General features: G+C 44.3%; 18 protein-coding genes, 3 long non-coding RNA genes and 1 pseudogene across 39 annotated transcripts; 8 read left to right on the plus strand and 14 right to left on the minus strand.

Annotated features, from left to right (window-relative positions):
- The first annotated feature begins 244 nt into the window (after window positions 1-244).
- On the plus strand, window positions 245-3,710 carry calua (calumenin a). Of its 2 annotated transcripts, none has more exons than XM_085436977.1 (7): window positions 245-358; window positions 593-824; window positions 1,286-1,479; window positions 1,572-1,738; window positions 1,812-1,872; window positions 2,525-2,724; window positions 2,805-3,710. In XM_085436977.1, the coding sequence occupies exons 2-7, from the start codon at window positions 604-606 to the stop codon at window positions 2,907-2,909; spliced, it is 948 nt and encodes a 315-aa protein (XP_085293103.1). In that variant the 5' UTR covers window positions 245-358; window positions 593-603; the 3' UTR covers window positions 2,910-3,710. The 2 variants fall into 2 exon arrangements, with proteins under 2 accessions (XP_085293103.1, XP_085293102.1); XM_085436976.1 differs by having other exon boundaries at window positions 245-343.
- An 80-nt stretch (window positions 3,711-3,790) lies between these two features.
- On the minus strand, window positions 3,791-5,381 carry opn1sw1 (opsin 1 (cone pigments), short-wave-sensitive 1). The gene is made up of 5 exons (XM_085435963.1): window positions 5,042-5,381; window positions 4,797-4,965; window positions 4,561-4,726; window positions 4,182-4,421; window positions 3,791-4,061 (listed from the first exon to the last, which is right to left on the minus strand). The coding sequence occupies exons 1-5, from the start codon at window positions 5,379-5,381 to the stop codon at window positions 3,969-3,971; spliced, it is 1,008 nt and encodes a 335-aa protein (XP_085292089.1). The 3' UTR covers window positions 3,791-3,968.
- A 5,115-nt stretch (window positions 5,382-10,496) lies between these two features.
- tnpo3 (transportin 3) lies at window positions 10,497-22,271 on the plus strand. Of its 2 annotated transcripts, none has more exons than XM_085437362.1 (23): window positions 10,497-10,752; window positions 12,027-12,227; window positions 12,627-12,700; window positions 12,780-12,936; window positions 13,215-13,358; window positions 13,461-13,636; window positions 13,722-13,860; window positions 13,987-14,133; window positions 14,471-14,578; window positions 14,664-14,755; window positions 14,836-14,975; window positions 15,114-15,305; window positions 15,482-15,582; window positions 15,676-15,752; window positions 15,829-15,889; window positions 15,980-16,120; window positions 16,464-16,580; window positions 16,676-16,770; window positions 16,858-17,014; window positions 17,094-17,261; window positions 17,352-17,464; window positions 20,357-20,440; window positions 20,532-22,271. In XM_085437362.1, the coding sequence occupies exons 1-22, from the start codon at window positions 10,633-10,635 to the stop codon at window positions 20,415-20,417; spliced, it is 2,781 nt and encodes a 926-aa protein (XP_085293488.1). In that variant the 5' UTR covers window positions 10,497-10,632; the 3' UTR covers window positions 20,418-20,440; window positions 20,532-22,271. The 2 variants fall into 2 exon arrangements, with proteins under 2 accessions (XP_085293488.1, XP_085293489.1); XM_085437363.1 differs by having other exon boundaries at window positions 15,482-15,573.
- Window positions 21,950-33,436, minus strand: irf5 (interferon regulatory factor 5). 2 transcript variants are annotated; one of them, XM_085437366.1, is made up of 10 exons: window positions 33,383-33,436; window positions 30,126-30,357; window positions 29,740-30,010; window positions 28,777-28,963; window positions 28,673-28,698; window positions 28,571-28,598; window positions 28,180-28,491; window positions 27,443-27,832; window positions 27,255-27,373; window positions 21,950-22,704 (listed from the first exon to the last, which is right to left on the minus strand). In XM_085437366.1, the coding sequence occupies exons 3-10, from the start codon at window positions 29,911-29,913 to the stop codon at window positions 22,516-22,518; spliced, it is 1,425 nt and encodes a 474-aa protein (XP_085293492.1). In that variant the 5' UTR covers window positions 29,914-30,010; window positions 30,126-30,357; window positions 33,383-33,436; the 3' UTR covers window positions 21,950-22,515. The 2 variants fall into 2 exon arrangements, with proteins under 2 accessions (XP_085293492.1, XP_085293491.1); XM_085437365.1 differs by lacking the exon at window positions 33,383-33,436 and adding an exon at window positions 31,838-32,027.
- Window positions 33,437-33,500: 64 nt separating this feature from the next.
- LOC146689208 (uncharacterized) lies at window positions 33,501-35,642 on the plus strand. The gene is made up of 3 exons (XR_014916132.1): window positions 33,501-33,680; window positions 35,351-35,488; window positions 35,583-35,642. It is a non-coding gene; the product is annotated as an uncharacterized LOC146689208 (long non-coding RNA).
- On the minus strand, window positions 33,864-35,141 carry LOC146689209 (uncharacterized). The gene is made up of 2 exons (XR_014916133.1): window positions 34,840-35,141; window positions 33,864-34,433 (listed from the first exon to the last, which is right to left on the minus strand). It is a non-coding gene; the product is annotated as an uncharacterized LOC146689209 (long non-coding RNA).
- Window positions 35,180-44,078, minus strand: cdhr5-rs (cadherin-related family member 5, related sequence). Its single transcript, XM_085437364.1, has 14 exons — window positions 43,810-44,078; window positions 43,108-43,316; window positions 42,973-43,029; window positions 42,798-42,890; window positions 42,583-42,669; window positions 42,391-42,501; window positions 42,025-42,189; window positions 41,709-41,799; window positions 41,528-41,634; window positions 40,963-41,163; window positions 40,765-40,887; window positions 38,833-38,911; window positions 36,388-36,581; window positions 35,180-35,730 (listed from the first exon to the last, which is right to left on the minus strand). The coding sequence occupies exons 1-14, from the start codon at window positions 43,880-43,882 to the stop codon at window positions 35,380-35,382; spliced, it is 1,941 nt and encodes a 646-aa protein (XP_085293490.1). The 5' UTR covers window positions 43,883-44,078; the 3' UTR covers window positions 35,180-35,379.
- A 3,143-nt stretch (window positions 44,079-47,221) lies between these two features.
- Window positions 47,222-50,437, plus strand: LOC146689211 (uncharacterized). Of its 2 annotated transcripts, XR_014916173.1 has the most exons (3): window positions 47,222-47,281; window positions 49,994-50,179; window positions 50,259-50,437. It is a non-coding gene; the product is annotated as an uncharacterized LOC146689211 (long non-coding RNA). The 2 variants fall into 2 exon arrangements; XR_014916172.1 differs by having other exon boundaries at window positions 49,994-50,437.
- A 1,105-nt stretch (window positions 50,438-51,542) lies between these two features.
- On the minus strand, window positions 51,543-62,964 carry drd4-rs (dopamine receptor D4 related sequence). Its single transcript, XM_085436985.1, has 6 exons — window positions 62,809-62,964; window positions 58,577-58,680; window positions 58,211-58,491; window positions 58,005-58,117; window positions 55,568-56,256; window positions 51,543-52,143 (listed from the first exon to the last, which is right to left on the minus strand). Exons 3-6 carry the CDS (start codon window positions 58,448-58,450, stop codon window positions 51,941-51,943), a joined length of 1,245 nt encoding a protein of 414 aa, XP_085293111.1. The 5' UTR covers window positions 58,451-58,491; window positions 58,577-58,680; window positions 62,809-62,964; the 3' UTR covers window positions 51,543-51,940.
- Window positions 62,965-69,415: 6,451 nt separating this feature from the next.
- LOC146689213 (uncharacterized) lies at window positions 69,416-73,598 on the minus strand. Its single transcript, XM_085437393.1, has 4 exons — window positions 73,462-73,598; window positions 73,334-73,387; window positions 71,056-71,169; window positions 69,416-70,079 (listed from the first exon to the last, which is right to left on the minus strand). The coding sequence occupies exons 1-4, from the start codon at window positions 73,596-73,598 to the stop codon at window positions 69,947-69,949; spliced, it is 438 nt and encodes a 145-aa protein (XP_085293519.1). The 3' UTR covers window positions 69,416-69,946.
- Window positions 73,599-79,117: 5,519 nt separating this feature from the next.
- Window positions 79,118-81,057, minus strand: atp6v1f (ATPase H+ transporting V1 subunit F). The gene is made up of 2 exons (XM_085437142.1): window positions 80,824-81,057; window positions 79,118-79,548 (listed from the first exon to the last, which is right to left on the minus strand). The coding sequence occupies exons 1-2, from the start codon at window positions 80,979-80,981 to the stop codon at window positions 79,347-79,349; spliced, it is 360 nt and encodes a 119-aa protein (XP_085293268.1). The 5' UTR covers window positions 80,982-81,057; the 3' UTR covers window positions 79,118-79,346.
- A 266-nt stretch (window positions 81,058-81,323) lies between these two features.
- lamtor4 (late endosomal/lysosomal adaptor, MAPK and MTOR activator 4) lies at window positions 81,324-83,125 on the plus strand. Its single transcript, XM_085437143.1, has 4 exons — window positions 81,324-81,410; window positions 82,112-82,195; window positions 82,570-82,687; window positions 82,942-83,125. The coding sequence occupies exons 1-4, from the start codon at window positions 81,408-81,410 to the stop codon at window positions 83,037-83,039; spliced, it is 303 nt and encodes a 100-aa protein (XP_085293269.1). The 5' UTR covers window positions 81,324-81,407; the 3' UTR covers window positions 83,040-83,125.
- Window positions 83,126-85,913: 2,788 nt separating this feature from the next.
- LOC146689216 (ADP-ribosylation factor 4) lies at window positions 85,914-89,647 on the minus strand. Its single transcript, XM_085437391.1, has 6 exons — window positions 89,414-89,647; window positions 88,815-88,895; window positions 88,070-88,179; window positions 87,366-87,437; window positions 87,149-87,274; window positions 85,914-86,478 (listed from the first exon to the last, which is right to left on the minus strand). The coding sequence occupies exons 1-6, from the start codon at window positions 89,478-89,480 to the stop codon at window positions 86,392-86,394; spliced, it is 543 nt and encodes a 180-aa protein (XP_085293517.1). The 5' UTR covers window positions 89,481-89,647; the 3' UTR covers window positions 85,914-86,391.
- Window positions 89,648-90,360: 713 nt separating this feature from the next.
- Window positions 90,361-93,582, plus strand: gcc1 (GRIP and coiled-coil domain containing 1). Of its 2 annotated transcripts, none has more exons than XM_085437384.1 (4): window positions 90,361-90,576; window positions 90,706-91,157; window positions 91,281-91,934; window positions 92,077-93,582. In XM_085437384.1, the coding sequence occupies exons 2-4, from the start codon at window positions 90,792-90,794 to the stop codon at window positions 93,334-93,336; spliced, it is 2,280 nt and encodes a 759-aa protein (XP_085293510.1). In that variant the 5' UTR covers window positions 90,361-90,576; window positions 90,706-90,791; the 3' UTR covers window positions 93,337-93,582. The 2 variants fall into 2 exon arrangements, with proteins under 2 accessions (XP_085293510.1, XP_085293511.1); XM_085437385.1 differs by having other exon boundaries at window positions 90,754-91,157.
- Window positions 93,583-94,262: 680 nt separating this feature from the next.
- dennd6b (DENN/MADD domain containing 6B) lies at window positions 94,263-99,372 on the minus strand. Of its 2 annotated transcripts, none has more exons than XM_085437388.1 (20): window positions 99,016-99,372; window positions 98,174-98,212; window positions 98,055-98,097; window positions 97,862-97,971; window positions 97,705-97,785; window positions 97,515-97,620; window positions 97,347-97,426; window positions 97,207-97,269; window positions 97,063-97,118; window positions 96,852-96,974; window positions 96,670-96,765; window positions 96,435-96,529; window positions 96,214-96,279; window positions 96,077-96,141; window positions 95,918-96,007; window positions 95,759-95,812; window positions 95,576-95,685; window positions 95,394-95,496; window positions 95,246-95,320; window positions 94,263-94,714 (listed from the first exon to the last, which is right to left on the minus strand). In XM_085437388.1, the coding sequence occupies exons 1-20, from the start codon at window positions 99,166-99,168 to the stop codon at window positions 94,583-94,585; spliced, it is 1,740 nt and encodes a 579-aa protein (XP_085293514.1). In that variant the 5' UTR covers window positions 99,169-99,372; the 3' UTR covers window positions 94,263-94,582. The 2 variants fall into 2 exon arrangements, with proteins under 2 accessions (XP_085293514.1, XP_085293515.1); XM_085437389.1 differs by lacking the exon at window positions 99,016-99,372 and adding an exon at window positions 98,714-98,766.
- On the plus strand, window positions 98,792-105,989 carry lta4h (leukotriene A4 hydrolase). Of its 2 annotated transcripts, XM_085437387.1 has the most exons (20): window positions 98,792-98,841; window positions 99,578-99,689; window positions 100,943-101,073; window positions 101,151-101,271; window positions 101,714-101,782; window positions 101,936-102,040; window positions 102,132-102,184; window positions 102,267-102,339; window positions 102,530-102,670; window positions 102,764-102,787; window positions 102,882-102,952; window positions 103,585-103,696; window positions 103,795-103,939; window positions 104,017-104,120; window positions 104,320-104,390; window positions 104,470-104,524; window positions 104,602-104,697; window positions 104,763-104,845; window positions 104,935-105,039; window positions 105,642-105,989. In XM_085437387.1, exons 1-20 carry the CDS (start codon window positions 98,792-98,794, stop codon window positions 105,778-105,780), a joined length of 1,860 nt encoding a protein of 619 aa, XP_085293513.1. In that variant the 3' UTR covers window positions 105,781-105,989. The 2 variants fall into 2 exon arrangements, with proteins under 2 accessions (XP_085293513.1, XP_085293512.1); XM_085437386.1 differs by lacking the exon at window positions 98,792-98,841 and having other exon boundaries at window positions 99,442-99,689.
- Window positions 105,990-107,646: 1,657 nt separating this feature from the next.
- mical3b (microtubule associated monooxygenase, calponin and LIM domain containing 3b) lies at window positions 107,647-134,522 on the minus strand. Of its 6 annotated transcripts, XM_085435950.1 has the most exons (35): window positions 134,389-134,522; window positions 131,658-132,004; window positions 131,182-131,389; window positions 130,989-131,105; window positions 127,692-127,793; window positions 127,092-127,247; window positions 126,903-127,003; window positions 125,723-125,980; window positions 125,529-125,644; window positions 125,320-125,446; window positions 125,097-125,190; window positions 124,420-124,567; window positions 121,171-121,367; window positions 120,984-121,084; window positions 120,844-120,906; window positions 120,127-120,297; window positions 119,919-120,008; window positions 119,396-119,506; window positions 118,017-118,100; window positions 117,529-117,691; window positions 113,746-113,849; window positions 113,051-113,117; window positions 112,741-112,900; window positions 112,056-112,213; window positions 111,900-111,968; window positions 110,885-111,460; window positions 110,736-110,809; window positions 110,521-110,595; window positions 110,317-110,367; window positions 109,989-110,234; window positions 109,821-109,914; window positions 109,671-109,721; window positions 109,492-109,591; window positions 109,348-109,421; window positions 107,647-109,184 (listed from the first exon to the last, which is right to left on the minus strand). In XM_085435950.1, the coding sequence occupies exons 2-35, from the start codon at window positions 131,919-131,921 to the stop codon at window positions 109,000-109,002; spliced, it is 4,755 nt and encodes a 1,584-aa protein (XP_085292076.1). In that variant the 5' UTR covers window positions 131,922-132,004; window positions 134,389-134,522; the 3' UTR covers window positions 107,647-108,999. The 6 variants fall into 6 exon arrangements, with proteins under 6 accessions (XP_085292076.1, XP_085292072.1, XP_085292071.1 ...); XM_085435946.1 differs by lacking the exons at window positions 119,396-119,506; window positions 119,919-120,008 and having other exon boundaries at window positions 131,658-132,000; XM_085435945.1 differs by lacking the exons at window positions 119,396-119,506; window positions 119,919-120,008.
- On the minus strand, window positions 133,199-139,280 carry LOC146689221 (uncharacterized; annotated as a pseudogene).
- Window positions 139,281-148,762: 9,482 nt separating this feature from the next.
- svopl (SVOP-like) lies at window positions 148,763-156,998 on the minus strand. Of its 2 annotated transcripts, XM_085435957.1 has the most exons (16): window positions 156,798-156,998; window positions 154,913-155,022; window positions 154,252-154,343; window positions 154,066-154,164; window positions 153,703-153,774; window positions 153,493-153,617; window positions 153,326-153,389; window positions 152,181-152,306; window positions 151,596-151,724; window positions 151,167-151,240; window positions 150,462-150,658; window positions 150,195-150,306; window positions 150,004-150,085; window positions 149,835-149,924; window positions 149,643-149,756; window positions 148,764-149,553 (listed from the first exon to the last, which is right to left on the minus strand). In XM_085435957.1, exons 2-16 carry the CDS (start codon window positions 155,019-155,021, stop codon window positions 149,542-149,544), a joined length of 1,497 nt encoding a protein of 498 aa, XP_085292083.1. In that variant the 5' UTR covers window position 155,022; window positions 156,798-156,998; the 3' UTR covers window positions 148,764-149,541. The 2 variants fall into 2 exon arrangements, with proteins under 2 accessions (XP_085292084.1, XP_085292083.1); XM_085435958.1 differs by lacking the exon at window positions 156,798-156,998 and having other exon boundaries at window positions 148,763-149,553; window positions 154,252-154,340; window positions 154,913-155,021.
- Window positions 156,999-158,005: 1,007 nt separating this feature from the next.
- Window positions 158,006-178,111, minus strand: LOC146689223 (UPF0606 protein KIAA1549). 5 transcript variants are annotated; one of them, XM_085435953.1, is made up of 21 exons: window positions 177,754-178,111; window positions 175,065-175,273; window positions 170,962-172,239; window positions 170,786-170,868; window positions 169,726-170,025; window positions 169,467-169,653; window positions 169,318-169,377; window positions 169,056-169,207; window positions 168,781-168,958; window positions 168,504-168,688; window positions 168,146-168,351; window positions 167,725-167,852; window positions 167,589-167,603; window positions 166,480-166,688; window positions 166,158-166,393; window positions 165,110-165,245; window positions 164,552-164,836; window positions 164,411-164,463; window positions 164,202-164,329; window positions 163,391-163,545; window positions 158,006-163,304 (listed from the first exon to the last, which is right to left on the minus strand). In XM_085435953.1, exons 2-21 carry the CDS (start codon window positions 175,210-175,212, stop codon window positions 163,080-163,082), a joined length of 4,347 nt encoding a protein of 1,448 aa, XP_085292079.1. In that variant the 5' UTR covers window positions 175,213-175,273; window positions 177,754-178,111; the 3' UTR covers window positions 158,006-163,079. The 5 variants fall into 5 exon arrangements, with proteins under 5 accessions (XP_085292079.1, XP_085292077.1, XP_085292081.1 ...); XM_085435951.1 differs by having other exon boundaries at window positions 165,074-165,245; XM_085435955.1 differs by having other exon boundaries at window positions 164,651-164,836; window positions 177,754-178,110.
- Window positions 178,112-178,987: 876 nt separating this feature from the next.
- Window positions 178,988-196,233, minus strand: parp12b (poly (ADP-ribose) polymerase family, member 12b). Of its 2 annotated transcripts, XM_085435959.1 has the most exons (10): window positions 196,163-196,233; window positions 193,785-193,905; window positions 193,240-193,691; window positions 183,279-183,414; window positions 181,456-181,720; window positions 180,940-181,011; window positions 180,171-180,297; window positions 179,928-180,096; window positions 179,701-179,821; window positions 178,988-179,377 (listed from the first exon to the last, which is right to left on the minus strand). In XM_085435959.1, exons 3-10 carry the CDS (start codon window positions 193,572-193,574, stop codon window positions 179,268-179,270), a joined length of 1,335 nt encoding a protein of 444 aa, XP_085292085.1. In that variant the 5' UTR covers window positions 193,575-193,691; window positions 193,785-193,905; window positions 196,163-196,233; the 3' UTR covers window positions 178,988-179,267. The 2 variants fall into 2 exon arrangements, with proteins under 2 accessions (XP_085292085.1, XP_085292086.1); XM_085435960.1 differs by lacking the exon at window positions 193,785-193,905 and having other exon boundaries at window positions 196,163-196,232.
- Window positions 196,234-196,315: 82 nt separating this feature from the next.
- On the plus strand, window positions 196,316-203,240 carry ovch1 (ovochymase 1). The gene is made up of 13 exons (XM_085435956.1): window positions 196,316-196,567; window positions 196,786-196,881; window positions 197,849-198,032; window positions 199,584-199,659; window positions 200,079-200,268; window positions 200,350-200,489; window positions 200,621-200,771; window positions 200,848-200,889; window positions 201,020-201,239; window positions 201,353-201,510; window positions 201,597-201,695; window positions 201,837-201,970; window positions 203,079-203,240. The coding sequence occupies exons 1-13, from the start codon at window positions 196,528-196,530 to the stop codon at window positions 203,238-203,240; spliced, it is 1,692 nt and encodes a 563-aa protein (XP_085292082.1). The 5' UTR covers window positions 196,316-196,527.
- The last annotated feature ends 987 nt before the right edge of the window (window positions 203,241-204,227 follow it).

Below are 204,227 nucleotides of genomic sequence, written 5' to 3' on the forward strand. Positions count from 1 at the left end.
CTGCAGGAAATAAAGTTTCATCTTTTTTAAACTTCATGATTTTTCCGCCCCGCCCCCTGTATGTCAGCGCGCGGGTCTGCGGACGTGGCATGCGTGCTTCCTTCTTTCCTCTCGTGAAGAAGGACCAATGAGAAAAGAGTCCGCGGACAGCAACCCTCTGACATCACCGAGGGAGCATGACGTATAACTGAGGTGGACCAATCAGGTCGAGGGAAAAGTCTGACGCGGGCTCTGATTGGCTGCGGAGGCCCAGAGGCGGCTCCGCGGGGTCGCAGACAGCGGGGCTCGGTGTGAGGAACGAGCAGAGCAGCGGTCGCCAGGTGTAAGAGTAGCACGCGCACAGGTGAGAGGAGAGCAGGTGAGCTGATGCTCCAACAGCTGTAGCGAGTTTGAGGCAATCAGCAGTTTTATGAATATTAAACAGAAACTGTGATGTTTGTAAAACCAGAGTTTATTATCATGTGACTGACGTTTGCGAGAGAAGCTGACTGTGAGTGAAAATATTCAAAGAGGAATTTAAAGCTTAAAACGTAAACTTTGTTTCTGTGTGCGTGCGCGTGCGTATGTCTGTGTCTTTGTATGTGTGTCACAGTGTGTGTCAGGATGGTGCGTCCAGTGCTTGTGTTCCTCATCCTTGCTGTGGTGGTCAGCAGCAGCAGTAAGCCCACAGAGAGGAAAAGTCGGGTCCATCATGAGGAGCCTCTGAGCGCCCTTGAGCATGACGACCAGAAAAACTTCGACTACGACCACGAAGCATTTTTGGGTCAAGAGGAGGCCAAAACCTTTGAGCAACTTCCTCCAGAGGAGAGCCAACGCAGACTCGGGTGAGTTCAGGTCATCTGAAGCTTCGCCTGGTTTTTCTGAGTGATGAAGAGAAGCAGGCCGGCCTCGGCTCTCCACATTGAAGTACAGCCCGATCAGACTGTGGCTGAGCGCTGTGCAGGGACAGGGTCCACAGGGCATAATGAGAAATTCAGACAATCACTTCCTGTAGCTGTGTCATGCTGACCGTGAGGAAATAGACGTCCTCACTGGTCGAATCGTCTCCACCTCCAGCTGCTGCAGACGCAGGAGAAACTTTACAATTTCAACTCACATACTCAGCTCAGCTGTGTTCACAGAAAACTCAATACAATTAAAATAAAGTCCAGTGTATTTCCTGGACCTGTGAGCTCAGTTTGGGTTCAGTTAGGTTAGATATTTCTCAAGTCTAGTCTTTATTTTTGTTGCCTCTCATAAAGATGTTGTTTTTGGCTTTGCGCTCTGGTAATTCGTGTCTCTGCAGCATCATCGTGGATAAAATTGACACTAACCGCGATGGTTTCGTCTCTGAGGAGGAGCTGAAGGCCTGGATCAGAAATGCTCAGAGGAAGCACATCTATGACAGCGTGGAGCATCAGTGGAAAGACTTCGACTTGAACGGCGACGGCCGCATCAGCTGGGACGAGTACAGGAACGTGACATACGGCAGTTATCTGGGTCAGGACTCCATCTGAGGTTATTAGGTCTTCTTTGATAAATGTTATTGTGCTGTAATCAATCTGATCAGGTCTCTCATTGCTTGGTTCCAGATGACCCTCCAAAGGAACCAGAGTACAACTACACCTACATGATGTCGAGGGACGAGCGGAGGTTCCGGGTCGCAGACAGGAATGGAGACCTCATCGCAGACAAACAGGAGTTTACCGCTTTTCTTCATCCTGAAGAACACGAGTACATGAAGGACGTCGTGGTGCAGGTGAGACTGATGTCGTGGGGTCATGTGACCCACTGTTTCGTTTCAAATATTTAACTTTCTTTTTTTGTCACAGGAAACGATCGAAGACATCGACAAGAATGGAGACGGGTTTATCGACCTGAAGGAGTATATCGGTGAGGTTTTATCGATCAGGTGGAGCATTAGAGGAAACAGGAAGCAGCTGATCTGAAGGTCAGGAGGTCAGGCCTTTACCTTATCCTGACAGACGGACTAGACAGTGATGGTCTCATGGAGCCTATGCATGCTTTTTGTGATGTCAGGCAGCAGGGGGCAGCACTGTGACGAGCTCGCTGCTGAATACCACAAAATTTACCTGCGGCTGAATTTATTCTGTGTGCTGCAGCTTTCCTTTTTATGATTAGCCAATCAGAGTGCTTGTTAGGTGGAAGTGTGTGTGTGTGTGTGTGTGTGTGTGTGTGTGTGTGTGTGTGTGTGTGTGTGTGTGTGTGTGTGTGTGTGTGTGTGTGTGTGTGTGTGTGTGTGTGTGTGTGTGTGTGAACAGACTGTAACCAAACAGATAACAGATTTAAGTTCCTCTTCTAAGTTTGGTCACTTCTTGTCACGTCCAATTGCCCCTCCCTGAGCCTGGTTCTGCTGCAGGTTTCTTCCTTTTAAAAGGGTGTTTTTCCTTCCCACTGTCACCAAAGTGCTTGCTCATAGGGCGTCGTATGATTGTTGGAGTTTCTCTGTATTATTGTATTGCCTTGAGGAAAATGTTGTTGTGATTTGTGCTATATATAAACAAACTGAATTGAATTGTCGTAGGTGACATGTACATGTCTCAGGACGGCGAGGAGGAGCCTGAGTGGGTGGCGACAGAGCGTCAGCAGTTCTCGGAGTTCAGAGACAAAAACAAGGATGGGAAGATGGACAAAGAGGAGACGATGGACTGGATCCTTCCCTCTGACTATGACCATGCCGAGGCCGAAGCCCAACATCTGCTGCATGAGTCTGATGCCGACCAGGTGAGGCTGAACCAAATGCGCCCCTCGCAGCTTTCGGTTTACCTGCTTGCATGTGTAACAGCTGATTTTTGTGTCTTCAGGATGGAAAACTGAGCAAGAAAGAGATTCTGGACAAGCATGAGGTGTTTGTCGGAAGTCAGGTGACAGACTTTGGAGAGGCGCTACTGCGACACGACGAGTTCTAGAAGGTCACATGATTGAAGCGTCGCTGGAACAAACTGCTTCTGAATTTTGGTGGAAACTTTATGGAGATAATTTATTTTTAGAGCCAAAGAAGAAAAAACAGTTTTGATGTTCAACAGTTACTGCCAGGTTGTTAGGCCAGACTTTTTTATTTTTCGTATGTGTTTTTGCTCCTCACGAGTTTCTGCAGTACAGAAGCGTAAAACACTGACCCGCCATTTTCACTAAAATCCACTTTTATTTCATTTAGCGTTGAAGAAAATTATGTCATTGGGACACAGTTGGACTAAAAGGAGTGCTCATGTGATTTCAGGTGAGAGCGCCTTACTGTCGTAGCTGTGTTGGTCATTTGGAAAAAAATCTCACGTAAACGTTTTACGCTTCGTCCTTCAGAGCGTTGCCACTTTGGAGCAAATAACAAATGGTTTTTATAAAGATTTAAAGATGCCTTAAAGCATAGGTGTCAAACTCTGGCCCGCTGGCCTACTGGTATTATACAACTACCATAATATATATATATATTGTTTAGTATTAAGCTTTGCTTGTTCCATATTCAGTTTTTCAGCAAAACTTGTTTGAGTCCATAAATCTGGAGGAAGATAATTTTTTTTTTTTTTTTTTTTTTTTCAGTAAATATTAATGTTAGCCCGCGACCTTGTTACAGTTTTGAATTTTGGCCCACTGTGTATTTGAGTTTGACACCCCTGCCTTAAAGCTTAAAAAAATCTACAGACAAAGTCTGAGTTTTGTCGCATTTTTACCTGTTTATCAATAAAAAAAAAATAAAAAAAGTGAAACTCAGAGTTTGGTTTCGTGAACGTTTTATTCAGAAAGTCTAAAGAAAGACACTTCACTGTTTTTAATGTTTATTTTTGCCTTTTATCTAAACACGTATGTTCTACAGGAACATAGATATCAGCTGATCGTGTGTACGTATAAACTTTATTTACATAACGATGAGAATACAGGAAACATTCGTCCTCCAAACTCGGACCTGTGAAGGTCCTCTTCAGCTCAGTCACGCCCTCTTAAAAGTTCTTTGTGTCACTTTGGTGTGAGCATTAAGAAGCTGTGGACACTTCAGTCTTTGTGGAAACTTCGGAGGATTCGTCCATTGTCTTTCCAAACACCATCTCCATGATACAGCCATTAAACTGAGAACAGAACAGAAGAACTCATCATCACTTCAGTAGCAGGGACAACTCAAACTGTCAGAGAAAAGCTGCGAAAAACTAAACCCTGCGTTCTGCACTGTGTTATCTGAGTGTGCTCACCTGTTTGTTCATGAAGACGTAGATGAGTGGGTTGTAGACGCAGGCGCTCTTAGAGAAAAACGCCGGGATGGTGACAAGTCGATAGTCTTTGTTTTCATCTGTGGAGTAGGCAAAGTAAAGAGCTGCCAGGGCGTACGGGCCATAGCAGGTGACGAAGGACCCCACCATAACGATGATCATTCTTGACACCTCCTTCTCCGCCTTCTGGGTGGAGGCTGACTCAGCCTGCTGGGCTGCAACCTGCAGAGGAAACAACAAGGCTAAGCTTTAATGGAGTGAAGTTCTCAAGCTCCAAACACACTACCAGCACAGAGACTCAGTTAATCACTTAGTGCTGGCTGATTGATTGATTGATTGATTGATTGATTGATTGACTCACTGCTCTCAGAGCACCCAGCAGCTGGGAGTAGCAGAAGATGATGATGAAGAGAGGCATGATGAAGCAGGTGACCATGAGGAAGTGTGTGTAGCTGCTCGTGTTGTACTGCTCATTGTGAGTGTACCAGTCGGGTCCACAGGAGCAGCCCAGACCTTCAGGGATGTACCTACCAACACAGACAGTCAGCTCACCTGTGCAGGACACACACGGCCAGAATCACCTGATGCCTACAGTACCTGCTCCAGCCAAAGAAAGGTGGGCAGGCACAGCCGATGCCCATGAACCAGGTGAAGGCCACTGCAGCCAGAGCGTGATTTGAGCCAAACTTAAAGGCTCCGAACGGTTTACAAATGACCAGGTACCTCTCAAAGGAAAGCACCGCCAAAGACCAGGCGGTCACCAGACCTGAGGAGGAGGGAGAAACACACCATTGCACCTGCACACACCTGTACACATCCTGCCGATGGATTGGGTGGTTTACCTGCCACGGAGCCCACAGCACTCTCCAGAGCACACAGCGTGTGACCCAGGAAGAAGTAACCTCGCATGGAGGCTAAGAACACCTGACTGACAGAGAAGGTGACGAAGATGAAGCCGGACAAGGAGATGTTGACAAGAATGAAGTTGAGTGGGACTCTGAGCTTCTTGTACTTCATCGTCGCCACGAGAACAATGAAGTTTAAAGGAGTGCCAGCAAAAAAAACAAAACCCATAAAGGCGGCCTGCAGGTAATAGACCCAGACAGGGGCCAGGTAATACTGGGGCCCCTCAAAGGGACTGACTTTGGAGATGTTCTCGTACAGGTGGAAGTGTTTTCCCATTGTGACCCTGAGCTCTTTGCCGCTGCCGCTGTGTCAGCCTCTTATATACGCTCGTAAACCACTTACAGCAAAGATTATGCTGCTGGGATTTTTCTAAACTTTCAGGATTAAGAACTTCTGACTCCTTAATCTGCTTACAGAAGGTTTTCTCTGTGAACACACAGATCCACCCGAGTTCACCTCACTGCTCAAAAAAAACTTTGTGCTTTAAAGGTGACCGCAGTCGCATGCACGTCTTATTTAAATATTTATTTATTATTTTGGTAAATGGCTCTGGGATTAGCCCTTTAACTCCAAGGAATTGAACCTAGAACCATGTGGTCAGTGGATGAGTTTTCCCTCTTTTTCCAAACAAACTTAATTTAATGATTGATTTAATTAATTAAATTGTTAGTGATCAACACATACTTACAACAGCAATCATATTAACAGCCAATAACATGACAGTAAAACTTTAATTATGCTAAATGATTTATCTGTACTCTTTAAGTTTGGTTACACGTAATAACTAGAAACATTAGCATCCCGCCAACCAGCTCACTGTTGTGGAGAGGTCAGTGGGTGAGAAGCGAGGTACACTTGGACAGGTCACAGATTCAAACAAAGATCTCTTTTAGTGAGGCAACAGAGCTGACTGTTGCTCTGCTGCCAACTCTAAAAATCCTTCTTACAGATGAAGAGGTAAGTCCCTGCTGTGTGATATGGTTTGTGATGGGTTTATAAAGTTTTTAGTGTAATAAACACAAGCTGTTGTCAGGCCCACTGCAGGGCGATGAAGACGCCTGATGATGAAGAGCAGCAGCAGGTGGCTGACGGATCTAAATCCAATAAGAGTCTTTTGTTTTTCCGTGTGCTCAACTTCCGATGTAATCCGGATATTTCAGATTTACCTGACCAGGTGATCCTCCTCAATCCTCCAAATCCTTAAAACATCGTCACACAGTCAGATTAGAAGACTCACGACCACTGAAACGGTTAAAGGGGTTCAGCGTGAGGAAGACTGTGAGGAAGAGGAGGAGGAAGAACACTAAGCCTTTAAGAAAGAGCTGTCCTCCAACCTTCATCACTTCTCCTGCTCAGAGTCCGGAGAACGTCGCGGACAAGAAGAAACTGCACTGTCTCCACTTCTGTTGCCCATTTTCATCCTGGACCAGACTGAAGAGGAGACACATTTATTGACTGATCGATTGATCGATGGCTGTAATGATTGCTGACCTTTAGAGCGGGGGCTGTATCATAACCAGGCTGTGAGCTGCATGGAGCATGGGTATGATACGACCTCAGTTTGGAGGTGACTTGCAGCCTTAAAAGACTGATTAATCACTGATGTATTGACTATTGATTACTTGCTACTATGGATTATTGATTAAGCTCCTGGTGGTTCAGGTATGAAGACCGGAGATTATGTCTGCTGCTTTCACTGTTTAATGTTAGGTTTCTGTTTGTTGTGAGTCTGTGCTGTAACACTTAAAGGTCACAGTGGCCTCAGGTGTTCATGTATCCTGTATTATTTATTTTCATCTTTAATGTCTGTTAAATAAAAAAGAACCTGCTGATCAATGAAGTAATTTGATTGTGTGAATCATTACTTTACTTCAAACATTTAAATGAAACTCAGAAGCTGTTTTGGTTTAATTATTATTTTTTAATAAAATTCCTTTTTGGAGCATTGAGGCACACTATTATTCATCAGATTTATTATCCTGTTATTACAGTTATAACTTCAGAAATGTTTTTAACTTCCAAACTTCTGATTATTGAAACTGAATCAAACTCCAAGCAGCTCAGTTTTTTTCTGTGAATAAAAATGCCCCACTAAAATGACTTATTGATCAATCAATGCCCTAAATTTTGTTCACAGATGACTTGCCGTGTTTCTTTGGGTTTTAGAGCAGTTAAATTCGACTCGATCATTAGAGCTCCGAGCACGTCATCAGGTCCCTGAACGTCTCTTTATCCAGGATCTCTTTTCCTTATAGGGCTTCATTTATACTAACATCATTAGTCAGGGTCAGAGGTCACAGGAAGTGGGAGATGAATGCGAGAAATGAACCCAAGGTTTGTCAGTCTACCTGAGAGTAGTCGCCACAGCCTGCATCAGGTTTGGTTTAGTTACAAAAAAAATAAATCTGGAAGCATCAGAAACATGTCAGTCATAAGAACTTTAGCTCATATCATCAGCTGTTGTTGATCTGTCTGTAACTTCCAAGCCTGAACAGCTTCATTAAAATCAGAAATGAAGCTGAGCAGATGTTGCCACTGGTAAAACTCTTTAACATTGATGTCAGTGATGAAACTAACATTGTACCTGCTACTTGTTCATGTTCCCCTAATAAACGAAATGATCAAAAGTGTATTTGTATTCACTCAGATTATCTTTGATATTAAAGTTTGTTTGATCTGAAACAGTGTGACTGCACACGCACACACACTCAGGGTTAAATGTGATGATTTTAAATGTGTGTAGGTTCTTCAATATCCAGGTTCAGCATGTTAATTTAGTAATTACAAACATTTCAAGTGTAAATGTTTGTGAACATATTTATTTTTATTTGTACTCCTCCGTGTACGATCCCCTCCGTAAATCGCCTTGCTGTAGTGGAGGACTTTTGTGTCCCAAGTATCCATGGAGCTCTGTTGGCTTGGGGGGCCCGGTGGTAGGGCTGCTCAATCTGCTCAACATTTGGCAATAAACCCTATTCGGATTCTTCTGAAGTGTGGCTGGCCTCTCTGTCACAGACAGGGTGAGGAGTTTAGTCTTTTGAGAGGGGCTCAGAGTAGAGCTGCTACTCCTCCACATTAAAAGGAGCCGGTGCGGTTTTAGATACAGGCGACACGGGCGGTTGCCCGGGGCGGCATCGTGGTGGGGGGCGGCATCACGGGCATCGTAGTACTCATGCTGCCCCGACGTCAGCCAGCGCATATTGGGAATGGCATAGGCACCGATCGGTTTTCCCTCGCCCATTTGCTGGGAGTAAGGGCGCCCTCCGTTTGCCAGGTGCGCCTGCTGCTTGCGGCGCAGAGAGGAGAGGGCGGGGCGGCGGGGGATTCACTGGCTGGCTGGAGCAGCATCTAATAACCAACTCGCAAAATAAAACAAAATTAAAACAAACCAGCAAACATGAAAACACCAGACATTATGATACAGATTTATAATTTGCACCGATGTTTTTTCTAAATTCTATACACAAAAAGTGAGCGCGAGAGCCTTCGGTGCGCCTGCTCGCTGCTGAAGTCAAAGTAAACTTTATTGTCATCTCCGCTACATACAGTCCAGTATATAGAGAGACGAGGCTCCAGTTACAGCAGTGCAAGTAAACAAACACTATATATAAGAAGAGTAAGAAAATAAATACACACTTTAGGACCAGGGGTAAAGGGATCAATAACATCCATCCATTCGCTTCCGCTTATCCTTTTCAGGGTCGCGGGGGGGCGCTGGAGCCTATCCCAGCTGTCATAGGGCGAGAGGCAGGGTACACCCTGGACAGGTCGCCAGTCTGTCGCAGGGCTAACACACAGGGACAGACAATCATTCGCACTCTCATTCACTCGCACATTCACACCTAGTGGCAATTTGGATTATCCAATTAACCTATCCCCAAGCTGCATGTCTTTGGACGGTGAGAGTAAGCCGGAGTACCCGGAGGGAACCCACACAAACACGGGGAGAACATGCAAACTCCACACAGAAAGACCCCGGCCTGATGGTGGAATTGATAACAATTTAAAATTTACAGTTTGATGATTTAAAGCATAGGTGTCAAACTCTGGCCCGCGGGCCAAATTTGACCCGCAGCCTAATTACATTTGGCCCGCGAAGCCATACCAAATTACTATTAGAGCTGGCCTACTGGTATTATACAGCTAATATATATATTGTTTAGTATTAAGCTTTGCTTGTTCCATATTCAGTTTTCCAGCAAAACTTATTTGAGTCCATAAGAAAAGATTCATTCTTATATCTGGAGGAAGATTTTTTTTTTCAATAAATATTAATGTTAGCCCGCGACTTTGTTCCAGTTTTGAATTTTGGCCCACTGTGTATTTGAGTTTGACACCCCTGATTTAAAGTCTCACACACATAAGCCATCAAAAGGGGAGGGGGGCCGGCTGCTTCCAAATAGAGCACATTTCATTCATAATGATGTAAATCCAAGCCCATTATGTATTCATGATTTGAATCCTGGGTTGTGTAAAATCTCAGAAATAAACCCTAGACAAAGTGAATCTGTGAACTAAGGTGTAGGTGTGTTAGATCATGTTGTGGTGATCCTCGAGCTGGGGGATATGTGTTCATACTGGAGTGCAAAATTAAAACCAATGGAAGATGGACAAGAAAAGTTCAATAATGGCAGGTCATCCTGAAACAATCAGAATCAGTATACTTTATTACTCCCTAAGGAAATTATGTACGTTACAGCTACTCCAAGAAGAAATGGTAAAAATAGCAACAGTAACAGACTAAACTCCAAACAATACATTATGTTACAGATTATAATATTAATTAGTCATTGTCAGTTGTTGATTCGTCCTGTTCTCATTGTATGACGAATTATGATTGCTGATTGGTAGCCGTTTGCATACTATGCATACTCTCTCTCTCTCTCTTCATATGTGTGTGTGTGTGTGTACAACAGTTTTATGTTAATGTACAATCCTTAATATGTTGTGTGTGTGTGTGTGTGGGGGGGGGGGGCGCCAGAGGGACTGTTTGCCCAGGCTAGGACCGCCACTGTTAGGGATGCTCTCACTTCAGAGATAAAATCTCTCAGCTGAAATGGGATCATCTCGGTGTTCCCCCTGGATGAGCTGGTGAAGGTGACTGGGGTCAAGGAGGTCTGGGTTTTTTCGCTCAGGCTACTGCCCTCACCACCCAAACCCAGGTGTGAAGCAGAAGATGGATGGTTATGATAAGTTGTCATTAAATTCAAATTAATTTTTATTGTACTCCATTGTAATTTATTGTATCGTATTATTATTGTGTCCCTAGTTTTGTTTTATTTTAATATGCTGCATTTTATTTCATCATTTTATTTTTTAATTGCCCTCTCACAGAAGTCTTCTTCCGGGAGGACAAAGCGGAACTTCTTTTGGTGCCCGTGTTTCCGGTGGGACCGGGATTGCCGTTGCAGCGGAAAGCCTGTGAGATGGCGGTCGGCTCTCGGAGCGTTTAGGACCCTGAACCCGGATCCGAGCACCCGGACCCCGAGCTGTCTGCCTCACCGCGTCCCTGTGTCTGACCCGAGCTATGGAGGGCGGCAAACCGAGCCTGGCGCTGGTGTACCAGGCGGTCCAGGCCCTGTACCACGACCCGGACCCGGCCGGGAAGGAGCGCGCCTCGCTGTGGCTGGGAGAGCTGCAGAGATCGGTGAGAGGGCGGGGGGGAGAGGCCCGGGCGGGCGGAGGTCGCTTCGTGTTTTTGGGGATCTGTGTGAAGCGGATCTCAGGGTTTTACCTGTGTGAAAACGCACAGGTGAAGTGTAGTGCGCAGTCTCAGAGGAGCCACCGCTTCCGTTAGCATAACAGCTAAGCTAAAGAAAATGAATGGAGGAAAACATGCCGAGCTAGCTGCTATGCTAACTGCTAGCTGTCTGTATGTTACTTTGCCTGCCTGCGCACGTGTGTGTGTGTCTGTTTGTTTCTTTCTGTTTGTGTGTGTGTCTTTGTGTGAGAGAGTGTGTGTGTGTGAATGAGTGAGTGAGTCACCTTGCTGCAGGTGAGTAAATGAAGCGCTCCCCTGCCTGTGTTTGGACTTCCTGTTTGCGGTTCCGGCTTGTTTGTTTTTATTCAGCTGGTAGCATGTTAGCATGGTCACAGTCAGGTGACCTGGGGTAAAAGGTCAGCCACTGTGCGTGAGGGCTGAAGTTATGCAGGTGAAAGTTTCCCCCTGTAGCAGTCAGCTGATCAGTGAGCATGCTCAGTGGAGTGTTTGTGGAGCCCCAGCTCACAGCCTTCAGTCACGTGAGAACTAATTCGAGCGTCTCAGGTGGACCTGAGGAGAACACCTGAAGAGAACCAGGTTCAGTCAGGTGGTTGGTCTTTTGGGGACAACAGATCAAACGGTTCATTGTAATGTCAACTAGCTGGAAACGTGAGGCTTCTGGTTCTGGTCAGATGTTCTCCCGAGTGGCTGATGGGCATTAATGATAAGGAGCAGAATCAGCAGACAGCCCACGATTCAATCTTATGAAAATAATTCACTGAAGATTTTTTTTTAACATTTTACAGTGTGCGAGTATTAGAGTAATATTCGCAATCACCACCTTTAAACTGTAGATTATGTTGTCAAAGTTAAACTTTGTTAGTACCTGTTTTATACAACAATGTAACATCATCTCTTCATTTATTTTCTTACCAAGCTCACCAACATTTCACTAAGACCTGCATAAATGTTGCCGTAATACGAGTCACTCTGCAACTGAATAGAGTCAAGTTGGCAATTATGTGCAATCTGTTTGAGATAATACAGCAGTTACCTGATAAAGTTGCCTCCTTCAATTTAGTCAGAAGTCCTCTTGTTCATATTTTAATTAGTTTATTTATTTTTGTTTGGTGTCCCTGTATAGACAAAATATCATAATGTTATGCTGTGTCGATTGTTTTCTTCTCCCATCCTTCGCTATGACATCACTTCTTCCTCAGATGTATGCTTGGGAGGTGTCAGACCAGCTGCTGCAGCTCAAACAGGACGTGGAGTCGTGTTACTTCGCCGCACAGACAATGAAGATGAAGATCCAGACGAGCTTCTACGAGCTCCCGCCAGAGACCCACAATGCACTGCGAGACTCGCTGCTGACGCACATCCAAAACCTCAAGGACCTGTCACCCATCATTGTAACCCAGGTAACTGCACCTGTTCCGGCGGTATAAGCATCGGAGTCAATAGGACTTCATTGACTCTTGACTGATCCTCACCTTTTGTACTCGGCTGTAAAGTTGTCTCAGTGGGGTTTCCCTGGAAACAGCTGATTATCGCTTCAGTTAAGAGGAATGTGTCCTGTAACAGAATCAGCCAATCAGAATCATCAAATATTTCTTACCTGTGATGTTTAATGTTGGCTTGAGCTGGTTAACACCTGCTTTAATACATCTGTGTGGTTGTTATCACACCTTGTCGGAGGGCGGGGGTTTAACTGTAAAAAGTAAGCTGAACTTGCAGTGACATCATCAGGGTTTAAAAACAGGAAGTTTGTTTGTGATAGTTCTTACTTGAGTAACTCAGACCATCACCCTTTCCCTCAGCTGGCTTTGGCAATCGCTGACCTTGCCCTGCAGATGGCGTCCTGGAAAGGATGTGTTCATACACTGATAGAAAAGTAAGAATTCACAAAATCGGCTAACACAATGTTTTCTCTGAAGCTGGACAGTGACTAACCTGTTCTTCTGTCTTCTCAGGTACAACAATGACATCAGCTCGATGCTCTTCCTCATAGAGATCCTCACCGTGCTCCCAGAGGAAGTTCACAGCCGCTCGCTTAGGATCGGAGCGAATCGGAGGACGGAGATCATCGAGGACCTGGCGTACTACTCAAGCACCGTGGTTACCTTGCTGGTGAGACACCTGTCTGACTCTCACCTGTCAGACAGCTCAGTAATATTTCTGTCTGAACACCACTGAATGTTGATCGTATCTGTTCACCAGGCCAGTGGCTGTTTAACTGTCACATGATTGCCACATTAGCTGCATGTTGTCATTAAGGTAGGGGTGTGGCTAGTAATAAAACCATAATGATAATGTGGCGGAAACTGTTATCACTCTAAAAACGGAGATGTCACTGATGATGTCACTAATCTTTATTTAAACAGGACTCTGACTTTATTTGTCCTCAGACAACCTGCGTGGAGAAAACGGGGAATGATGAGAAGATGCTTATTAAGGTGTTTCGCTGTCTGGGCAGCTGGTTCAACCTGGGCGTCCTCGACAGCAACTTCATGGCGAGCAACCAGCTGCTCATGGTGCTTTTCCAGGTCCTGGTAAGTGTGAGAGTGCCGTCAATGTCAATGATCTGATGATCACGTGAGCCTCGATCTTGAATCGTGTGAATATTTCTATGTTACCCCAAACTGTCTCCACAGCAGAGGGACGAAACCTCTACCAACCTCCACGAGGCGTCCTCCGACTGTGTGTGCTCTGCGCTCTACGCCATAGAAAACGTGGAGACCAACGTCGCATTGGCGCTGCAGCTCTTCCAGGGCGTCCTGACACTAGAGACGGCCTATCACATGGCAGTAGCCCGAGAAGATCTGGACAAGTGAGGACAAATCTAGTTCTGATTGTGGCATTCATGTGTTGTTTACATATTGTCAGTAACACGCGTGTTCAATTCTCATCCTCAGAGTGCTGAACTACTGCAGGATCTTCACAGAGCTCTGCGAGACCTTCCTGGAGACCACGGTCAGGAGTCCAGGACAGGGCATGGGAGACCTGAGGACCCTGGAGCTGCTGCTGATCTGTGCAGGACACCCCCAGTACGAGGTACGAACACACCCCATGGCATTGCATATGACATGGCATATGAAGCTCCTGTGTGTTCTAATTCGGATGTCGGCCTGTCTGGTCTGCGTTATGGTTCTGTGTGTGATTCTGTTCTCTGTGGTCCAGGTGGTGGAGATCTCCTTTAACTTCTGGTACCGTCTTGGGGAACACCTGTACAAAATCAACGACCCGACTTTGCACGCCATCTTCAGACCGTACATCCAGAGGCTTCTCCACTGTTTGGCCCGGCACTGCCAGCTCGATCCGGATCATGTAAGAACCAGAACCTGAACCTTTTCATGCTGCAGTCTGGCTCCAGATCCTTCTGTGTAAAGTTTTTATGATGCTGAGTTTGAACACACTGCTGTAAGTTGAACCCTGACTGTATTACCTGTCCTTGTTGTCTCCATGGTGGTCCACAATAATGCACACAGGTGTGTTCACCGTGAGTGATCAGTAATCAGTGAATCACTTTGAATGTGAAGTCAGGAACACAAACAAACTAAAAATGTCAGCGTCTGTCAGACTTCCAGCTCTGGCTCCACCCACAGGTGTTGGCTTCAGGTGTTCAGGTCATGAAATCTTAGTCTGAATTTTTCTCCGTCCACAGGAGGGAATCCCGGAGGACACAGACGACTTTGGCGAGTTCCGGATGAGGGTGTCTGACCTTGTTAAAGATGTCATCTTCCTGGTTGGCTCCGTGGAGTGCTTCGCTCAGGTAACTAATCCTCAGGTGGTTTCAGGCTGACAGGTGGGATCTGTTTCACCTTTATTCTTTCATTAACATCACTTCCTGTCCTCAGCTGTACTCCACGCTGAAAGATGGGAATCCTCCCTGGGAGGTCACAGAGGCCGTCCTCTTCATCATGGCTTCCATCGCAAAGAGCGTCGACCCGTGAGTATCTGTGTCACTGCCACGGGAAGTTCTCACAGACGCGTTCATCAAGTAAACATGTTCTCCATGTCTGATTTCAGGGAGAACAACCCGACGCTCACGGAGGTGCTGCAGCAGATTGTGTTACTTCCGGAGAGCGTTCACATGGCGGTGAGATACACGAGTATCGAGTTGGTTGGCGAGATGAGCGAGGTCGTGGACAGGAATCCCAGATTCCTTGGTACGGAGGAATGATCCTGAACAGTGGCAGTGTCCTGATGATGCAGTCAGCCATGTTTTAACTTCCTTGCCTTTCAGGATGTCGTAGCTTCACAGGTGCGTCTGGGAATACTGAATAATATTTTGTACTTCCTGTCAGACTCTGTGTTGAACTACCTGATGAAAGGTCTGCGAGAGAAACCGCTGGCATCTGCGGCAGCAAAGGCAATCCACAACATCTGCTCCGTGTGCAGAGATCACATGGCTCAGCACTTCCACGGGCTGCTGGACATCGCTCGCTCACTAGACTCCTTCGCCCTTTCCACAGAGGCTGCCGTCGGCCTGCTCAAAGGTACCTGCACTGACATCATCACATATTTGTACTGTACCTGCCTTGAATTTATCAGATACCTATGGTCACATTTAGAAGGTACAAGGTTTAAATCTCTGACACAGGTTTATCCTCATGAGTGGTGTAGATGCAGCAGGCTCATGTGTAATCACATCAGTGTACTATTACCTGTACAGGTACGGCTCTGGTCCTGGCTCGACTTCCTCTGGAGAAGATCGCAGAGTGTCTGAGCGACCTGTGTGCTGTTCAGGTTATTGCTCTGAAGAAGGTCAGAGGGGTGTGTGTGTGTGTTTGTTTGTTTGTTTGATTGTTTGTTTGTTTGATTGTTTGTTTGTTTGTTCACTTATGTGTTTACTTGTTTGTGTTTTAGCTTCTGACTGAGCAGTCCACAAACGGTAAATCAGCTGATCCGACGGTGTGGCTCGACAGGTTGGCTGTGATTTTCAGGTGAGTTCTCCTGTTTGTTCACTTCCAGTATAACTTTAATGAAACAGCTGACGGTGGACACATCATTTCTCTGCAGACACACAAACCCGATCGTCGAGAATGGACAGACTCACCCGTGTCAGAAAGTCATCCAGGAGGTAACACACCTGCGCTCACCTGGAAGTCTGATTTGAATAGAGTGATTTGAATAGATGTGATAGAGGTACCTCTGGTCATGTGACTTGCAGATCTGGCCCGTATTGTCGGAGACTCTGAACACTCACCAGGCTGATAACCGCATCGTGGAGCGCTGCTGTCGCTGCCTCAGGTTCGCTGTGCGCTGTGTCGGGAAAGGCTCCGCCTCCCTGCTGCAGCCGCTTGTCACACAGGTGAGACCTCATATCGGACAGCGAGCAGGAAGCAGGTTCAACAAGCTCTGAGTTTAAAAATAAACTCTGAGCTTCCAGAACAGCTGATCAGAGCTTTTCCAGTCGGGTTTGAGTATGTGCACCATGATGTAGTCAATCAGTAATCAATCAAATGAAGTTTGTTGTTGAAACTTGTCACACAAAATAATCATCTGTGAACAGATTCAAAGCAGTTTGCCAGACTCCAGGGGGCGCTGTGACTAAAGTGTCAGCAATTCTGATTGGTTTAGAGAGAATCTGTGATCCCCCGTGATGCAGTGTTGTTTTGTTTCCAATGAAACGATCACATGTGTGTTGTTGTCAGATGGTGGGCGTGTATCAGGTGTATCCACACTCCTGCTTCCTGTACCTGGGCAGCATCCTGGTGGATGAGTACGGTATGGAGGAGGGCTGCAGACAGGGATTACTCGACATGCTACAGGTGAGCACACCTGGGCACTGAGGCTCCACCTTTCTGTTATGTGCTCATTGAGCTGGTCAGTGATGATGATGGTGGTGTGGCTTCCTCCTCCTCAGGCTCTCTGCATGCCGACCTTCCAGCTGTTGGAGCAGCCGAACGGTCTAAGGAATCACCCTGACACTGTGGATGACCTTTTCAGGCTGGCCACCAGGTGAGTCTGAAGCTCCGCCCATTTGAGCCCGATGGTGCCACGCTCCGTAGCTCTGCCCGTTTTCACCCGTTATCCTCTTCTGCTCAGGTTCGTCCAGCGAAGTCCTGTCACACTGCTCAGCAGCAGCATCATCATTCACATCATACAGTGCGCCATCGCCGCCACCTCATTGGACCACCGAGACGCCAACTGCAGCGTGATGAAGTTTGTCCGAGACCTCATCCACACAGGAGTCGCCAACGATGTAAGTCTAATGGAAACGTGCTGTAAACGCCAGTAATGTCACAGGAGTCTGCTTCACCTTAACACCTGTGGGTCTGCAGCACGAGGAGGACTTCGAGGTGAGAAAGCGTCTGATTGGTCAGGCTATGGAGCAGCACGGCCAGCAGCTCGTCACTCAGCTGATGCACTCATGCTGCTTCTGTCTGCCGCCGTACACGCTACCTGACGTCGCCGAGGTGCTGTGGGAGATCATGGTGTTCGACCGGCCGGTGAGTAGGTGGTAGGGCATCTCAAACCTGTGTGCATGCTGGGGGTGTCGGGTGACTCTAGGTGCTGATGATGGTGTCCTTGTGTTGCAGACGTTCTGCCGCTGGTTAGAGAGCGCCCTGAAAGGTTTACCGAAGGAGACGTCAGGCGGCGCCGTGACAGTCACCCATAAACAGCTGACTGACTTCCATAAACAGGTCACCAGGTGAGATAACCAGTGTTGGGCAAGTTACTTTGAAAAAGTAATTAATTATAGTTACTAGTTACTTCTTCAAAAAAGTAACTGAGTTAGTAACTGAGTTACAATATTCTAAAAGTAATTAATTACTTGAAAAGTAACTATTGCGTTACTTTAAAAAAAAAAAAAACCTTTAACCCTCTGAGGTCCAGGGTATAATTGGCCATTTTTAACTACTTGATTTTCCCTCCACATTTTACCTTTAAAAACTATTTACTTTGCCTTGTTTGGTCTCATCCTTTTCAGCACAACCTCGCGTGTCTGAATTTACAGTCATGTTTTCATTTTTGACATACTGTGTTAACGCAGTTGATCTAAAATCAGACAAAAAACATAAACATAAAATCAGAGTAGAAAAAGTTATATTTTTTAATGTAACAACAACAAACATGTTTAATGATAATATTTCATAACTTTAAATGTAAATATAAATTGTCAATTTTAAAATCCTCTGCACAAGTTTTGCAAACAACAAAGTTATTTGCAGTCATTTACCTTTTACCCTTTGTTATAACCATTTCAAACTATTTACAGAACAATCAGCTGTTCTGCATTCAATGAGATGCCACACAAATTATTTGTGCCACTCCAAAAAAATAATTTCTGTCCACTATAAAGGAGAACATCACAGCCTGATACCTGCAAGTCTGACAGCAGCAGGTGTATCATTGTTTTTATTCAGCAGTCGTGTCATTTTACTGACACACAACACCAAACTGTCCTCTACACTACACATTAACTACACACTCCAAACACGCTAAACGTCACAAATCTCTCACATCTCTAAACTCGCTCTCTCTCTTTTTCTGCTCTCTCTCTCTCTCTCTCTCTCTCTCTCTCTCTCCGTCACTCCTAAAACTTCCCCCTCTCCCGAAACAACCAAATGTCATGTTGCCATTAGAGATGGACCGATCCGATATTAGGTATCGGTATCGGTCGGATACTGACCTAAATTACTGGATCGGATATCGGAGAAAAATAAAAAATGTAATCCGATCCATTAAATATCACGAAAGCACCTCACAAAACTTGCAACACGCCGTAACTCACCTCAGAACGTTAGCACGTCGGAGCAGTATGCATCACGTGATAGAGCGGCTGTGGCATGCGGGACCTGTCGGTGGTCTGGATAGCATTTGGAGCTTCGCTAGCAACCCGGCATTTCATCTCCGACAAAGTTATCCCCGAGAGAAGTAAAGCAAGTGTGTAAGTCCATCTCTGAATGTTTGTAAAGCATTCCTGCGTTAAGCTTACCAAGCGATATATGGAGCGACTGCCTCTTCTTGCTGCTACTTCAATCATGAAACGGCTTAATGATCAGCTGATCGGCTTTTCTGTCGCGAGTCCGTGTCTCTAGTTTGCTTTTGGCCCACTTTGCACCAGAAAGAGGAAACCAGCGGCTGAACAACAGCAGCACGTTTAAGCTTGATCAGCTGTTGTTAGAATGTATTTACGGTAATATTACTTTCTACTCCAGGATCTTTTTCTACGTAGCTGACGCTGGTAACTGTGCAGGGGCGGATCTAGCAAAGTTTAGCCAGGGGGGCCGATAGGGCATTAACAGGGAAAAGGGGGCACAAAGACATACTTTTCTTTCTTATTCTCATTTAAAATGTCGAGCTTTTAATAAATAATTATCTGACACCCAAAGTTTTAATTTGATGCAAAATGAATAGAAGTCCATTACTGTATATAGTGACTATTAAGTCTAATATATATACCCTAGTAAGCTATAGTACTTTTTCCTTTGGGAAGGTACCATCTGTGCAGTCTGCAATTTTGTTGAAGAAAGATGTTGAATCTATTTAATATTTCTTGAAAAATAATTGATTTCTGTGCATTTTTTTTTTCACACTGCATCAAATTAAGGTTGATTACGTCGATTAAGCATCATGAGGTGGAGTGTGAGGGGTGGTTCCCTATTTTTTATTTATTTATTTTTGTTGTTGCTGGGAGTTGGAACCCTATTAGTTAGGTTGATTAATATTTATGCTAAGTACTCTTTAAAATACCAGAATAGGGAGGATGGTGTAGGTTTGAGTTTATTAGATTGATCAGTATTGCTGAACTATGAAATATTTTTTTTGCATACAGGTATAACAGAATAGCTTTAGTGTAGTTGTTGTTTTAAACTTGAGTATGAACTTATACAAAATGCAGCAAGATATTTAAAAAACAGTTTTGTTGATTAAAAAACACTATATCGGATTCATATCGGTATCGGCAGATATCCAAATTTATGATATCGGTATCGGACATAAAAAAGTGGTATCGTGCCATCTCTAGTTGCCATATCATTTTTTTGGTTGGTCGACATGGTGCATTTTTCCACCAACACGAACAGGCTGTTTTTGGGTTGGGTTAAACTGAACACAGCTTCAACGTCTGTTTGTTAAAAAATAGTAACGCATTCACAGACAGGCGTTGCTGACTGTGGCATTAAGAAACAGACGTTGCTGTCTGTGAGGCGTTCAGGGACAGGCATGGCTGACTGTGAGGTGTTCAGGGACAGGCGTTGCTGTCTGTGGCATTCAGAAACAGGCGTTACTGACTGTGAGGCGTTCAGGTAAGAGTGCGTGAGGTGTGTAGCAGGTTTTGTCGAGACTCACTCGTCTGATGGTGGAACGCAGACAAACTGGAGTCCGGATTGAGCGAGTCTGGACTTGTCCTGACCTGATTGGGAGGTTTCAGGTGTATGAAAAACACTATATGCACTGGTAAAAAAAACTCTTCCAACTGAGGAGTTTATTTCCTGTAAAATTGATCTCATGGTCTGGTTAAATGTTTTTGATAAACATTCAGTGTGTGGAACACCTGCATAGGTGACAAGTAGATAACCTCACATTTGTTGTTCTGCAGCGCTGAGGAGTGTAAACAGGTGTGCTGGGCCATCAGAGAGTTCACCAGACTGTTCCGATAGCTGCAGCCTTCTCGCACCGCCAGGTGAGCCTGTTCTCAAGTACACTCAGGTGTGTATTCAGCCTGAGTTTGTTTGCTTCTCTGATATGTTTAAGACTTCTTTTTTTCCCCACAGGTAAATCTTTTTGTTGACGAGCATTCAGAGGTGACGGCAATAATCTGCGTCTGCAGACGAGGATCCAAAGGGATGAAGATGATGAAGGACTTCGAATGTGAACAGGGCGGCTCACTCTGAAGGACTGACAGATTGAAGACTGATTGGACAGAATGAGTCCACCCCAGCTCACCTGAACTCACCTGACCTCACCTGCAGCAGGTGGTGAGTGGGCGGGGCTGGGTCCGGCAGGTGGGCGGGGTCAGGAAGCTGCGGTCGTGAATCGGAGGATGTGCCTGGTCAACAGTTTTTAGAGATTTATTTTTGGACTTTGGTCGTGGTGGGGTTTTTTTTTTTTTTTTTTTTTTTTTTTTTTTGTCCGTGCCATAAAAGGAGCCAAAAGATTTTCCATGATGCTCTTGGCTGCAGCGTGCTGCGGGAGGATTTGGCGTCACCTTTGACCTTTTTAACTTTGGTTGAATTTTAGTTGTTCTTCCACAAAGTGAAACAGAGTGAACTCTGGGTAATGAGGCGGAGAGACTGACACCATGACATCATCGGTGATGTAGCCTTGTTGTAAACAAATTAAAAAAAACAAACTGCTCATCCAGTGTGTCTGTTATTACTGTCACCTCACTTACCTGTGCCAGTTGGTCAGACAGCTGCATGGTAGCCAGGTGTTTGGGTTCTCGCTCTGGTTAGCAGGTGTTGGAAGGAATGAGGTTGGGAACCTGATGAATTGGCTCAGAAGGGTGCGGAGGCTTTCTAAAATAATAGAAACCTTCATCACAGAACTCTTCAAAGTCAAACAGAGCAAATCTTTTTGCTCCTCCATCAGAGACGCTCCAAGGTCGGTGACAGACTCGTGAAGGCAGTGCAGCAGCTATATTGGGCATCGGAGGGCGTGAGTGAGCTGGTGGTTTGCATCGTTCCAGGTCTCATGCTACAGCACAGAGAAGATGGAAAAAGTTTCTCTGTATGTGGAGCTGTTGGTCTGCAGAAGGCTCAGTTTAAATGCGTCACAGGTGTGATGTAAGCGCGGTTAAACCGTCACGCAGGAACAAATCCGTGAGTCAGACCTGAACCTGCTCAGGACCACATCCTGGAGCTCACTGAAGTGCTCTTCCTGTCCTCAGACCTCAGGGGAGTGTCTGAGTGGCTTCTTGCAGGAAATTCTCAAACTGACTGTCAGGAGCTGAAGTCTCTAAGCCCCGAGGAAAGGAGCCCCAGTCCTTCATTTATCTCCAGCTTGAATGCAGAGCCATGAACGCTGGGGAGGCGAGGAGCTTGTAATTCAGACACGTCAGTAAATCAAGTGTGACGTTCACTAATCTGTCAGATCCTCTGCATTGCCGAGCATCTCTTTTCCTAAGTCCTTATCTCCTTTCCTTGATGTTTTCCATCATTTGGTGAGGTGCGTAAAGTAAAGAGATCAGAGGTCATTTAAACCATCGTCTTTATTCAAAATACAAAAAACATTTGATTATTTCTGATGTAAACAGACACAGGTCATACTGATTCTGGAGCTGCAGGTCAGGTGAGCAGGAAGGTTCAGGTGTATGGCATATTTTTCCAAGACTGAAACTACTGATTATTAAATTCTTATTTACTCACAGCCCAAAAGCAGACACCTGCAGGTTCAGTCAGGCATCAAAACACTGGCTCACTCATTTAGTGCATTTAAATTGATGCTTCAGGTTTTACCTGAACAGGTAAACACCGAAGTAGAGTCTGACCCTCTCAGGCCTGCTAGACCTATTACCTGGTCTAAAAACAAAAACACCTGGTGTGAGAATACTGCAACGGCCTTTATTGAAATTTGAACATAGAAACCTCCCAGAAAGGTGTCGGCATGACAACAGAACGGAATACACCTGCAGACCTCCACCCGTTTGTCTCAAATGTTCAGTTTCTGTACAGCTGCACCTTCCCTCCAGTCAGGGTTTCCTACTGTTTGGGGGAGGGTGCAGTAAGCAGTGTCTGTGTCGGGTCCAGGGCCCCTGGTTCAGGGGCCGGTGGGGTTCCAGGGTCCTTGGATGTTTTGGCTCTGCAGGATACTCTGCAACTCTTTGAACTGTGCCACCGTCTGATCCTTCACATCGGGGTTTGAGATCTGCAGCCGGATGCTGTCCGTGGACCAGCTCAGCTCTCCGGAGAACATCTCTGTCAGGATCCGGGCCACCACAGGAATCACCTGAGGACAAAAACAACAAAAAACACTGTGAGACATCCACAGGTGTCTGGAGCTCCATGAACATGAGGCAGTCAGGAGGTTGAAAGGTGACTTGGCTTGTGTGTCTGCATCCCACACAGTGAAACTTTATTCCTAACGCTGGGTTAAAAACAGGAAGTGCACAGAGAGAAAGGTGTGGAGGGAAAACTACACGCTTCGAGGGAATTATTCATAAATGTGTTTAGTCGCACACCCACAGACAGGTGACCAGGAGAGGCTACAGAACAGATATTCAACATTTTACTAAAGAATCGGGTTTGTGCTTTGGGCAGAAAAAATTGGATTCTTACATGTGCGCCATGTGTCAACAGCATGTAGAAAGCAAGACTATCATGTCATATTTGACCTCCGACCTCACATTTATGTTCACATCTGCATTTATGTATCTGTTACCTCTTTAACAAAGTGCACAGAAACAGAAAGAGCTGCTGAGGTAACAAGAAATATACTGAAGTACAAAGGTGGAAAGTAACAAAGTACAAATACTTTGTTACTTTACTTAAGTAGAATTTCCAGGTGTCTGTGGGCCAGTGCAAGTGTGGGGAAGCATGAAGGCAGTGACACTTTTTTTAAGTGGCAGCTAATTTCAAATGCAAGATTGTTAGTGAGTTTCCTTGCTAACAACCTAGCTGCTGAACTTCTCAGGGAGAGAAAAGAATAAGAGGTAACTTCAGTCAGAGGTGGAGGAAGAAGTCAGAGGTGGAGGAACAAAGGGTATATTTAAAGGTGAGGCCTGCTCAGGGAGATTTAATGATTACATGTGATGTCATCATTTTAATCACATCTGTGTGTGATGAGTTTTCATATTGTGAAACGTGCTGCATAACAAATCAAGTAAATAAACTGTGTGTTATTCAAACATTGCATGAAGTGCAGATAAACAGGTTAGCGTGCTGATGTAATGTAGATTACATAAAGCGCAGCAGAGATTAATATGAAGTTAAGCTGATGGCGCTGAGATCAACACTGAATTCCACCTTTGTACTAACGGATACAACTGTGAAACATCTGCTGACACTGTGTTCAGGTCAGCTGATCACAGCCTGCACTGTGAGCTGGGACTCGCCCCCCGCTGAGCCCCCTTTACCTGTAACACGTTTTCCTGAAGGCAAACTCAGCCTCTACCATGGAGGCAACATAAACTACCTTTTTTAAATTCTTTGTTTACATCACAGATTCAAGATGAGTGCATTCATGAGAAATAAATTTCAGATTTGAATAGCGTTTTTCATTTATTCTCATTTACTAATACTATGTTATTATTGTATTAATATAACACAGGCTCCTTTTACCTTTGCATAATAATAGCTGATAGAGATGTCCTAATCCTAACCTAATGAGTACACGTCACAGCGTGTACTTTTTCACTTTTACTTGAGTAAAGACGTTGAATCAGTTCTTCAACGTTTACTGCAGTATTTTTAAGTATCTGCACTTCAACTTAAGTACAGAATGTACTTTTACCACCTCTGCTGTAATGTACTAATATACAATAAGTTCAGGGAAATCATGTCCAGTTACTTATGAGCTGCACCTGCATGTTTGTGTAATCAGAGTAAATTTGTCATGGAAATGTCTGAGTTTTACTGCAGTACAAACTTTGTGAAGTATGTTTTAAACAACAAAGATGACAAATATTAGCACAAACCTGTTACATGTGACCTGACAGCTTCATGCTAGCATCACATATATCAACAGAGCTAAAACTGACCCAACAGAGACCACACATAATAGAGGACACACTCTTGACCTACTGATCTCCAAAGGCCTGAGCATTTCAAAGGTTACTGTGTCTGATGTGGGCCTGTCTGATCATTACTGTGTTTTCTTTGAAAGTATAATTTCAGCCCACATAAATATGTCAACAGCAGTGATCACAAAACGGTGTATAACTGAAAACAGTAGTGAAATCTTTTACCAAGTTTTCCCATTAACACCTGACCTGTCCAGAGGGTCAGTCAATGAGCTCGTCAATAGCTTCAATGCTAAAATGTTAAATGTAATGGACACTATTGCTCCCATTAAGGTGAAGGTTATCTCTGGAAGGAAAAAGTCTCCATGGAGAAACTCCACACTGGTGAAAAATGAAAAAAGAGAGTGTAGGAAAGCTGAGCGCAGATGGAGAAAAACAAACCTCCAGGTTCATTATGACATCTATAAAGAGAAACTTCACAATTATAATTTACACCTGAGGAGTGCAAGGAGGTCCTACTTCTCTGACGTCATCACTAAAAACAGCCATAATGCTCGGGTCTTATTTTCTACAGTTGACAGGCTAACAAACCCTCCTGTGTCAGTGGCAGCTGAACTTCATTCAACCATGGCCTGCAATGACTTTGCCAAATTCTTCACAGACAAAATCCAAAAGACTAGACAATAAATTGGTACATCAACAGCAGATAGGGTATGTACTGTATCCACTAAAAAAATGTTTAAACACCATCAAACAGTTTCACCCGATTAACAGCAAAGACCTGGAGGACATCTTAGGTCAACTGAACTCCTCTTGCTGTTTAGATGTCCTGCCAACAAGTTTTTTCAAAAAGGTCTCAAAGACTTTAGAGTCAGACCTGTTACAGATCGTCAACTTTTCCTTAATGTCAGGTGTGTTTCCAGAACCACTAAAAACTGCTGTAATAAAACCTATACTGAAAAAGGACAATCTCGACAAGACACAAATGAACAACTACAGGCCGATCTCAGATCTCCCATTTTTAAGTAAGATCATTGAAAAAGCAGTTTCTCAACAGCTCAGTTACTTCTTAACACAGAATAACTGCTATGATGCCTTCCAGTCAGGTTTTAGACAGAACCACAGCACTGAAACCGCTCTGACCAAAGTGTTTAATGACATATGTCTGAATACAGACAGTGGAAAAATGTCAGTCCTAGTTTTACTGGATCTCAGTGCAGCATTTGATACAGTTGACCACAACATATTACTCAAACGACTGGAGAACTGGGCAGGTCTTTCAGGAACTGTACTAAACTGGTTCAAAACATACGTAGAAAACAGGAAATACTTTGTATCAATAGGTAACTTCACATCTGAGCAGACAAGTATCACATGTGGAGTTCCCCAAGGTTCCATCTTGGGACCCCCTCTGTTTAACATTTACATGCTCCCACTGGCAAAGATTATAAACAACAACAAAATAAACTATCACAGCTATGCAGATGACACACAAGTATATATCACAATGTCACCAGGAGACCGAGGCCCTGTACAGGCTCTTGGTAAATGCATTGAGGAAATCAATGACTGGTTGTGCCACAATTTTCTCCAGCTAAACAAAAACAAAACTGAGGTAATAGTCTTTGGTGCCAAAGAAAAACGATTACAGGTCACCAGAGAACTTCAATCTATACATCTAAAAACCACAAACCAGAAGAGAAATTTGGGTGTAGTGATGGATGCAGACCTAAACTTAGAAAAACACATTAAGACAATAACAAAGTCAGCTTACTATCACCTCAAGAATATATCAAGGATAAAAGATCTGATGTCTCAACAGGACCTGGAAAAACTAGTCCATGCATTCATCTTTAGTAGGCTTGATTACTGTAACAGCATCTTTACAGGTCTGCCTAAAAAAATCAGTCAGACAACTACAGCTCATTCAGAACTCTGCTGCTCGAGTCCTCACTAAGACCAAAAAAGTGGACCACATCAGTCCAGCTCTGAGGTCTTTACACTGGCTGCCTGTCCGTCAGAGGATAGACTTTAAAGTTTTGATGCTGGTCTATAAAGCTCTGAATGGTTTAGGACTAAAATACATCAGTGACCTCCTGACCCAGTATGAACCTTCCAGATCCCTCAGGTCATCTGGATCCTGTTTTTTATCAGTTCCCAGTAAGAACCAGACACGGAGAAGCTGCATTCAGCTTTTATGCTCCATATATCTGGAACAAACTCCCAGAAAGCCTCAGATCAGCTGAAACACTCAGTTTATTTAAATCCAGGTTGAAGACTCACCTGTTCTCAGCTGCATTTGAATAAAGCACCAAATCCCCACTGTTTTACTTTTAAGCTCAAATTTCAAAACTTACATTTTAACTACTGGTTTTATCTACTATTCCTTTCTTTTTTTCTATTTTAAATCATGCTTTTTATTTGTTTTTGTTTTTTAATGTCTCTGTAAAGCACTTTGAATCGCCTTGCTGTTGAATTGTGCTATACAAATAAACTTGCCTTGCCTTTTCATGAATTTCCAATGGGAGCTGACACTGACTATTTCCTGGCATCTGCAGGACTGAGCTCTGACTCGGGTCATGTTGTTTAGTTAGGAGTTTGGAGACAGACAGGTTCTTCACAGCAACATCAGCCAATAGGAAGTACTGAGGCTGCTCAGGAGGAGGTAAGTGATGTAGTGAAGGTTAACTGGAGGTGGAGGGGTGGAGCTCATAAAGATTCTGGTTCTGACGTGTTCGGACCCAAGGCTTCTTCATTTTTTTTGCACTTGTTATAAAACCGTTAGCACTGCCACTCAGTTTAAGCTCTGCCCCCTCACCTGCACCATAATAAGCTTCTTCTCTTTGGGTTTATTGTCGGGCCAGTCCTCCCCGAAGCAGAAGTAGATCTCGAAGGGCGGCGGATTCGGGGCTTCGCCTTTCTGGAACAAGATCAGCCCTGCGGACAGAAGCATGTCGGTTAGAACATATCAGGCAGCATGTCAACAATCCCGCACACCAAACTCACCTTGCAGGAAGTCATTGAGGCTGAAGACCTTGATCTTCTTCTCTCTCTCCATGGGGTTGGACGGGCCGTGTTCTGGCATGCCCGGTCCAGACCAGAACACCTTACACTGGCAAAGGCGGACGGCGTAAATGTCCTGCTCACAGATCTCCAGGATCAGGCCGCGGTCCATCACGTCCAGCAAGGCCTCGGTGTAAAATCGCTGTTTCTCGTTCTGCATCTCTGATGTTCCCGGGAACAGCACCTGCTGGAGGTTGACAGGTCCGAACAGGTCCACCTGCTCTGGGGTCGGTTCCAGGTGTCCGTAGTACAGCCGGCAGCCCTGAGGGTTACTGACGGTCAGAGAGCCCATTGTACGGCCCCGGTACTGGAACTTCAGGTCCAGATCTGTTACTATAGCAACACGAGATACAGGACCATTACTGTGCCAGTAGAGGGGGGACCATGAATTAGCAACAGTCACCACAGTAAAGCCACCAAAACAAATCGTTATCGGGACAAGAAATGACATCAGGGTATGAGATTTTGGTCATAAAGCACAGCCCTAATGTTCACCTGTGAATGCGCAGGTGAACCTCATGGGTCTGTGAAGGTAACCCTGAGCTCTGCTTTGTGGTGCTGTATTGTTAAAGTGTGACATCAGAGTTGGTTTGATGGTAAACTGTCTGAGCAGCGCCACGTGTGGTAGCGTTTTAGCCCTGAATCTGTGACAGGAAACTGCATTAGAGGTCAGGACTCACGTGGGACGCTGCTCAGCAGGTCGTACTTGCAGGGCTGGTGGTTCTGAGGCTCTGCCTGGTTCTCGACGCCCACCATGCCGCTGGCCTCCATTAGGTCCGGCTCTGGTTGCGCAGTGGCAGCGTTCAGATCCTGAAGTCTATTATGGAGGAAGTGTGCCTGACCCTGGAGATCAGAGGTCATGGTGATGTCAGGAAGCAGAGGCACTGGGATATGCGGTGGTCCAAATGTCCCGTTAGGGGGTAGGCTGAACTGGTTCATCTCTGAGGGAGCCGGGAAGGAGGCAAAGGGGGCGGAGTCACTCAGCCTGGGGTCTAAGGAGACATGGCATCATCACATTACATCAACAGCCACAGTGTTTCCATGGTGACACTGAGTCGAAGGTGTACTTACTGATGGAGAGGTCCATCAGGTTCGGCATCTGAAAGGATCAAAGTGTTTCGGTCAGTCACGTGAGAACATGTCAGACTGTTTACATCATATGATCGTTCTCACCTCCTCGTCATCGTCCTCAGCGCCGTCTGAAACACAAAACGGGGATCATCACTTCCTGTCATCATTGCACATCAGAAGGTTACAGTCATGCAGGTGAAGCTCACCTGTGCTCCCGGGGTGCTCGCACACTTCGTAGATCTTGTACGGCTGGACCGGCGTCTCTTTGGTGCCATCATACTTCAGCTGAAACTCGCGGCTTTTGTTCAGAGCACAGCGCAGATTTGCCTTCCACTTGGCAGGGTCGGGTTCATCTACTCCCTCCTGGTACTTCCCCGTCTCCAGAGCCCATGCCTAGGACACACAGACCAGGGCATAACTCACATCTGACAGATAGGACTCACCTGTGCTCAAGCTGAGAGATGTTTTGCTGTGCCAGCAGTTTCCCTTTGTTTCCAGTGTTTATCATAGGCAACCCTACTCAAAGTCAATAAACACTCAGACTGACACACAAAAGAGGAAGCAGTCAGCAGAGGAGGAGGAAGTGACATCATCACCTGTGTTCAAACTGAAGTTGTTCAAAAACTGTGAAACGAAACTCCGCTGGAAGGAGGAAGTCAAACGCCTACTTCCTCTTCACATGTGTCACTCAAGAACCCGCTTGTAGTTTTTACTTTGGTTTGTCTGTGTGTGTGTGTCCGTGTATGTGTGTGTGTGTGTCCTTGTATCTGTTTTTGTGTGTGTTTGTGCACATGTGTGCATCTGTCCGTCTGCGTGTGTTTGTATTTGTGTACATGTTTAGACATCTTGTGAGGACAGAAAAAATGGTATGCTACTATACTTGTAGGGACTAACAATTACCTATGAGGACAAAATGTGTCACCATGTGGTATTAGTGACAGGGTTACAATTAGCTTACTTAGGATTAGGCTGTGGGTTAGGATTCAGCATTCATTTTTGATGGTTGGGGTTAGGGAAAGCATTATGAAATGAGACGAGGTCCTCACAAAGATATGAAAACGAGTGTGCGTTACTATTTTCTGTAAAAAAAAGTTTTTTGAAACTTCAAACATGATCAAAGCAGATGCTATATCAGAGGTTAGAGGTCAGGTGTGAAGGGTTAACCTGACCTTGAAGATGGTGTTCTCCTCGTCTGACACGGGCGTGTGGCGCGTGGCGTGTTTCCAGGGGATCTGGAAGAGGCGGTGGTCCGCGCTGAGCCACTGCAGACCGGGGTACCTGCCGCTGTTCACCTGAGCCAGCAGCCAGGGCTTCAGGCGGACACGCCGGGGCTGGACGCTCATGCTGGGAGGACTGGGAGCGAGAGAGGATTCGCTCAGACCGCGGAAACGGTCCCTGAGCACGAGCCGCTTCTGACACTTCGGAGCTTTGAATTGATAACTGTAATAAGTGAAAAATTGTCGAGGAATTGGTTTTTGATCGAACTGTTTCACTCCGCGCGGGTTCACGAGCACAGATACATGACTGCGTGTGCGCGCTGGGCGGATGGACTCACCTGGCCGGGTCCGGTCCTGGTTCAGAGTCTGCGCGCTGTGTTCCTCCTCTGCGGCGTGACGTCAGCAAACAAACAAAGAAAGGAACAAAAACAAACAAACAGAGGGCGGCGGAGCGCTGAAGGGCCGGAGAAAAGTCCCGAGACAAACTCGTCCTCAGTCCGATCACATGACGTCAAGTTAACTTGAAGGAAAACTGCTTCCGGTGGCAGATCAGCTCTCGACAAAATAAAGCTTCCGCAGAAGTTATTTAAAAAAAACAGAAAGAATCAAACTGATGCACAGTTACTTAAATAGCCATCCCCGAGGAACCCTAACCATGCATCTGTTTGAGAGGAACCAGGGCCCTGTGCTTCGTACGTCGCTTACTACATCCAAGATCAAATGAAACATCCAAGACCAAATCATCGCGCTAACTCTGAGCTCGCTATTCCGGTTCCCCGAACACACCTGTTGTTGACGATTAGTATAGCTGGATGAAGTAATGTGAGATCACTGGGTGGCCCAACAGGGGCTACGCATCGATAGTAGAAACATTGATCGGCAACCCTTTGATTGGTCGGCGAAAATGTCGAAGGAGCGCGCTCGGTATTTTTCGGCAGCAGAGCAAGAACTCTTGAGTGAGGGATTTCAGGAGTTTCAGAGTTTAATTAAAACGCAAGGGAACACTGCAAAGGCTGCAAAAGCAAGGAGAGAGGGCTGGCAGAAAGTTGCTGACAAATTAAACTCGTAAGTAATGTAATAATAATAATGGATTGGATTTATATAGCGCTTTTCAAGGCACCTAAAGCGTTTTACAATGCCACTATTCATTCACTCTCACATTCACACACTGGTGGAGGCAGCTACGGTTGTAGCCACAGCTGCCCTGGGGCAGACTGACAGAAGCCAGGCTGCCATATTGCACCATCGGCCCCTCTGGCCAACACCAGTAGGCGGTAGGGTAGATTTATCATATCACACCATATTATCCAATATTATATTACATTATATTATATTATAATATGTTATATTATATCCCCTTTCACATTAGAGCCACAACAGGACCCACTAGAACATGGGAACAAGTAAAAGTGAAATATAAGAATATTCTACAGAATGGTAATATTTATCACTTATATTGCTTGTCGTCTCTTGGAAAGAGACCCTGGAATACTCTGTTTGTTTGTTCATAACAGCAACCAAGAAAAGGGCAGAGCAAAAAAAAAGACAGGTGGTGGTCCTGCACCCCCTCGTCAACAAGTTGGTTAAGTGAATAATACCCTCACGGGAAAATCGATATCTCTCTATGAGCACACTGTCGCGCTGAGCTAAAGGATCCTGTCTGTCCCGCAATATACGCTGAATTCTGAGGACTCTCCTTATCAATCTTGCACCTTCTGCAATGGGTGGCTCGCGTAAACGGACAGGACATGGCTGCGACAGACTTCCCAAATCCACCTTCGCTTTTATAGCCGTGGTCTCTCATCTTGATTACACGAAGTAATTTACAATTACTACTCTGAAATATGAATTACATCTGTAATAATCACATACATGTAATAGAATGTTAATAGTATATTTCCCTTTTTTAGGGAATGACCTGTATGTATCTGTGTGAAATCAATAAAAGGATCAAGTGCTGCATTATCTTTAGTTGCATTGATGTTATTTATTTATGGTGAAACAGTGGTGGAATATCGCTGTTGCTTTCGTATGAATGACGCGGACATACCTGCGGCCTGATCCTGTAAACATCCTGTTTACATAAAGTAAACCTGCTCCCCAGCAGGTTTACGCTTACGGCTCTGTTGCTATGACAGCAAGTCCCGGATGGGCTTCGGGGAACCGAACGATCCAGGATCACGCGAAATCGTCAACAATCTCATCCAGCTAACTCACTTAGCGCGGTACGAAGAACGGGCCCCAGGGGCCCGTTCTTCGTACGTCGCTTACTACATCCAAGATCAAATGACACATCCAAGATCAAATCATCGCGCTAACCGTGAGCTCGCTAATCCGGTTCCCCGAACACACCTGCTGTTGACGATTACTACAGCTGGACGCAGGAATGTGACATCACTGGGTGTCGTAAAAGGGGCTACGCATCGATAGTAGAAACATTGATCGGCAACCCGCTGATTGGTCGGCGAAAATGTCCAAGGGGCGTGCTCGGTATTTTCCGGCAGCAGAGCAAGAACTCATGAGTGAGGGATTTCAGGAGTTTCAGAGTTTAATTAAAACGCAAGAGAACACTGCAAAGGCTGCAAAAGCAAGGAGAGAGGGCTGGCAGAAAGTTGCTGACAAATCAAACTCGTAGGTAATTTAATAATAATAATAATAATGGATTGGGTTTATATAGCGCTTTCCAAGGCACCCAAAGCGCTTTACGATACCACTATTCATTCACTCCCACATTCACACACTGGTGGAGGCAGCTACGGTTGTAGCCAGGCTGCCATATCGCGCCATCGGCCCCTCTGGCCAACACCAGTAGGCGGTAGGGTAGATCTATCATATGACACTATATTGTCCAATATCATATGGCATTATATTATATTATAATATGTTATATTATATCCCCTTTCACATTAGAGCCACAACAGGACCCACAAGAACATGGGAACAAGTAAAAGTGGAATACAGGAGTATTCTACAGAATGGTAATATTTATCTCTTAGATTGCTTTGCGTCTCTTGGCAAGGTAATACTGGCCTGTAATACTCTGTTAGTTTGTTCATAACAGCAACCAAGAAAAGGGCAGAGGAAAAAAAGACAGGTGGTGGTCCTGCACCCCCTCGTCAACAAGTTGGTTAAGTAAATAATACCCTCACGGGAATATCGATATCTCTCTATGAGCACACTGTCGCGCTGAGCTAAAGGATCCTGTCTGTCCCGCAATATACGCTGAATTCTGAGGACTCTCCTTATCAATCTCGCACCTTCCGCAATGGGTTGCTCGCGTATACGGACAGGACATGGCTGCGACAGGCTTCCCAAATCCACCTTCGCTTTTATAGCCGTGGTCTCTCATCTTGATTACACGAAGTAATTTACAATTACTACTCTGAAATATGAATTACATCTGTAATAATCACATACATGTAATAGAATGTTAATAGTACATTTCCCTTTTTTAGGAAATGACCTGTATGTATCTGTGTGAAATCAATAAATGGATCAAGTGCTGCATTATCTTTAGTTACATTGATGTTATTTATTTATGGTACAACAGTGGTAAAATATCGCTGTTGCTTTCGTATAAATGAAGCGGACATACCTGCGTGGCCGCGATCTAATCCTGTTTACATAAAGTAAACCTGCTCCCGAGCAGGTTTACGCTTACGGCTCTGTTGCTATGACAGCAAGTCCCGGATGAGCTTCGGGGAACCGACTGATCCAGGATCACGCGAAATCGTCAACAATCTAATCCGGCTAACCTACTTAGCGAGGTACGAAGAACGGGCCCCAGGACAGAACCACACCGCAACAAACAAACATCCTGACAGTTCTAAACGCTAAATCTTTTATTGTGAAGGTGTGTCAGGCGGCATCCGGCGAGTTACGCCTCTCTTCAGGTAACTTTACGGACTTTGTTTTCTTTGGTAGTCTCCAGGATCCTCCCTTCCTCCTTCCGGAAACTTAAAACAAGCGTTTAGTTTTTGTTGACCTGTTTATCACAAACAATCAATATCCATTCAGAAAGAATTAATCAGAATAAAACAATAAAGAGCACAACAGAAATTTGACAGATACCAATGAAAAATATTAAATAAAATGTGTTTTATTATCAGACATTATCAGTGCAGGTAATCAATACTGATCCGTTTTATAAATTTTTCTTTATGTGTTTAATATGCTTTTTTCTGCAACACGATGATGTCACAAGGACTACCGGTCACGTGATCTCTCACTGGAAACATGATAACTGTTTTTAGTGTGAAGAAGAGCCAGGGAGAAGTGAGGAAGGTGAAGAGCTTTAGCTTCCACCTCGAGAGCTGCAGTAGGGGATGATGATTTTTTTTTACAACCAAAAAAAGAAGAAACTGATCAATAGTCCTGATTGATAAACATGAACACAAGACTGACTCCTCAGGTGACAGGTTAGGGTAAGGTAAATGTAATGTATGTTTGCACTGATTGCCGATCACGCTTCAACTGAGTCGTCCTCGGTCAGAAGGAATGGTACTCCACAGTGATGTAGTTCAAATAACTTTACTAAGGAGGTGGCAGATGACATCAACAGGATGTACAGCGTTGGTAGGGAGGCATTACAGTATTCACATGCAGGTAAAGGGGGTGTGAGTGTGTATATGGGTGTGTGTGGTCATCTGTAAACAGAAAAACAAACATTTGTATTAACCACTATGGATAGCAGTGTACCCCTTCTACAGTACTGTGGGTTTCCAGCGTAATGTTATACAATCTGCCATAACCTCATGGCCACTAGATGGCACCCTAAGACCATAAATTAATTTCTGGCTCGGATATACATTGGCAAACCAGACCTCTGCAGATTACAACGCTTCAGAGAATAAACATAGTAAATAGTTACATCCACCTACAACCACAATGCTTGACAGTAAGTCATATATGGAATGAAATCTGGGCTGAACACAAGCCTGCCTGTAGTAGGTCAAAAAACATATCTTAGCGATAGCAACGGGACTAGCCTCTTACGTAGCAAATTACACAGATAAAGTCAAACAAGCATCACTCTCATCTTACAATACTCACATGGTAAGCACTCACACAGGAATGCAAGTAAATACGTTATCCTCCGACACACCTCCCATCTGTGCAGAACTGCACTGAACACGTTCCCAACCGGAAGTACAGATACCGAGGTGCATCATGGGTAACGTAGTATAAACAGTTACAATGAACAAGCGGACTTTTAACAGTAAAGGATGGATGGACAGACAAATGGATACCTGGATTGATGATGGCTGGATGGACGGACAGATGGCTGGGTTGATTTTACAAATGTGTCTGTAAAATCCTGATTTATTAAAGTCGAGATCTGATTATCAGAACAAAATTAATTAATCTTCTGGAAACAATAAAAAGACTGACATCATTAAAAGTTTGTTTTTATTTTTGAACTTTTTTTCTCCACAAAAAACCCCCAATAAGGCCGCCAGAAGAAAAAAAAGTGAATCACGAGTATGACTAAAGTACAGTTTGGATTCCTGCTCTTTAATTGGCTGAATATGTGACTTGTTTCTTTCTGGTTTCTGATTGGTAGGGTTTGGACACCAGTGGCATCTCCTCTGATCAATCAGTCTTCATGTTTTCGTCTCTCTGAGGCATCCCAGTGTTGACTGCTGGTATGTCTTCACCATGAATACTTGCGGGCTCAACTGGCAACCTCAGATCCTCCCAGGTGTGAGCTCCACCTTCATGTTTCTCTGCAACAGTAAACAGGTGTGATGATGATGATGGAGGAGGAAGAGGGGGTCTGGTCCTGCTCTCTCCAGGCTCGCTGAGCTGTGATGATGATGGAGGAGGAAGCAGAGATGGCCTCCTGGTGTAAACTCCTTGTCTGCCATGAAAACTGCCAGACTGACGAGTAAAAGCTCTGCTGCCGTGTGACGACTCGTCCACGAAGACAGGTGGGCTGCTCACCTGAGAATCACACAGCACAGGTCAGTCTCTCACCTGAGTCAGACTGCGCATAAAGTCCTGCTATAAACAGGAGCTAAAGAGGAACCAATGTGTTAAATAGTAAAATCATGACATCAATGAAAGCTGTGTTTGAGGACTTCAGGATCTACTGTTCACCACATGACACGAGTACTGAAACCACAGGAAGCGACATCACATTCAGAATAACTCACCATGTGAAACCACAGTAACCTCTGCAGAGAGATGACACACATGACTCAGTTTAATATCTGAGACACAACAGATTTTATCATCTGAACCTGTGAGCGGAACAAACCTCAGAAACAGCAGTCTGAATATGTGATGCTGCAGAAACGCTCTAGACAACAGTTTAACATCTCAGTCTGACTCATAGCTTCATGTTTCAGGCGGTTCAGCAGAATGAACACAGCATTTATTTCCTCATGAAATTTCAAACAAAAGACTATTCAAAGATTTCTAACCTGTGGTTTAATAAAACGGGTCAAAGAGGCAGCTGTCATAGGCTTCAACACCAACTCCATGAAAGGTGGATGGGTGGATGATGAATTACATCACATTAGACCCTCATGCTCTCTGTCCGGCTGGTGTGTGAAATTCAAACACCCCCTCAGGTGTGTTAAAGGTTTTACTTCGTACCACATTGGGATGTTTTCCGAAGGCGATGGCGGGGCGATCCTCAGGGTTCTGCACGCGTCTCCTATGGACGGTCCAAAGTAGCAGAAACAGAATCGCAGAGAGCAGCACGATGAGGATAAGCACAGCGATTCCTCCTGCCAGCGTGCTGTCCACGTCTCCAAACAACTGTTGCTCCTTGAACGCACCACTTGGCACTGAAACACAGAAGTTATTTCAGTAAAAGCATCATGGGAGCTGTGAATGTGTGTGTGTGTTTATCTAATAAAGGAAACAGATCAATGTCCTTCCTACTCATCAAAGAATTAGTGATCAGTTACCTTTGACCGCTCGCATTCAGCCCCCTCTTGTAAGTAAGTAAGTAAAATTTTATTTATATAGCACATTTCTAAATAAAAGATCACAAAGTGCTTCACAAGGTATAAGACAAAAACAGACAAAAGTTAACAAAATGCAATTCTAAAAAGATGTGTTTTTAGTTGTTTTTTAAAAGTGAGTCCGCAGATCTTAAGTTCTGAGGAAGAGCGTTCCACAGTCTGGCGGCCACAGTGGCAAAAGCTCTGTCTCCCTTGGTTTTCAGCCTTGTATGCTGAATAACAAGTAGGCCCTGATCACAAGACCTCAGGGACCTACTAGGGACATAGGGCTGTAAAAGTTCAATGATGTAGGCTGGTGCTTATCCTTGAAGAGCTTTAAATGTCAGAACCAGTATCTTAAAATGGACTCTGAATTCAACGGGGAGCCAGTGCAGCTGTATAAGCAACGGTGTTACATGAGAGTACTTAGATGTTTTTGTCAGAAGCCTTGCTGCAGCATTTTGGACAATCTGCAGACTGCAGTTTTTGTTTAGACATGTAAACAGTGAATTACAGTAGTTCAATCATGGTGAAATGAATGCATGAATAACAATCTCCAGTTCAGTATGAGATACTAAAGGGCTCAATTTAGAAATGCTTCTTAAATGATAGAAGCAGGACTGAACCAGAGATTTGACGTGAACATCCAGGGTAAGAGCAGAATCAAAGGTTACCCCTAGGTTCCTGATAGACGATTTCACAAATGTTGAAAGAGGACCAAGAGCATTCATTATGTTAGGTACATGTCTGTCTGGAGCACATACAAGGACTTCGGTCTTTTCTTCATTAAGTTGGAGGAAGTTGTCAGCCATCCAACCTTTGATGGATTCTAAGCACACATTTAGAATCTGCAGCTTAGAAACATCTTCTGGTTTAAAAGAAATATATAGCTGGATGTCATCTGCATAGCAGTGGTAGCGAATGTCCTCAAAGGGGCTCAAAATATGCCGGAGAGGAAGTAGATATATTAAAAACAATAAGGGCCCCAGCACAGAATGTTGTGGCACACCATAGGACAGGGACGTGGAAGATGACCTGTACTTAGAGACCGCCACAGAAAAGTATCATTCATAGAGATACGAGGAGAACTACTCTAAGGCAGACCCAGATACACCAACCCAGTATTTCAGCCTTTCAAGAAAAATGTAATGGTCAACGGTGTCAAAGGCTGACGTGAGGTCCAACATTAGGAGTACAGAACATTTTTCTGCATCGTTTTGCATCAGAATGTCACTGGAAACTCTAAGAAGGGCTGTCTCAGTAGAATGAGCTCCACGAAAGCCAGACTGAAATTTGTCAAATATATTATTGAATGTGTGAATGTGAGTGTGAATGGTTGTCTGTCCCTGTGTGTTAGCCCTGCGACAGACTGGTGACCTGTCCAGGGTGTACCCCGCCTTTCGCCCTATGACAGCTGGGATAGGCTCCAGCGCCCCCCGCGACCCTGAAAAGGAGAAGCGGAAGCGAATGGATGGATGGATGGATGGATATATTATTATGTTTGTCTAAAACTGCTGTAAGCTGCTTAGCCACAACCTTCTCTAATATCTGAGCAATTAACAGTATTTTTGAGATTGGTCTGTAATTGCTAGTGAGAGATGGGTCCAGCGTGGGTTTTTTTAACAGGGGGTGTATAGCAGCAGTTTTAAAATAAGCATGGACTTTACCAGACCCCAGTGAGGTGTTAACTATGGTGAGCACACAGGGACCAATAGAGTGGAAGACATTTTTGAAATACGATGCGGGTAAAATGTCGAGTGAACAGGAGGATGCTTTCATTGCATTAACTATTTTTACCAGCTCTGATAGTGAGACGGGTAAAAAGCTTTCTAAAATGACAGGCCGAGATGGCGTAGGAACTGACAATGCAGATGCTGGTGGGGACAATTTTTTCCTTACATTACTTATTTTTTCTAGAAAGAAAGAAATGTTTCACAGTCTTCATTAGAAGGAATAATGGCAGCAGGTGGAGCAGGAGTAACAATATCAGTAATAGTGTCAAATAACACCTTGTGTAATGTCACAGCTTCATGTTTGTAATATGTGTGTTTGTATGTTCATATTAACGCATGTTCTCAGGTTTCATGCTCACCTGCTTGGCCTCTCTGCAGGACTTCGATGTCCACTGAAGCTGACACTTCTTCTCCCGACTCTTCATCTCTGGCGATGACCTGCAGAGCGGACATTAGAGCATTGTTCACGGGTCAGCCTTAAGGTTAAAACCAAAAATCATCCAAAGTAATGATTAAAAACTGTTGTGTTTGTTTGATTTTTCTAGACCAACATTAAAGTGTTCAAAGAGCTGAAGGGGATTCACACTGTGAAGCTTTTAGTCCTGATCTTCAGTCTCTCCTCCTGCTGATTCTGGTGTTTGGATCACTTCCACCTGAAAGATGTCTCACTGCAGCCCGAGGCCTTGTTATTTCACAGAGATGTTTTCTTACAAATCCAAACAGATTTATTTTTAGCATTCTTTGACTACAGGGGGACTTTTCTTTCTTCAGCTTAGTTTGTTTCTGTAGAATCACACTAAAACTGAAAAATTGTACTGCAGTGAAAAAAAACTACTTTGCTGTCTTCCTATTGTCTCCTCATCGGTTGAGGCTCTGCTTTTTAACCACCTGTCACTGCCATCAGACAGGGGTTTTGCACCCTTTTTTTAAACATCTGCAACTCCCGTAACCCCCAAACCATTTGCTCAGTTGAAAGAATTCCAATGGTTCCTGAAAGCAGTGAGTCTGTGCTTTTCACTGATATTAGGGTCATTACTGTAATCTGCTAAGTATGGTGTCACAGCAGCTCCACAGAGACGTTTTTGCTGTTTGCTGTGTTGTTTTCAGTTTTATTTGCCAAGATTTGGATGTGGCGCCCTGCCTGGGGTTCCAATAATGACTCTAATATCAGTGAAAAAGCACAGAGTTAATGCTTTTTGGACCTATTGGAATTTTTCGATACCGCCAAATGTTCAAGAGTTATTGTAATATGACCTAAAAGTTCTAAAACCCAGTTTTAACAAGTTAATGTGCTCCAGGCCTCTGTTTCTAGTTTCATTGGATAAAAGTATTTATTCTCAGCCTCTTCAGCCTTTTATTCTGTGAAGCATGTCTTTAAGTTTTTAAAAACTTGTGGTGCAACTGCACTCTGTCCGCTCACTGGGTGCTGGACACCAAAAATTGAACGTCCCAGAGAAGAATCAATGTGGATCTGAAGCTGAGGTCCAGAACTTTTTCAGAGTAATCTAAACCAGGTAGCAGTAAGAGTTACTGAGGATCACCTCAGACCTCTGGGCTGACCTTGGTCTATTTTCAGCATCTTCTTCCTGTCATATGGTGCCGTTTGTCTCTCAACATGAACTTTACTGATATCACTTTAGCAGATAGCAGATGTTCCTCCATCTTTCTGTGCTCATAAGTTTATATTAGCGTAACTACCTCTCTGCAGTTAACCATCAGCTACACTTTCACTGATGTTCCAAACATGGCTGTTAGTTTCTTGCTTACTCCATATTTGAGGCACAGCTGTTTTATTTCAATCGGAACATGATGTATCATCGTGAGATATAAACTATCTAATTTCCTGATGTTAAACATTATTCTACCAAGCACACTGATCATTTTATTGGAGGTGAAGGAAACTGGACCTGGTAATGGTCACTGACCTCCTGCAGACACTGATACACACAGAGAAACCATCCAGGATAGATCCACCCTTTAAAATAATTTCAGGTTCAGCTAATTCAAACCACATCCAACCAACCTGGGATTAAAGTTAACAAACTGAAAATCACCTGATTCCCATCTTACAGGTGAAGGTCAGGCCCATCAAGCCTCTACCCCTCATTATTGCTTATTCAGACTTCTGATATTATTTTAAGGTGGAAAAATTCCACCTATAAGACCATGGATCCACTCTCTCAATGAGACATTGAGTTGGTGCTAGCAGCGGCAGCTAATCGTGATACTGGTGGTGACAGTATACTGGTGGTGTTTAACAGGTGAGTTGGTTTGATCTATGTCTAACTCACCTGTAGGATTTGTCTGTCAAAGGCGCGTAGTTGGTTTGTCTTGGCGATCAGAACCCCCTCCTTTGTGACTTGATACAATTCGGATGGAGGATGGAGCAAATAGTGGATATTTGGGTTCCTGCCCTGTGATTTGACAGTAGAGATGACTCACTGATATGATGATGTAAGTAACACAGGTAGTGTAGCATGTGTTCTTACATCAGGGAAGTCACGGTCTGACACCTGGACCTGCAACACCTGGTTCCCATAGGTGGAGACGATGGAGGCAGGGCTAGAGCTCTGGATGATGAAACCTTTGTAAGTGGTTCTGTTGAAGGCCGGAGGAAATGCGTTCTCATAGAGAACTCTGACCAGAACTGACGCCACACTGTACTTCAACCTGTCATCCACCTGGCATACCTGTACAGGTGAGAGGGAAAGTAGATGTCTCACAGTTTTCAATTCAATTCAATTCAATTCAATTTTATTAATACAGCCCCAAATCACAATATCAGTCACCTCAAGGCACTTTATATTGTAAGGTAGACCCTACACTAATGCATAGAGAGAAAAACCCAACAATCATATGATAAGTGCTATGAGTTTGGCAACAGTGGGACGGAAAAACTTCCTTTTAACAGGAAGAAACCTCCGGCAGAACCCGGCTCAGGGAGGGGCAGCCATCAGCAGTGACAGGTAGGGGTGAGAGAAGGAAGACAGTATAAAAGACATACTGTGGCCAATTGCTGTGAATGAAGCAGAAAACAGGAAGGTATGTCGTTACCATGATTGTGAGCATGTAGTTTGTTGTCAGTCGTTGATCATCTGCTGCTCTGGTTAACCTGATCTCACCTGTTGTGTTGTTGATCGTGAACCTGCCCTGATCATCACCTGTGGGTGAAGCAAACACACCTGTACACACATGTTTGTACATGAGTCTAATGGTGAGTGTGAGTGAGTCTGACCAGAGAGGATGGTGTAGGTGAGAGGAGCATTGATCCCTTTGTCTCCATCCTCTGCTGTGATTGGGCCAGGAGAAAAGTCCAGACCCACGTCCTGAAACAAAAAATAAATAAATAAATACCTGCAGGTATGTGGACAGGTATAAAACTTGTTCCCTAAATGCTGGGACGCTAAAATCTAAATGACTTGAAAATATTGTGATACTGAAAAACATCTCCAGAAACATTGGGCTGTTTTTATTGACATTTTATGGTCTGGTAATGTTTTCAGAAGCCAGTTTGTAAATAATTGCATCCACCTGGTTCCTCGGGTATTTACCTGGTGTTTCTGTGTGATGTTGGTTGTGTAGGTGGGATTCATGCAGACAGGCACACCTGGAGACACAGGTGTGCAGGGCAAGAAGTGAGGATACTGGTCATCACCATCCTCGATGTTGATGTTGAGAACAGCAGATGTGTTGAACTTGTCCACAGTGTTTGATTCCTGTCAGGTATGTAGAGGTGTGACATTATTTTCACTTTTCTGTGATAATTTGACGATCAGATATCACAGGGTTTGTTTTTTTTGTTGAATAGTCTTGCATTCCTGCTGGTTAGAGTGTAATGTCCTGTGATGACTTCGCAGTAAAATAAAACCTCTGACCTCACCCTGATTACCTGGATGTATCACCTGTCTAAATGTTACCTGGGCCCACATGATGAGATGCAGGTGAGTTCTCGTCTCATAGTCCAGAGGTTTGTTCAGAACTACCTTTCCAGTATTGGGCAGGTCGATCCTGAAGAACTCGGCATCTTGCTGCAGGCAGACAGATGACAGGTGAGATAATAAAGAGCTGCAGCTCGTGGTCAAGCAGCAATTGGTGGGCGTTATTCTTACTGATGACGGGTCGATGATGTAGCTGATCATGTCCCCATCTGCATCAACAGCCTTCACAGTGAAAACCACCGAGTTCACTGCTGTCAGCTACACACAAAACAATGAAAAATCCTGTTTACACAGGTGAGGAAACACCTGAGGCACCTGTTAAAACGATGTACATGTGATGGATGCTCATTGGCTGGTTAAGATGAAGGTAATTTTTCTGGTTGTACCTCACTGATGGTGAACGGCTGAATTGTCTCCAACAGGAAGTTTGGTTTGTTGTCATTTTCATTCAGAATCTCCACCAAAATCCTGTAGTTACCCTGAAACAGGTGCAGACTCACCTGAGCGACTCTGAGTCATCAAATGTATTTACCGCTCAGCACAGGACCTCAGATGACTTACCTGTATGATGTCATTTTCATAGCAAATTAGCTCTGCAATGAGCACTGATCCCTCCACCTGTCAGACAGAGATCCAGCATGAGGTGAGACATTTTAAGATGTATTTCTGCTGCAGGTGAGAGGTGTTCAGGTGTACCTCTCGGTCGAGGACTCTGAACACTGAGGAGTTGAGTCTGATGGTCCGGCCCTCTAAGTAGAACCAGTTGGCGTTGCGTCCCGACAGACACAGGCGGATGGTGTTAGCTCGTGGACCTGCAGTGATGTTGATGCTGGAGATGAATTCACCTGTTGGACTATTCTCTCTGACTGAGGTGAAGATGTCGGAGCCCTCCCGACATAGGCTCGCTGAGGATGAAGCAGAGGATATCTGATGTGTCCGTGGCAGTGAGGACGATCAATAACTGATTATGGTTTCATTGATCCGGTTCTGTTGTTATCTAAAGACATATTTAAAGACAAACTTCTCAGGAGTGTCTGAAAGTAGAGAGTTACTTTTTTAGTCCTGATTAGGACTTCAGGATCTTTTTATCACATCACCTTAAACCAACCTTAGATTACTAGCCACATTTAACCAAATCATGCTGCACCGTATTTACCTCACATTCCCATTATTTTACAGTTGCCAGTTACCCAATCGAGCACGTCTTAGGACTTGGAAGGAAGCCAGGATATCCGACAGAGCCCACACAGGCATAGATCATGCTCAAAAAACCCTAATCCAACATTGAGATTCAAACCGGGAACCTTCTTAGTAACCGCTGCACCACCGTGGACAAAAAGGCACTGACGACGGCAAAGTGCCTGATATCAGAGAAAAGCCGTTTTTGAATTGTCTTACCTATAACAACATTATAAGAAAGTCTGAGAGCCACCTGCCACAGCAGCAGCCTGCAGGACCTCAACATCTTCATCTTTGACCTCCTCCACCTGGTAACACAAAGTCAGTGAGCAGTATAGGTAAAGAGCATCAACAAAGTCAACCAACCAACAATCAACACAACCAGCCAAGTTTCTCAGGTAGGGAGGGCTAGAGCCTATCCCAGCTGTCTGAGGGTACACCCAGGGGACTGTGGGAGGAAGTCAGAGTACATGCAAACTCCACACAGAAAGGCCCCAGTTGGTCAAATTGAACTTAGGAACTTCTTGCTGTCAGGCAACAAGTGTGGCTCAGTGGAATATGTAAAAAAAAACCTATATATCTTGAAATATATTTGATATATGAAGTTATGACTGAGATGAAATGACCTTAGTCTCTACACCATCGTCTAACTGCTGTGGATTTCTCTCTAATATTGTTGTTCATCACCTTATAGTATAAAACATCTGGCTCAGCTCCGTTGAGGTGATTTGTTAGCCTGTTTGTGTGAGTTCTCAGATTCATTTCACTTGTTTCATAATCACTGTGTGAACGTAACATCTGAGCAGATTTTATCTATGAGCTGGAAATACGAACTCAGAGGTCACAGTGTAGTCTGCTGTGTTCACATGTGACAAAAAGGTCCTGAGGTGGAACTCTGCAGTGGTCAAACAGAGCTGACCTCAGAGCGGTGAACAAACAAGACGTGACCAAACTGAAAATATGAGCCCTGAGCTCTGCCGCGGTCCACTAAAATGTCACATGATCATATTTTTTATGACCTTCAGCTGCAGCTGTGGAGTCAAAACTGGATGAAACTCAAGCTGTGGTATTTTTTTTAAAATTCGGATCAGCGAGAGGAGGATCAGAGGCTGACACCGCTGCTCATATGTCTTTATCAGGTCATCACGACTTTATACGTGTTCAGCTGAAAATCATCACTGCACCTTATCCAGGTTTTATTTTGAAAGGCTCTGCTGTGTTCTCTCCATCTACATCAGGGATGCTCCTGCAGCCTCGAGGATGTGTAGAGTCTCATAAAAAACAGACTGATGATGAAGGCCTATGATTGAAACGTCCTCCTCGAAGGTTTCCTGCTGGTGAACAGTTTCCTGCATTGGTCTCCTCAACCACGAGCTCAGCTTCCTTCTCTTCAGTCCCTGTGTGCTCAAACATAAACCTCACACCTCAGTTTGATTCAAGGTCCCATCACAGGCTGAAAAAGCTTGATCAAACTTGACGGAACAAAGTGTTTAATGTTCGCCATACATGCACACACTCACGCACACTCACACACGCACAATCATAGTACACCACAGTAATTAAGTAACAGATAAAGTGACAGAAAAGTTCCTGTCTTTTTGCAATCTGCTATAGAAATGTCTTTTTTTTTTTTTTTTATCATGATGGGTTCCCAGCTTAAAAGAAAAGAAAGAACAAACATTTTCTGTAAATGAAAAAAAACTTCCTGTTACAGGGCAGTGCTATCGAAACCTGGAGCAACATTTCTTTGTCATTTAGAGAAACTGAAATGTGCCACCGGAGTTGTACTTCTTTATCTTATATTCAGATGACTCAGGGATTAAATGTGCAGTTAAACATCTTTACGCTGACAGGAAGGCCAGTTTCACCAGTCTGACCCCCCCCCCCCCCCCCCCCCACGTACGAGGCCCAGGATGTGAAAGAGTTTAACATCCCTGATCGAAAGTGTAAGAGAACAGAGGAATAAAATGACACAAATCACAAGGAGTAAAACAACACAGCGACAGACACACACGACCAGAGTTTTTACAGCCGTTGGTTCAGATCGCTGCGTGTTGGCCTGTGTTAACCCTTCACCTGCCACTTCACTTTTTCCTCTTACCAACTCTTCATCCTCACACAGACTCACCTCGCTCTCTTCTGCTGGCCTACAGTCGGCCGATGTCTCTTGACCTTGCTGCTGATTTCATCCTCATGTCATCACACATTCATGTTTTTGTGTTTCAGCCTTGATCTGTTGTTCTGCTTTGTCCCCAGAGAACAGAGCGCCTTGTCACTGTGTGTGTGTGTGTGTGTGTGTGTGTGTGTGTGTGTGTGTGTGTGTGTGTGAGAGAGAGAGAGAGCATTAGAGGCTTACCCGGCATTAATGAGCAGGATAAGTAGGCCAACATGCTGCAGGACTTTGAAGCAGCAGGATCCTGTTGGTTCCACCTGCTGCTGCTTTCAGAGCTTATTTCAAACACACAGAAGTAAAACATCCACATCCTTGGAGACGCTGTTTTAGTCAGTATTTCCTGTCAGAGAGCCAATAAGCTCTCAGCTGACTCCTTTATTGTTAAGTTTTGTTTGTAGAAGAAGAAAATGTTTAATTAATGTGGTGTTACAGGAGGCTCTGAGTGGGGTGGGCACACAGACAAACACAGAGCCATAAATGAACACGTCCTGTTTCACAGGTCACAGGACTGAACATGTCACATGACTATGAGTAACTGTCACTGCCATCTGCAAGGATTCTAATCTTGGGTTGAGTTACCACCTTGTCACATGTCAGAAGTTCTTTTGTCTCATTGGTTGTGGCTGCTGTCACGTGTACAGTTTTCCTCACTGACGTTCATGAACATTCAGTTTCCTGTTCGTCATATCTGTCCAGGTTCTGGTAGTGTTGAAAGCCTGAAAAGGAGGCAATTTTTCTTCCTTTTCGTCTGGTGCCGTGTTTGATCCATTCGCTTCCACATCTGGAAAGTCTAAAACAGCTGTGATTCTTGCATTCAAGCCCTTTATTTTGGCAGGAATGAAGTCGGCTAGCTCAGGTGTGGGGATACTCTTAATGGACTTAATGAAACAGTCGCTACTGAGCATGCTCTTTGAATGGAGGCGAGCATGCTCTCATTAATCAAATGACAGCAGTTTTATCGGGGAACCTGGATCAGGACTCTGAGGTCCACCCTCATCCTCACCTCCTCCTTTTTGGGCGGTCAGAGAACAGCTGGAGGAACCAATCAGAGTCAGTGACCTCTGATCCAAACATAGTTACAAACACATACACATCCATGTGCGTGTCAGATGTTTGATCACTAATCACGCTAAAAGAAAGCTTTAAGGCTGTAACCGTGGGGATGAGTGTAGTTTCACTGAGTGTATGGATAAACTGATTCCTGACCTGCACCTGCACACAAAAGAAGCCTAATCGGTTCTCTGTGCAAACAGTAATCTGTTAAAATATGATACTTTAAAAGATAAAGAGAAAAACAATCACCTGTGAAGATTTTTTTTCGAAATTAATGTTTGTTTTGTTAACCTGTCAGTCAAGCACTTTTGTGGCAGTTTCGGGCATTAACATGCTATTCCACATCCAGACACTAGAGGGCGTTTATCATACAGGTGGTAAGTGTGTGAAGCAGAAAAATAACTCTTTGTATTGTGAAGCTAACACCGCTCAATGTGTGTGTGCTGTTTCTGTTCTTTACCACGGGTTAGTAAATATGCATTAACATTATTGAAGACTAGAGAGATTACTTACTAAGCTTACTAAGTGGAAAACTTAGTAAAAGAAGTGCTTTGTTATGAGAATTGTGTATGAATTGTGATTTTGGGCTGTAGCTTACTTGATGCTAATGCTAGCAGGCTTGGCTTAATGTAGAATAGTGTGTGTGTGTGTGTGTGTGTGTGTGTGTGTGTGTGTGTGTGTGTGTGTAAGTTAACCTAAACCAAACAAGAAACTGCTGAACTACTGCTGAGCTCAACAGTTTTCATACTATGTGGTATTTTTCTGGCTATGAGAACATTTTTGTACTTTAATGCCGGCTATTAGTTAATGAAGTTACTTTATCATTAATGGTGACTGCCTAGGTTCAACTCAGTAAGAGAGCCCCCCATTAAAAGGAGCATTGCACTTTATATAGTTTGTAGATTGCATTAAAACAGTAAGTTTAAATTATTTTTGTAAAGGAGGTGAAAAAATAATAAAAGAGGTGTCACATTGTCAGTTGATTAAAAAAAAACATATCATGTAAATTGTTTAGTGCCATAACAAGTATTAAAACAGTTAAAAACAAACCAATTTATTATGTTTAACAAATACAGTTAAAAAGGCAGATGGGAGGACAAGTGTGTTTATGTTAATTCATTTTTTAAAAGAATGTGTTTATTGTTGCACTTTGTGGTTGTAATATTATTAATGGACTCAATAAGCCTTTTCATTGTGTTTTGTCAAAGTTGTGGAAATCCTAAGAGATTCATATAGTCTCTACCCCAGGAAAACTATGACCATGTCTTACACTATTACCATGTCTTGTAAGTGGGACTGAAGCAGAAGGCCATTGGTTTACATTCAGTGTAGTAATACCTGCAGCCTGTTCATAGATACTGTTGATAGAAAACGTGTGTCATTTGGTTCCTCAAACAGGGAGTAATTTCACAGCTTCATCGATGACATCGAGCATCATTTTCTGTGCAGAGTAGTGAACAGAGTCGCCGATCAGCCCTGAACCATCACGTTTCATTCTGATAGCAAACGGCAAGCTTCAGATATTTCTGACTGTTTCAGTCTGCAGATGGGAAACCTGACCGATGAGCTCAGATTACAAACACTCAAAACACCAAACCATGCTGGGAGAGTCAGCGCCACACACGGTGCTCCTCTTCTTCTTCTTCTTCTTCTTCTGTGGCCTGACTCATGTCAGTGACTCATTGCTTTCACAGTGGAAAGGACCTGCTGAACACACTCAGGTGTGAATCCTGTGATCAACACTGTGTGTCCAGCTGTTCTTCTCCACATTTAAATCCTGTTTTAAAACCTGGAGCACCCCTACCCTTCACCATTATCCTGCACCTTCGTCTTTCTCATCCTCATCTTTCCGCCTTCAGCATTATTTAAAGGTTAATTTGTCCGGCTGAGCTGCTGTGTCTTTGTTCTGCTGCTCTGACCTTTATGTGGATCTCAGATCTGTTTCTGGTCGTCTGACCAAGGCCAGAGCTTCCTGTTCCTCCTGAATGATCATTTGGATATGAGATAAGTGAGAGGAAGCTGAAACAGCGATCCTGCTGCAGGGAGGTCACTGTGTACTGATCATGGAGGTGATCCAGCATTGAGGTCATTAGTACAAGTCTGGGAAGATCTGCCAGCTGTGTTCATGTTCCCCTGAAGGTCCAGTTTTTAAAGCCTAAGTAAAAGCTGATTTTTGATCACAGTGAGTCCCACTTACCCAACATGTTAACAATGTTAACTATGGTAAACATTCACGGTTTCAGAAACTAGACTACATTTTAGGTCACCTCCAGAGGCCTCGGGGTTCAGGTGTTATTACATGCATGTCCGCAGTACCTCGGTGGAGGTTCAGTTGTATATCTGGTAAATCAGTCCTGACAGGACATGTTGATGTGTCTCTCCTCCTTCAGCTGCTGCTCAGCAGCTTCTTCTTCATATACTATCAGGCCTGAAAGCCTCTGTCAGCACACAGAGAGCTGTTCCTCTAATTTTCAGTCCACTTCTAGTGTCATTTTCATGCCTCAGTCTTTCCTCCCTGTTTCCCTTCATTAAGAACAGCCTCTTGACAGCTGAGAACAATTCTGGCGAGACTTGAGTGAACAGTAGATGATCAGCTGAAGGTCCAGATCATCTCTCAGCTCCTCTGTCAGGTCTTTGCTGGATTTTTTTTAATGACTTTCAGATCCTGTTCATCTGTTGTAGAAAGGTTTAGCCCTCACACTTCTTCTGTACATATTTCTCTCTTATTTTTAGGGACACACTGCACACCATGCTGAAAACCAATTCCAAGTTGTCAGCTAACAGCTCTTGTGGAATCACCTTGTTGTGTTTGTGTGACATGCTGCTAGTAATAAAGAGCCTAAAGACACAATTTAAACCTGGTTCTTTCCTCAGGTGTCTATTATATGCAGACATAACACTGGTTCATCCTTGATTTAGGAGCCTTTTCATGCTTGATTGATTCAGAGGTCAGAGTTCTGTCAGGGTCTGGGTAGTTTTCCACTGCATCGGTTCCTCCCCTCTGGGTGGAGTCTTTGTTTTTCCTCACCTGATGGCAATCACACCGGCAGTATTTATGACCTGCGCACAACTAGTCTTCGCCAGATTATCTGCCAACTTTAGTCAGTTCTCGGCCTCACGTCTGTACCTTGGTGTATCATCGTGTGTACTTACCTTATTCCTCTGTTTTCTCGTCAGCATCTGGAACCCACCTACCAAGTCTCCTCCGTACAAGCTCTCCTGGATTCTGGTTTGCAGCTGCCGGTAACGTCTCCCCTTTCAAACTGCCAGTCTCTCTGGCCTGCCTCCCTGCATTTCACGCAGTACTCACCTGAACCTTTGTCTCCTGTCTTCCCCCTCCAAGCAACCTCCACCTGCAAGCACGTAAGGCAGCCCAGTGTAATTATTCTCGGATTAACAGCTCTCTGTTGGATTCCCGTGACTGCTCTCTCCTCTGTTTCAGTGCCCTGGCCAGCCAAAGTTTCCCCTGCCCAGTCCCTGCACCCAGTCGTCACTGCTATCTAGTCATAGTTTTGTTATGGTCATAGTTTCTCTTGCCTCAGACGTCTAGTTTAATTTCCTTAATAATAGTCTAAGTTTTCTGTTAGCTTCCAAGCGTTGTGAATAAAGACTCTTTTGTTACACCGAGTCCATCCCTTTTCCACGGGCCACTGTGCCGTGGCAAGTTCAGGCACGCAAACTTCTAACACACAAAAAACATTCCAATACAAGGACTGGTCTAAAACAGTGAAAAGCAGCCTTTAGAAAGCTGCAGAGCTATTGCTCAAGAATACTTTAACAATACAGAAAAATCTGGCTGCTTGGATTATAAAGTAATGAGGGGTGGCCCAAGACTTTTGCATACTGTGTTTCAGCCCTTCACTCATTTTTATTTCCAGCATTTGTTCATGTTTTTATGGTGTTTTCATCACTGCTGAGCATGAGTGTGTGTTTCAGCTCTCAGTTTGTTTTGCAGAGGGTGGCCGAGGCCCGGGTGTTTGTACGGGACAGTTAATAAAACACGGCCTGGGAATTGGTCTGTGAAGTGAAGAGCTGCTGCTGTCTGTGTGCTGTTCATGCTTCAGCTACATCACAGACACCCTGAGTCTGCAGAGTCTTGATGAAGCTCAAAGCTGAGATAGAAAAGCTCTCTGTTTTACTCTACATGTTTTTATTGAGTAAACCTAAATCAACACACAGATGAAGCAAAGTCAGCTCCACAACTTAGTCATTTGAGCAGAATAAAGCCCTCTGATTTCCAGATGGACTTCTGAACACCCATGTTTATTACATGTGTGGATGAGATGCTCCCCATCACCATGGTTACCTCTGGTCATTAAGGGGTCTCCCCACTCTGATGAAGGAGGTCATCACATCAGACTGTGATGAAGCTACTTCAGAGACACACAAACTCAGATATCTGCAGGAGTGCAGGCAGTTCCACCCACACAGTGGGGTGTCATTACTTTAAAACAAAAGGTGAATGAGCAGCTTCACTGACAGCCTGCAGACAGGCGATGCCTTGGATGCGACGAGCACGAGAACAGGTGAACAAACTGGAGCTTCTCTGATGAATCAGTGGCTCTGGGCTGCATCCTGACTCTTCTTCTGCATCTTTTTAATGAGCTGCCAGACCTCCACCTGTGACATAAAACTCACCTGGCCAAGACCCCCACCCCCAGGGCAGTCACATCCTGCTGGGTATCTGCTGTTACCCCACAGATCAGCTGCTCCCATCAAACAGTCTTTAATCTCTTTATTGTGTTTGTTCAAATGACACAGAAGTTTGCTCAGCTACATTTCATCACCTTCATGCCACAGATCAGAATACTACAAACACCATCTGTCCTCAACGAGCTTCACCACAAAACTGACGGAAACATCCAGGTCCACATGAAGCTCTCTGCTTCAGTCACAAAAACACTGTACAAACAGTCAAAGTAAATTCTTATGAGCTGCAAACTTTAAACACGGAAACAGTCAGATATCAGAAACATGTTTGCAGGTTTTATGCCTCTGGGCTGTAACATCTCCAAACTTTGAAAATAAGAGCACGCACACATTAAAACCTTAAGAAGTCTGAGAGTGTTTGAGTCGAGTTGAGTTCCACGCTGGGGCTTCTTTCTGTTGGATGTTGATCTGCTTTCACGTCTGACAGCAGAGCAGTTTGTGAAAGACGTTCCTGAACTCTGCATTGAAGGCCGTGTAGATAATCGGGTTGACAGCGCTGTTCACATAGCCAAGCCAAGTTACCACGGAGATGAGTGTGGGACCAATGTTGCATGACTGGCACAAAACTTTGGTGACATGGACAACAAAGAACGGAGTCCAGCAGGCCAGAAACACACCTGAGACACAGAGAGAGAGTTTCAGTTCAGTTTTGTTTATATAGCCCAAATAACAACAACAGTTGCCTCAAGGCACTTTATATTGTAAGGTAAAGACTCTACAATAATACAATGAAAACAAAGAAAACCCCAACAATCATATTACTCCTTATGAGCGAGTGTTTTGGCGACAGTGGGAAGGAAAAACTCCCTTTAACTGGCAGGAACCTCCAGCAGAACCAGGCTTAGGGAGGGGCCGCCATCTGCCGTGTTCGGTTGGAGTGAGGAGAGGAAGACAGGACAAAGACTTGTTGTGGAAGTGTGCCAGAGATTAACAACTAGAGCAGGGCGATATGGCCAAAAATATTTATCACGATATATATTTGAAAATTTGCGATAACGATATAACAGACGATATAATTGATGCGAGACAAAATACAACTCCAAAACATTACTAGCGCAAAAAGACAACCTTCCATTTATTTTCACTTAAACAAGAAGCTGGTTTTTATGTACATTAAAGCTTTATAAAAATGTAACAGTGCAAATGCAAATTCCTTGCTGAAAGTTTAACCAAAAGGCATTTCCACTAGAAATGGGCTGACATATCCTGAGCATAACCATGTATAATATCCACTGAAGTTAAAAAGAGGTGCTTTGCAACATTAAACTGCAGTGTGCAGTACGTATTTTTTGGACCATAAGGTGCAGGGGATTATAAGGCACATTAAGCGAAACAAAGCAGTCAGATAAATCAAACTTTATTAAACTCATTCTTCTTCCTTCCTCCATTTCTGTACCATTGATTCATTAATGTTGAATTCTCTGGCAGCTGCTCTATTCCCATGTTGTTGCAGTATATTAATGACTAACCTCGTATTGTGGATGGATTATCTCAGTTGTTCTCCTGACTGTTTGGTCCGTTTACAGCATCCTGCCATGCGATTGCATTTGTCTCTAACCATGAAGAACCTTCACGTTCACTTTTATAAGTGGAAAAGTGTTAGTGTTCGTCCTCCAGCTTCACTGTTTATGTTATGCTAACATAGCTGTGTCGCTAGCGATCACGTAGCACATCATTATATACCAGCTAGCCCAACTTCAGTAACCCTACAAACGTCACTGCTGTTTAGTTTCCTGTCTTCATTTATGTTGGAAGTGATAGCAGAGGTGTACGTTTGATTTTTTTCAGAAATCTCTCAGTCAGAACATGCAATATCATGCTTAGGTAACTAGCGAAACTAGCGAGCTAACTTCCGCTAGCTTCCTGCTAACTTCTAACTCCGTTAAATGTAATAACTTTTGTTTTCATGGATGCCTGGAAGTTAAACTTTATAGTTACACCTGGTAAAGCAGCAATGCTGATCGTTTTATTAAAGATGAAAGAATTTAGACAGTTTTTAACTCTAAGTGATGCTGCAGTGTTGTTTGACCTGAAGCATACGGAGTTTAGGACCCAGATTACTCCCAGATTTAAGAGCATCTTAGTCCGACAAATACGACAATAACAACGGCCGCTTGCATGTTCTGCAAAAAAATGTGCTTTGTTGTGTATCTGACGGACAAACACCAAACCAGTTCCACATCACGGAAGTTGCACCATTTTTACAAACCAATTCTGGTTCATCAGTTTCACTCAACAATCGGCCATGTGCGTATGAAAACAAAGGCACTGCGCATGCGCGTTTTACTCCCATTCTATCGCGATATTTCATTTTCCTATCGTTGCCTAACATTATACCGGTATTACCGTGAACGGTATAATATGGCCCAGCCCTATTAACAATGACTATTAAGTTTGAATTTTGAATAAACCTGGTGAATTACATTTTAGGGAAAGAAGTTTAAATTCACAGAGACTCCAGTCTTCCTGCAGACCAGTTTATCCAAAATGACTCCTACCTCTGTTTTTACTCAACACTTGATCTGTTTGATGTTCCTTTGAAGCTCTAATTGCATGTTTTCTCTTTAACTAAATCCTTCACACCACCTTCAGCCTCATGGTTTTGGATGAGCTGTGAGTGTTAAACACTTTGTGGTGTGAATTAAAGCAGTTTCCACAGAGATACAAGAAGAGGTTTCTATTTTTACTGAGATTCACTCAACAAAACATTACGGTTAGTGCAGAGACGTCCAGCAGAGACAGCTCTTGTTTAGATGAAAAGACACAACAACAAGCCGTGCTGATGAGCTTTTGTGTTCACATTTATCTCAATGTCCATTTCTTAATGCAACAACTTTGAACATAATGATGTTTGAAACTGTGTCTGCGCTCATTTGCTTGTTAATAATAGTTGGAAGTTTCTGACAGATTGAATTCTTGTCTGTAAACCTGACTTATGAGACCTGGTTTCTGATGCACTGGCTCTATTTGGGTCGACTGATCCTTCAAAGTTAAGGATGTTGCAGATCAATACACAGTTTGATCACCTCCATCCTCTGATCAGATGTTTCTGTCTGACTTGGGTGGTCTTCTTTTGGCACTGCACAACAGAGCTCATTTAATGGTTTGATGAAGAAGATGTGCACTCTCCATTAAAACATCAAATGAGGGAATGTTTATGGTGCATTAACAGCAAATATAAAGTTTTTTACACAGTGCAAGTCCAAACCTTAGATCTTGCTTTTACACAGAGAAAGTAAAAACTATTTGAGTTAAGTAAGGTAAAACAGGTTTGGTGTGAATGCACTGTAAGAGCTGAGTCAAAAGAATGTATGTAGACCTTCAAAGCTGTTCTGGCCCCATGTGTTCTAGTTACACTTCTGAGAGCTTTAGTTTTATAGAAATATCTCTGGAAACGTTAGACCTGTTGCTGCTTCAAACCTCCATTTGTATCAGATTTGCACCCACTTCAGAAGTAGACCTCCTTTACACTTGGATCTGCCTCAGAGCTGGGAATACAGTATACAATGAAAAAAAAGAGTTTGTTCAACTTTTTTGTACATAAACTGTAAAGTCAGTATTTGGTGTGACCACCTTTATTCTTCACCAAACCCAAAGCTATCTTAGGCTGTTTTTTCCTAACCTTTCTTTCTTTCAGAACCAGGTACGACTTCAGATCTGGTACTACTCAGACCTACTACTGGCTTAGAACTGGTCTTATTTTCTACCTGTTTGTGTCTTAGACCTGCCACTATTTAAGATCTGGTCCTACTTTAGACTTGCTACTTCAGATCTAGCCCTGCCTCAGACCTGATACTACCTTTGACCTGATCCTGCCTTAGACCTGTTCCTCCCTTAGATCTGGATCTATATCAGACTTGGTCCTACCTTATACCTGTCACTACCTTGTCCTGGTGCCTCACAGTTGGACTGGAGAATCAGCTACAACTATGAGAAGGAAGAACTCTGAGGCTGGTCCTCCCCATAGTTCTAGGCGATTCCTGTCTCAGATTTAGTCCCACCTAAGACCTGGTTGAACTAACACCTGGACATGAGACTCACCTACAACCACGGGCAGGACCTTCATTGCCTTGCGCTCACGGCCGCTGACCCTGCTGGTCTTGCTCTGCCTCCTCCCCTTCTTTTTTGCAGCGCTGCCTTTCAGGCCATTCTCTCGACGGCTGCCACCCTCCCTCCTATCCGTGGGGTCACCATCCGACAGGCTGTCCATTTGAGTCGTCATTGGGTCACTGTCCGCCACCACTGCTATACCATCCTGGTGTTCCTCCATTACCGGTGTCACTGAGGGTGTTGCCATAGACGCGGTGGAGGGAGACGTGGGGCTGAGCCCGGGGGGCGCTGTATATACCACTTTTTCTTGACTGCCAGCTGCCGTGGCTTTAGCTCGCCGTAGAGCTGAGCTGAGCTGTAAAGAGAAAACTTGCCGACCAGCCCGGCCTGCTTGGGAGCGGCTTCGCCCACTCCAACGCCGCAGGCCTCTAAACATCCAGTAATAGAGGAAGAGCATGACAGGACAAGGCACAAAGAAGGAGCAAACAGACGAGTACACCACAAAGCGATCGTCCTCTAATTTACACACACTCGGGTCACGATCCGGCACCTGATTCAGACCAAAGATGACAGGACTGGCCACACCCAGTGACAGCACCCAGGTCGCTGTGATGAGAGCCAGCTGACGAACACTGAACTGGTTCCTGTTGTACTTCAGGGGGACCACCACTGCGATGTACCTGCAATAGCAGAGAGACAGAGGAGGTTTTAGGTTTATAGGCAAGTATTTGGACTGACTTAAACCAAGAGATTAGTTTTTATACTGATCACAGGGAGAATCAGACCACATATAACAAAATCCATCTCTACAGGCACTCTACAGGGGCAGAATTACCTCAAGAGAGCAGCAACGACTCATCCAAGAAGTAATAAGAGACACCAGAACAACATCCAAAGAACTGCAGGCCTCACTTGCCTCAGTAAAGGTCAGAGTTCATAACTCCACCATAAGTATTGACTAGGCAAAATGGGTCTGAGGTCAAAGAAAAAAACACTGCTGACCAAAAGGAACATACTGGCTTGTCTCAGTTTTGCCAGAAAACATCTCGATGATCCCCAAGATGTGTTTTGGGAAAATATTCTGTGGACTGAGGAGACAAAAGCAGAACTTTTTGAACAAGAGTGTCCTGTTACATCTGGTAATGAAGCATTTCAGGAAAGGAACATCAAACTAACAGTAAAATATGGTGTTGGTAGTGGGCTGTTTTACTGCCTCAGGGCCTGGAAGACTTGTTGTGTTAAATGGAACCATGAATTCTACCAAAACATCCTGAAGGAAAATGTCTGGGCATTTGTTTGTGACCTCAAGCTAAAACGCACTTGGGTTCTGAAACAGGACAATAATGCAAAACACAACAGCAAGTCCACCTCTGAATGGCTTAAGGAAAACTAAAATGTAGACTTTGGAGTGGCCTAGTCAAAGCCTTGACCTGAATCCAACTCAGATGCTGTGGCATGACCTTAAAAAGGTGGTTCATGCTAGAAACCTTTCCATTGTGACTGGATTGCAATAATTCCACTGTAAAAGTGCCAGTTATTCATTGCAGTTGTCGCTGCTAAGGGTGGCCCAACCTTGTATTAGCATTAGGGGACAATCATTTTTTCACACAGGGCCATGGAGGTTGGGATTTATTTTCCCCTTAATAATAAATACCTTCATTTAGAAACTGCATGTTGTGTTTACCTGCATTATATTTGTTTAATATTTAGATTGGTTTGATGATCTGAAACATTTAAGTGTGACAATCATACAAAAAGTAGGAATTCAAGAAGGGGGCAAACACTTTCAAACCACTATATGTGTGTGTGTGTGTGTGTGTGTGTGTGTGTGTGTGTGTGTGTGTGTGTGTACTTTTTTCTGATTAATTCTGGAAAATGTTCTATACTAAGAATCTGGACACTGGATCCCCTCATTAGCTCTCAGGTAAACTGCAGGTGTGGGCAGAATGAGGCTGTATCCAAAATTGTGTGTGTGTATGAGGTGTCACCGCAGCCTCTTATCGGCTCAGAGGCTCTAAATAGAGACTGTAGCACCACTGGTAAAAATAGGTTTGGCGCCTGTAATCTCTGGCATATTTGACTCACTGAATTTCTTTTTCTCAACACTTTGTGTCAGTTGGTTCATTAACAGCTGCTGTCTGTAAAAATCAGGATGAAGTCACGTGTTATCTCATTAATGAGGTGTCAGCAGTGTGACTACAGCGACATGACTGAAATAAAGTTACAATGTGAGAAGAGAAGAAGAGCACACTTTTATTTAACGTGTCTCTTCATTAAAATCTATTAAACTGACTGAGGGACACAGCAGGTCACATGACTCTGTGATGAGGAAATATTTCCATCTCAGACAGTTCAAAATCTTAATTACACCTGCAGCAGATGTGCTAATGATCCTGTTACTTTGACCTGAATCCACAGCTGGACTCACCTGTCTACGCTGATGGCACACAGGTTTAGGATGGAGGCAGTGCACAGCATCACGTCCATGGTCATCAGAGCATCACAGATGTAGGTGCTCAATGTCCAGATCCCCCCCAAGAACTGCACACAAACAGAGAGAGGGCCTTCAGGTAAAACTGGGAGCACACCTAAGCTCAGAGCACACCTGAGCCCAGGCGGCTCAATCACACTGACCTCTGAATAGACGTAGAGCGGCAGCACGAGCACGGCCAGCAGCAGGTCAGCCACCGCCAGGCTGATGATGAAGTAGTTGGTGGCGGTTTTCAGAGAGCGCTCAGTGAGCACGCTCAGACACACCAGCACATTCCCCAGGATGATTACCAGGATCAGTGGCACCCCGAGAACCAAGGCCAGGTAGTTGTATTCCTTCAAGTCTGGCTCACCTGGAAGGGCACCAGGTGTCACATTGTCCATGATGGAGGCCCTAAGCACAGCTGCAGGGCTTTGCTCAACATCTGGACATGACACAGTTACTGTGTTATTGCTTCTTCGAAGTAATCTGAGCATTTAAACCAAGTACTCAAAGTAAGGCAGACTTACCTTGCTGCTTCCTGTACCGTCCGTGGTTTCAGGTGAGTTTCAGTGTCAGCACCTATTTGCTTCAGGTCTTTCTCTTTGTTCATCATTGTTGTTTTCTTCTGAAACTGTAAACAACAAACAATAACCTCTTTACATTAATTGTATTCATCCGCAGTTAAAAGTACTCCTGGTGTCTGCATCAGTGCAGGTGATGGGGGGGCACTTGTGTTGCTCTTATTTTGGTGGTTACATAAGGAAGTGGAGCCCGTTTTATTAAATGTCAGCCTATTGTTTGCTGAAGTGTCTCCTCTCAGAGACAATCACATCTTAGAGCCGCTCTCATCCTGCTCTTCATCCTCTGTTACCATGACGACCACCGACCATGGCGGCCAACATTACATGTAAACACACACACACACACTGAGATGTGTGTGTGCTTATTAACGGGCTCGATTTAACCTAAGGTTTTTTTTAATCAGCTGATAGATAATCAGCTGCGATATGTTTCTGAAGGATTTGTGGGCAACTAAGCTAACACGGGACATTTAACCATCATTTAACCATTTACAACAGGTGAACACACGATCATCTGCACACCTGAGACAGGTTTTTTTCACAACTGTTTGTTTCACAAGGGGTGGAGCCTGACCCACCTGACTCAGCAGCATATGAAAACACTGAGTTTGTGTGAGGCTGCCCTCCAACAGCAGCACAGTGAAGTGAGGTCAGGCTGTAACTGTGAACATCTGTGCAGCAGATTAACTATGTTAGGTGGAGGGAGCTGAGCTTGCTTTGTGTTTATGTTCACTGTAATCCTCACAGCAGGACAACGTCCAAGAAAGCTCCTCTTCCTACCTCCACCTAGACTCCCAAACACAGCAGGACGATCAATAATCAATAATGATGAGAAAGAAACACCAACAGCCTGTCTGTCTCCAGCACCTGCTCTCTGTAGGTCCAAGTTAGCATTATTGGGGGCGTGGCCTCTCTGACTGACAGGTGAACCTCTGAACTGTGTGTTGTTGGAGCCTTCTGGAGCATTTGTAATGATGTCACCTGACCAGTAATGTGGCTGCTGTGAGGTTATTGGACTATCTGATGTTACTGATCAGCAGGTGTGTGACTCTGTGAAGGAAAACTGATAACCAGAAAATTACCTAGCTGTCAGCTGGCGTCACAAAAATCTTTTACATACAGTCTGTGAGCTGAGGGGTAAAATAAACACAGGAGTTTAAAATCTGCACATAGGGCATTTTCACTCCTCGCCTCCTAGAAAGGTGCATCTGCATTTGAGCAAAAAACGTATCAAGTTATCGGTCTGTACCTGTGGATCTTTTATCTGAATATAAGCTAATACAGATCAACATCAGTTACCATGGCAATGTAGCAGATAAGGCCCAACATAATTGTTAAAGACCTTCTCCAGCTTCAAGGTGCTAAAGCTTCTTCCAGATGTTCTCAGTGGGGACATCCACACACTGAAACACAGTGCCACCTAGTGCATAACGTCCTCTGGCAGAAATCCTCCTCCTCTCATTAACAAGCGAATAAAAACAATGCTTCACCAATAATAATTGATAAGCTGCTGTCAGATGGTTTTGAGCTAGCTCCTGAAAAGATGTGACAATTTGTGAGAAAAAGCTTCATCAGAGTCACAGAATTGCTCCTCTAAAGACAAGAAACAGGCAAACAGCGCACCCACATGGCTGACTCTATGTGACTGTGACCTTTTTCTGCTGTCATTAGAGAAGCACTAATTTAGTTAAACTTTATTCATACTTATTTGGTTAGCGGCAGCTGGTTCTTCACCATGTAGCTACCACACACAGATTCTCTCTCTCTCTCTCACACACACACACACACATGGACAGGTAGACGGGATGAGTCTGTCATGTTTTCAGCACGCTCCTTTATAAAGATGTCCTGGCAGGTTTGTGATCAACCTGTTGATTGGTTCTTGTTAGGTTTGTTGTGCCAGCAGCACACCTGCGTGTCAGGTAACAGCAGCCAGAGAGAGAGAGGAGGCGAAGAACACTGCGAGGAGCGTCACCTCCAAAATAAGAGATCTTTTTCCTAACAGAGGAGGAGGCGGACATGTTAAATCTCTGCGCTGAGAAACCATAGCAACTGACGTGAAGACGTTTCCACAAGTTAATCAGAGTGTGTCACGGAGGAAGAGTGAGGGCGTGGGCCTCAGAGATGAGCAGAGTATGTGCAGGGAGCAGCTCCGGGTGGATGGACGTGAGAGGATGCAGCGTGGGTTTTCACTCATTGTCTTTGTGTTTTCATGCTTCCTCCGAGCTGCTGCGGTGGCCCTCGCTCTCAGGTTTACGTCTCGTTACCTGAACAGGTACACTAGGCTCACCTGCAAACATCCAAACAGGACCCGACATACCAACCCAAAACCTCCTGGTGAGTCTGTCATAATAAAGACAGCAGGTCATGATGTCACCAGGTCACATGACACAGTCCATAATCCATAATCCATGAATGGGTCATAATTATGTAGCACATCTGTCACATCTGTAATCTGATTAAATTTAGGTCATCTCATAATTTCACAATAAAAGCCTTTCTGATGATTTTTTTTTTAATAAAAACACTAAACTTTATTTATAATTCTTCACTGACAAAATGTACACAGGCTGTCAGCACCACATGATTAAACCAAGTCATCCAATCAGCGAGAGGCGCCGAAAACCGTCAACGAGCCTCAAACCTGCAACCACACACACGATCATCACAGACACGCTTTAACCAACCTCACTCTGAGCCAGCAAAGGGTTAAAAACTCTGAGTGCTGGAAATGAAGCCATCTGAGCCCAGTGTGGAGTCTTCTCAGATAACACACACACACACGTAGGTTTAATGTTGGTTATGAAATCCAGTTATAAAGCAATGAGATGCTGAATGATATATTTTCGTATAGTCTCTGAGTTAATGCTTCACATAGTTTTGCTCAATGTTTCATAAAATCATCTGCATCGCGTTACATCAGGTGTCGATCCTGATTAAATAAGAGGACATCACTTGTCAGCTTTAAATCCAGTTTATAAACGTCACTCACTGACCGGCCCTCACCTGTGAGAATAATCCGTGGCCTTGCTCAGATCGTTAGCGTTATTTTGTGTGCCTGTAAACGCAGCAGCTACAGCTCTGTGTCTGAAGCGGTTTGTCTGTTTGCCGACATTTGTTGAGAAAAGTTTGTGGTTTTCTGAACTTACGTTGCTCCGCTTCTTTATTGCTAGCTAGATGCTGAGTGTCACCACTGCAGCTTTATGGACATCTGCACCATGAACACAGATCGATGGTGAGAACAGGTCGAGTATCTCTATTCTGTAGCTGGACAGACCACCAGGTGGTAGCTAAGGGAAAACTAATCCATTAGTTGGTCCAGATCATTCCGGCCCGCTTAACCCACGGTGTTGTCCACCATTTCCACTGGCTGATTCTTCAATCGCCTGCCTTAGAGGTGACAAAGCTTGACCTCAGGCCCCACCCACTGACAGTTATGGAGTTTCCCATCGCTGGTATCGTTCTGGGTTACACCGCCTCCTGAACCTGACCAGAGAGGTTTCGTCTCATAGCTTAAAGCTGAAAAAAATTGGATCCTACATATGGATAACTGAGTGAGCCTCGCATGATGTCACAGTGGTGAGATGAAATCCTGAGGGTCACAGCAAGGAGGAAATCTGGCATTTATAACTGCAGTGTCTCTGCTCATATCATTCGGTGCTTATTTAAAGTTAAACTAAAATGAAACTAATTTTAAACTAAACCAGTTTGGGCACAATCATGCTACAAGATACAAAAATGGATGTCGTCCTCAGAAGTGAGGTGACCTCACCAGTCATAAAAAAACTCAGCCTGTGGGGGTGCTGTGATGTCAGAGAGGTTTGTGAGCATGATCAGTGTTTTTATGACCGCACACAGAAGTTAAATTTAAAAATTAAAGTGCGGCAGAGAAAACAAACATGTGATGATGACAACATCATTAAAATAATTAAAGGCTGTTCGAGGCGCCAGAGGCAGACTGATGGGATTAACTGAAACCTGCTGCCAGATTCATTCTCAAACATCACGTCAGCTTTAATGCTCGGGTGTAAGCAGATTCACTTCAACTTTATTATGTTACATGATCTAAAACAATTGTGTTATATTTTATTAAATATATTGTGCGATATAATATGATATTATGTTATGTTTATTTTAATCAAAGCCTAACAATATTGTGGACAAAGAAACAAACTCACGTTTCAGAGCTGAAGCAGCATCGTCTGTTCCTCCTCTTCCACTTCTGTGAGTCTCTTTGTTTTGTCTATGATCCAGAGTTTGGTCATCATCCTCCTCCTCTTCCTCCTCCTGTGTGAATATTTTTCTCCTTCTGTGAATCTCTTGCTCCTTCCTCTCTTCACGTCTCATCTGACAAACTTTTGTCTCCTCGTCTATAAAAAGCTACCCACCCACCTCCTCCTCCTGGTGTTCCTGCTCTCTGATTGGCTAACAGTCAGCAGTGATATACTGACTCTCCTCCCTTCCTTCCTCGGTCATCAGGTGCTTTTTCTTCTTCTTCTTCTGTGGTATTTTGTATCTGCTGCTGTCATACCTGTGTGCTGTCAGGTGTGTGTGATGGACAGGTGTTCTGATTTTTATGGATCATCATTCAGATGAGATCAGGTGACCAGTCAGGTGACTGTTGATGTCTTTAAGGGCATTAAATTAAAAAGAGGTTTTCAGTGTGACTGAGGAAGGCTCCTCCTCCTCTGTGACCTTTAGCTGCTGCCTGATGGATGAAGACCGTCACCTCCAGCTGTGTCTGTCAGACCCCACTGCAGGCGAAGCCTAAAGGTGCCTGAGGATGCTGAGTCAGCATTGCTTATTTTTTTTAACTGTAGCCATGGGAATGGCACCAACCTGCAGGTGTTTCTGACCTGGGATCAGAGGCTGAAAGGCTCTTCATACTAATCTTCTTTTAGAAGTGCCAACGTGTAGAGACAGGAAGTGACACGGTTCTGCTCTTTAATTACCTCATCATTAACAAGCTGTTCACCTGTCAAACTTTTCCCCTGGACTTTCACGTTCATCTGTAACTCCACCTACTCCAACTCCTCTGGGGAAAAACCAGGCAAGAGTCCCAGCTCTCCTCCAGGTGGACAGAACACCTGAGTGAGCTCCAGTGACCTGGAGGTTCACGATCGATCGACAGCTCTCTGTTCGCCGCAATAGACCAGCTTGGAGGAAAAAGTGATGGGATGAAGACAGGACAAAGACATGCTGAGGAAGGGAGCCAGAGATTAATAATAACTAATGATTAAATGCAGAGAGCTGTATAAAGCCATATAAATACTCAGTGCATCATGGGAATCCCCCAGCAGCCTATACCTATTGCAGCATAACTAAGGGAGAATTCAGGGTCACCTGATCCAGCCCGAACTATATGTTTTATCAAAAAGGAAAGTTTTAAGCCTAATCTTAAATGTAGAGATAGTGTCTGTCTCCTGAATCCAAACTGGAAGCTGGTTCCATAGAAGAGGGGGCTGAAAGTTGAAGGCTAAATTCTGGATTTAACAGGGAGCCAATGAAGGGAAGCCAATATAGGAGAAATATGCTCTCTCTTTCTAGTCCCTGTCAGTACTCTTGCTGCAGCATTTTGGATCAACTGAAAGCTTTTCAGGGAGTTTTAGGACATCCTGATAATAATGAATTGCAGTAGTCCAGCCTAGAAGTAATAAATGCATAAACCAGTTGAGACAGGATGTTTCTAATTTTAGAGATATTGCACAAATGGAAAAAAAAAAGCAGTCCTATATATTTGTTTAAATATATGCATTGAAGGACATATCCTGGTCAAAAACGACTCCAAGATTCTTCACAGTGTTACCGGAGGCCAAAGTAATGCCAACCAGAGTAAGAATCTGGTTAGATACCATATTTCTAAGATTTTTGGGGCCAAGTACAATAACGTCAGTTTTATGTGAATTAAGAAGCAGAAAATTAGAGGCTTCATGGACAGGGGCGGATTTAGAGAAATTTTCTTAGGGTGGCATGAGGGTGGCAAAGAAATCAAATGGGGTGGCAAAATCAAAGCCTTTTTTTTTTCAAACACATATGCAGGTGGTTACGTATGGTTAAAATAATTCAAATGCAGTAAGTATACACGTTTTTCATATAAATATAGTCTATAACTTAATTATTGTCTGTAGCCCACATAATTACACACTTTAGTTACATAAAACATGTGAGTTTTGATGTTATGTGCTGTATAGCCTGTATAATAAATAAATATGTAGCCCAATAAGTATAAAATCCAGAAAGCTACACAACATGGGGCGGTTCATTTACAAACACAAGTCTAACTTAAGTTTCACACTGTTTTTTGTTAGAAAACAATCACATTGTTAGATGCTTAAATTACACAATGTCAGAAATCTGCACTGTCATGAAAATTTAAACCTAATTTTTCATGATTTGTTGGATTCACCCACTGAGGTCTGAAATACAAACGGCCATTTTTGACTCCTTTTGAGTTTACATTTGTATTTCACCCTCAGATTGTTTCATTTTATTTTTTTCCCCTTGCCTTGTTTGGTATCATTCTTTTTTTCAGCTCCGCTGGTTTTCTACTTAGTGTTTACGTTCCAAATGTGCCTTTGTGACATTCATTAGTGCCCTCACTGACACACAAAACAAAACGACTACACAACAGAACAGCTACACAAGACAACACAACACACTAAGAATCCACTCCACACTAAACGTCACAAATCTCCCACATCTAAAAACTCTCCCCCTCTCTCTCTCTCTCTCTCACTCACTCGCTCTGTCTCGCTGCCGTTACCGTCACTCCCAAAACGTTTCCCTCTTCCTAAACAACCAAATCCCATGTGTTGACTTTTTTTAAAAATTGGTCGACATGGTACGATAGGAAAGAGGTGGCTTTTTCTTCCTTTCTTTACTGTTTTCGTGCTGTCCTTAGAAAACGCTTAAAACACACACACACACAAAAAAGTTGGGTGTCATCTGTATACCATGCCTTCTGACGGAACTGCCTAAGGGAAGCATGTATAATGTAAAAAGAATTGGTCATAATTGTGTTTACCTTATACATGTCGATCACATGTGGAAACAGACAAGTGAGAAGTTTGTGTGTGTGCTACAGCTGAATGTTTGTGCCTGATCTCCTGTGTGACCCAGGGCTCCGTGTTGGTTGGAGATGATGTTATTGTTCACTGTGCAGAGCTTCATGATGAGAGCGCTGTTCATGTTAATGAGCTGTCATTTATTAGCATCTGTGAGAGGAAGCAGAGTCCTTTTATCCTGCTCATGCTGCTGCTGCACAAATGTGTCATACATGACTGATCTGGAGAATCTAAACAATGCTGTAACTCATTTGTGGATGAATCTGTCGCAGCGGGTGTGTTCTGGTCCTGATTCAAACAGGCGAGTCTCCGATTGCAGACATGAAAACATGCTAATGAGGTGCACACGGCCCTACTCACGCATTTCATTTGTTTCCTAATGGAGCCCAGCAAGTGCTGCCACTGATCTGCATAAAACCTTTGAAACAGTCTTAGAACCTCAGTTACTCCATCAGCCCTCACTGTCAGTTCATAGCGATGAAGCTCTGCTGGTTGAGATGAATTACGTCATTAATCGTCTTTGGGTCACACCTTAAATTTATTTATGTATGGTTTCTACGTTAACTCTGTGATGTTGTTCATATCAAGATAGAGAAAATCTCTAAGGAGCCTTTCCAGCTTCACGTTGAATCTGTGGCGTAAAGAATTATAGCAACTCTGAAAGAAAAAGGAGCACCACTCCAAGGTGTACTTAATAAAGCGGCAGGTGGGTATATATACCTGTCTGATTAGCAGTGTCATGATGTACACCTGAGATGCAAAACTGAGTACCTGCTTCGACCTGTATTTGGGGCGATCGTGGCTCAAGAGTTGGGAGTTCGCCTTGTAATCATGAAGGTTGCTGGTTCGAGCCTGGGCTCTGACAGTCTTGATTGTTGTATCCTTGGGCAAGACACTTGACCCGTTGCCTACTGGTGGTGGTCAGAGGGCCCAGTGGTGCCAGTATCTGGCAGCCTCGCCTCTGTCAGTGCATCCCAGGGTGGCTGTGGCTACAATGTAGCTGCCATCATGTGTGTGTGAATGGGTGGGTGACTGGATGTGTAAAGTGCTTTGGGTCCTTAGGGACTAGTAAAGCGCTATACAAATACAGGCCATGTACTTGCTCCACCATAAGTTTATATGCATTTATACACCTCTCTGCATTTAATCATTAGTTATTATTAATCTCTGGCTCTCTTCCACAGCGTGTCTATGTCCTGTCTTCTTCCCCTCACCTCCAACATGTTGCAGGAGATGGTCGCCCCTCCTGGTTCGCCTGGAGGTTTCTTCCGGTTAAAAGGGAGGGTTTTCTTCCCACTGTCACCAAGTGCTTGCTCAAAGAGGGAATTCTGATTGTTTCGGTTTCTCTGCATAATTCTGGGTCTTGACCTTCCAATGTAAAATGCTTTGAGGGGACTGTTGGTGTGATTTGGAAAATGAAAAAATAAAACTGAACTGAACTTGGTTCCACTGAAGTGCAATCTCAGTTCTGACAGTGTGTTACTCATAGTTTGAAGTAATCTGACTGAAAGCAGAGATGGATTCAGGACTGTGTGTGTGTCAGTCATATGTGTGAAACTATGAGAAAGGCTAATGTCTTGGTGAAAGCTGAGGATCCACTCGATGAAGAAGAGTGGTCTAAGCCCATCCTGCCTGTCTTTGCAGGACAATGAAAGCTGGTTCTTTCTCAGAGGAGGCTCTGAGGGTCTGCAGGTTTTCTCCAGGCTCTCCCTATGTGTGTGTGTGTGTGTGTGTGTGTGTGTGTGTGTGTGTGTGTGTGCTGAATCAGATCCAGGATCAGACCCGCTGGGTTTATTTATTTATTTATTTGTTTGTTTGTTTGTGGGAGGTGTGAGGACAGGAACGAGTCACATGACGTTCCATTTATAGCGAGAACAAAGATTCAGAGAGAACAAGCCTGTCCTCTTCATCCTCTTCTTCCTCTGTAATCAGTTGCTGTTGATCGTGTCAGGACGAACTGATTGATTTGATATGAAAACAGCAGGTGCAGACATGTTTGTTTGTTATTGATCTCTTCTAATAAATGAGCTGTTAGCCTTGCTGACAGCGTCTGATCGATTCAGGTCCATCAGAACTCTGACTGATTCAGTCACAGCGTTTCATCCACTCACCCCTGACTCACGTTCGCCTGCACTGACTCATTTACACTTTTAAATCACTCTGTGTTTGGAGGTTCGAGGGCTTAGCCAATCATTTCACTGCTCACACAGTTTCACACGTCATTTACCCAGAATTCAGCAGCTGCTGTGACAGGACGCTTTGAACGGAGCTGACAGAGTTTAAGATTTCACTGATTCCCCTGATCAAAGGTTGCTGAAGCCAAGCCAGCTTCAGATATATTACACAGCAACAGTCACACACCTCAGAGATGACACCTGATAGGCTCACCTCTGTACACACAGCAGTGATCCTACAGAACTGCTAACACGGTCACTACTCATGAATGACAAAGCTCATATCTGACCTCTTGACTCCTGTAACGTGGCCGACTGTACCAGCAAACACTCCCATTAAACTACATTTATTCCACTCTCGGACTGGAAAGTCCTTCCTAATGAGTGATTTAAATACCAAAAATGATCCTGATTATGTTTCTAACTGAATCCCAGGTAAATTTCTCTCTGCTGCTGTCTGCTCGCCCTGTGTGGGTGGGATTTAAGCAGTCTTGTGTAGTAAGCCTGACCCCGACCCACATGAACGTTACTCAGACGTTTCCAGTCAGGTGCTGGAGTGAGTGATAATTAAAGTTTAATTAATCTCCACACACTCTGCTCATCTGGTTTTTAAAGCTTACTCTGCCTTCATCATCCTCATCATGATTGCACCAGCTGCTCCTCCTCCCGTACTTCTGATAGCTCCTTCAGACAATTGTCCAATCAGCAGTGACTCAGTCTTTCTGAGGAGCTGCAGCTGCACATGCTCACAGAATACAGGAAAACACATCTCTGTGTCAGCAAAATCAATACTGATTAATACTGATAATCTGATGGGCTGTGTGTGGTACAGTCCACAGTTCAGATTGTGACAGTAGAATCACAAAGTGGACTCTCACACTGATGTTTCTACTGTTCCTGTGCTGCCACCTCCAGGACAAACACGTTCTTACACCCAGAGGTGCCGCTATTGCTTAATTTTGAACCAGCTTTATTAACAAACCTCAGTCAAAACGGAAGAAACAAACCCTCTGATGAACTCCAGCAAGGAAACCGAAATAAAAAGAAAACATAATGAAATGTGAATAAATGAAATGAAAGATGTTCTTCTTTGTTTTTGTGCTTAGTCAACATAACACTCACTCAGATATAACAGTCTGCACCTCAGACTGTATATCAAAGATGGTTAGTGTCTTGGAACCTGGACAGGAAGCTGAGATGTTCTTAGGGACACTCAGAGAAGTTTAACTGCCAGGATGAAAAATTCTTTTAAATCCCAAATTTGTGACAAGTCAGAAAACCTTAATGTGTTTTTATCATTGACCCGTGATACACGCAGCTTTTATATCACAGCCACGCATCACAGTGATTGTCCAGAAGGGCTTCAAGCTGCACTTTTAATAATCAATCATAGACTGTAAATAAAGATTGATGTAGGTAATGTCCAGCACAGGCCAACTCCTCTGCTATAGAAGTGTAGTTGACCTTTGACCTCTGACTTTTACCTGTAGTCAGTTTTGTACATGCAGGGAGAGTCAAACTTTATTTAATACTTTATTGGAAACAGATTTTCTTTACATGGACACATTTCAGACTGTCACATTTACAGGTAGGCATTTTGCACATGCTCAGTGTGACTCCGACCAGCTCCACAGAAACACCAACAAACTTTGTTAATTAATAGCTTTGTTTAATTTCTGTCTCTGATGTCAGAGACACAAACTGACACGTAAAAGGCGACAGGAAAACTTCAAGTGATCAGCGACAGGCCCCTTCAAAATAAAAGTATAAGATGTAAATACATACTGGGAGGAGCTGAAAGTCATCGAGTCTCTGTCAATCATGTGCTGGACCATGTGACCACAGTTGGACTCAAACAGGTGAGACTGAAGATGGTTCTCTTTGGTTTCCACCTGTGGTGGCGTGCAGCTCTGTCACTGGATGTTTGTTGGTAAGATGGATCTTGAGAATTGTAGTTAACTTCTTTGCATCCTCAGATGTGTGAAGGTTAGGTTTTCTTGTGTTTTTCTCTCAGACAGGTGAGTGTGAGGTGGAGCTGATGATGATGAAGATGATAAAGTAGTAACAGGTGCCTCCCTTCACTTTTTCCCAGGACCAAAGGGGTCTGCGGTGGCGTCGCCAGCCTTCTCCTCTCCACCCTGCAATCTGTCAACTAGGTTCGCTGTCCCACAGGTGGCCAGGACACACCCAGCACCTGTGGCCCCACGAATCCTAAGAAAGGCACAGGTAATTGATTAACTGATTGATTAATTATCTAGGAACACCTTTAATAATTATTGATACTTATTTAGACTCTTTCTTTTTGATTGATCTTTCTGAGTTGTACTTCAGTGACTTCTTCCAAATAATCAGCGTGTCTTTCAGATCCCACACTGCCTGTCTCTCTGTCTGTTTTTCTTTCTGTTTGTTTGCCTGTTTGTCTTTCCGTATGTTTGTTTATCTGTTCACCTGTCTGTCTTTTTCTTTTGTCTGTTTGGTTTTCTGTTTTAGTGTTTGGCTGTCTGTCTGTGTTTGCATTCTGTCCATCTGCCTGTCTTTCTGCTTGTCTGCTTGTTGCTCTGTCTGTTTTGTCATCTATTTTTTTGTCTGTCTGCTTGGTAGCTTGTCTGTCTGTCTGCCTGTCTTCTGTTTGTCTATCTGTATGTTTGTTTATCTGTCTGCCTGCCTGTCTGTCTTTTTCTCTTGTCTGTTTTGTAATCTGCCTGCCTGCCTGTTTGTTTGTCTTTTTCAGTTGGCTGCTTAATTTTCTGTTTAGGTGTTTGGTTGTCTGTTTGTCTTCTTTTTGTCCATTTGTCTGTCTGTCTGTCTGTTTGTCTTTTGGTCTGTCAATGTGTCTGTTTGTTTGTTTGTTTGTTTTTCTGTTTGTCTGTCTGCCTCCCTGTTGTGACTTTGTGTCTGACTCTCAGGTAATTTTTGAAAACAAAAAACATCAGCAGGCTCTCTCCCTACTTCTGATGGTGTTTTCTCGGCCAATCAGACCATGTGGTGACAGATACATACACTGATTCTGGCTTCCTGAAACACAGACAGAGAGCACCTGTTCAGACCTGAGTGGGCTGCAGGTGAGTGAGTGTGTCAGAGTCTTACAGGTGATCCAGAGGAAGAATCAGTCTTGAATACAAGCAGAGGCCCTCTGAACTGGATTCACACCTAATACTTGATTTAGGTGCAACCTGAGGTTACTCACAAAAGCGTGGGGGTGCTGTTCCCCATGGCATGCTCCGTGCTGTTCCCCATGTGGGTTCCCATGTTTTTTACTGTGTTGTTCCGCACAGCAATCTCAGTGAACCCCTCTGCACTGCTGTGAAAAATAAAACTTTAAACAATCTGATCCTCATTAAAGTTTTCACACAGAGTTGAAACAGCTTCACAGGTGTGCCTCGAGTCTGAAACAGGAAATAGACTGGCTACATCAGGGGTGTCAAACTCAAATACACAGTGGGCCAAAATTCAAATCTGGAACAAAGTCGCGGGCTAACGTTAATATTTATTGAAAAAAAAATCTTCCTCCAGATATGAGAATGAATCTTTTCTTATGGACTCAAACAAGTTTTGCTGAAAAACTGAATATGGAACAAGCAAAGCTTAATACTAAACAATATATATATTAGCTGTTTAATACCAGTAGGCCAGCTCTAATAGTAATTTGGTATGGCTTCGCGGGCCAAATGTAATTAGGCTCCGGGCCAAATTTGGCCCGCGGGCCAGAGTTTGACACCTATGGGCTACATCATCTTCAACACAAATCCTCTCTTACTGAGGAGGTGATAAACAAGTGGATGTTCCACTGACCGCTCACAGCGATCATTGTAACACAATTAAATATAAGTAAACATTTAGAAACATCGTGTGACAACTCAGTCGTTCAACAGGACGTCCGCTTTATTCCCACTTAATTCCAGTGTATTTGTGGATTATTCTCTGAGACCCTTGATGCTCCGGTGCGAATTGATATTTTTATCACATGAACACTAATAACACACATAACACATGAAACTAATGACTAGTTAACATATTGATCATCACAAGTTTAAATGGTTACTCAGAAAGTAACTCAGTAGGTTCACTCAAACTATAGTTACTTTTCCCAAAAAGTTGATTCTGTTCATCTCAATGTATGTTCGTGTTGGTTCTCAGTCTTCCAGGTCATGGTAACCTAAGAAGCTTGGAAAGAAAAGAACTGGACTTCTTTAAGCTTCACCTCTCATCCGAAAAGCTTCTTCAGTTCTAAGACCAAATAGTGGAAAGTCCCAGGTATTTAAGCCCTGATAAAGACCCACACCTTTGTGATGAGGCAAGGTCTCAATATAATAGTAATAGTTGGTCAATGACCCTCTTAAGGGACAACCCCCGATGGAGCTTAAATACCTGGACTCACCACCATTTCGTGTTTCCAGGCTCCTTTCAGTGATTCATTGGGATGTAGTGTTTTCAGTGGGAGAAACATTTCGTCACTTAAAGTTTGGCTCTCATCATCCACTGGGTGTCATCAGGACACTACAACATAGAGCAAACACCATCCCACAGACACAGTGGCCAGCATCTAAAGAAAACTCCAGGCGATCCAGGAGAGAAGACGCAAAACTGCTGCCTAAGCAAAAACCCTAGTAATCTCTTTTGTGTCAGGAGTAGCGGAACAGCTGAGACACATTTTCTCCAACCACCATGTCTGTGTGGCTTTCAAACCCAAAACCCGCTGCGCAAAAAAATGGTTCCGCAAGGATCCGGTCCCCCAACACAAACAGTGTAACATAGTGTACACTCTTGAGTGCGCACAAGCCATTTACGTGAAAAGGGAAAGACCATCTCTGTATCGAGGAGGGGGCCTAAACGTACATCTTTCACAATCTTACAATGTTGTAATTGCAGCCATTCCCCACCTCTTTGTGAATGGCACTCATGGCCATTAACCAATAATCAAGAAACTGGCGTCACAGCTCATTGTTCGTCTGTGGTGCTGGTTTCAGTCATTAAGGCAAATGTACTGTTTATAAGGTTAGAAATCTGCAGTCAGCTGAGACTGAAAAGGACACTTGGGTGAGTGATGAAGTGTTTCTCCCACTAAAAAGGCTACGTCCAAATAAACAGAATCAACTTTTCCCTACTAGGATGATTGAGCATGCATCAAGACAGTTACTTTTGTATCTGTCAGAGTTTCACACCTGAAGATCAGTCAAAAAGATTTAATGAACTGATGATCAGTGAGCTGAATGATTGGAAATTATTAGTAAACATGTTGATTCATCATTGATCATTTAACAATCAATCAGCAGGTCGATTGGTACACATTTACTCCACCAAGTAATCTGATTTCTTTACAACAAACATGTGAAATGAGTAAAGAGAAGAAGAAGACTGGGAGTTTATCTGGATGTAGTTTAGCAAGATGACATGTTCATACCTGATGTTACTTCAAAGTTCTAACAAGCTGGTGCAGGAATACCCAGAGTTTCTGTCAGACTCACCTGGTGTTGTTGTGATCGGCCAGATGAGGATTTGACATGTTCACATTTTCACGTCTGTGGAAAGAACAGAAAACATCTCTGTAATCAGCACACACAAACAGGAAGTCCAGCTGACACCTGTACCTTACCTGAGACGTCCACATGGAGAAGGAAGAGGTGTCACCAAAACAAAGACCACCATCATCATTATCATCACCATCATCCTCTGGAGTGGAGCAGAGAGAGTCGTCATCCTCATCAGAGAGAGTGACATTGAAGGCATCATGCTGCCTTTTAAACCTGCTCTTTGTTTACACAGAAACATGTCAGTGTCGCCTGAAGGTCGGCTGAAGGCCAGCTGAAGGCCGACGGGAGTGATGAGTCGTTTCACTATTTACAGTGGGTTTTATCAGCAGCTCGACCTCGGCGCTGTTTGTTCTTCACGGGGAAGAGATCATTGGTTCACACGCAGTGATCTCACTGCGATGTCATCAGTTCTCAGTGTCTGTGGGAAACATCATTAAACATTTGAGTCACCTGCAGGTGCGAACTCAGGTGTTTTTATGTTAACCGCTAGCTTCCTGTGAAGTCACTGTGAGGTAAGAGATATTCCTGTGTGTGTGATAAGGCTCCGCCTCCTCACAAGTCACCTGCAGTAATTCCTGCTGTGAGAACAGGTTCATCAGCTATTTGATGAACACCTCTGTCCCACTAAGTCACATGCTGACTTCCTGTCATACTGTGCAAGTCAACCTGCTAAAATGTTTCAACTAGTAAAGGGTCTTAATGGATGCTCAGTCATCCTGGTAAGTAAATCCCAAAAGGTTTGTTCTGTTCATCTGAACGTTTTCAGTGGGAGAAACATTTCGTCACTCATCCAAGTGATTTCTTCAGTCTCAGCTGACTGCACGTTTCCCCAACATTATAAAAAGTACATTTGCACAATGACTGAAACCAGCCCACTGAAAGAACAATGGGCTGTGAGGCCAGTTTCTTGATCATCAATATGCAAATTGTCATGATCATTGATCAAAGACCACTGATCAATTGCAATGAGTACTATTCACAGAGAGTTGGGGAATGGCTGCAATCACAACATCATAAGATGGTGACAGATGTACCCTTAGGCCCCCTCCTCGATTCAGAGATGGTCTTTCCCTTTTCATGTAAATGGCCTCCTTGACTCTCCAGTCAAACCAGCGTTCCTCCCTGTCCAGGATGTTACGTCCTCATCACTGAAAGAGTGTCCACTGGCCTGTAGGTGTAAAAAGACTGCGGAGTCTTGGCCTGACAAGTTAGCTCTTTTTTTTGTTGTTGTGCCATCCGCCTCACCAGAGGTTGTTTGGCTTCACCAATGAATAAATCATGGCAATCAAGCTGGCACTTAACAGCGTACACTATATTACCTGATCCTTGAGGTGGACCAATTTTTGGCGTATTGTGTTTTGGGGTTTAAAAGCCACAGAGCCTGAGGTAGTAAAGGGTTAAAATACTCCATGGCACACAGACCTCGCTGTGTTTGTGTTTCCTGTTTTATATTCAGATCACAGTGCTGAACTTTGGGAAAACATCTGCAAGGGAAGGTCATGTTCCAGCCCCCAAGGAGATGTTTGTTTGGTCACCCCGTCACCCTGTGACAGGAAGCAGTTTATGTCGAACGTGAGTGCAATGTTATCAATAAGTAAATGGACTGATGCTTATATAGTGCTTTTCTACTCTCCCAGAGTACTCAAAGCCCTCTATACAACATACCACATTCACCCAAGAACCTTTTTTTCTAAGCTTTTAGTGCTTCCTAGCTATCATACACTGATGGATGCATCAGAGAGCAGCTTGAGGTTAGTATCTTGCCCAAGGATACTTGGCATCCAGACTGGAGGAGCCAGGGATCGAACCACTAATCTTCCAATCAGTAGATGACCCAGTGTTGCCAACTCCTCAGTAAGGAAAATCGCTATTGGTTGTCCTAAAAGTCGCTAGAAGTCGCTAGAAGTCGCTAAATGACGTCATCGCCTAATTTGCAGAATTGGTCATGCTAATCTAATTGTAACCTATGTTGTTGGAGAGAGAAATAACATCGTGGAAGAGACAAAGTGAGTAAAAAACGTCCTAAATGCATTTAGAGTTTATTTAGAACTACAAATTAAATTTCTTTCTCAACAAGCAGTGGGTCCTGTAACGCAGTTAGTTCTTCTTTTACTCTTATGCTGTTTTGTGGATCACAAGGTTTAAAACTACTTATAAACACACACACACACAAAGTAACTCCACCAGAGCGCCTATTTCGGGTCACTTTTGCCGGTCCAAGCCCGGGTAAAGGAGCAGGGTTGGAATTGTGACATTAAAAAAAACAATAATTGCTAAAAGAAATTTAATTTGTAGTTCTAAATAAACTCTAAATGCATTTGGGACGTTTTTTACTCACTTTATGTCTCTTCCACGATGTTATTTCTCTCTCCAACAACATAGGTTACAATTAGATTAGCATGACCAATTATGCAAATTAGGCGATGACGTCATTTAGCGACTTCTAGCGACTTTTAGGACAACCAATAGCGATTTTCCTTACTGAGGAGTTGGCAACACTGAGCAGACAGAGGAGAACTGAAGTTCGACCAGGTACCAAAGCAAATCATCCGTACTGTACAAATAATGTAAATATGACGGTGTATCACGAAAGATTGATATCAAACTGATCACTTGACCCATATTAGTTACTTGCTCTTCGAGTGAATCAACAAATGGCGAAATGAAAAGCCGAACAACAACAGTGCTGTTTCTTTAGAGAGTCTTAGCTTACGTGTGTGTTTATTTCATATTTTCAGTTGTTTCCCTCCACGGCTAAATAAATCGGTTTCAGTAATGCACTGATATACAAGAATGGACATAAGGGGCTTCTTTCAAAGAAAAAACTCTGGTGGTATTTTATATATTATGCTTTGTATGTTGTTCAGTATATTTCTATGCAAAACAAGAGGAATTTCAATACACAGCAGTATATTCACAGTTGAAACCAGATATTTACATACACTTTATGGAAAACACAAGAACATTTTTTTACTGTACAACATCAATTTAGAGTAAACTTGTTTTGGTTAAATAAATATTGAAATATATTTTGAATTAGTTAAATGTCAGAATAAAGAGAGACAGAGCTGTCTATTTATTATCACTTTCATCAAATTTAGGAGCACATGTACACTAAGTTTATTGTTAATTAATAAAAAAAACTCCAGAGGATTCCATTGTGAGCTGAAGAAGCTTCTGATAGGTTAGTAGAGTCCATGTGAGTAAACTGGTGGCACAGCTGTGGATGCATATAAGGCAAAACACAGAGCCTGTTTCTTTGACATGGGAAAATCAAGAGATGTCAACCAAAACACCTGGAAAAGAATTGTGGAGCTCCATAAATGTGGCTCAATTTTTCATACAATTTGGTGCCATTTACAATTAAGAAATACAGATAGTTTCTCTCTTTACTCTTAAAGTTAACAAATGTTTTTTTATATTTATCAATCTAAAAAATAAACATTTAGTCTGATTTGATGTTACAATTAAAAAAGTGTTTTTATCTGAAGAGTATGTAAATATCTGGTTTCAACTGTATATTTGATGATTGTCAGCACAAAGAGGGAGAGAGAGGAACAGAGAGGGAGAGAGAGGAGAATGGGGACAGAACAGAGATGGAACAAGAGCAGGTGAGACACACATGTTAGTCAAATGGTTGTTTACCAAAAGTATCACCGTATCATAGGTACTCATGTATCTCGTACCTAGTGTTTCTTTTTAGGTTTGTTATTTTTCAAATTTTACATTTATTAAGTTGTGCAGGCTTGTTTGCACAACAAAGATAAATAATTATATAAACTTTTCTCAATCTAAATAGTGGACTTTGGTAGAATTAAAAAATAAGTGTAGTGCAGGTCTATGATGATTTTTAGTGCTACTATCATCTAGTTCTGATTCTTGTTCTGTCTTGGTTAAATCCCAAGTAGTCCTGATTTTGAACTGTCGTAGTCCTGTTTTAATTCTGGATCAGTTCTGGGTCTGGTTGAATTGGGGTTTAGTCCACGTGTCTTGATACAGCCCTGACCTTGTTCTGCCTTGCTGCTTAATTAAAAACCTAGCTTAAGGTGTCCTGCATATGTGATATATTTTTTTTTCCTATATGAAGTCATTCTTTTTTTAACAAAACTCAAAACAGAGCCTATTAATCTTTCAGTCATTTCTACCCCCCCAAAAAATAAATAAAAAAAATCCCACATGCATACTACCCTTTTGGGCTAAGCCCCGGGTGTTTCAAATGCCTGGCTCCGCCTCTGCCCCATCCCATAAGCGTGCAGACTTTCAGGTTAATGTGGACTCGCTCTGAGGCTGACGATACAAAGACACTGAAGCACACGGAGAGTTCACAGACACGTGTGTGATCGATCAGCAGGACTTCAGGTTTATGATTTATTGATTGTTAAAGTCTGATGTGATGAACACAGAGCAGCTTCACTCTGATAAAAATATAGTTTTCAGGATTTTAGCTCTAGCGCATCAAAAGCAACAAAAACACAGTTTCAAAGTGATGACGATATCCCATTGTCCTTACCCTCACCTGTGGTCATTAGTTCTGGGGAGTAGCCAAAAGAATAAGGTTGCAGGTACAGGCAGCAGCAATGAGCTTCCTCTGAAGGGTGGCCGTGCTGTTCCTAGAGAAAGGGTGAGGATTTCAGTCATTTGAGAGGGGCTTAGAGTACTGCCGCTACTTCTCCACATTGAAAGGAGGTAGCTGAGGTCCTTCGATATCTGACCATGGCACCTCCTGCATTTGGATGAGGTCCCAAGGCAGACCCAGGACAGGCTGGAAAGTGTGTTAAATCTACTGAACAATACTTTTCACCTATTTTCATTTACAACATTTTTTTCTGACAGAAATGAGATAACTAAATAAAAAGTAATGCACAAGGACAAAAACTGTGACAAAATGTATCAACAATACGAGATCCAATCAGACGTTTTAGGTTGTGAAGAATCTCGCAACCAGTTTGGAAGTGATCCAGTCAGATGTAACTTCCTTGTACAGTAAGGTTAGATGAACACATCTGATCTGAAATGGTGCCGCTAGCTCGCCGTTTGTCATGAAAACACCTAGGAGGAACAGAAGAGCAGACATGGTGCTTTGTGAGAACTTATTGAATCAGCTCTGCTGTAACGTTGGGATATTTACTCAACTAGAGAAATTAAGATGAATAATCACAACTGGTTGGGAAATGCCGCACTTGCCTCCGGATTAGCTGGTGGAAGAGGTTGGCAGAAAATGAACTATCATAAACAGCATCAAACATCTGGCTTACTCACACCTGTCTGCTGATTAGCTCATTTCTCCTCCTCCATTGTGAGGCTCAGGTGGATAACAGGGAGCTTTATTATGAAAATCCCATCAAAGACTTCCTGTTAGCTTCATTAAGCTCAGACCAAGCAAACTTTATCCTCAAGTTCTTGAATGACCTCTGGCCTTTGTGTAAGTTATTTGGGAATTTCTCAGGTCGTGACCCCTGCTGCAGCTCACAGATGTTCTGAGTTGTGGGTTCATGGATCCTGGTGTTTAGGCCAGGGTGTCTTGAAAGTTACTGAAGGACCTCCACACAGACACCAGGAGGACAAAAATACACAGAATTCCGGATGGCGCTGTGAGGAGTTTGTCTGCTGCTGACTGACACTGCCCATTTCTGCTGGTGTTTAAACCTTAAAGCTCATCACACCTGAGGCTGGAAACAAGGAGTAGACGTGTGTGCATCCATCAAATTAAACAAAAAATAACTTTAAACAACAAGTTTATTTATTCATTTATTTGCACATCTGTTCACGTTTATAAGTTAACACATCTGGAACAAACACCTAGGAGGAGGGGCAGGTCACATGACTCAATCAGGTTTGGTCTAAAAACGATCACATGGGCATACATCACTTCCTGGAAATAAAAGTAAACATCACAGCACAAACACATCAGGACAAATCTGTGAACCGCATCAGCGCAACTCGCTGTCTATCGGAAGTCTTCGGCAGAGAACATGCCCTTGGCACGGCGCAGGATGGAGTCCTTGGACGCATCGTACGGGTGCTCTTTGGACGGGATCTCCAGCACGGCCGGGATCGACTGCATGTGGGCATCAATGGCGTGCCGGATCATCTCAGCGATGAACTGATTTATCAGGATGATACCAATGTCGTTACGTGCCAGGAAGCTCCTGCAGAGGAGAAGAAAAAGAATAGCCCCGTCAGGCTGCCACGCCAAAGTCCAGTCACAATTTAACATCCTCAGAACCCGAGAAGAACCAGTGGAGGTGTAACAGGAAGTAAATGAAGGCGTGGTGTTTCTGAGAGTCTCGGAGGACTAACATTTCTCTCTGGTCTGTTTGTTACTGCTGAGCTTAACACAGGAAGTCAGACAATTCAAATTATTGTCAATTTAACATCATCCGTCTCTAACGGTGGGTTACAGAGGTTTAGATGTAAAGGATATTCGCAGATGAGCAGATGAGTTTGTAGAGAACACAGGAATTCCTAATCTGAAACATCTCTGTAAGAGCTGGTCTGTTTTAAGATATCAAAAACATTTCCAAACTCAACAGTGATCATTGAAATCAGCTGATTTTTGAATGGAGTCTGGTGTGTGTCACACAGCACATGAGGCCATCAAGGAAAATTTCAGGAATACAACCCCAAAGCACCAGACCAACTTCTCTGAAACTAACTGATAAATGCAAGTCAACAATTAAACAAAAGGAAAAAATGTGTGAAGCAATCATAAAAGATTATATATTATAAAATATAATTAATATAAAGTATTTAAATTTTTGCTGATATTAAATCCTTCATTGAAAATGCTGATTTCATACAGATTTAATAAAAAGCTCTGGTTCTTCAATAGAGTCCGGTGTGAGAGCTAACATGCTACATTTACAAAGATCGCGATTATTTATGTGCAGTTTTAATGAAGTCAGAAAGACTGAATAACTATTAAAATACAATGATTTCTGAAATCAGGTTCAGGAATCCACAGAAACAGACTGAAGTCTTTTCTAATTTTACGGCATTTAACAGGTTAAGTTCATTTCATGGAGATTAGCTGAGAGCTGGATTAATATATTGATCGGCTGATCAATCCATTACACTCTATCCGAGATCATCTAAGGGCTGAAAACTCAGGATGCTGGATGTAGTTACAGACTGGGCCCAAATACACCAGAATCCATTCTTATTTTCATCAAAAAAAAGCAGCCGGCCTCCTGTCCTACAACCAGTGTTTTTGAAGTCACCGAGGGGTTAATACGGTTCCAGGCTGGTGCCGTCCGAATTATAATAAAACCGATCTGACTTTTGACCCACGAGGACCACCGAGACCTTCGGTCAGGTGACACTGACAGAAACACGTGAAAGGAGCGTTAAATCGGCTGATTTTTTAACACATTTTGGTGTGTGTGTGTGTGTGTGTGTGTGTGTGTGTGTGGAGTCCATCTTACTTGAAAGTCTCCTCGATCTCGGTGATGCTTGTGTCCTTCTCCACCACCAGGAAGTTCGGTTTCCGGTTCTTGTTCAGTTCTCCGATCCCGCCGAGCAAGAAGCCCGTGCACGTGTCCTCGTCTCCGATCACGGCGATCAGTTTCCCGCGGCCGGCCATCACGGAGATGCAGGTGAGATTCCCGGAGAGAAACACTCAGCTTCACGGGACACGTCATGTGAGGGATCAGCTGACCTGCACTTCCGCTTCAATATGGCGCCCCCTATAGAAATTAAAAAAAATATGAACATCACTCGTTTATTTATGTGTTTTATTTTATTTTCATCTTTATCGGGCAACAATGAGGTCATATTTAGACAGCAACGTCCTCGACATTAATCCAAACATTCCTAAAATGTCACAAACGTTTATTCTTATTTATTTGATAATCGGGACAAGCACCGACCGTCAGTCCCGCACTGTGCGTGAGTGTCTGTGTCTGTCTCTTTTGTCCGACAGCACATGAAGGCCTCATCAGTCACGTGAGGCTCTGCGATAAAGACGGAAATGCGCAGCTGTGGGCTGTAGAAGCAGAAGAAGACGAACATGGTGAGTTTAAAGTTTTACTTTGATTCTCGTTTTGGGTTTTTTGTTTGTTTGTTTGTTTGTTTGTTTTTTAATTCAGCGTTCAGGGCCTCGGTGAGGCGTTCACGGATCTCGGACTGTCCGCTGTGTGCCGTTCACTAACGCTGTTAGCGTCCTCTTAGCCTCTCTATGAACAAGGAGGATAAACACGCGGAAATGCTTCCCTTCAAAAAATGAAAACCAGAGCGTTCCAAGGGTGAAGCTTGGAGCTCTCTTCAGAGTTATAATCACTGATAATCGGGCTCAATGCAAATACCTGCGGGACAGCAACAGCGCCCTCTGCAGGAAGGGAGTGGTACAAACAGAGAGGAGGGGGAGTGACGTTCGAAGCGGGTTTACCTGCGCCCTGGGGTCTCAACTGTGTTCCTGTGAAACGGGGAGTGTGTGTCATGTATGCAGGACGAATGTAACCATGGTAAACAAGAAACCATCTTTAAATGGGTAACCCCATTGGCACCTGAGGACCACAGGTCGTACCTGATGAAGATGCAGAATTATTACTGGACGAATGATCTAAGGCTGTTTAGTGGGTCTCTGAAGCTTCGACCTGAGGAAACACACTTCTTGTTCTGCTGATCTTTGTTTATCAGTGAACCAATGAGTCATCAAACATCACTTCCTTTTAGCTTCATAATGTTATCCTGATGATGTCGTCATTCTTTCAGGCCACAGCGGCGCTCACTGCGGGTCTGGAGCGGATCCCGGACCAGCTTGGGTACCTGGTCATCAGTGAGGATGGTGTCCTGGCCGTGAGTCTCTCTGAGCTTTCAGATGTTCAGTTCACAAAGAACTTCTTTATGAGTGCAGTTTGGTCTTTATTTAACCACGCTCATTGTTAAATAAGGTGATTTCTGCAAGTAGTCTGGTGCTCAGGCTAGTTTGGTCACACAGAGACCAGACTCCATTTAGATTTAAGCTCATTTAACATTTCTACAGGTTAAACTGAATTCACATTTGATACTGCGAGCTGAACTCTGCTCTTTTCTCAGATTATTCTGGATTATTAAAGTGCTGTAAACAGGGGGAAATATGGATCCTCAGATTATTAAAATAGATTAAAGAGTTGAGTTAAGTCTATTGATCAGAAGAGGATCAAAGTGATTGATTATTGATTACTGATCAGTCTGCAGGCGAGCTGGAGAATGACGAGCACACAGCAGGTGTCATGATGCAGATGGTTCGAACAGCAAGTCGCTTCAGGTTATCAGGATCAGCTGATCCACCTTTCAAACGCATGTCAGGTATCACAAATACACCTGCACGGTCACTTTATCAGCTTCAGTAAAAACAAACATGACTCAGGTGTTTTGCTTTGTTTTTCTCAGAACTGTTAATGATGTCATCACTGTCACATGATTCAAACCTGGTGCATCATCATCAGCAACGTTTTCATGTATTTGATGAGCATGTTGTTCATGTTGCATGATGGGATACAAAGCTCAGGTGGAACCCTGTGACTTCAGATGGACTAACCTGTGTGTGTGTGTGTCTGCAGTGATCCTGGACGACTTTGTGTACACGGTGACGGTCTCTGGTCAGAAGGTCTTTGTGGTCAAACGTCAGCACAACCAGAAAGAGCCAATCAGTGTGTAGAAGCTCAGCTGGGTTACAGAGTTGCCATGACGATGATGTTTTTGATGTTTAAAGTTTGTGTGAAATAAAAGTTTTTGAACATGAAACTTTTGGTCTGATCGAGTGGAACTGTGAAGGTGGTAATGCTGAGCATCCTACCTGTAGGACCTGCTGTGAGCAGACCCTGAAAACATGGTTTAACCTTTGTGCCCACCAATTTTCCATCCTTTCGACACCTTCGTGTACAAAAATGTAGACACACAAAGTCTGCCATAAAGTCCTCATACAGTAACATTTTGTTCTGCTTTCTGGGAAACGTGGCCGAATGTTCTAATCGTGGTCGTTGGCCCGCTCCCTTGGTGGCTCAGTTTGGCTGGGTGTCGGGTGGTCCTGGGTGCCTGGGGCCATGCTCTCAACTCTTACCAGGGTGGTTGGCCTCTACTCTAGCAGGATCGACTGTCCACTGCCTCTGGTCCTCTGTGGCTGTCACCCCATGTGGGGCCTCCCTCCCTTCTGCTGGGATGGGTGTGCAGAAGTCACCGGGATGTGTGGTCTCAGGTCATTGGTACATTTGGGGGCTGCAGCTGGTGCGGTTGTCCTGGTTCCATCTGTCTGCCTCGGGGCATCGCTGCAATTTCTCACCCTCATTATACATTTGTGACAAAGACACAGGCATTCTCACACTCATCTACTCGTGTATATACTCACTCATATATAATGTAATACCTGAAATAACACAAACACAAATGGATAAATAAAAAAAACATTCACATGAAGGAGGAGCCTATTAGATTCTATCGAGTTATTTTTGAAAAAGCAAAATGTGTTGGGCACCAGCGAGCCATCACATAATTCTGATTGCAAAAGCATGACATTCTTGCATTTTTGCCAGTTATGACATGAAGCCATGTGACCACCAGGGGGCCCCAAGAGTAATTTATATGGAAATCAACATCTGATTCATCGATGGAAACAGAACAGACAGGCTTTGTGTGTGATGGATGCATGTGTGGGTGAGGATGTGCAGGTCCTGCAGCATGTGACCTGGTGCCCTCTACAAATAGACGGGATCCACTTGCAGGTGGAAGAAGAGCTTCTTTTTAGACCTGTGCAGAACCAGTACACATCTCTCTTTCTGCTCAAGCTGATGGTAGCAGTGACAGCATCTGTGTTTTCTGTGAGGGCAGGAGCAGAGGTCTGTCACTCTGCCACCATTGCTCCAGGTCTTTCTCCTTCTCTCATTACTAATGAAAGGTTTCCTCAGCCAAGCTGCAAGCTTATTGGCTGTGAAAGCAATCAGGTGCATAAACATGCTAACAAGAGTTTTTGTTTGAATACAGTAAAAGCAGGAGGCCATATTTATCCTGAAGACCCTCTGCAAAGATACATCTCTACAAGACAGGGGTGGGCAACTCCAGGGCTTGAGGGCCGGTGTCCTGCAGGTTTTAGATGTGTCCTTGATCCAACACAGCTGATTCAAATGGCTAAATTACCTGCTCAACATGTCTTGAAGTTCTACAGAGGCTGGTAATGAAGTAATCATTTGATTCAGGTGTGTTGACCCAGGGTGATGTCTAAAACCTGCAGGACACCGGCCCTCGAGTCCTGGAGTTGCCCATCCCTGCTCCAAGATGACCTTTATTCACCCCCAAATTATTAGTGCATGTTTACAGATTTACACACACTCTCAGATACACGCACACACTACACAAAAAATACTAATGCAATCAAATTGATTTTGTTGCTGATCTTTAACACGTCCCATCCCCATACTATTTATCATATGGAAAATATTTAGTTTTGTGAGTTTTTTTCAAAAATATTCAGCTGTTTAAACTGGCATTTAAAGGGTTAAAGTCCTGAAAATAATTTAACATTTGATCATTTTGAAAAAGGCTTATGTTGATTTAGTGATTTATGAAAAAAAAAGCAGAAAAATTATTGCTGTATGAGGATTTTATGGCAGATTTTCTCCGTGTACATTTGGACACAAAGATGTCAAAAAGGTTTACAATGCATTAAAAGTATGGATGACATGTGAGAGTTAAAAATGCTTGATTATAAAAAAATTTGACCCAACATTTCCTGCAAAAGTTCATGCCACAAGCTATAACATAGACACATCGATTGGCAAATCAAAAAAAAAAAAGTTGAAAAGAATGAAATGCACAAAGATGCCCAAGGAGGGCAGAAGGGTTAAACAAAACTTTTTGGACTTGACAGTAGAAGTCTGAGCTCCGCCTCCATTTTAATCCAGGTGCTCTTCAGACACCAAGACCAGGGGGGCATTCCAAAGGTTCCTCCTGTCTCCTATTCCTGACCCATTTTCCTTCACCTCACTGAGGTGATTAGGACAGCCTAACCTGTGAAGACCGCCTCACAGTCGACTCTACTTAATGACGTGATGCCGGATGTCCGATGGACTACAAAACACCTAGCTTACTTTGCTGTGTTCTGTTGTTTTATGGCGGTCACATAAATGACAACAGGCTGTGACAAACGTTCTTCATGAACGGTCAGATTGCCTCACGTCTCTAGCAGCACACTTAATGCTAAAGTGCTCACACTGGATTATTTTGGTTTGCAGGCCTGCGGTTCTCCTTCCTCTTGGTCTTTGAGCCGTCCCACTCGCAGCTGATTTTTGTTTTTTTTACTTAAGTGAAGCAGCTGCATCTTCATATTTAAATGATAAATAAATATAAACAGAACATCCCGGAGATACACAGTCTCAATCATTTTCCGCACTTAGTAAATCAGTCCAGTAGCCCATAAAGTTAAATCCAATATGTGATTGGTGGATCAAAGGTCAGCAAGAGATCTTCAGGCCTATGTAAACATCTCATCGGGCCGTTAACGCTGAATAAAGTTTCTCAAACAGAAAGCAGAACACACAGGTGAGAAGAAAAAAAACCTTTATTGCATCATGGTCTCAGTTTCTCCTTCACTTTGATAAGGAATGACGAGGCTGCCATACTTGGCTCTATGGAATGAGTCTTCACACGACCAGGTGACCATCACCTGTCATAATTCCCGCCCCCAATGCCCAGGTGACTGTCACTTGCCGTAAGCCCCGCCCCTCCCCCTGTCACATGAATCTGAGTTAAAACATGCGGATTAAAAGAAAGAAGATCTAACAAACACCTGAAGAACAGAAGAAGAGGATGATGGGAAATCAAGGTGAGCTCAGAGTCCATGACATCACTTCCTCCTACAGACACACAGGTATAATTTAAAAAAAAAAAAAAGAAGAAAAAAAAAAAAAAAAAAGAAACATGGAGCGATGACACGCTCCTCCTCCTCCTCCTCTTCCTCATCTGTACACGGTGACATCAGCGGCTGAAATCAGTCTGCTTTCTACTTCCTGTCAGGTGGTCTAACGCTTCGACAGCTCATTGGACAGCCAGTCCAGTCCCTCGTACAGACCTGTGCCCTGCGTCGCACAGGTGGCCTGCACGTGCCACTGAAACACACACAGATCAGCATCGGTGAGCAGGCAGGTACAGGGAGCACACACAAGTGAGTTTACCTGTCTAAACAGATTTAGCTCCATGAGTTTGTGACAGTGACATCAAGACCCCTGAGTGGATTTTCTAACAACCAATTAGGATGCAACTGTAAAATTAAAACCCAAGGGTTCCGCCCACTGGCACTGACATCACAGATTACCAACAGAGGGAGATATTTTATTTCAAGCCAACATGAAAATACTCGCGATTACAAAGACATTATCAACACTTTACATGTACATCCATATCAGCCACCTAACTTAATCGATTCTGATGATTAATGGAATTATTTTTGCTCACTACCCACATGGCTTTAAATATATAATTTCCCCCTGCTGGTAGTGCAGATTACTGCAGCTTCAACATGAAGCTTTGTCGCGATATGGGGTTGGCTGATGTGCTCAGAGCGCTACCACTAGAACAATGCTGCGGGCTCATTTGAGGTCACCCCACTGTCTCCCGTTTTGTATACTGATTGACTGATTATTGATTTCACAATTACAGAACTGAGCAAGAAAAAAAGCTGAGAACTTAGATCGTCAGTCAATAAACCATGGAGGGAAACATGAGAAACAGAACTGAGTCTGTAGTACTGATCAGTGCGGGTGGGTTATTGATCCTTACGGTTCTGCTGCGCAGGCTGTGCAGACCCAGCTTATCGGTGAGCTCGCTGACACCCATGGCGTTCGGGAGATCCTGTTTGTTGGCGAACACTAGAAGTACCGCGTCCTTCAGCTCGTCCTCCTGGACCTGCACAGAGTCATGTGACATACAGTCAGTGGTTTCCATGACAATCATGAGTCTAATGATGCGTAACTGTAAAGTGAACAAAGGGACTGACCATCTTAGAGAGCTCCTCCGCCGACTCGGCGACTCGCTCCCTGTCATTACTGTCCACCACGAAGATCAGACCCTGTGATCAATACATCAGTCATCGATACAATTAATACATCAATACAGTGACTAATGGATCCTGCCCAGTGAAAGTCTGTGCTGTGTTTATCGTGCTGCAGAGTCAGGGATCTAAAATAAGCTCCTCAGGTGTTTCTGAGGGGGAACGCAGCCGTGTTAGGATAACCTGCGCAGGTCTCATGTTTGACTTTGTAGACTGTTCAATAACTCATTTCTTTTATTAACATGCATATACACATAAATGTCACTTCTATTCGTACACATGTTTGACATTCTTCAATGTATTTTATACTTTTAGATTTATTTGTATAGAATTATTTCAATGGACAGCAAATCCACTGCAACTTCATTCAAATATGCACTCACTGTTCTGATAAATTATGCTATTCTATTCTATGTGACTTACTGCTAAAGAATGTATGGATATAAAGATATGATGAGATAGAGGATATAAATGAGGATTTTACTATAGATGAATATCTCACGACAGATCAGATCAGTGAGGGGTCACAGAAGAAAACCTCTCATGTATGTCCACGTAAACATAACTGAAGCAGATCAACCTGAACGTCTCGTTCCTCAGAGAGAGAAAAGCCCCACACCTGCCTGCACCTGAGAGTTCCGCGTCTGTACCTGTGTGTTCTGGAAGTAGTGTCGCCACAGAGGTCTGATCTTGTCCTGACCGCCAACATCCCAAACTGTGAAGCAGATGTTCTTGTATTCGACTGTCTCCACGTTAAAGCCTGAACACACAACCACACACACACACAGAGTTGTGAACAGGTGACTCTTTGTCAAATTATAAAGAAAAACTTTTAACGACCTTCAAACATTCCAAGTCACAGGAAATGGAATCACTGACAGGAAACTACACATCCCATCAGCCCGCTGAGAACCAACAGTAAATATCACAGTACAACAGTGACTGTAACAGTATATAATGTTAGAGTGAAGCAGTAGCACTGAAATACCTGCACAGAGGAGGTCTATAAAAGTTTGTTTCAGTTCTCCATGATTGTAGTTTTAATGGTTACATATCTACAGCTGTGTAAACGTTGGTGGTGTGTATAAGTTTAGTTTGTATTTACCTGCTTTAACCGTTTGTTTTCACCATCGTGTGTGTTTGTCTGCACTTTCATCATTTGTGTTTCTTGTTTTGGTACTTTATTTATTCAAACTAACAGGTGACTCTTATTCTAAAAGGTCACTTTTAATTTGAAATGAGAAGTTTAAAGGAAATTGTGCAAGTGCAAGCACACCTGGCGAATCCACACTGAAACCGATCAGATCTGATCAATATGTTTAAACCACCTGACTACACAGCCGGCTGATTATTGATCACATGACCTCATCTTGTCCCTGAGTCCTGATGACGTACCGATGGTGGGGATGGTGGTGACGATCTCTCCGAGCTTCAGTTTGTAGAGGATCGTAGTTTTTCCAGCAGCGTCCAAACCGACTGAAACACACATCAAAGATTAATCCCACATTAATTAAATGTTTCACAGTGGTTCAAGTTTAACCCGAGATTACTTAAACCTCATACAGTGAATAAAGACTAATCTGAGATTACTTAAACTTAGATCAGAGTCCAGCTGCTGGTTTAAAGCTCAGATCAAACCGGGTTTAATGTTTTTTATGGACTTAATAAAATGACACCGGTACAGTTTTAAGCTTAACCCCAGATTAAAACATTTTAACCCCAGTTTAACCCCCGTCTAGACCCCAATTTAACTAGGTTTAACGGACTGTTTTCAGCCTGCTTCCTTCCGTTAGCTCCGAGCTAACAGCCTCTTGCTTCTCCGAGCCGGACTTTTGCTTCTCCCTGCACGGGAAGATCGGGCCCGCGGTCCGCAGGACTCGGCGAGCGGGTTCCTGGTAAAAATGAGTCGGTGTGTGGTGCTGGTGAGCCCGCGGAGCCGCTTGCAGCCGCCCCGGAGCCCGGCCGGTTAGCTCGTTAGCCTAGCCCCCGCTTACCCATCAGGATCCTCATCTGTTTCTTCCCGAACAGTCTGGAGAACAGCGACGAGATTGTGAGGCCCATGGCTGCGGAGAGGAGGAGGTGGCAGGTCACACACTGACAGCGGGTAGAGCCGGAGATCCGGGAGCAGCAGCGGAATGGAGCCGAGAAGGCGCGGAGCAGAGCGAACTGAGGGCGCAGCTCCTCTCGGTGCCACGTCCAGGCCAACGCGGAACAAATGACGTCACTGCTGCGCTTAAAAAAAAAACTTTATTAACAGCATAGCAAACACCGCGGCGTTCACTGTTCGCTCAAACACCGTACATTCGAGCTCTGCGCATGAAGTGAAGTTCATGAGCTGCGAGGAACACTTTCGGCTCCGGGACAGCCATTTATATTAATACGTTTAATTTATATGTATATATGTCACTATGGTCACGTCATTATACAACAGAACATAACAAAGTGAAATACACACGTACTGATTGTGTGACAGTGCTAAAAACATATATGTGTGTAGAATAATAAAGCGTTTTCTATTGAAGAACGGAGGAGCAGAATTTAATACACAGAATCATGAAAATATTTTCAATCAATGATCAACCAACAAAGTTAAAATTAAGTTCTAATAAGATTATTTTTAATCTATTATTTTGTTTTTTTGTTAATCATAGTTCAACAAATTTCCCACGTGTGGGACTAATAAAGGTTATCTTATCTTCTAAAATTTGTACAAAATAAGAAAAAAAATGTTTTCTCCCAATAAACAATCAATTCAAAATACTGTATTGCTTTCAGAAATGTTAAACATATTAATGGTAAATATATATATCTGCTTTATTGGTTGTGTTTGGCTGTTTATTTAATTTAAATCAGTGAGTTTTTAATTTAAATCAGCTAAAAAAAAAAAAAAAATCATCCTATTTTGCATTTTCCTGACGTCCGTGAACAAAGTAGTAAACTCCCGCCTCCTCCGTCTCAGTCCCTTCCGGTTCGATCCAACATGGCGGCTGTTGACAGATGAAGCTTTGAGTCGGATTTTACTCATCGATTAGGTCGATTATTGACCAACTGTGACGGACCGGATCGAACCGGTTTGTCGGCGCAGTGTGAGGAGAGACGATCAAAGCGGCGGAAAAATCAATCAGAGGGAGAAACAAACACTGAGAAACAGAAAGAGGTGAGAAACTGTTTTCCTCCTCCTTCTTCTTTTGTGTTCCAGCACAAAGTTTCAGCTTCGCAGAAACCATCCATCGATAATTGATCGATGAGTGCTCTGAACAGCTGTTCTCCGTTTCCCCTCTAACAGGAAGTCAATGCTAAGGTTCTGTTCATGTTCTGGTGTCTGTGATCAGAGGCTCACCTGGACAGACCTGGTCAGACCTGGACGAGGTCATGGAGAAGTTCGGGATGAGCTTTGGTGGCGGTCCGAGCAGGAAGGAGCTGCTGGATACGGTGGAGTCCCAGAAGAAGCAGCTGATCCAGTACCAGACCCGCTTTAGGGATGTGGTCCGGGCCTACAAGAGCCTCCTGAAGGAGAAAGAGGCACTGGAGGCCAGCCTTAAGGTTCTAAGCGTGACCCAGGACCTGGACCTGACCCAGAAGGGTTCGACCATCGCAACACAGGAGCTTACCGAGGATGGCTGCTCGCTGCACAGCGAGGACAGCGTGGACACGGCGGCGTCTCTGGACATGGCCAGTGAGACTACGAGAGGCGACCAGAGCGAGGAGGACCAGGCAGAACTGGGAGGAAGGCTGGTGGTATGTTCCTTTGACAACTGAACTTAAATCACCAGAACACAGTTAGAACTTGATGACATCACCATCGCCATAACGCTCTGATGATGTCATGTCTTATTCTCTGACTCCATGTTTGTTCTGCAGGGATCTGAACCCGATGGCAGCTCTGAGAGTGGCAGCGTGGGGACAGAGCAGCAGCAGGCTACACCCCCTCCCAGCATGGAGGCAGACCGCAGAGTCGCCCAGTTGAAGAGCCAACTGAGCACGCTCACAAGCTCGCTGGCCACGGTGACACAGGAGAAGTCGCGAATGGAAGCAAGCTTCCAGGCTGACAAGCGGCAGCTGAAACAGGAAGTTGAAGAGCTGCAGGAACATCTGGTCTCCGTGACAACACAGCACGAGGCGGAACTGCACAACCTGCAGCAGCAGCTTGCTGAAAGTCGCGCTCGCATCATTACGCAGCAGCACGAGCGCGAGCAGGAGCAGGGGGACCACGCTCAGCAGCTCCGCGAGCTACAGAGGCTCCTGCAGGCCGAGCGAGACCTCCGGCAGGACGCTGAGCTCCACCTCCAGGATGCCAGCACCGCCCTGCTTGTAACATCACAGGCCGTGGACCGGGGGACGGAGTCCGAGGCTCTCCTGCACCAAGTCAAGGAAGAGAGAGACGAGCTGAGGCGGAGGCTGCAGGCTGTCGAGGAGGAGCAACGAATACCCGACCCCAGAGTGGACGAGCTGCAGCAAGAATTGAACAAGCTGAAGAACCAGGTCCAGGAGCAGGTCCAGCTCGAGACCCGCAAGGTGAGCCCAGAACCAGGTCCAAACAAAGTCCCAATCAAACAGGTCCCAGTGAACCTGGTTTAACCACATTAAACAGTTTAAGCTCTAACAGACCATGTAAACTAGAACAGGAAGTGAGGTCATGTCTGTGTTCGTGTTGCAGGTGTGCGATGCAGAAGAGCGCGCTCGTGAGCGTGCTCAGTCGGCAGAGGCTCGGGTGGCGGTCCTGGAGCAGCGTGTATCGGAGCTGTCGGAGCTGCTGGGCTCGTGTGAGAAGGCGAGGCAGCGTGACCAGCAGGCAGCGCAGAGACTCCGCGATCGTGTGCTGCAGCTTGACACGGAGAACAAAACACTCGCCATCGCCGCCTCGAGCAGGGTGACCTCTGACCTCGGGCCAGACGAGCAACTGGATGTGGGGGCGCTGCGGGAGAAGCTGCAGAAGGTGAAGAAGTTGCTGCTCCTTGCGGCTCAGAGGAACCCCGACCAGAACATCCAGGACCTGGAGGTGGAGCCGGGTGCAGATGCGGCGGCGGCGGCTCTCGCCTATCAGCAGGAGCTGCGGCAGCTCAGGGATGAGTTTGAGCGCTACAAGGTGCGAGCGCAAGTGGTTCTGAAGAACAAGAACGCCAAAGATGGCTGCCAGGCACGGGAGCTGGAGGAAGTGCGCGACCAGCTTGCTGAGCTGCGTGAGAAGTACATAAACCTCCGCATGCAGAGTGACGAGGCCGAGGTCTGCCACCGCCAGCAGCTTGATGAGCGCCAGCAGCAGGCGGTGTCGCTGCAGCAGGCACACCGGCAGGAGGCGGAGCGTCTGGAGGCACTCCACCGTGACGAACTGTTGCAACTGGAGGCGGAGCTTCACAAGCAGCGTGAGCGCACTATGGCGTTGCTGGATGAGAAGGACCGCGAGCTGGAGAGGCTGCGGGCCGCTGCCGCCACACTCAGCTGGTCCAATCGTGCTCATAACACACCCGCTGACCCTAAAGAGAATGGCCCTGACACAGAGACCGACGCGATCAGCCAGGCACTGCGGCAGGCCACACCCAATGAGTCAACACTGCTGCTGTATGCTGAGCAGCTCGCACGTAAGGAGGTGGAGGTGGGTGCACTGCGGCGGCAGAAGAACCAGCTGGAGGAGGACACGCGCCAGCTGCAGGCACAACTCATTACAAACGCCGAGCGCCATGATGAGGAGGTGGCAGCCCTGCGGGACCGCCTCGAAAAACTGATCCGGGACCAAAGCCGCGAGGGCGCCAACATGGAGTACCTGAAGAACATTGTGTACCGGTTTCTGACGCTGCAGGACGCCAACGGGCGCCAGCAGACGCTCACTGCCATCCTCACCATCCTGCATTTCAGCCCACAGGAGAAGCAGGATGTCACGAGGCTGCAGGGCAGCACCTGGTGGGTGGGACGCAGGTAGAGCACCTGAGGAAGAAAACACTCACCTGCAGGAAGAACACCTGGACATCTGAGCCATTGAAGGCATGGCTTTGTGCTGCGCTTGAGGGCATTGTGTTTTTCATCTTCCTGGTGTTTCTCTGACGGTTTGCTGCTCTCTGAGCGTCTTGTGACTTCAAACACTACAAACACGTTAACATGTGACCTTCGCTGGTCAATCAGCTGATGTATATTTTTGATTCAGATTAAAATATTTTTCCTGCTTCAATCTGTGTCTGAGCGTCAGTGAAGTGCCTTGATGATGACACAACTCTAAATACGATTTGCCTGGTCCAGCCTCTTCAGGTGAGATCACCTGTCTACAGCTGCAGTTCCTGCTTTTACCAGCCTCTGATTGGCTCTGGTCTGAAAAGGTGAAGCTAAATTCACTTAACAGGTAGAGTGCAAACTGTACACGATGGAAAAAGTTGATTTGTGAGGAACAGTGAACACACCTATGTCAGATTACAGGTAAAGGTGTTTTTGAAGCCTGAAGCTTTGTTTTATTTCATGTTTCTGACAGACATACACACGTCACACTGATCAAATACTTCACCACTGAGCTTCTCTAACATCTGTCCACATCTACAAACACTGCCTTCAGGTGCACAGAACAAAGACAGAAATGTTCATAAATGTGTTTGCACTGATCTTCACTCAGACGTTCAGATGTGGAGCCTTAATTATTTTTATATAAAATAAATAAGGAAAGAGAAAGAATCAGGAGGTTTCCTTCTCGAGGTCTGAAACTGAAGCATTAAAGAGCAGCAGCATGAAGATCAAAGGCTTATGATGACGCCGTCAGACCACAAGAAGTTACATTTCACCATGACATGAGAGGAAACTTAAAGCCTTTCTGTTCAGTCTGAATCCTGGAGGACATTAAAATAAAACAAACATGAATAAAAGTCAGAGGACAGGAAGTGCTCAGACTTTAATTTCAAAATAAAGGTTTACAAACAAACAGAAAGTGGAGCTTCATTCTTAGTGTTACATTCCGTTTGTGGAGATGATAGAAAAATACGACTTCTGTGAAACACGAACAGCCTGATTCCACCGTCAGAGAAACCAAAACACCAGAGCAGCAGCTCGATGGAGACAGGTAATAAAGTTTAAATAAAATTTTAATATTCCAAAAACTGAAGATTTGAGCCGATGTTGGTTTTTCTGTGGAGTGTGAAGATGCTGATGAACACAAGCGTGCGTCCTGGCTGTGGGGTTAGCTGTCGTCACGGTGACGCGCCTGTGCCGAGCACAATCTGCAGGTCGGCAGGCAGCGAGCTGATGATGGAGGAGATGAAAGAGTCGAGTTTGTCCATCACACCGTCTCTGAGCTGCAGCTGCTGACGTCGAGCTTTAATCTGAAAAGCCACACACACTTCCTGTCCTCAAAAACTAGACTTTTGACATGAAACCAACAAAGAAGAAGCAAACGATCCTAGTTGCAGGCCACCACCTCACTTTGGATTAAACCCAGATAAGGATCCTGAATTATTATCATAGCTTCATTTTCATAACAAAGTTTCATCTCTAAGCTTTAAAACAAGAAACCAGAAAATATTTTTCCCCCAGTCTCCTCTGTGGCCCAGGGCAGCATCATCTCCATCACAAATATGATGGATTTTACCCCAAACATGAACTTTTATTACAGGCAGACGTCCCAGCGTTAGTGAAGGCTTTAGCGTCCATGGTCAGTGAACGCATTGTCAAGTCCAGCTTCAAACTATCAAACCATCTCACTTTTGATTTAACTCTCAGGTAACTAAAATCTTTTTCACCTGCAGTTTTAAGTTTTACTTCTTCAAATTAATTTTTATCCTAAGCTTTTTATCGGTAACACAATTTTACATGACACTTTTTTCCTGTCTAACAAACTTCCTGTTGGAACTCACCAGCTTCTCTCTGAGCTTCAGAATCAGATCCACAACCTCCACCTCAGACTTGTCTTTGGTCCATCCCAGCAGGTCCTGCAGAGGACACACCTGGATTAGGGGCTGCACAGCTGGCTGATGGTCGAGCATTTTCGCTCAGATAACTTACCGCATCGCAGATGACCTCCAGGTGGAGACTCTCTAGCTTCTGTGTCATCTCTCGGTGGCGGTGACGGTACCAGCCGTCAAAGTTTGGAGACCTGAAGAACTTCCTGAGATGGAAACAGGAAGTAGAAACTTAAAGACAGGAAGACAGAAAACACCTGGATCACTCACACCCGTGAGGCTCACCTGTACAGTCCTATCCAATCACCTCTAAGCAGAGAGGTGAGCTGCGGGCCCGCATGGTCCAATGTGGACAGGAACTCGTCCTGACTGAAGGGGCGGATCTGAGGCGGAGTCTGAACGGAAACAGGAAATGTGTAACACAAGACAGCACTGTGACCTCATCACCACCACTCATTTCCTGTTTACCTTCCAGGGTGTAACGGATCTCTGCAGGGGCATCAGACTCGCCATGTAGCGTTCCTATTAGACAAAACACGCTGCTTACTGAGAACTGCTCTGTGATTGGACAAGTTATGCTTACATCATAAAGTACAGGCAATGCGAGCTGATTGCGCAACTACTTACCAGGGGGATAATGAAACTCTGCGTGAGCTCCAACAGGTGTCGCCTCAGGATGGCGCTCTGCACCTCCGACGGCCGCTTCCTTTGGATCCCCTGCAGGTAAACAGTCAGTCAGCGACACTCTGCATTACCTGTGTGTGCGGTGTGCTCAGGTGTGCTCACCTTCAGCAGCCTCTTGATCAGGATCTTGTCCTTGTGCAGAAACGTCTTGTAAGCCGTGTAGATTCCTGCCAAAACAAACCTTCAGCATGACAGACATCTACCTGAGCTCAGGTACAAACACGCCCCCACCGGCTTACCTGGTTTGGTGTCAAGCGTTTTCAGCTTAGAAAGTTTCTTCACCTTCACCTGCTTCGGTAAATCACCTGGAAGACATCAGAGACAGCACGCATACGTGATTAAAAAGGTCACAACAAGAACGGCGAAGACGATCTGAACAGCACACGCCTGACAGCCATGGCACTTCACAGAAACAGGAAGCTCACAGTGAACACGCAGGAAGAGGAGGAATACGGCGTACCTGCCATCTTGACCTCTCCCAGCCGGACGATGTGAGGCCAGCTCTGAAACGTCTTGATGAAGAACGGGTTGGTGACGCCCAGCACGACGCTTGGTCTGAACAAGAGAAGAAGAAACAGGTAATCACACGTGAGGCTGGAACATCTGTCGACCGCTTTCCTAAACTTAGGCTTTAAGTGTCCCAAGGGTGTGTTTACAGCACAGGTGTGTTCAGGCTCCAGGTGAGCATGACTCACGGCGCCTGCGTCCTGGTGGTGTACTCCCTGAACTCGCTGTCATGGATGGTGAAATAGGGTCGGAAGTCGCAGCAGAACTTCAGAGGGCTGATGGAGCTGTGGACACACATCGTTATCATGGTAACAACAGAAACACCATACTCTGATTGGATGCTGGGGGCTCGTTGTGACCCCTCAGTTACCTGATGAGAGCCAGGACTGTTTCCGAAGAAACGGTGGGAGATGGAGCCATAACGACAAGCGGCTCCCCGAGCAAGGTAAGTTCCCAGAGCATCTGCAGGTGGATTAGAATGGACTGGAAACACCTGAGCAGGACACAGGTGAGACTGAGATTAACCAATCAGAGAGCACACCTACACTTGAGAAACATAGAACACCTTAACGAGTACTGACTTAAACAGGTCCAGCTCGTGGATGGTGGGCAGAAGGGTCGGCACCGGCAGCAGGTTCTGAGCATGCATACAAAAAACTTTATTAACAACAACAACAACAACAAGAATAAACATTATTAACAAGATCAAAGCAACAAGACCTCACCTCTTTAGCCGTCTGTCGCACCGGACTTCCCCCAGGTTTGTCGAATTTAGAAGGAATCCTCACCTGAAACATGAGACACACAAACACCTGTAAACCACATCCCTTCTGTCACCTGTGAGCCAGGCCACTTCTCTCCTCACCTGTAAGATAACGCCCATTACGGGCAGGTTGAGGGTCTGCCCAGGTACAGGTGAAGGCCATTGGTCGATCTCGTTACAAACTACGGGGATGAGCAGAGGAAAAACACGTTAAGGGCCATTCTGAAACCTGATTGCCTCCCAGATATGATCCAAGCATGATGTGATTACCTGCTTCAAGGCAGGGCTCATGCTTCTCAAAGAACTCAGGTGCAATGGTCTGCATCAGCGAGTGGAACAGGTGAGTGTATGGCAACCTTGACACCAGCACCAGGGACTGAAACACAGAGTCAAATGACTATCACCATCATGACCACCTGTGAGCAGGTGAATACAGGTGAACACAGATGTGTTTGGTGACCTTCTGGAAGTAGCCCCTCTTCACAGAGACGTCCTTCACTTGTCTGAAGTAGACGTAACCGAAGAAATGCGCCGTTTCTCTCTGACAGACAGAACAGAAATGTTACGCACCTGTGAGGCTGAAGCAATCAGCCATTCAGGAACCAGGTGAGTCTCACCTGCAGTGTGACGGGAGCGTCACGGTTGTAAAGGTCGTCTCTGAGCCTTGATGTTCGGCGACCGACAGACTGACGGAAGCGGAAGCTAAACTGAGTGTCCCCAAGGCACCCTGGGAAATAACAGACAGCCCACGTGACCTCTGACCTCCAACCTCTGACACCTGCAGTATTAATTAGCATTACCTCAGCTTACCTGAGTACGAGTCGGGGAAGGACAGGTAGCAGATACTGGTTTTCTGTCAACACGAAACAGAATCAGTGAAAGTGTAATCAACAACACTTACAGGTGATCAGGAAGCTGAAGATATTTACCTCTTTCTCTGTCAGCTTCACATCTTGAGGATAAACCAGCTGAAAGTAAACACAGGGGAAAATATTTCAGAATCTGCAGAAAATTCTGACGTTTTTAAGTTTTTCCGATCTGAGATAGCAAGAGAGGATTAATTAAACTTGCATATCGCCCTTCGTTATCCACAATCTTCTGATAAGCAGTTGCACAAAAAGTATAGTCTATAATATTTGAAACACTTCAGGTAATCGATTGGTTCTATGATGAGCTCAAGAGCAGTCTGATATTGTTATTATTTGTATTATATTACAAAATCTATCAGAATAATAATGAGAAAACAATGCGTTTTTTAAAACACGGATTGGTGCTTCTAGGCCAACATAGCTGTCTTTAATCCACAGACACAACTCCTTGAGTCCCACCACCAAACCCAGAATCCTGCTGATTTTACTTCTGCTGCCTTCCACGGATCCTTAACTGTCTCCTCCATTCAGTGTCTCAGTCATTACCACCTGTCCTTTACAGAGTATTCACATTTTAACACAGCATTCATCTTTATTTACCTCCACCATAAACGGAGCAACACCAGGTACAGGCAGGACAAGGCGAACACCGAGCGGTCAGATTTTTACGCTGATTGTATGAAAGCTGCGAGACGAGAATGTTTTCAGCCTGGTGTTTACCTGTTCAGGTGCGTTTCTCCACAGGTCACATGTGAACAAAGAATTCGGGGGGTTTAAATGGAGTTTGGTACAGACAGAGGAGCGGCTGTTTTTCAACTGAAATTACTCATCAAACCTCCGATCATCAGTGATCATTCATCATATCGATCACTAGCTATGCTAGCGATGCCAGGCTAACGTACCTCAATTGCTTGTCCGAGCTCCAAGTCGAACGTAACGACGCACGCGCACTCCAACCAGGAGGAGAAGCGGGCCCACCGGCTGCGGCTTTCCGCGCGCCCCGCCTCCTCCTGCTCCTCGTGTCGGGGAGAACCGGGACCGTCAAATGGGTCCATCACGACCGGACCAAAACGGCAGCAGCTCTGCGCATCACCATCCGAGCCTCCATCACCATCAGCGGGCAGAAGCCGGAGAGAGCTCCCCCTGTTGGACAAGAGAGAATGAACCCACACACACCGCTGCTGGAGAAAATCAAAGGCTGCCGGCTTTTATTTATTTATTTTACTAGTTTCTACTGATTTTTACTGCCTGTTACCCCAACAAATACATCCACACAAGTTTGATCTCTTATTATGAACAAATCACTGCTTTCTGTAACTTATTACTTTTATTGTGAAAAGGCCGGATGCGTGCGCAGCGTGTTCCGGTAGATTACCGGCCGCGCTCAGCTCGGCTCTCCAGTCTCTCAGCTGTAACCGGACTGAACGTCATGTCTGACCCGTGCTCCTTTTCCTCGTTCACCAGGTGCGTCACCAAGCACCTGAACCTGCACCTGCACCTGGACTTCGACAGGCACGTAATCAGAGGGAGGGTGGCGCTGACTGTGGAGGCGCTGGAGGACCGATTCTCTACGCTGGTAACGTCAACGGGACGCGGGGGGTTAGCCTCGATCTAACTGAACCTTTAGTGCTCACCAGAGTCCAACTAAAATCCGCTGGATTTAAGGGGAGTGCGTGCTTAGAGGCGAGCACGAAGAAGTAACGAGCCGGGTCACACTGACGGTTCCTCGGGTGTTCCTCTGTGATCCGGCACCGTGCAAGCGTTAAGGTGTGCCTGATGATTAACTTTAACCTCGGGGAGTACCGGTACCTTAATTCCAGCTGTTTTTAAATGGAGTCTGGTGTTAAGGCGTTTTTACAGACTTATAAAAACAGTTTGTCACTCAGCTTTAATAAACTAACCGTACTGTTTTAAAGTTTTAAAACGTGATTTCACAAACTGAAGCTTCACATATTTACGATCTTTAAAACTCTAACTGTGATATAAATCATTTTTACTTACATTTTTACTTAATTATTGATCTTTATTCACGTCGCATTTAAATTGTGACGCTGTGTGACATCCTCGAGCTTCGGGACTGATCGGGTTTAATAACTGCTTTATTAAAACAAACTCGTTAACTTTAACCTGTTGTTTTGGAAAAACTGTGACAGGTGAGTATCTTTCAGATAGAACAGGTGTGTCCAGGCTAAGTTCTTTAAATTCCACAGAAGCCTGCACCCCTACTGGAAACTGTGGTTCAGTTCACTGTCTGTGGTTATTCTTGCGCTTTGTTACTTCACCATCGACTCTCACCCGTGAGTGTCAGATTTCAAATTTTGAATCAGTTCTGTAAATATATTCAGAGCATAAAAACTTAAAATGGCTCTTTTCTGGATGGAGTTTGGCGTGACACCAGTCAGCTGAAGCCGTAGACTGAAGTTTAGTAAAACAGGTGTGCAGGAGAGCAGACTTTTCACTTATTTGTTTTTAACAGTTTTCATAGCTCAGGTTTGATTCTGCAGCTGCAAGACGGTCGCCTGTAGAAAGGTAAATGTAACATTAAGCCCCCAGTGGTTTTCTGTCTTTCTACCTCCGTAATCCCCTCCCTTTTGCACCCATCTTTGGGTGCATGGTTGCTTAAGAGGTTAACCCTCACCTGTCCATAAGGCAGACAGATAGACACACAAGTAAAATAAGTTTTTCTTTGAATGGACTCTGGTGTGACGTGGCTCAACTTTAAGACAGAGTGTGTAAGGTGACCTTTGTGCAGGTAGGACAGGTGAATATTTATCAGCAGGTTCAGGTGCTGACACAGCAGCTCGGTAACTGGGGTTTTCTGTACCACAGACTTTGGACAGCAGTGACCTGAGCGTGGTGTCGGTGACGGCCAATGGGCAGCCGGCACGCTTCAGCCTAGGGCCCAAACACAGCTTCAAGGGGACCCCATTGGAGATCACGCTGCCCTTTGACCTCTCCAGGTGACTCCGCCCTCCACTCTCTCTGTCCTTATGGCCTGTCTTTTCTAATTAAATTCTAACGTCTGCTGTCCAATCAGAGGGCAACATGTGATCGTGGAGGTGACCTATGAGACGTCTCCATCAGCAACAGCACTGCAGTGGCTCACGCCTGAGCAAACTGCCGGGAAAAAGCACCCCTACCTGTTCAGCCAGTGCCAGGTGAGCCATTTACCCTCACCTGAGCTATATCCAATATAAATGATTAAAATTTTCATGTTTAAATTTGAATTCAGAGAAATTCTAGATTTTTTCTCTTTTGAAACCTTTTTTAAGTTATAAAAGGTTAAAATAAAAGTTTTAAACTGAAGTTTACTGTAAACATATTTTTGGTTGATTACACCTGAAACGCTGCATACGAAAACCTTCAACAGAAAGAAAAGTTCCACTTTTTGTGGTTTTTCTGTGAACTGTTGAAACTTTGTGAAACTGCAACCATTAACAAACTACTTCCCTGTTATTCTCGTTTTCTACCTTCTTCAAACTGATTTCACTGCTTTGTAAAGTTTAAAGCCTCAGTCTGCTGCAGAGCGTCCTCTGTACAGACCACCCCTGAACACAACATGTAGCTAATAGCCTTGGTGCCCTCTGTGCTGTCTTACAGGCTCATCACTGCAGGAGCATGATCCCCTGTCAGGACACCCCATCCATCAAGCACACCTACTATGCTCAGGTAAACAAACACCACTGACATATTATTGATTATTAAAATTATTAATAATTGTTAAAAAAAACACCTGAACAACATTCATAGCATCACCTCAGTGCCCAGAGCCTGATATTAGTCTCTCAGGTGTGTACTTGTGTGTGGGTACCTGTCCCTCAGGTGTCTGTCCCTAAGGACCTGGTGGCGGTGATGAGTGCAGTGAGAGATGGACAGGAAGTCGATCCTCAGGATAGTGGTCGGATCATCTACAGGTTCAGGCAGACGGTAGGGGGAGTCTCTTTCTTCTCTTCATCACCTGACATCATCATCACCAGGCCTCAGGCGTGACTGTCCTCTGTTTGACCTCTGATCTCAGGTGCCTATGCCTTCCTACCTGATAGCCATTGTGGCTGGAGCTCTGGAAAGCAGGTACAGATTGTCTTACCTCTTCTGATGTCACAGCATCAGCTTCAGCAGGTAAACTTAACTCTGTGCTCTGATTGGTTGGCAGGGAGATCGGGCCAAGGACCAGAGTCTGGTCGGAGAAAGAGTTTGTGGACAAAGCAGCGTTTGAGTTCTCCGAGGTGAGAACCACAGACACACTGAGGCCACGCAAACAATGGAAAGAAGACACAGAACATGAGAACATACAAACATGAAAATATGAGAACATGTAAAACATACAAACATGTACAACATGAGAACACAAAAAAATGTAGAACATGCAGGACATAGAGAAGCTGGAGTGATGTTCGGGTGTTCCTTGTCTTTCAGACCGAAGCCATGCTGAAGACAGCTGAGGAACTGGCTGGACCGTATGTTTGGGGTCAGTATGACGTCCTGGTTCTCCCTCCATCTTTCCCCTACGGCGGCATGGAGAACCCATGTCTGACCTTTGCCACGCCCACCTTGCTGGTACGTACAAACAGGGGGCCAATCAGGTTGTTCATGATGTGTCAGTGTCATGAGACTGTTAGTTCTGATCAGCTATTTCCTGTCTGTTTTCAGGCTGGAGACAAATCTCTGTCTGGTGTGAGTACAAGACTCTTCCCACCTCACCATGTGATCATGCATTATAATTAAATTACCTTCCATTCCTGTCTGTGACTGTGCATGTGTCCTACAGGTGATTGCCCACGAGATCTCTCACAGTTGGACTGGAAACCTGGTGACCAACAAGACCTGGGAGCATTTCTGGTAAACAAACAAACAGGTGGAGCTCAGCTCAAGGGTCTCAGGTGTTTGCAGAGACGTGTAGAGAACCCATGGACGCCTCAGAAGATAAAATCTTAAAACCAGTTTTGAGACATGCTCTAAGTCACAAAACCCGATGCAACAGAACAGGCCCACATTTGCTCAGGTGTCCAGGCACTGTGTAGGTTTTCAGAGTGAAGTCACAGCTTTGGGACAGACACTTTGTGGAACTTATGGGTTCTCTGAAATGGGATCAACTCATGGTGGGGTTGGTTTACCTGGAAAGATTCACTCTGAGGTTAGCTGAACGAAAATCATCCAGGGTTCGACTTCACAAAAGCAGAAATCATTAAGAAATACCAGCGTTTGAGGGTCAGGTGATGCAACGTATTGGCTGACCCGTCCCCACTGCTGACCCGATAGCTCGCTGAGACCGTCCTTTTGAAAATCTTTGATTTACTTTGGTTTTCACAAGGAAAAATTCAGACAACTGTTACAGCTGATTGACACACAAAGTGGTGGGAAGTACTGTAAAGGATTACCTAGGCAACCAGACATTGCATTTTCCACTGTCGGCTCCAACAAGATGCTTATTATTATGTCATTATTTGACGTCAGCATGTTTGTACCTTCAGGCTGAACGAGGGTCACACGGTCTACCTGGAGAGGATGATCGGCAGGTGTTTGGAGAGCGAACAGTTCAGGCAGTTCAAAGCCATCGGAGGCTGGAAGGACCTGCAGGACTCGGTGAGAACTCAAACATTATACACCTTCACCTGTGTCACATCCACAGTCTGACATGAGGCACGTTTTCCTTCCACTCACCTGTGCTCATCATATCTCAGGTGAACACCTTTGGAGCCAACAACCCTCTGACCAACCTGGTGCCCAGCCTGCAGGACGTCAGTCCTGACGATGCCTTCTCCTCCGTGCCGTACGAGAAGGGCTTTGCTCTGCTGTATTACCTGGAGGAGCAGCTGGGAGGGCCAGGTAACACCTGCACACTCCTGCACACTCACCTCTTTCCTGTTCAGTTGCTGACACACCTGTTGATCTGTTTTGCTCAGAGGTGTTCATGGGCTTTGTGAAGTCGTACATCCAGCGGTTTGCCTACAGCAGCGTCACCACAGAGGAGTGGAAAAACTACCTGTTTGCCTACTTCAAGGACAAGGTGAGGAACAACTGGACACTCAGGCAGAGTTACAGTGACTGGAGGGAAGGAACATCAGCTTGGCAGGTTTTGGTCAGAGGTCAGATTGTTACAAGAAAAGACAAATATTTACAGGGTGATCAGGCAGAAACTCCAGATGTGATAGATAGGTGGGTTCAAAGGTCAAGATGGAGCCTTGAGATGAGTTTTTGTGTCTCAGGTGGACATCCTGAACAAGGTGGACTGGAACGCCTGGATGTTCACACCTGGGATGCCTCCTGTTAAACCTCAGTAAGTACTCAGACTTCCATCTGGTCTCTGATTTCTAAAAACAATCTGATTCCTTTGTCCTGATTGGCTGTTGTTTCAGATACGATACCACGATGGCTGACGCCTGCAACGCTCTCAGTCAGAAGTGGCTCCAGGTGAGACCTGAATCTGGTGAGGACTCTTGAGTGATTTTATGTTCAGGCTCAAAGCTCCATCCTCTGTCCCCGTTCAGGCTAAAGACCAGGACCTGAACAGCTTCAAGCGGTCCGATGTGAAGACTCTGTCATCCCACCAGGTCATCGAGTTCCTGTCACTGCTACTGCAAGAGGTAACCACACTCCACATTAACTCCCTACAGTCCACTTCCGTTCACTCACCTGTTCCTTCCTTCAGGATCCGCTCCCTCTGACTCACGTGAAGAAGATGCAGGAGATTTACGATCTCAACGCCTATATGAATGCAGAGATCCGCTTCAGGTGAGTCTTTCAGCAGGTATAAATGGGACTTTCATTTTAAAACCTTCCCCTCCTTAAAGCCTCTTGGTGATTGGCTGTGCTCCCTCCAGGTGGCTGAGGCTGTGCGTCAGGTCCAGGTGGGAGGAAGCGGTTCCACTAGCGCTGAAGATGGCGACCGACCAGGGCAGGATGAAGTTTACACGACCACTCTTCAGGTCCTTACACTTCAACAGTAGTTTCACTAGAACAAAACTCCACATCACTGACCTTCATGTTTGTTTTTACCGTTTGTTCTATTGTTTCTTCTGTGTTTTTACTGTGCCTTTACCATTTTTACCCTTCCACTTTAAAGACTTATGAGGTATTATCGTCACCCTCCCGGGGACGTGGCATGAACACCTAAGTTTGTGAGTGTGATAACTCGAGAACAAGATGACATAAGAGTTTCAAATTGGTCCCATAGCTGTATCTACTAAAATTCTCAGACGAGATCAAGCTGACTGACCTTGGCCTTATTGCCAAGGTCAGAGGTCAAGTTTTCTAAAACTCTTGCAATGCAATAACTGAAGAAGGTTATCTAGGGTTTTCAAATTGGACCATAAGTTTCTACTAAAAATCTTGGATAAGTTTGAATCTGACTGACCTCAATCTCAAGGTCAGAGCAAGTTTTCTGAAAATCGTGTTAATCTGATAACTTGAGAACACGGTGATGTAGGGTTTTGAAATTGATACCCGAGGTGTGTCTGCTAGGAGGCAGCACTGGTTCTCTTACTGTGTTTCTGCTGTTTTAATCATTGTGGCTGTGCTTCATCTTCAGGGAGGTGTTTAACTTTGAGAAGTTTCGTGATGAAGCTCTTCGAGTGTTTCTGGCTCATCGAGCGGGGATGCACCCGGTCACCTCCGGACTCGTCTCGAAGGACCTGAAGGTGGACGTCAGCAACGCCGCCAGTCAGTAACAGCAGAAACGAGTCCAGAACCAGTCAGAGACCAGTACCGATCAACTTCAGCGCCAAAGCAATATTATATCACAGCTGTTATTTCTTGGCTGGTTCTCTCTGATGAAAGTTTAATTGAATCCTCTTTTTCCTTTTTATTCCTTTCAAATATTTCGTCTTCAGCAGAAAAACAAGACGATTTTATAAAGAAATAAACTGAGTAAACTTTGGATTCTTGTTGTTCATTCAGATCTCAGCTGGGGTCACACAGGTCATGTGTGATCGTGTGCTGTTTGTAGTTTCAGTGTTTACATTTTCACTTTATTCTAATTGCACAAGTAGAAAATCGCTGGGGTTTTTATTATTTTAGGCATAAAAGGTACAGAAATGTCTGAAATACTTAAAGCAACACTTAAGACCTGCTTTTAAGCATTCATAGAGGATGATTTGTGTTTCACACTGAGCTTAGCATCCCTCACACTGATATGTGTCAGGAAGTATTCACACTGATGCAAAAAGAAGACCTGCAGTAACTGGCCAGAGAACATACAGGAACAAAGAGCTAACAAATCAGTCATCTGGAATTATACTTTTAAGGTCACCTAATCTGGTGATCAGTGTATCTCAATATCATGAAAAATTACCTCAAATATTTGAATTAAATCTCTAAAAGGAAGTGTGCTGTTTCTGACCACTCCAAGCGTCAGGACATAGCTTGTTGACTTATTTAAATGTTCATTCAGATCCAAAAAGTCTCTGTTTACTCTCCTCTACCTGACATCCAGACTCACTTTGAGTATAAAAGCCACCTGTTCTGAACTCACAGTGATGGAAACCTTAAGATAAAGGAAACATAACCATCACAGTGCTGTGCTGTCTTCACTGCTTTTAATTCTTTTGGCACTGAAAAGTAATTACCTTCAGATGACGACTTTGATGTTTGTAAAGCTGCAGTGTCAGACCCGAACATGAAGAAGGTTCACGTGTTGCGATAGAAATCTCAGAGCTTACCTAACACCACTGAACAGACAGTTTGAGGAAGAAAACAAAAGAATGACAACATTCAGAGGTCAGAGCCTGTAATTCACTTCCTCTTTCAGTTGGAGCATTAACAGGACAAACGTTTCACCATCATGTGTTGGGAAATGTGAAGCCACAGAAATAGTTACACAAGCATGCTCGAGAGGAGGAAGGAGAGCCGGGGCACCGCTGAGAGACAAAATATTTTAAATCTTCTAAACTGAAACCTCTGACATCAGACTGACATCTGCAGAAACAGGATGCTGTCAGAGGGTTTTCAGGCTGTTCAGAAGAATTAAACATCTGGTCTTCAGTTTCTGTTGGAAACACAGAAACTGCCAGACTGGAAGTTCAAACTACTGGAACATCTGGTGATCCAAACAGCTGTTTGTTACTAGAGTACAGGCTCAGATGCTCTACATGTACAGCTTTGAGCTTGAGATCTGTGGACTCATTTGTCGCTTTTAAAAAACAGCTAAAAACTCATCTTTTTAAACTTTCTTTTGGTAAATTTTTTGTTTTTATGTTTAAGCTTCTGTGAAGCACTTTGTGATTTTTATCTTGAAAGGTGCTATACAAATAAAATTTTACTTACTTACAAACTGAGGCTTGCTGGAGGACAACCAGCATCACCTGCAGGCCAGGTGATTTATTTTTTACTCTTCTGTGACTGAAGCTTCCAGATCTTTCTCTCACTGTGCATTGAATACAAAGCTGTAGAGGAGTCACAACTTATGTTCAACAATCAAATGTTATAAGGGAGGAATGGTTCATCGATCTTCTCAAAAAAGCTTAATGTGTTTGTATTTAATCATAATAATAAAATGTAATTTCTGAGCAGAAATGAGCAGAAAATGAGCCAGAATGTCAGAAATGAGAGGTTTATTTCACAGCACAGAGTTACAGTTATAACCATCATCGCCGCATGAACACATGTTATTGATCAGGTGGCAGGTAAGGCACACAGGTGATCTGATGGCACAATCAATAATCAATTAGATAAAAATGTCATTGAGGCTGGGTCACATGGTTCATCGGATGTTTTAAAACATTTTTTTTATTAAATATTAAAGTTTGTGAAATGCTCAAACATCTTTAGTGAGTCTTAGCTTATTTTAAGAGTTCCTAAACTTTATAAAAGAGTTTTAAAAACAGTGATATGAGACCAGAGGGTTCGGCCTCAAAGGATTTAAATACACTGTTTTAAATGTTTTAATATCAGGTTTAATATCTAAAATATTAGGAATGGGTCCAGTTCCTGTAGACAACCAGTTTCTAGTAGAATTAATTTGATTTATTAGTCTGCCTGCCTATTGAGCCCACTTTTGAGTTCTTGAACTCTTGCTGTCTAGTTTTTATATTTTACTCCTGACTGCTGGGGTGGAGCCTCCACAATTTTGTTGTGCATGTACAATGACAGTAAAGGGCTATTCTATTCTACTGTATTCAAACATTTGACACACAGCATGTAATTAATTAACTAGCATCTGAGACTGTAAACTCCTCAGGAAAGAGTTTACTGAGCTCAGATCAGAGGAGTTTACCCCTGTTGTCAGTAGAAAGAATGGAGTTTTAAGATAGCTCAGCACTGAGAGCTGAAGTCCACCTTTGTGTTCTCTCTCGAGGAGTTAGAGATATTTAAACTCTGCACCAGGACAAGCTGCACAAACACATCTTCATTTAGATTAGCTTACTTTTACTCCAGGTAGCAACAGTGAGTTATGGTAGCTGGTTAGCAGTAGCAGTAGCAAGGTATTGGCTAGCAGCCATGTCAGTGTTCCATCACTATAGCTAATACAGGCTGTTAGCATTAGTACTAACTCCTGCAGTCAGAAAAGTGGAGGTTTTTTCCCCATCTTCTCTGGCGTGAATGACATCATCACACCTGATTGGATGGTTCAGTTCAGACCATCCTGTATCTGTTTGGGTTCTGCTGGATTTAATCCATCAAGCTGCTCTGATGACTAACTTCTAAGGAAACATTAGAGATCAGCTGATTTCAGACTAAGACATCCTGTTTCTGCTCGTGGGTAGTTTTTATGAATCAGTTTTAAAAAGTTAGTAAATGTAATTGTTTCTCTCCACCTGGACTGTTTACCTGCACTAAACCAGACTCTCCTCAGGTCAACTCGACAGTTTGCAGTTTTAAACATATCATCCCTGCCTGCGTCCAGGTGGGTTTAAAGACCTCTGACAGGTGAGACAGAAAGTCTGACCGCCTCAGGTCCAGGTGAGTCCCAGTCCTCCGGACACCATCAGCTGCTCCAGGTCCCTGTCTTCCTGTCGCTCCTGCAGTCTCTGCTCCTCCAGCAGGGACACCAGAGAGTCTCTCTGCTCAACCACCTCCAGCATCTCCTCCAGGATCAGACGCTCCTCAGCCAGCTGCTCCTCGTCCTTCAGGTGGTCTGCATGCGCGTGGGAACACACACACACACACACACACACACACACACACACACACACACACACACACACACACACACACACACACACACACACACACGTGATCATCACACAGAAACACACAGGTGAGCAGGTGAGCTTGAGCTCTGATCTTGTCTGTGTTACCGTCCACAGCCATCCTCTCTCGGAGCTCCTGCTGCAGGCGACTCTGCCGGTCCTCCAGCTCCAGCTCTCGGGCGCTGAAACACAGCCAGAACCATCACAACCCAGGAATCTGCCCAGGTGAGAGGTCAAAGGTCACATACTCACAAGATCATGAGCTCAGCTTCATATCGGACCAGAGCGTTCTTCTGCTGGACCAGCTGGAACCACTGCTGCATCAGCGGCGGATTATCCAGTTTCCCGAGCCCTACACAGAAAACCGGGTTCAGCGCCGCATAATACCTGCTGTATATGTACTCCACAGGTAACCGGATATGTGAACTGACCTCCCAGGTGAAGCTCCATGTCTGCGCTTTGGCTGGATTCTCCCCAGTAATCTAACAGAAACAAGCACAGGTGGATTAAAGTAGAAGCACACCTGAGTTCAGGTAGAACCAAGTAAGTTCAGGTATTCCTTTGGCCTGTATTTTCAGTACCTGCTTCTCCCCTCAGAGCTTTCTCCACCATCACTCCTCTCTCCTCCAGCTGCCTCTGTTTCTCTTCCACCTGCTGCAGCTGCCTCTGGATCATCTAAGACACAGAACGCATCATCAGGTAATCTCACCTGAACTCAGGTAACCTCAGCTGGACACAGGTAACCTCACCTGGGCCTTGTGGAGTCTTTTCAGTTCTTCCTGTTTGGCCTGTCTCCTTGCGGCTCTCTGAACCCGTCGCGTGATTCTGGTGTCCAGGTCATCGTCGTCATCCTCACGCTCCCTCTGGAACATGGTTTCCTTCACGCTCAAACTGGATGCCTCCTTCGGCTGGACCACGACCCCCACCACCTCCGTGGGGCAGGAAGACTGGCCGTCAGAGTCCTGTAGCGGGACTCTGTCTTTTAGGGGGCGTCTCTGAAACAGCAGTGCGTAAGCATCAGGACAGGAAGTGAAACTGCTGGACCACCACAACCCTCAGAGGATCAGGTGTGTGTACCTTGATGGCGTATGATCGTTTGAAAGCCAGAGCGTGAGGAACGTATGGCGGCTGATTGCAGGAAGAAGAAACACGGAGGACAGAAAACAGTCAAACTGATAGACGAGACGTGAATCTACGTCCATTTAAGTCTCGGGTAGTTTCAACAAGTCGGTATGTCGGTCGAGTTTAAAGTCAGTCTGGTCATTGTGTGTCAGGTGATACCTCCTGGTTCTTCTCCTCCTCCTCGATGGCAACCCTCTGAATTTCATTGGTCAGGTCAAGCAACTCCAAACGCAGCTGCAAAAGAAGACTTCAGGTGAGAGACCCAGTCTAGGTGTTAGTCTGACCCCTATCCTTATCCCTTAGTGAGTCTGGGTATGATTTAGGTCTCAGATTGGTTGGAATAATGCTGAACTCTGATTGGTCGGAGTGCTTACGTTGTTTTGGGGCTTCGGGGAACATCTCTGCAACACGGTGGATGAATCAAGATCTGACACCTCTGCTCTCACATCTGGACAAAGAAGGTACAGGTATTACATCATCACAGTGACATCACACTGACTAAAGGGGTTGTTATTATGGTCACCTGTGAATCTCTGACTGGCTGTTTTCTCCTTCGCCCTCTCTGCAGGTAAAGTCCCACCCCCCTTCTTCTTCTGCTCATTCTTGTTTCCAGAAAACACAGTCTTTAATAGATTTCTGGCTCCAACCCCTCCCAGCTCCATCTCCCCAGGGGGAGGAGCCTCTCTGAGCATCTTAAAGAGGAGAGCCCTGCCCCCAGGCTGCAGGGGGGGGAAGAGGAGTCTAGGGGGGAGGCTATGAGCTTCTCGCCGTCTCGTCGTCCTCCTCTTCCTCCTAAATGTCCCTGGGTCCTCCTCTGACCCCTCCCCTTTCTCTTGCAGGAGGAGGGGCCTATTTTGCGGCAGTTCAGGTGTGATGTTGTCAAATGAGCCCCGCCCACTGGCAGCAGGTGTCTCCATGACAATGGCAGGTTTGAGTGGCGCTCTGGCTCCATCCTCAATGTGAGGGGAGTCAGGTGTGGTGATGAAGGAGGCTGTGCTGGCGGTGGTGGCGACAGGGTGTGGAGTCACAGATGAGTTCATGGAAGAGGTGGAGTCAGGCTGAACAGGTGTGTCAGAGCTGTAAGGAGCAAGCTCCGCCTCTGAAGGGAGGAGATAGTGTATGAAATAATGTGTATATGCACTCTGTACACACACACACACACACACACACACACTTTACTATTAATGTTTATTGATGTGAATGAATGTGAGGCAGCGAGAGTAAAGATTAGAACGACGGCCTTTAGAAGCAGCAGCTGAGCTCACAACGAAAAGGAAGCTGACTTTGAACTTTGTGTCACACACTCATCAGGTCAGTGTTTGAGTTTTAATAACTTCCTGTCCCCGTCCTCTGATCCTCGCATGGAGCACTGCTGTCCTTTCATTCCATTTTTAATGAAATTAGAATTTAAATTTTGCTGTTGTTACACACACACACACACACGCACAGAGTTAAACATTCATGTTAAACACGGTGGTTATTCTAAAATCTGAGGTTTTATAAAAGGAGTTTGGTTAGCAGGTTCAGGTAGGTGCTACCTGTCTCCTCCTCTAACAGGAGCCATAAGCCCGAACGGCGCTCCATCTCCCAGGGGTCGTACTCCCCCTCTACCAGCAGGGGGAGACAGACAACAGCACATCTCAAACTCAAGACCCCTACTTCACACCCAAAAACTCACAAAGACTTTAACTCACCATCGCTGGACTCCATGCCACTGCCTTCCTCCTCCTCCTCCTCCTCCTCCTCCTGGACTTTCAGGTAAAGCTGCAGCGTTTCTCTCGATGAAGATCTCGTCTCGTCTGAGGTTACACAGCCTCCTCCCTCTGCCTCCTCCTCCATATCTGACTCTGAACTGAAAACAGGAAACATAAAACAGTTGGGATGGAGGACCAACACTGCCAACCAAACAAACTAAATTCACTTTAATTTGTTTGGTGAAGCACAGCCACAATGATTAAAAAAATTAGAGCCATAGCTAGATTGATTAAATATTTACAGATTAGACTAGAATTTTTTTTAAAAAAGGCAACATTTTAAATTCAAAAGTCAAAACAATTTAAAAAAAATCCTACAAACATTTAAAATTTTGTGGGGTCTAAATACACAAATATAACATAAATTTTTTAAAAACAACTTCCCTTTTATTGTAATCTTTATTTTGATGTAAACATTTAAGTTTCTTTATTAATTCGTACTTTTCACACCACAAAATATTTCATATTGAAGTTTTTACAGTAAAACGTGTGTGACCTCCAGCTCTTTACATCCAAGACATGTTTACTGACCCCCGTATGGAGCGGTGATTCCCAGCATTCAGCAGAAAGGCTGAAGCATTATTAAAGCCAAGGCTGTTTTTTTCTATTTCCTGAGGATACCGACCTTCTGGACCTGGACCCTGTCTGATTGTCGGTGCTCAGGTTGAATAGGTTCAGGACCTCCTCGGAAACCTCCTCCAGCTCCTCCTGTAGCTCCACCTCTGAGCACCGGTGCCAGATTTCCAGCTCGATCCTCTCCGGCGTCGCCGCCATTAGAGAAGCAGCTGCCAACACACCAACGCAGCCACACACACACACAGACACACACAGACACACAGACACACTAAAGCCCACATCGATTCCTGTTTAAGGAGCGCGCTCAGTGTGAACACGTATGGACACTGAAAGCACACACACAGGTGAAGCTAGCTCACCTGAGGATGGTCGGCGGCCTGCTGAGATCAGAGAGTCAGACAGAGATGGCGCTGAGCTCTGGGACCCCTTCAAAGACAAAGATATGCGTTTATTTATTAGTCCTGTAATTATTCCAACTCTAAAACTCAAAGTTTTCAGTAACTCTGATTCTAAATTAAATTTACAAAAATAGTTTTTTTCACATTCTTTTTCTAAAATGAGTTTAGCAGATGAACTTTATTAAATCATTATTAGAATCATTATCTTTATTTTTCAAAGGCGAAATATTTGCTATTTAGGATTTAAAGGTTGAAAAAAAACTTATACAGGTGATTGAAGAAAGGTCTAGTTTTCCTTTTGTCATTATTTCTTCTGTTAATGTGTGTTTTTATTATTTTTGAACTGAACATTTCTGGCATGATCGATCTTCCGTACTGACTCGCTAAACAGTGATGATCCTGAACAGCTTACCTGCCGTGAACAGAAACACCTGAACTGATCGGTTCCACAGGCAGGTAGCTGCTCCTGTCAGAACTCCATTCAAGGTCCAGCCACACAACACCACCACCACCACCCTGACCTCCAACTAAAATTACCACCTAAAGAGCATCTGATGACCTGTTCTACCTTCCAGGGCTTGAACTAATAAATTGCCCACACCTGCAGGTCAGGTGCACACAGATAATATCACAATGAAAGTAAAAGTGGTTCTTACGATTGACGTTCGGTGTGACGTAGCTCTGTCAGATGGCGTCGGCCTCTTCCTCACGGCTTGAGCACTTAGGTGACATTCGGAGCGTTGCATGCAGTAAAACCTCCCTGAGACACAGAGGACGACAGACAGGATGTCAGGACAGGTGTGTGTCTCACACACACAGGTATCTCACACAGAGAGATGTGGAGCGTATCTTGCAGCCCTCGTCTCTGAAGGCTTCCCAAAATTTATGTTTTTATAGCAACCTTCACACCGACTCCCGCCTCGACTTCAAACTCATCGGTCATGTGATCACTGTGCTCTCATTGGCTGCTGAGCTGCAGAATTCAGCTGTCAGACCCACAATAGACATTTTGTGTGGTTAAAAATGTGGTGTGGAAATGTGTGGCGGCGAGGCTCGGGGCTCCGATCACATGACACCACCACCTGACAGTAATCAGAGTACTGCAGTGATGGGCAGAAAAATCAGAGCGAGTCTGCAGGGCAGGTTGTGTGTTGCTGGGGTCAAACATTTTCTCCCCACTCATGAATCGGCAGATCTGAGACTCAGACACTAATCAGATTGTTTTTGATACACGATTATGAGTCTGCTAACGAGTTACAGAAGTACGGAGGTGAGGGCGGACCTATGTCTCTGAAGGTTTCTGTTGCTTTTTCATTTATGAAATCTATCTTGCAAATAAAATGACTTCAAACTACAGGTGGCCTGATGCACAGCAGGGGGTCTGGGCTTCATCAGCTGTTCATTACCCGGTCCACTCAGACACTCAGGGGGTCCTTCTTCCACCCACAGCCACGGGAGAACCACCTGTTACCCTTCCGTACACGTTTATGGACCGAGTCTCAGGTGAGTCTGGGTCCAAGTAGGTAGTCCACATGAAAACACATTCAGACTGTGAGAGCCAGGGGCGGAGCGTGGGGGTGGCTTACTGGGCTTAAGCCCGGGTTGTTTTTTCAGAAGCCCGGGGTCTTTTGGAGGGTAATTTTTTCATAGTTAGATGCCTGGCTGACAACTGTATAAAACAAAAAGTACACACAATATTCGAAGCACATAGTGCACACTGTGGGAATTTACGACTGTGCGTGAAACCCCCCTTATATTGGTATGATCCGAGCTCAGGCACTAAGCAACTGAGCGAGGGGGCGAGGTAGCTGCTGCCTGTGAGTGCGCTGTTGGAGAAACGGAGCCAGCCATACTAAGGAGAGCTTAAGTTTGACCAGGTACCAAAGCAAATCATTCGTACCGTACAAATAATGTAAATATGACGGTGCATCACGAAAGATTGATATCAAACTGATCACTTGACCCATATTAGTTACTTGCTCTTCAAGTCAATCAACAAATGGCGAAATGAAAAGCCGAACAACAACAATGCTGTTTCTTTAGAGAGTCTTAGCTTACGTGTGTGTTTATTTCATATTTTCTGTTCTTACCCTCCCCGACTAAATCGGTTTCAGTTATGTACTGAAATATAAGAATGGACATTAGAGGGTTCTTTCAAAGAAAAAACTCGGGTAAATGTTATTTTATATATCATGCTTACTATGTTGTTCAGTATATTTCTATGCAAAACAAGAGGGATTTCAGTACACAGCAGGATATTCACATTTGTAACCAGATATTTACACTTTAGGGAGAAAACATAAAACATTTTTACTGTACAACATCAATTTAGAGTAAAGCTTTGTTTTAGATAAATATTGAAATATATTTTGAATTAGTTAAATGTCAGAATAAAGAGAGACAGAGCTGTCTATTTTTATCACTTTGATCAAATTTAGGAGCACATGTACACTAAGTTTGTTAATTAATAAAAAAAACTCCAGACGATTCCATTGTGAGCTGAAGAAGCTTCTGATAGGTTAGTAGAGTCCATGTGAGTAAACTGGTGGCACAGCTGTGGATGCATATAAGGCAAAACACAGAGCCTGTTTCTTTGACATGGGAAAATCAAGAGATATCAACCAAAACACCAGGAAGAGAACTGTGGAGCTCCATAAGTGTGGCTCAGTTTTTCATACAATTTGGTGCCATTTACAATTAAGAAATACAGATAGTTTCTCTCTTTACTCTTAAAGTTAACAAATATGTTTTTTTATATTTATCAATCTAAAAAAATAAACATTTAGTCTGATTTGATGTTACAATTAAAAAAGTGTTTGTGTTTTGATCTGAAGAGTAAATATCTGGTTTCAACTGTATATTTGATGATTGTCAGCACAAAGAGGGAGAGAGAGGAGCAGAGAGGGAGAGAGAGGAGAATGAGGACAGAACAGAGATGAACAAGAGCAGGTGAGACACACATGTTAGTCAAATGGTTGTTTACCAAAAGTATCACCGTATCATAGGTACTCATGTATCTCGTACCTAGTGTTTCTTTTTAGGTTTGTTATTTTTCAAATTTTACATTTATTAAGTTGTGCAGGCTTGTTTGCACAACAAAGATAAATAATTATATAAACTTTTCTCAATCTAAATAGTTTACTTTGGTAGAATTAAAAAATAAGTGTAGTGCAGGTCTATGATGATTTTTAGTGCTACTATAGTTCTGATTCTGGTTCTGTCTTGGTTAAATCCCAAGTAGTCCTGATTTTGAACTGTTGTAGTCCTGTTTTAATTCTGGATCAGTTCTGGGTCTGGTTGAATTGGGGTTTAGTCCTCGTGTCTTGATACAGCCCTGACCTTGTTCTGCCTTGCTGCTTAATTAAAAAACTAGCTTAAGGTGTCCTGCATATGTGATATATATTTTTTTCCTATATGAAGTCATTCTTTTTTGAACAAAACTCAAAACAGAGCCTATTAATCTTTCAGTCATTTCTACCCCCCCCCCCCCAAAAAAAAAAATAAATCCCACATGCATACTACCCTCTTGGGCTAAGTCCCAGGTGTTTCAAATGTCTGGCTCCGCCTCTGGTGAGAGCAGAACTTGAGCTCATGGTACGGTTACAGATCTTCATCAGGAGGCCAGATCTGGCCCACAGGCCAATGTTTGAGTCTGCAGAGAACTGCTGACTGCTGAACAACGCAGCACTGTTCTCTGCATCAAGCTGCCCGTTTATAAGGCCGTTTCCATTTTTATCCCCAAAGATCCAAATATACCGCGGAGACTGACACAGGTTCCCCCCACACACATTAACGGTCTTCAAAAACAAACAAATTTATCTGCAAATGAGGCCGTTTTATCTTTTCTTCTCTGGTTTCTGATTGGATCTTTTTATTTGATGTCACACTGCTCCCTGTTTTTGTTGCTCATTGTCTAATGAAGCTACAGATTCGACTGTGAACTTTATTTATCTGTGTCCTGGACACAGAGAGGCTTTATCCTCCACTTAGTCATGAGTCTGATATCGTCTGATACCATGCCTCAGGAATGAGACCGATGAGTTCAGCTCTGTCACTCAGGTTTAATCTAACGTTCTGTCACTGCCACAACCCTGTTTGTGATGTCATCACCCTGACACCAGGGCCATCAATAGAAGTTTTTCAGTGTGTGGGTTGAGAAAGTCCATATCAACTCTGTCTCTTATGGTCTCATCTCAAAGTCAGACATCTGTTTTCTCTCCTGGAGGTCAGGGTCAAACTGGAGGTTTATTCTGAGGGTCAATGGCGATGATCTGCTCAGGGAGACTCTAAAAATGTGTTTCATGACTGTGAGGTCATTGTTTGTCCCCACAGAAGGAAAGTGAACACCTCTCTTTTTTCCTGCTAAACATGGAAACCTGTTAAAACCTAAACCCCAACAGCAGAGAAGGGTGGAGGAGGGGGGGTGTGAGTTTACTGACTGGTGTGCTGGTCATATGTGTACGAGGCCAGGCGGAGGGGACTGCTGCAGGAACCACACTGGAAGCAGCTGCGATGGAAGAACAAGCCCTCTGCACTGAGACGCTCCATCACATAAACCCTCTGCTTACAGAAGAAACAGACGTGACTGCAGCTGGCAGAGACCTGCGGGGACACACACAGCAACAGATGGAGGAAAGGTTAAAGGAAAGGAAGTGAAAGTGGAGGAAAGGAAACAAAGCTGGGATGGAAGGAAAGGTGACAGACTAAAAAGCTAAAAGAAAGGAGACATTAGGACATGAAGAATGAAAGAAATGAAGAAACCACAAGAAAAAAGAAACGAGGAAAAGAAGTCTCAGCAAACTGAATTCCATCATCAGTTGGGCAGAGTTATCAGCTGATTTATCACAACATCTTCTTCACTTCAGCTGATTGAAACAAAGTCAAAGAGCCGAAGGGAACAAGGCGCAGAATACTGAAGCAGTCTTACCCCACCACCGTCCTCCTGACTCTGCATACGACTGGTTATCTGCTCAGCCAGTGAGCTCACGCCACCCGTGTACATTTGAAGGCACTTTGATCAGACAGACAGACAGACAGACACAGACACATTACAGCCACAGACCATGGGCCTCATTTATGAACCATATCTTTTCATCTGCAGTTAACCTGTGCAGTGAGCTGAAAATGAACTCCATATATTCACTTTTAATATCCAGGAAAGACGGCGAGACCTGAACCCTGACATCATCTGCCTCAAAGGACATATGTTTGTACAGGATGATATTTAGCTCAAACTTGTAACATACACTTGGTAGCTGGTTCGGTTGTTTTGTTTTGCACTCAAGTGCAATTACTGTGTTCACACCTGCACAAACAAACCGTGCAGACAGGCTGAATAAACCAGAGGTTGATTTAAACTGACTAAACACTGCAGGTGTGAAAACAACCTTAGCTGACCATGACCCAAGGGTCAGGGTCGGGGTTAGGGTAAGGGAAGGAAATGTGAGGGTGAGACTGTTAAAGAAGGCAAGGAAGATGCTGGTGTGGAAGTAACTTCTGTTTCCAAAAGTTTGTTTTTTGATCCACACACCTGAGTGTGAAGAAACTAACACCAGTAGAGACCCCTTTAGATTTACACTATGCAGTTGTTATAAATGAGGCCCTTGATCCACCACTGAGAGTGATAGGATATCAAGTGCTTTTTACCAGCATCACGTTCAGCGTTATGGTGTTTAAGCAGGAATTTTCACATGTGACCTGATACCATCTCATCTGATTAGTTCTCCACGTCTCCAGGATTTATTTAGTGTCTTTGTGTTTGTACTCTTTGGAGTGAAATATTGGGGTTAGTTTTATATCAAAGCTGGCAGCAACATCTGAGGCATGACAGTAACTCCAGCTTCTTCACCCTGATCAGGGTTTATGGCCACGATACATCTGAGCTGTGGGACATCCTACCGTTCAGGACCAGGTGAATCTTCAAGGAGATCTAACTTGTTTTCAGCGATGGGGCAGCCAGAGGAGAGGAAAATAAACCCTGCTTGTGATGCTGGTTGAAAACACAGCGGCAGATGGAGGGAAAGTCCAGCCGCACAAAGTGCTCAGTCAGCAAACACATCAGAGCTGCAGGCTGATCTGAGAACAGCTCCTCTGCTCAATAGGAGCCATTCATGAGCCTCACTTTGTTATTGATCACATGAAGCAGGCGATCGGTACAGCCCTGCAGGACTCAACGATCCACTGAGGATGTTCAGGCTGACGAGCACGAGTGCAGCCGGGGGACATCGAGGCCCGAACAAACCAGAGCACTACGGGAGGAGGGGTATACGTTCAGCACACAAACACACCAAAACCCATCAGAGATACCTGTTCAGGTACTTGCTCAGGCACCTGTTCGTCCCCATCGAGAACTGCCTGAGCCTTGAGCTTCTGTTTGAATCGAAAACTCATCTGCTCCTGCTGAAGAGTTCGTTTTTTCTGGCAGAGACAGCAGACGTTATTCCATCTGCAGTCTGGACTCTGCAGAAACTGTGACGATGCAGGAGGCTAGAACCAAAACCTGAACCAATCGGTGATGTCTACCGCACACCATAGAGAAATCGTCTTTAAAGGGTCTCAATTCAAACCGAAAACTCAATTTGGTTCGTAGTTACATCGTAGTCCAGCACATGAATCCATGAGAAAGAAACTTCTCACAAACCAAACTAACATCTGTGTGATTCACATGAGGATCTCAGAAGTATCAACAAACAGCAAAAAGGGAAATTATCTATTTATTTTAACCATCCAGCCACCTGCATCCTCTTAAATGAGTCTTTAAAGTGAAAATGTAGTTTATCAGTACTCCAACATGTCTCATCTGTCTCTACTGGCTTCTACTGGTCTTTACCGGCCTCCATGATGACAAGTGAACTGGAGATGCAGTCGGCTGACTTTCTGCTGGTTGGGAGGCTGGAGGGAGGCTGGATAGCTCCCCCTGCTGGTTAACACAGGGTGTTTGCGTTTATAGAAACATTAATACTACACACATCATGTCCACAACCCCTATTTGACCATCAGAAATCAATATGATTGATCAGAAATCAGCACGCTCTCACTTGTCGACGGAAATCAGCAGCAGCAGAAGAAGATGTCCTGCAGGTAGATGAACTTTCATGCAGCTTTGCCTGTAGCTGATTGGCCATCAAACGAACTCTGGACCGACTGGCCCCACCCACAAACTCCTCCTCAAACGACTGGCTCTCAACATCACCATTCAGGTCACATGACTGCAAAACAAAATATCCATTAAAAAAAAATCAGGTCATAGTCATCAGAGGAAAGTCAGTTGCCAAACAGTAGTGAGTTTCCTGAGGTGGCTTCTCCCACAGACAGTGACATCAGCGGCTCCACCTTTGGCCCTGACACTGTGCTGGTGTCAGCTTTGTGGCATCCTCGCCGTCAGTGGTGTGGTGTGTAAATGAGCAAAGAGGCCGCATCCATCAGTCCAGACTGAAGAGAGAAAGAGTGGCCAGCTCAGGCCCTGGTGATGGAAGCTTCTCCACCTGAGTCACATGGCGTACAGAGACTGAAAAGGGTCATCAGAGTGAAAAAGAAGCTTTTGTCTTCAGTTGTGAGTCTTGATGAATTAAAGAAAAGTCTTCATCTGAACCCGACCCTGAACTACATAAGACGAAGAAAATGGCCGGACAGCCGGACTGCTCACCATCTCCAATCTGAATGTCTAACGCTCTCTGTCCTTCAATGTCTGGTTCTGGTTGAAGATCTGAATAATTTAACATGAGCTGAGTTTGAAGTGAAGTGTGGACACTGACCTCCTGCTGCTCTCGACTCCGCTGACTGGTCTTCCTCTTTTTACCCAATGCCCCCCCATGCTCCTGCAGATACCATAAATTATTACCATCTTTAATTTCACACAGATGACTGCAGGTATGAGGAGGTGGAACTACGCTACCTTTGGGTTTCTCTTCCTGGACAAACTGGTTCCCAGTCGGCTGAGGAGGGAGGCGGGAGCGATGAGAGCTGATCGCAGGTCAGTGATGTGCCTCAGGCAGCCTGAAACAAACATGTTGGATTACCACGTCTTTTTTATCAGCCCTTTTCCAGTAGAATGGCTGATCGGGAGCAGTTTGCAGCCTCACCCATAGGGGGCGGCGAGTCTTTGAGCAGTTGGTAAAACTGGCTCAGGTACATAACCATCGACAGAGAGTCCGGCTCTTCCACAGACGACATTTCCTCCACCGTCATCAATGGAGAAATCCCAAACTCTCGTTCAGCCACATCAAAGCCGAGTCGAGTGTTTTCTTCCACTGACGACTCGTCCAGAGAGTCAAAGTCTCTGAGGAGAGGCAGGAGTCAACTCAGACCTCAGAAGAAGCAAAACTCTCACCTTTAAAGGACCATTCCTCTCTAAACTCCATGAACAAATGTTTATGACCTTGCAGTTCTATCTTTTAAATTATTCATGTGTAAATGTGCATGAGTGAAGCACAGAAGGTTGATATACAGTGGGGCAAAAAAGTATTTAGTCAGCCACCGATTGTGCAAGTTCCCCCACCTAAAATGATGACAGAGGTCAGTAATTTGCACCAGAGGTACACTTCAACTGTGAGAGACAGAATGTGAAAAAAAAATCCATGAATCCACATGGTAGGATTTGTAAAGAATTTATTGGTAAATCAGGGTGGAAAATAAGTATTTGGTCAATAACAAAAATACAACTCAATACTTTGTAACATAACCTTTGTTGGCAATAACAGAGGTCAAACGTTTACTATAGGTCTTTACCAGGTTTGCACACACAGTAGCTGGTATTTTGGCCCATTCCTCCATGCAGATCTTCTCGAGAGCAGTGATGTTTTGGGGCTGTCGCCGAGCAACACGGACTTTCAACTCCCGCCACAGATTTTCTATGGGGTTGAGGTCTGGAGACTGGCTAGGCCACTCCAGGACTTTCAAATGCTTCTTATGGAGCCACTCCTTTGTTGCCCGGGCGGTGTGTTTTGGATCATTGTCATGTTGGAAGACCCAGCCTCGTTTCATCTTCAAAGTTCTCACTGATGGAAGGAGGTTTTGGCTCAAAATCTCACGATACATGGCCCCATTCATTCTGTCCTTAACACGGATCAGTCGTCCTGTCCCCTTGGCAGAAAAACAGCCCCATAGCATGATGTTTCCACCCCCATGCTTCACAGTAGGTATGGTGTTCTTGGGATGCAACTCAGTATTCTTCTTCCTCCAAACACGACGAGTTGAGTTTATACCAAAAAGTTCTACTTTGGTTTCATCTGACCACATGACATTCTCCCAATCCTCTGCTGTATCATCCATGTGCTCTCTGGCAAACTTCAGACGGGCCTGGACATGCACTGGCTTCAGCAGCGGAACACGTCTGGCACTGCGGGATTTGATTCCCTGCCGTTGTAGTGTGTTACTGATGGTGACCTTTGTTACTTTGGTCCCAGCTCTCTGCAGGTCATTCACCAGGTCCCCCCGTGTGGTTCTGGGATCTTTGCTCACCGTTCTCATGATCATTTTGACCCCACGGGATGAGATCTTGTGTGGAGCCCCAGATCGAGGGAGATTATCAGTGGTCTTGTATGTCTTCCATTTTCTGATGATTGCTCCCACAGTTGATTTTTTCACACCAAGCTGCTTGCCTATTGTAGATTCACTCTTCCCAGTCTGGTGCAGGTCTACAATACTTTTCCTGGTGTCCTTCGAAAGCTCTTTGGTCTTGGCCATGGCGGAGTTTGGAGTCTGACTGTTTGAGGCTGTGGACAGGTGTCTTTTATACAGATGATGAGTTCAAACAGGTGCCATTCATACAGGTAACGAGTGGGGGACAGAAAAGCTTCTTACAGAAGACGTTACAGGTCTGTGAGAGCCAGAGATTTTCCTTGTTTGAGGTGACCAAATACTTATTTTCCACCCTAATTTACGAATAAATTCTTTACAAATCCTACCATGTGAATTCATGGCTTTTTTTTCACATTCTGTCTCTCACAGTTGAAGTGTACCTCTGGTGCAAATTACTGACCTCTGTCATAATTTTAAGTGGGGGAACTTGCACAATCGGTGGCTGACTAAATACTTTTTTGCCCCACTGTAGTAAACTTTCTGTTATTTAGAAGTTGTTGACTTTTGCACCATATTCTTTCACTGCTCTTGAAGCTTGTTTTATTGATGATGAAGTTTTCTCACATAATGACACAGGAAGTTGTTTCTGACAGGACATGAATCTCTTTGTTCAGTCCGACAGGATGTCTCACAACATAGTTTGTCCCTCTGGATTCTGAGTACCGTATTTTTCGGACTATAAGGTGCACTGGATTATAAGGCGCATTATGCGAAAAAAAAAAGTCAGATAAGTCCAATTTTGATTCATTAATGTTGAATTCTCTCACAGCTGCTCTATTCCCGTGTTGTTGCAGTATATTAATGACTAACCTCGTATTGTGGATGGATTATCTCAGTTGTTCTCCTGACTGAACTTTGGTCCGTTTACAGCATCCTGCCATGCGATTGCATTTGTCCCTAACCATCGGGAACCCTCACGTTAACTTTTATTGAGTGGAAAAAAGTTAGCGTTCTTCCTCCAGCTTCACTGTGTTTATGTTATGTTAACATAGCTGTGTCGCTAGCGATCACGTAACACGTCATTATATACCAGCTAGTCCAACTTCAGTAACCCTACAAACGTCACTGCTGTGTAGTTTTCTGTCTTCATTTATGTTGGAAGTGGTAGCAGAGCTGTACCTTTTATTTTTTTCAGAAATCTCTCAGTCAGAACATGCTATATCATGTTTAGGTGGAAACTATCGAGCTAACTTCCTGTTAACTTCTAACTCTGTTAAATTTAATAAATTCTGTCTTCATGGATGCCTGGATGTTAAACTTAATTGTTACACCTGGTAAAGCAGCAATGCTGATCATTTTATTAAAGATGAAAGAATTTAGACAGTTTTTAACTCTCAGTGACGCCACAGTGTTCGTTTGACTTTGGGACCTGAAGTAGACGGAGTTTTGGACCCAGATTACTACGTGAGGCTCCTTACTACGGTAGCCCTAATGCCCTGGTGCGGCTTTGTAGCTTACCAAAGTGGTACTAAAACATTTTTTGACAAATTTTTGAGCGCCATGTACCACATATAATCGGTTCGAGGTTAGTAAGCACAACCAGAATTCATACATAAGGCACACCGGATTGTAAGGCGCACTGTTGATTTTTGTGAAAATTAAAGGATTTTAAGTGCGCCTTATAGTGCGGAAAATACGGTAGGTCTGAGTGAACTTTTCAAAAGTCATGTGACTAAAAGTCATGTGACTAAAAACCCAAACACAGAGTGATGGAAACTGTCCTCAGAGCAGTTTTAACTAAAAGTAATTACATCAGATCAGATCGGTATCGGTGGATAAGAGCACACAGGGCGAGGCCACTCCTCCAGGAAGTAGTCAGGTCAGTAACATTAACGCCATGGTAACCACAAGTCTGTTCCTGACACCAAGTCAGCAGCTGATTGGATCGAGAGAAGGATTCTGTGAGAAGAGACAGAAAGAGAGAGGGGACCAGTCAAATGAAATCCTCAGAGCATTTTTAAACAGGAAGTTGAATATCCTTCCTCAGCTGCTGCTCTTCAGCTGAAGGCTTAGGCTTTCCAAGGAGGTTTGTCAGATCTTCTATTTGTCAGATCTGTTCCTGAAAATGATGTAATGAAGTTCATCAAGGCTTTTATACACACACATAAAAGTTTTTATATATTATATAAAAATTTTATATATATATATATATATATATATATATATATATATATATATATATATATATATATATATATATATATATATGTATATATATATATATATATATATATATATATATATATATATATATATATATATATATATATATAAATTTTTTTTTAGAAGCTGAGAATCATGCACAGTGTTGGGACAGAGAGGCATCAGGTCAGACTGTGAACTAAAAAACTTCACTCTAACATTCATCAATCACACTGTAGTTAAAAAAACAAAACAAAAAAACATCTTCAGAGTAAAGTTATCCCACCCTGTCTGAGGTATCTGGGGGAGGGGAGCCGGATGATATCACTGCAGTCTGTGGTTAGCCCCACCTCTTCTCCTGTGTCAACCAGGTGCCTCACCTGAAGACAAAAAAAATATCCCTTCATGCAGGAGCAGCTCTTACTTGTTTATTGATTCAGCTTTAAATTCTTCAGTCCAACCAAACATCATCAACAGAGACAAAAAAGCCCTTCCCTCTCTGTGTTTACCTGGGCAGGTGTGATGGTCAAAAGGCTGGTGTTCATGTATCTTGTTGTTGGATCTACAGAGAACAGAGTGATGTTCTTTTGCATGTTCTCTGGAGTCGTCTGAGGGAGGAGACGGTACAAACTCTCTCTGTAGGAAAGACACACAAACAGACATAATGTGGCCAGGTGTGAGAGAACAGCAGATGTATCCTGTCCAGGTGTGTCTTCACCTCTCAGCCAGGACATCCAGTGGAGCTGCGCCCTGAGCCCAACTTCGTATCATCCAAGCCGAATCCAGAGCTGCCAGAAACCCTCGAGCGACTCCCGTCCCCATCGGCCAGAAGGGCTGCAAAAAGACAGGAAGACTCTGTAATTAATCAAGGTATCTCACTTCCAGCAGCCTGTTTACCTCCACCGGTCTCACCTCCAATAGGCTGTCTCCAACCAGTGTGACCAGCAGCTGGTGTCCGTGGCGTTGGCGAACCATAGCAGCGTTCTCTGATGCATACATGCAGGTGAAGTCGAACATGGCAACATCAGGCTGACCATAGTGATTCATGGCAAAGTCCAGAGTTGGCAGCTGGTGATTGGTGGAGAAGTCTGCAGCCTCACGGGCATATGCCTGCAATGCATTCTGGTCAACGTTCCCTCGAGAGAGGAGCAGCTCTGTGTCTGCAAAATCCTAAAGAAAAACAACAAAGGCATCTACTATTAATTCAGGCTTATGTGAGTTTGTTTGAGGAGTGTGACTTCACGCAGAATTACTCCACAACTGCCAGCCACCTCAATGTGGTGGAAAGGTTTGTATGTTCCCAGTGACCCTGAGAGCTATGAATACCTTGCCCTGAAATAAAAAACCAAAGCCCCCTTGATAGGTTTGTAGCTTGAACCCATCCGCTGGAACGTTGAAGACAATATAATTACACTGCAAAGCAAGACACGAGTAGGCAAGGTTCTTCATGTTTCTCGTGCACGGGAGAGAACCGGACAGGCGCCGTTCCTTCGCTTGACCCCAGTTCAGGGTAACTATCTTCAGAACTCTCTGGAAGGCTTCCAGACGTACCTGGTAAACCCAAACAGGTGGTGAAGGTGAATTGGAAATCCCATGTAAATGAGGGTTTTCACTCTCACCTCCAGGAGAATTTGTCATGTATCCTTGGATAAGGAGGGGGCAGTGAGCCATGTTCAAAAACCTTGCAGATGTGAACAGATGTGGGCCACAGCCATTCTTTCTAGTTGACCTCTGGGTCTGCTGAAAAGCAGATAGGTGCCAGGAAGCTAGAAAGAGCTGTGGTTTTGACAGTCAAAATCAAAACAGTGTGGAAGGAGTTTAGAGAGGCCACGGAGAAGGACTACTGACAAGAGTAAAGAAAGTCTGAAGACTCAGAAGAAGCATTTTCATTGGAGAGGCTACTGGGGTGGTTAAGAAGCTCCCAGAGAGCAAGATGCAAGTTTTGGATGAGATTCACCTCGAAATGCTAAAATTATTCAACAGCAATGGCGTGGGTTCATTACTCAGCTCATGGACGGAGGGATGGATAGAGAATGACTCCAGGTGTGTGTGTGTGTGTGTGTGTGTGTGTGTGTGTGTGTGTGTGTGTTACCTGCAGAATTACTCCTTTTTCCAATAGACTCTGTTTCTTTGCCGTCATCACAAAATAGTGTGTGTCGTCTTTGTAGTACACAATATTCTCCAAGTTAATCCCTAAAACAGGCAGACACAGGTGAACATCACACACACCTAGAGTCTCTGAATGCAGACTCCAGGTGTGTGTCAACTTTTAGGAACAAACCAGTTTCCTGCCGTAGTTCCTGGAAAAACCTTTGGTTAAAGATGAATGCCACACCGCTGATCTCCTCCACTTTGGCCTCAGCTGTGGTGTTTCTGTTCTTGAAGTTTGCTGTGATGGCGATGGCAAGCTTCCCCCTGAACTCTTTACGCCTGAAACCTGTTCACACACACGGATATAGGACAACCTGGTCAGGTACACAGTGTCCACATTTTAGAAAAGGGGTGTCGAACAGCACATAGTCCAGAGAAGTGTCATACCAGTCTGAAATGTTATAATGATGCTGTTTCTATATAGCAGTCAGGGTTCAGATTTACAGGTGGATTAACCTCCATCAGACTGTGAGAAAAAGGCTTACACTGCAGTACTGATTCAAAAGTAGGTTACAACTTTCAGATGGACTGGAAGACACAAAAACCCTTAGAAGAACTGAAGTTGTTGTACCTGATGATTTTGATGTGCCTGACAGTGTTGTTGTACCTGACTATGTTGATGTACCTGATGATCTTGTTGTACTTGCCTATGATGCCCGATGATGTTGATTTACCTGATGATGCTGATGTACATGACTACTTTTTTTTATACCTGTTAGTGTTATTGTACCTGGCAGCGTGTTCCTGCGTCCATCTGCTCCGATTATTACATCAAACTCCAGCTGACTCACAGGGTGATTCTTTGGACTCACCTCCATTCTCCAGCCCAGCTCTGGACAGGTACATAGATACACAGAAAGTTGAGGAATCTACATTTTAAGTGCTTTTAGGACTGAAAGATAATTTCATACGTACTGTCTGTTTTTCATTTCTTTCGCTCACATATTCTGCAGCTCAGTTTATGACCCTGATGATGGCTACTATTCACCTGCTTCTGTGTTTTCTAATGAACATCAACAAGGTTACACCAATGATTTCTTTCAACACTTTCACTCTAGGTAAAATGTTGTCTGACTTCAGGCCTTATACCCCCATTGTCGTCAAAGGAGCTTGCAAAGAAAAGCGTCTGGACTTCTTTAAGTTACTTGAAGACGTTTCACCTCTCATCCAAGAAGCTTCTTCAGTTCTATGGTCAAATGGTGGAGAGTCCCAGATATAAACCTAGTGGGAGTAACCCCCCACAGAGGGACAAAAGGACCCCCTGATGATCCTCTAATCGCCTGAGCCAAGGTGTGAAACTGGGTGTGGGTCCCAATCGCCAGAGTTTCGGGTGAGTTCATTGTGAAACCTGGCCCCACCTTATCATGCGAATTCCTGAGATCAGATGGCCCAGGATGTGAGTGGGCGTTAAGGCGTCTGGGAAGGGATCTCAAAACTGGATTATAGATGGCAGAGAGTTGGTGTCGTAAACCCCCACCTCTGTTCAAAGATGGTCGCTCACAGTGGACATAGATGGCTTCTTTCACTCCTCTTTCAAACCATCTGTCCTCTCTGTCCAAAATGTGAACATAGGCATCCTCGAAAGAGTGTCCTTTATCCTTAAGATGCAGATGGACTGCTGAGTCTTGTCCTGTGGAGGTGGCTCTTCTGTGTTGTGCCATGCGCTTGTGAAGTGGCTGTTTGGTCTCTCCAATGTAGAGGTCTGAGCATTCCTCGCTGCACTGTACAGCATACACCACATTGTTAAGTTTGTGTTTTGGCGTTTTGTCTTTCGGGTGAACCAGTTTTTGTCTGAGCATGTTGCTGGGTCTGAAATGCACTGGGATGTCATGCTTGGAGAAAACTCTCCTGAGTTTTTCTGATACACCGGCTACATAGGGGATGACAATGTTGTTGCGTCTGTCCTTCTTATCCTCCCTCGCTGGTGTCTGGTCTTCTTTTCTGTGCCTCTTTGCTGACTTTAAGAATGCCCATTTAGGATAGCCGCACGTTTTGAGTGCTTCCTTTACATGTGTGTGTTCCTTCTTTTTTCCTTCAGGCTTAGAGGGAACATGTTCTGCCCGGTGGTGTAGGGTCCTAATTACTCCAAGTTTGTGTTCCAAAGGGTGATGGGAGTCAAAGAGGAGGTACTGGTCTGTGTGTGTGGGCTTCTGGTAAACTTTGATGTTGAGGTTGCCGTTCTCTTCAATGTGCACAGCGCAGTCCAGGAAAGGCAAACAGTTGTCCTTTGTGTCTTCCCTGGTGAACTTGATGTTTTTATCCACAGAGTTAATGTGCGCAGTGAAGGATTCCACTTCCTGTGTCTTGATTTTGACCCAGGTGTCGTCTACATATCTGTATCAATGGCTGGGTACTCTTCCTTTGAAAGAGCCTTGGAGGACAGGACCAACTTCACACCTGATCAGATTTGCACACTGTTAGACCTCTGCCTCACCACTACATATTTCAAATACAACGAAGGCTTCTACAGACAAAAACATGGCTGTGCCATGGGCTCCCCCGTGTCACCTATTGTAGCCAACCTTTACATGGAGGAAGTGGAAAGGAAGGCTCTTGGCTCTTTCAAAGGAAGAGTACCCAGCCACTGGTACAGATATGTGGACGACACCTGGGTCAAAATCAAGACACAGGAAGTGGAATCCTTCACTGCGCACATTAACGCTGTGGATAAAAACATCAAGTTCACCAGGGAAGACACAAAGGACAACTGTTTGCCTTTCCTGGACTGCGCTGTGCACATTGAAGAGAACGGCAACCTCAACATCAAAGTTTACCAGAAGCCCACACACACGGACCAGTACCTCCTCTTTGACTCCCATCACCCTTTGGAACACAAACTTGGAGTAATCAGGACCCTACACCACCGGGCAGAACATGTTCCCTCTAAGCCTGAAGGAAAAAAGAAGGAACACACACATGTAAAGGAAGCACTCAAAACGTGCGGCTATCCTAAATGGGCATTCTTAAAGTCAGCAAAGAGGCACAGAAAAGAAGACCAGACACCAGCGAGGGAGGATAAGAAGGACAGACGCAACAACATTGTCATCCCCTATGTAGCCGGTGTATCAGAAAAACTCAGGAGAGTTTTCTCCAAGCATGACATCCCAGTGCATTTCAGACCCAGCAACATGCTCAGACAAAAACTGGTTCACCCGAAAGACAAAACGCCAAAACACAGACTTAACAATGTGGTGTATGCTGTACAGTGCAGCGAGGAATGCTCAGACCTCTACATTGGAGAGACCAAACAGCCACTTCACAAGCGCATGGCACAACACAGAAGAGCCACCTCCACAGGACAAGACTCAGCAGTCCATCTGCATCTTAAGGATAAAGGACACTCTTTCGAGGATGCCTATGTTCACATTTTGGACAGAGAGGACAGATGGTTTGAAAGAGGAGTGAAAGAAGCCATCTATGTCCACTGTGAGCGACCATCTTTGAACAGAGGTGGGGGTTTACGACACCAACTCTCTGCCATCTATAATCCAGTTTTGAGATCCCTTCCCAGACGCCTTAACGCCCACTCACATCCTGGGCCATCTGATCTCAGGAATTCGCATGATAAGGTGGGGCCAGGTTTCACAATGAACTCACCCGAAACTCTGGCGATTGGGACCCACACCCAGTTTCACACCTTGGCTCAGGCGATTAGAGGATCATCAGGGGGTCCTTTTGTCCCTCTGTGGGGGGTTACTCCCACTAGGTTTATATCTGGGACTCTCCACCATTTGACCTTAGAACTGAAGAAGCTTCTCGGATGAGAGGTGAAACGTCTTCAAGTAACTTAAAGAAGTCCAGACGCTTTTCTTTGCAAGCTCCTTTGACTACGATGACCTGGATGACTGAGAACCTTCACAGACATACCCCCATTGTCACTTTGGCTGACAGTTTAACTCAGTTCGCATGTAAAAATTGCAACTGTGAGCTGTGAACACACTTCCGTTTTCTTCTAGCAATACATACAGCATTGTCTGGCTTTAATTATTCATACAGCCGCCCCTTTGTTCAAACTGTTAGGCCGTACTGTGTCTGTGCTGGTCCTCTGCTGGCTCCACCAGCTTTTTAAACTCCACATTGACATGAACTTCGACCCCCAGGAGCAGGGCGACCTTCAGCAGGACAAGCTGCAGTTGGCGAATACCTGCAGAGAGGAAACGGGAAGTGCTGACTAGATGGTTTGGCTGCTCTGATCAGACAGAAGCAGAATGCTGACTCACTGATGTGGTCGATGGAGCCGGCACAAAACCTTCCATAGAACTTTTTGGCTCCAAGGCCCCGCAGGTCGTGGATGGTGAAGGGCCATAAGTGGAGCACATTGTTCCTGGAGAAGGAGTCCCTCTTCTCCAGCAGCACCACTCGAGCTCCCATGAAGCTCAGCTCCACTGCTGTCCGCAGACCGCAAGGCCCTGCACCAATGATAACACACTGGCCAGCGAGAGAGGAGATAACAGACGATCAGACACATTCATCCCTTCTTTTTTTTAAACCTTAAAGTAAAGCCTTATATCAACAGTTCAAGGTCATATTACTTTAAGACCAAAGACCAAAAACCAAAATCTGTAAATGCTGTTTTAATTTCTCTGCCATGAACAGTCAATCTATGAAGTAGTAAGGTGTTCCTAATAAAATGACTGAGTAACATGTCTTAGTATGTTTGAACCAAAGCTCCTGCTGTATTTTTTTAAACACGTACAGTCACATCGCTGCAGGCTCGTGCCCTCTGGTACTCCTCCTGCGCCCCCCTCCGGTCCAGCTTGGCCCACAGACCATTCGCCCTCCAGTAGTTAAGGCGGCGTTTAATCGGTCGGTACAGTGGCCTTTCGGCAGTGCTCGGGTCCAGCTGCAGATGTTCACAAAGCTGGCTGAAGGAGCGCAGCGCCGCCCTGCAGGTTGATGCTGATACAAACTCATCAAACAGCTCCTGAGCTTGGCATTCTGGGAAAGACTGGTCTTCCATGGTGACCTCTGAGGCTGCAGGGCACCATGGGAAGGATGTCACCTGCTGATGATGTCACCTGTGATCTCCAGCTCGCTCTCTGTCTGGTGAAAGGACAGGAAGTGGAATTACAGACTATGATGCCTAATTAAGGATAAAAGCTAAAAATTTGAGGCGCTGTTTGTGAGGTTTGTGTCTTCCTGTGGCTCACCCCCAATTACAAATACGGATACAGCCTGAGAAAAGTACTTACTGATTCATGGTGATACTTAAAGTGCAGGTACCGGAAAACAAAGGAAAAACACTTGGATGCTTTAAAGGAAAGCAGAACTCTCACAATTTTTAAGTCCTGAGTACCTTTTCGTTATTTTAGAGGTACTTTGGAGTACTTCAGAGGTAGGTGGGAAAAGTTTCTCCCTCTCAGATTGTAGTTAATGCTACCATTAGTGTTTATATGGTGTTTTCCACAGATACAATTCACAAGAGTCAATGCTTCATAGAAAACAAATTTAAGATAACAGAACATTTAAAAAGTAGATAAAAAGACATCAGTAGTGGGTGCTTTTGGACTCTGTTTTATCGAGTAAGGAGTGAACGACAGCATTTCGAATTACCTGCAGATTTACTGAGTAAAGAAAACAGGAGCACATGAAAGCACCCTAAGCTCCTCTTTAGAAGCTACAAAGCTCAACTTAATGATGTCTCTCAGGTGGAAAAACAGGATTTAGTGAGGTGTGGGTATCGAAGTAGTGATAAGTATTGGGGTGACATTAGGAAAAACAAATATTGTTTATCATTTTGAAAATAAAGTCTAAATGTTGAGAAAAGTTGTTTCAAGAAAAACTGCTACAGCTGCTTCCCCTCTTAAACATGCCTCGTGTAGATGAGTCACTGAAACCAACTGATCAGCCGTGCTGTGATACAACATCTATCCTGTATACTGCACGAGGCTGTGACCATCGATGATCTCACATCTGTTGGATTTTGTGTAAAGCTGACCAACTCTTCAGCGTCGTCATGCTGATCGTGTCCCAGAGCTGAAATTCAAATCATTTTCTTCCTTTAACTAAAACTGATCCTGAAGTACGACCTCACTACCTCAGAGGCTACAGCAGCCGTGGCGCTTTGTCCTGAAACAGCTGTAATCTATACATTTTTCTGCTTTTTTTTCTTCCTAAGAATAGAATTATGTCTTTAATCTCAAAACTGTCACCAATATTTTTTTTCTTAATGTGGTCTTAATACTCCTTTATACTTCTTTGTGTGAGACGCGATTTAAACCATTGTACCTGAAACGCTCACAGAGTCGGCTCAATCTGATGGTCAGCTGTGTCGCGTGCAGAGCTGAGGTCCAGTCGTGCATCCAACACGTTCTGAGCAAAGCGGTTTGGTGGAGTGCTTCCTGACAGTTAACAGTTAATTAAAGTTATTGTAAACGGGACATCAGCAACAGCGCTCTGGAATAAAGGAATCTGCTTCCGCTGCCGGGTGCACTCTGTAGTCGTGACAACCTGGACTTAAGGTGACAGAGCAGCTGAAGGGAAGGTGTGACGACCTGGATGGAGTCCAGACCCCCTGCTGATAAACTCCTGCTACACCGAGGCTGCGTTCACAGACACTCAGGCGACTGCTGAAAATAACACAGCAGCTCTACAGACATGGCACTGGAAATTAAAACTAGAAAACCCTTTTCCTTCAGCTCTGTTTGAATTTCAGAATAAAACATCAATAAATAATCCATAAACTATTTCAGCACATTAATCAATAAATATCTTTTAAAAGTGTTCACTGCAAAGACATCAAACCATTCAAACAGCAAAACCTCAGATCACTGGAACTGATCAGATTATTGATCATCATCTCAGAGTGAGTAAAATGATAATGATGTCTCTGTGCTGTAGTCACATGACCAGCCGTCAGCCTGAGTATGTGTTTGAAACAAAGAGGCTCACAGAGCATGGCTGTCAGTACCAAGCACCAACACGCACGTTTGTCTGCCTCTGTAAGGACCCTCAGTGACACGATGCTTTCATAACCTATACCGTCATGACCTCTGACCCCTGAGGTGAGAATAAACAACCTCACAAAGATAGAAAAACAGCAGCAGATCTGAGTGTGTTTCACTTTACTGGATTTAACACAGAGGAAAGTAATTGATTTATTTAGTCTATTGATTATCTGTGCTTCAGACGGACAGCTGAGGGTGAGACCACAGTTTGATGTAGATATTTCAAACTGACCAAAGAGACATCGAGCTGCTCGGTTTTCTTTCTCAAGATTCAGCACCGTCTTGTTCTTTATTCAGCTGAGTGTAAAACACGGTTACAGCAAACTCTGAATCTTTCTGCAGCCTTTTTATTTGCAGCTCAACTCTACAGCACTCAGAAAAACTCAATCCCACCACACACACACCTGTGACTCAAAAAATAAAAGTCTGCTTTTACTTCCTGTCTGCAGACTGAATGGAAACAGACAGAAATGTACTCACATGTCAGAGCTGCCAGCCGCCTGCTGCTCGCCTCCAACTGCTACTGCTCCCCAGCACACACTAATCCACTTTAATCACACAGACACAAGCCTGTCAGTGTGGTCAAATGTCCTCACAGTGTCTGAAACGTATAAAGCTGGTCAAACAGGCGCACTGACACACACAGTGTGTAGCTGAGGTCAGGGGGCGTTGTTAGATTGGGGCAAGCCCCGCCCCCTGACTGTCAGCCAGAGAGCGGATCCTGATGGTAATCTGTGAGTTAACAAGCTTAACTGTGACATTCATCACATCGCAAGGATCAAGCATGATTGGTCATGTGACCTCAGACTTCACAGGTGTAAATAACACCATCACTAATAATTAGCTCCACAGGTACAGAGACAGGAGCTCATGTGGGAACCTATCAGCAATCACGTGATCACTCAGACAAGGACTGCAGTGCAGAAACTGTCTTGACATCATCAGATCTGTGTGAAGAATCTTAAATAACCCCGTTTGTCACCAAGCAGCTCTCTGTGTGACATCCTACGTTAAAGGCCACGTGAACGTCACATATCAAACCATCTTTTACTCTTAGACTGCTTACCTGAGATTTGAAGCCAAACCTCCACCATCATCAGCTAAAAGGCTGTGTGGCTGTTGTGGTCCTGAGAGTGTCAGGTAGATGTGACTTCATAAGCCTATGCAAAGAGGACACTGGACTTGCTCTTACTCTGGGTTTTCTATTTATTCAGGTACAAAGACAACATCACACCTCATTATCAACAGTGTGTTACGCAACTGCAACATTCAGGCCTCAGGGTTGGGGTGACTCTACTTGTTTTTCTTAGTTAACAAAAGACTAATCTACATTCCTACAACACAATGCTGTCAAAGTCTTTCTTCAAAAGTTCAAACAGGTATGTGATCATACAGTGGCAGCATTATTTTTTTTCTTATGGTAACTAAGAAATAAGAGCTTTTATTTCTAACTTAAAAAACAACAACAATAACAATTAAAAAACATAATTTTTTCTCATATAATGTTGTTATACAAAAACCACAAGTTTCATGTTATACTATCAATCATGGGGTTGAAAAATGTTCCTAGCCTACTCACATCTATATAAACATCTGTATGCCTCTCCTAGGCTGCTCTTACATCTGTAGATCTGCTGTCAATTCATGAATATAAAGTCATTTCTCATTGCCAGAATTGCTTTGTGGGAAAAAGCTGTGCTTTTCAGTCGACTGCATGTTTTGTTATTGTTGTTTTCGGTTGTTTGTTGTTTTCCTTTTCTGTTGTAAAATATTTAAAACCTTTATTAAAAACGAAGTAATAAAAAAAAAGAAAAATGTTCCTAGGCTGTAAACAGCATGCAGCTAGTAAGAACCAACATGAGCAACATGAGTGAGGATGAGAACAGTTGAAGGACCTGCCTCAATATGCATACTTTTGCGTACTTGCAGTTTTAATTATGCAAGTACTCTTCCAGTTCAAAGTACAGTGGTCCCTTGCTATAACGCGGTTCACCTTTCGCAGCTTTTTAAAAAAATGCAATTTAGCATGCTTTTTTTAATAGCACAAGTGTTCTGCATCCTGATTGGATGCAGAACACTTGAATGCTGGCCTAATCTCTGCATTTCATTTGGAAATTTTCAGCTATCTCCAAAGGTTCTGATATAAATCAATTTGGTATTTTTAATAGCCATTTGTTCATTCAAATGTTATACTATCCTATATAATGTTTAAAAAACTTAAATTATTTTTACGTTTCTATGTACATTAATTTTTAATAAAGCACCTGATTGTTTTGCTGTCATTTTCCCCTCCTATAAAGGCTTTTCTTTGCTTGAATTATTATTATACTAATGCAATATTTAATGTTTTATATTTTAATCAAGGGACAAGTGAGAAAACCCTGGCTCTTGTTGAGTGGTGGGCGGAAAATGAGAGCCTTTTTACAGGAAGGAGAAATTCCTGCAAGACTTGATGGGAGCAAGTACTCATTTTGACTGGTTTTGCTGCTCCCCGTGTTCTAGGGAAGGATTAGAGGAACACATCTTACGATAACTAGCTATTGAAGTGACTGTGCCACATTCTTTTCTTTCAGGGACTTTGTTAGCTCTTCAGGCCTGGCCATAGCAGCCAAGCAAGCAAAAAAGAAGTGGAACAATCTGAAGACCAAATACAAGGTAATGTACCTGTTCCTATCTGATTCCTTAGAGTGGTTTAAAAAAAATACTTGTTTACCATTCCTTAAATGCAAGGCCCTGTTTTGTTTTGTTTTGTTTTTTAAATAAAATGTACTTTGCAATTTAGTAATACAGCCCACGTAACTGTGATAATATAGCAATTAATACATATTTTTAGGAGCTTAAAGACCCACCAACAGGCAAGGGTGTAGAGGACCACCTGGCAGTGGTACAAAATGATGGATGCTGTGCTCCAGGGGTAACACTCAATAAGTCCACCCCTGGTAGTTGCAGCAAACCTGACATCCACTACAGATGGTGCAGTCAGCACTCCGGTCTCATCCCCTTCTACAGAAGTGTCGAGGAAGAGCCAGAGGAAGCGGGCCGGGGACAGCCAGGCTATACTACAATTTTTAAAAGACCAGGCGGAAAGAGAGGAAAAAAGAGAGAGAGCGGCTCTGGCTAGGGAGAAAGAGAGGGAGAGGGCAGCTACTGAAAGGGCAGAGCGATATATGTCACTATTTGAAAAACTGAAAATGAAAAACTGAAAATTTTTAAATAAAGCACTTTACATGTCAAAAATTATTTATTTTTTTTGCTTCCTGTGTAACTGGGAAATCTCTTTAGTCAAAGTAAAACAAATCATTTAAACAAGTGTAACACTTACAATAACATTTAACATTGGATTCAACCTATATAACCGTGAACACACGGTTAACGGTTGAGGTTTATAAAAAATATACAAAAAAAGAACACTAATGCACACTACTTACAATTTGAACAAATAAAGATGGATTTTAACTAATTAACTTAATTTAACTAATAACTAACACTAATTAGTAAAAAAATATGATTTGAATTTAACTTTTTCTGATAAGGCATGACTACATCTTACAAATGAAACCTTTACCTAGATGTAGTTATGTTCAAACAGACATGCAGGCAGCTGTTCAGGAGCAGACAGTTGTGCAGCAAGCCTGGCTCGAATACAAGTTCCTGAAAGCTCCGTGTCTGCGCCTGTGCCTTCTGTTTTGGCTTCGGGTCCTGCTTGTGCCACCCCCTTCCTCCTCTCCTTCTTCATGGCAGACGTCATCTGTTGCCAAACAGATATTTTGGAGGATGCAGCAGGCCCCCACAACTTTGGGAGCAAACAGAGGCCGAATCTCAAGGGCTCGCAAGAAGATGGAGCGCCAGTATGTTTTGAGGATGTCTGGCCTTAGCATGGTACCGATTGAACTTTTCTACCTCTGAGTTTTAAAAGAAAAACAGTACGTACTTTTATTAAGTGCTTAGTAAACTTTCAATTAGTGTAATAGGTAGAATTATAATATTGCATTTGTTCTGTTAAAGCTCTGCGTGCTTCACAGTAACTGATGTAGCACTACTCTGTGTTTGTAGGTGTAATGAAAAGGGAATTATGTTCTTACTTGACACAGGCTGACGATATAGGCTCAATATTGCCACTGGGTGCTTAAGGCATGGGTATCCTCCATCTCCCAAGAGGAAGAAGCCTGCTGGTGGATAGATGGCCTGTTTGTAAATTGGGGATCTTCGCAGTACTAGTGCATCATGCACAGATCCGCAATTACCAATGTACACATCTAGGAATGTACCTTTGGAGTCACAGATGCCCTGCAGCACAAGAGAGGGGAACAGTTTCCTATTTATGTAGGACCTGATATGGTTCCCAAGGTGGACGAATCCGGATATGGCATCCATCAATTGTACCAGCTGTGCAACGGAATGCCTCTTTGCCGGGAAGGCAATAAGATGCCGTCACTCTGTATGAGGCTACACAGGCCAGCCAGTAAATGGTTACAAGCACCTCAATTTCGTGGTTCCAACCGTGTTGTTTTTCCCTGGGGAGCATTTGCACAAGCATGTTGATGCTGAGTCTGAAGGCTGGTTTGAGATCAGCTAAAGGATGGGGACACTGTTATTTATTTGTGTTTATATTTTTGCTGGGCTTTTTCCTGTTTTAAACAAGGAAAAAGACACTTAAAGTATGTAAACAGATATGGATTAGGTTTTTCTATATATATATACATATATTTATTGAACAGTACTGAATTATTTATTGTTATTTTTAGTATATGTCATGTGGAGAGTAAAGCTTGTTTCAGTACTGCTCAGTGATACATTCGTTAAACTGTATAGGCTTTATAGTATTGATCTACCACCGTAAGATATTATACACAGCAAATGCAACCTTTTCTCTAGATTTGGGAGTACATGCATAGAAACACCAGGCTATTAGTTTTTGGGGGGTTTTATGACTCAAACTTTATTAGATTTTAATATTAAAAAACAAAAACAACAAAAAAAACCCAAACAAACCCAAAACAACAGAAGATAACAGAATGGACATTCCCAGTCACAACAACAAAACAAATTGAGAATCAATACATATTCTCATGCAAAAAAACAAAATCCAAAATAAAGTAAATACACAACGATGCCAATATTTCACATAGACCCAATTACGGCTATCATATTTAGTCCAACCTTAACTACTTTAGCCGGATACGTCACTGACCTGTATATGAAAGGTAGTTGGCCCATTTATCATTATAGTCGTCCAGTCTATTTAGCAGCCTATATGATAATCTTTCGCAAGCTGCCACTTGTCCCAGAGAAATATAGAATTGAGAGAAGGTAGGAGTCGATGAGGCCTTCCACTCTGTCACCAACAGCTTCCTCCCCAGTATAATAGCCATTTGTACCCAATGAGCAAGAGGAGTGGGTAAGTGACTCAAAGCTGAAGGGTCTCCTACTACATAAAGACTGTTCATAAATGGCACCCCTTGGCCTACAACCTTCTCTACTACAGTATGAATATGAATCCAAAAATCTTGGACTTTGGAGCATCCCCAAAGCAAATTGTAAACTCCAGACGTCTGCTTTATATTTTTATTTACAATTGAGTTCATGTTTGTTTTATAATTCATAGATTCATTACATAAGTCATCTTTTCAGGATTAATAAATGAGAAAATATATGTGTTTACATAAAGTAATTTTAAGTCACTGTTTTGGGATTGGAACCTAAAAGGGGGTACCTCTCACTTTAAGTATGTCAGTGCAATAGTAGCATGAAACCCTGTGTGAGAGGGAAGGGGAGGAGCATGAACAGAGAGGTTAGGAGTCTCACGGTTTTCTGACTGTGTGCACAGGTAGTTCTGGATAACTGCTATTTTTTGGAACTTTCATGCTAATTTAGGAAGGAGTTCATTGTTACATCTTCAGCTTGTAATAAATAAACAGTCTTCAAATCATAATGCAACTGGAAGCATTTCTTTTGGAAACCAGGAACATGCGTCAGCCATAGACTCCCCTTTTTGAACTTGGTTTATTGGAAATTACCCTACACAAATGTAAAAGTGTGCCACTATCCTGCTGGCACTTCCAACATGCATCGTCAGTCGCTAGACCCACCCTGTGCAACCGTGAGGGTGTCCAGTAAACTCTATTTAAAATCTTAAATTGAACCAATCTTGAACGCAGTTCACATGACATTTTTTTCAGATTCCTAAGAATGCCATTCCATTCCTCCACTGTAAAGCTGAGATTTAAGTCCATTTCCCTCGTTCTTTTGAGGGACAGTGTGTTAGGATCGGAAGCTAATAAAAGCATTTTGTAATAAGCTGATGCCTCTTGTCCACGCCCGAAGATTGTTTTGATTTCCTCCAAAAAGTTGCAGCTTAAAGGGAACTTTGCGGATGAGCCAAATGTATTAACTATCAAATGTCTTAGTTGCACGTATTTCCAAAATTTCTGCCAAGGTAAATCTGTCATGGTCCTGGGTCGTTGACCCAGCGTTTTGTGTTTATTCTGATTTGTATTAGTTTAGGGTTGAACCTGTAGTTTGGTGTATTGTCAGCCCTACCTGTGTCTGTCCTTGGTGCTCTGTTCATGTCCCCGTGTTGTGTTGTAAATCAGTCTGTGTTTCCTGTTTTACTTTGAAGGCTTGTGTTCTGGATTTCCTGTTCTGTTCTGAAGGTCTGTGTCTGTTGTCATGGTGTTCAGCTTGTCTCCTCCGGTCCTCATGTGTATTAGGTTCAGCTGTGCTTCCCTCCTGTGTGTGATTACCTGATTACCTTGTGTGTGTATATTTAGTGGGTGTCGGTCTGTGTTGGTTGTCGGCTCGTTTGCATTCATCCGTGTATTTCTGCGTATCTCTGCATTCATCTGCGTTCCATGGTGTCCTGTCTCTGCGTCCCGTCTCTGCGTCCCTCTGCCCCGCACCCCCTTTGTATGGTCTCAGGTTTGTCATTTAGTTTCTCCCAGTTTAGGTTTCCGTTTGTAAATTACTCATACCTCGTTGCCTGTTTTTGCCACCACCACCTTTGTAAATAAAACATCACTCGTATCATCAGTTTGCTGCATCTTGGGTCCTCCTTTTCCTCCACACCACACGGCTCCCTCCGCCAGCCGTGACAAAATAAAATTCTTCTGCAAGTTTTTCAAATGATTTAAATATACTGTTTTTGTAAAGATCCCCCAGCACTGTGTCAGGTTTATAATATTGGATTGTCATTTATGCTTAGAAATATTTACTCATATATGCTTAAAGTTTTATAATCAATTGCATGTTGATAGAGGTTTGATCCTTAGTAAAGACTCTGTGTGCCTTCTGGTATAGCAAACACATTTATATCTGTTTTAGTCTAAGTGCCTTTTGTTTAGATGAACTGCTGAACTTCCAGACAAGCAGGTTTAGGGAAGTCGTTTATGGGGTCACACTCTGAACACGCACAGGCAAGGTACTCTTTGTTTGTATGTATACGTCATATGTTAATGAACTTATGTATATTCATGTAACCTCAATAAAAGAGCAGTGTTACGAGGGAGTGTGGACGAGAGCGACTGGGGTCAAGCGAAGGAACGGCGCTTGTCATGGTTCTCTCCATCATATATGAGTGACACAAAGAACTTTGCCTACTCGTGTCTTGCTATTGCTGCGTAGTAGAATTGTCTTGAACGTTCCAGCGAATAGGTTTGTAGCATAAACCTATCAACTGTTATACCTCTCTGAAACCGGAGCTTCCAAAAGAAGGGTAATTTGGCAATAGAAAGTTTGGGATTATACCAAATACCAGCAGATTGGTTGAGATGTGGGTCAAATTTGAATAATTTGGACAATCTTTTCCATGCTTCTTTTAAATGAGAAAATACCGGATGTGATTGGATGTGGGGGGACAGATTAGTTGATAAGCTATATAATGGTGTAAATGGCGAGCATGCAGTACTTTCAATAGAGAACCAAGGAGGCGCTTTCTCAGGGGGTAAAAACCAATGTGCCAAATGCCAAAGAGAAAAAGCATAATGATATAAAAGTAGATTGGGCATCCCTAACCCACCTCTGTCTACTGGTTTCTGCAATTTTCTCAAATTCAGTCTAGGCTTTTTATTATTCCATATCAATGCTTTGCAAAGCTGGTCAAATTGTTTGATGTATTTCAAAGAAACATGAAATGGTAGAGCCTGCAACAAATAATTGAACTTAGGTGTACATACCATTTTAACTACATTTACCTTTCCCACATCGAGAGATACATCTGAGACCAACGATCAACATTAATTCTCATATCGCTGAGTAAAGGTTCAAAATTTATCTTAGGTCTGACAGATGAGGCGGGAAGGTAATGCCTAAATACTTAATGCCCTTCTGAGGCCAGGAAAACATACCGGTTTGAAAAAGTGACCTAGGTCAATAACTAGTTAATGGAAGGGCCTTCGATTTGGTCTAATTCACCTTGTAACCAGAAATAGCTGAGAACGTATTTATTATTACCTGCAAGGACTTTAAAGACTTTTCTGGGTCTGATATAAAAAGCAAAATGTCATCAGCATACAACAACAGTTTATGACAGTCTCTCCCTATACTGACACCTGGATAATTGGGCTCCCTATGAATAGCCTCTGCCAGCAGTTCAAGGGCCAGAGCAAAGAGGAGTGGGCAGAGGGGATCCCCCTGCCTGGTTCCTCTACCTAGTTCAAAAGAAAGCCCTATTATTCCATTTGTAAGTACTGATGCCTTGGGGTGTACATATATAAGATGAATCCAGTTAATAAAGCTTTTAGTAAAACCGAAACACTCCAAAGTGGCAAATAGATATCTCCACTCGACTCTGTCGAATGCCTTTTCGGCATCCAGCAAAATCGCAGCTATGGGAGAATGACTGTCCTGAACCGCCCATATAATGTCAATTAACCTCCAAATATTATCAGCTGAAGAGCGTGAGCTTATGAAACCAACTTGATCTACATGTACAAGAGAGGTTATTACCCAGTTTAATCGATTAGCCAGAATTTTAGATAAAATTTTACTATCATAGGAGGTCAGGCTTATCGGTCGGTAGCTTTTACAGTCAGTGGGGTCCTTGTCCTTCTTCAGGATAAGTGTAATAATGGCTTCAGATAGTGAAGGTGCGAGCCTACGCTCTTGAAAAGATTCATTATAAGTGTTTAAAAGCAGTGGCGCTAGATCTTCTGGAGAGGATTTATAAAATCCAGCCGTACAGCCATCCAGGCCTGGTGCTTTATCAGAGGGAAGGTGTTTAATAACTCCCACTATCTCTTTAACGGTAATGGGAGCGTCCAAATATTTCAGTTGATCCACTGTCACCAGTGTTGGGTAAGTTACTTTAAATTAGTAACTTAGTTACATTACTAGTTACTTCTATCAAAAGTAACTCAGTTACTTCAAGTTACTCGTTACTTTCAAAGTAACTAGTTACTAGGGCTGGGCTATATCATACTGTTCACGGTAATACCGGTGTAATGTTGGGCAACGATAGGAAAATGAAATATCGCGATAGAATATGGATAAAACGCGCATGTGCAGTGCCTTTGTTTTCATACGCACATGCCGGCGACGCAGAATGAGAAGGGCGAAAGCGGATCGTTGAATGAAATGGATGAACCAGAATTGGTTTGTAAAAATGCTGCAACTTCAGTGGTGTGGAACTGGTTTGGCTTTCATCCATCAGATACACAACAAAGCACTATTTTTGGTAGCGCATGCTAGCGGGCCGTCGTTATTACCGTGTTTTTTGGAAAATATGGCACACTTAAAATCAATCCTTTGATTTTTCTGAAAATCGACAGTGCCCCTTATAATCCCGTGTGCCTTATGTATGAATTCTGGTTGTGTTTACTGACCTCGAAACGATTTTATGTCGTACAAGGCGCTCGAAAATCTGTCAAATGTTTTAGTCCGACTTTGCTAAGCTACGAAGCCGTACCGCTTGATGGATTGTCGGAGCATTACGGCTACCGTAGGCAGGAGCCTCGCGGAGTGATACGTACTGTGCTTCAACATAATATTACCGTATTGTGTGTGTATAACCTCTTTTTAAGTTTTGTGCATATTATACATGGTTATGCTCAGGATATGTCGGCCAGTTTCCACTGGAAATGCCTTTTGGTTAAACTGTCAGCGAGAAATTTGCATTTGCACTGTTACATTTTTATATAACTTTAATGCACATAAAAAACAGCTGCTTGTTTAAGTGAAAATACATTTATGGGTTTTTTTTCACTAATAAAGTTGTGGAGTTGTAAAGTATTTTGTCTAGTGTCAATTATATCGTCAGTTATATCGTTATCGCAAATTTTCAAATGTATATCGTGATAAATATTTTTGGTCATATCGCCCTGCTTTACTAGTTACTAGGGAAAGTAACTTTGGTTTTACTGAGAATTCTCTTGTTAATGTGTAAATAAAAAAATAAAAAATCCCGCAATCGAATATACTGGATCTACAGTCTTATCTATAAAACATACATTCCAAACCAAACTTTGTTCTAGTTTAATGCTCATAATACAGTTTAACAAACAGAACATTGAGAATGGACACAGTACAATAGATCCACTAAGGGTATGAACTCACCGCTCCACCTTGTGTCCAATTCAGTTTAGAGAAGAGGTCTGAGTTAACCTCCAGAATTGTCCTTAATACGAAAATGAAGCGAGCACGTAATAATCATCATTTGTATCTCTCTCTAAACATAATAAAAACTCCATTAATAAGGTTTTATTAATGGAGTTTTGGAGCCACGACCTTTTCCAGTACTTTGGGGTCTAGGAAAAACAAAAACAAACAAACAAACAAACAAACAAACAACAAAAACAAAAACAAACAAACAAAGAACAAAAAACAAAACAGGAGAAAATTACTACCCAGAAAAATAAACAAAAGCGACAGATGAAGGGAAAAAAACCCCAACAAAAAAACGACAAAAACAAACAGGCAAACAAACCAGTTTTACACCATGGGGCGAATGAAAGTCATTGCTTTTTTATGGTCCTCGAAGCGACGGGATCCCTGAGGAGCTTTCACAACAAGCACTGCTGGGTAAATTAAGGAGAAACCAATACGTTTGTTGTGCAGAAGCTTCTTGCACTCATTAAACTTATTCCGCTTCTCACTCAGCAACTTTGAGTAGTCCGGGAAGATCATTATACGATGACCTTACCATACGACGTCCCCCAGGCGACAGGCAGCCTCGGCTATTAGTTATTTTTAAAAATGTACTGAGTGAAGAAGGCACGCCATCAAGGCACGTCTCCTCCCCCTCATCTTCATTCTGGCTCTTCTCTCCCGGATCTTCTCAGTTGCGCTGCTTCTTCTTCAGCCTTAAGGTACATAATGCCAGCAGCAACTGTGACAAGCACCCGATCCATTTTCCTTTTCTTATCTTTTTACTCAGCAGATGAACCACCGATACCACAAACTATTCCCGCGATTATTTCCTGCTGGTGGCTCTTTATATAGCCGCACATATTGCTATAGTGCAGGTAATTTATAAAATATTTTCATGTATTATTTTTCAATGAAAACACACACAGTAACGTTTAACGCGCAGCGCCGAACTTTTATCAACACATCACCTGCCCCACCAGGGGTGAAAGGACACTGGACCACTGCTACACTACGGTCAAGGACGGCTACAAGGCACAATCCCGCCCCCCGTTTGGCAAATCTGATCACGCCGCCATCTTCCTCATGCCAAAATACAAACAAAGGCTGAAACAGGAAGTTCCGGTTCAGAGGAAGGTCGCGCGCTGGACGGATCAATCGGTGGCCGCGTTACAGGACGCACTCAATGACGCAGACTGGGGCATGTTCAGAAACAGCTCCGACGATGACGTCAACGTGTTTACGGAAGCGGTTGTGGGATTCATCGGGAAACTAGCGGATGATGCCGTGGAGACAAAGACTATCACAACGTTTCCCAACCAGAAGCCGTGGGTGGATAAAACCATCCGCGACGCTCTGAGATCCCGCACCGCTGCCTACAACACGGGACTCATGACGGGGGACATGGACCCGTACAAAGCCGCGTCATATAACGTGCGGAGGGCGGTGAAAGAGGCGAAGCAGCGCTACGGGAGGAAACTAGAGTCACAACTCCAACAGAGTGACTCTAGGAGCCTGTGGCGGGGACTAAGGACAATAACGGACTATAAAGCACCAACAACCGGTATGACGAACGCGGCCGTGACTCTGGCAGACGAGCTGAACACTTTCTATGCTCGCTTCGAGGCTGCAGCTAAGGTCTCCAACAATGCTAGTGTTAGCGGCGCTAACGGCTGCAGACAGGAAGATACTGCCAGCACCGGAAACGTGCTCGTCATCTCCGAGCATGAAGTAAGGAGAGCCTTCAAGAGAGTGAACACCAGGAAAGCAGCAGGACCAGATGGCATCCCAGGTCGTATCCTAAGAGACTGCGCATACCAGCTAGCTCCTGTGTTCACTGAGATATTCAACATCTCTTTATCTCAGTGGGTGATCCCCACATGCTTCAAAGAGTCCATCATTGTTCCTGTCCCGAAGAAACCCCACCCTGCTTCTCTCAATGACTATCGCCCTGTAGCCCTCACCTCAGTAGTGATGAAGTGCTTTGAACGCCTGGTCAGAGACTTCATCATTTCTTCACTACCAGACACACTGGACCCACTACAGTTCGCTTACCGTCCAAATCGTTCCACAGACGATGCCATCTCTCATCTCCTCCACACATCACTCACTCACTTGGACACTAGAAGGGGGAATTATGTTAAAATGCTCTTCATAGACTACAGCTCTGCATTTAACACCATAATTCCCTCCACACTCACCACCAAGCTGGAGCATCTGGGACTCAGCTCATCTATGTGTCAGTGGATCTCCAACTTCCTAACTGGCAGACCACAGGCAGTAAGGATGGGCGGACATGTCTCAGCCTCCACCACTCTCAGCACTGGAGCCCCCCAGGGGTGTGTTCTGAGCCCCCTGCTGTACTCTTTGTACACATATGACTGTGTGGCCACTACCAGCTCCACCACCATCATCAAGTTCGCTGACGACACTGTCGTGGTGGGCCTGATCTCTGATAACAACGAGACGGCCTACCTGAAGGAGATTAGGAATCTGGAGAACTGGTGCCAGAGGAACAACCTCCTTCTAAACGTCAGTAAGACAAAGGAGCTGATAGTGGACTTCAGCACTAAGCAGGAGAGGAACTACCAGACCCCCGTCATCAACGAGTGCCCAGTGGAGAGAGTGGACAGCTTCAAATACCTCGGAGTTCACATCACGCAGGACCTGTCATGGTCCTGTCACATCAACACCGTGGTGAAAAAGGCCCGACAGCGTCTCTACCACCTCAGACGCTTGAGAGACTTCCAACTGCCCTCCAAGGTGCTCAGGAACTTTTACTCGTGCACCATAGAGAGCATCCTGGCGGGAAACATCTTAACCTGGTTCGGGAACAGCACCATGCAGGACAGACGAGCTCTACAGAGGGTTGTGCGGTCAGCTGAGCGCACCATCCGCTCCGAGCTCCCTGACCTGCACTCAATCTACAGCAGGCGGTGCTGGACCAAGGCCAGGAAGATCGTGAAGGACCTCAGCCATCCCAACAACAGACTGTTCTCTCTGTTGAGGTCAGGAAAGCGATTCCGCTCCCTGAAGACCAACACAGAGAGACTGAGGAGGAGCTTCTTCCCGCAGGCGATACGGTCTCTCAATCACACCACCACACAGTACTGACCCACACATACAGTTCTTACACACACACTGGACTTTCTGGACTTTGGTTTTGCACAACACTGGTCACTATATTCTTCATTTCCGGTTAATACTTGTACAGCTGCTGTTATTGTGTATATATTTATTTATATTTAGATTTCTTCATACATTCTTATATAGTTCTATATTGTGTATTGTGTATTTTGTTGTACAGTTATTTTATTTTCAACTTTAATTTATATATTTATCTTTATCTTATTCTTCCCAGTTAAATTTACCCTTCATTCTAATTTGTGTTGTACAGTTATTTCATTTTTAACCTTAATTTATATTTTATTCCTTCCTAGTAAAATTTACCCTTTTTAATTTTTCATATTTATTTCCCTTTTTAATTTTTCATATTTATTTCCTATCTTATTCATAGCCTTTTCCTTTTTTTGTTTTCTTTAGGTCACGAGCAGTTGTCCAAGCATTTCACTACATATCGTACTGTGTATGACTGTGTACGTGACAAATAAAATTTGAATTTGAATTTGATTTAGATATAATTTTATTGTATCCAGCCCGGTCATGTTAGCCTGACCTGTGATGTACTCCCGTACAAAACATGAGAGCCAGGAGCCAGCCAGTAAGCACCCAACTGGCTAACGAGTATTAGCTTAGCATGCTAACCATAAGTACTAATTGTAAATAAACTTACTATTAAGAGCTCCAAAAGAGCTCCACTATTAGAGCTGTAACTTTCAGGGTACATGCTAGAAGTGCTTATAACAAAAACACATACGAACTATTACTACTGTGAGAACATTTTCACTATTAAACATACAGAAACACCAATGCTGCTCACCTGCACCCGTCTCCATTTTGGGATCATTTTCCTTTGCTCTGGCATGTTGTGCAGCCACGAGGAACCTTAACAATGCAGTTGCGTTATTTGTCGACCAGGTGGCTCCAAGTTTAATATAGTTAGTTCAATATGGTAATCTTCATATGAATAATAATTGTGAATTTTCGAGAGTTATAGTAGTATTTGTCTTCATTCCCATTTACCTTAACCCAGCAAATTTACCATTAATATGGCTGTAGTCACTTGAAGGGTCATGCTCACTTTGCGATCATCACCTTTTTTAAAATTTTTAATCTGAACAGCATTTATTTGGCCGACAAGCATGAACTGCCTACAGTTTACCACAAAAGATTATTTATTTATTTATTTTTACATCAATTAATTATTTTTCTCCAATCACAAATTTCCATAATGAGACATCGAAATCTGGCACATGCTCCAACTATTAACATGTTATAAAGCTTCTTTTTTTTGACTCCGTTACAGCTGCACTTGAGAGGCTGCTCATATCACACCTGAGGCGTGAGCCTGTATCATTTGTCCTGAAGGTGGCGCCAGAGGAAGATCATTTACACTGCACTCACAGGATGTTCTCATTAAATTCAGTTTTATATGATCAAAGTAAAACATGACATCTGTAGCATGAAGGAAAAAAAACATCCACAGGTAGACTATCTCACACAAACACTTTGTTCAATAGTTGGAGTTTATTAATGAGCATACAGAATTACTGTTAGAGCCTACTGTACCTGTACCTGTACCTTCTGGATATGTTTATAAAATATACGGTAATTATTATTCTTTACATACAAAGAGCCAGAAATAATGTTACATTGTTATACTGTTGAATCTTTTAAGCATAAAGTAACAGCTGATTCATGTGAAGTGCAGGAGGAGGTGAAAGATAATCCTACAAAAACCAGAGAAACAGGGCTCACAACTGGCCTGACAACCTGAACAATGTAAGGTTTCCTTCACTGATGCTAACAAACATTCATTCCCTTTGAGCTGTTAATGAAGGCACAGCAACACCTGAGGTCAGTATCATATTTAAAGTCTTTACACATGTAACCAAAATGAAATAACAAAGAGCAGCAGTTTGTTCAGAGACACCATCAGGAGTTTTGCTGAAAAAATCCAAACAAACAAACATGTCAGACCACGGCATTTAGACATAAGAAAAACGAACAAAGCTCATACAAAATCACATTCTCACCAGCAGAGCTCGTCCTTTGGTTTCTATTGGCATCAGGAAGTTTCCTAGAGCGCAGAGCACACAGGCCACAGCGAACGGACAGAGAGCCAGAATCACCGACTGAGACATCAGCACCTGAAGTACACACAAAGCAATGATAGACTGGACCAAAAACCTGAAAACTCTGATCATTAAGCAGGACAGCCAACGCACCTGAGCAATGAACGGAGCGATCATTCCTCCGATGCGACTGAACGACGTACAGAAACCCATCCCCAGAGAGCGCGCCACCGTGGGGTACACCTGAGAAACCAAAACTCCTGTCACCTCAGACCCGGTCCTTAAAAAATGCACCGTTGAAGCCAGCAGACTGTGAACGTACCTCTGCTGTGTAGATGTAAACCACATTAAAGTTCATGGAGACCAGAGACCGCAGCAGAAACAGCAGCACCGTGAAGCCAAACCTGCACGACCAAAACAGACCAGATGACATCACAAACCTTGACTTGCTCTAATGAGATGACGTCATACACTTGGACCCGGTCAGGGGGGTCCAATCTGTGGGGCTCTTACATAGTGGAGCAAATGTTGAGTATCATAAAGAAAAAGGCTGCTAACAGCTGCAGCACGGTCAGAGTCATCTTGCGTCCAAACACGTTGAGCAGAGCGATGTTTGCTGGGACCACTGGGAGGATAGAAGAGAGGAGTCAGAGTAGACCTGATCCGGAAACAGCACAGCAGCAAACCTTCGCAGTACGTTTTAGGAATTATTCTGCAAGTGTGGCTGAAAAACTGATGAACTGAAAATTCTCTCAACGCATTTCGCTGACGATGACTCACATGCAACCTCTCCGAGGCAGCTGATAAGCAGAGTCTGGTAGTCACTGTAACCAAAGGGGATGCAGTAACACAGTCCGTCCTCATGGCGATGTTTGACCTGATGCTCTTTGTCAGCATCGATCACACACAACAGGTTCTTCTCCAACAGTTCCGAACTGCTCAGCACTGAGCCGTAGTATATAAACGATGCCACAAACCTGACAGTGAAACAAATGAAAGTTGGTCCTTAACAGGTCCAAGAAGGATTATACATATTGGGTATAACAACCACATTCAATGACTTCTACAAACCTCGGATGTGTCTATGGTTGGGAAAAAAACTGCTGGGAGCATTTTAAGTTGTCTACGAAATGTTTCCAGAAATGCTTGAAACACTTCATAGACAACTTTTGTCTGTATAAACTTAGTACTTTAAATCTCCCTATTTGGCATCCAATCAGAAGACATAATACAGTATTCTCCTCTATGCCTATGATACCTTACTATGTTTTAATATAAAGCACGCATACTTTCTGATTTGGTTTCCTTAAAGAAGGAAAGTTTTTCATGACTATTCCTGTCTATAATTGTAACCTGTGCAAACCTCCAGTTTGCTTTCACTGGATCTTTTGCTTTTATCTGATAATTTGCTCCTTTGATGCCCTTTTACTGTGACGGCTATGTAGCCTGCTTTTATTAAAACACTAAAAAATAAAATACCATTACCATGAGTACCAGAGCAGTACAGATGTCCTCCTGAATAATGGGCTGAGCAGAATTCTCCAGCTGCCTCTTTCGCTCTGAAACACACAGGAACATTCACACCGAATATCCTATGACTGAATCCAGTGATACCCTCAGATTCAACTCAATTCAACAGTTTTATTTATACGGCACCAAATCACAATGGCAATCACATCAAGTTGCTTTATATTATGAGCCACCATCAGGACATCCCTGTGAATTACACATACTGCCCTGTGTAGTGTTTTTCCAGTAGACTGTTATCACAAACTTTAAGATAAAACAATTTTGAAATATTTTTAATCATTTTGACAGCAAAACATTTTCAGGAGCTGAAAGATTCCTTCAGCAAACGACTTTCAGGAAGATCGGTACACTTATTTCAAGTCTTACTCACTGCACTTAACGCACCGTGACGGGCTCCACGAGTCGTCCTGGCGGAAGAGAAGCTCGGTTCATTTTAGCAATCCAGTGCAGCGTTTTCATGGCAGCCTCAGTCTTTCCTGCTGATACGTTGTAACGAGCCGACTCAGGAATAAACTGATTTGAATCAATACATACAGAAACAGCAGTCAGTCTGGGTTCACGAGCCTGAATACATCCAGCAATCAGAAACTCACATTAGCCTTGATGAGATTATTGTGGCAACTTAGTCTTCCCCAGCTTATGCTTTAAGTGGCACTTCATGTGATTTCTACTAGTTTAGTGCCTCCGCTTCTCTTTTTTGTTCACCCCTCTCCTTTTGGCACTTTTAGTTTAACAACCAACAACCTAAAACCTGACAAACTACTTCAGAACCTCCAAATCATCCCTCACTTCTTTTAGTAACTGTGAATTATTACAGTAAGACTTAAACATCTTTGAAAACCTCTTTAGGAATCTTTCATTCTTCGTTTAATTTGCCACACTGAATGTTCATATGTGCATTCATTTCTAATCTAATGATCACAGCACTGCTGCACAGGTTAGGGTGGACAGGTGAGGGGCATATCTCACCTTAAAGAGGAAGATGAGGATGATACTCGGCGTGACAGAGATCCGTATCATCCACCTCCAGCCCAAAGTTGGAACCACCAGCATACCCAGAATGATGATAAGCATGGAGCCCAGCATCCAGAATATCTGACACACAAACAGGGAGCATGCTGGGAGATCTGAACTGATGACATCACACCATACAGGTAACTAAGCTGAGTTTGAGGATGCCTTTGAAAACCCCATGGGAGAAAAACAAACAAACAACGTGACGTGAGCTGAAGCTGTTACCCATGGAGCTGTGCTCTCTCCATGACGCGTATTAAGCATTAAAATAAGGCTGGCAACAGACCATTATCTGTGATTTATGATACATGTACGTGTTTTAGAGACGGACTCTGAGCTTTGCTGCTGTCGCCTTGTGATGTTTTGTATTTGCTGGACATCTAAAACTTTATCTTTCTCACATCTCTTTAAAAACAGAATATTATCTCCACAAGACTGTGATTAATAACTGCGTGTATACACTGACACGTGTTTATTTGATTGTATTGCCTTAAAAAGATAATAGACCTACTCATCTTTTATGTTTTTATCTTTTATGCTGAGCATGTTGAGTTTTCCATGTAATAAAATCTGCGTCAAGCTGCTATTGCCCATGATTATTATGAAGGTCAAATAAAACACTGGATTTAACCCTGTAAGGTCCTCAGTAATGGGCACTAGAACCCTCTCAACTTCTGTGCTATCACAATATCTGATTTCCAAAACATGACCTTAGAAATGAGGATTAGAGCAGAGTAAGGAAGGAACTGCGAGCGAAATAACAGCTGGTGACAGGAAGTGGGTGATCCCTCAGTAAAACTTTTATCAACTTCCAGGTAAGCAATAAAGGCAACGACCAACGGAGTCACAAATACTGTTGACTGATATACAGCGGTGGGTTACCCAGGCAACCTCAGCCTGTAATGTTTGATAGCGACCAACTGTCAGTGATAAAGTGATGCTGATGATCGCTTCCTGTGTGGACACTCATTAGGACCTCTGTGATGTTTCGCTCTGTGAGGTCTCCCAGATGGAGCAGTACTTTGTGGTCAACATGATTCTGACTTCCTCGTCTTTATTTTTGTGGAAACCAGTGAAATTCAAAGAAAGGATGAACTCACGGTGGCCAGAGGCAGCAGGGTGGCTCGATGCTTTGCCGGGATGAACTCGGTCTTCAGCACAAACCTGAACAGAGACACTATCAATTAGAGCAGCCACTGAAGCTTACCACCATCCAGCCAATCAGACTGCAGGATGTTCAGCGTAATGTTTGTGTGTGTGAGCTGACCCCTGCGACACTCCTGCTACGCCGCAGCCCACCATGGCACGCAGGAAGATGAACCAACCGTACGACGGTGCGAATGACGTGAGCAGCGAGAAGTACGCACTCCACACGAAGCCACCGAACACGACCTGGATCACACACACACACACACCAGCAGTCAACCAATCAGTGCACAGACTCCAGCTGAGACCTTGCGTGTCGGTTGTTTCTGACCTTCCAGCGTCCGTATTGGTCGGCGATGTATCCTCCCAACACTCCACAAACCATGAAGCCCAGAAAAACCATCTGAGGACACAGAGAGAAGTGTTGCAGCACTTTCATATAGCCATCACGTTAATGAGCTCACACGCCTCTGATGTAATGAAACAAGAAGCTGCTCTGCTGACTGTGAACGTGATCGATCAGTGAGACCTGTTCAGAGCTGCTGACCATATAAAGTCAAGCCATGCTAAAGAAAGCCCTACTGAGGTCAGGGTTACCCTCTGAGAGTTCAGAGGTTTCAGCCTAACTGGTTGACGCAAATTAATTGATTAATCAATAAATTATCAGCAGATCAGTCTGTGTGCTGTGACTCACAGTGGAGACGAGTGCCACCTGCCAGTCATCCAGACGCCACTCACATCGAATCTCCGGAGAAACCACAGCTAACAACATGATCTCCATCGCCTCCACGATCTGCGCACAAACACGAGCACAACAGTGAGCACCCTGATTACTTTAAATACTCTGAGTATTTTGCTGCTGAGCATAAACATTACTCACGTTGGAGCTGCCCATGATGACAAACAGCAGAATGTGAAAACGCCCGAAGCCGATTTTCTCCACGGCATCCTCCACTGTAAACGTTTTATCTGCTGCAAGAATCAATCAATCAATACATCAACTAACATCACCACCTTCCTCTTGCTCAGAATGGCTGTGACAGACACCTTTAATTTCATAATGAGGGAAATGAGGTGGTGAGAACTAGTTCTTCTGTGGTGGACTGATATGATCCTAAAACAGTTGAGCTTTAACCTCCTTGCAGAGGACTTGAGTCCCAGCATGCTCCTGATCAGGACCGCCTGATCCTGGTTCTGTTGGAGGTTTCTTCCTGTTCAAAGGAAATTCTTTGAACAGGAATTCGAGTCTTTACCTTTCAGAATAAAGCATCGCACTTCTGCTGTTAAGTGCTTTAGGAATAAAACTGGACTGAAATAAAGTACAAAGAAGGTCTCTGTAGTGAAACTGACCGTTAAAACCTGCCCATGGCAGAAACCTACTGTGCTTCTCCTGATGTTTTTGCAGTTTTTGCAGATAGGTTCATTCACAATAACATCACAACCTTTTTAGGAAACGTTTCAAAGGGCCTCACAGGATTCTCCAATGTTTCCAAGGGCATCACATCATCTCCAGATGTTTGATTATTGATTATCAGACTCACCATTGTTGCTATTGTTGCTGTCCTGCTTGTCGTCGGCAGGTTTCTCCTGCAGTTCCACCTCCTGCAGATGGATGGAGCTCACCAGCTGAGTCTTCATAGAGTCACTCATCCTGAAATGAGAAGTCTTCCTTTCAGCCGTCTGAGGTTCAACCGTCTGCAGATACATGAGCCAGAACATTTGTGAGCAGAGTTTCAGCTTCATGCAGCGCCGCTGATTTTAATCCGGTTATTAGTAAACTGAGTCTTCATTTCATCGTTTATATTAAAATCATATCTGTGGCAATGTTGCAGGCTTCTTCAAACATTCACTCACGCTTAATTCAGTTCAGTTTATTCAATTCAGTTTTATTTATACAGTGCAAAATCAAATACAGTGAAAGACAGGACAAAAAACATGCTGTGGAAGAGAGTCAGAGAGCTCTATTAACACATAGTGAGCGAGAAAGGTGACTGAAGAAGAAAAACTCAATGCATCATGGGAATCCACCAGCAGCCTACACCTATTGCAGTATAACTAAGGGAGGATTCAGGGTCACCTGATCCATCCCTAACTATATGCTTTAGCAGAAAGGAAAGTTTGAAGCCTAATCTTAAAAGTAGAGATAGTGTCTGTCTCCTGAATCCAAACAGGAAGGTGGTTCCACAGAAGAGGGGCCTGAAAACTGAAGGCTCTGCCTCATTCTAGTTTTAAATACTCTAGGAACAACAAGTAAGCTTAATCCACAACTGTTTGGTTTTACCTTTCAGCGGGTCTACAGTCTACAGAGTAGAAAAACCGATGTTCATCCAATGACTTCAGGGTGGCGTTACAAACACCGCTGAGTCCTTCAAAAGTAAAAGTCCCAAAGTACTACTGATCACCTTCTCCATCAAACTGATCTATTGACTGATTAATCGCCTCCAGAAAAAGATGAGATTGAGCAGACTGATCAGTGAGCTGCTGCCAATCAGAGTTTCAAACGAGCAGTTGATTTATGGATTTGAAACCAGTTATTAGTAAACAAAAAGAACATATTATTGTCAGGCTTACTTTATTACATTCTCTGAAGCTTTTTTTAAAATCATTTTGCTCTCACAAACACAGATTGTGCTTTATTCACAAGGGAGGTGTGTTAGTTTCTCTGTGAAGCTGAGGTGGAGGAAACTGAAGTAGGTGTTGTAACGAAGTGATTTCCAATGTTTCAATGTTTGTTTGTTTTTTTATGTGTAATGTCTTTACTTATATTGGTAAACAGACTGTAGAGAACATGATTTAGAGATGAATTATATATTAAGTTATGTTGTAAGTATGAACCTGTGTTGTTGTACCTGCTTTATAACCAATCCAGTCCTTTTTGGCCACTTAAAATATCTTTATTGAACTACTTTGTTATATCTGCTGCCATCTTAACCAAGTGTCTCTTGAAAAAACACACTTTTAATGTCAAAGAGACTTATTAGCTGGATAAAACAAGAGTGTTGTTGGTGGCTCAAGACAACCTGAGATCATTTGAGGGACATATTTGACATATGTTTCATATATCATAGGCCAAAAATCATTTACACCAATACAAGCAGTCTTTTTTTGGCAAATAACATTGCTGCAGATTTCAGGCAGACAATGAGTTTTTTGAACTACACGTAAGAAATCCTCAAACCTTAAAGAAACAAGCATACAAACTCTGGATGAGGAGATATTTTAACAGATGTGTTAATCCTTCTTTAATGAACTGGACGGAATCGTTTTGAGCCCAGTCAAAGGTTAATGGTCCGGGAAGAACCGGCGCGATTAAAACTGAGTGCGGGATTTATTATGACTACAGCCACTTCAGCTTCACCTCTCACACAGGAACCAACAGCGGAATCGAACCCTTAACGTTCTCTCTCAAATAAAACCAGTACTCACACAGATGTTGAGTTTCAACTCTGAGGCCGCCGGTGAGGTCTATTTTCATCCTGTAGCAGGTCACAGCCCGACAGGTAGGTCAACACCGTAGCTGTTCACCTGTCCAGGTGATTCAGGAAGTGCTATCGTCACCAGAGAGCCAGCCCGGGGGGAGGGGTAGGGAGCTTTGTGTGCAGGGAGTGGTTCAGTTCCGCCCATCAGCAGCTGAGTGAAGAAAAACAAAACAAGAGCCTCTCCACAACATTTAACGTCACAATGAGAGACAGGAAGTCAGCAAATGAAACAATATGGTCAAAAACAAGATCAATAATTTAATCTCTGAGCAGTTCGACCTAATAGATCTCAACCCATCACACATACCTCTGGAATATTTTCACTTTATGAAAGTTAGAGCACAAATATTTAAACTTTAGTCCTGAAGCTCCCCCTGCTGGCACTGACAGTAATTACAGACAGATCCCTGCAGTTCGTCTGAGGTCCAGCAGTGGCAGCAGTGAGTCAGTGCCCGTAAACTCCCATGTTAAAACTTTGCAGCAGAAATAAACATGCTTAAAACCTGATACACAATCTCATCATGTCTTTATAGATAATTTCCTCCTTTTTAACAACTCCAAGGGGGAGGATGGTTCCTAAACTCACCTGTATAAATCAGGGGGCGTGGCCTCTTTGACTGGCAAGTGGATGATCACACAGGCTGGTGTAGTTGTTAGCTGTCTGCTAAATGGACCGCTGGACTGTGTTTGTGCTGTTGGAGCCTTTTGGAGCATTTTTAATGGCGTCATGTGACTACTGTGAGGTTACTGTATTAACAGACCATCCAGGAAGGATGTGTGTGTGTGAGTGAGAGAAAGAGACGCTCCCGTACAGTCTGTGGATGCAGGCGATAGCTATCCCTGCTGACACCAGATTTAAAATGTAAATAATGTTAATGATGTGTGCTTATGACTTTATTCTTAACAAATTGTTCCTAAACTTCAGATCTTTCTAGAAATGAGCTGTTTGTTTAGATTACAGTATTGCTATTAAACTTGGTGACTCTGTCCCATGAGTCAGTGTCATTGTGCCAGAAATGGGCCTCCATATGCAGAGCTGTGTGGTCTTGGAATGAGGCGTTGGCCGATTGGAGGGATCAGACAGATTAGATGCTGTGCAGCGCATCAGAGGAAAACTGAATCATCGAAGAATGAAGAAAAAGCCGTCAGCCTCTCTGAATCTGAACATGTCTCTTTAATGTTTTGAACACAGTCTGTCAGACTTGAAACACCACAGGGTGCAGCTCACACAGAGGCAGGGTAGAACAGATCCTATCAATGTGACCCGCACAGGTTAGCAGCACACTCATCTGGCCACTGTGGAACAGGTGAGGCTGCTGGCAGTGTTCCCAGCTCACTGACTCGACATTAAAAGAACTCCCCCAGGCTCTGTTTCCATGAAGCAGCATCACCAAGTTACCTGAACCACACCTGGGGCCTGCTCTCACCTGGTGTAAGTGTGTAAATCGGTGAGGCTGTGCGTGGAAACGGAGCCTGAAGAGGAACAACAGGAATGTGGTTCGACTCGGAGCAGCCGTACAGAAGTTCATTCATGACAAAACTACTGACAGAGGGGAAATCTGAAACCCTGGCGAAAGCAAAGCTCTCTGCAGGTCAATGGTCAACACCTGAAAACAGTTTCAATTGCTGGTGCAGATACAGCTACTGATTTTGGCAGGGGAAAGCTTGTCCAAGCTCTTATTTTAGCGGGCAGTTTGAGATAACAGGAAAAGCTGGAATAGTAGCTAAAACATAGAATCGGTTTAAAATTTTGAAACAAATAATTATCAGATCCTTTAAACTCTGTTCAAAAACAACAGAACAAAGTTGAAACTGATAAGTTTTAAAAATGTGCCAATGCAGCAGCAGGTTTGTTTTAAAAGCTTCTGAAGGAGATCCACCGACAGCTGCAGTCTGCGCAAGATCTGTTTGTCAAATGATCTGTCTCAAAGATCTGTTTTCAAAGTTCTCCCCACTAAAGCTAATGATCAGCTGACCACATGCTTCCTGTGCCGTGACTCCATCACCTCCACCTGCAGCTGCTGATCTGCTCTGCAGCAGTTTTTGCAGTTTTGTGGTGGCCCACCAGAGGGCTCCACTCACACCAAGGTCGGGAGGAGAGGTTCTGCTGGTTTTTGGCACAATGTGTTCAGTTGTTGTGTGGAGATGAATAAAGTCGGAATGGAAAGTTACAGCTCCTGTCTCGTCTGTACAATACCTCCACAGTTTCATATTTTTTGTCCACGACAGCAACTGGGCCGGCTCGGCCTGCAGGGAGGGGAGCAACCGTGATCCCCGCAAACTTCAGCAGGTCTCAGAGTGCTGATCAGTAGTTTTGTCATGAAAAATCATCCTCTGAGCGTCTGCTCATCTGCTGGACTCTTACTGAGGATCACAGGTCTAGAAAACAGAGTCTCTGGAAAACAGAAACATTCAGGAGAAGTTTATGAAGAGTTTGCTGAGAAGACTTTTCTTTGCTATTCGGACACCTGCAGGATTATTTTCCATTTTTGGGGTGATCTGATCGTTTCAGACACCTTGAGTCATTGAATTAGCACCATTTGATCCTGTAGGCATTGCTGAGTCCTACAGCGTGACTGACAGGTGCTAGGTCCAATCAGATCGTCTGTAGCAGGTAAAGAGTTCTGCGGTTGGTTTCTGGTTCATGACGAATGTGTTGTGTCTTTGAGTCTGTTCAGCAGAACAATCACAGATAAAATCTTTTCCGTATATAATAGGTTTCTATTCAACATCATATCCACTCCATCCATAAGCATCTTCATTCAGACTCAAAAATCTCCTAAAAAACAAAAACATGATGGTTCTCATGGTGTGTTTTTTCCGGCTGTGCTTGGATGAACGGTGCTTTCATGGCACTGTGACATGAATCACTCTTTGCTCACTCTTAACTGGATGTGGAACGATTCTTCACTTTTTTTTACATCTTTTGGCAGCATGCTAAACATTAACTGCAACACCACAAATAGCTAAAGCCTCAAACTTAGTTGAACATGCTGAAGAAGAGCAGAGAGCAGATGCAAACAAACCTTCACCATGAGTGACCGACCACCAACACACCACAGAGAGGACAGCCAATCAGCAAAGAGAGGAACCAGCCGCTCAGCTATGCAACCAGGACATGAAACTAAAGGTTGAAACAATAGATGCAGAGACAATATCAGAAGGTCCACATGGAGAGACATTTCTCTGGATCTACAATCATGTCTGCAAAGCGGTCTTCTACAAGCTTCCAGAACGTTCTGCAGACTTCACTCACTGGACAAGGTCAATAATAAAAATAAAAATATTCAATAGTATAAAAGGTCAGTAATGACAAACCTTATTTTTCTCCCCTGATGAAACAGTGCGAACCTTTTAGGGGAGTGTGAGGATTCAGCCACAGGCTGAAACAACGAAAAGTTATTTATGCTCTTAATCGCCCAATAGAGCTGCAGGTTAAACATTAACACCTTTACCTGCAATGTCCTGGCATGAAGTCTGTAGTTCATGTGAGAACAATGAAGCTAACATAATGGGAAATTTCCTGGGCAGATCCCTCACCTGAACCACACAGTGTACTCAGAGTATCACTGAAGAGTACAGCTGAAATAAGCACTTCCTGACGTGTTCTACATGTGAGACAAAAGATCAGCCTGGAGTCCTGGACATATAAACCTTATCACTATTTGCTTTTCCCTTCATCAGGATCATCAGGCAGTTCTGACGAGACATCTCTCAGTGAGTTTATGAAGCAGCTCTCGTCTGAGGAAGAACCACCTTGCGGCGGTGATGAACGACTAGTTCCCCTCTCTCACAAACACTTTTTACCCACTTGTCTACAGCGCTCTGCTCACAGACTGATGGATGCAACAAATCAGCGACAAAAAGCTCGATACCAAAGCAATGCATTAGCTGAATTTTTTTTCATTGCCACCGATACATGAACACGCGAGCGAGTGAGCGAGCGGCTACGCTAAGCAACGTTTCCACAGAGAAACAAATGTTAGCTCAAAATCTACAGCGAGCTTAAACACAAGAGGATTACAACCATAGAACAGTAGTTTGGTCTTTTTTTTGATCAAAATAAAGCATTTAAAGTATACTTTCATATATAAGCAATAAAAAATATGTAACATCTCAATACTCCAGTAATAACTCTTACATTAATATTGTGCTCATTGGGATTCTATCTCTTTACATATATTTATTCATTCTTATAGATAGCTATAAATATTATTTTTCTTGTTTTGCATCCCCGTGCAGCAGGAACTGTGCGGCACCTCCAGCTGTCGACAGTGCAAAGACCTCATTGATATGGTTTATGAACAGACACCTGACCACCGTGGCTGATGGGAGTGTGGAAGGCAATTAGTGGTTAATGACAAGATGGTATGAGGCTGACAGTTAGCACCACAGAAGGTCCAGAGAATCAATCCACTTCAGAACTTTAGGAGGAATTGGTCCAGAGGGAAATATCCACTCAAAAGGTCAAGAATAACCATCTACCCCAATAGGATGAACCACCAGAAGGCCATTAAGGACAGCACTTCGCAGAGGTTCCATCGGATAGATTCCCTGGAGATCCATTCACTCTAGAACTCCAGGAACGATCACGAAGTTCTGAAAGACTAGAAGAAGGAAGTTCTTCTCCAAAGGTTGGTTGCACTAACTTAAGAAGGTATTTATAACCTGATGAAGTATTGGTAGTTGCACCATTCAGCCTTAAGTCTTCTTGCAAATCTTGGCATGTTCTTCAAACCAGAAAATGAAATTGTTGAGAACTATACACTCTTTTAGCGGACTGATTTGAAACAAGATAAGCTACCTGACCTAGTACATTCATCAACACTGAGAAAACTCGAGCTCCCGGAGAAAACTTCACCAGCACAACAAAAACATACAACCACTGCATAGCTGGTCTGACCCAAGCTCAAAACCAGGACCCTCTGAGGCACGGAGCCACTGTGCATTTGTTTCTATGAGCAATAAATTAATTTTACAACAAGCAAGCTATGCAGACTGTTACAGATACAACAACGAGGAGTTGACTCTCTTGATCTGTTTGAACTGACTGGAGAGCCTTAAAGTTTGAGTTGGTTCATGACCGAGCATTTAGTGGTGCTGCACTTTATCACACTTGTGCTTCATGAGCATCAACAATTACATGACCATATCCTTGTTTTACCCAGGAGGTCTTCTGCCTATGCCCGGTCAATAAAATGACTTATTTAGGTCCTAATGCCATGCTTCTCATGTTCTATCACGCTAGACTGCTTGGCGATCAGTGTGTCCTTGAGATAACTAATGATGTTTCAATTTTCTTATTTGTAGTAATTTTTTTTAAAATTTACTTTCATCTAAATTAAAAAAGCTGTTTTTAGCTGCTCTCTTACCACAGGGGGTCACAACAGCTGTACAAGTTTGATGTGGTAGAGGTTTACAATGAAGGCCCTTCCTCAAGCAACTAGAATTAAACCAGTGACCTTTTATTTCCCAAGTAAATGTGTTAACCACTAAAACACCAAAAGTAAACAGTTAGCAAGAATGCTTGCTGTTACGCAACACCCATCTTCATGTGCATGTTCGAGTGAACGAGTTTGCTACCACCGGGCATAGTTAAGGCTGGCTGGTGCAGTCAACATAAAGTTCACTCTAGACTGGTCTCAAATACTGATCTTGCAGTTAGAACTGGGTTTAATAAAAGCAGCTGCTCCAACTGTCCCCCAATATTAGGCTGGACCAAACCCCTCAAAACCCTCATGAACTCGAGGAGGCCAGAATGAACTCTCCAATGACTAAACTCCAGAAGACCAAGAGGCCAATCGGGTTGAAGACCATCAAGGACCATCTACTCCACAAGTTCAGGAATGAATTGCTGCTCCAGCTGTCTAAAAAGTAACGACTGAATCAAGAGGTTCAGGAAGGATGATCATTAATGATGCTCTTTAGGAAGCACTTCAGTGGAAAATACAAGTCAAACTCATGTCTAATGAAACAGAGCTGAGAGTGACGGACAGACAGTTCAGGACCCTGTAAAGTACCGGAGGTCTCCAGGAGAGACGTCCAAGTTTTCAGACATGGATTGTGGTCCAGACTTGTTTTGGGTTTACCGGCACAGACGTACACTAGCTCAACAGAGCCCAGAGTGTAAATTGGTTAGTTTCATGGTTTCCCTTAGACCTTTCAGGTTCTATGTGGTTTAAAACTTTCAAAACCAGCTGAGTCCTGATCCAAAGAGGTCCAAACCAGTTTACGGGTAGCTGGTCACTGCCGCCTGTTTCTGTGCGAGACGTCGCAGCTCCTCCCTGATGGCCTTTATAAGAGAGGCGGAGGTGTGGGCGGATGGTGATGCATCCTCAGGCGGATATTCTGGAGTAGGTGAGGTCAGGAGGAGAGGTGGAGCTGACGGGTCCCGCAATGAGGAGCTGGGCATCTGGAAAACAGAGGAAGAGGAGAACTCAGGAAAGGACATCACCTGTGAAAAGAAAGGAGAAAAGGTGAGACATTTCAGCTCCACCTGTGCACCACCAAGCTATTTTCTTTACTGATTTCACCACTCACGCTCTCTCTGCTGGCTCCCGGCCTGGAAAGGTCCTGGTCTGAATGCTGCTGATTCCAGCTAGAGCCAGTGGGGCCCGACATGCTGCGACCCACCCCAGGGTATGCTCCAATCTGACTGGACAGACCCACCTGGGTCAGGTGATGGAGCTGTGCACCTGGAGGTCAGTGAAACCAGTCAGCAGATACAACATTAGTAAATCATCAGCCTGTGTGGAAACAAACTGAATACAGACAAAGTCATGTGAGGTTTGTTACCTTTGGCTTTATTGTCAGAGTCATGAGAAAAAAATGCCTCGTCCCACATTAACTAACCTAATCTACAGTCTCTGGGTATTCACACACAATATGATTCTTTTCAGAAATCTTGAGAGAATGATAATTCTTTCTTTCCTAAACTGTTAGAAATGCTGTATATTTGTTGTAGTGTATGGCACCACCAGAGGGCAGCCTCTACCGCATGACCAGTCAGCTGAATTATGCGTTACCTCTGCACATTTTGACTGTTTGAGACAAGTTCAGGATCTAAAACACGTCAGAAAGTGAAAATAAGAGGAGAATATTTTAGACTCAGATTTGATTCATTCATTTTACTTTAATCTGTATATTTCATGGCATAAAGTTACAGAACTGAATGTATTTATTGACTCACTGAGGCCATCCTCAGTGCTGTCGCTGCCCAGCAGGGGGCCGGTCATGTATATAGCTGCAGTGACTTCTATGAACCCCCCATCATGAAAAGTAGATACCTGCTGTCAGGTCATATAAACTGAACGCACGGTGAGCTGTTATTTGTTGATGGCTGTGACTGTACCTGTGCTCCCTCCTACAGGTCGAGGTCTAGAGGAGGAGGGTGGGTCCTCATACTGCCCCCTGTTGGAGTAAATGGACTCCTGCAGCTGATCTCCAGTAGACACATACCCTCCTGAGCTCAGCCCCTGCCTGTAGAAACACACAGAGAATGAGCTCTGGTTCTGACCTAGTACTCAGACTGGACCAAGTCTTCTGTATTCTGATACTAACCTCTGCAGGAGGCCCTGGACTGAGGTGGGGGACATCCCCAACTCTGCATATCTCTGCAGGAAGAAGAGAAAGAAGAGAATTAAACCAGAGCACGAGTTCCTGACAGAAGTATCTGCTTCATCTGCAGGTCCACACACTCACTGCAGAGAAGGGGCTGTGAGGGGGGGCTGCTGGGTAAGAGCCCCACTGCTGGTTTGGGGGCCAGCTCTGAGGGGAGGGGCTGGGCAGGGCAGAGCTTACCCCGGCGCTGCCCTGCGAGGACGGCGACACCAGGGCGAAGGCGTCATCCAGAAGAGAGTGCATCTGCTGCCGGGCCTCTTCAATGGAGGGCTGGGGGGGCATGTAGGGTGGCGGGGCTGGGGCAGGGTCAAAGACCTCGTCAGTGGGGGAGGGGCTGCCGTGGTCCGGGGGCAGGTCGGGGTCTGACTGTAGGAAATGAAGTAGAACATCAAGTCAGCGCTCTGCTGTCTTACAAAAAAAGTCCACAGGGCTCAAAAAGACTTCCTGTGTCACTCAGAGTTCAGTAACAGTGTACAGCTCTGTCCACGTCATGCTGACGACACCATCAGTAACAGATCAGATCAGCCGTGTACCTCCAAACACTCAAACATTATGTGTGTCTGTGAATGCTTAGAACAGGCAACATATCCAGCTCACACCTACCTTGCTTATTTGATGGTTAAATTTTGTTTGCCTCACCATGTAGGCCACGTTGTTGAGTCCGGGGTATTTCCTGTAGGTGGCGCTCTGATCGGTGAGCAGCCGGTCTCTGTCTGTGTCAGGAAGACTTCCAGGTCCTGGCTGAGCCCGCCGACTCCTAGGAGAGCGCCTCCCTCTGGCAAAAAAACACAAGAGTTTACAGTCAGGCTGGAAACAGATGGGACAATAATGAGCTTAGCTTTGGTGCTAACAGGGATGCGGTTGGTATGTCTTAAATATGATTTCTCTAGAGTTTGAGGTCTCCTGCAGGGCCTCCTCCCAACTGGGCATGTCTGGAGGTGCTCAGGAGGCACTGATCAGACTGAGAAGGAGCACGGCTCGATTCTGAGCTCCTCCTGTGTCAGGTTGAAACGGACATCTTCGAGCTAAGCTCTCTTTCTTAACCTCACAGCAGCAGTACGGTACAACTCCTGCATGGAGCACCAATCCACCAGTCCATCTCAAGCTCCACCTTCCCCTTTGTCCGCGAGCCCAAAGAGAAAAATCAGCTATTGTCCACACAGCCTCCAAGACCTACATCATTTGCAAAGAGCAGGGATAAAATGCTAAGATTCCCAAAATGCACACCTTCTTCACCCTGGCTACCCTTTGAGGTCATGTTCATGAATATTACCTACAGGATCAAAGACATGCACCAACCCTGAAGGACTGACAAGAGTATTGACTATGTGTCCTTCTGAGGACATCAGTCCCATTCATCTGGATGTAGTGTTTTCAGTTAGAGAAACATTTCATCATCATCCACTTCTTCTGTCTTTGCTGCCTGCAGGTTCCCCCAACCTTATAAACTGTACAATCAATTAAATCAGTGCTGCAAGTTTTGGTCATTATGCAAATGTAATGCTATGTCCAGATGAACAGAATCAACTTTCTGGGATTTCCTTACCTGTGTGACTGAGCATGCGTCAAGGAAGTCTGAGAACACGTTTGTCTTTGAGGGAACTGAGTCAGCTTTCGCTTTAGTCACACAGAAGCAGCTGTTCATGGAGAATGAAATATTCTTTTTTCACCTCAGGTAGGGTCTGACCTTTTCCTGGAGTCGGTGGGAGTTGGGGGTGAGGCAGCATCGGCCTGCAGGATGCAGTCCATGTGGTCGTGGGCAGAGCTGTAGAGTCGCTGTGCCACCTCACTCTGAACTGGACCATCTCCAAATGCGTCCATGATGTCATCCATGGAGGGAAACTCGCACTGGCCCCGCCTCTTAGCACGCTGTCGCAGTTTGTTCCGGTGATGCTCGATCTCTGACTTGTGCCGCAGCGCCACCTGCAGGAACAGAGACGGTTGACTACAGTTAATGATGATGACCTCATGGCAAGCTGTGACTGGATGTATTTTTGTTGTCAACTCACCTCTGTGTTGACCTTTTCAGTGAGGGAGGGGCTTGGCTGTGATGGGGCATGTGGCTGCGGTGGGCTCGGACGTGGCTGCATGGCGATGAGCTGCACCTTGTTGGCCTGACGACGGGTGCCGTCAGATGACCCGCGGGACAGGCGGTCCACATGGTCAAAGATGGAGGACGAGGACAGCAGTTCGTCCGGGCCGCTGCCTGATGGAGCACCTGTGGAAGGAGAGGTCAGAGGACAGAAAAAAGTGAAAGGAGACTTAAAGACCAACAGAGAAGTGAAAGCTCAGACTCCCAGGATGCATTTCACCAGTGACCATCTACTGAAAGCTTGCAGAGCGAGTAGGTCAGTCCCATAGACATCCATGTTAAAGCTTTACAGCAGAAATAAACGTGTTTATGTGTGCAGAGCTGCAGTTACTGCAGAAGGATAAAAAGTGACAAGCAACCAACAAGGAGATGAAGATGGCGATGATAAGGATAATGATGAAAAAGTGGGAGAAAAAAACTTTTTCCCAGAATAAGCAGCAGAAGAAACAAAGAGAGAATGAGGGAAATCCCTCAGACAGACCAAGACCCCCAGCACAGAGGTCAGAGGTCATATGCAGAGGACATCCAGGAGGCTGACAACTGCGGTCAGATCTTCAGCATTACTCAGGGTTGTGTTTGTTACTGTCAGAGAAATTATTTTACCAGAAATAACCTTCAAACTATAGAGAAGTCTGAATATAAACATTTAGACAACAAGCATGTATATTCCAAGTGTACAAGAATAATAAAAAAGAGAAGTTAATAAAGTAAGAGTGGAAAGTAAAATTCGCTCCATCATTTAGTGATGATCAGTATTCAGATTTAGCTTACTGCTGATGACTCGCCTCATAAACCAGGACCTGTTCTTCCCTTTATGAGTTAAGGTATTGTTGTCGCTGGTACTGTGATTACTGGAGACGGATCGATTTGACACAGTCACAGATTAATTATTATTATTGTTTAATCTGTGAATTTAAAGGTTGAGCTCTTGTCTCTGCAGCATCGCAATGCTTCACGTATTGATAGGAAATGTGGATTGGAGATCGGTGTGTGAGAAGGTGGTAATGTGTTGGCATGGTAACGTACCCATTTTGCTCCTCCCTTCAAGTAGGCAGTGCATTAAACAGAAAAGACAAAGTTTGAACAGAGCAGAGCCTCCATCCTTTGTTTACAGCCTATTCATTACAAATACTAAAGCTGATTATGTCACTGTGGCTCTCACCATTTTTGGGTGTCTTCCTGTGCTGTTTCCCCTCGCTGGGTGTGGCCACAGGTCGGGTGCTTTCTTCTGCTGACTCCCTGCCGCTCGATTGGTCGCTTCCTAACGAGTCGCCGTCTGATGGGCTGAGCCTGACAATGGACACAACAGGTAAATGGTAAATGGCCTGCATTTGTATAGCGCTTTTCTAGTCCCTAAGGACCCCAAAGCGCTTCACACTACATTCAGTCATTCACACACTGGCGATGGCAAGCTACATTGTAGCCACAGCTGCCGGATTAAGTAAAATTTTGAGATACTTCAGTAAAAATGTTCGATGTCGACGATTTCTCTGAATGAAAAATAATCGTGTCAACGAGCCAGTGAAGTTCATATTCTATATTTTTTAACAAGTTTGTTTAATAAGTCACAACATATTCCTAACCTCCCCCTGCGGCGGCTCAGCCGCGACACCTTGGTGGATGATCCTTTGGATTTGGGGGTGTTGAGGTCTCCGCCATCGGAGGGCGTGGCTTCCTTTACTGGTGCAGGAAGTGGACCGGACTCCTGGATCACCATGATGTCATCCTTACTGTGCTGACCCAGGTGAAGCTTTGCAAAGTCGAAGCCTTTAACGCTGGGAGCCTGAAGCTGACAGAGGATATGGATCAGGGGTCAGTAAGGTAACAAAAACATCATGTTGGTGGCTAAAATCCTAAGATTGCAAACACAGAGGACAGAAAAACACCAGGTGTCATCGCCTGTTAATTTTAAAGTGCCAGTCCTTTTTGTTGACCTCTGACCTTTTGCCTCTGCTGGATGGTGTTAATGGCGTCCGGCTGGAACTCAAGCTTCTCGGAACCGCAGAGCTTCCAGTACAGGATGATGATGATGAAGACGGCCAGTACAACCGGGACAACAACACCGACAATCAGCCAGATGCTGCTGCTCTGAGTCTCAGCTGGAGGGACAGAGATCGTCTCCACAGCTGGAAACAGAATCAAAAAGATCAAACTTTATCAATATGACACTTTCTGAACCAATCAGAAGCAGTTTGGACACACTCAGCATTGGACTCACGTTGGGCCAGCGGTCTCTGCACACGGTGTCCAAGGACAATGGCGGCCCTTTGAAGGTCCACACGGTTCAGAGTGGCGGCGGTCACCTCAGCAGGGACCCTCTCTCCACCGGGACCCTCCACAAAGTAAAAGACCTCCAGAGGGCGCTCTGCCCCTGACAGCCTGGAGACCCGCACCACCTGAGACACAACCGGTTCAGTGCACATTCACATTGTACAGGTACACACACCTCTGTCTGGTGGCATTACATCAGCCATCATTGCCTTGTGCGTGTACCTGTAGACTGTTGTTGCCCACTGCTGTGGCTCTCTTCCAGCGCCTCCTACTGGTTTCCTGCAGTCCCTCCTCCAACAGCAGAGCCAGGCGTCTCTCCAGACGAGCCTTAAAGCTTCTCTCAGCCACCAGCTGCTCCTGAACTCCCAGCAGGACTGATACCACACAAAGGGGAGTTCGTCAGAGCGAAGCTAACACATACCATCATCCACACAGTACAAAAACATCATACCAAAATGTAAAAAAAAGAGAGTGGGTTTCTTACCTGTACGGACCCAGGTGGAGCGCAGGTGGTGTGAAGTGTTGAGCTCAGGGTAGTGAAAGGCTGTTAACAGAAGTTTGATAAAAACGCTTTACATATTGTCGGTTTAATGTTTACTGTGACATGTGATGGGTTTGTGTATCGTCTCGTACGTTCAGCGATCTGCAGCGCAGGAAATCCCACGTAGAAGCTGAACTCCACCAGGCTGAGCTTCCTCAGGTGTTCACTGACCTCTGACCCCGGCAGGTAGCCCCGGCCATCCCGCACCGCAAACGTGATGTCGACGGGAACCTTCTGCTCCACCGCTGGCCGGGCCACGCTTATGGTGATGTTCAGCAACTGTGTGAAGAAGTAAAAGAAATTAGAAAAGCGAACGGCTTTAAATGGTGACCACACACGAGGCAGACTCACCTGTACGGTGGCGTTCCCTCCCTCATGTAATCTCTTCCGTGTCTCTGCGTACGCCATGGTGAGCCCTCTCTCCACCCGTTCACTGAAGTTGCAGACTCGGATGTCAACATGAGTGGGAACAAACTGCAGCACAGAGTGGAGCTGATACCTGAGGTCAGGTATGGTGTACAGTGGTGAAACTGTGGGAATGGGGCCGAAGCGTGGCGGCGGTCGGCGGAGGGCATTGATGACGGACATGGCAGTGAAGATCAGCGGTCCCGACACAACACGAAAGGCAAAACTGGATGGAGTTCTTAGGAACTGAAAAGGAAACAACCAGGGAAGAGTGGAAAGTTATTAACAATTTTTAAGTTTAGCTTAATATCTAATAAGGATTCAGTAAAGTAAATGAATAAATGAAAGAGAAGGCATTAAAAAAATAAAGAAAAGTATGCATCAGATGGCATATTTTCATGGATTAAATGGTTTTTATTGATTTTTGTGTAATTTAAAAGCTTGGACCTTCTCCTGCTGCCTCTAACAGTCTATGGACTGATTTCTATGTGAAAGACTAAAATCTAAAGGATGTCAGGTTTATACTCCGAGTGTCTCGATGCCTCTGCTCCCAGTAAACAACAAGCTAACATTAGCTTAGAAACAGAGTTCACTATTACAAAGTTAATAAATGACTGGCTCCCAGCACAACGCAAACTCCACATAAGCATGAACCAGAACGTCAGTGACACAGTAACACACAGAGATCAGTCTCTGGTCATTGGTTGGTTGCTTTGGACAAACTAATGAGGAAGAAAATCCAGTGAGAAAGACAAATATTAGCCGATCATTGTCTGTGTGTTTGACTAAATTCTGACCAGTACTGCAGATAGAGTAGTGATTCTTGTGACTGCAGCCGAATGAGCTAAAAACAAACACTTCAGAGCGAGAACATTAGAGGACGGGCTGGGATTAGCCTGTTTCATGTGAAGTCTGTGAAGCAGGAGCTTGACTGTGAGGGGAAACCACAGTCAGCATCAGCAGGACGGAATCATGCAGATCTGAGAAGCAGCGATTCTGTTTGTACCTGCAGCTCCACTGAGCGGTTGAAGTCTTTTTTCAGAAGATCTCGGACCTGACTGAAACCAGCAGACGAGCCTTTGGAGCTGACTGCAGGGCACACAAACATGGAAGACATCAGTGATTAGACAGAACATGTGCAGCACCTGGAGGTACGGTCACATGACCTTCTAAGACTCTTACCTACTCTGACCAGGTACATTTCTGGCTTGGTGACATTGCACAGGTATTGTCTGGTGGGTGGTGTCTGGGCCACTCTGGGTGTGGTGACTGGAGGGGCTCTGGTCAGGCTGATGGCTGTGATTTGGGTGGTGGTGATGATGGCGGTGGTTGTTGTCGTGGTAGCCTTAGTAGTGGTTGCGGCCTTGGTGGGAGGAGCCTTTGCTGGCACCTCAGTGACCACTGTGGGCCTCTCTGGCCTCTCAGGGCGGGTGGGGGGTCCCAGTGGTGGAGGGGGAGGCACCCAGCTGGTGGTGTTGGACGGGGGTCGGGAAGGGTGCCTGCTTGGGACCGAGACATAGTCTTTGTGTTTTGGAGCAAGAGCAGTAGGGGTGGAAGGGATCTTGGGGGTGGCTGATGGAGCAGGTGTCTTCTCCTCACCTGTGAGGATAGGTGTAAGGATGAGGGGAGGTGTGGGCTGTCTTGGGGGATGCTTAGGCTCCAATCCTAGAGGAGCAATGGGGCTCGAGGATGGGGTAGAAGGAGGATGGTGGGTGTGTGTTGCTGTAGGTGTAAGGACAGGTTTGGAGTCGTTCTCATTTACCTTTTCCCTCTCCTTCTCCTTCTCCCTCTCCCTCTCCTTCTCCCTCTCCCGAGCCAACAGGTTTGTGTAGTACTCCAGACTGTTCATGTCAGGCAGCAGCAACTCCGTCGGCTCCAGTGGGATCATGTCCTCCAAGTCATAGTCCTCATCCCAGGTGGGGAAGACATCTGGATGGGCAGGCTGAGTGTGAAGGGGAATGTTGGGGGTTGAGGAGGAGGGGGAGAGGGGAAGTTTGGATGACAGTGAGAGGGTGGGGCGAGCAGGAAAGGAGGTGTCATAAGAGACCCAGTCCCCCCCATTGTCCCCATCATAGGGGTGGCTGGGCAGTGGCGTGGCGAGGGCCATCTCGTCACCTTCAGGTACCATGAAGGACAGAGTCTCCAGGTAGTCCCCAGACCCCCAGGCCTCCTCCAGTGAGGGCCCCTGTTCCCAGGGGGGAGGAGGAGTGAGGGTGGGCTGGCTATGTGGGGGAAGTGGTGGAGGTAGACTGGGGGACAGGAGGTCTGGAGGTCTCAGGAGGAGGTGGATCCCCTGAGCACCAGAGTCTGGGTCCTCTGCTGAGCCTGCACCACCACCGTTACTGTGGTATCCAGAGTCTGAGGGGTGGCTGGGAGGTGAGGGTCTAGAAGAGGTGGAGGATGATGATGGTGATGACGGATGTGACGAAGAATCAGTCGTTCTGTTGAATTCCAGCACAACTGTGGGCCAGAAGGACAGAAGTCGTGAATTTAAAAGCTCAACATTATACCTCAAGAGTGAGCGTGTGCCATAACCAGATTGTTACCAAACACGAGGGAATAAACCTGAAGGACCCTGAAAGAAACTGATAAACATGAACAAATCTGAAGACCCTGAAGACCCGAATAAACCTGAGGACTGGTAAGAACCTAGGGACCCTGAATAAACCTAAGTAAAAAGTAAGAAAGTAAAAGCAGATCTATGGAGGACGTTTCTATTTTTGTGCAAATCTAACTGAACTTTGTGCTATATTAACATAAAGGTAAAATAGTATCTGTAGATGGGAACACAAACTTTATTCTGTTTTTTATTCTAATTGCAGTCAGCTTTAATCTGAACAAAAAGAAGGAAAATAAAAAATATATCTCCGTTTTCTGGTGCCTGCATTGTAGAGGGTGACTTTGCTCTAAACAGGAAATGACTACAGTCACGGGTTAAAGTGGATTCAGCAGGTGGGGGAACACTAAAAAATCAGTTTTAGTGGCTCAGTGTGAGGAAAAAAATCAAACTCACAATACTTTCTACTGAGAGCTCCAGTAGATTTTCTTAATGTACAGGCTGTGATCAGCTGACCTGCTGCTCTTTGCGGATTTACACACCTGAATTCAACCAGATGTGAGCAGATGTTTCATGAGTTGTTCTGGCTGATTTCCATACACTGACAGTACACTGTTTATGCTGTCTTTATATCGTTTATATCATTGTTTTCTACATTAAATCCATCACAGTTCAGCAAACTAACCTGCTTATCCTGCACTAACTTGCAGAGGATTTTCATGCAGCCTTTAAATAACTCAGTTAAGTCTACCTCAGTTTGTTTAGCAGCATGATTCGCAATATGAAGAAACATAATTTCACATGTGCAAACCCAATATCTGATGCAAAAACATGTAAGCTTTCTTTTCTCTCCCTGTGAAATACAGCAGCTCAAAGAAAGGGCTGTAAACCGAAACTAATGAGCCTGTTTTGAAAATGTAAGGAATAGAAATCTCAGATACTTATTTAAAATGTAGGGAGTAAAAGTAAAAAGTCGTCAGAAAAAAAAAAGTGCAGATACCTAAAATCTGTAAGTAAGTACAGTAATGAAGTATTTGCACTTCATTTCTTTTGACCTCTGCCAGTGGCACACTCGTTTTTACAAACATATTAGTATTTTTGAATTATGATTTGAAACTGATCACAGCACAAAATAAAGAATAAACTCTGAAATGACAAAGCGTCACAAACACAGATCACCTTAATGAGACTGAGCTGGTTCAGCTTCTTTACAGCATTCATTCACACAGCAGAAACACACTCCTCTTTTTCCTCCCTTGCAGTCTCTTTAAAACCATTTGTCTTTATGACGTACGCACGCACACACACACACACACACACACACACACACACACACACAGCCTTGACTGGGTCTCTTTCATCTGGTCTTGGCCTTGTTGCCGTGGTGACGCCGTGCTTTGCGGCAGCATCACATGCAGAACAGAGACGAGTCATTGGTATTCAGGAGACGACGCCCTCTCACACACAGACAGACAGACTGATCGATAGATGCAGAAAATATTTATCATTTTTTAATTATAAAGAATCTCTTCAGATTGATGCACTAGGCTAACTGCTAACCTGCATTTATCTGAGCTCCTGTATTTACTGCTCTCAGCTCTGAGAAACATCTCCTGTTATTCCTGACTCTGAGGTGCCCTCACAGAACAGCTGTGGCTGAGGTGTTTTATGGCAGCACATCTGCTTCTGTACTCCATCACATTTATTTTAAAGCGTTGGGTCCTTCTGATTTGCAGTCTAAAATATAAATCTACTCAAATATGACACGATAGTATTATAGATAATCTCCTCAGCAGTAAACCTTATTCTTCTTTCACCTGCTTCCATTAGGGGGTGCCAAAGTGGATCATCTGCCTCCATCTCCCAGCATCCTCCTCTCACACTGACAACTCAGCAGTCCTCCTTCACTACATCTATGAACCTCCTCTGAGGTGTTCCTTTTCTCCTCCATCTTCATCCTCTGCCCATGCTTAGACCATCTCAGGCTTCCCACTTCACTTTGTTTATTTACAGTTTTTTTATTCACTAAGCGTTCATTATGTGCTTGCTGAGCTCTCACATCTGTTTTATTTCACATCTGCGTAGCTCTGACGTCTCATGGCACAGGTGCTCTATAGAAGAGCAGGTGGAGAATAAAAAAATTAGCCCAGGGAATTGAGCTACATTTCATTGTGGATGTATGACCATGTGATGTTTGTGGTTTTTCTTTCAGTGCACTGAAACAAGTTTCTACGTCTTCATCAGGTTGGACAAACTCTTCTTCAGTCTGAATTAAAACACAGCCATGGGTTGAAATCTGACATCCATAATGCAACATGTGATCCACAGAGGGCGCTATAATAAACACACACTCCCCGAATCTGTCATCTCTAACACAAGTCCTGAAATGTCGAGTGACGTTTCAGGACTAAAAGTGACATCACACCAACACAGTCACAACCAGCTGACCTCTGAGAGCTGTTTGTGATGAAGCAGCTTCCTGCTGCCTACATCTGATCAGCTGATGTCAGTGTAAACCTCCACAGTCTGACATCAGCAGGTCATGTGACTCTGTGTGTGCGTGAGTCAGTAATGTGGGAGGATGACAATATGGAGCTAAAATGAGACTCAGAAGAAGATTCCTGCACTGCAGTCCTTTTGAGGAAGTCCATGTTCATTTCCTGCTGTGTACAGATGGCTCAGAGGTCAGAGGTCAACATTAACAGCTAACAGCACCTAGCAAGGTTACCTGCAGCAGGTGAACTTGAGGTCACCATGGAAACCAATGTGCCAGCCACCAGCAGGACCACACCTAGTGTTTGTCTGCAGGCCGAGGTTCTGCGTTCCATCCTGGTCCTGGTGCTGGAGCTGGGGCCTGGCGAGGTCACAGCGTCCATCGTCCTCAAAGGACCGGCGGTGCGGTCCCGCTACAAAGAGCCGAAGGCCCCTCAGGAGGACCTGAGTAGCATAGAACAGCAGTCAGAAAATGTGTGTCCTGCAGGGTTCTCACCGAGCACAGGAGAACATTCTCCTGCTGGATGATGACATCATCAAACGGATCAGGAAAGATTCAGCTAAAACTCTTTTTTACCTTCATCGTTAGTTACTTTAAAAATAAAGGCTGTAAAGTTGTGTGGAGTAGTGTGTGACCCTCTGATGGGAAGGTTCATAGTTGAAACAATTCATCAAAGTTTGAAATAACAAATCTAACTATCAGCCTGACGCATTAGCTTTTGTCTCCGAACTAAAGTCCCAGCAAGTTCTGATACCCTTCCATCCACCCTGACCTCCTCCCTGCTCCAACTCAGACTACAGCTGGCCTGCTGTGGATGTTTAGGTCTGATGCTGAAACCAGTGTTTATGGACTGACGCTGTCAGATAGGAGAGAGACCAATATTCTCGATGCACACCGTCTGTGAGAGCTTTGCTGCAAAGGTAACAGTGATGAAAGAAAAACACTAAAGTGCCTCATTACAGTCCAGCATGAAGCTGAGAAGACTCTGAAGCAGTGAAAAAGTAGGAACCCAGGGACAGGCGGTGCTGCAGAAGCATTCATTGTGAAGCAGACGTGCTGCTTTGAAAACAGACAAAGACTTGCAGCAAAGACTCAAAAGACTCCAAGTAGATGCACGTATGTCATAAACAAACTCCTACATCACCTCATTCTTGAGTTATTACATTTACAAACTTGGGTGTCCTCGCTGCCCCCCAGTGCCATGACGACATACCCCATCGGACTTTTACGGTTCAGGGGTAAAATCCCCCAAAATCCTCTGCTTAAAGGATCTGAAGGTTTTTACGTGCTGTAGACCCTGCAGCAAACATTTTACTGTGACTGTGCCCTCTAGTGGTGGAAGTGCTTGGTGCTTGGTGTCCTGATGTCCTGATGTCTTATTTTGGAGGACAGCATGAAAACGTCTAAAGCCACCCCATAACAAACCCACGACCTAAAGACTGTGGAACATGCTCATTCATTTGGTTTTAGGGTGTTCTGCTGAAGGCTGCAGGGAGGAGGTCGGGTGGATGGACGGGACAACAAAGACACAGAATGATGTTAGTCTAATATTTCAAACTGTACTCGTAAAGAATTGGGTACCTTAAACTGGGGCTGTTCAGCCTGGATAAAACCCCTCTGAAACTGAAACACGGAGCGCTAAAAATGCTCTGATGTTGCTTCGAGAGCAGCTCAGGTCTGAATGAAGATCACAGCTGACATTTCTGACAGCATGCAGAGCGGGGTCAGGATCAGGGCTGCCACACCATCAGAAGGTCAGTTAAACATGTACCTGCTGCTGGACCCTCACACCCGAATCACCTGATTTCAGCAGCTTCACATCCTTCATTCTGGAAGGGTGGAGGACATAAACCCAGAACATCTAGGCTTAGGCTACAGTCTAACTCTGAACCTGAAACACTTTCTCTGTGAAGATGATGAAGACCTGCTCCAACCTGCGGGTGGAGCATCTGGACCACTGACTTATTACTTCATTGTCCAGGTTTGTGATGAAGGCTAGCGGGGCTTTAATCTGCACATATTTCTGATCTCGTCTCAACTTTAACATCAGCACTTCCCTGTGAGTCAGCTCATCGTAACCAGGCTGAGCTGAGGACAGCTCTCAGGTAATATTAATAAAGAGATTACACGCAGTGTCACGTGATCCCTGCTGCTCCTCACAGCCCCTCAGTACCGAGCAAAAAGGGAGCTCTGCTTTCTCTGCAGAGCACGATTACAAATGGGTCACTGTCCCAGACCCCGGAGCCTACGAGGGTGTGCGGCTGAAGCAGGAGGCTTCAGGCTCGCCTCCACCTGCGGGGATTTTTCTGTTTGCGCAAAACATGAAAATGTCGGTTTGAAGGATTTGCATAAAGAACCTTCAAAAATGATCAATCAGTCAATAAATCAACCATCGATCAATAAGTGAAACCACAAAGACGTGACGGTGAATATTTAAAAGGTATCCAGCTGTTTGTCTGACCGGCTTTCACAACTGTGCCTAATAAAGTGACAGGTTGGTATATTCTCTGTCAGTCCGGGTTTTTGTGCTCTGCTCGGCTCCGTTTCCAGAACACTCACTCCTCTGCCGGTCTGGCCCGGCTCGGCCTCCTCTCAGATTGACCCCATTATCGGACAGATGCTAACTGCCTCCACCCGCCCGCCGAGTCCGCGAGGTGGAGGCTGCATCCGCCCCGCATGTTCGTGTCCGGGGCTGATATGCCCCCCTCCCCCTTCCCCCGGCACGCTCCGGTCCGGTCCGGCACGGCCCAGTTTACCGTGAGGACGACGCTGCCTCCGGTGCACGGCTGAAGGAGCCTCGCTTCTTATAGCGGCCGCGGACACACAGAGCCGCAGACCCGGGATCACATTCAGACTGCAAGCCGGGCCGGGCCGGGCCGAGCCGGGCTATTCTCACTGAGTCTCTGCCACGGCGGAGACCTACCTGCCATCCTGGAGATGCGGTTCGGGCGCGTCACGCCTCTCCAAGCCGCGCAGCGCGCTCCCTGCGTGGGGAAGAAGAAGGAGGCGGAGAGTCCCCGCAGAATCACACCTCCTCCTCTTCTCCTCCTCGGAAACAGCAGCAATCAGCCTCCACCGCCCGGTGGTGTCGGTGCTGTCCGAACCCGTCACATTCACAGCGCGTCCGGTTCCGGTACCAGTCCAGCCGGCCCCTCCCAGCATCATCTGACCCGACCTGCAAGTCAAAGCGCTTCTTCTCACACACGGACCGTTATTTGAACCGGCACCGGCACAGGGCCAGGACAGCCGGATCTGACCATGAAAATGAAACAGCAGAGAACTGCTCAGCTTTTATTTTATGAAGCCAACAAAAACACACACACACTCTCTCTCTCTCTCTCTCTCTCTCTCTCTCACGCACGCACACACTCTCTCTCTCTCTTTCTCTCTCGCACGCACACACACTCTCTCTCTCTCTCGCACGCACGCACACACACTCTCTCTCTCTCGCTCTCTCTCTCTCTCTCGCACGCACGCACACACACTCTCTCTCTCTCTCTCGCACACACACACACAAACGCACAGACTCTGCTCATGTTTTATGCTTCATGCAGACCTGGGCCACGGGCACAGCGGTACACTGGTTAGCAGGAAGGTTGTGGGTTTGAATCCCGTGGTCAGTTGGGCTCTGCGTGTGTGTTTGGTAACAGCTGACTTAATTCAGGTGTGTGAATGTGAGTAATAAAGTGCTCTGATTGGTCAGTTAGACTGGAAAAGATTAAGATACCAACCAGTTTATTTGAATGCTGCTGTTTCTGTTGAAGGTCACCCTCCGTATTTTCACCTTAAAGATGAACTGAGCACTCCTACAGAGAACAGCTGATACTCGACAACAGTGCAGCCATAATAGAGGAAGCCTGCTCTGAACGGACCGACGTCACGGGCGTTCCAGTCTGTGCTGAAGTTTGAGTCTGCAGTAACTGCAGTAATGTTTCATATTTAGTTCAGTTAACGATCGCGGCCGTTTCTTTGGGTCTGTGAGGGGTCACCAGGATTCTGTGATCACATGACTCAATTTTCAAACTGTTGGTTTAAGGAAATTATGGATGAGGACACCAAATAAAAAGAAAGGTAGACTCAGAGTCTCTGACACCAGATCGTCCTGCAGCTGAGAGAGCCACAGAGCTCAAACTAAAGACATTAATAAAAGGCTCCAATAAGAATCACTCCATTTTATTTACAGCACCAAATTAACAACAGTGACCTCAAGGTGCTTTATATTGCCTAAAGCCCATACAAAAATAGAAATACAGGTAGAATAAATTTCCCCCACACAGGCACATACACACAGAGAAGCAGAAAATAATAGAAGTGGTTAACATGCTCAGTGAATGCATCAGTAATCATTTACAGACGTCCAGGAAGTGATGAAATCTTGAGCAGCAGCACCTGCTACTGTGATAAGGCACCCAGCCTGGTCCAGTCAACATAATCGGGTCACATTTGACTTCCTAACACCGGCCTCTCCACCTCCTCCCGGGAGACGAAGCGAGGGCGACGGCGGACTTTCCTCTTGGTGTTGTGCTTGTGGTTCCTCTGGTACATGTCTGCAGAGAGAGAGAGAACATGCTTAGACACCATCAGGAAGCGGTAACAGAGGAACACACTGGGACCTGAAGCCTAAAGGCTGGGATGTGTCTATGTGCTGAATCAGGGCATGCCATTGTGTCTGGGACATTCCCAAAATTCATTCTGGGATTCTGGAAGTTTCTGTTGGAATCGTCACCTCTGACTTTCCTGCCCTGACTGTGGCACTCACTGTGGAACTGTGAGTCCCCACATGGAGGGATGCTGGACTTGTTCTGGGCCTAACCTGACCACTTCATTAACTCACAGTTACACCTGGGATGCAGGTGACAGGAAGTAGTACCTTTGAAGCTGATGATGTACTCTCTGTAGCCTTTCACCACTCTGACTTTAGCTCTTCTGTCAGACAGGTACTTCTTCTCCAGAGTGCAGGATGTCTCCGATGTGGAGCGCAGCTTCTCATCCTGAAGGACGTACGAGACAGACATCAGACCTGGAGCTAAATAAACATTTTCTGTATTCCTCTACAGCTCGCTCCCACACAGTGATCCTAAAGGTGCTCCAACTCACCAACTCTCCATATTCCACCCAGTTCCCATGGTCCCCCTTGTAGTACCACAGCCATTTGGTGGTCAGTGTGTAGTATAACGGCTTCTTCACGGAGGAAACTGTGGAGAGACGGCGAACAGGCTGCATCCCTCGAGTCATCGTGATGAAGTCGATGGTCTGAACACCAGCGCTGAAAAACATGGCAGCTGTGAGTGGCTGATGCATGAAAAACATCAACAACTTGCACTCATTGTGACCTCTGACCTCTCAGTCCTGGACGGGTCACAGAAGTCTCGCTCAATGTCCTCCATGTTCTGCAGCTCCGTCCAGGTGCTGCCATCTAGAACCTCCCACTTATACGGCAGGTGGAAGTGCACCTGCAGGCACGAGTCTGCAGAGAGACCGAAAGACTGAGGCGAGGCCAATGAGCACGAACACGCCCACAGAAAACTCAGCGCAACCAGCAGGAAATCATAAAAATCACACAATCATACAATCACAAAATAACAAAAATGATATTAATAATAAAATATTAATAATTAAAAATAAATAACAATCAAACAGGACTGTACAGATGAAAAATAAAGGAAATCAAAACAATGAGCACAAAATAATACATTTTTCCCCCACTGGCAGATTTGACAGAAAACGTTATCTAGGAAGACAAATTTGAATAAATTATAATTTATAAACTTCAACTCTTTTGAACATGATGTCATGTATATACATTAAATATTTGCACTGAAGAAGATTAAATAAAAGAAAATTTGATATTTTAAACTGTATGTTTCCAGAGAAACCAATCAGATGCCAGCAAGGCACGAAAAATATTTTAGGTTTTAGTGAGAAAACAAATAAATCTTTATTTATAAAGAGTGAGTCAGCTTCATGTTGGAGTCTGTACTTCTACCCTGTGCTGCCACCTACTGGATGCACACGACTAAGTGCACAGCGGGAGGCTGAAAGAGACTTCCTGTGTGCAGTTTCCTCTCAGCCAATCAGATCCTCGCATGAAGAAAGTAGGAAAACTCACCCTGAAACTTGCATCTGTTCCTGAAGAAGTGCAGGCAGATCTCCAGAGAGTGAGACGGCTCAGGAACAATGTCTGAAACATAAAGAGCCGAAGTCACGGTACAGAGCGCCTCCTTGTGTTCACGTCAGTAACATGTAATCAGGTAATAACACACACATAGACACTGAACGCCATGTATGAAATCTGAATCTTGTGTCATGTTTATGGATAACCTCCTCATATTTGTGTAGCATTATCAGATTATCACACTGAAACACCAGCTTCGTAACATTATTTATATTTTTGGCAATTATGACTTCAGTGAGGAGACATTGTTGTGTCTGTGAGGCAGTAGTCGCTTGTATAAAAGGCTTTTTTTCTTCCATATTTATGGAATCATTTTCTCCTCTTTATGGAGCAGATTTCTAATACTGATCTGACTTTTCCTGATCTGCAGGTTTCCTCCTCTATCCTCACAGTGATTAGACGGTCAAGGTTCTCAGGATCAGCAGGTTCTGTTTCAGGCTTCAGTCTCACCCATGGAGGTGGTGGAGGTGGAGGCCGCTCTGAGCTGGTGGATGTTGCTGTAGATGGAAGGCAGGTTGTGGATGATGTCACAGCTCAGTCCTCTCTCCTCCAGCATGTGGCGCCCGTGCTCGTCAACGGCATGCAACCGTTTGCACTTTTTTCCAAAGATGCAGTCACCCTGCACGAAGTGCTGACACAGGTGCACTTTGGTGCAGTCGCCCTGGAAACTACAGCAGCCGTGAGGCCCCAAGCCTTTGTTATAGTGCACACACACCTGAGCGAGCGAGCGAGCGAGAGCGAGAGAGAGAGAGAGAGAGAAAACATACAGAGCCTTCATGATTGGGTTAGAGAGAGTGTGTGTGATTTTTTTAAGGATCCAGCTGTCAATCACATTTTTACTGAAAGTCCCTTAAAAGCAGTGTTTGTCACAAACGTCACAAATGTTGAAGTGATGAAGTAAATGCAGACTCGGCTAAATCGGATACATAAATGATTAGAGTAAGGGTTGTCAAACTTACAGCCCGTGAGATACATTCATATGCCAGTCACAGCTGGACTGGCCATCGGGCATTCCATTTGCCCGATGGGTGGATGGTGATTTCTCGCTTTTAATGGGGCGATGTTTGTTTTGGGTTGTTTGTTTGTTTTGTAAACAATGGAAGGTGGTGGATTGGCCAATTGGTCATGATCTACTCTGGGCTGGACCAATTACAATACATCCGTATTGCGGTGAAAAGGAACGCGATTTGTCCCGTACTTCAGCTAGAATGAAAAAAGAGACAACGCTGGAGTTATACTGTGTCTTTACGCTGTCAGCTGCCTCTTCTTCTCTCATTCTCTCCCCTTCCCTCTCATGTTGCTACTTCAACCATGAAACTGATCAATGATCAGCTGATTGGCTTTTCTGTCTCAAGTCTCATCTCTCTTTGGCCCACCTGTTTGGCCTACTTTGCACCAGAAAGAGGAAACCACCAGATGTTGCGCTAAACAACAGCAGCACGTTTAAGCTTGATCAGCTGTTGTTAGAATTTATTTAATATTAATTTCTAGTATCAGCTGATGTTTGTTGGAGCCACAGCTGTAACAGCTGCTGGTTTGGATATGTGGTGAAGATGAAACCAGGAGATGTCCTTACTGAATCATCAGAGTTGAACAGGTGGTGGAGAAACAGGTTTACCTTTTAGGTGACAGGAATGATTTGAAGGGAAGTTATGAACTGTTTCTGAGAGACAAATAACACCAGGATCTTGTTCTACATAGCTGACAGCTGGTAACTGTTCAGGGGCGGGTCTAGCAAAGTTTTGCCAGGGGGCCAGGTAGGGCATTAACAGGGAAAGGCGGGTCAGTACGCGGGAGTCGGGTCTTCAGCCCTGCTGAGAACACTGACAAAAGTTTCACTGGTCCAACCCACTTAAAAGGTCAAAGTTCGCTTTATGTGGCCCGCTGTGTAAAATGACCCCCCTGCATTAGTTTCTGGTTACCTGAGGATCCTCGGTCATGTCCAACTTTTGATTTTCATTTTTGATTTTTGATTTTTGTTTTTTTTGTTTTACTTTCAGTTTCAGTTTCTTCTTCTGTGGATGTTACGTGACTAAAGAAGCTCTGTGTCCTCATGTGAGGCAAACAAATGGTGAGTCTGTTGCCATGGTGATCTCATACATGCTGCGTTTCATCACTTTCTTATTCACTTTTTTTTTTCTTCAGGAGCGTCCCACGAATCTGTGCACAGTTGCGTTTCTTGTGTAAAGGGCAGAGTCGTTTCATCTGCTAACACTGAGCACGTCTCCTGAGGAACAGCCTGTGACGTCAGGTGAGTGAGGTGTGGGCGTTACCTCGGGCAGCAGCGCCGGGTCGTTGAGCAGCAGCAGCAGGAAGAGCTCGTCCTCGTTTAGCTGCTGCAGCGAGCACTCTTTCAGCAGCCTGGAGTTATGATCAGACCGCAGGTCGTGGGATGATCGACATGGTTTCCTGTGAGGAGGTACATTTACCATCAGCTCCTCTCACCCCGCTGTCAATACCAGTCAATCAACCAATCAGTCCATCAGTCAATCAATCAGTCAGACAGATAGATAATGGATCAGTGGTGCATGCTGTAGCAGGTGAGTGTTTTCAGGACTGAAGCTGGTTTGTGATGATCGTCTGCAGAATCAGTTAGCATGGTGATGCAAACACGTAGGAAGTGAAACTTCCTAGTGGCAAGTGCTACCCTAAAAGAATCCCTTGCCACCCCAAGTGCCACCCCAGTTTTGCATATGACAGTGTTGTTTATTAAAATAAGATAGCATTAACAGTTTGAGCGTAGTTACAGTGAATATAAATGCTAAAACTGAATATATTGCATAGTGTTCTCCCCTCCACCATTAACAAATGGTTCAGCCATAGCGGGACCGGCTTTTTTCTTGTTTTCAGTAGCAAGCGATGGTTATGCTTGTGCCAGAGCACATTTTGAACAACACCATGGGAATTTCGCTTTTTACACAGGTGGTTGGATGTTACACTGTGGAAATGGAAGGCACAGACCTATGCCCTGATTAGGAACCTACTCAGTCCGGTCAAGCCAGGGGATCGTTCTTATGCTGAGTTGGTGGGATTATTGAACAATCATTTTCACCCTAAGCCGAGTGAAACTGTGCAGCGGTGGAAGTTTAACACACGGAATAGAAGGCCGGAGGAAAGTGTGGGCGATTATGTAGCGGAGCTAAGGAAGCTCGCACAGGACTAACTTTGGAGACTCCCTGACGGTGATGCTGCGGGATCGTTTAATATGTGGAATAAGCGACGACAGAATACAGCACAGATTGTTAGCAGAGGATTTGCTAACATTTGAAAAGGCGCTGAAGTTTGCTCAAGCAATGGAGGCTGCTAACAGAGACATTGTGGATTTGAAGAGCATGACGGAACAGTCGCGATTCACTAAAGGATTAGGAGCGGTGAACAAGATGGAGGACGGCGGCTCGACGTCACAACAGGTTGTCAGGAAGTGCTACAGATGTGGAGGGCTAAATCATGTGGCCAAGGACTGCAGGTTTGTTTCAGAAAAATGCCACAACTGTGGAAAGGTGGAACACATAAAAAGGGTCTGCCGAATGAAAATGGAACAAAAAGGAGGGCGTGGCAGACAAGGTAAACAAGCCCATTTCTTGGAAGAGGAGAATGTGGAGAGTGAGGAAGAAGGAGCTGAAATGCACCACATAAAGGCAAGTGTGACTATGTATAATGTGCATGAGGAGATTAGCATCCCAAGGGAAGAACCCATAAGACAGAAGCTAAAAGTAAATGGACAGAATGTGACATTTGAAGTAGACACAGGCTGTGGTTACACTATCATGTCGAAGGAGTCATTAAAAAAAACTTTTTGAAGGCAGTAATGCGCCCAAAGTAAGCAAGTGTGGAATCAAACTGAGAACGTATGGAGGCCACAAGGTACCCGTGTGGGGAGCAGCCCAAGTGCAGGTGGAATTCAGAGACAGTAAGAAAACACTGGATGTGGTGGTGGTTGAAGGGGCTGGAACTAGTTTGATGGGTCGGGGATGGATTAAGGCCCTCCAATTAGACTGGCAACCTGTACATAAGATAGAAGGCAGAGATGATGCCTTACAGCGGATACTGGCCAGACATGAAACAGTGTTTAAGGATGAGTTGGGAACGCTGAAGGGGTTTGCAGCAAAGATACATGTAGCCAGTGATGCCAAACCGTGCTTCTATAAGCCCCGATCAGTTCCGTTTGCTATGAAAAAGAAAGTGGAGCAGGAACTGGAGAGACTGTTGGAGGAGAAGATCATCCAACCAGTGAAATTCTCAGAGTGGGCCGCACCCATTGTACCCACACTAAAGCCAGACTCCAGCGCCAGAATTTGTGGTGACTACAAACTGACTGTTAACAAGGTGTCGCCTGTAGAACAATACCCCATTCCACGAATGGAGGACATGATAGCGGGGCTGGCGGGAGGAGAAAAATACACCAAGTTAGATATGAGTCACGCATACAACAGGTTGTACTTGATGAGGAATCTAGAAAGTATGTCACAGTGAACACACACAGGGGTTTGTTTACATACACCAGGTTGCCATTTGGTGTGAGTTCAAGTCCTGCCATTTTTAAGCGCACCATGGAGAGTGTGTTGCAAGTAGGGCTGGGCCATATTATACCGTTCACGGTAATACCGGTATAATGTTAGGCAACGATAGGAAAATGAAATATCGCGATAGAATGGGAGTAAAACGCGCATGCGCAGTGTCTTTGTTTACATACGCACATGGCCGATTGTTGAGTGAAACAGATGATCCAGAATTGGTTTGTAAAAATGGTGCAACTTCCGTGATGTGGAACTGGTTTGGTGTTTGTCCGTCAGATACACAACAAAGCACATTTTTTTGCAGAACATGCAAGCGGCCGTTGTTATTGTCGTATTTGTCGGACTAAGATGCTCTTAAATCTGGGAGTAATCTGGGTCCTAAACTCCGTATGCTTCAGGTCAAACAACACTGCAGCATCACTAAGAGTTAAAAACTGTCTAAATTCTTTCATCTTTAATAAAACGATCAGCATTGCTGCTTTACGAGGTGTAACTATAAAGTTTAACTTCCAGGCATCCATGAAAACAAAAGTTATTACATTTAACGGAGTTAGAAGTTAGCAGGAAGCTAGCGGAAGTTAGCTCGCTAGTTTCGCTAGTTACCTAAGCATGATATTGCATGTTCTGACTGAGAGATTTCTGAAAAAAATCAAACGTACACCTCTGCTATCACTTCCAACATAAATGAAGACAGGAAACTAAACAGCAGTGACGTTTGTAGGGTTACTGAAGTTGGGCTAGCTGGTATATAATGATGTGCTACGTGATCGCTAGCGACACAGCTATGTTAGCATAACATAAACAGTGAAGCTGGAGGACGAACACTAACACTTTTCCACTTATAAAAGTGAACGTGAAGGTTCTTCATGGTTAGAGACAAATGCAATCGCATGGCAGGATGCTGTAAACGGACCAAACTTCAGTCAGGAGAACAACTGAGATAATCCATCCACAATACGAGGTTAGTCATTAATATACTGCAACAACATGGGAATAGAGCAGCTGCCAGAGAATTCAACATTAAGGAATCAATGGTACAGAAATGGAGGAAGGAAGAAGAATGAGTTTAATAAAGTTTGATTTATCTGACTGCTTTGTTTCGCTTAATGTGCCTTATAATCCCGTGCACCTTATGGTCCAAAAAATGCGTACTGCACACTGCAGTTTAATGTTGCAAAGCACCTCTTTTTAACTTCAGTGGATATTATACATGGTTATGCTCAGGACATGTCAGCCCATTTCTAGTGGAAATGCCTTTTGGTTAAACTTTCAGCAAGCAATTTGCATTTGTACTGTTACATTTTTATAAAGCTTTAATGTACATAAAAACCAGCTTCTTGTTTAAGTGAATATAAATGGAAGGTTGTCTTTTTGCGCTAGTAATGTTGTGGAGTTGTATTTTGTCTTGCATCAATTATATCGTCGGTTATATCGTTATCGCAAATTTTCAAATATATATCGTGATAAATATTTTTGGCCATATCGCCCTGCTCTAGTTGCAAGGTCTGACCAATGTCGCAGTGTATCTGGATGACATCATCCTGACGGGAAAGAATGACAAAGAACATCTTCAAACACTGGATGGAGTGCTGCAGCAGTTGGAGGAGGCGGGCCTGCGCTTAAAAAGGAGCAAATGTCAATTCATGGAGAAGGAAGTGACATTTTTAGGACATCGGGTAGATAAGACCGGTTTACATCCAGTGCCAGCAAAAGTGAAAGCAGTGCAGGAGGCGCCACCCCCAAAATCAGTGACAGAGCTCAAAGCTTATTTGGGGTTGTTGAACTTCTATAATAAGTTCTTGCCAAACTTGTCCACACTGTTGGCCCCACTGCACAAGCTTCTGAGAAAGGGGGAACCATGGTGTTGGGGACCAACACAGGAGAAGGTTTTCTGCAAATCAAAGGAACTGTTGCAGTCAAGCAGTGTATTGGTACACTATGATGAGCAAAAGGATTTAATTCTTTCTTGCGATGCGTCCCCCTATGGAGTGGGAGCAGTACTAGCTCACCGCATGCCAGATGGTCAGGAAAAACCCATTGGGTTTGCATCGCGTACCCTGAATACAGCAGAAAAAAAACTACTCACAGCTGGATGAAGAAGGATTGGCTGTAATATTTGGTGTACAGTATTTTCATACGTACCTGTACGGCAGGAAGTTCATGATTATCACGGATCATAAGCCATTGATAAGTTTGTTCCATGAGTTGAAGGCCGTCCCTCAGATGGCATCACAGAGGATCATGCGATGGGCGGTGTTATTAAGAGCCTATGAGTATGTCATTAAATACAGAGAAGGCAAAAATAACAGTAATGCTGATGGTCTGAGTCGTCTCCCTCTTCCAGAGAACCTCCCTAAAGAGGTGGCAGCTGAGGACCAAGTGTTGATGGTAGATCAGGACCAGGAGGGCGTGATGACATCTGAGCAGCTGCAAAGATGGACAACCAAAGATCCCATACTCTCCAGAGTGCGTGAGTATGCTTTGAGAGGATGGCCCACTACGCAGCATCCTAATTTTCAGCCCTACAGACAGAGACAACAGGAGCTGAGTGTGCAGGATGGGTGTGTGCTGTGGGGGGCGAGGGTGGTGATACCAGAACGACGTCGACGCCCCCTTTTGGAACAGCTACATCAGTCACACCCAGGAATGAGCCGCATGAAGGGCCTGGCCAGAAGCTACATGTGGTGGCCGCATATGGAGAATGACATTGAAGACAAGGTGAGGTCCTGCAGTACATGTCAAGAACATAGACACAGGCCGCAAGAGGCACCGCTACACCCCTGGGAGTGGCCAGAAAAGCCCTGGAGAAGGATACATATCGATTATGCAGGCCCGTTTTTGGGTAAAATGTTCTTAGTAATAGTGGACGCCCACTCCAAATGGTTAGATGTGTATCCAGTTCCATCCGCTACAGCAGCTGCAACCATAGACTGCCTGAGAAACTGTTTCAGCACGCACGGCCTTCCTGAGATGGTGGTCTCAGATAATGCCCAGTATTTTGTAAGGGCACAAACTAAAGAGTTCATGGCAAAGAACGGAATCACTCACGTCACCTCTGCTCCATATCACCCAGCATCCAATGGGTTAGCAGAAAGAGCAGTGCAAACGTTCAAAGAACTCATGAAAAAGAGTACTGGAGACACACTGGCAACCAAGTTAAACAGGGCTCTGTTTAGTTACAGAATCACACCACAGTCCACAACAGGGAAGTCTCCCGCTGAGTTGATGATGGGCCGGAAGTTGAGGTGTACTCTTGATCTCATACACCCTGACTTGAAACAGAAAGTGACAGCAAAACAAGATAGCCAAAGACTGTATCATGATAGACATGCCAAGGAGCGCATGTTTGTTATTGGAGACACAGTATATACCAGAAACTATGGCAGAGGACCCAAATGGATACCAGGACTTATACAGGAGATGACGGGGCCTGTTTCCTACTTGGTGATGCTGGGCAATGGGACAGTGGTGAGGCGTCACGTCGATCAGCTGTTTGCCCGCCTGGAGCCGTGCCTGGCAGCAGGAATGCCTGAAGGCCACCCAGGCGAGCCCCCAAAGGCAGCCCCAAACATCAGCGCTGAGACAGGAGACGAGGATGAGAGACACATGGAGGTGCAAGTTACACCAGTGGTGAAGCCACATATGGAGAGTAGTGATTCACTGGAATCACCTGCCACTGGGTTACGGCGATCGCAAAGAACCAAGAGACCGCCGGAGCACCTGAGAGACTTTGTGCCGTGATTACGGTGAACTGTTATAGGTTAACCTAAGACTGTTGGACTAAAGGTTTTAAAGAAATTTAAATAAAGGCTGGGGACGGGGTTGTTGCATTTTTATAAAGGTGAAGTTTTTGTTTATGGGTATTTTCTGTAGTGATTAAAACTACAGAGTAGTTCCAGTTTAAGGGGGGAGGAATGTTATGTTGTGGCAGGGATTTGTCCACCAGGGGGCAACAGTTGTTGGAGAGCTTTCACTCTGTGGGGCGCATGTCCCGGTTCTCTTAATAAAGAAGTAACTGTGAGCTAAACATGGTCTCCGTGGTTCCTTAGTCTTAGGATATCACAAAAGCAAACCAACAAACACGAAAACACCAGACATTATGATACAGACTTATAATTTGCACCGATGTTTTTTCGAAATTCTATACATGAAAAGTGAGCGCGAGAGCCCTCGGTGCGCCTGCTCGCTGCTGAAGTCAAAGTAAACTTTATTGTCATCTCCGCTACATACAGGCCAGTATATAGAGAGACGATATAAGAAGAGTAAGAAAATAAATATACACTTTAGGACCAGGGGTAAAGGGATCAATAACAATTTAATATTTACAGTTTGATGATTTAAAGTCTCACACACAACCCGTCGAAAGGGGAGGAGAGCCTTGCTGCTTCCAAATAGAGCACATTTCATTCACAATGATGTAAATCCAAGCCCATTATGTATTCATGATTTGAATCCTGGGTTGTGTAAAATCTCAGAAATGCACCCTAGACAAAGTGAATCTGTGAACTAAGGTGTAGGTGTGTTAGATTATATTGTAGTGATCCTTTGGTTGAGGGATGGGTGCTCATACTGGAGTGCAAAATTAAAACCAACGTAAGATGGACAAGAAAAGTTCAAAGCCATCAGGTGCTCAGTTTAGAAAAAGAGAAAAGAAGAGGAGGAGAAACGAGCAAAAGATGCAGGTAAGCAGACGTGTCATTGGATAATGGCAGGTCATCCTGAAACAATCAGAATCAGAATACTTTATTAATCCCTAAGGAAATTATGTGCGTTACAGTTGCTCCAAGAAGAAATGGTAAAAATAGTAACAGTAACAGACTAAACTCCAAACAATACATTATGTTACAGATTTTAATATTAACTAGTCATTGTTAATTGTTGATTCGTCCTGTTCTCATTGTATGACGAATTATGATGGCTGTTTGGTAGCTGTTTGCATACTATGCATACTCTCTCTCTCTTCATATGTGTGTGTGTGTGTGTGTGTGTGTGTGTGTGTGTGTGTGTGTGTGTGTGTGTACAACAGTTTTATGTTAATGTACAATAAATGGTAAATGGCCTGTGTTTGTACAGCGCTTTACTAGTCCCTAAGGACCCCAAAGCGCTTTACACATCCAGTCATCCACCCATTCACACACACATTCACACACTGGTGATGACAAGCTACATTGTAGCCACAGCCACCCTGGGGCGCACTGACAGAGGCGAGGCTGTGAAGTTATTCTCTGAGCTAAGTTGTACACAAGTACAGGATGTCATTTGAGAGTTGTTTTTTTCAATACTTAATATGTTTTGTCTGTGTGTGTGTGTGTGTGTGTGTGTGTGGGGGGGGGGGGGGGGGGAGTGTCCGCCCAGGGCACCAAACAGGTCCGCCCCACTGCACATGACTGATGTAAGCTGACATAGCAACAAGCTGCAGCCACGCTCAGTCTCTATTTCAGCCCTCATTGAAAGTTCGGACTTCAAAGTTTTTACATTTTAATTACAGGCCAGTAAATCCAGAATTATGATAATATATATAAGCCACGCTTTTTTCTAAATACTGTCGTCACGTTTTTGTGTGTGTTTTAAGCGTTTTCTAAGGACAGCACGAAAACCGTAAAGAAAGAAATAAAGCCACATGTTTCCTATCGGTGGAAAAACGTACCATGTCGACCAATTTAAAAAAAAAAAAAAAAAAAAGTCAGCACGTGGGATTTGGTTGTGTTAAATTATAATATTATTTTATGCCATGTTATACCCCTAATTAAAGGCTGTGAATTATTATGTAGTCTTAGTTTGCATTATTCTCCTGAATTAGAAGAAACTGATAACTATTGCATTCGTTAAATTGATTTGCATTACATTAGACTGCTGATTTATTGTGGATGAATGATATTGTTTTATGATGTTATAAGAAATACTGTTCGCAGAAAGTCATCGCCTTATTTGTCTGATTAGAAGAGAACGGAACATGCTGGAGTTTTCTGCCCCATCTCAGCAGGAGCAGATAAACAGGGAGCCAAGGTCGTAGCTTAGGCGCCGTGTGAGAGAAAGCATGTGAATGTTTAGGCTTTTATGATAAGGTGGGGACACCAGAGGCTATAAGAGTTTGATCAATGCTCCACCATTTTGAGATCTGAGGCTGTCTGCATACAGTGTCCATCTCCCACGCGTGTGACTATTAAAATCATCGTTTGACTTAACCCGGCCGGACCAGTGTTGTTATTGTGGTTTTTCCTCTTGTCTCCATCCCCAATTTTGAACTCGTAACAGCTGTTTAGGAAGAGGGGAGAGTTTTGGGAGTGACGTAACGGCAGCGAGACAGAGCGAGAGAGAGCGAGCGAGAGAGTTTTAAGATGTGGGAGATTTGTGACATTTAGTGTGGAGTGTATTTTTTTTTTTTTTACTGGCACACATCTTATTGCAATACCTGATTGTTCTCTCATTTTAGTTTTAGTAATATTTTAAAATGGTTGTACAAAAATGAAAAAACAAAACGGCAGGTGTATTGTCTGCATTTTTATAATATAGTTTAATATAATTTTTATAGATAAATTGTTGTTTATGTTTACAAAATGTACATTTTATATTTGCATTTCAAGTTATAAAAATGTACTCAACATGTCTGTGTTTTTTTTACAGTAAAGAAATACTACTAGGATTTTAAGTTCTTTGTGTGATTTCAGATCAGTAATACTAATGCAGTATGTCAGTGGAAAAAAAACAAACAACTAAATTCAGTTGAGCTGAAAAGAATGATACCAAACAAGGCAAGGGGAAAAAAATAAAATGAAACAATCTGAGGGTGAAATACAAATGTAAACTCAAAAGGAGTCAAAAATGGCCGTTTGTATTTCAGACCTCAGTGGGTGAATCCAACAAATCATGAAAAATTAGGTTTAAATTTTCATGACAGTGCAGATTTCTGACATTGTGTAATTTAAGCATCTAACAATGTGATTGTTTTCTAACAAAAAACAGTGTGAAACTTAAGTTAGACTTGTGTTTGTAAATGAACCGCCCCATGTTGTGTAGCTTTCTGGATTTTATACTTATTGGGCTACATATTTATTTATTATACAGGCTATACAGCACATAACATCAAAACTCACATGTTTTATGTAACTAAAGTGTGTAATTATGTGGGCTACAGACAATAATTAAGTTATAGACTATATTTATATGAAAAACGTGTATACTTACTGCATTTGATTTTAACCATACGTAACCACCTGCATATGTGTTTGAGGAAAAAAAAAGAAAAAAAAAAAAAGGCTTTGATTTTGCCACCCCATTTGATTTCTTTGCCACCCTAAGAAAATTTCTCTAGATCCGCCCCTGTTCCTGTGGTCTCATTTCTCAGGAAAACAAAACTCATCTGACAATCAGCTGGTTGCTGACGTCACAGTGACGTCTGGCAGCAGGTGTCAGCTTGTTTCCTGTCAGCTTTAGAGACAACACCCACCACCGACAATAACAACAACAACAACAACAATAAGAATAATGATGAAGATGGTAATAAGGATGATGTGTGGATGATAAAGATGATGAAGATAAGGATGTCTCTGTTGCGGCGGAAACTTTTGTTTCTGTTTCATTTCCTTAACTTTCGTTCAGCCTCTGTGTGTGTGTGTGTGTGTGTGTGTGTGTGTGTGTGTGTGTGTGTGTGTGAGAGAGAGAAAGAGAGAGAGAGACACACACGCACGCACGCACGCACGCACACACACACACACACCTGCCCTTGCCGAACTTGCAGGTTCCGTAGATGTAGAATCTGCAAAGGTGCAGTTGGTCACAGTCTGCGCACGGCTCCCCGAGCCGGTGGCTCACGCACACGCGCAGTGACGTCTGCGCCAGCACCGTGCAGTCCTCGGGGCGTAGCCAGCCATCCGTCTCCGGCCCACGGACCAGCAGGAAGCGGGGATGCCCATAGACCAGCTTGCAGAGGAGCTCCTCGGAGACACGACAGAGTCGCCGCAGCTCCTCGTATAGCTGCGGGAGCCGCAGAGCTCCTCCGGCGGCGCACAGCAGCCTAGTGGCCTCAAAGATCACTCGGTCGCACCCAGACATGCTCTCTGCTCGGCGTCCAGACTCCGACTGAGGACGGGGGAGGCGGACCGACAAGCATGTGACAGCCGGGCTTCCGCTCTCAGTGACGTTTAATCGCGGAGCCTCATCAGTTTGTCACTGCCACAATAATAAATACAGGCGAGCACCATATAACACAACCGGAAATAAAGTAAAATACATGTCAGTCACATTAATAAACAAACTGCAAACCCAAGTGTCTGCCTCTCTCTCCGGAGCAGGTGAGTCCTGGTTCGAGCACAGCTCTGGTCCTTCATCACTGGATCATCACTTACATTTATGAGCGCCAGTAAACGCGTCACTCAGTGTTTCACTGAAAGAGTTCATAAAGCTTACATGCAGGATTTATTTCACCATGTCATCATCCAGTTGTCTGTGCAGCAGTGTACGGCGTGTCTGTGCAGACGTGTTTACACTGCTCGCTCCGTCAAAGGACCACCACGAGAGACGTCGTTACTTCAGTCTAAGCTCGTGGTTGTCGTGAACGTTTAGCTTTGTCTAATTTGTGTGCAAGCGCCATGAACCATAAATTGAAACTCTTCATAAAATGACTGTCACGGTCCATTTTACTGTGTTACCGGTGACAACACCTGGGCCCTATTTCAGGAAGCCGGTTTAGAAAACTCAGAGTTAAAAATGATACACGGGGTTGAGTAACCCCGAACTGTCCAACTCGGAATATTCGGTTTCAGAAAGGCTGATAACAATTAGTTCAGTCAACGCGGAGTTGCTTTAACCCCAAATTAAGCGCGCGCACGAGGATACATAAAGCCCTGATTAGTGGAGCGCAGATTAAGCGAGTCACCATGGAGACGGAGGGAAAGAAGGCGCGGTCAATGTATCTTACAGCGCTTGAGGCCGAAATTCTGATGGCAGTATATGCAGATAACATGCAAATTTTGCGGAAAAAAAGTAACACAGCCTCAGCTGCAAAAGAAAGAGAGCATGCATGGCAAAACATAGCCGACAGAGTGTGAGTGTTAATTTAAACATTGATCTAGGGATTTCCCACCCATTTAACACGTTATTTTATTTTATTATATTTTATTTTATTTTTTATTTCATACATTTTATTTTGTGATGTGATGTGAGCGCAGGTGCAACCCAACAGGCCCCAAACATTCCTGGCAGCAAGTAAAAATGAAATATAAAAATATAGTCCAAACAGGTAAGGTGTAATTGTATTATGAGCCATAGTGCTTGGTCTGTTTGTCCGATGTAAATCAATTGCAGTTAGAGGCTACATTAATTTTCTTTCTGTAAGCACTTATTGAAATTATCTGAGCACATTACAAGTACATATTTGCTTACTCTGTATGCTCATATGCGACCCGTTATAGCCACTAGAAAAAAAGTGGAGGCCCGAAAAACAGGTGGGGGTCCTCCACCACCACCACTCACAGAGGCTGAGCAGTTGGCTTCCACATTTGTGATAATGTTGGCAGCATCACATATGATCTTCACAGTGCAGAGAACACAAATTAGCATCCATTACTATAATGAAATAATTTGTTAGTTTGAAATGCTACAGGGAACTATGTACCTGTACATTAATGCTGTGGAAAGACTTCCTGTTCACATAGTCTCCTTCATTTACTGAAGGAGCAATGATTGGAATGTGAGTGCCATCTATACAGCCAATCACACCTGGGAACCGTGGGAATAAATGTAACATTTAAGTAGTAGTTCAAGTATCACCACATCATGAATTAAGTTTTGTTCATCCTGCTACCTGCAATTTTGTGGAATCCCTCTTTGATAAATCTTGTGGGTCTATGACCGGGGAACACCACAAACGAGTACAGGAGACGTTTCAGTGCAACTGTAACATTCCTGACTGCCCGACAGACGGTAGCCTTGGAAACGTGCTCAGCGTCACCAATATTATACAGAAAGCTCCCGTTTGCAAAAAACCGAAGTGCAATACAAATAATATGTACAGAACTGAGAGGATGTCCGCGATGTGTCACATGAGCAATATTAGTCCTGAGGATGTTATTCAAATAAATTATAGATTGTGCTGAAAAACGGTAACGTTCACACAGGAAATCATCAGGAAATGATAAAATGTCCAAACGCGCTCTAATCACTCTCTCCCGGCGGAGAGCTCTGCGGAGAATTTGGGCTTCAACATCTACTGGCTCTTCAAGGAAGGGACACGCCATGTCTGACACTTCCTACAGTCAGGTTTCCGACAAAGAGGCGGAGAAGGTCAGGGTTAGTTGAAGTAAACCTGCTAGGGGGCAGGTTAGCTTCACGGAGTGTGTCGTCATAGTAACTCACTCAGAATTAATCTAAACTCGCTTTGTGAAACCGAAAACCCAGAGTTTTCGTTAACTCAGGGTATACTTACTCAGAGTTTGCACTATACCGGCTTCCTGAAACAGGGCCCTGATGCTCCACTCAGACCTCGGACTTGATGTCATGCTATCGTTTCTGAATGGTGGGATATTCAGAGGCTTTTGTGTCAGTCAGCAGCGTCACGCACAAAAACCTGCTGTTTCAAACGGCCCCACGCCGTGATGTGGCTGCTGCAGCAACACACAAAAACAGCTGCGCACTCTACTCACCTCCAGCACCATCAGCGGGACTGCGCTCTCTTTGATTTTATGCCTGTTCCATCCAGTGACGCGTGCACACGCAAAGCCAGCTCCAGCTACAATTTCTGGTAGAAGCTCCTCCCACTGACGCTGACATCAGCAGTACCAGTCTTCTAATGCAAGTGGGTCCGAACTGAAATCCTCAGTGGAAAAGGGACAACACAGACACTGGAGGACTCACCTGTCTCCCACCTGTTGTCACACTGAATGCTGCAGATTGACAGTGGGGGGAGGGGTCTCGTACAGGTGTGTGCAATCACACAGGTCAGGCTGATGAAGGTGAAGCTCAGCAGCGTGAAGCCTGTAAGTCTTCTGAGGGTGAACGTGAGACAGACATGCTGCTGCTGGTCGTCTGTGTTCTGTCGGTCTACACAGGTGAGACAAGTCTCCCCCCCACCACACACACACACTGCTGGTTTGTGTTTGTGCAGCCTGATCAGTCACCTGCTAGTAGGACTATTTTTGGATGCAGAGTTTACAACTATTACACCTGAGGGTGTCCTCGAGTGTCCTGAAGACACAGCGACTCCAAAACCGTTTTAAATGGTTTTTATGTTTGCTGTGCGTTACAGCTGTTAATATTTTGTTTGCAGCTGGAGGTTCGACACAGATCCAGAATCAGCGGAACCCCACTGTAAATGGAACTGCGCAGGAAAGCTCGCTGTTCTCCGCACGCTTCGGCTTCACAGGTGATCCACGCGTTAACGAGTCCGAGGTTTTTACGTTACACGTGGGAACCCGGTGATTATGGAGTGCCAGGACTGCCATAATGAATTAATTAAATACACCATTAAATAATTAATTAAATGTGTGAATAATTAATTAAACTGTGAAATACATGAATATTTAATTAAATGTGTCAATAATTAATTAATTAAATGTGTCAATAATTAATGTGTCAATAATTAATAAATTAAACGTGTCAATAATTAATGTGTCAATAATTAATTAATTAAATATGTCAATAATTAATTAAATGTGTCAATGATTAATCAATTACATGTCATAACTATTTATTTAATTAATTAATTCCAATTTTAATTAATTATTGCCACATTTAATTATTTAATGGTGTATTTAATTAATTCATTATGGCAGTCCTGGCGCTCCATGGGTGATATGAAAGATGCTCAGTAAAATGAGAAATAAAATGACCTCATGAAAAGAAAAGAAAAAAAAAAAAAATATATATATATATATATATATATATATATATTAAAAAACAAGTTTCTTTTACAAATATTTTTATTTTCTTATCGTTATAGGCTTGTAATAGTATTAAAATGGAAATATTTTAGTTTTTGAAGAGGAAGAATCATACGCATATGATTTAAACATTTTTTTAAAATGCTTTTTTTAAAGATAATTTAGAAATGTTACTTTAAAGTATGTAAGTTTGTATTAAAACAGTAAAATCCTGTGAAACCCTGCCAGATCTTCACTGACAAATAAAAATGTTTCATGTTTTTAAATTGGTGCTGAAAATATTTTAACTCTTTATATGTTGTACCATGCTGCCTGTGCTTTTATTTTGAAGTTTCTCCTTAAACCCGTTGGCTTATTTATGTATTTATGGTCATTTTTCTGTAACATTGGCGGTTGAACAGTTTTTATCTGAAATAATTAGCTGAGCTCTCTTCTGACCTCTGCCCTCAGACCTCGCCGGGGTGCGCTCCTTCATGCTGGAGCAGGAGCTGGAAACCCGAATCATCGGGGGTCAGGAGGCCTGGGCTCACTCGTGGCCCTGGCAGGTTTCCCTGCAGCTCGCCTCCATGCCAGCCTGCGGGGGTGCTATCGTCAGCCCGCTGTGGGTCATCTCTGCTGCCCACTGCTTCGTAAGGTCAGAGGTCACGTTTGTTTTGTCGCAGCCTCTGCAGTTGGCTTTTTTTTTTCTTTTTTCTTTTTTTTTTTTTTTGTAAATAGTTTAGAATAGTTTGAGATGTTCAGAGAGGGTTCCAGTGTTAGACCTGGTCAGATGGTAGCAGTAGTACATGTAATACATTTAGAGCGTTTTTGGCTCAGAACAACCTTCTCTGACACCAGGACAGATCCAGGATCAGGTTTATCACCTCTGTGTTTGACGTGGTAATCTGCAGCACAGGGGTGCTACAGGGCACGGTTCTCTCACCCTTCCTGTTTAGCCTGTATACTTCGGACTTCTGTTATAATTTGGACCATTGCCACCAACAGAATTTCTCAGATGATACAGCCATCAACGGATGCATATCATACAGGAATGATCAGGAATAGATGAGGGTCATCACTGACTTTGTTGGCTGGTATGAGACCAACGCACTCCAAATCAATGCCAGCAAGACAAAGGAGATGGTCATAGACTTCAGGAGGAAGTAAACCCCTACAAACACTGGTTAACATCCAAGGAGAAGACACTGAGATTGTGGACTTTTACAAGTACCTGGTTGTTCACCTCAGCAATAAACTGGCCTGGACTAAAAATACAAATGTCCTGTATAAGCAGGGCCAGAGTCAACGCCACCTGCTGAGGAGACTGAGGTCCTTCGGAGTCTGCAGGACTCTGTTAAGGACATTCTATGACACTGTGGTAGCATCTGCCTTTTTCTATGCAGTGGCCTGCTGGGGAGCGGATGCATGGACAGGAGCAGGACTGACAAACTGGTGTGGAGGTCTTATTCTGTGCTGGGATGTCCTCTGGAGCCAGTGGGCAAGAGGAGGATCTTAGTAAAGCTGACATTCATCATGAACAACCAACATCTCCCTCTACATGAGTCTGTGAGTGTGCTGAGCAGCTCCTTTAGTCAGAGACTGAAACACCCTCGCTGCAGGAAGGAGCGCTTTCGCAGATCATTCATCCCAACAGCAGTTTGACTCTATAACTCCTCAATCACAATGTCATGAGTCACTGGACATTGTGGACATCTACGGTCACAACTCATGCATAATGTACCTTTATATGTATGGACATGTGCAGGTGTATGTGTATGTATACATATGTATATTTAGTGTGTACTTGTCTATACTCATAGATATCTATTACTTAGTAATAGATATGGTAGAATAGTGAAATTTGTGTCTTGCATATTTTCACAACCCTCTATCCATAATCACATACTGTGTGTGCCGTTATAGTGTATTATTTTACTTATTTTGTATTTATTGTGTTTTATTTGTATTTTTTGTGTTTTTCTTCTGATATCTGTACCTGAGCTGAGGAAATGCACAAATTTCCCTGCTGTGGGATCAATACAGTCTTATCTTATATCTTATCTTACTGAGTACACATCAAACTAAGTCAGCAACTTTATTTATATGGTATAATAGTAACAGTCACCCCGAGGTGTTTTATGTTGGAATGTAAAGACTGTACAATAATACATCAGTACTAAGTATTATGTCATGACTTGTGTTACAGGCATAATAAAGTATCCTTGTGGATGGTTCTTGCTGGAAAACATGACCTGGATAAAGCTGAGGAGCCTCAGGAGCAGGTCAGGCACTGAACTGTAAACTCTGTTTGTCATCAAAAACGTCAGCTGAAGGCTGATCAGTCGAGCAGCATTGCAGACAGCAGTGACTCTGTGTCCAGGGTTTAGAACAAAACTTAAAATGTGGGTCATACCATCATGTGCTAACACACTGCACAAGGATTTTTGTCACTTTGCAAAAACAGCAGTAATAACCTAAGACATTGACTGCATAGCTTATGATGTTTTAAGGAGGAATAATAATATGATTGCTTTTCATTGTCATTTATTGTTGGGTTGCTGAGGAGCCTCAGTCTGTGGATATCTGGGTGGGATCGGAGTTAGGCTCCAGGCTGTGTTCTCTTGGTTCTTTGGTTCCTTGGAGGTAGCACAGACAATCGTCCTGATGTGAAATGAGAAAATGTTCCCATCTCTCTGCTTAGCTGGTGGGAGTCTCCATGATCTTCATTCATCACAGCTACAACACTGAGTCTAAAGAGAGCGACATTGCTCTGGTGAAGCTGGAGAAACCACTGGAGTTCAACCACTTCGTCAGACCCATCGACATCTGGATGACGCCGCTGCCTCTGCTCATGAAATGCACCATCACTGGCTGGGGCTCCACCCGAGAGAGTGAGGAAATGTTTGCTGTACACAGGAAGCTGGGGTTCTTCAGGTGTGATCTGAGCCTTTGTGTTCTTTCTCCATCGCCAGATGGCCCTCGAGTCAACAGACTGCAGGAAGTGAATGTGACCATCCTGCCCTCGGATACCTGCAACCAGTACTACCTAGGCAGGATCAGGCCCTCCATGTTTTGTGCTGGGAAGGATGAAGGGGGACTGGATGCCTGTCAGGTACAAGCTGAACATCTGTGCAGCCTGAAAACAAGGAATGTTCATCATGTGGACCAGGAAACCTCAGTCAGCATGTATCTGGATAGTATTGAGAAACTCGTGTGGTGTCTGTGTTCCTGTATGTGTGTCAGGGGGACTCTGGAGGTCCTCTGTCCTGCTTCACAGGCACCAGGTATGAGCTGGCAGGTTTGGTGAGTTGGGGGGTGGGTTGTGGTCGTGCCAAAAGACCTGGAGTGTACACCAGAGTGCAGCAGCATGTTCAGTGGATGTCTGACACCATGGGTGAGTTTCAGAGTCCACGACCTTTCTACACCTGCAGCAGGTGGAGTCTGTTCTGAAGGACTTCTTCCATTTCCAGGTGATCAGGCTCAAGTGTCTGAAGATGACCTCATAGAGGAAGGTAAGCTTTTTCTTTTTTCTTTTTTTTAATCACACCATCTTTAAGCTGCAACAGAAGATCCACCAGTCAGTGTATCAACATGTAGTTCAGGTGTTTCTATTTTGTCCCTTCCTGCATGTGGGGGTAACAGAGGAGTGCGGTAAGCAGCAGAGCTCCGGCTGTGATCAGACTCCCGGCCTCGCCGAAATCTCGCTGTCCGTGGACGGCGTGTTGTCCGTGGTGAATGTGACTGAGTCCTGCCCCTTCCTCTGGCCCTGGCAGGTCAGCCTACAGTTTAATGGTCGCCACTACTGCAGCGGCGCTCTGATCCACCCCCACTGGGTTATCACCGCCAAACACTGCGGTGTCAGGTAGTCCTGCTACCATTAATACTGGCTCCAGTACTGCAGTGTAATCTGTCACGTGTCAGCTCTGCTAATGTTCCTACTGACGACGACGACGACTACTACTACTACTACTGCAGGGCTAAAGCGGATGTGGCAGTTTTGGGGCTTCATGACATCAAGTTCCTGCCAGTTCAAACCATCCTGGTGGACAAAGTCTTTAACCCGCCGCAGAAAACGGGCTTCCCCCCAAAGTCTAACCTGGCACTGCTTCACCTGAGCAGTGCTGCCAGACTTGGTGAGCCTGAACCTTCAGGAGATTTGACTCTGAGAAGTCTTCACTGTGTCTGAGAAATCTTCACTGTGCCCTGACTCTGTCTACAGGTTCTGAAGTGTCTCCAGTTTGTGTCCCTGATGAGGATGATGACCTGGATGACACCTGGTCTTGTATCACAGCTGGCTGGGGAGCAACTAAAGCGAAAGGTAACATCCTCATTCCTCCTGCATAGTGTACAGAACAGGAACAACCAGTAGTTTGGTGTGTGATCAGACTGAGTCATGTGACAGGACTTCAGACCTGTGTATCCTGATCGTACTTTACACTGACCCTTCTTAATTTGGTAGAGGGTGTTGATCCAGACCGGCTGCATCACGCTGGGCTCACACTCGTCAACGCAACCTCCTGCAGGCAGAAATGGGGAGGCTTCGTCACTGACTCTCACATCTGTTCACATCCTGCAGGCTCCACATCCTGTATGGTAACTAAACCCGACATCGGTTTGGTGTTCCTTTCAAAGCACAGCTGTCCGGCACAACTTCATCTACTGCACACAGCAGTGGATACCATTAATGTTCAGTGTTGGTGGGAGCTGTTTTGACCACCTGTAAAGCTATTAATACAGGATGGATATCCATCCATGTAATTTATCAGTGAAACATCCTCTTCCCTTAAAGATGCATCACTGAACACAAGCTTTGTGAAGAAAGAGAAATGACATCACTGAGGTGCTTTAGGTGATTTCAGGTTGTGGATTTTCCATTTTAAACATTTATCAGGGAGAATAAACAAATTTTTATTTTTTTAAATCCTAAAGCTATTTTGATGATCTGGACACTCCTCATTGTTAGGGACTGTGATCGACTCTAAACTCCACGATCTCATGTCCAGTCTGTGGTGCCTCTCTGTAATCATAAGCTGTTCTTTAACTCTTTACAAAAGTTGCTTGGGTTTTACCTTAATCAGTGTTTCTTCCAGAAGGAAATGTTCCAAGTCTGAGGTTCATGAGCCTGTAGCTCCAGCTGGGTCCATAAGTACTTGAACAATAGCATAAATATAAGAACAATTTCTCAAATTTATAAAAATCCCCGTTGACTACTTGCTGTGTTTCCTCCTCGTGATGCTGTGCAGGTCTTTACTTCAGCACTTTCAGATGCTTTCTGGCTCTCTGCCTTCAGTTTGGTATTTAATGCCCAACTGAGGGTCTAGTTTGCTGCTTCATTATCAATAAATGTTCATCATTCATATTTTGTGTCTTGGCTGTGAAGGTTAGGCCTGCTGAGTATAAAAATGTCTGTATTTCATAAACAGTTACTGTAATATTTTGTTAAACCTCTTGATTTAGAGCTAAAAGTCTTCACTTCATTGATTAACAAAAACATTGTCCAAATATTTATGGATCCAACATGGCTGACGTGGAAGACCTTCAGCCCTCATCTGGTGTGTGTGTGTGTGTGTGTGTGTGTGTGTGTGTGTGTGTGTGTGTGTGTGTGTGTGTGTGTGTGTGTGTGTGTGTGTGTGTGTGTGTGTGTGTGTGTGTGTGTGTGTGATGATAACCATCAGGAGAAACTCACTCTTTGTCTCTGCAGGGAGACGCTGGAGCACCACTCTTCTGTCAGAAATATGGCACCTACTTCCTGTTTGGTGTTGCCACATGGGGCAGCTGGCACTGCGACTCAGAGAAGCCAGCCATCTTCACCAGAGTGTCAGATTATCAGTCGTGGATCAGAAAGATGATTTTCAAATTCTGACTGAAAATAAACTCTTTAATCAAGCTGACTTTTACTCTTCATCACACATTCAGTCCAGATGTTCCAGTTTTACATCTGGTTGGTTGGTCAGCCATGGTTCCAAGTTTTAAATTAGATTTTTGTTTTTATTATAAATCTCTTCAATCTGTCAGTTTCCGTCTGTGGAAGCAGATCATTGATCCTTGCTATAAAAAGGATCAGAAACGTTTTCCTTGACACGTCTTTGTTTTTCTTAAATACAGTCGCGTCTTTGAGTCTGAATCTGGATTTGATTTTTTTTAAATGCTGATGCGTTGGACTCTGGAGCAGCTTCATAAACCAGGTTACAGATGCTGCATCATCCTCTTTTCATGCCAACCACAGGCACAGCAGGAAATGCCTTAAATAACACCCAAAACAAAAGCTGCAACTTTGTAGAAAAGACTTGGCTCAAACTCACCAATAAGTCCTTATTAAGTGTTTTAGGGTAATTATAGTAAATGCATGTCTATAAATCCATTATTTTCTGCTGCTTCTCCGGGTCCTTCCATAGTCCAAGCAGACTCCCAGACCTCTTTGTGCCAGCCGCCTCCTCCAACTCTTCTGATGCGAGTAAAATCACCTCATTGACAGGCAAAATAACTACTGAGGTAAAGTGGAGATGAAAAGGGGAAGAAACGGAGGTAGAACAAACTCTGACTTTGAGACGGGCAACTTTGAGTCTTCACTTCATCTGAAGCTATAACTTTATGATATCATATTTGCTTTTTTTTTAAACTGTGTAATTCAAGCTTTTTTCAGAGCTTCTTTTATATGTGTGTAACCAACAACATGAATCAACAGACCAACTCCTGACAGGTTATAATGGTCAAATTAATCAGTTACATCTAAACGTAAAAATAACACATCCACCTCTGAGGATTTAAAGTGAAGATTACCAGCAGTTCTCCATCACGCCACAGGGTGAAGCTGCAACACACTGATAATCATAGAATTTACACTTGATCA

This window comes from Copadichromis virginalis, linkage group LG17, assembly GCF_057382275.1.
Source record: "Copadichromis virginalis isolate Kocher_CV1m ecotype Utaka linkage group LG17, C_Virginalis_male_GT1.1, whole genome shotgun sequence".
Classification (NCBI taxonomy): Eukaryota; Metazoa; Chordata; class Actinopteri; order Cichliformes; family Cichlidae; genus Copadichromis; species Copadichromis virginalis.

Bases quoted from the DNA above. Each gene is read 5' to 3' on its own strand.
- lamtor4 (XM_085437143.1), top strand. The intron at 82,196-82,569 runs GTGAGTCTCTCT...ATTACTGATCAG, and splicing joins GTGAGGATGGTGTCCTGGCC to TCTGCAGGCGAGCTGGAGAA. The intron at 82,688-82,941 runs GTATCACAAATA...GTGTGTCTGCAG, and splicing joins ACCTTTCAAACGCATGTCAG to TGATCCTGGACGACTTTGTG.
- calua (XM_085436977.1), top strand. From the start codon at position 604: ATGGTGCGTCCAGTGCTTGTGTTCCTCATCCTTGCTGTGGTGGTCAGC. The intron at 825-1,285 runs GTGAGTTCAGGT...GTGTCTCTGCAG, and splicing joins GAGAGCCAACGCAGACTCGG to CATCATCGTGGATAAAATTG. The intron at 2,725-2,804 runs GTGAGGCTGAAC...TTGTGTCTTCAG, and splicing joins ATGAGTCTGATGCCGACCAG to GATGGAAAACTGAGCAAGAA.
- LOC146689216 (XM_085437391.1), bottom strand. From the start codon at position 89,480: ATGGGCCTCACAATCTCGTCGCTGTTCTCCAGACTGTTCGGGAAGAAA. The intron at 88,180-88,814 runs GTACGTCATCAG...TTGTGTGTTCAG, and splicing joins CACCACCATCCCCACCATCG to GCTTTAACGTGGAGACAGTC. The intron at 87,275-87,365 runs GTCAGTCCCTTT...GACTCTGTGCAG, and splicing joins CGGAGGAGCTCTCTAAGATG to GTCCAGGAGGACGAGCTGAA.
- gcc1 (XM_085437384.1), top strand. From the start codon at position 90,792: ATGGAGAAGTTCGGGATGAGCTTTGGTGGCGGTCCGAGCAGGAAGGAG. The intron at 91,158-91,280 runs GTATGTTCCTTT...TTTGTTCTGCAG, and splicing joins AACTGGGAGGAAGGCTGGTG to GGATCTGAACCCGATGGCAG. The intron at 91,935-92,076 runs GTGAGCCCAGAA...TTCGTGTTGCAG, and splicing joins TCCAGCTCGAGACCCGCAAG to GTGTGCGATGCAGAAGAGCG.
- lta4h (XM_085437386.1), top strand. From the start codon at position 99,459: ATGCGTGCGCAGCGTGTTCCGGTAGATTACCGGCCGCGCTCAGCTCGG. The intron at 101,783-101,935 runs GTAAACAAACAC...CCTGTCCCTCAG, and splicing joins AGCACACCTACTATGCTCAG to GTGTCTGTCCCTAAGGACCT. The intron at 104,121-104,319 runs GTGAGGAACAAC...TTTGTGTCTCAG, and splicing joins TTGCCTACTTCAAGGACAAG to GTGGACATCCTGAACAAGGT.
- LOC146689213 (XM_085437393.1), bottom strand. From the start codon at position 73,598: ATGATGCCTTCAATGTCACTCTCTCTGATGAGGATGACGACTCTCTCT. The intron at 71,170-73,333 runs GTGAGTCTGACA...TATTTTTCACAG, and splicing joins GCCGATCACAACAACACCAG to CAGTGCAGAGGGGTTCACTG. The intron at 70,080-71,055 runs GTGAGTAACCTC...TGCCTTTCTTAG, and splicing joins AACAGCACCCCCACGCTTTT to GATTCGTGGGGCCACAGGTG.
- dennd6b (XM_085437388.1), bottom strand. From the start codon at position 99,168: ATGGACCCATTTGACGGTCCCGGTTCTCCCCGACACGAGGAGCAGGAG. The intron at 96,530-96,669 runs GTGAGTCATGCT...TCTCTTGTTCAG, and splicing joins ACCACCAGGACGCAGGCGCC to ACCAAGCGTCGTGCTGGGCG. The intron at 95,686-95,758 runs GTAAACAGGAAA...GTTTCCGTTCAG, and splicing joins GATCCGTTACACCCTGGAAG to ACTCCGCCTCAGATCCGCCC.
- mical3b (XM_085435950.1), bottom strand. From the start codon at position 131,921: ATGGAAGACCAGTCTTTCCCAGAATGCCAAGCTCAGGAGCTGTTTGAT. The intron at 113,850-117,528 runs GTCAGTAAACTC...TCTGTGTCTCAG, and splicing joins CACATATGACCAGCACACCA to GGAGGTTTTACTGCATGCAA. The intron at 112,901-113,050 runs GTGAGCTAGCTT...GTGTGTTGGCAG, and splicing joins AGGCCGCCGACCATCCTCAG to CTGCTTCTCTAATGGCGGCG.
- opn1sw1 (XM_085435963.1), bottom strand. From the start codon at position 5,381: ATGGGAAAACACTTCCACCTGTACGAGAACATCTCCAAAGTCAGTCCC. The intron at 4,966-5,041 runs GTAAACCACCCA...CCTCCTCCTCAG, and splicing joins TGCTGTGGGCTCCGTGGCAG to GTCTGGTGACCGCCTGGTCT. The intron at 4,062-4,181 runs GTGAGCACACTC...TTCTGTTCTCAG, and splicing joins ACGTCTTCATGAACAAACAG to TTTAATGGCTGTATCATGGA.
- tnpo3 (XM_085437362.1), top strand. From the start codon at position 10,633: ATGGAGGGCGGCAAACCGAGCCTGGCGCTGGTGTACCAGGCGGTCCAG. The intron at 14,579-14,663 runs GTAACTAATCCT...TCCTGTCCTCAG, and splicing joins CCGTGGAGTGCTTCGCTCAG to CTGTACTCCACGCTGAAAGA. The intron at 14,976-15,113 runs GTACGGAGGAAT...ACTTCCTGTCAG, and splicing joins CAGGAATCCCAGATTCCTTG to ACTCTGTGTTGAACTACCTG.
- svopl (XM_085435957.1), bottom strand. From the start codon at position 155,021: ATGAGTGACTCTATGAAGACTCAGCTGGTGAGCTCCATCCATCTGCAG. The intron at 152,307-153,325 runs GTGAGTTCATCC...TTTGTGTGTCAG, and splicing joins CCCTGCTGCCTCTGGCCACC to ATATTCTGGATGCTGGGCTC. The intron at 149,757-149,834 runs GTGCGTTGGCTG...TGTGTACTTCAG, and splicing joins TCGCTCCGTTCATTGCTCAG to GTGCTGATGTCTCAGTCGGT.
- drd4-rs (XM_085436985.1), bottom strand. From the start codon at position 58,450: ATGGACAATGTGACACCTGGTGCCCTTCCAGGTGAGCCAGACTTGAAG. The intron at 58,118-58,210 runs GTCAGTGTGATT...GTTTGTGTGCAG, and splicing joins CGCTCTACGTCTATTCAGAG to TTCTTGGGGGGGATCTGGAC. The intron at 52,144-55,567 runs GTGAGTCTCATG...TCTGTGTCTCAG, and splicing joins GGTCCTGCCCGTGGTTGTAG to GTGTGTTTCTGGCCTGCTGG.
- parp12b (XM_085435959.1), bottom strand. From the start codon at position 193,574: ATGTCTGGGTGCGACCGAGTGATCTTTGAGGCCACTAGGCTGCTGTGC. The intron at 183,415-193,239 runs GTGTGTGTGTGT...ACCTCCTCACAG, and splicing joins TGCAAGTTCGGCAAGGGCAG to GAAACCATGTCGATCATCCC. The intron at 179,378-179,700 runs GTACTACTTCCT...CTCTCTCTGCAG, and splicing joins GTACATCATCAGCTTCAAAG to ACATGTACCAGAGGAACCAC.
- cdhr5-rs (XM_085437364.1), bottom strand. From the start codon at position 43,882: ATGAAGATGTTGAGGTCCTGCAGGCTGCTGCTGTGGCAGGTGGCTCTC. The intron at 42,502-42,582 runs GTAAGAATAACG...GTCTGCCTGCAG, and splicing joins ACATCATCGACCCGTCATCA to CAAGATGCCGAGTTCTTCAG. The intron at 36,582-38,832 runs GTGAGCATGAAA...TCTGTGTTTCAG, and splicing joins CCTGCAGAGAGGCCAAGCAG to TGCCAAGTGGTGCGTTCAAG.
- atp6v1f (XM_085437142.1), bottom strand. From the start codon at position 80,981: ATGGCCGGCCGCGGGAAACTGATCGCCGTGATCGGAGACGAGGACACG. The intron at 79,549-80,823 runs GTAAGATGGACT...TCTCCTCTGCAG, and splicing joins GAGATCGAGGAGACTTTCAA to GAGCTTCCTGGCACGTAACG.
- irf5 (XM_085437366.1), bottom strand. From the start codon at position 29,913: ATGAGCGTCCAGCCCCGGCGTGTCCGCCTGAAGCCCTGGCTGCTGGCT. The intron at 28,492-28,570 runs GTAAGTACACCT...ATGTCTCCTTAG, and splicing joins CCTGATGGACCTCTCCATCA to ACCCCAGGCTGAGTGACTCC. The intron at 27,833-28,179 runs GTGAGTCCTGAC...GTGTTGCTATAG, and splicing joins CCTGCTGAGCAGCGTCCCAC to TAACAGATCTGGACCTGAAG.
- LOC146689223 (XM_085435951.1), bottom strand. From the start codon at position 175,212: ATGGACGCTGTGACCTCGCCAGGCCCCAGCTCCAGCACCAGGACCAGG. The intron at 169,654-169,725 runs GTGAGTCTGCCT...TTCTTCACACAG, and splicing joins GAGGGAACGCCACCGTACAG to TTGCTGAACATCACCATAAG. The intron at 163,546-164,201 runs GTACAGTCACAG...ACTGACCTCCAG, and splicing joins ACCTGTAGGAGGGAGCACAG to GTGCACAGCTCCATCACCTG.
- ovch1 (XM_085435956.1), top strand. From the start codon at position 196,528: ATGCTGCTGCTGGTCGTCTGTGTTCTGTCGGTCTACACAG. The intron at 200,269-200,349 runs GTGAGGAAATGT...CTCCATCGCCAG, and splicing joins CTGGGGCTCCACCCGAGAGA to ATGGCCCTCGAGTCAACAGA. The intron at 200,490-200,620 runs GTACAAGCTGAA...TATGTGTGTCAG, and splicing joins GGGGACTGGATGCCTGTCAG to GGGGACTCTGGAGGTCCTCT.